The sequence below is a fragment of the Pogona vitticeps genome, chromosome 9 (genome assembly GCF_051106095.1).
Source record: "Pogona vitticeps strain Pit_001003342236 chromosome 9, PviZW2.1, whole genome shotgun sequence".
Lineage (NCBI taxonomy): Eukaryota > Metazoa > Chordata > Lepidosauria > Squamata > Agamidae > Pogona > Pogona vitticeps.
Window position 1 is genome coordinate 18,012,498 of NC_135791.1, and position 255,119 is coordinate 18,267,616.

The 255,119-nt window shown below is 44.1% G+C and overlaps 7 protein-coding genes and 3 long non-coding RNA genes across 16 annotated transcripts in view; 4 read left to right on the forward strand and 6 right to left on the reverse strand.

Annotated features, from left to right (window-relative positions):
* Nucleotides 1-15,762: 15,762 nt before the first annotated feature.
* Nucleotides 15,763-30,978, forward strand: LOC144584315 (uncharacterized). The gene is made up of 2 exons (XR_013538490.1): nt 15,763-29,161; nt 29,220-30,978. It is a non-coding gene; the product is annotated as an uncharacterized LOC144584315 (long non-coding RNA).
* Nucleotides 28,246-60,136, reverse strand: LOC110090913 (phospholemman). The gene is made up of 8 exons (XM_020814792.3): nt 59,884-60,136; nt 43,729-43,796; nt 39,931-39,975; nt 38,179-38,253; nt 36,820-36,856; nt 33,460-33,509; nt 32,116-32,154; nt 28,246-31,678 (listed from the first exon to the last, which is right to left on the reverse strand). The coding sequence occupies exons 2-7, from the start codon at nt 43,784-43,786 to the stop codon at nt 32,132-32,134; spliced, it is 288 nt and encodes a 95-aa protein (XP_020670451.1). The 5' UTR covers nt 43,787-43,796; nt 59,884-60,136; the 3' UTR covers nt 28,246-31,678; nt 32,116-32,131.
* A 15,870-nt stretch (nt 60,137-76,006) lies between these two features.
* Nucleotides 76,007-77,510, forward strand: LOC140702077 (uncharacterized). The gene is made up of 2 exons (XR_013538492.1): nt 76,007-76,921; nt 77,013-77,510. It is a non-coding gene; the product is annotated as an uncharacterized LOC140702077 (long non-coding RNA).
* Nucleotides 77,511-86,680: 9,170 nt separating this feature from the next.
* Nucleotides 86,681-115,756, forward strand: LOC110090914 (leucine-rich glioma-inactivated protein 1). Of its 3 annotated transcripts, none has more exons than XR_013538489.1 (10): nt 86,681-87,649; nt 89,272-89,343; nt 90,491-90,562; nt 98,478-98,549; nt 100,584-100,655; nt 102,058-102,227; nt 103,190-103,354; nt 105,951-105,977; nt 109,600-110,559; nt 110,918-111,146. XR_013538489.1 is itself a non-coding variant. In XM_020814793.3 (10 exons), the coding sequence occupies exons 1-10, from the start codon at nt 87,459-87,461 to the stop codon at nt 114,226-114,228; spliced, it is 1,653 nt and encodes a 550-aa protein (XP_020670452.2). In that variant the 5' UTR covers nt 86,685-87,458; the 3' UTR covers nt 114,229-115,756. The 3 variants fall into 3 exon arrangements, 2 of the variants coding, with proteins under 2 accessions (XP_020670452.2, XP_020670453.2); XM_020814793.3 differs by lacking the exon at nt 110,918-111,146 and adding an exon at nt 113,923-115,756 and having other exon boundaries at nt 86,685-87,649; nt 109,600-110,105; XM_020814794.3 differs by lacking the exons at nt 105,951-105,977; nt 110,918-111,146 and adding an exon at nt 113,923-115,756 and having other exon boundaries at nt 86,688-87,649; nt 109,600-110,105.
* A 2,556-nt stretch (nt 115,757-118,312) lies between these two features.
* LOC110090909 (FXYD domain-containing ion transport regulator 3) lies at nt 118,313-132,581 on the reverse strand. Of its 3 annotated transcripts, none has more exons than XM_020814788.3 (8): nt 132,317-132,581; nt 125,662-125,730; nt 124,189-124,221; nt 123,115-123,138; nt 122,566-122,640; nt 120,402-120,438; nt 119,022-119,059; nt 118,313-118,489 (listed from the first exon to the last, which is right to left on the reverse strand). In XM_020814788.3, the coding sequence occupies exons 2-8, from the start codon at nt 125,705-125,707 to the stop codon at nt 118,470-118,472; spliced, it is 273 nt and encodes a 90-aa protein (XP_020670447.1). In that variant the 5' UTR covers nt 125,708-125,730; nt 132,317-132,581; the 3' UTR covers nt 118,313-118,469. The 3 variants fall into 3 exon arrangements, with proteins under 3 accessions (XP_020670447.1, XP_078236374.1, XP_020670445.3); XM_078380248.1 differs by lacking the exon at nt 132,317-132,581 and adding an exon at nt 131,295-131,434; XM_020814786.3 differs by lacking the exon at nt 132,317-132,581 and adding an exon at nt 126,347-126,437.
* Nucleotides 132,348-146,184, forward strand: LOC140702076 (uncharacterized). Of its 2 annotated transcripts, none has more exons than XR_012081118.2 (4): nt 132,348-132,477; nt 140,888-141,131; nt 143,780-144,230; nt 146,029-146,184. It is a non-coding gene; the product is annotated as an uncharacterized LOC140702076 (long non-coding RNA). The 2 variants fall into 2 exon arrangements; XR_013538491.1 differs by lacking the exon at nt 132,348-132,477 and adding an exon at nt 136,691-138,526.
* A 13,164-nt stretch (nt 146,185-159,348) lies between these two features.
* Nucleotides 159,349-168,758, reverse strand: LOC140702042 (pancreatic secretory granule membrane major glycoprotein GP2). Its single transcript, XM_078379969.1, has 6 exons — nt 168,636-168,758; nt 166,701-166,864; nt 164,722-164,970; nt 162,516-162,678; nt 160,138-160,237; nt 159,349-159,574 (listed from the first exon to the last, which is right to left on the reverse strand). Exons 1-6 carry the CDS (start codon nt 168,756-168,758, stop codon nt 159,480-159,482), a joined length of 894 nt encoding a protein of 297 aa, XP_078236095.1. The 3' UTR covers nt 159,349-159,479.
* Nucleotides 168,759-170,833: 2,075 nt separating this feature from the next.
* On the reverse strand, nt 170,834-182,159 carry LOC144584314 (kielin/chordin-like protein). 2 transcript variants are annotated; one of them, XM_078380246.1, is made up of 4 exons: nt 179,969-182,159; nt 176,107-179,037; nt 174,968-175,254; nt 170,834-173,258 (listed from the first exon to the last, which is right to left on the reverse strand). In XM_078380246.1, the coding sequence occupies exons 2-4, from the start codon at nt 176,344-176,346 to the stop codon at nt 172,985-172,987; spliced, it is 801 nt and encodes a 266-aa protein (XP_078236372.1). In that variant the 5' UTR covers nt 176,347-179,037; nt 179,969-182,159; the 3' UTR covers nt 170,834-172,984. The 2 variants fall into 2 exon arrangements, with proteins under 2 accessions (XP_078236372.1, XP_078236373.1); XM_078380247.1 differs by lacking the exon at nt 179,969-182,159 and having other exon boundaries at nt 176,107-179,718.
* Nucleotides 182,160-206,714: 24,555 nt separating this feature from the next.
* LOC144584248 (alpha-tectorin-like) lies at nt 206,715-224,095 on the reverse strand. Its single transcript, XM_078379971.1, has 9 exons — nt 224,065-224,095; nt 223,254-223,384; nt 222,245-222,526; nt 219,462-219,599; nt 212,107-212,266; nt 210,891-211,056; nt 209,925-210,054; nt 206,933-207,202; nt 206,715-206,744 (listed from the first exon to the last, which is right to left on the reverse strand). The coding sequence occupies exons 1-9, from the start codon at nt 224,093-224,095 to the stop codon at nt 206,715-206,717; spliced, it is 1,338 nt and encodes a 445-aa protein (XP_078236097.1).
* Nucleotides 224,096-246,241: 22,146 nt separating this feature from the next.
* LOC110090911 (uncharacterized) overlaps nt 246,242-255,119 on the reverse strand; it is an 11,549-nt gene continuing 2,671 nt past the window's right edge. The window contains exons 4-8 of the mRNA XM_072979814.2: nt 253,066-253,196; nt 251,765-252,046; nt 251,426-251,563; nt 248,169-248,979; nt 246,242-246,414 (exon numbers count right to left, since the gene is read on the reverse strand). Of these exons, the coding sequence (XP_072835915.2) occupies nt 246,377-246,414; nt 248,169-248,979; nt 251,426-251,563; nt 251,765-252,046; nt 253,066-253,196 (1,400 nt within the window). The 3' untranslated portion in view covers nt 246,242-246,376. The remainder of the gene's footprint in view (nt 246,415-248,168; nt 248,980-251,425; nt 251,564-251,764; nt 252,047-253,065; nt 253,197-255,119) is intronic.

Sequence of the window (255,119 nt, forward strand, 5' to 3'; positions counted from 1 at the left end):
TTTAGGGTTATGACACATGCATGCATGCCTGTCCCAGGCCATCTGGGAACCAATTCACCCATTACATTCTCTTTCCCCCTCCTCTTTTTAGGTATACATTTAAATATATATATATATTTTAAAAAGCATAAAGTGTGGTATAAATCAAGTTGGGGATGGCCCCAGCTAGTGGAATGCTGCCCCACTGGATGAGTGACCACTTCTGTAAATTCTGTTGATTGAGAGGATCTACTCTAGCGGGACCTATCAACTGGATCAAGGCCAATGAATGCAACAAACATTTGTACTGCAGAAGGAACTTGTCAGGGAGATGCGCTTGGCTGCCTCTCCCTGTTGATCGCCGCTAAAGATCTGTCACTGCACCATCTGTGGAAAGGCCTGTGAATGGCTGGCTATTAGGAGGATACAGAAGACGCGGTGCCTGGATTCCGTGCATGTAACTAGCGATAACCTTGCTTGACTCCTGCTTCCCCAGTCTGCGTGCCAGAAAGCACATTACCTTGGCCTAGGCAGAGGGCTGCTTGATCATCCCGAGGAGGGGCAGGGCTACAGACTGACGACAGCATGCATGCATGCACACACTGTATACCTGCTTCAGAGCACGGATGCATCCTTTGTCTGCTAGGAGCGCACAGACCACGGCCGACTAAAGAGTTCCCCACAAGCCCGGGGCCTTCCTCAATGGCTAAAATCCTGTAGTAAGTTAGGACTAGTGTAGACCCAGTGAATGAATGGAGTTTACACAGGCGCCCACTCATTGAATCTATTTTATTTATTTAAAATATTTTTACTCTGCCTTCTCCTTATAAAGCAGTGGTCCCCCGCCTTGGGCCTCCAGATGTTCTTGGACTTCAACTCCCAGAAATCCTGGCCAGCAGAGGTGGTGGTGAAGGCTTCTGGGAGTTGTAGTTCAACAACATCTGGAGGCCCAACGTTGAGGACCACTGTTATAAAGGACCCAAGGCAGCCTACATCATGGAAAGACAATATTTAAATCCCAACAAAAGCAGTGGGCTCACTCTAGGGCCCACTCCAGAAAATCTGCTACAAGATTTCAGCCAGTGTGAAATCCAAGGGGACCATCAGCGATCACAACACACATTCACATGTGTGATACATACCAATAAGTGTATGTGTGGATATAGAGGGACATATGGATAGGCTTATCGATGTTCATGGCTGCATGTTTGTTCTTATGCCCTCCCACCTTCTCCAAATCATGCTAGGGGCGGGAGGTTCTGGCCCTCCGAATGTTTTGGAATTGAACTCCCTAATTTTGCAGGCAGCAGGCTCATTTGTTGGGGATTATGTGAACTATAGTCAGAAAGATCTGGACAGCAAGACCTTCCCCTTTCTGGGTTGCATTAGTACACAATCTGACAATCCAAATGTAGCACATAATGACATTGTCTTAGATGCTCCCCACCCACAATGTTAAGTAGATGAGCAGCTAGGGCAGAGATGGGAATTTACCATCCCCATACTCCCAGCTGCACCATTTATGGGACAAGTTCTCCTACGTGATCAGTAAGACGACACAGCAAATTTGGAACTGTAGCCCAGAGGAATAATGTTTCTGATCTCTGTGCTAGAGAGAGAGAGAGCAGCTGCATTCATATCTTTTCCAGTGACTACCACCCCAGAAACCTGGGTATCACTTTAACACTAGTGAGAAAAGTCCTTGCACATAAACAACTGCACACGTATTAATGACAAGGGGAGGGGAACAGCCTTTCTCCTGTACTTTTTGTGATGACCGAACTGGGGGAAAGTGGGACAAGCATTGGGCTGTCATGATGGTTTGGCAAAGTACGACCCTCCAGATGTTGTTGGAATTCATTCCCACACACCCTACACCGCACAGGCAATGATGAGATGCTGGAAGCTGCAGCCGACCAACATGTGGGAGCCACAAGATCCCTCATTGCTCCCATTAGGGAGTCTTACTATCACCACCACCCCCTCCAGTCACTAGAATGCAGCTACCCTAAGCCCTGAGACCTTGATCACATCTGGGAAATTTTACGTTTTTTGACAACAGTTCCCCAAATGTCTCTGCTCGGCATCACCTCTGATCTTGATCAAAGACAGATGTACCTGCATAAGCTGGTTTTGGTCTCGCTCTCTCCCATGAACACCAAATATTTGGCTGCCAGATGGAGGTGTGGTCAGGAGACATCTCGGGCATTCGATGGACATGCATCAGGTTGATTATTTCCATTAAGCCAACCCCCACCCCACCCCCAGCACAAAATTTTATTTGCAAAGATTTCTGGGTCACAATCCTCTTTCTTCAGGCCTGTTTTTAGAAAAACGTCTGTGGTTGTGTACTGACTGAGAAGGGGAAACCATCTTCCGAAAGCTATTTAAAAAATAAAACGTTGGGTTCCTCATTCTGTATGAACATAGAGTGAATATCTTTATCAGGCAAAATAAAAGAAAAAAGTAATGGGAGTCACGCCATTAGGTGCCGTTCCTCCGCTACCCCTGGAGCTGGGAGTTGGCCTCATAAAAACAGGTCACCCTAAGATGGAGTTTGAGGCTTTGACTATTGGTCAACATGACCATTTCTGTGTTCTACTGTGTATAATGTACAAACAAGAGAGGATGACAATGTTCCTGTATAGTATAACTGTCAGACCACCTAGGTTTTGCACTTAAAATTATCTATGAACTCTCTTTTATCATCACAACAAAGCTATACGGTGGGATCAGGAAGAAAGTGAGTTGCTTGCCATGGAGCGTGTTGGTCCGAGAAAGGATCTGGAAACCATCTACCACTTCCAGTGTCAAAATGGATGGAGTAACGCATGACAAACCATGTACGTACACTCGCCTGAACAGAAGCTCAGATTTTAATTCTTTCACAAGCACCCACTTGGCACGTATTCTGAAGATAATGTCATTCCAGCACAGAGACATGCACACACACAAATAACAGATGGTAAAGCTTGTACACACAGAGCCACACCAAAGGCATACAGCCTGGAACTTTATACACACAAACACGCACCCGTAGCCTCAGCCACTTTGTACATGCTAACATAAACCAAGACATTGTCCACACAAACAATCATAGATGACACCGCTTCCGTTTGATCAAAGTCCACAATCTCAGTCCAACCACAAAGACTTTTAAACGAAGAAGAGAGGGAACAGAGGCAATTAGAACCAGGAAGATGGCTACATTGTGGCTTCATTCAGACATCCTTATAAACGATGTGCTGAATTTCCAATTAATCTCTGTGTTCATTTACTGTCTTCTGAACCCTCCTTTAGCTTTGCAGCTAAAGCAACAGCTGTACCTTTGTTTGGTCAGTTGGTACTAATCATGATTTGCACAACTGATTCCAGTTACGGTTTGGGGGGGTTGTGATTCATAAAACAACTTTTGGTCTCATCACAAATTGTTATTAACATTTCCGAAACCTGTTTTGGAGCAATACCTGAGCTCATCTTTTGCGTGGAAAGGATCCCAGATCAGGAGCACAGCCAGTCTTTGCATACAGAAGGTCCTGGATTCAAATCCTAACATTGCAATAGATTTTGTCCCCCCCTGTAAGCAAGTTCTGGAAGTCAAAGCAGGCACGATTGGGCAAGATCAATAAAGTACCTATCTTGCAGAAAGGTAGCTTGGTGTGCATAGGTGTGTGCTTGTGCAAAGGCAGGCATGCACATGTGCATTTCTTGGACTATAATGTTGGACTGATATTTGGGAGAGCCACCTCCGTCACCAGAGTGTGATTGTTTGGTCACTTTCTTCCCAGCTCTACCTTACAAGGTTACTGTAATGATAACAAAGTGGTCACTGGAGGAAAAGTGGCATATAAATGTAAAGATAAATAATAAATACGTCGTAGATGCATGTAAAATAATCCACTAACTCTTTCCACAGGTAACCTCCACCCTGTCTTTATCTCTCTCACACACACACAGGCTCTCCTCTGCATCACCACCTTAGCTAAACTCCTGGCACCAGAATGAGGGAAAAGAAAACAGGTCATCTCTGCTTGCGCACCAGCCCAGCCCAGCCAATCCTTCTTTCCCAGCTCTGCACAAACTGGTCTTTTTAAAAAAAAAAAAATCGGAACCGGCGACTGCACCCCCTCTTCTGCGTGCGTTTGCGTGCGAATTGGGGGGGGGAGGAGGGAGAAGGTTGTTGCAAGCCACATTCCATCAAGGCATCCAGGCGCCTTCGATCATCCCACCCTTGCCTCTGCCGCCGCCGCCGCCGCCGGCAGCATCCTTTTCACCGGCTGTCAGTCAAAGAGCAGCTGCAGAAAAGCGGATGATGACTTCAAGGCTTTCAAGGACTGCAGTGAGCCGGGCAACAGCCGGTGTGGCTGCACACACACACACAGAGAGAGAGAGAGAGAGAGAGAGAGAGAGAGAGAGAGAGAGAGAGAGAGAGAGCGAGAGAGCGCTCCTGCAGCAATTCCTGGAGGACCGGGGAGGGGGGCAGGGGGGGTAAGGAGGCAAGCAGCCGGCTCTCCCACCTGCCTCTCCGCAATCTCCCCATTGACAAAACGGAGCTCAGCCACCGGCAGCCGGTTGCCGGATCGCACGTCCCTTTGCGCTTTTTATACCGGAAGCGACTCGCAGCCGGCTCCAAAGCCGAGCATCCTCCCGGCCCCAGCGCTGCAACCTTAAAGTTGCAGAGGCGAGGAGTGGTTTTAGGAGCTGCAGGGAAAATAGAGTCACCCGCCTGCATTTTTTGCACGCGAACGCTCCCAAGAGAAGACCCAAGGAGTTTTACCTCCTCGCATCCCCGACGGCAGGCGTTCCTTGGCCGCTCCGGAGTCACTCCGGAGTGGCTTCGGAGGGATGCAACCCGACCGGCCGTTTTAGTCAAGGAGAGGCATGTGTCCTAAAATCCGGGGACGGGCGGAGGGTGGGGGGCTTCCATGGGATTGCACCGTGCAGAGGGGTGCAGAGTTGTGAAGTATCCCCCCCTCCTCACCTATGCCACCTGTGCGGCAAACGTTTTTTTAAAAAATCCAAAATCCCTCATCCTCATCAGGGTCTCTCAGCATCCTAAAGACGGCCTCCACCAAAAGACAACTCGGAAACACCCCCCCCACCCTCGCCGGCATTTCTGGGCGCGTTCATGTCCTGACTGACACAGCTTTCCCAGGCAAAAAAAGTGGAGGCAGGGATGAACTTTCCCGGAGGGCAGCCCCGCAACCCGGATTCCCCCCCCCCTCCTCTCCGAGTCCTTGCCTGCCTTCTTGGGGGACTGGAGGGGGGGGGACGCGGCGAGGAGGGGGCTCACCCTGCTGGATCGTCGGAACGGTAGCCATGGTGGTGGCGGCGGCGGTGGTGAGGATGCTGATGCGGCGACGGCGGCTTCTTCTACCTCCTTGGCAGGTCCTCGGCTCCGATTGCGGCACAGCCCGGCTGGGAGGGAGAAGGCGGACGAGCGCGAAGATGCTTTTTTATCCCCCTTCCTTCTGCTCCGGACTGGCTCCCTCTCGATCCCCTTCTGTCCCTCTTCGCTGCTGCACGCGGGGAAGGAAGGAAGGAAGGAAGGACCGGTGGCAGCACCGAAGAGGTGGATCCAGAGGAGAGGGGCGGGAAGAGGAGGAGCCCTCGGCCGGCCCAGAGGCGGTCCCTTGATCCCAACGGGGGAGGGGGCTCCCCCTGAAATGTTGGGGTGCCCCCTCGCTGCCTTGGGAGAAAAAAAGGGGAGGCCTGGTTTTGCCGGAACCCTGGATCCTTTCCCCACTCAGTTGTCCCCGTGTCCCTTGTCAAGGCTCACAATTTGCTGCCCCAAACATTTTGCTGCCTGAGGTGGAGGAGTCAACGCCCAGGCCTTTCAACTGAACAAAATACCCTCCAAAGCTGACCAGGCTATTTTGGCAGGCTGCAAGTAACTATCGCAGCAATCACTATCCCTGACACTAGAAACAGAACAAAAAAACGATTTAAGTAATGGACTCTCGGCTGCCCTTACATGGCTTCCAAAATCTGCCAACCAGGGCAACTTCCACATCTCCACCAAGGGTAGAGCTGATCTGCTGTTTGCATGTTACGGCAGCTGTACGCTGTCAACTCAATTCCAACGCACGCCAACCCTCTGAAGGTTGTCTAGGTGTAAAGTGCTCAGAAGTGACCGACCAGTCTCTCCTGGCTGCCCCCTGGAACCAAGCAGCTTGCCCGAAGCCACACAGGTAGCCCTAGACGTAACCCCATCAGCCACACACGCTTGGGGCAATCTTGGCCACACTTCTCCCAGGAGACACCGTGGGGAATTGAACTCCTCACTTACGCACTCCTCCCACAATGCCATCTCACTGACACAGAAGAGTTAGAACCAGTGCCTGGGTGTTCTCTCTCACTGGTACATTCTCAAAGGTCTGCAAAACTTCAGTTCACAGACACTATCTTTTTTAGCTACTGTGGACAATAACTGGTGGCCATCTCAAAGATGTCCTACTTACAGGCTTCTGAAGCATCTGCATTGGATGACCGTTGGATGAATGATGTCAATCTAAACAGGAACAGATTTAGGGCTCATCTGCACCTGATTGTGTGCTGATTGTATTGGTCGTTTTCCTGCCAAACCCACAACAATACAAGGCTTAAATCAGTACCAACAGAGATAAAGAGCGATGAAAACTCTGGCTTTCTGGATTTTTAAAAACCACATCCATTAAGTGGGTTCCCGTTTGTTTGTTAGTTCCATTTCATACCATGGGTAGAGTCTAGACCGCTAAAACTTCTCAGGTTGGAAGCTTTTAGTTCAGTGATAATCAAGTAAAAAAGTGCTAATCTACAAAAGCAACAACAGTGAAGAAAATCATTTTAAAAGGTTTTTATTAAACTTTTTTTTTTTTTAAGCAGTTGTCTGGCACCCTTGCATACACTTTTGTAAACTGCAGCCCTCTCTCCAGATACATCTGAAAAAGTGAGCTGCAATCCATGGAGCAGGACAGTTTGCTGCCAACTGACTCTTTGTTCTCTTCACTACAACAGACTCATGTGGCTATTTAAAAACAACAACAGCAACAACTGGAAAAGCTCAATGAATGCCAGCTGGTTTCCAAAGGAGACAAACAGTGGAGTGGCCCTCCACTGCAAAGAGATACTAACTGAAAGGTTCAATGTATAGTTGTTGTGGGTTTTTCGGGCTCTTTGGCCATGTTCTGAAGGTTGTTCTTCCTAACGTTTCGCCAGTCTCTGTGGCTGGCATCTTCAGAGGACAGCACTCTGTGCTCTGGTGTAGTTGGCTTGGGAGTTGAGTATTTATGGCTGTGAGATAGGCTTTTGTCCTTTTCAGGAGATGGGTGATTAGTGTGTCTTGTGGGTGTATTGTTGTGATAAGAAGGAGAGATTATCTGTCAGTGTATAGTACTTATTAGAGATGGGCATGAATCTCAGAAATGGTGGTTTGTGATGGTTTGTGGTTAGCCATGAACTACAAACCACCATGAACCAACTGGAAAACTGAATGGCAAACCAGTGGCACAGCCTTCCAGGAGACCAGGCACCACCTGTGCACAGGTGCCCAACCCCCAGCTCATTGCCAAGGGCAGGCTAGTGCATGCACAGAGACAGGAAGCCCAGTTCCTGCAAGGGAAGTCAGGCTGCTGTCTCTGGAGGAGGAAAAAGGCAGCAAGGCCATGTAGGGAAGCAAGGAGGCGCAGTGGGAAGAGGGCAGCCTTCCCATTCTGCCAAAGCAAAACGAGCAGAAAAAAGTTTGGTGCTTCATTTCATTTTAGTAGAATGGGTCGCACGAACTGAACCATGAACCATCCTGGAGTCGTGGGTTTCCCAATTTGTTGTTCAGTTTGTGCTCATTTCTAGTGCCAATCTAAATCAAGCACATACCCCCCTTTTAAAAAAAAGAATACAAGATAATTTCTAAAGTGTTTTCTCAATATTTTTGAAAGAATTGTTTTGAAAGACAGCTGATTTTTTTCAGTAGATTGGCAGTGGAGCTCTACTGCAAAAGGCTCATATTGGAAGCTTTCAGTGCTAGTACTGATCTACTAGTTTTAAAATATCCAGTGAAAAAGAACTTTCTAGAGCATTTCTTGAAGCTTTTCGATGCACTTTTGAAATATTTATTTAAAAGATTCTGATCTGTTAAAGTGGGGTTTTAGAAATCAGTATGGACAGAAACCTCGGTGAATTCTGCACTTCTTCATCACCAAGCAGCACCAAGCAGCGCAAGGAGAAATGAGCAAATGTCCATCTGGATGAGCTCCTAGGTAATTTTAGATTCCAGACCTAGTGGTTGAAGGATCCACTTTAGATCAAGGATGAAGAACATGTAGTTCTTCAGATGTATGCAACTTCAATTTCTAGGTAGTGCCAGCCAGCAGGGCCAAATATAAGGGAGACTGTGACCCATGCCAGAGGTCAGAGGTGGGCAAAGTGTGTACAGACTTCACCTTAGGTTTCCTAGGGAGCCCCCCAGATGTCCCCAGACCCCTGTAGCCTCCAAATTATGGGCTCCTGTTTTTAAGATCCAAAACAGGCCCAGGAAAGAGTACTATTATGTTTGTATTGTAAATTGCATCCTAACTCATACTCATACTTGGTCCCAGGAATGCATTTTAACAGATGCGGTTCTACTTGACACATGATGTTCCAGATGGTCTTGGACTATAACTCTCCTCACTCCTTACCATTGGCTCAGGATAATGGGAGATAACAGTCCATTAAAAGGGAGTCTGTCTTCACCCTGCCTAAAACATTTCAAACATTTGTTCTGAACTATGGTTGGGGGATTCCTGCCCCTCCAGATATTGTTGGACTCCAGCTCCCTCTGGCTGTGGTGGCTAACACTAATGGGAGACATTTTCCATAATATATGGAAAGATCCAGGTTAGTGAAGGTAGGGTTTGCGAAATGGGGAAACCCAGGTTCGAAACCTCACTTGGCCATCCAGCTTATTGGATAATGGCCACTACAGGCCTCTTTCTGTCTGCCTGTCCTACTTCATTGGGCTTGTGAGGATAGATAGGAAGGAGCCATGAATTATGCTCAAGCTATTTGGAGGAAGGACAGGATGCTCATATAATAAAAATAGACAAGAATGGTTTTCCCAGACTACACAATGAGGTCCCTGTGAAACCTAGGATTTGGTTCCAGGAGTAGACCTTTCTGGGAACATCAGAGCCTGAGTAAGAGGTAATAGCAGTCCACTTCCTTCAGCAACTGCTAATCCGAGACTGATTTGGATCTGAAAACAGAAGCTGCATAGGACAATCTGGTACCTTTTAGACTGGAAGTTAACATGTTGCTGCAGAGCTTTGCATTTCTCATAAAATTTATTTTGCTTCATGGTAGAAATACAGAGAGTCAAAAAGGATAATAACTACATGTCCCTCAGAGTCCACTCCTTTCTCATTAACTGGCACTTAAAGTCTTAGTAACTCACTCCGAGACATTTGTAGGAGAAAGATTTTTTTGGGGGGGGGGACTCACATTACTTAGTTACTTAAAATTATAGAGCTGTGTATGATGCTTCCTTTACTGCACATACCAACCAACTAAAAAGATAAACAGCAAACAAAAAACTGGCACCAAGAGACTAAAGAAAGGGAAAAAGCATTCAGCAGAGAGTTTGGGCTATCTTCAAATTCAGGAGCTGAAAAAGAATGATTGGTTAGTACTGGATAGATCAGACCTGGGCAAAATGCGGCCTGAGGGCCACATACGGCCCGTGAGCCGCTCCTGTCCAGCCCACCGGTCGTCACTCCAGTCCAGTGTTCAAGCACTTGTTCAAGCCCAAGACAGACTGGATTTCTCTCACTGACCAAGTTGAAGATCAAAACCATTTATAGCTTTTTGTCTAAAGTTGATCAGTTGCTTATCTTTAACATACCGCAAAAAAACTCTTTAGTATTTGTGAAGATTAGCAAGTTGGAAATTAAAAACAATCACAACATCACTGTTTCATTTTATTTTTAAGTAAAGTTGGTTCGGCCCCCGAATACAGTTCAGATTTCTCATGTGCCCCCCCCATAGAAATTAATTGCTCACCCCTGGGATAGATGTACAATCAGCTCAGGTCAGAAAAGTCTCTCCCGGTCATACAAACTACAGAAAGCATGCGAGTTTGCAAGCAAGCAAGCAAAACTCCAACACATGTAGCCTTCCAGATGTGTTTGGACTGGACAAAAGTCCCTCTCTATTGACTATGGAGGCAGGGTTGATGGGATTTGGAATCCAATGATATCAAGGAGGTCAAATGTCACTCATCCTTGCTTTTGATGTTTTCAACTACAACTCCCATTATTTATACCTTCTTCCCCAACTTGCATCCTTCCCAATGTGTGAACTTACATGTCCCATGATGCCCAACAACATGATCCCCATGGTAGCTGGGGAGGAAGAAGTTTGTAGCCCCAAACATCTCGAGAGTCCTGGGCTGGAAAAGTGTTCTTCAATCAGTTAAAACCTTATTGCAGCTCCTTGTTTGCAGGGCCCAATCTAGCAATCTATTGCCATAAACTTCCAGTGGAGAGATGCAAAAGGTCATAAAAGATGAGGAAGGGAAGTTTCTTGCAAGGACAATCTGATCCAGCTTTCTGTGGTCACATGCAGGGTGGGGAGATTTTTTAAAAAAACAAATTGTATGTCAGGGTTATTAAGAGAAAAGAACTGGCAGCTGTAGAAAGGCTGTCTTTATTCAATCCTAAACTAGCTTGCAGAATAAAGGGCCATGTGACTATTATGTGATGAACGGCAAGCATAATTTGTTTTTTGTTTTTTAAGGATTAGCTAGACACATAAGGGATAAGTGTAGCTCTGAGGCTCAGAAATAGAACATGTACGTTAAGAAAATGAAGGTCAGGAGTTTGGGGAACATTTTACCTCCCAGAAGCTATAGGCTTCCGCTCCCATCTCCTCCTCTTAGCCATGATGACAGGGGGTGCTGGGGGCTGAAGTCCCCAAACAGGCTATATACACCTGTGCACAAGGTCCTGGGGCTTAATTTATTTTATTTTATTTATTAGTGGATTTTTATCCCGCCCTTCTAGACAGGAGTCTACTCAGGGCGGCTCACAATATATTGTACACAAAGCAGATAAAAACAATTAAAAACTACAATAATAATATGATCAAGATGGGAGGATAAACAACAAAAACCAAGAAAAGTAAAATCAAGTATTGGCTGGAGGGAAGGCCTGCCGAAAGGGCCAAGTTTTTAATTGGCTCTTAAAAACACCCAGCGAGGGTGCCGGGCAGATCTCTGGTGGTAAGGTATTCCAAAATTGAGGGGCCACCACCAAGAAGGCCCGGTTTCTTGTTCTTTCTTTTCAGGCCTCTCTTGGCGTCAGGCCCCTCAGCCGTCTTTCCTGGCTATGGTGAGTGACTCGGGTAGATCTAGGTGGGAGAAGGCGTTCTGCTAGGTATCGAGGTCCTAAACCGTTTAGGGCTTTGTATGTCATCATTAACTCTTTGAAGTCAATATGGAAACGAATGGGCAGCCAAAGCAAAGCAGCCAGAAGGGAGAGATATGCTGGAATTTTCTCGCTCCACTAAGTAATCCGGCTGCCACATTCTGCACCCTTTGAAGCTTCCGCATCAGTCTCAAAGGTAGCCCCACACAGAGAACATTACAGTGGTCTAATCTCGAGGTTACAAGCGCATGGACCAGAGTGGTGCGGGCCCCGCCATCAAGATAGGGACGCAGCTGGTCAGTCCGCCATAGATGGTATTTGGCGGAGTGGAACACTGACGCCAGCATGTTTCCATGCTGTTTTTAAAAGCAGGGGATGGTTCTGGTTGACATTATGTCCCATTTGGAAGCCTCTTTGAGGAGGCGAAATACAGAATCAGAGCTGATCTGCACCATTAAAAAGAATAAAGACTGAAATAGACAGTTATAGCCTCTGCACATCAGGTCTCCATAGGGAAGCGCTGTTTAGCAGCTGGCTAAAGTTTGGCATCTCTAACTCATGCCGGGGCTGTTCTACCATACCTGGAAGTCTTGAATCACATGAACTGTATGAATTGCCAACTCCATGGGATTCATGAGGTTTTTTTTTTTGCTTCCGGGTTCATTTTGTGGTGCTGTGGGCTAAACCGCAGAAGCCTGTGCTGCAGGGTCAGAAGACCAGCAGTCGTAAGATCGAATCCACGCGACGGAGTGAGCGCCCGTCGCTTGTCCGAGCTCCCGCCAACCTAGCGGTTCGAAAGCATATAAATGCAAGTAGATAAATAGGGACCACCTCGGTGGGAAGGTAACAGCGTTCTGTGTCTAAGTCGCACTGGCCATGTGACCACAGAAGATTGTCTTCGGACAAACGCTGGCTCTATGGCTTGGAAATGGGGATGAGCACCGCCCCCTAGAGTCGAACACGACTGGACAAAAATTGTCAAGGGGAACTTTTACCTTTACCTTTTATGGTAACTAGGGTTAATGGGAATTGCCATACAGGAATTTCTCAAAGTCTACGTGTTCCCTCCTCTTTCAGTAGATGATTAACAACAATGACAACGTGTCCTGTCAAGTCAATTCAGTATTCATGGCAACACTTTCCAGCACAGATTACTCAGAAGCAGCTTGCCATTTCTTTCTTCTGGTGGTGCTTTGGGACTCTAGCTAGTCCAAGACCACCCAGGGTGGCATTTCTCCAGGGAGGCACACAATGGGAGTACCTGGGTGGAGAGCCAGAGGCTGGGGGTTCGATTCCTCTGTGTCTTGTAGGAGAAAAGCCAGCCTGTGTAGCCTTGGGCAAAGTAAAGCACTTCTAGAAGAAGGGAATGGGAAATCACTTCGATGTGTTCTCTGCCTAGAAAGCCCTGGCTATGAGTCTAATTAATACGCCATGAACTAGGACAGTGATGGTGAACCTTTTTGAGCCCAAGTGCCGAAACTGCAGCACAAAATCAACTTATTTATTTCAAAGTGCCAATACTTCAATCAAAACCCAAATGCTGAGGTTTAAGTTTAGAAAAAAACAGCAACTGCTCCTGCACTGCAAGGGTTAAATGTTTGTGTTTTTTACCTAATAAATAAATATTTACTGGTCCTCCAATCCCCAATTGGGCTAGACCGGTAATGGTCGCCATTGCACCCCTCCGCTGGGCCACTGCATCAGCAGAGAAGAGTGCCGAAATCCGGGATCAGAGGACGGGTAAGTATTTCTGTATGGCGACTTATGGCTCAGGTACCCACAGAGAGTGCTCTGTGTGCCAGCTGCGGCATGCGTGCCATAGGTTCGCCATCACTGAACTAGGATATCACAAAGAAAGGTTTAGTGTAGGCTATTCTGCTAATGTGCTGCAGGATAAGAACTTTTCACCTGGGAGACTATCAGAAATAGGACTCCATGTTCAACTTCCAGCTCTGAAGTGGAAAAGGTCACAGTTCCATCACCTTGGTCTAGACATTCAGATAGACTGCCCTGCATTGATGCACACTGGTCTTGACCAAGTAACTAGCAATAGAACAGCAGATTTCTGCCCCAAGGAATATGCAGGCTAAAATTCTCTGTTATTGGTAAACCATTGCCTTTTGAACCATCATATTCTTGTGCTGTACCTGAGAGTATGCATGTTTTTAAGTGAATGAGAAACAGAGATGGAATGAATGGGACAGGTAAAATATGTTGGCATTTTCAATAAGTAATTTTGATCTGTGAATAACCATATTGAAATAAATCCATTAGCCTTTATCAGAATATTTTGCCTTTTTAATTCCTCTCCCCTTTAATTTTGTTGACATGACTAGACTCCGTGGGGCTCGTAAAATGGAGTTCTATCTTCTCTCAGCTGTGCCCATTTTTATTATTTTATTATTTTTTCCATTTCCGCTCTACCATTATACCATAATAAATCCAGTCGGTGATTTAGAGAGAAAATGTAATGTTTGATGTAACTGCTAATTCACATTTTACTGTGGGATCCTACCCAGATCTTGACCGCTGTGCAGACTGAACACTTTTCCCAGGGAGCTGGCCTGTTGACAGAATTTACAGGAAGCCAAATGGGGGATGATAAACTCACAGAAACTGCCCATCTGTCTGGATGGAGCTCATGATGTTTCCTCACTCCACTGGGTCCCCAAAGGGAGGACATAACTCTCCTCAGAACATCATGCCTCTCTGAGCCATTTGCCTGAATCAGAGCTCATGAAAGTTTTGGCTTTTTAAAATAAACGAGAATGTTCAGAACCCCAGTCATAGTGCAAATAAGAAGTGCATTTTCCAGGTAATCAACAAACAACAACTTCTTATCCTACTACTGTGGTTCCTTGATTCATTTACTCTGGGTCACAAGGCGAGGAAAGAAAGAGGCAGCAGATATTAGGGTCCAAACGTAGAACTTCATGTATGCAAAATCTGGGCTCTGCTGCTGAAATATAACCTCTTTCCCATAAAAGAATGAGGCATTTAGATACTGCACAGACTAAGTCAGCTGCCTGAACCCTGTAGATGCCAAAACATCCTGGAGAGCATCCAGGCCAATTAATTATCTGGGCACCACTTTGCATTTACTTGCGTGGAAAATTAGCATGATGGCCCTATAGTCACTGCAATTGTTGGGAGTCCATCTTCTTTGAAATAGGAATATGCATTGAATACTTCCAATCTATGGCTTATTGTTTTGCTTTCCATGCTTGTTGGCATACTCTTGTCAGGATGGATTCAGTCTGTAAATCTTGAAATAGCTATATTCATATTCTGTCTACTCCTGGCACTGCATTTCTTCCAACTGCTTTCAGTGCAGCTTTTACTCTGCTTCTAAAATGCCATATTCTTTTTCACAGGATTCTTCTTCAAAGGATCTTTCCATCTGTTTCATATACTTCTTCAGTATATTGTTTCCCTCTAACTGCTAGATAGCTCAGCAGTTTCAGTATCTGGCTGCAGATCCAGAGCTTGGGAATTTTATTCCCCACTCTGCCTCCTTGTAAGGGAGGACTCCAAGATCCAGAGGGTACCTTCCAACTCTACAGTTCTATCATCATCATCATCATCATCATCATCATCATCATGGTCGTCATCGTCGTCGTCGTCGTCGTCGTCATCATCATCATCATCATCATCATCATCATCATCATCATCATTTACCCTAACCAGATAATACAGTCCCCTGTTAATATTTCACCATTCCTTTTATCTTTTCAATCTGTTTTCTAATTCTTTTAAATGAGGCTCCAAATTTAGTTTTGTTTCCATCGTTATCCTTGTTTTCTGTTTTAAATTGGATCATGAGCCACCAAGATTTTTAGGGGAAAGATAGGATATATATATAATACGCTGAAGCACTTACATACAGACACCTCTCAGATGAATTTTCTAAATTTGCAAAGTATGAGCATTTTCTTAACAGATAGTAGGTCATATGAGTACATCCGATTTCAGCTGGCCACAGAACTTCATAAACAAGTTTCGGATTCTTGGTAGGGAAGGGATATATAGGTGAGATTTAGAGCAGCGGTTCTCAAACTTGGTTAACCCTGGTGTTCTTGGACTGCAGTTCCTAGAAGTCCTCATCATCAGCTGTGCTGGCTGGCTGGGGTTTCTGGGAGCTGTAGTCCACCTGGGTTACCCAAGATTCGCAACCACTGGTTTACAGTAAGTATTGGATTATTTGTAGGACTGGAGAAGTGGCATTCTTCCACCCACGGCCATCATTATGCAGAGAAGAATTTTCCCAAGGAAATCAAAAGGTTGTTGTGGTTTTTTTGGGCTCTTTGGCCGTGTTCTGAAGGTTGTTCTTCCTAACATTTCGCCAGTCTCTGTGGCTGACATCTTCAGAGGACAGCACTCTGTGCTCTGATGTAGTTGGCTTGGGAGTGCAGTATTTATGGCTGTGAGATAGGCTTTTGTCTTTTTCTGTAGATGGGTGATTAGTGTGTCTTGTGGCTGCATTGTTGTGCTAAGGAGAAGAGACCAATACACCCACAACAAGAGGCTGCAGAGGAGCAATGCAACTCATTGCATTCTCCACTGGCATTTATAAGTGGTGGTGGAGCTTCTACCCACTTTGGAAGACAGAGGAAGAGCCAGGCCAACCCACTCTCAATGGAGGTGCTGACTGAACCCAGGCCTCGGGACTCAGCTGGTGCTTGTAGATGCCAGTGGGTGTCGCTTTTTATCCTCTTCCTCCAAGAGAGCAGGATGTGCAACTGAGCCAGGGTTACAAGGCTTACTCCTCAAGGTGGTGGCAATGGCAAGAATCTAACTGGTAGTCTCAACTTGAGTAGACCATTTAAACCAATGGGACTGACAGAAGCATTGACCCCTTCTGCAGTTCATTCAGTGGGTCTACTCTAGCTGGGATTATCATTTGGATTTAGACCAATGTCTCCAGTTATTCCAGTTACTCCTCATATATCCTGGTCAGCCTAACATCTCAAGAGGTGCTCTTTGGAGGCAAGGCTAAAGTTTTTCTTTGATTGGCTGTGTGAAGGAGCACCGGGCTTATTGGGATTTGCATCCAAACTTTGCTATTAAGTCCCCTGTTTTGAAATCCAGGAAATCTTCAGAAATATCTGTAAGAAATACCTAAATATCTATCACCCTGCCAGAGCTTCTCTTCTAGAGCCATTTTTATGTGTTAATTATGTGTTAAATTAAAAAGTAATTGGTGTTTTAATGGAAAGCATCTGATGAGAAGAAAAGAATCCTTGGAAAAGACCCTGATGTTGGGAAAGTGTGAAGGCAAGAGGAAAAAGGGACGACAGAGAATGAGATGGTTGGACAGTGTCACCGAAGGGACCAACATGAATTTGACCCAACTCAGGGAGGCAGTGGAAGACAGGAGGGCCTGGTGTGCTCTGGTCCATGGGGTCACGAAGAGTCGGACACAACTAAATGACAACGACGATCTGATGAAAGGCTTTGACTGCAGAAATAAACTTCTGGACATGTCGTAGTTCTAAACCCCAGAATAAACCAAGATAAAAAAGAAGCCATGACTCAAACAAGGACACAAAGCACAGAAGATCTCAGATTCATCTCGGCTGGAATCAAGAGGTGTTACATTTCCCGGAAGGCAGGAAAAAAATGCCAGTAACACTGGCAAAAAAGCCCCCAAACAGGTACAGTACAAAGAGCAGATGTTCTGTCACGAAACACACTGAACTGCCTCTGCATCTTTATTAGGATTAGAAAGCAGTTTCTCATTTTTCCTCTTCTGTTAATATTTCCTTCAGCTCAACGACTACCATGTGTCTGGTTGAGATGATAGGAAATGCATCTGGGCCCCTAGATATTCATTCATGGACTACAACTCTCAGAAATCCTGGCCAGTACAGCTACTGGTGAAGGCTTCTGCAAGTTTTAGTCCAGGAACCCAAGATTGGCAACCACTGATCCAGTTTAGGAGAGAGACAACTCTAGAAGGTGCAGAAACAGAGAAGATGACTTCCTTCCTCCTATATGTCTCAGTATAATCCAAAGTCCACATACCAGAGATCTGAGTTTTTTTCCGTTTGTCAAAAGGCAACTTTGCTCTTTGTTGTGACTTCAGCCCCCAAAACTTTCTTGTGCTGTAAGCAAATAGTTTGACTTTTTGGAGAGTTGACTTCTAAGCAGAGCTGTTGGGGAGGATTTAAGCAACTGATTTTGGGTGTTGTGGAAACAGAAAAATGCATCATAACAGCTACAGGAACATCCACCTATCTATCGGCCCATCTGTCCAGACATACAGACTTCCAGGAAGGCTTTGATTGCACAGATAGCTGAACACAAGGAGTGGGTGGAAGGAAGGCTGGGCATTAGACAGTGGATTTTGAACATACCATCCCTATTTTTCCAAAGGGTGCAGAGATCCACTCAGCTCCACTAGTGAAGAAGAAAAGAGTCATCGAAATGGAAAGTTTGGGAAGTAGGATTTCCTGCCTTAGTTGCCAGAATAACTTGGAAAGCCTTAATTATGAGGCATCATGCCTTGTGGGGGGTAGGGTGGGGTCTCTTTATTGTTCTGCCTCAGGCAACAGAAATCTGAGGTCAGCCTTCCCTTTTGAATCTGTTTCTGTTCTGCAATCTCTTGCAATCTCTTGCTTTCAGCTGATTGTGTTTCGATTCCAGAAAACATGCGCTCCAGTTATGTAAGCCCAGAGATCTCTACTGTTCTGTGCCATCTATTGAAAATGTCACCCTGGCTGAACGCAGCCCCTTATCAGCAATTTGTTGAGACAATCCATCGTGCAGTCTTTTGCCCCCTAAGTTCTGCAAGAGCGACTTCTATTTGGACTACAAAATGACTACAGATAAGCTGTCATGGCTCTGAACTTGCCATTGTGAGAGTCTCAGCATGCTGCCTTCGAGTGGACGAAACTGCAACCAGAGCATTTAATGGAACAGCCTGGTTTTTCCATTCCTCAAAAGCCTCTCAGGTCTGGCTCAGAGGGGGGAACAGAGCCAGAATGAATGTACGTATCGCTTATTCAGAAGATCCCTGCTCCAAAGTTCACCTGTATTAAAAAGGCGCCTGTAAATAGAAGAATGCCCCACCAAGAAGGAAAGGGTTGTTTAAACACACACCCCATCCTCCTCTACAGGGGCCACCCATGCAATTACAGTGCTGCCTTGCAAGATGATGTTAATTCGTTCTGCAAAAATCGCTGTCTTGCAAAAACATCATCTTGCGAAACAAAAAAGCCCACTGAAATGCATTGAAACTGGTTCAATGCATTCCAATGGGCTGAAAACTCACCGTCCAGTGAAGATCCTCCATAGAGGCGGCCATTTTCGCTGCCTGTAAAGCAGGGAATCCATCCTGAAAACACAGCGGGGAGCCATTTTGCACAGCGGGTGGCCATTTTAGAACCGCCAATCAGCTGTTTCTAAATTGTTGTTTAGCAAAAAATTGGTTCCCGAATCAGGGAATAGATCATTGTTAAGCGAATTTTCCCCATAGGAACATCGTTTTGCAATCGCAAAAGTGATAGCAAAAACTTCATAGTGAAGCGGTTTCGTCGTTTAACAAGGCAATCGTTAAGCGAGGCACCACTGTAAGTTACAATCATCAGCAGAGAGGGTCAGTGACAGCCAAACAGATAGAAACATATTGGGAGTGGTTTTTTGCAGCCTTGCATGCTGCCCCTAGTAGGTGTGGCTGGGAGGGACCTTCCTTGGTTGAGGTGACTATCAATCTATCCAGCAGTAACCAATTGTTCATTCTCTGTGTTAGATTTCAAAGAGAGACAGGCTTCTGTGCTAAACATTTTTCCCCATCTCCATTGTCTGGTGGCACTCCGTAGTCTGCTGAGGTCTTTGCTTGAAGCTGCCATCTTCTGCTAGTTTGAGTAAAGAAAATGCTTTTGATTCTTTCCACCTTAAATGTCTCAGAGTGAGTTATTGAGACTGTGAGTGTCAGTTGATGAGAAAAATGGGTGAAGTACTATACATCGGAGAACTTGAAGCTTTTCTGCTCTGTGAATCCTTGCCCTTCTGCTGTGCATCTAGAGTAATTTACCAACATTCAAAACTCTGCAACAAAGCATCCCTTACTTACATTTTATCAGTTATCTGTATTCTTCCAGGAATTTCCTCTTTCTTTTACAAATATCCAGTATTCACCCCATGGCCAATCTTCACCTTTTGAACACTGGGGAGGGGGGACTGCTTGCAAAATCACTTTTAAGTTCTGGACTCCCAAAATCTCCACTTGGCATGGCTATGGGGACATGCTGAGAGTTGTAATCCAAAAAGTCTTTTTGCCAAGCCTACTTAGGGGCCTACCACAGCACATGCCTTTCCTGTTAAAAACCTCCGCTCTTGCTTGCTTGCTTATTTGTTCGTTAGTTCGTTTAATATCATTTGTAGGCTGCCTTTCTCCCAATGAGGGGTCTCAAGGCAGCTCACAACATTAAAACAAGTAGAATTAAAAACACAATGAATTATGCATTAAAAAGGAATTAAACCCTAATAATAACTAAAAATAAATCAAATGGTTAAAACCATTAAAAACAAATTAAAAACAAGCCTAAGCTAAAAAACACCCCAGCATGCAGCCTGCTTGAAAAGGTGGGACTTCAGTTGTTTGTGGAAGGATAAAGGGAGGGGGGGCAGCTTAATCTCTTGAGGGAGAATTATCAGCACAACACTAATCTACCCTAGATAAGACATCAGCTGGACTATTTCTTGAATCCACTTCCACAATTTCATATCTGGATTTGTAGCATCTCTATGCTCTGCCTCTTACTTCAGTTTTTTTAAAATTGCCATTAGTGAATTATGCAAGCTTTTTTCAAAAAGTATTAATTATTTTTTTCCATCTGTACAAGTTTGCAAAAGAAAAAAATCCCCAAATGGAGAATAAAATGCTCTGTTTGTAAACGAGACGTGCTATATATGAATCACAACAGGCACCGACTCTGAACATACAAAGTAAACTCAATATGGCAGGAATGTCTCCTGCACTTTTTATGCTCTAAAGCATAATTTAGCTGTAAAATCATGTTTTTAATTGAAATTCAGTGCCACTTAAATCAGTTGATAACTGATTAATAAATAAAGGTTTTAATCAGAAGCGTGGCCCCAGATGTTTTGGGACTATAACATCCATCAGATCTAGGCTGTATTAAAGTGTACTGCTTAATGTACTGCTCCTTAGCACTTAAAACACTCTTAGGGCAGCTTAGAATTTAATTATGCAGGATACACATTGCTTCCCACTCCCACCCCCTACCCCTGTGAGATAGGTACTCTGTTTACTGACCTCAAACAGCTGGAAGGCTGAGTCAGCCTCAAGCCGGCTATCCAGATCCCCTGGGATTGAATGCAGGTAATGAACAGAGTCTTGACTGCAATACTGCAGTTGAACCAATGTGTCATGGCGTCTAAGCATGCTCTAGTAAAAGATTATTTGAACTGCTATCTAACATGTTTTGAAAGGCTACACATTCCCAAACCCCATATTAAGGAGTAAATTCCTCAGTACTGATTGGAATTTGTGTTTGAGAGGCAGTGTGGAGAGGTGGTTAGAGTGTCAATGACTAGATGTCTAGTGTATTGGCTAGAATGTTGGAATGGGGCTGGAATCTGGATCGGAGTCCCCAAGGAGGTAAGAAACCATTGGGTGACCTTAGGCTGGTCACTGTATCTCTCCGCTTGGCCTGCCTCACATGGTTGTCAAGAGGAAAATTGGAAGATGATTTGGACTGAGTATCAGCCCTGACTGGTATCAGCTCCTCAGATTTTTCAGGCTGGAATCTTTCTTAGCTCTACATGAAGAGGATGGAGATGGACTTCAAAAGCTTGTGCCTGTAAATCCCACTCTGTACCACGCAGTTAGTGCTTTTTGCCAACACGTCGTCATTGTTTAGTCGTGTCCGACTCTTCGTGACCCCATGGACCAGAGCACGCCAGGCCCTCCTGTCTTCCACTGCCTCCCGGAGTTGGGTCAAAGTCATGTTGGTCGCTTCAATGACCCTGTCCAACCATCTCATCCTCTGTCGTCCCCTTCTCCTCTTCCCGTCACACTTTCCCATCATCAGGGTCTTTTCCAAGGAGTCTTCTCTTCTCACGAGATGGCCAAAGTACTGGAGCCTCATCTTCAGGATCTGTCCTTCCAGTGAGCTTGCCAACACAGCAGCCAGTAAAACCCATCTAAATCACTAACCAGATTCAAGCCTTCTTGGCTTCTGGAATCAGACGAGACTGGAGGTGTTCAAGCCGGACAGGTAACAACAAGCACTGAGAAAAGGCCAACGTATACCATTGAGGTCTTTGGAGGAAACGAGTGGACAAATGGAAGGAGAGAAATGTAACAAATAAATATTAAACATGCTTAGGTCTGTACTGTAAATGCTGCAGCCCTAGTCTTCAACACAGATCTGAGAACGGACCAATGAGGAGAAACAACAACAGTACATCCCAGCCATGGGATTATAAACCATCAAGAGAACAAATGAATGGAGGTTACCTTTTCAGCTATGGTTGTTAGTGAGATAATATCAGGGGAGAAAACTGGATGGGCACCAGATTGCCTAATCCAATATCAAGTTAATTAGATTATTTCATTTAATAACCATTACCTGGAATTAAGGACAAACAGAATGAATGAGAGTACTGTCCCCGTTCAACCTTGAGGTAGGGGCAGGATTATAGAGCTATCTTTGCAGTCATCAGAAAAATTCAAAGGGGATTTTTTTAAAAAAGAGTTAGGACAGAGCCCAAAGAGCGTTGGAGTACCAGAGGGTAACACATTTATCATGACGTATGTTTTGGAAGACTGGACCCCATTTTATCAGATATAGAACAACGTATGCGTGTAGGGTATGGAATGGATGAAACCTACCCATACACCAGCCACAGTTATGCTTGTAAAAAGGATCTGAGTAGAGTCAAAAAGGTATTTTTCTTTTCAAGACCAAATACAATATGGTGGTTTCAACTGGAGAAGACTGGATCACTTCAGAGAGGAGTGGGTCCCAGTGTAGGCAATCAACTAAGGAGTCTAGTATGTTGAACATTTTCCCCCACAATCTGCAATGGATTAGGTACAGATGAATTCAAATGAAAAACCAGGAGCTACATGACATAAAGCTTAGTGTGTGGAAGCCCAATGTGGAATTGTCTCCTTTTAGTGGGGGATTGTCTTTTTTTGTTCAGCCGGCAGAGGTGGTTTAATTTGCTCTGACAGGGTGGACATCGCTTTCGACCACTCTCTGTCCATTGTGATCGCCTAATCTGAAGGCAAAGGGAAATTCATGGGGTGTCAGTTCCCTTAACAGAGTGCTTGTTGTCTACAAACAGTGTTTGTTTAGGTTTTTAAATAAAGATTTTTCAAGGCAATGCTTGAACAAAATATCGCTAAGTCACTCAGGAAAACTTTAAAAAAGAGGTGAGAATTGTCAATTAGCACCTTGTCTGTTGGAGCGCCATGCAAACACAGGTTTCTGTCTCTGCTCCTGTTGACTCCTGAAAATTCTTTGTCATCTGGATGACTACAACAATTTCACCCAGACGAACCTTATTTGAAAAACTGTGGGTCACAGAGAATTCAAGCATATTTTCCCCATTGTTCAGTCACACCCTAAGTCACCAAGAACATTTTGAGTGAAGATACGTACACCTTGGGCACAGACAGACGAAGCCAGTTGGAAGCAAAGGCAGAAGGACCTGGACCCAGTAGTGAATGGACCAAAGCTGACAGTTATTTCATTCTGATTCATCAGATGCATGCAGGCACTCCTTGGGCCATGGCATCAGATTATAAAGCCCTCTGAGATGCCTGTTCCTCCATGCATACCTCTAGATATAACTGGACTGTAGCTTCCGTTAGCTATAGTTAAAATAGTCAAAGGTGAGGGAAGATGGGATACGTAACACGTGCCACTTCTACATGAAATAGAATTGGCATGGAATGGGTGACTTCCTTTCACTATACTTTCTACACATGGACACAGACACCACAAGTGAGGAGAACCATTTTTTGCATTCGTACATTCTAGCTCAGACAAGCTTAATCTACAATAAACCTGGATTTCAGTTTACACAAGCTTCTTTGTTTCTGCAGCTCCAGACTAGAAGCTGACACTCTGCTGAAGACGCAAGCCCCCGAGAGGTGGAAACTCAAGACGTCACTCTCCATTTCCCTTGATATTTTTTTTGCTATTTTCCATTCAAGTCACGGACACGAAGCCCTGCTCAAGGGAGCTGTGTGCCTGAAGCCCCAAGGGGGCTGTTTATTTAAAGCTCGAGGGAGCAGTGCCGTCCCCATCGGGCCGAGTAAAGCAAAAAGAAATGAGGAAAGGAACAAAACAGTTTTGATGTTCGTGCAATTTGCATGCCTTTTGGATGAAACATCCACCCTATCCCTATTCACCCCTATTTAAAACTCAGAGAAACACGGCTTTCAGTCATGACGGAGAAACAGTCCTTCACAGCAGAAGGAAGATGGAGTCTCTCGTTTGGAGGTTTTTATCTTGTAGCACAAAGCCTTCGGATAGTTAGCAAACTCGGACGGTGAGTGCCGGAGAGGTCTGCAAGCAACCCAGAAATCTTGAGAAAATGAGGAGAAGCGGCTTGCCATTTTTTTCCCTCCCCAATTTCCATTCTACAGCAAATCAAGATTTCAAAATAATAACAGAAATATAATTACCAATACAAGAGAACCCAGAAGCCTTGTAGCACTTTAAAGACCAACAGATTTCTACTTTCCATAAGCTTTTGTGTGGCCCAGTCCACTTCTTCAGCAGCTCTCTAGGAGAGGGAAATTGAAAACTGTTGACAAAGATGTTCCACAGAGCAGTGTTCCCCAACCTTGGGCCTCCAGATGTTGTTGGACTTCAATTCCCAGAAATCCTGGCCAGCAGAAGTGGTGGTGAAGGCTTCTGGGAGGTGTAGTCCAAGAACATCTGGACGCCCAAGGTTGGGAACACTGCCACAGAGGACAATAATAGGGTGTGCTGGTCCTTGGCTAAGAATCTTTAACAGACAACAGACAGCGATTAATTTCATCACAATGGTGGTGATAAGGGTCCAACTGGGTGACAAAGGCCCAGAGGATTGGATTACTATATAGAACAGCATAGGAAGCCATGGTCTTTGTTAAGGCCCGGAGACAGCGTGCTGAACTTCCTGACGGATACCTGCTCAGGGACATAACACAACAGACTATCATGGCTACTTGCTAAGTTACAAACAGTGTGCTAGGGTGCACTTGTACACACAATTTCTCAACAACCTTGTGAGCTGTTTGCTGGGCTAGCACACACACCTAAATTAAATTAATATAGATTCATTCATTAACTAAGAGACATAGAATATTCTCTTGGGGACCTTATGAAAAAAATAAGGAGAGAGCAATAAAAAACACACACACACTGTTAGACCCAGGGGAAAAAAAAGCTTTTTCCCAAGTTCCAAGATCTTTAGGGAGATCCTTTTTTCAGTCTTAACGTCATGTTAAGGGGCATGACTGAAGATTCAGGACCATCTTCCCTGGAAGCTTCTAGGCTATGGGTTCTGCCTTCCACAGCAGGCTAGCTTGGCCCTCTACCTGCTATCAGTCTACTGCTGGAAAAAGACTTCCTCTTAGGCAAGATGTTGGCCACTGAATGGCCACAGGGACAGAACTAGTCAAAAGGGGTGTTGCAAATTTATTTTCTTCTTTATTTTTTTAATTAATGGGTCTTTTAAAAATTCTTTTAATTTCAATGTTCTTTTCATATTATTTTATTTTTAGTTATGCTGGCTGCATAACTCAGTGTGTTGGGTAGCTGGTGGTGCAGCCAGAGGTCAAGAGTTTGATTCCCCACCTGCCCCCCAAGAGAAAGAAAAATCAAAGTGGGCTACTTATATACACTGCCCCATAGCGCTTAAAGCACTCTCTGAGCAACTTACAATTTTATTATGCAGGCTACACACTGCCCCCTACCAGCAAGCTGGATACTCCTTTTACCAACTTCTGAAAGGTGGAAGGTTGAGCCGACCTTGAGCTGGCTGTCTAAGCCCATTGGGATCAAGCTCAGGTGGTGAGCAGAGTCTTGACTGCAGTTCTGCAATTTAACCACGGTGACAGAATAGCCAGCCTTTGGCCAAGCTCCTGAAAGATGCAATTAGCAACACTTGCTCTCATCCTGCTATCAGAAAAAAGACTGTTGTTACTGTCATCTCCCTAAGTTTTCCAGAACACTGTGAAAAGTTAGGTCTTTTCACTCCTTTTAAGTCGCTATGACTTCTTTCAGTTGTTTAACCTTTTTTTTAATCACCTGGGTGTCAGAGAAGGCAACTGCTGCAGTTGTTTTCTCTTCTTTCAAAAAATATTGCAAAAGGTGAGATGTTTTAATTCTTTAAAGCCATTACTGATTACAGTACTTGTTTAAAAATCCTCTGCAGTTGTTTGATCATTCTGAAATGTCATTTCACCCTTGTGTAAGCTGCTTTGACAATACTGATACCCCAGAGTGAGGTATACAGTTTTAAAAAAATAAAATGGCAATTCTCCAATACCGTAGAAACCTGCAATGAAAGGATGAGGAATTTGCTCATCAGCCATGAATCAAGAGCCTGGATACATGCATTGGATTAACCTTGTTGACTGTTTATTTGAGAGCTACAGACACATGGGCTTGTTAAGGCTGCGATCAAGCCACTCTCCACCCACCCACCCACTCACCCATCCATCAATGCTAATGCATCTGAACCCATTTCATGTCATGTACAGTAGCTTGTCCACAGTTGATGTCTGTTTCAAAGGAATGCCAGCCCAGCTCACACCCCTATCCAAGTTTCAAGACAAGGCCATGGTGCAGTCCCACCCCAAAGGTGCAAATACCTGGACACGTTGCAATACCTACCTCGAACACTGAGATTTTGGAATGGGAGCTATTGTGTATGCTTAGTTCGCTGGCTCGATCCCCACATCTAATCCCTTCTAGATGTGTTGGTCTACAGTTTCCACAATTCTCAACCAAGATGGCCATCAGTACCAAGTTGGAGAAGGCAGTTTTAAGATAACAAAAATAAGGAATATAGCAACAAGAAACAAAACAAAGCAAGTACAAAAACATTTGCATAAAGAAGACAAAATAGCTGTGGGACCTTAAAGACTGCTATATTTTAATGTCAGTTTTGAGGAACGAGTTTTTGTCTCTTTTTTTCGTATTTTTTGTCTTAATTTTTTTGGTTTTGCTTTGTTTCTTGAAATGCTTCCAGAGACAAACGTGTCTACCACTTCAAAAAACAAGGAAGAGAGAGAACACAACTTTGCCATTTTGCAAATGAAAATAACTGTGCCCAAGAGAGCTAACAAAGGAAAAATAAAACCAATTAACATTGCAGAGTCATAAATTCTATTCTTATTCCATCCTTTTTACATATCTCAAACCATTATCTCCTCCTCCTTTCTAATTAATTAATTAGATTTACTTGGATCTCTGTTGAGTTGCCTTAAAAATGCTTACACAACTCTCTTTTCCAGCTTTGGTTCGTGGGACTGTTGTCACTCCTTCCCATCTCCTGTGTTTAAACTTGGGCTGGCAGCAACAGACTGATATCCAAAAGGTGGCAGCTGTCCATGCCCAAGGCTGGCGCATCTGTCAAAAACTGTTACCAGGCCAGGAGAATAACAACAACAGGAAATTCCCTAACTGGTTTGGAAAGGAAAATGTGACATCAAGGAAACACTCCGATTGGTTAGAAAGGGGAAATGTGACATCGGGAGACACTCTAATTGGCTTGAAAGAAGACTATTGACATCTGGAAATATCACCACTGGCTGGGAATGCTCACCCACAAGCATTTCATAAGGCGGATGGTTGCTGAATTCCAGATGCCTATAGCAGGTGGTGATGCTCAAATGGAAAAAAAAAATACAGCCAGCTAGCTGAGATACATGTACAGCAGGGTTAGACTGTTTGTGGCCATCTGGTTGTTGTTGACTTACAATTCCCATTATCCTCCATCACTGGCTAGGTTGATAGTGGTGGATGGGAGCTAGGGTCCAACAAGATCTAGAGACTGCAATTTGCCCAGCTCTATCCAACAAGTATTGGATTGGATCATCAATGGAGGTAGCAAGACATCTGCAATAGGAGGAGCATGAATAAGCAGGTAGATAGTTCAGTTGTTTTCTTCCATTGGGTTTTCTAGACTCCCATGAATATTGGACCTAGATTTAACTCCTGCCTTCTCTAAAGTAACTTATCTATCTATCTATCTATCTATCTATCTATCTATCTATCTATCTATCTATCTATCTATCTATCTATCTATCTATCTATCTATCTGTCCGTCCGTCCGTCCGTCCGTCCGTCCGTCCGTCCACTTATTTATTTTTCCAGCTTTTGCCCCGCCCATCTAAATTCAATGAATCTACTCTGGGCGGCTTACATTCCAAATATAAAACAAAATTTAAAACAAACAATATCAGACAACATAGAGATAAGGAAAGACCAAGATGGTAAGATGCAGGGAATTAAGAAATAGAAGAGGAAGAAGGCCTGCCTGAAGAACCAAGTCTTCAGCTTGTTCTTCAAAACTCCCGGCAAGGAGTTCCTGTTGCCTTCCTGTTGTTTCTTGTTCCTCCAGCTTGGTGGAGATCCAGATGTGCAGATATGGAAGCCGATTCTGCACTCAGGTTCTGCACTTACCTTTATGAATCTTTCCTCCTGCACTGTCACAATGGGATTCCTTTAGAATCACGCAGAACCTTTTGCCTAACCTCCAGCTCTCAGATGAGGCATTTCTGTTCAACAGCCACACATCCCACCCCATGCGGGACACAGCAACAACCCACCAATCCTAACAAGATCACACATCTCTTTGTATCCTTGCTCATGCACTCAAATTCAACAGCAACAGCCGGCATCTCACACAGTTGGAGAAAGTAGCATTTTAATGTTGCAGAAGTCACCTGTCAGTTCACAAAGTTCAGAAATGTACAAAGGAAGTCAGCAAAAACATGAGTTTGTGGTTCCTCTAGGTCAGTGGTCCCCAACCTTGGGCCTCCAGATGTTCTTGGACTTCAACTCCCAGAAGCCTTCGCCGCCGCCACTACTGGCCAGGATTTCTGGGAGTTGAAGTCCAAGAACATCTGGAGGCTGGGGACCACTGCTCTAGATGGCATCCGCGCCCCCATGGGAACAAGGCGAAGCACTAGTTTTGGCAGCTTAGAGAGTAACGCTGAGCTTCTGCACAGCTGGACTGACTTTTAGCAGGTGGATGTTAGTGCCACCCTCTGCTGGAGACAAACCAAACTGCTCAAGATGAGATGACTAGAGTATATGGAGAATGGGGGGAAAGGCACTTTTCAGATTTTCAAAGCAGCAGGACGTTGACATGAAAAAACAGATTTGTTTGAAATGCAGTGCTGCAGGAGAGCTTTGAGGATACTTTGGACTGCTAGAAAGAGGAATAAGTGGGTCCTAGGTCAAAATCAAGCCTGAACGATCTCTGGAGACAAACATGCTGAAGCTGGGGCTGCCCTACTTTAGGCACATCATGAGAAGGCAAGATTTTCTGGAAAGGGCAATAATGCTGGGAAAAATTGAAGGCAGCAGGAAATGAGGAAGCCCAAATATGAGAGGGTTGACTCCCTAAAGGAACCCACAGGCTTGAGTCTACAAGAGCTGGGCAGGGCTGTTGAGGACGGGACATTTTGGAGAAGGTTCATTCATAGGATCACTGTAAGTTGGAAGCGACTTGATGCCACATAACAGATTTGATCAGATTCCCAGTTAGCATGGGACTTTAGATCTAGCTACAAAAAAAGTATGCCTATGCTACAAGGAAAGGTATAATGTTGCTGGACTAGGTCAAATCAAGCCTGAACAATCTCTGCTACAAGGAAAGGTATAAGCAAGGATTGGACAACTTGTGACCCTCCATATGTTGCTGGACTACAATTCCCATCATTGTTGACCACAGGCTATGCCAACTATTGCTGGTGAGAGCTGCAATCCAGGAACATCTGGGTGGCCATAAGTTGCCCATGATGTAAGCCAACAAGATGATGTGCATAATAGCTGTTTATCCTGCACTGACCAAAAAGTGAATTGGGTGGAAGGATGGCTTACAGGGCCAGGGTTGCATTCTTTCCACCCTCCCAGAAATCTCTGGCCAAAATCCTATTGAGGAGAACCGCATGCATAAGAAAAAAAATCATGCAAGGAGGGTCCGCCCCCCTTTTGCTGGCTGTCCATCACATGATCAATTGCATGGCTGAAGAAGGCCTAGGAGAAGGACGTACAGCTTTCAGGAGAGGTAGATTCACCTGCACAATGACATTCCATGGTCATGTAAGACAATAGGATTCTGGACACTATATACTTTTCTGGATTTTAAAATTGAGATCTAGACAAAATGTGGGCAGAAGTCATTTTTGCCCAGCCCTGGACCTTGTGGGGTTGCCCCACCTTCAACACCTCACCCTCTCAACCCCAACGTGCCCCTCTAGGAAACCCCAACATATATGATTTCCTGGATAAATATAATAATCTCCCCACTATTCTCAGGGGATCTGCAGATACCCACGGGGGTCACATGCATCACAACATTTGCTCCCTCCTTGGTCTAGATGGGTCTTGACCAATCTAGCAGTCTCCAGCTCCATTGCAGACACCCCACCAGTGATGGGCGTTGTCATCCGACAGGTACGAAGCACAACAGATTGGTGAAGGCTGATTCGAGCAGCTTATTCTTCATAATAATACCAGAAGACTCTCCCACCCCCACCCTTTGATCAGTGCATATTTTTGTCCATTTGACAGAGCTGCAAACCCACATTCTGAGCAGGGAAGTACAAAAGGAGCATTTCTCGCTGTGGTCCTGTCTCCAGCTGCTAAAGGCAACAAACAGGGCCTGGGGAAATTACAAAATCATGGCTTCTGGAGCACACAGTTAGGACTCTATTATTTATCAGTGTCTTAGTCTTTTTCATTATCTGGCATGCTCTCAGAGCTTCTCCTGATACTGACATTTCACATATTTAAATTTTTCATTCAGTCTCTCCACGTAGGACCTTGTTTTTCTTCTTCTCTCTCTCTCCCTACCTCACACACACCTCCTGCAATTCTGCAGTTCCTGCTCCATCACAAGGTTCCTGAGACAAACCCTCCAAATTTGGCTCAGATTCTCAGAGAATGGGCTGGTGCTGACCTGGCAATCTTATCCCTCCCACTGGGTCATTATTCAGCTGAGAGACCCAGGACTCTCATCACTTCCTTTTTAATTGAGGCAGAAAGTCAGTCTTTAACAACAACAATAATAATAATGTGCCATTAAGTCAATTCTGACTTTTGGTGACCCTTTGCAAAGTTTTCTAGGTAGAGACTACTCAGAGGTGATTGACCATTCCCTTCTTCTGGAGGGTGCCCCGGGACTGTGCAGCTCGCCCAAGGTCACATAGGCTGACTCTGCTCACAGGAGACACCGTGAAGAATCAAACTCCCAACCTCTGGCTGCACAGAGAAAGATCTAAACCCCTGATCTCTCCAGCCAACAAAAATGGGCCTGAAGATGATTTGTTTTACAGTGGTGCCTCGCATTGCGATGTTAATTCGTTCCGAAAAAATTGCTGTTGCACGAAAACGTCGCAATGCGAAAATAAAAAGCCCACAGAAATACATTAAAACACAATTAATGTGTTCCTATGGGCTTAAAACTCACTGTTCAGCGAAGATCCTCCATAGCACCGCCATTTTTGCTGCCTCTAAAGCGTCCCAGAAAACAGCGGGCAGCCATGTTTTTTTCCCAGCAGCCATTTTGAAACCACCGATCAGCTGTGTGAAAAGGGTCGCTTTGCGATGATCGGTCATCGCAAAGCAAAAATACTCCATAGGGAACATCGCAAAGCGATTGCAAAAGCAATCGCAAAAACAGCGTCGTTAAGCGATTTCGTTGCTAAACGGAGCGATCACTAAGCAAGGCACCACTTACTTCACTGTGTCTTGGAAAGACCAGTAAGTATAGCATGAGTGTAACAAGTCTGGGAATACAGTCATAGCATTTCCCATGGTTCAGCACTAGACCTAAGCTTAATTAAAAGGGCTCCACCACAACTCTCTCTCTCTCTCTCTCTGCAAGGACAGGGAAGGAGCAAACCAGAAGGAGGAAGTTTAAGCCTGGGAGGGAAAGCTTCCAGGGTGTGGGACTCCTCTTGGGTGGACTTAGCAAAGAGACATTAGGCCTGCACTTGGGCGGTTTCAACGCAAGAGACAGGAGTTCTTTTTGGGGTGGGGGCTAAGGCTGTGCAGTGCAGTGCAGGGGAGGGAATCATCTGGATCCTAGAAGAACGGCACGCTGGGTGCAGCCTGGAGGAGAGAGAGAGAAAAGAAGAGAAAGAAGCAAGTGAGACATGTTGGAGAAACTTGAAGACAACCCCCAAAAGATAAGAGCTACATTTGGGGAGAAAACAAAGTATACATATACATCAAGTACAAAAGGATTGTCTGCTTAAGCGGAATGATACAAACAACCCCTTCCGTGTTCCTGCTTGCAACAGTCCAGGCAACAATACAGCAATTATCCTGACTTCAAAATTTGTGCACATGCTGAAATGCACAAAAGTCAGTCCTGCAAGTGAGCAAATTCTTTCCAAAATTTGCAAAAAGTCTTGCCATCTCAGCAAGATTGTTTTGTTTTTATTTTACAGTTTCACATTTCAGATGGGAAGACAAACCAGCTCAGGATTTACACCTCTAACAGCCTTGTGCTTCCATTTTGTTGGCATATTCCACAAGCTACTCACCTATCTTGATTTTCTTCTATCTCATCCTGGTGGATAAACCTAGTGAGGAATGAGAAAAAGAACTCCTTTTTTAAAGAAATGGATATAGTTCCTCATAAGGACGAATTATTTCCTTCCACTAATATCACTCCAGTTGGGACAGTTTGTCCCCTCCAGTGGCAATTACAGGAGACACCAAACCAGGTTGACATCTCATCTCGTTCCAGAATACATGATCTAATACAGCGATGCCTCGCTTAATAACGTTAATTCGTTCCAGCGAAATCGCTGTAGAGCAAAAACGTTGTAAAGCGAAAATAAAAAACCCATTGAAACACATTAAAACCCGGTTAATGCCTTCCAATGGGCTAAAAACTCACCATCCAGCAAAGATCCGCCATACGGCGGCCATTTTCAGTGCCTGTATAGCGAGGAATCCATCCCTAGGCACAGCGGGGAGCCATTTTGAGCACCCGGTGGCCATTTTGAAAACCCGACGATCAGCTGTTTTGATCGTCATAATGCGAAGAATCGCTTCCCGAAGCAGGGAACCGATCTTTGCAAAGTGAAAAAGCCCCATTTAAAACATCGTTTTGCGATCGTCGTGAAGCGGATTTGTCGTAATGAGGGGTAATCGTCATAATGCGGGCACAACTGAAGACCCAATGAGTGTGCTATTATGATGCAAAACAGAAATGATTCCCATGGTAAAGGTCAGTGTTACTCCAAAGGCATCTTTATTTTGACAACTGTTTCATTGATCCATTGTTTGAACTAGAAATCTATTTTCTTGTCTTATTCTCCTTATTGGCTCAACACACTTCACTTTGATCACTGAATCTTTTCAAGAGCATCCATAGCTGGATGTACTTTTTCAAGACTACCATTCCCAGAATCCCCAATAGCAACCATGCTGATTAGAGGATTCCAGGATTTGTACTCAAGAAAGTAATTTTTCCAAGTTCTGAGGACAACTAATGGACTTTGTTGTCTTCAGTTTGCCACAGATATAGTGCTATAGGGAGAATACATCCCTGCCTCCCAAAATAGGAGTGAAATGTTTGGTGCCTGTGCATCCCTGTTCACATAAAACCTGCATATGATGTAGACCAGTGCTTCCCCACCTTGGGTCCCCAGATGTTCTTGGACTACAACTCCCAGAAATCCTGGCCAGCGGAGGTGGTGGTGAAGGCTTCTGGGAGTTCTAGTCCAAGAATATCTGGGGACCCAAGGTTGGGAACCATTGATACCGAGGAAGATTTAGTTTCACTTCTTAATACGTTTTTAGTTCTCCATTTTAAGAAAAAGGTAGGTGGTCTAACTGGGGAAAGGAAAGATGCATGGTAGAAATGGGCTGGATCTTACGTCGGATTGAGTTGCGCAGGGTTCCTTCTTCCTCATCGGGTTCGCCCGTCCTGGGAACAAAACCAAAAGAAAAGGGAAGTGAAAAAAAAGAAAAGAAGAGAAAATAGAAGATTCAACACCGAGTTTCCTGCTCTGTCGACATATTTAGGTGGGTTTGATTTTATTTTATTTTTGCTACCAGATCAGGCAGAGAACAGAAACTAAAAACCTAGTTAATGGGTGTGAAAAAACACTAAAACCTCATTTTGTTCACCACCAAGAGGTTTGCTATTTTTATGAGCAAGGCATGTTCAATGCAAGAACGACCCAATCCCTCCCTCTGCTGGTAGAGGAAGGTTGTAACTACTCAGCACACACCCAGTGATGCTCGAGATGACGGACATTGAGCAATCTTATCACCATGGTAGAATGTAACTGTGAGGAAGAGGAGACGCTACAATAGGGGATCAATCTTAGTGTTCCCTCCCATTACGCTCATGAATGTGTGCTCCCCCCTACCCACATGACTCTTGGTTGCAAGGAGGGGAGGGAGTGGGGCATCCCAAGAAAAAGGCATGACTTGCACTGTCTCGGCAAACCTCTGAAGAGGATCATGGCACTCTGCAAAATTTTGTTGCAGATTCCATTTTTTAACTCCACCTTAGAGAAGCCTCCCCCACAGTCCAGCAGCCAGGAAGGACGTGGGATACGGAAAAGGTTTGTGTTTTTCTTTGTAAGGATATCATGGGCAGCAAAGAACCCAAAGGCTCAATCCTGCCCCTAGAAGCTACCGAACTGGCTGATCCCCGCCTTCTTCCAAACTAGCTGATTGTTCCCCAACCCATCTACTCCATCTATAGATCAGCCTAGGAATACTTTCACTCAAATACAGCTCATGGAATCAAAAAAAAAATGGGGATTCTGCCTCTTTAATCTGTAATTTTAATATGTGTTCATCTTTCCTTTCCCACCTTGCAAACATCATTTGCAAAATGAGCATTTACCAAATGCTTTTTCAATTAACTTTCTGGAGCCACCCATATCCCAGCTTTCAAGCCCTGGTACCCCAAGGAAAACCTAACTGATCAACATGTGAATTCCCATACTTCCAAAAACGAAGGTAAAGAAAAATACAAGGAGGAAAGAGAAGGAGAGAATGGAGCTAGTCTGAGGGTCCCTAAAGCAATCAAGGTTAATTCCCCAAGTATAGGGATAGTCAGATCCACAGCTTGGGTAGCCCTATGCAGACATTCAAACATAGGTCTTTACAGCCAGCTTCCCCATCTTTATGTCCTCTTTATGTGTTATAATTAGAGGTGGGTACAAAGTGAATGACGAACCAGAAAAACCCACAGACTGGGCTGGTGTGTAGTTCGGTTTGGGATCCCATTCAAGAATCCCATTTTGCCAAAACAAAACAAAGTGCCAAACTTTGCCCGCCCCCGTGCTTTGTTTTGCTTTGGCAAAACGGGATGCCCACCTACTTGGTCCTGATGTTGTCGCCACTGTTGCCATCCTGAGACGCAGCAGGCTAGGCTCCTTGCATGGAAGCTGGCCCCATCCATGGCTCTGTTGACAGGTGGGCACCTGCACAGAGGCAGCAGGCTGGCTCCTCAAGAGCCAGGCCCAACACCTCTGGACAGGCACCTAGCGACCAGCTGGGCAGTGAGCACATGTGCAAAAACCGCAGGCCAGCTCTGGGAAGGGAGGCTGAGCCTGATGCCTCTGATGATGGTGGCCATGGAGGAGGAGGTGGCAGAAGGACCAGGTAGAGAGGTGATGGGGAGAGCAATGGGAAGGGGGCGGGTAGGTGGCAGAGGGCAGGAGCAGGTGGGTCCCTCCCCCCCTCCCCTGGCATGAACCGTAAAAACTAACTATAAACCAGTTTGTGGTTTTTTTTGGGGGGGGGTTGTAGTGGTTCATGGTCGGCCATGAAAAACAAACCAGCTCAATTTGTCATTTTTTCCAGTTCGTGCCCATCTCTATTAATAATAAAATGCCCATCATCCTCAACCAGCATAGGCACCCACACTTTCCCCAAAAATGAGTACAGGGAAGGAGGGAGGGAGGGGAGCATTGAGATTCACGTTTCTGGCTCACACATACCATCTAAATACTTATCCAGAGCCTCTCTCCCTCTCTGTTTTTATATTTATCATCTGCATGCGTCAGACATCAGCACCTCTCAACCTTTCTAGGCGCAGCCAGAATTCAACTGACAAAACAATGGAAAGACAGGGAGGAACCTTCGGTGGAGGACAGTTTAATAAAATTACAGGAACTAATATTAATGGACAAACTAACAGACTCATTGTGTAGCCTATATAATTAAAAAAATTGTAAACCGCCCAGAGAGTGCTTGTAGCGCTATGGGGCGGTATATAAGTCCAATAAATAAATAAATAAATAAATAAATTGAAAGGAAAATGCAGAATGGAGCACGAATCTCAATGGGGGAAAGCAAAGAATTATCTCAGAGAGAAAGGGAAGAAAGTTTCCAAACCTGTAACAAGTGACTTAGGCTTAAATTAGAAGCAGAACTGCTCTCAACAGAAGTAAAAACAAAGTAAAGCAGATTGTTAATATGGATATAAAATAAGAATTAAGAAAGGTATTATTAAGATTGCGAAGAAAATAAATGTCTGCTGGAAAATAAGGAAGTAAAAATGTTAAAGACTTATTGTTTTGCAAAAAGATAATAGAAAGTTATTTTAGTTATGTGCTAATATTGTGATAATTATTTACTTATTTTTATAATTTCTTTTTTAAATGCAATAAAGATTAAAAGTTTTTTAAAAAAAACCTTTCCTGTATTGTTTGTTGTTGTTGTTGTTGTTGTGTGCTGTCGAGTTGGAACTAACTTATAGCAACCCTAATAGAGCTTTCCAAGTAACCTGAGACATTTAAGGAGTGGTTTTACAAGTTCCACACCCCGAGTGAGTTTCCATGGCTGAGCAGAGATTTGAACCCAGGACTCCTGAGTCCTGGTACTCAGGGGTCACACTGTCCATGACATCACACTGGGTATCCTTTCCTGTCTTACATCCTGCCAATCATTCTGTCAAATAACAGGGTTTCCACTGTGACAGAAAATCACCTTTGTAGGTTGCAGGTTGTATACTACAGTATGTAAATATAACATGTATAAATATAAATATTATATTTATATTTATACCCAGGACAAGTAAGGCTGGTAGGGAGATGGCATCAAATTTGCTGGAGAACTGATTCTTAATAATTGCTATGAGAAACCCTCGTCCCACTTAAAATATTCCTGCATTTCAGTCAGTAATGCCACTGATTGAGAACTGCGGCTATATATAACAATGCCTCTACACCACACCAGCCAACAAAGTAAGATTGTTGAAAGGAAGGTGTTACCTTTGTTGCTGGTTGAACTTACAACGGCAACGTCGACCTAGGTAAGAAAGAGAAAAACGCCATGTACAGCTAGCCAGAAAGAGAACTGGACCATGAGAGCATATTGGCGCTACAAGGTTATAGTGGTTTAATATCATGTCCGTTTCCTGGGACCTGGAGTTGGGTGAGCAAGTTAGAATTCTCTGCTGTGGTTCAGAGAAGTGGACTAACCATCACTAGCAGTGAAATCCAAACTCCAAACCCCCAGATTGAAAAGATGGGAACATGGCACTTGAAGTTGCAGACTGATACAGCTGTGTAGTCTAGATGCACTCTGGACACTAAGACACATTTTCTCCAACCGACTTCTGGGGAAGGAGCACTGACTAGTGGCAAGAACAGAGAAGAGATTGTATTAGAAAGGCCCCACAGCTCTGTGGTCAAGCACATGGAGATGGCCCTTGGGCCTGGTCTCTAGTATCTGGTGATGTCAGGAAGCACACTGACTCAAAGAAGACTCAGATCTCAAAGCCGCAAAGTCTATATCAATGGGCTAAACAGGCCAGTAAGTTAAAAATCAAGCCTACACAAGGCTACCATGAGTCTTGTGACAGAGTGTTATATGAGAGTTGTCCTGCTCAGAGTTTCATCAGCCATTCCTTATTCTAGCCAGTCATGCACCTTTGATGCCATTTAGTTTTCCTTCCATCCTTTCCCACAAAGACAATATTCTGTGGCTACTGAACACTCTTCTTGGCAAGCTGGTTTTGGGTGGGTAGGTGGGAGCCAGGCTATTTTTTTATGATATTTTCCACCCTGAAAATATTCTTTGCTTCTACAAACATCAACATTTCTTCCCCCACCCCTGTCTTGTTTCTCAAGTCAAAATATGTAACAACTTGTAATTAGAAAAGGAATTCCTTACATGTTGAAAATAACTGGTGGTTATTTTGCACCTCCTGTAGTTTTCAAATTAGCCTGCTTTGTTTTGTGATTGGTCACTGGGAGGTAAGAACAGACTTCATTTGCAAAAAGCGATTGCTCTGCCACAAGATCCCCTCTCTGCAACACCAACAGATTTATGCTCCTAAGGACATACTGCTTCTGTTACATACAGTTGGGGTCCTCCACAGCCTTACTTTGGCTACAACACTGGCAGTACAGCTCAGTGAGTGGATGTAATTATAATGGCAGAAGAAACAGAAGAAATGGTTCGGCTTTACATCTGGAAATTCTGAAATCCACTCCCTGATCAATCTTCCCACAAACCAACATTCTGTCGATATACTGTATTAAAGACATGTGCCCAGCAACACGGCTCAGGCAAAACTCAGCCCTGAGTTGGCATAATTGGTAAATATTGAAGGTGCTCCTACTCACTAAGTATAATGAGGATTCCGAGCAGGAACAGCACAACTGCGAATACCAGACCTCCAATCCTCAGCGACTCATAGTCTGGAGAGAAAGAATAAAGTTCTGTCAGACTGTGGCCCCTCCATGGCATTTTTAGGGCTCCCAGGTACCCTCAAAATATCCCTCCAGTGACATTGTTACTCCTGGAGGGTTCTAGAAGTAGTGTTTTGTGTTTGTTTTTTGGCGAGTGAGGTTAGAAGAGTTCCCCAAATCAAAAACGTAGAACTGAACATGGTCACGTGGACACTTCCAGTTTTATGTATTTGCGAAGGCTTTCACAGCCGGGATCTAATGGTTGCTGTGGGTTTTTCGGGCTGTGGCCGTGTCCTGAAGGTTGCTCTTCTGAAGGAAGAACAACCTTCAGAACATGGCCAAAGAGCCCGAAAAACCCACAACAACCAGCTTTCAGTTTTGTTTGTTTGTTGTTTTCTGTTTTAATGCTGATTCCTGACCATCTGGAGGCCTCGTAAGGCTTGAAGTTTCCTCTGTGGCACATATTTGTCTCCCTACTTCAAAACCCTTGGGATAACCTTCCCCCAACCAAGCACCCTGCACATATTTTGGACTTCAACTTCTCCTATCCCTAGCCAAGGACAATGGGAGATAGAGTTCAACATAGTCAGCCAATGGGTGAAATCCTGTCGTGCAGTTATGGCGTAAATTAAACCGCTGCAAATTAAGAAATCTCAGTAGACATTAACTGTGGCCTGCCAAGTTGTGTGATTCAGAAAGCAACAGATAATGTCTAACAAGATTTCTTAATTTCTGCAATGTCTTTTCAAACATGATACGACTTGCATGACTGCGGAACAGGATTTTAGCCAGTCAGATTGGGAAAATATGCTTAAAATGGACAATGGAAATAGCCAGAAAACAGCCATGCAAAACTGGCCTTTTGGGCCAGTAGAGGTCTCAGACATAAACACTGTGGCCATATTAGCTTGGGGATTCTGGGAGTTGTGGTCCAAAGAAGCTACTTTTGAAAAATCTGCTCAGGTTTTGATATGACAAATACAAATTCACACCAGTATGGCATCAGTTATGGTATAAATTTCATTCAGTTAAGAAATCAAGTCTGGTTTTTCTTATTACGTAGCAGCTGCATAGCTTCTTAAGAGGTGGCAGTTCACCTCTGAAATTTACATTGAAGGCATTAACATGGATGTAAACATGTGATAAGATTCTGATCGAAGCATCTCATTAATGCTTCAAGAACATATTTTTCTAAGTTATATCCCCATCAAGAACACAGAAGCAAAACCCACCCCTGCTTCATCATCCCACATCAAGATGAATGAAATTTTTCCAGATTTTTTTTTAATGCCACGTCACACCACTCCATCACTGAAATAAAGCTTATTTTTCTCTTTCCACAAACACCCTTTTGGCCCTAAGGAGAAGATGCGGCACTCCCGAGATTGTGAGACTACAAATCCCATAAGTCTTAGCCTGGATAACTAATGACGAAGCATCACAAGAACTGTGTCCAGACAGGCACATGCTCCTTGTCTTTGCCCTATGGACCAGGTTAACCACCTATGGCATCAGCAGTAAGGGACAGCAAAGCCGCAACAGCTTTAGTTACTGTTGTGAAATGACAACTCCCGTTTATCTGTCACTCTTGGCTACGGCTCTAGTACATCCAGCTTTGCAAGAGGGGTTCTGCTTTTGCCACACATTTATGACCCTGCGGAAAGCTCCTAGATATCGTTATCTCACCATAATGGAAGGGATCGTTAGGGACGTCCTTGGGCACTGGTGGCTCTGAAAAAGAAAGAGACACACACATATGGAGAGACGCAATTAATGATAACAACGACCTTTTAGAACCTGCTCCCAGTCAACCATTTAATTTTATGTATTTATTTAAAGGGCTTCTCTTCCGTCTATAGTGTTAACACAACTGCTCGGATAGCTCGGCGGTTTAGGTATCTGACTCCAGAGCCAGAGGCTGCAAGTTCAATTCCCCGCTGTTCCTCCCAAGAAAAGAGCCAGCCTGTGTGGCCTTGGGCAAGCTGCACAGTCCCAGGATGGCCCCAGAAGAAGGGAGTGGTAAACCATTTCTGAGTACTCTCTACCTAGAGAACCCTAAAAAGCATAACCATAAATTAGAACTGACTTGATGGCATATGATTATTATTCTTTTTATAGTGTCAACAGTATTGATAATAGATAATACAGTATTCATGATATGAATGAATTTGAGTCCATTTCAATATGTTTATATCTGTATTGTAGGCATCCTTCAGTTTCGAGAGACTATGGAAATGTGCTTTGAATGGAAGTCTTGGAATAGTGTCTAGTGTGGCTGAGAAGGCCAATTTGAGAGTGACCATCCCTTCCACACTGAAGACAAATGCAATCTGTCCCCTGTCCAGCTCCCTGATTTTGCTGGTTTCAGGACTGCCTCTTTGCCTCGGCCTGCTGAACAAGTGTCTCTTCAAATTGGGAGAGGCTGTGATGCACCGCCTGCCTCCAGGCTGAATGCTCAGATGTCAGGGTTTCCCATCTGTTGAGGTCCATTCCTAAGGCCTTCAGATCCTGCTTTCAGATCTCCTTGTATCGCAGCTGTGGTCTCCCTCTGGAGTGATTTCCCTGCACTAATTCTCCATACAGGAGATCTTTTGAAATCCGACCGGCAGCTGATCCAGTAATGTTATATCTGTATATACCCCAGTGTATATATAGTGTTCTATAATACTGTATTAGACAAAGTCGATATCCCATGCTGATGAGGACATTTTCAGGATATAAGGGCCCTTAGGAGGGTGTCCATGGGCTTCCTCTGGAGATTAGATGAATTGAGTTAGAATGGCTATGCCAGGTCAGACCAATTTTTCATCAAAACCCGGACAGCGAGTGTGGCTCCTGACAGGAGGCAGCCTGCTGACACAGAAACGTTCCAAAGGAAGATACAGCAGGCGATAACTGTCCTTTGGAGTTAATTTCCAATGCATGATCTGCAGAGATGCACCAGCTGTGGTGGAGGACAGGGAAAAAAGCCACTAAGAAGAAAACAAATGCAGAAACCCAGCTCAATCCAGTCCAGTCAGACCCAGCCTAATCTGAATAGGTGCAAGAAGCGATGATTATATGCTATCTCTCAGGGCAATTCCAGGCAAAAAAAAGTTTCATTCCACCCCCTTCTCCCACTTGGCTGTGAAGGAACACATTGCTTAATGGCCTTTGTGTCCAAAGTCCCCTTTAAAAAGCCATTTTCCTTCTTTTTGAGAAAAACCGTTTCTCTTCCAGAAATCTCTCTTTTTTTAATTATTAAGAACTCTACTTCTCTATTGGCCCTTCTCTTCTGGGGCTTTTTTGACTGTTTGAGTGTTAAGTGAAAGCTTCCAAAGAGGAAGGTACCATCAACTTCATTCGAGAGCACCGTGGTGCTAAAGATTGCCACCTGGAACAAAGTCATGCTAAAAATAAACCATGAGGGACAAAAAATATGGAGAGATGTGGAAAATGTCCTTGTACTAAGTGAGGCAGGAGGAGTGTCATGTGGCTGGCAGAAAACGCGACCAATAAGATCATGGTTGAACCAGGCATGCAAAAGATAAATGTTTGGTCTGGAGGATTCCTCAATCTTCCAACTCTGTTTTGCCCTCACTGGGTTGGTGTGAGGAGAAAAATGGGAAAGGCTACGTAACTATTAAAGCTTGGAAAGATATTTAGGGACAATTAAATATAAGGACAAACTGAAACTAGCTATTACTGAGCAATGTGAGCATGTCTGAGTCCTCAAGCATCTTACCATAGTTCTTTTATGGATGGCTACGGCCACATCATTACACATATTGTTTTCAAAAGATTATTTTCTAAGCTGTGATGCTTTCTCAGTGAAGAAAGGATGGGATGCAAATCTAACAAATTAATACAGATATCATTTTTCCTCCTAGAAAATCCTTTTATAGGAAGACTGGTTAAGGCCAGGATGAGCACCTTAATGTTTACATTCCTAAATCGGTGCTGAATGCACAGAAGACATGATGTTCCAGAACTGCTAATACATTAAGGGTCTGAAGAACAAGACTCTTCTACATGTCTCACAACTCTCGATGTTATGGGCTGTCAAGTTGTCTCTGACTTATGGTCAATGAGCAATCTCCAGAATGTCCAGTCCTCAACAGCCCGATCCAGCTCTTGCAAACTCAAGCCTCTGAGTTACTTCAGGCAGTCAATCCGTCTTGTATTTGGTCTTCCTTTTTTCCTGATGCCTTCCACCTTTCCCAGTATTATTGTATTTTCCAGAATATCCTTTTTTCTTGTGATGTTCCCAAAGTAGGACAGCCTCAGTGTCAATATACTTTTTTTCCTTCAGTTCAGACTCTATTTGAATCAGGCTTGATTTGATCTCTACAACTATGCTCAATTAATTTGTACTTTATCTTTTGTTAACCTAAATCAGTAGAAAGAGGGCTCCTTAAACAAGTTTAAGTTGATCTGACACCTCAAGGACAATTCAGAAAGTACTGACTGCAATGTTAAAATGCTAATGAATAAAGTCAGTGAAATAATCAATCGGAATGGTCCAAAGACCTTTGAACCTTAAAAATAAATACTGTATTAAGAAAACCAGGTTGATGGTAATCAGTAGAAAGCAAGTAGTCCAAGAAATGGCATCAATGATTTAAAATCAATGTGTTGACCACTTTGACAAATCTAAGTACCTTAAAAGATGGTCCTTAGCCATCCAATAAGATGTATTCTTGAAGGCTTTCACGGCCGGGATTCAATGGTTGTTGTGGGTTTTTCGGGCTCTTTGGCTGTGTTCCTAATGTTTCTCCAGTCTCTGTGGCCAGCATCTTCAGAGGACAGGAGTCAGAACTCTGTCTGTACTCAACTATCCAAACAAACTGCAACACAGCACAGACAGAGTTCTGACTCCTGTCCTCTGAAGAGGCCAGCCACAGAGACTGGCAAAACATTGGGAAGAACAACCTTCAGAACATGGTCAGACAACCCGAAAAACCCACAGCAACCATACAATAAGAGTTAGCAATTACGCTAGAATAGAGGTGACAGAGCAGAATCTTTAAGATTACAATATGCACAAAAACTTAAAGTTGTCTTTGAGAATGTGCACAGTTCAGTGCTGTGTATTTTCAGTCCTACTGTATAAATTGGAATCTTGGACTTTAATGCAGGAACTTTAAAATAAACAGAAGCATCTGAAGTTTGGATTCCTTGTAAGATATGAAGAATTTCTTGGATCAAGAATTGGACCAACAAAGAACTATTAAATATACAAATGTAAACATAGAATATACAAAATGCAATAGCTGAGATCAAAACTAAATGAGTTTTGTAGAATAAAGAATTGCATGAAAGTCCTTAAAAGGGGGAAATGGAGTGTCAATACATGCACATCCCATATAACTCAGCATATTTTCTGTCTCCGCCTTGCTTCCTTCCTAGCAAGTAGTACAGATTCCTAGAAGCTATGGTTTACAAGCTTCCCATAAAATCAGAACATGCACTTAATGGATTTTCTTCCTTCTCTTTCAACCTTACCTGCAACAGCAGATACTATCATGATCCCACAGAGAGGCAAAAAGGTCCAGAGATCCATCCCTGTTGTTCTGAGGAGACAAAAGAAAAAAGGATAGTCACATTCATGGTTAGAAGAGAGGGGGGAAAGATTCCTGTCTTGTAGAAATCCAGGTCCCATCATCCGTAGAAAACCCAGCCAATAGCCAGGCATGCTGGAAAGAGTACTTCAATACTTGAAGGGCCAAAGGTTCCTCCAGTCGGAGTTTCTGCATCCTTGTACGCTGATTTTACTAGGTTTGGCTGAGAGGGATCTTTCTGGGTTGGGGTGACTGTCAGTCTATCCAGCACTAACCAATCATTCCTTCCCTACCTCTTAATTCTAAGAGAGCCCACCTATCTGCTCAGTGCTTTTTACCTCTATAGAGTCTGTTGAAGTCTGTTGTTGAAAGCAGTCATGTTTGCGTGTTTGATCTGTTCACTGTAAGTAAATTAAACATTTTTATTCTCTCTCTACTACTAATGTGTGAGTGTGAGTTTTTGAGACTATAAGTGCCAGTTAATGAGGAAAGGGGTGTACTAATCTGGGGGATTTGAAGCTATTCTGCTCCATGAATCCCTCCCACTTCTGCTGCACAGCTAAATGAACTTTACCAGAAATTCAAAACTCTGCAACACCCCCAGCTCTGCCTTAAACTTTGCTAGCTGGAGCAAAAGTGGAAGATGCTGCATCTTGAACCACCTCCCTACCTCCACCCACAATCACTACAGATGAGACCCTTTTGGGATGTGCTTTTCTTCAGAGTGTTTATTTTCCCTTCTGCCTCCTCTCAATAACAATGTTTAACTGGACTAGAGTTCTGAGTTAGGAAATACCTTTATTAAGTGACAAAGAAGGCCAGCTCTTCAGTTCCCATAGAACTGTTCGCTAGGGAAAAATGGTATGAAACGCTGGGTTCAGGTTTATTGAGATTCAGACATAATTTCACATCCTATTTAATAGGGTTGCCATTCTTTCATTTGGCAAGGCTCCTCTACCGTTAACAGGTGCACTGAGCTGATGCAGTCATTAGACACTCAATAGGCAAGGTTTCCTACCACCGTTGCCCAGCTGCCATACGGGAAAGAAAGCAATTTGTCTTGAGTTTCTCAATGCCCCTCAGGCCTGTTATTAAAACATACAGCAGCCCTTCCACGAACACAGGAGTGGCTGCTTTTTACCACAGAAGAGCAAAGAATGCATCTGTAAGTGTAAAAAACACACACACACAGGAAAAACAGTCCTGGATGTAAAGGTCAAAAATTCAACGTATCATGTGGAACAGGAGGAAGATGGAGCAGACACTGAAAGGGCTAGAAAGAGAAGAATAACACAGGTGTGCAGAACAGCCTGGTGCAAAAATGAAATAGTTTGAGGGAGCTGAGGAAACGGATCCTGACGCCCTTGGCATTGGGTCCACTATTTCGCATCCTAGATGGGCTTCGGCTGGCCCCCGAGGGAAAGAGGGCAAAGGCCCGTTGCTATGGCAACATAAGCTTTTGGCACTGCTTGAACCCATTCTGCAATGTTTACTCATGATAACCTGTCGCCAGGGTCCTGGGGGGACATTTCAGGGTTTCTCCTCTGATGACACCTCCCACCAGGCAATTAAAACCGGAGCTTCCGAAGGAGGAAGGTCATATGACGCAAGACAGCATGTGCTCAGTTCCTTTATTAATATTTTAAAATAAAAAGCAACAAACATTCTTACAATTTTGCAAGGGTCCCCGGTTTCCAACCATCAAAACTGAGGCCAAGAAACAAATAAGGGAGACACTGCAATAAAATGTTGCAGCATGTCATGCTAAATGGAGAACAAGTGAAAGGTGTCAGCATTAGGAAAAGAGTTTTTTTTTAACCCAGTGATATTTAAGAAGGGAATCTGAAGCCCATGAACAGTTCAGTAGGGGCTGGATATGGTCAGTGACAATGCAATGCCATTGGTTGGGTCAGAAACGAGGAGATCTGGGTGCATTGCTCTATGAGGCCACCTTAGAGGGTTGTTGTGAGGGGAGAGTGAGAGGAAAGGAGAGTCATGTCGGCCACCTTGAACTCAGTGGTGAAATGCAAGACAGAAGTGCAACTAATGGAAAGATATATTAAATACAACACCTATGTTGGCCATCAACTTCCTCTGCAATGTTGGCCAATGGTAAGGGATTGTGGGCACTGTAGTCCAAGAATCCTGAAGGCCCCACATTCCACATCCATCATCTACCAGATGAGCACATCCCATAAGTGCTGGTTGGATGCTATGATATGCCATCAAGTTGGAACTGACCTATGATTTTAATAAGGCTTTCAATGTAAGTGGGATATTTAAGGAGTGGCTTTACCAGTTCCACCTTCCCAGCGAGTTTCCATGGCTGAGTGAGGATTCAAACCCAGTGAATCCATCACTCTATACACTATACCATCCTGAATATGTGGCATTTCTCCCAAAACTTTGATTCCTGCTGTGAGAACTACATTAAAGAAAAGCAGACACTGGGAGTGAAGGTTTCTGACATTCCTCTTCTATGGCCTCTGATTGATCAAACATGGATAAAAATTCCTTAGAACAGGAAAGATCCGTTGCTTTAACACCCTTAGCATATATTGGTTGGGCTCTTTTTATTGTTATTCTCTCTACACAGAACTATTTAGCAGGCAAATGGAGGATTTGGTGCGGCCCCAAAGTCTGCCAGCACCAACATCAACAGACCGAAACACATTGGCAGTTGCCTCCCCTTCCCATTGTATCTATTCGGCCTTTGCACTGCGAGGCAAACCTAACGGCTTTCCTCCAGCACAATTCAGGGAAGTCTGTGAGGCTCAGATATGCCATTCGTTCGCTTCTCTCTTCCTCCCTTGATCGCGGGCTGCTCAGACAACCTGGCCCTTTTAATGAAGCTTTTCCTGAGAGGTTGAGCTGCTGTTGCTATCTGGCAGGAAGGAAAACAGGAACACACCAGCTCTCCGACTCGTTTTCACCAGAAAGACCATACAGTACTTTTAACAATTTCTACTATAGACACCAAGGAAGAGACCCACTGTGTGGAAACACATCTATATCCCACTCATTCATAGCTCTGGACTTCTCAACTCTGAGCACTAGGTATTACTTAACCACTGATCTAGTACAGAGGATACTCAGGCGGGAAATCTACAGGTAAGGTTGCTCTGACAGAGGGTCCCATAACCTCTGTTTAAGATCTCCAGGAAAATCCACCACCTTCTAAAGTAATCTGCCCTACAGTCGAACAGTTCCCACTGTCAGGAAGATCTTCCTAATATTTAAGATGCCCAAAAGAAAAAGAGATGATGAAACACAAGATGGATTTGCCACTGAATCAGAAACTATGTGCTTATTGTTTTGTCCACATTAACATTTTCAGCCAGCCTAGAAGAACTGGCTTGGTAGAAGCAATCGAACACTGGTATCATTTTGACACTCACACTTTTTATTGCTATTTTTGTGAGCTCAAAGCATGTCGCTCCACAACGTGACAACAACCCTGTAAAGTTGGCAGTGGTTTAGTGGACTTAAGGTTTGACATCATCAGCCCCCCCCCCCCGGCTTTCCCTTTGCCCTCAGAATTTAGCCACAATTTTCTAAGTTGCTAGGAGGGTTATAGATTGTGCCAGGAATACTACATACCGTAGTTGCAAGCCTTCTTTATTATAACAACACAAAGTATCTGTAAGAGAAAAAGTTTTGAATAGGCGATTAAGAGCAATTAGCTTTAGGAAAGACTTGCACCTCAGTTGTTGATATGGGTTGGTCAGGCTACCTGCATTGTTTGGATCATTCTTATGGAAGGTATTAAAGGGGATTTCTGTGACAAACACCTGTGCTTCCATATTGACTTTTACATTATTGATAAGGTTAGTATTGGTATTATTGTCCCTGTAATTCAGATGAAGAAGGTAAGGCCATTAGTATCTTAGCTTGTTCAAATGAATTCATAGCATTGTTGCAATGACTGGAGATAAAGATCCTAGCATGTAGTTTAATTAACTGAACCAATAATTTCTCAATTTAGTTTATAGACTACTAGGCCAATCTTCCCCAACAGCGTGCCATAGCTGTGCTGGGTTTATAATCCCCATCATTAACAGCCATTGCTCTGGGGATGATGGAACATCTAATCCAAACATGCCTAGAGCAGCACACAGATCATACATATATTTGTGTACTTGCAGATAAAAGAATATTTTGGTTTGTGCTTGACAGTTTCATAAGAGGCACTTATCAGATGGCACCTAGCAGCAAACTGTCTTAACTGAAAACTAAATTTATCAACAGAAAAGCCTCATGCTAACTGTCCCTTTTTCTCATCTCTGACATTTAACCTTTTAAGCAGGACAAACCTTTGGCACCAAGCCGCAAGTCCTAGTTCCTATTAAAAACAGGCTTTCCCCAGAAAAAAAAGAGAGTTTTGGTGGTTGTTCTGGGTTTTTCGGGCTCTTTGGCCGTGTTCTGAAGGTTGTTCTTCCTGACGTTTCGCCAGTCTCTGTGGCCGGCATCTTCAGAGGACAGCACTCTGTGCTCTGGTGTAGTTGGCTTGGGAGTGCAGTATTTATGGCTGTGAGATAGGCGTTTGTCTTTTTCTGTAGATGGGTGATTAGTATGTATTGTTGCGGGTGTATTGTGCTAAGGGGAAGAGATTATCTGTTCCTGTGGTTGATGGAGAAGGAAAACTCCGATTTCAAACCTCCACTGCCTTGTGGCTATATCCACTCATGGAAAAGGCTTCAGGAGTTAACCTCGAGGCAAAATCCGGAGCTGGAGTCCCGAAGGCAGTATGTGTCATTCTGCCAACTCCTGCAACATTGCTGGAACCAGTTGTATTGGCTCTTGCCTTTCCATTGGACCATTTCAGCAATGTGGAGAGGGGGGATCTGCTGCTTGGGTAACAGCCTATCCTCCGTATTACCTTACCCAGGCTTCATGCTCTGGAGAGGACACTCCTCGATTCAAAGCATGTTACCATAGTCTCTCGAGACTGAAGGATGCCTATGGTTGATGGGTCTCATTAGCTGGTCTTTTGTGTGTAGTGGTCCCCTGTCCTTGTGGTTGGGTAGAGTTCGTTGACCTTTTGCACGTAGTATGTTTGATAGCTGGGAGCCAAGTTTTGTTGAGCTTCATACTTTCCTCTTTTTTGTTGAAACTGTGCTTGTGCTTGTGGATTTCAATGGCTTCCCTGTGCAGTCTGACGTAATGATTGCTGGTGTTGTCCAGTATTTCAGTATTTTGAAATAGAATTTCATGTCCAGTTTGTTTCAGGGCATGTTCAGCTACTGCAAATTTTTCTGGTTGTTTTAGTCTGCAGTGTCTCTCATGTTCTTTGATTCTGGTGTGGATGCTTCGTTTTGTGGTTCCAATATATACCTGGCCACAACTGCAAGATATCCGGTATACTCCTGCGGTGTCCCTTCTGTCCTTTGCTGACCGTAAGAGTTTTGGTGGGTTGAGAGTCCAGCCCGAGTCATTGAAAAAAACAAATCCAAACAAACTCCAAGTTGAGTCTGACTTGAGTCAAGTCGGTGGCGCGACTTAAGTCCATCTTGACAGCGAGTCTCAGGACTTGAGTCTCCATCCCTGCTATAGGCTGACACTAGAAAGAATCTGATTGGTTACACACACATTCTCTTATGCAAATAACACATCTCATTCATTCTTATATACTATAGTATCCATGCTGGGTTGCATAATATATACATAGTCTAACAGAGTCTACGCTATGCTGTCCTCTCGAATTTTCAGGAAAAACTTGCAAATACTCAGCTCCCATTTGGAGAGCCGGGGCACAACAGTTTCCTTTCCAAGCCTGGGGGGGGAGTTGTTTGGCCGGACAACGCAACCCCCGGGGACTGCCAGATGGGTTGTTATTTGCCACCAGCCAGGATGGCTTTTAGCTTAATTTTGTGTTTTTTCTTGGTTCTTAATCCCTGTTGTTTGTTTCTGTTTCTGGGAGCAACGGGCTGCTCACTTTTCCCCAGCTGCTGCTCGGCAACTTCGCCCCAGGCCCAGCAGGGAGGGCATTCCTGGAGGCGAGGTTGCTCAGCTACAGGAGCTCCTTCCAGCCATGGCTGGGCCTCACCACCAGCAAGCGGACGACCGTCGCAACCACGAAGGGCCAGTCCTGCCTTCAGACACCCTGAGACAGCTCATGCGGGCTTTTCTCAAAAGGGCACCCAAGTTACTAAGGCTTTGAATTATTTAGGATTGCATTTTAACTTCCAGAAAGGAAGATACAGGCTTGTGGGATGTCTTCCCACAGATGCTGTTGTCTTGGGTTCCCTGACCCTTGATTTTTTAAGAAGGGGCAGCATTTGCTGCTTTGCCTCAGGCAGTGAAAGGACTTTGGCTAGTCCTGTCATAATGAGCGAACACATCTTCTGTTACACTCTTTGTTGTATTTGGCCTGCCAGTCTAGGGCTGGACCCAATCATTTTGCTGCCTGAGGGGTAAGGCGCACACTTGAAGACCTTAGGTTACTTTGAGGCAGATGCTGGAGAAAAGCTGTTCTCTTTTTTGGGCAGGTGGGTGTCGTTTTTAGATCAGTGGTTCCCAGCCTTGGGTCTCCAGATGTTCTTGGACTAAACTCCCAGAAGCCCTCACCACTAGCTGTCCTGGTGGATTTATGGGAGTTGCAGTTCAAAAACGTCTGGGGACCCAAGGTTGGGAACTACTGTTTTAGACAACAATTCCCATTATTTTCCATCCAGGAGCCATTCTGATGGGAGTCTCAGGGAACTCCCATTCGGAAAAGTAACTTCCTCACGATGTGAATGGAATGCTGGGATAGCAAAAGTTAAGAGTGGCCTGGTTGCCAGATGGTGTGGGGTATAAATAAATAAATAAATAAATAAATAAATAAATAAATAAATAAATAAATAAATAAATAAATAAATAAATAAATAAATAAATAAATAAAAACAAACACACACACACACACACACACACACACACACACACACACACAAATAAACAAATCACCCTTCACACAAGAAAAGTTTCGTCAAGCAGGGATTTACAATGGCGACCTTCCAGATGTGAGCAGCTCTACCTAGCATAGTCAATGATGAGGAATTGGGGGACTCCTGGTTCAAAAACATCTGGAGGGCCACAGTTACCCACATTTGTCCTTAGAGGGACACTTCTGAGGCCCTGCTCCATGCCAACTCTTTTCTCCTCAGTTCGGTGCCAGACGTGAACTCAGCAGAGAAATTACTTGAGGGCAGATGAGGGGAAAGTCCACAGGGACTTGAGCACAAGACAAGGAGGTTTTCTTCCATGTTTCTCTCACACATATCTATGTTGCTGTTAAAAAACAGGTTCTATTCTTCTCTTTTTATTTGGGTTCGGGAACCTGTGGTGCTCCAGATTACACTAGATTGCAAATCCAGTTAGCATGGCTAATGGTCAGGGATGATGGGCCTTAGAGCTCTCCCCTTTTGTATAAGAGTCGGGGCACGTGTAATTTTTTAAAAACTTGTTTTGTTTCAACACACCTTTCTCCCTGGGTTTCCGAGCTTGACTACTCTGTGTACAGCCACTCGGGAAGAGCATGAAGAGAAAGTCTAACCTACCTTACAAGGTTGTTGTGTGAGGGGAAAAAACAAATAGAGGAGGAAGACATACTATCCTGAGCTCCTGAGTAAGACAGGCAGGACACAAGAAAGAGATGTAACCAAGGATATGACTCCCTTAATAGTCCTGTATCCAGAGAATTTAAGAAAAAAAATCTTTGAAAACTGAACTTCTTAAGGGTTGTTGTACCAGAGATTATATTTGGGCCCTTCCCTTCTGCCACGTTTGTTTGTTTTCTACAATCATCCTCTACTGGGGGGGGAAGACTCCAGGCTTGTGTTTTTCCCCCCTAAAACCCTGAGAAATAATAGCAAGGACTGGAATCTAGTATAAAAGACACAGAAGAATTCTGTGCAATAAAGTCCCAAAACTACCAGCTCCCATTTGGTTTTGTTGATAATTCCAGATTCCAGCGGGGTTTTTTTAAAAAAATATTTATTTATTTATTGCTTTTGCAGCTGTGCTTTAACCCACAGTCCTTTGCCAATTCTGCTCCGTTTTCTTTGTACAGTAATATTATCTTCTTCTCAGAGTTTGAAAACAAAGAGGTGGAAACATCGTAAGTACCTTTGCTTTGTAAGGAGGGTGAAAGAAAAAGCATGATTTGATTCTAATGTTACAGGTGTAGCTCAAATTAATGTATTGATGAAGTGAGTATTTATTTTATTTTATTTTATTTGGTTTGTATACCACTCTACTCTGGGTGGTTTACCAGAATAAGACATAACCCTCCCCACAATCACTACCACCACCCCCAAACTACCCTATATAATAGCACAATGAACACTTCTTTTGAGTGATATTTAAATGTTAATTTAAGGGCATTTTTAGTGAATTTTTATAACAGTATTTATGTCATTCTCTTATCAGTCTTTGAAAGGGAATGACTTATTATTGTTGTTGTTATATCGTTATTGTTGTCATTATTGTTGCTGCTGTTGCTGTTTGTTGTTGTTGTTGTTATGATGATGATGATGATGATGATGATGATGATGATGATGATGCCCTGAATACTACAGCCCCATGAGGTTCTTTCAAGGTTTTACCCCAAGAAAACATATTTCCCCCATCTCTACCCTAGAGGTTTTTTAATTAATGAGAAGAATAATAAACAATGTAAGAAGTAATGCAAAGAGATACTTCCTAGTTACTGTAACGTAATAGGAGGGATTTTCTTTTAATCATCACCATTGTCTTAGATAGGGACGTGGTGGCGCTGTGGGTTAAACCGCAGAAGCCTTTGTGCTGTAAGGTCAGAAGACCAGCAGTCGTAAGATCGAATCCACGCGACGGAGTGAGCGCCCGTTGCTTGTCCCAGCTCCTGCCAACCTAGCGGTTCGAAAGCATGCAAATGCGAGTAGATAAATAGGGACCACCTCGGCGGGAAGGTCATGGCGTTCCATGTCTCTCACTGGCCATGTGACTACGGAAGATTGTCTTCGGACAAACGCTGGCTCTATGGCTTGGAGGCAGGGATGAGCACCGCGCCCTAGAGTCGGACACGACTGGACTACTATCATCTTAGAACTGTGGAGCTGGAAGGGACCTAATGAATTATTGAGTCCAGCCTCTGCTACCAGGTGCCTCAACCACTCCAGCAGTCCTAAAAACAAACATTCCTGTTATGTCCACTGACTGTTTTCGGCAGGCTGCTGCTTCAAATAGCAATTGCTGCTGCTCCATAGAAAGGGGCCAATGACGTACCACCAAAAACAAGACATGCATTACTAAAGGGGAGACTTATTTGCATAAAATCAAATATGCTAATTAACACATACAGATACAAAATCAGGAACAATGTTTAAAAACTTGCTGTGCGTCTCATTCCAGCAGAGAGCATAGTGACCAAGCGACCTGTCTACTTCCTATGTCTGCTGTTCTGGTGCTACCAGGGAATGAGAAGTTTCATGGTATTTGTTCTGTGCCCTGATGACGTCCCCCTCCTAAGTTTAGATGTTTTTAAAATAAGATGCAGCCTGAGTAGCCCTTTGAATGAACATTTTCAAACTAGGGAGAAAAAACACCTGTGGTCCTTATACACAATCTGAAGACAAGGTTAGACGGTATCTTTATTTCTTCTTTAGTTGTTACATCACTTTCCTGTTGTTCCTTTTATCTCTTGACTTCCTACGTTAGCATTCCAGTCCCCTATAATGAGAAGAACATCTTTCTTTGGTGTCAGTTCTAGAAGATGTTGTAAATCTTCATAGAATTGGTAAATTTCAGTCTCCTCAGCATCGGTGTTTGGTGCATAAACTTGGATGACTGTGATGTTGAAAGGTCTGCCTTGGATTCATATTGAAATCATTTTTGAGATTGTATCCCAGTACAGCTTTTCCCACACTTTTGTTGACTATGGGGGCTACTCCATTTCTTCTACGAGATTCTTGTCCACAGTAGCTCACATTTTAGTTCACTGACACCCAGGATGTCAATGTTTATTCTTGCCATCTCCTGTTTGACCACATCCAGCTTCCCAAGGTTCATAGATCTTACATTCAGGTTCCTATGCAGTATTTTTCTTTGCAGCATTGGATTTTCCTTTCACTTCCAGCCACGTTCGCAGCTGAGCATCCTTTTGGTTTTGGCCCAACCACTTCATTAGCTCTGGAACTACTTGTACTTGTTCTCCGGTCTTCCTCAGTAGCGTGTTGGACGCCTTCCGACCTGAGGGGCTCATCTTCCACCATCATATCTTTTAGCCTTTTGTTTCTGTCCATGGAGTTTTCTTGGCAAAGATACTGGAGTGGCTTGCCAGTTCCTGCTCCAGGTGGAACTCATTTAGTCAGAACTCTCCACTATGACCTGTCTGTCTTGGGTGTCCCTGAACGGCATAGCCCATAGCTTCTCTGAATGACTCAAACCCCTTCACCATGACAAGGCAGCAATCCATGAAGGCGGTTATCTTTGAATATCTGATTCAAAGATATCATCCATAAAATATTATGGAGGAGAGTTTTGTGGATACCCTGGACTGCTAGATAGAAGAACAATATGAACAAATCAAGCCCAAACTATCTTTAGAGACACAAATGTTAAAACTGAGGCTGTCCTACTTTGGGCACATCCTGAGAAGGCAGGATTCTCTAGAAAAGACAATAAGGCTGGGAAAGGTGGAAGGCAGCAGGAAAAGAGGGAAGACCAAATATGAGATGGGTCAACTCACTATAGGAAGCCACAGCCTAGAGTTGACTAGAGCAGAGCAAGGCAGTTGAAGACAGGAAATTTTGGACATCACTCATTCATAGGGTTGCTATGAGTCAGAGGCAACTTGATGACACATAATAACAAAATATCATAAGCAGTCGCTGGCTTTCAGCCCCTACAGAGATCTTCATCAGGCTGGGCATTACAGAGGTGGTGTACTTTCTTCTGTACCACCCCTTGCTGTTACGCCCAGCCTGATGAAGACTTCTGTCAGAGTTAAAAGCTAACTTCTGCTTCTTTTAATGTCTAGTAAAGGTATCACCCACTTTTAATGTTCAAAAAGAGAGCAACCTTCTTGCAGTCCTTAAACAGAGGATGGTTCTTCCTAAAAGAGAACACTGGGCCATCCTAAACAATGCCCTATGAGCTGCTACTTTGCCAGCTTGCCCCAATCCAGATCCTCCCTGTTGAACCCCTTCAGGAGCCTTTGCCTTTGGGTCTCTGGCATTTCACAACCAAGAGCTGGCGAGTGCACGAAAAGGGGGCAAAGTGTTATCAAGGCAAGCGCAGTGTCTCCTGGTTGAGGGAGATTAGGGGAGCTAAATTTGTTCTGCTTTGGCTCTGGGACAAGGGTGGGAGGAGACACTTGCCATGCACTGCCAACCAAAAAGTAAAAGGGGCAACTCAAGAAAAGCAAGGGGGGGGGAATTTGGATTGGAGTGATCGGCTCCCTCCTGAAATGACCAAGACGGCTTTGCAAATAAAATCACAAAAGACACCAAAAGATTGGGCAGAGGAGCATAACAACGCCCCTTGACAAAAATGAGAATGTAGATAGAAGAAACCACAACATTAAAAGTCATAATGGGGACCCTTCAAAAGGTCTTGTCATTAATTAGCACTATTCAAGCCTTCAGACTGAAGGCTGTGGCTTCATTCATTGAGTTAATCTATTCCTGCTGCCTTCAGCTTTTCCTAGCATTATTGCCTTCTCAGCCAGTCTTGTTTTCGCATGATATGCTCCAAGTACAACAGCCTCTGTTTAGGAATTTTCACTTCTAGACAGAATTCACATTTGATTTGATCTGGCACCCACTGATACGGTTTTCTGCTAATCCAGAATATCTGTAAAGCTCTCCTTCAATTTTAAGACCCATTCGCTCTGCGAAAGAGTTTCCCTCAGAAAAAAGAAATGATACTTGCAAGAAGCTTTTTTTTAATTTATGTGGATCAATCCAGCTGCCTGCTTTTTTGGATTCATTTTACAGGTGTGGCTACACCACGTGCCATGATGAGCACCTGTCCTTCAAAACTGATCACAGCACTATCGTCAGTCAGACTGGAGAAGTCAAGAAGATTTAAGAATTAATGACAGGCCATTGGTCCCATCTCTTTGCATGGGTTTTGCTGTTGTTGTTTTCACCAGGAGAACAAACCCCCGGGAAGTCTTGGGTAGAATGCAGAAAAGCTCAGCTGCAACCCTTCCATGCAGCCCCATCCTCTAGCTTGTTTTTGGACAGCACTGTCTAAATATACCAAGGCTGGCAGGATGCTGGAGTTATAAATATTCCCTGTACTCATCCTCCATGGCATCCAGCCCCACAGCTCTACTGGGGTTCATGCCAGTACAGAGCCTTCTCAAAGAAGGCAGATAACAACCAGACGACACACACAACCAGTGGAAAGCAGAAGGTGGAGAATGGTAAAAATTTTTGACATGGCTGACTAGGAGATAATGGGAGTTGTAGTCCAAAATATATATCGTATTTTTCGCACTATAAGACGCACTTTTTTCCACAAAACAGGGGGGTGGAAAGTCTGTGCGTCTTATGGAGTGAAGAAAACAGATTATTTTTCCCTGTTTTCTTCTAAAAATTTGGTGCGTCTTATGGAGAGGTGTGTCTTATGGAGCGAAAAATACGGTAATGTTTCTAGCTCAGATTAAAGCACAGCCTCAGTCTCTCATTCCTTGCTGGGAAAGTCCAGGGAACCAGATAATAACCAAGATGATAAATGGGGCAACCAGGACACTCTCTGGTGATGGGAAACTGCGGCTAATATTGCTTGTCAACTAATTTCTCCTTTTATATCCTGGCTGGAGAGCTGAGTGGTTTAGGGATCTGGCTGGGAGCCCAGAGGCTCGGAGGTCAATTCCACACTGTGGTTCCCCTCGAGGAGAAGAGGCGGCTTGTGAGACCTTGACCCAGCTGTGCAATCCCAGGTTGTCCCCAAAAGAAGGGAATGGTCAATCATTTTAAATTTTTTTTTGGTCTACCCAGAACACCCTGAAAAAGGGTTGGCATAAGTCAGAATTGACTTGATGGCCCATAATGATTATATTTATTCCAACAAGCTTTTAAGGCGACGTACAAGGCGCCCCCTCATGCCAGCTTAATCCTCACACCAGCAGCCCCCATATCAAAATCTCAACAGTAAGCAGGGCTGAGGGGCTCGGCTACAGAGAGAAAGAGCCAAGGTCATGGCTCACTGGGGACATGACGATCAAAAACCCAAGTCTCAATCCAACACGCCAGCTGCTATTCCGTGCCGGATGATAGCCCTCGCTCTTCGGTTTCCAAAGATTATCCAGAGCATGCAATAAATGAAGCACAAATTAAAGCATTAAGATATTAAAGCAGTAGGGAATCATCACCATCAAGTAGCAGAACATGAACAGCCCCTTTAACCCTCCTGACAATGGCTGGAAAGCTCAGTAATTTAGGTATCTGGCTACGGAGTCAAAGATGGAGAATTCAGTTGCCCACTGTGCCTCCAGAATAGCCAGCCTACGTGGCCTTGGGCAAGCTGGCCTGTCCCAGGATGCCTCCAGAAGAAGGGAATGGAAAACCACTTCTGAGTATTCCCTACCTGGAAATCTTAGAAACGGTCACCAAAAGTCAAATATTGACTCGACAGCACATTATTTTTAGGATACCCAGTATGGTGTAGTGGGTAGTGTGACAGACCAGGACTGTGGTTCAAATCTTTGCTCAGCCATGAAAACTCACTGGGGAGTTGGAACGGGTAAAACCACTCATTAAGCATCTCACTTTTGAAAGCCCTGTTAGGGTAGCAATAAGTCAGCCCTGACTTCAGAGCGCATAACAATAACAACAAACTCCCTGATGGAAAGGTTCGAAGAAGGAGAAACAAGACCTAATCAGCAATTTCCAAAGTGCCCGGCCTTATAAGAAGGCAAGTCTGTGAAAAGGAAGCGCAGGATAAAACCCCTTCCATGGCAGATGCAGTTGTTCCCCTTTTTACCAGGCATGGTGGGTGGTCCAAGCAGGGTGAGGATCTCCCCCTTGCTAAACCCATGAGCCGACAGTCCCTGCCACAATGGAAGAACGGAAGGGAGAGAAATAGCTGCTTGTTCAAAGCCAACCAGCAAATCCAGATCTATGAGCGTCCTCGTCTCAGAACTGCAGAGCTGGAAGGGACCCTATGAATCATCAAGTACGACTCCTGTCAAGGAGGAAACATGTGGAATTGAATGCCCAACCTTTGGCTCCACAGCCAGAGACCTCGGCCACTGAGCACTCCAGCAGTTCCACTTGTTGGATCTAATACAAACGTAGTTTTCACATCTGCAGACTTCAAGAAAAGTTCACACTTCCCCTCCGCAGCTTGCCAGCTGAAGGGCATTCTGTGGTTCAGCTGCCATGGACTCCCTTATGTGTTACAAAGTATTCTGGAATGCAGAGGACATGCTCAGATCATGCGCAGCACTGGCCACGCAAATACCTGCCTCTCCTTCTTTCAAAGCAATGTTTTGGACTACAATTCCTATAACCCCTATGCTGCCTGGGGATCATGGAAGGTGAAGTAAAGTACAGCAAGTCATTTTCAAAGCCCTGCCCCGTAATTATTCATTTTTCTCATTTAAGGAACACTTAAAATCTGGGAGCATCTTCAGTTTCCAGAGAACACACAAGGCCAGCTTTGTCGGATCAGATTAGATGTCCCTCTTTACTCCAGCATCCATTCTTCCCCGGTGGCCCAGCAGATGCAGCATCTAGTCCACAAGGAGGCCACAAAGGCATTAATCCTCTCTCGCTGCTGTTCTCCCAGTAACTGGCACTCGTGCCATAGGATCTCTGAACCAGAACCAGGTTCTGGAGAGAGAGACAAAGAGACTCTGTACTACAACCTCCATAATCCCCCAGCCATACCTCCTGGGAATCAAAGCCCAAAACTAACTTTTGCCAAACTTTGGTCTCCACGTGGAGGTTCAGAGCCTACAGGCATGATTCCCAGCATCCTTTCAAGAGATCACACATCATGATCCTGAACTTGTATGCGGTCTAAATCAGTCACACTCTCTCCACATCTTGTGACAGCCAACGGCATGAAACAGTTATATGCCATTTCCAGATTGCACAGTCTGTATATGAGAAATGGCCTCACAGGGTTTATTTACTCCAAGCAATCTGGATCTGGAATGGACTTCTTCATAATGCTATTAATAAGACAGTAAAAATAATGTCGCGTTTTTTCTTTTTAGGTCAAGCAAGCATTTCTAATCAACAGCTGGTCTTTCACGTGGTTGCCATGTTAACCTCCATCTCCGATTTAAACCATTTTCCTCTTGAGCGGTCTTCACCAATCTGTCACTGTTCCGGAATGGAGAGCGACAATTCCCAGCATCTCCAACCAACAAGTCCAAGCTGCCTGGGGGCCTCCACTCACTATAGTCCACAAATCCGGCCTGAACCAGAGTGGAGAGGGCTACTCTGGAAACACCTCCAGAGCATTTTCATGACTGACTCCGAACCACCAACAGGAAGGCTCACATTCAAAGAGAGCCTTTAAAGGTTGACAACAAGGTTGTCTCCTTTATTTTGCAGGGGTGGGTGGCTTCTGCTTCCTTTTGCTCCTTCTTGATACGTTTTTTAGAGCGGTGTGTTTCTTCCCCAGCAGCGAGGCAGGCCGGAATTCAACAGGTGAGGCTTTTCCCAAGTGAAAGCTTCACCCCTTGATTCTGTGCCAGCCTCACAGCTGTCACGGACAGAGAACTTTTGCGCAGGAGGAGGAGGCGACTCTGGCTCGGCTCCAAAATACCCAGCCCGCCCTACAGATCTTGAAATCACCCCAGTGACCTTTCCGAGCGCTTTCTCTCCACCACTTTTTTACACTTTTTCAGGAGCAGCCTGTTCTCACGCACCGACTCCCAGCAGACGGAGGTGGAGAAAAAGTTGGGCTTTGAGCTTTTTTTAAGCTAGAGTTTGTTTTTCGTAACCGTGAGAGAGAGAGAGACGGGGTGGGTGGGGAGAGAAGCAGACAGACAGAGAAGACCCGTTACATTGGCAAAAGGGGGCCAGCGCCTCCCCCGATCCCGGCTTCGGACAGCCCAGGAAGGTCCACCGAATCCGGCTTTCTCCCCGCTCTTAGCGACGGGTCACCCTCGACTTACCGGGGCAGCGCTTTCCGACGGTCAAGTGTCTCCTGCCTCCCGGACAAGAAGTACGCAGACCTTCACGACCCCTCCTCCTCTCTCTCTCTCTCGGCCACGCCGGCCTGGGAGTTCCCTTCTCCTCGACGTGCGTGTCCCTCGGGGCAGGGCTGTCTCCCGGCTCTCCACTCCCCACTTCGCCGCGCCACGGAGGACTCGCCCAGAGCTACGCGCACCCGAGTGGGCGTCGGAGGCACAGCTGGGGAAGGGTGGGAGGGAAGAAGGGAAAGGGGGACGGACAGGCCGGTCCTGGGCGGTCCCGAAGCGTGCAGGGGCCGGGCAGAAGTCCGGGGCAGCGGAGGAAAGGCGGGGGTGGGGGCCCGTCGGGCAAGCGTTTGGACCGGGCAACAGGCTGGAGATCCGGGCGGGAGGGGAGCGCTCCGGAGTTAGGCTGAAGCGGCGGGCGGACGACCGGGGTTTCCTGACACGCGTGTTGCACGCCGCGTCGTTAGGATTAACAGCTGCTTCGGAGGCTCTGGATGGTGTCCGCCCTCCTCTGACCCGCCCGCCCCCCCCCCCCGTCATTTGTCGAATGCCTCCAAAGCTTGACTTGAAGGAAAGTTTTTGACTCTTTTTGTCGGTGTCCGGCAACACTCTCCCAACTTCTGGCATGTTTTTCTCTAGCGTATATTTAACCTCGACAACAAACGCTGGGATATGTACATAAGTGCAGTTTTACCCGTCAGGAATGGATTCAGTTGGACTACTCTGAGCAGACAGGGTGGTGGCTCTTGTGCTTTCAAGCTGTTTCGTCTGACAGTCCTAGCTGAGTTTTTATAAAATCAATCAATCAATCAATCAATCAATCAATCAATCAATCAATCAATCAATCAATCAAGAAAGAAAGAAAGAAAGAAAGAAAGAAAGAAAGAAAGAAAGAAAGAAAGAAAGAAAGCACTACTCTGGGTGTTCTCTTATTTATTTATTTATTTATTTATTTATTTATTTATTTATTTATTTATTTATTTATTTATTTATTTATTCAATTTGTATCCCGCTTCCATTGGTGTGGTAGCACTACTCTGGGTGGGTGTTCTCATAAAAGAGAAAACACAAATGAAAATAGAAATATTAAAACTGATAACCAAAACTCTAAAAAAAAAAAGTTTTCAAAGTATATGAGCTGTTCAAAGGAGTGCTTTACCACTGCCATCTTGCAGTTGAGTTAGAGTTATGGTTATTCCTAACCCAGACAGGATTGGAACCCAGATCTTTTCTATTCTTGTCAGCACCCTATTGGCCACACCACATCAACACTACGGGGCAGGGCTAATGGTCTCTCCCATGCTGCTCAGTGGGGCAGCTTTCAGATGATAGAATATCTCCCAACAGATGCATGAGAAGAACTTGGCACGTCTTATGATGGAAATCAATTGAAACTCAACCCTGCATAGACTCAAATATCCACCTGTCATCTGAGAAATGAGCAGGCCTTTTGAAAACTTCAGGTTTCCAAGTTGTTTCAAAAGGCCTGTCCCTACTAGACTATTGTTTTGCCTGCAAATAACTAGAAGTTACTCTGGACCCTACATGGACCGAAAACAAAACACTGCCAAAACACAGAGCAGACGATGCCCAAGAGAAACAATGTTTTTTGAAAGCTATCAGGAATCAGTTGGGACACAGGACCGCAAACACTAAGAATCACTAAGCTCTCTCCCCCCACCCCGTTTTAATTGGCAGGTGAATATGGCAGCCCAGTAGAGTATAAAGTTAAAGGTTCCCCTTGACAATTTTTTCCAGTTGTGTCCGACTCTAGGGGGTGGTGCTCATCTCCATTTCCAACCCATAGAGCTAGTGTTTCTCCGCAGACAATCTTCCGTGGTCACATGGACAGCGTGAGTAGACACAGAATGCCGTTTACCTTCCCACCGAGGTGGTACCTATTTATCTACTCACATTTTTGCATTTTGCATGCTTTCGAACCGCTAGGTTGGCAGGAGCTGGGAGAAGCGACTGGAGCTCACTCCCTCGCGTGGATTCGATCTTACGACTGCAGGTCTTCTGACCTTGCAGCACAGAGGCTTCAGCGGTTTAACCCGCAGCACCACCACATCCCTCAGTATAGTATAGTCCATGCAAAACAGGTAGATGGAGCACTCAATGAAAGCTATAGAGTCCCGACTGGAGGCCTGAAGCCAATCCCTTTCGACAAAACCAGTTACCTGGCAAGCATGGCATCCAATAACATATGGAGAGAAGTAGCAGCAGCTAATGAAAGCCTCGAAGCATCTGTATCAAAGGCACTTCTTGGGCTAATACTCCACTCCTCCCAGATGAAAAGCAAGGAAAAGTTGTTGTTTTTCCTCCCTCGGAACAGCAGTGAGTGCCAAGACTGCAATGTGGAAAAGAAAGACCTGCCCACCTCTTCAAATGGATGGAATCCCAGGGAAAGTCTCTCCCCTCCCCTCCCCCAGTCACCATGGGGAACTGCGTAGGGGGAAAACTTTAGTATTTCTTTCATTTTAGGATCTTTTGGGTATAGGCCTTTAAATAAACTCAGAAGTATCCAAATATTTCGCAGATGCAGGAGTTAGGTGATACCTTTGTTGAACCACTAAAAATCCCACAAATTGCAAGCTTTTGAGGATAAATTCCACTTCCTCGGGCTGTGCATTTTGTGTGATTTTTGTGTGTGTGTGTGGTGCAGTAAAGGTATCACCTAATTCTTGCACTTGTGTAATCCTGAACCGCACAACCTTTTCTTAATACTTTCCAAAACTTTCGGGTTATTTCCTTTTGTATCTCATTCTGGTTTCTGGTGCCTCATCAATTTAAGCCCCACAGAAGTCTCAAAGCAAAACCTAGTAAAAGAAAACAAAACAAAACAAACCCCTGGGGGAAGGCAGCACACAATCGCCCACTCCAAAAGTGGACAATAACAACAACACTGCATGACAAAGAAAGAAAAAAGAAAAAGAAAAGCTGTCTTTCCTAGTTCTGTGGAGGCAGAAATGGTACGTTAAAGGTCACATTTATCAGCACATCACCATCGTAGTCCTCCTTATCAATCCAGCACGAGGAAATCCAGCACGAGGAAACAATTAGAGATGGGCACGAATAAAAAAAACCCGGATCACCAAATTCATTTAAAAATTGCTAATTTGTCAATTCATATTTGTATGAATCAATGCCCCCAACAAATTCAAATTAATGAATGTTTAGTGATTTTTGATTAATCATTTGTTTGGCTTTAAAATGGCTCCCAAGGCACCAAGAAAAACCAAAATTGCAGAGAAGCTTCTCCTCTACAATTCCAACCTACCCATGATCAAAATAAAACGTACACATCCCCATTCAGGGTGATATTAGCAATTCCCAAAGCTAACCCCTCAAAATATGATTGAGTGGGGAAACAGCTTTCCCTTTTCTCCTTCTGATAGCTTCAGTCCAACAGTGCAGGCAGTCATCTTCCCGGTGAAGGGCGGGCGGGCACTCTAAGCAACAATAAAGGAAATGGAGGAAAATCCATTTAAACGTCAGTAAAATAGAGAGCCCAAAATGTTATGAGATATAAAATATGAAAGAAATCCTTTGTTTACCTCTTTTTTGTCATCCTGTATCTTCCATGTTTCCGAAGGTAAAACTATAGTAAAACCATGAAAAACCATGAAAGAATGGGCATCTTTTGTGTTTTTCTCCCTTCAGAATAATCCAAAAGTTCCATCCGCGGAAGTGGGTTATTTGGAAGATACAGTAGGATCCCCTTATCCCTGGAATCAGTATCTGCTGATCCACTTATCCACAGTCTGGAAATATTAAAAATATTAAAAGAAAGATCTTAGAAATATATATTTCTAAAGAGGAAGTTGCCAAAATTGGCCACTAAGGGGAGTCAGATACCATATTATGTACAGTATATTGTTCACTAATCATCTTTTGCTATAATGATGACAACACTTTAACCACTACACCTTGGTGCTTTTTGCTGGAATTCGGCAACCTGCCTTTGTTATAGCGGTTCTTAATCTTTTCCTTACCATGGACTCCTTTTAAATATATTTTGTTGCAATAGACCACCAAGACTTAACCCAAGATTTAAAATGCTAAAGTGTATCAAATATTTGTTTAATGTTTCTCATGGTCTTCAGATTTGGAGAAACTTGTAAAACTTGTAAAATCTCTTTAATTCTTGCTGGAGAAACTGAAATTACAAGCACATAAAATCATTAATATGACACACCTACCCAAAACGGCAAATGACATGAATATAATTTGTACAGAATTGTACCTCATTAAACACAAACTGGGTGGGGAAAAAGGAACATAATATATTCATATACAATTGCAATTAATGAGATGGCTGGTGCTGCTTTTCACTTACAATCCTTGTTATACTGGGCTTAACAGCTGGAATTTGTATTCTGACTCTATCCTTTTTGAACAGTCCCTATATTTATTTTTAAGATAACGAGAGCAGAAAATGATTTTTCACACAAGTATGTCATTACAAAAGGTATCAATACTTTCATAGTAGTTCTGGAAAAATTGTGTGTAGGTGAGAAATTTGGAAAGGCCTCTTCCTTGAGCTGCAATTTCAGAACAACATCCCTGGATATTTCTATGAGCTTGTCTTCCTCTGCTGCTGTAGTTCACATACATTAATTGTAAAGGGATCTCTAATCCAGTTTTTGCTTGCATGAGGAACAGGAAAATATTTACAGGAACTATGCTGCAAATCTTCCAAATGCCGTGTGATAAACAATATGTCCTCAGACAACTCTTCATTGATGGAAGCAAGAAAAATTGTGCTCTTTGGAAATGTCTCATCATTTCAGTTCAAAAGGTGATAATGCTACGATTCCAACTTTTTAATAATTGCTTCAATCTTGTTTTCAACTTGAAAAATGGTAATCTTTTCTCCTTGAAAATTTAAATTGCGCATATTTAAATGGTGGAGATATCTGAGAGATATGCTAATTCGACTAATCAGGAAAAATCTTTCAAACAATTGCTGAGGTGAAATTGCTTCTCCATGAAGAATAATCTTATCTCTCAATTCTCAAAAACGAGACAAAACTTGACTAGCCAAAAAACTTTGCAGTGGAGCAAAAGTTGGTGGTGTTCATTGTCCATAACTTTGCAAAGCTGTTCAAAAAGTCTTGGATTCAGGGACTGCATTTTATAAAATTGACAATTTTAAGGTCTGCTTCAATCTTTCTGGTATCTTCTTAGCAACGAGAGCTTTTCTATGTATGCAACAATGGTACCAAGTCACCAATGGTATGATTTAATCTGTGTTACAAGTCCAGTAACCTTTCCAGACATTGCTCATGCCCTGTATGTGCTAATTCCTACACATTTCAACCAATCCATGCCATGAGATGTTAGAAACTCGTTTAAACTGTTAAATACTTCTGCAGATGTAGTGTGTACCAACAAGGAGATGAACGGTATATCTTCAAAACATTTATCTCGTGATCATATCTAACGTAGCACAGTAAGGTCGCTTTGTTTGTTATGTCTGTGCTCTCTTCCAATTGCAGAACAAAATAGAGGGACAAGCAAATTCTTTCTAATAATTGTTCCTTGACATTGGCTACAAACCATTGATTTGCTTCTTATTATTTATGTACTTTATTTATTTATTTATTAGATTTATATACCACTCATCTAGAACATGTCTACTCTGGATGGTTTATATATAACATAAAGTAAAATCCAGATTAATCACAGAGTCCAAGATGGGAAAGGAAGAAAAGAAGAAAACGAAGAGAGAAAAAGGAAAAGGGGAGATAGGCTAGGTAATGGTTGTAGGGAAGGCCTGCCTGTATAACCATGTCTTCAAATTAGTCTTGAAGGCTTTCAGTGAGGGAGCCAGGTGGCTCTCTACAGGTAAGTTGTTCCAGAGGTGAGGGGCTGCTGCCGAGAAAGCCCAATTTCTAGCTTTTTCCCACTGGGCCTCTCTTGGCGTTAGGCCCTTCAGCTGCCCAGTCTGACTGGAGTGAGTGATACAGGTAGAACTAGGCAGAAGAAGGCGCTCTGCCAGATATTCAGGGCCTAAACCATTAAGGGCTTTGTATGTAATGGTTAGCACCTTGAAATCATTGCGGAAGCAGATAGGTAGCCAGTGTAAGGCAGCCAGGGTGGGGAAAATAAGGTGAAATTTTTTCACCCCTGTTAATAGCCTGACCGTTGTGTTCTGGACCATCTGGAGCTTCTGCATCAGTCTTGAAGGAAGTCTCACGTAGAGAGTGCTACAATAGTCTATTCTTGAGTTTATGAGCACATAGAACAGCAAGGTGAGCACACACACACACCACGTAGAGACAGGGATGCAGCTGGGCGATCCGCCGAAGATGTAAATGGGCAGACTGAACCACTGACGCTACCTGGGTTTCCATGGTAAGCGTTGGATCAAGATGGACCCGCAGACTGTGAACTGAATTCTTTGTGGTGAGAGTCACCCCCCACAAAAGAGAGGGAGTTCCCCAAACCACTGACGTCGGGGCCACCCACCTGCAGGACCTACATCTTGTCTGGGTTCAGCCTTAGTCCATTTGACTGCATCCATTGCAGAACAGCCTCCATAGAGCTGGGTGTCATCAACATATTTGTGACATGAAGCTCCACATCCCCGGATGACTCCCACCCTCCATCTCCTCATATAGATGTTAAACAGCATTACGGAGATGATCGAACCCTGCAGGACCCCACAACTGAAGGACCACAGGGCCAATACATTCTCCCCAAGCTGAACTCTCTGGGGACAGCACTCTAAGGAGGACCAGAGCCAAGTGGGAGCAAGGCCACCAATCCCCAACTCGGACAGCATCCCCAGGAGGATACCGTGGTCGACGCTATCAAAGGTGGCTGAGATATCAAGGAGGACGAGCAAGGATATTTTGCCTTGTCGGTCTCCCTAAGTAGGTCACCCAGTAGGGCGACCAATGGCGTTTCCATGCCATGGCATGGCCTGGAGCCCAACTGAAATGGATCCAGGGCATCGGTTTCATCCAAGAGAGCCTGAAGCTGGTCGGCCACCACCCTCTCTACAACCTTACTAAGGAAAGAAACATTAGCAATGGGCCTATAATTGCCAATGTTGTCTGCCATAAGCTTGGTTTCTTTCTAATGGGTCTAATGAGCATTTCCTTAATGAGCATTCTTGAGCATCTTCCTCAAGAAGAGACCCATTTATTATTTCAGTGGCCCATTCAGTTATTCTTACCTGTGTCATTTCACAAAGGTATTAAGAAAAGGTCCTTGGCAGCTTTCTCGTTGATCAATGCACAAACCATGTTTTTTGAAGCAGGTAATGCAAGTTCTTCGGCTATTGTGTGTGGTTTTCTGTTTTGTTTGTTTGTTTGTTTGTTTGTTTTTGCCATTAGTTGAGAAACTTCAAATGAGGCCCTCCCTGCATTTTCATTGTTACAACCAATTGCAGTCTTTTCTCTTTTTAAACCATTTTCTTACTTTCCCGAAGCTCATGCTCCTTACTTTTGAAAAGACTGATGCTCTTTGTGGCACGTTCTTCCTGTTTAGTATCGAGATGTCTTCACAACTTTGATGGCTTCGTGGCCTCACTGAACAATATCTTGTAACACAACACGCACTATGGTAGTTGCTTGTCTCGTGACCTGTACACGTGAAGCCAACCCACAGACAGTCCTTGCTATAACAGCAATGCTTTTTAAGATGACTGGAAGAAGCTTCATTTTGCTTTGAACAGGATGGGCCCTCATCAACAGCATCAATTCTTTTACATTTCAAATTCAGCCAGCGGTCCATTCTGAGGCTCTGACAAAATTTATTCTTACAAAAGCCACTGCAGCAATACTGAAAATTCACTTGACCCGACAATAACCAGAAATTGAAGAAACATGATCATGAAGACCATCTGCACACTCACTCATATTGACACTGACTGACTCTGACTCTCAATTTCTGACTGTCTGCGCAGCAGCAAGAAATGTCATGTGCTATCTCTCAGCCACTCAGCCTCATTCACTCGCATGTTCTCGCTGTGCGCAGAAATATCAATGTTATTTGCTATCAAACAGTTAGTTTCATAACTAATTTTTAATTTTGTTTATTTTTAATGGAAGTGATGGGTTAGAAAAGGCAAGTTTTACACAAACAAGCAAGGGAAATTAAGAATTTGTTTTACGTGTCACTTCCTTCCCTCCTTAACTGCAGAAGATCATAACATTCCTTCAAGACTTTGCAGGCTCCTTGTGAGGACATTGCATGGACCACAGGTTAGGAACCTATGGTTTATATGGTCGTATATATCCTTTATTTTTGAATATAAATGGCTTTTGCAGATATTTTGATAACACCGATGACAATATTCATATCAATGACTTATTCTCTGTGCAAATTTCCAAATGTTGTTGCTCTATAGACTACTGACTTTGGTCTTTCGACTGAACTAATTCTAATAAACAAGAGGGTTGGACCATTCCCGATTTTAGACGGGTGCATCAGTTCACACAACCCACTGCTAAGCAGCTGCTTACAAAGTGTATTAATAGCTATACAGGCACACTCCTGCTGTTTAGCTGTATGGTAGGCGTGCACTGACAGGAAGATGGTATGTGTATCTCTGTGTGTTGTAAATATTTTCAGAAGATAATTTGTTCTGTACAATCTCTTAAATGGTAAGAGCTTAAAAAATATATTCCATGGATACCACTGATTTTTCAACCCACCTAATTGGCTGAATTAGTTATATCTGATACCCTGGGGTCCCAATTCGGTCCACAGATAATTAGATATTAGGCTGAGGAAGCACAGACATTTGGCAAACTCTTCTGTTAAGTATATCATAAAAACTGTGGTGATTAGATCCTTTCCTGCCTATGAACCAAGACTCTAGACTCTTCTGTTATCCACTCAGCTTCTATCAACTCTCTTTCATTTTATCATGCAAAAATGTACATTTTATTCATCATCATCACCATCACCTTAGAAATGCAGAGCTGGAAGGGACCCTTTGGATCATCGAATCTGCCACCAAAGACTGATGGATCCAACTGGTTTCCAAAATGCCATAGCGGGTTTTCCAGCTGATATGGTTGATGCTCCTGTCAATGTTCTGATCACCCACTGGTACTCAGAGGTCATCTGAGCTATAGACACAACCATCCCTAAATGCCTTCTTCAATGCAAAGCCTGGCCTTCTCCATGGTTTATGGAAGAGTTAAGGATGATGAAGCACTGGCAAAGAAGGTTAGAGAGCAGAGGGACGAAAGTTCACTTCAACCTGGCAGCAGCCAGGGAATCATCCAGAATATATTGGAACAAACCTCGAGGGTACCAAAAGAAGCCACACGATCTAATTAAGAGCCTGTCCCCACTGCCAGAATAAACTAGAAGAGGGAGTGAGGTGTTTTTTTTTTTTCAGATTTGGGCTACAGTCACATGGGAGGGGAAGGAGGATGAGAGTGAAAAGGGGCAAGAGGTGAGGGTGGGACGGCATGGAGACAGTGCCTGAGGGTGAACAAGGGGGCAGGGAGGGCAGCCAATAGGATAATCAAGGGGGACGATTGGGGAAGGAGCACACAATGAATGAATGAATTTATTATCATGGTTCTTCCATACAACAACATTAAATGCCATCTCCAGTACACATAATGATAAAACACACAAGAACACAACATCCATAAAAGGAAAACATAGCACCTTGCACATAAAACACACCCCTCTCATTCACATCCACATCCTTCACATTCAATTTCCCATCGCACGACACATTAATATTGCACTATGCAGTCAAATTCAATATAGCTGCTGCTCTGGGATAGAAACTGTTTTTCAACCTATTTGTCTTTGTTTCAATTATCCTATATCGCCTACCAGATGGTAACAATTGAAAGAGGGAGGGGGAGAAGGGGCAGGTTACCGGGATGGCACAGGGGAGATTGAGTGGGTGACCAGGGGGCAGCGAGCGAGGGGGGATGACCAGGTGGGCGAAGGGGCAACCGGGCAGGCACTAGGTTGTTCAGTCATTTCAGTTATTTATTTATTTATTTATTTATTTATTTATTTATTTATTTATTTATTTAATTAATTAATTAATTAATTAATTAATTAATTAATTAATTAAATAAATAAATAAATAAATAAATAAATAAATAAATAAATAAATAACTGAAATGTGTTTATTTATTTATTCCTTCCTTCCTTCCTTCCTTCCTTCCTTCCTTCATTCATTCATTCATTCATTCATTCATTTAATGCTATCGGGTTAGCAGGGTTATTAGAATACTGGATGGGGGATGTTCACATATGGAGAACTAATTTCAATGAAGGGATTCCACATTCTCCTCAAAATAAGTGAAAGTCTTACAGGGGAACAGAAAAACTTGCTCCGCTGACAAAGTACTCTTCACGTGCGTACATCTTGTAAGTATGCTAAAACTAAAGTCATGGATTTTTTTTTTCTCTTTTTATTTTAGGAGAAGCTGATCGCATTCCCCCCCCTTGCAGAATTGTGCCCTTATTGAGATGGCTTCCAGTTACCAAGCAGAACTCTCTACTGTAGCCCGCAGCCTCCTTCCCTCTGGGCAAAAGCAATTTCTCCATCCAAATGCTGAGAATTGCTAGCAACCGGCTTGCAAGATCTAAGGTTGAATGCTTCCGTCTGGACCTTGACTCCTTGTTGATGTCAGTGGGTCTGATGGCGATGCTCAATGCTCAATCATATCTATAATATATATATATATATATATACATTGGATCAGTTTCAGCTAATGCAGCCTGAGGATGTGGACCAGGGACGTGCACACTGTAAAGCCACCACTTCCTCTCTAGATCTTTTGCCCACCGTGCTCTTAAAATCAGGAAAGGAAAGGACAGTGAAATGGGAAGCTACAGCGGTGTAGATGTTTGTATTTTTAGTGGGGGACTTTTAGTGGGTGGGGAGTGTTTGGGGAATTTTATGTGTGTGCATGTGTCTGGTCTCTGGGTGTCTGTGAATTTTGTTGTATGGGTATGCTGTGCATATACTTACAATGACAATAAATTATTATTATTATTATTATTATTATTATTATTATTATTATTATTATTATTATTATTATTATTATTATTATTATTATTATTATTATTGTTGTTGTTGTTGTTGTTGTTGTTGTTGTTGTTGTTGTTGTTGTTGTTGTTGTTATTGTTATTGTTGTTGTTGTTGTTGTTATTGTTATTATTGTTATTATTGTTATTATTGTTATTATTGTTATTATTGTTATTATTGTTATTATTATTATTAACAACGCATCCCTAGAGGGGAATTGACCTAACCATTTTAAGGCCCATTCCAAAGACATCTAACTTAGTCGTGGATGATCTTAACAACCAACATCTCATTCCTGGGCAAGGTGGTGGAGAAGGTGGTGGCTGACCAGCTCCAGGTTTTCTTGGAAGGAACGGGGAGTCTAGCTCCATTTCAACTGGCATTCAGGCAACACCATGGGACTGAAACGGCATTGGTCACCCTGCAATACAATCTCCGGAGGGAGGGAAGGAGGGAGGGAGGGGGAGTGTAACCCTGGATCTTTTGCAGTCTTTGATGCACACAGTATCCTTCTAGGTTGGCTATCATCGTGGGCCCTGATTCTTCAATGATTTCAGTCTTTTTTCAGATGGTAGCACTTGGAGAAGCATTATCCTTCCGTTGAGACCTCTGTTATTATTATTTATTTATTATTATTTATTACTTACTGGCCAGCTCCCCAATGCTTTATAACATCTATATGAAGCTTCTGGGAGATGTTACATGGAGATGTGGAGTTCATTGTCATCAATATGTAGATAACACACAGCTCTATCTCTTCTTTTCTTCATCTGCAGATTAGGCTTTGGGGGGTCCTTGGGTGCTGCCTGACATTGAAAATGGACTGGAGGAAGACCAGTAATCTAAGCCTGAAGCCAGATAAGACAGAGATCCAACTATTGGGAGGATCACTAGACCAGTTATTGGGATATTTACCTGGTCCCAATGGGGTTACATTACCTCTGAAGAATCAAGTTGACAGCATGGATGTACTCCTAGACCCAGCCCTCCCTATGAAGGTGCAAATATCTGCTATAGAGCCTCGTGGCGCAGTGGTTAAACTGCTGTACTGCAGCCAAAACTGTGCTCACGACCTGGGGTTCAATCCTAGGTAGCGGCTCAAGGTTGACTCAGCCTTCTATCCTTCCAAGGTCGGTAAAATGAGTACCCAGCTCGCTGGGGGGGCAATGTGTAGCCTGCATAACTAACTTGTAAACCGCCCAGAGAGAGCTTGAAGCACTATGGGGCAGTATATAAGCAACACCCTTTGCTTTTTTGCTTTTGCTATGGTCCATGGTGCCTTATCAGCTTCAGTTGATTGCCCAGCTGTGCCCCTATTCCTACCAACAATGCTCCATGTGTTGGTAACATAGACTACTCAGTACATAGGGCTGCCCTTGGAGTCAGTCTATCAAGCACCAGCCAATCATTCCTTCCTGGTTGTGAGCCTTTCTCCCACTATTTAGTGTGTTGGAGTCAGTCTGTTTGTTGAAGCCTTTTGCTCAAAGCCATCAGTCATATTGTGAACTTGCTGTTATCTGTGCACAGTAAATAAATAAAAATGTTTTTATTTGTTCTGTCACTAATATCTCAGCGTGAATCATTGAGATTTTAGGTGCCGGTTACTGGGGGGGAAAAAGGGGGTGAACTACTCTGGAGAACTTGAAGCTAATTCTGCTCTGAGAATCCCAGCACTTCTGCTGCATAGCTAGAGGAATTTTACCAAAATTCAAAACTCTGCAACGTGTCCTTGACTCCTTTCTGAGCAAACACTCTTTAACCACCCTGTCGGTAGAGTTGACTGGATGGTTGAACTGTATGAAAAGAGTAATTGCCCGGCATTCAATGCCCTTGAGTGAGCTTTCTCTGCCCTGCTAAGAACATCCAGTCTATGAACAAGCATGCATCTGAAAGTACTATAAAACTTTCCAGATCCTCACATCAGATGTGTGCATTCATTTCATTTCTTTTGACACATGCTCAGAATCATTATAGAAGAAATAACTTGGCTTTGAGTATTTTCCTGTCTGCATAAAGCATTGAGCTATGTCTCTTAGTTGTAATTATAGTGGGAAAACGAGGAAGTAAGCTGGCTTCGGGGAGGGGGGGATTGTTGCAGCTGTGTCTCCCCTTTGGCCAAGACTCTGTGATTCTAATAACTGTGAACTGGGAAAAGATTGACTGACATTCAATAGATATCCGTCTTGACTTGTGGCTGCGTGCCATTTATTTCATACTATCAATGCACGCAATACATTGATCAGCTAACGAGACCTCGCAAGACCTCACAATAACCATCAAGTAATATTCAGCAAGAAAGTTGGAGAAAGGGCTTCAACACGTTATTTGGACTATAATTCCAGACACTTATGTTTGTTGGGTGGTTTAGGAATTGACCTCTAGATGGTGATGTATTCCCAGCAATGGAATCAAAATGTAGGAGGTGAGGGATATATCTGTACAGGTAGATTTTGATCTGGGGTAGAATTGCAAGCATCGCTGCAGTTATTTTTACAGTCACCAAATTTTTATATGTTTTAATTCTATGATTTTAATTCTGAAATTCCATGTATTAAATTTAGAATACAGGTATATATAATATACCATACGAACAAAGTATGCCAGCTAAATCTACGTCAGGACATGCTGGAGTGTGAGCTGACAACCCTAGCTACATTCTTGTGTCAAATCTGGAAAAAGATTCCCTTCCGCTTTACCCATCATGAAAAGAAGACATGATTGAAGCAATCTGCCTGTTATGTTTACGCATGCATTTATTTTTGCAGTTAGATTCCCTGGCCCAAGCTGTGTTTGCTAAACCTCAAATTTGGCAACTCCAGAATGCTACCTCATAGTTGACATTCCAGGGTGTGCCTGTATGCAAGGAGGAGGTCTTGAGATGCATGTAAAATGATTTCTTTGAGAATATTTTACCCAAGTCATTTTCAGAGGAGACCCTGGAAGATTAACAGAACACACAAATCAGGATGAAAGGAAGGCCTGTCAATCCACTGTACGTTGGACTAAATCCACACCCAACTGTAACAGTCACCCATTATCGTAAAATCTCTTAGTCCATGACTCTTTTATAACTAGTTCATCCAAGACTCTCTTATTTATTTAGCAGATTATTTTTAACCAGATATTCAGCCAAAAGGACTCCCAGAGTGGGTAAAGCAGTTAAGCGACAAACACGGAAATAATCAAACAACAAGTCCCAGCCTCCGAGATAATAATAACCCGATAGACTAGACCACTGGTTACCAACCTTGAGTTCCCAGGTTGGACTACAACTCCCAGAAATCCTGGACAGTACAGCTAGTGGTAAAGATTTCTAGAAGTTTTAGTCCAAGAACACCTAACTACATGCAAGTATAGTGGTCAGAGCAAGTATGATCAAAGGGAGGGCTGCCAGATGTTGTTGGCCAGCAGCTCACAACATCATTCACCATTGGCTATGATGGCTAAGGATGGTAAGCCACCAACATCTGGAGGCTTGGGTGTTGCATATTCATTCATTCATTCATTCATTCATTCATTCATTCATTCATTCATTCATTCATTCATTTAATATCTTGCCCATCTTGACTGAAGTCTACTCTGGGTGGCTAACAACGAATTCATAATACAATAACAGTATAAAATAAAACAACAACATTAATATGATTCAAAATGGCAAAAAATAAATTAAATAATGACAGGAGGGAAAGCCTTCCTAAAGAGACAGTTTTTAAGCTTGCTCTTAAAAACACCCAGCAAGGGAGCCAGACCAATTTCTGGGAGTAGACTGTTCCAGAGGCGAGGGGCCACTGCCGAAAAGGCCTGGTTTCTTATTCTTTCTCTCTGGGCCTCCCTTGGTATTTGGCCCCTCTGCCGCCCTTCCTGGCTAGTGGGAGAAGGTGCTCCGCTAGATATTGAGGTTCTAAGCCATTTAGGGCTTTACATGTCATTGTTAACACTTTGAAATCAATGCAGAAATGAATGGGCAGCCAATGCAAGACAGCCGGAGTGGGGGAGATATGTTGATGTTTTCTCACCCTGGTGAGAAGTCTGGCTGCCATGTTCTGCACCATTTGAAGTTTCTGCATCCATCCCAAAGGTAGCCCCATGTAGAGCACATTACAGTAGTCTAATCTCAAGTCTACAAGCGCATGGACCACAGTGTGAGCACCCCACCTTCAAGATAAGGATGCAGCTTGGCAATCTGCAAAAGATGGAAGTAGGCAGAACAGACCATTGATGCCACATGGGTTTCTGTGGTGCCAGATGCAGATGGACCCCCAGGCTGTGAACCTCTGTCTTTGTCATGAGAATCTCTCCCCCAAAAGTGAGAGGGTTCCCCAAACCATCGATGGCAGGGCCACCCACTCTCAGGACCTCCATCTTGTCCAGGTTCAGCCTCAGTCCATTCACCTGCCTCGATTGCTTATACAGCCTCCAGGCAGCACTGAAGGGATGAAATGGCATCCACTGTTGTTGGGGAAAAGGAGACGTAGAGGCCCGCATCCCCTGATGACCTGACCTAGTGGTCTCATATTAAACAATATTGGGGAGATAATCCAGCCCTGTGGGACCCCACATTTGAGACTCCACAGGGCCGATACATTCTTCCCAAGCTGTACTCTCTGGGGACGGTCCTCCAAGAAGGATCGGAGCCAGGCAAGTGCCAGACCACCAATTCCCAGCTCAGACAGCCTCCCCAGGAGGATACAGTGGTTGACAGTATCAAAGGTCGCTGAGATATCAAGAAGGACCAACAGAGATGTTTTGCCAACAGAGATGTCGGCCTCCCTCAGCAGGACATCAAACAGGGTGACGAATGCTGTTTCCGTACCATGGTATGCCCTGAAGCCCAACTGAAATGGATCCAGGGCATTGGTTTCATCAGGAAGGGCCTGGAGCTGGTCAGCCATACCCTCTCTACCACTTTGCTGAGGAAAGAAACAATGGCAACGGGCCTATAATTGCCAATGTCATCTGCCACCAAGCTTGGTTTCTTCCGAATGGGCCTAATGAGTGTCTCCTGGAGAGACCCATTAATTATTGCAGTGGCCCATTTGGTTGTTATAGGCCTGGCTACTTTGATTTGGCACTTCGATACGCCAAGCTGAGTTCAGTGCCTGGAACTGATGCCAATCCCCAGCCGACCAGACACCAACCAGCCAGCCACGTTTCTCTGGGCCACCACAACACCGACGTCCTCACCGATGCCAACCTGCCAGTCGACAGAAGCAGTGTCCCCACAGTGGGAGGTTTCCTCTGCAGGAGGCATCTGTCCAAAGGTGTGGGCAAGAGAAGGGCAGAATGAAAAAAAAAGCCATGATTCTTCGCAGATGTCCTAAACACTCTAAGGGCTCCACACCTCCAGCAGCAAAGCAGCAGCACAACAGCAATCCACTCTGGCAAAGCTAGAGCTCGTCCTTCAAACCGGCAAGTTTGCCTTTCCAGTTGAGGCAACTGAGGCAAGTAGGAATCCACAGCCTTGAACCCAGGAGCGTTGGCCCAAGGAAGTCGAAGGGGGAGCGAAAACAAAATTGCAACAGTTGCAGAAAAGTTATGGTAAAATCAAAACTGCTAGACGGTTGCAAGAAAGAATAGCAAGAAAGCAACAGATACACCAGAGTGAAAACAAATGAATCCAAAGTACTGTAAGCAAAAACCGAAAGAAAAGAAACAGAGTGTAGCGGAGGAAGAACGTAGACCTCCACTAGCCGGCCACCATCTTTCATAGCATGGTCATAGCATTGTCTACCTCCTGGATTCCAGTGTTGCCCCCACCCCGAACTTCACCCTTCTGATTTTTCTTTCTTTTCCCATATTGTTGGTTTGGTGTGGGTGTGTGTGGGATGGTTTCAAAGATTGCAAAATGATATAGAATATATTATGCTGTTACAGGAGACAGAGATGTGTAGCAGAGATACTGAAAATCCATCTGACCCAAAAGACGGGGGATCATTGGAATCAATTTCATGGAAAATGGTCTCAGAAGAAAATTCTGAAACACAGGTATGTAATTATTTGTGGAAAGGTGGTGCCAGAGGCATGCTATAGTTGATCATTATGCATGTTTGTTAAAACCCATTTTTTTATTATTCAGGGATCACCACATAGAGCTTTAAGCAATATTCTTCAACTAGAAGTAAGAGACACACCTCTGAGAAAAACGCAAAGCCATGGCATGCATTGTGGGGGCTGGCACTGATGAAGCATTGTCTGAACATCTGGAAGATGATTGTGAAGGTTGCCCAGCTCCTGGACAAGAAACACGTCTGTTTGTTCTGGGATGAACATAGCTTTTCAAGAATGCTGCAGACACTATGTGGAAAAATCTGTTTTAAAAGCCTGCTTCACCTTGTTATTCCAATAGGTTATAGCTGTAATATGCTTTTTCTGGCACAGAGAGATATTGATCAGACAATAATAATTAATCACCAAAATAGGCAGATCTCACAAGGCATATAGACTTTGGAAAAAGTGCTAAGAAAGTCAGATGAACGCTTTTAAAAATATGTGTCAAAGGTAATCAATAAGAGACCTTACACTACATTCCTTATACCATCCAGTATAAAATTATGAATAAAAGTTTTTCTTAAAGCAGTTGTTTTCAGTTTATCATTTATCCCATAGGGTTTTGGGGTAGGTGGGTGGCTCAAATATTAATGGCAGGGGGAAAAAAGGCTCAGGACCATAAATGCCTGTTCTCAAAGCCGTCATTCTGTGCATAATTACCCCCATGCTGCTTCCTAGATAAGAGACCTTGCCTCAACATCTATTCATTCCTTTTCCTGGTATCCATAAAGGCCAAGGAGAGGTCAAATAGCCTTCCTGTTATGGCTTGTTCATAGGAAATTAGCCAGATTCAGGTAACACTCACATGTAAGCACAGAAAACAGGTCTGCTATATATCCTAAGCTGCTTCTGGGGTAGGAAAAGCAGCCAATCTTAGGCAGCATGAAAAGATTAAAAATATATAAAAGCTGGACCCCTTTGTAAAACATCTTTCTGCTTTCTTTCTTTTTTTTAATTTTCCTTATAACAGGCTAGGGTAAGGCAAGGGGCAGCTGGGATAGGGGTACCCTCAGAGGGGGCAGATTTGAACAGATACATTACAAATCAATATTTTTCATAGTAGTTCTATACATTCTCTTCTAGTAATATTTCCACATAACTTAAAGAAATACAGTGGTGCCTCATGACCATAATCCGTTCAAGAAAATGGGCATAACTAGAAATGGTTGTAAGTCAAAGCACCATTTCCGATTGAAATGCACTGAAATGCAATTAATCCATTCCGGCTGAAGAAAACAAATTTAAAAAATCACTGCAAGACCCATCAGGAACACGATTAATCCCTTCCGGCTGAAGGGGTTGGGGGAAGGAAAGCAAGCAGACCCCCCAAGACCCACCAGAAATGAGGGGAACACCAAAAAACAAACAATCTCCCCAAGACCCATCAGAAATGGGGGGGAGACTCCAAAAAACAAACCCCCCAAGGCCAGCACAGCACAGAAACATAACCCCCCAGCCCAAAACCATCATTCAGGATTTTCAGGAGTCAGTGGAATTTCCTTAACTTGTGCAAAGCATTCATTTAAGGTAGGGTCTTCCTTTTGTTCTTTGATGAAAGATAGATTCTTAGGGTTTCTCAGAATAACCAGATCATAAGACTATGGAAAGCATATTATGCAGAGGCAAAAAAGAGTGGCTGCTCAGGTTCTAACATATATCAGGGACAATATAGCATGAATGGATGAGAACAATGTGCAATCGCAAAAAATGGGTGTTTTTCAGGTTCTAACACATCTGTGGGGCAATATAACATGAATGCCATAGAGACTGCTGATTTCTTTCAAACAGCAGTCATGAACATCATAAAGATGGGAATGATGTATGGTAGGTAGGAAGAATGTATGGTACATATGTTAGAAAATCTGTCTGAACTGCAAAGGTTCAGTGGCACGATTAAACCTGTTGCACGTTCTTCTTGTGCAAACCTATCTCCCAAATACTTGTATGCTTATTGTTTGTGGCTTTAAATATTGTCTTTCAATGCTGTAAGCCATCTTGGGTGATTTTAAAGGAGAAAAGCTGGGTAAATCTCTTTTAAATAAATAGATATTTGCTCTGCCACATATCAGTGAATGAGCTCTAAAATCTGAGCTGACATTAAAATCTGAAAATGTCCCATGTCAATCAAAAAGTATCTCAAATGCATGGAACATTATGCAGCATACTGAAATATGCAGATGTTCCCACAAAATCAAAACTAAACTATTCAAATTAGTAAGGCTGTCGCTCAAAGACAGACATCTAAATTAATTGTTCGTGTTTCGACCTTGATTGATCAATTAACTGCATAAATCTCCATATACAGTAGGAAAAATGTTCCAAAGAGGAAAGTAAGATTCTTTTTTAATAGTATAAATCCTTAGCAGCTCATATACAGGCAGCACCTCACCCCAATACTGGCAGGGGAGGGGGTTGCCTATGCCTAGCCTAAAACTACTAATATATGCCCGTATCATAGCAGGTGTGATCTCAGAATATTATTTTTCACACACAGAAGAAATTATGGTTTTTCAGACTGTGCTTTTCACTTTTTTCTAAGTATTTCTATATTTCCAAAATTAGTCTTGGTTTATGAATTGTCCTATAGCTAAAATTCTGAAGGCAGCACATATAATTACCATATTTTTCTGTTTATAAGACACCCGCCATGTATAAGATGCTCCCCTCCCACTTTTCTAACCCAAAATTTCTTTGCTTGCAAGAAAGGGGAGGGGGAAAGCAGGGATCAAAGCACTTTGTTTTCTGCTTTGCCCCTCCACTTTCTTGCGAGGAAAGTGCTTTTCCCCTCCACTTTCTGTCTGCTTCAGAGATCAAGAAATTGTGAACTGCTCTTCCCAAAGCTGATGCCCTCTGGGTGTGTTGGCCCACAGCTCCTGTAATTGGTGACGCTAGGGGTGCTGGGTGTCATAGTTCAGCTGGCAGGGACTGATGGGCATTGTAGTCCAACATATGCAGAGGGCAAGAGGTTGGGAACAGCTGTCTTGAATTATCTGTGGTTACAAGAGCTGAGCTAACCTGTCTTTTCTACTTGAGAGTTCATGTGAGTTTTGTCTTATTGTTCCAGAGATGTTGTTATGACCTAAACAATTTTTCTTCTTCTCTTCCACCTCCTTAGACAGCAATTTTAGAATGCAAGTCTTCCTGTAAAGCCAGCTCATTGTTCTATTTGCCAAATGGTAGGGTGTACTGATACCTGGATATCCACAAACACAGTTAAAGAAGCAAAAATGCTTTTAGAATTAACTAGAAGCATGTAACCTGTATTAGTATAAGGTTTTTCTTCTCTCTCACCTCCTGCCCACTCACTTTTGAACCACCGGATGGCCAGGTTTAGGAACACAATGTGAAGATAGTCAAACATAAAACCAACAGGGAGCCAGAGACTAACATTTCGGCCCAGGAAGACAACATAATCCTATCAATAGATAAGGAAGATGCAATACACATCCCTCCAGACAGTGGGGAACATCCCTAGGACAGGCCAAAGGGGGAATTAGGGCATCTTACATATATCCATAGGGGACCAATAATGTTGTAACCTTGGCATCATCACCTAATTAGGTTTAGGATCCAAACTAGGATAATGCTGATCAATAGCATTGTAGAATATGATGGCTCCTTGTTACTCTATAAAATATCTGTACACTGTATTTTCAGGGTTTTTTTCTGCTTTTAAGAGATGTCCCAGCTTACTTCCAATAAAACTGAACTTTGGTTCAGCTGGTTGTATCGTCTGATCCCTTGCTGGAGACCAAATGAGGGAATGGGCTTTGGTCCATAACAGTACCTACTCACAAAGGCAGGCATGTAGACAATAACACTAAAAAAAACACCCTATAATGCTGATTTGCAGCTACTTTTGATGGAAGGCAGTTAAAAAGGAAGTGGATGGGAAACGAAAGCCTCATACCATGCGCTACTGCACCCTTGAGCTTACAAAGTTACTTTTGTGAAATATGACTCGCAGAATCCTTGAACCAAAGAGGCCAGTCATAATCCAAAATGTAAGTTTCCTACATTTTAAAAAAGTAATTTTCCCTGTCTCTGATATGGAGGGTCAATAAAATTTGGGAGAAACCTCTTAGGAAAGTGTACGAAAAAGTAATTAGTTATAATTTCTAGCTCCTTCCCAATCATGATGAATAGTTGATTACTATTACTGTATATGATTTTAGGAAAATAACTCTTTAGTTTTCCATTTCTCTGAAGTAATGAAATCAGTTCCTTTCGGTTCCTTTTATAATTTGAGCGCAGCGGCATGTTCTGTCATCACTGCAATGTAACTTTGTTTCACTTCTGTTAGTGGGATAAGACACTAATTTCAGATAATAAACAGTTTGTTTTCTGTTTCATAGTTATACTGGCAAAGAGTGAAGGGATAACTCCCAAAAGCAAATTTCTGGTAATTTACAAACCCCCATTTGTGCACCAGTTGAACCCCTGGGCACACAACCAGGAATCCAGACAGGTACTTGTTAATTAGCTACAAATTATGGAATTGCCCTTCATCAGCATGACTGTGTAACTGGATTTTGGCCAATGCCCCATGAAGTCTGCTTAACGAAGAGACCAGAAATACATCAATTAATAAATAAATCAATATTTGCCCTCTTTATATTGAATTTTAATCAAGAATCATTATTCCCTCTGAATTTTGACTTACAGTCATTGAAAAAAAGAAAAAGAAAAGCCTACACATTTCACCCACGAGGGAAACAATGCTGAGGGATGGGACTTTCAGTGCTGAAGTGCTGGGACAATTTGAATTAGCTGGAGTAATGAGATCATTTACCCCCTTCCCACTCCTCCTGGGCATAGCTGAACATTTCACAATAGCTTGTGTGTGTGTGTGTGTGTGTGTGTGTGTGTGTGTGTGTGTGTGTGAGAGAGAGAGAGAGAGAGAGAGGGGGGGGGAGTTTCTTAGTACCAATAGATTGTTCTGTAAATTGATCCATTCTCCTCTTTCCTTTGGGAGGCTGCTGAGAAAGGAACAGATTTGGCCCAAGGGATTCCAGTGGCCAACTTCCTAATACACATAAAAGGCTGCAGCCTTCATGGACGTCTAGCAACGTCAGCTGTTGGAAAATTGTCGTTTTGTGAAGAATCAGTTCCCGAAGCAGGGAACTGATAATCGCAAAGCGAAATTCCCCCATAGGAAACATCATTTTGCGGTCGCAAAAGCGATCACAAAATCGTTGTCGTAATGCGCTTTCATCATTAAATGAAGCAATCGTAATGCGAGGCACCACTTAACTGTACACATTAAAGGCTGCTGCCTGCATGGACATCTGGCAAACCTCTGCCCCGTATCTCCAGTCCCCCGAAACCCTTCTTTGCTATGTCATGGACAGGACGGCTTCAGTGGTCTCTTCCAACTCTATGACTCTATGGAGAATTGCCCCCTCTTTACCACCACCGCCCTGAAACTGTCTGCTCCGCTCTCCGCTTCTGCCTTGGGGCTCCGCTTTCTTTGTAAGCAGCGGCTCTTTAAGTTCAGGTCCACTCCAGCCCTTGCCCTGCCACACACCCCCTTCCCAAAAGACGGCAGAACAAAGCTGTGCTGTGTGAAAGGAAATGTTGAGGCCTGGGCAGGAATCTCAGCTCCGAGGAGGGCACTCGGCCAAACAGCTGGGCCCATTGTATGGTGAAGGGTTCGGCTTTTGCTGTGTACAGGGCTTTATGGCTCGGCGTTTGCGGGCGGGGTGTGTGCGCGCGAGAGGGCCAAATGGCCCTGGTGTCAAGGAGAGTGGAAACTATTCGACCATGTTAGAGCTTGAGGGGAGGGCGCCATGGAAATGGAGAGAGAACATTGACCCTACAGGAACTGGCAGTCCTCTCGCCCCCCCCTCCCCACCGCCCCCAAAGAGCAAACCCCATGTACAAAAAAGCTATTAGAGCAAAAACAACACAGCTTCTCCTCAGAGGCTGTAATTACAGAGCAGGCCAAGCTATTTTAGATTAGAGTTTTAAGAAATGTTGGTCCTTTAATTAAATGCCTCTTAAGTTAGGGAAACAAAAGGAGGAAATATATCCATAGGGGCCACAACGTACTTGGACACAATCTAAAGGCAAGGGTAGGTGACACCTTTCTTAGACCACTAAAAATCACAAACAAATGCAAGTTTTCAGCCAATATATACTTTCATTGGGCAGGGAACTACTTATTTGTGGATGGCACCGAAACAATAGGAAAAAAAAACAGAAGAGTTCTCAAACTCCTGGCTAGATGTCAATACAAGCCTTCTTCACAAAAGTGAGACTCACTGTGTATGAACGCTGAGAAGAGGAAAAAATGATTTGTTTCAAATGTGGTGCTGGAGGAGAGCTTTGTGGATGCCCTGGACTGCTAGACAGGTGAAGAAGTAGGTCCTAGAACAAATCAAGCCTGAACTATCTCTGGGGACAAAAAAAAAATTGTTGAAACTGACCCTATCCTACTTTGAGCACATCACGAGTAGGCAGGATTCCCTGGAAAAGACCATAATGCTGGGGAAGGTAGAAGGTAGCAGGAAAAGAGGAAGACCAAATACAAGATGGATTGACTGTCTGAAGGAACCCACAGGCCTGGGTTTGCAAGAGCTGAGCAGAGCTGTTGAGAACAGAGCATATTGAAGATTGCTCATTTATAGGGTCACCAAGAGTCAGAGAAAATTTGGCAGCACAACAACAAAATGAGGAATGGGAAGTCAAGAGTGTTGGGTTTAAATGTCTTGGGTCAGTCCTCATCTACTATAAGCAGAAGGAGCTCTGTAAGTTCCCATCATCTGCTAACTTGCTGGAAGTGCCTGGGATAGTCCTGGAAATAATACGCAATTTTGTATCATGAAACTTAAGGTCCTTCTCAACCACAGGAAATAATGGGAGAAGATCGGCCCATGACCCACTTCTTGGAGTGCAGGCTTTTCTTGATCTGCGTCACCTAGAGCAGTGGTCCTCAACCTTGGGCCTCCAGATGTTTTTAGACTACAACTCCCAGAAGCCTTCACCACCACCTCTGCTGGCCTGGATTTCTGGGAGTTGAAGTCCAAGAACATCTGGAGGTCCAAGGTTGGGGACCATTGACCTAGAGCACTGGTTCTTAACCTTGGGTTACTCAGGTGTTTTTGGACTGCAACTCCCAGAAGCCTTCACAGCTAGCTGTGCTGGATGGGTTTCTGGGAGTTGCAGTTCAAAAACACCTGAGTAACAAAGGTTAAGAACCACTGACCTAGAGAAGACCCTCAGCTGATGATTCAGGAGGCCCTTGAAGTACTTCCTGACAACTTTCTGAATGGTTATGCAGAGCTCACTGGGAATTTTCCTCCAAGGACCTCGCAGAAAGGTTGCTCTTGAGGAGAGAGAACAGTTCCAGCAGGGGGCCTTCCTGCACCACCAAAACCATTCATTCGGGCTGGTAGAATAAGGCAGAGAGAGAGAGAGAGAGAGAGAGAGAGAGAGAGAGAGAGAGAGAGAGACTTTACGATATGAAAAGAGATAGATGGCAGGTGTGAGCAGCACTGTGTCAAAACCGTGATCCTGTTGGAGCTCATCTAACTGGTACACAATGAATCTCTGACTGCTTTGCTGAACAACAAGAAGAACAATGAGCAAGTTTCTAGTCCCTAGGGCAAAAAAAAGGGTTCAATTTAACCTATGTAGACATAGACTGGTGAAGCCAGAAGAGGTCGGACCTAATCAGTAAGGAAATGAGGCTTTTGTGCTTGTGTTTTCTCCTCCATCTTTACAAGTCTGTGTTTCCCACAACACTTCAATGGAGGAGTTGGTTTGCCTTAAATTCTCTGGTTGATTGAATCCATATCCACTTTGCCATGCATAGAATGCCCCTCCAGTATATCCTTTTGTTTCCTGGCTATAGAACAGGAATGGGGAAACTCTGACATTCTTGGCTTTTTTATATCAACTCCCATAATCCCCTATCATGGACCATCTTGGCTGAGGCTTCTGGGACTTGAAGTCGAAAAAAAATTGCATGCCAAATATCCCCAAGCTCATTATAGCACTTGTTATCAAGGGTGGCAGTCTCCCACTTTCCCCCCTCCATTTCACCTGGTTTCTCATACATACTGGACATTTATGTTCTGGTTTAGCAAAACCAACCTCTCAATTTCCTTCCATGATGGCTTGGGTGGGGGAGCTTTCTTGCATTAATGTAGAAAATTGCTGCCCCAGATCACAGGGGCCTGATAGTTGAAGATCACTCTTTGGTTCAGATGTAGATATTTCAGATTGGGAACCCATCAGGTGCAGGATTACAGCTCCCCTCTTCATGGATGACGGGGTGTGCTAGTGATTGCAAGTGGGAGTTGTAGTCTAAAAATATGTGGAGGTGCTATTTAGGAGGTGTCAGACGGAGGGGCTTATGGAAGGTATTGTGCTACTGCCATGGGAGAATTCTGAGTCCCAGGTTCAGATCTGCACTCAGTTGTGAAGTTGTCCATCCTAGCTGGGGTAGTGTAGAAGATGAAGTCCAGAACATCTGATGATGCCAGGTTGGGTGGAGCTGATACAGATATACTTAGAGATATAATTAGTTGGTTTCACCCTCACCATGACAACGATTCACCCAGTAAACAGATGCCTTAATTTACTCCTGCCCCCATAGCAATTTTTCTACCTTCGTTTTCTGCAGTTGGCACAACAGTAGAAGAAACCCTGCTATATAGCTCAGTGGTTTAGGCACCTTGCTGTGGAGCCAGAGGTTGGGAGTTTCGTTTCCGCACTGTACCTCTTTGACAGGGGCTGGACTTGATGATCTATTGGGTCCCTTCCATCTCTGCAGTTCTCACATTATATCTCAGTAGAATTTCTGGTGAATTCTAAGGCAAGTAGGGAACGTTTGGATTCAGCTAGACTAGCAGCAGGGAGCGAACGACTGTGTGCCACTGGGAAAAAGTTGGGCTTGATTAGAATGATCTAATCAAGCTTGACCGTTCATATGAAAATAGCTCCTGCCAATATTGTGAAGTAGCTCAATAAGCAAGCCACTTCAGGATATTGACAAATGAATCATTTCCTCTGCTTGACAGAGGACAGGGGAAGTGGGGGGAGAATGGGTTTTGGATTGTATACTGTATGTACTACTGCTGATGAAGTGCAGCAGTTATAAAAGAAAACCTTGGTTGAGAGTTCGATTCCCCCACTGTGCCTCCTCCGTGATCCACCAGGTCCCTTCCAGCCCTGCAGTTCTAAGATTACTATTAGAGTCTATGCATTGTAAATACCGGCAGTTGTTCACAACCTGAAGCATCTGGGCTATATCTCTTTGTCTCGCGTGCAACTCAAGTTGGCCTCTCCATGCATAAGGGGATTTTTGCTATCTCAAGCAACAAACCATTCTAGGCTGGCTGTTCAAAATCCTTGTGAACGGGGCGCCCCACTTCCCCTTCTGCTTACATGTCAGATTCATGAGGAGGGAAGAACCCCCATCCCCACCCCCAGGGCTTCTGAGAGCACAGATCCACATGCTGTGGAAAAACTCCGGAGTGCCACGGAAAGGGAAGCCCCACGCGCCTTGCATGTCATTTTTTCCAGAGGGCATTTGAAAATCTGACTTGGTCCTTCCTCACTCCTCATTGCCACAGGGATGGGTGGTGATGGTGAGGATCATCATCCTCTCTCTCCCCCCTCCCTCCTTTTAAATGGCATGCCCACTCCACAGCGAAGTTGGTAGCTGTGCCAGCTAAGCGGCTCCGTTTCTATTGGTTGGCGGCGGGGCTCGGTGGATGTGCGTGCGTGTGTGTGTGTGTGCGCGGCGCGCGCCTGTCAGCGGCGGTGATGTATCTGCGGAGACAAGAGGAGAGAAAGGGAGCGAGCGGGAGAGGGCGAGGAAGGGAGGGAGGGCTGGGGGACCCGATGCCGTCCTTAGGTTAGATCGCAGAAACCAGGGGCTTGATGATCTCCTGGACCGGGTCAGGATCTGAGCGGCCGCAGGCGGAGAAAAGGGCCGCTGGTGCTTTGATATTCGACTCACGCGAAAAGAAATGTGCTTTTGATAGAGATCGCCAGATAGATTTCAAGGGTGGCTGCTATATTGTGTATTCATTGATTCATTTTTTTTAAAAGACACATAGCAAACCTGGGCTGGTGGAGATAAGGATCTCCAGGGGAGGTGCGTCTTGGAAGCGACGCAGCTTTGAGGCCATTCCCCCCCCCCCCGTGGTGGATGGGGCCAGGCGGCGGCGCGGCGGCGGATGGTATCCGGAGGACTGCGGGCTCGAACTAACGTTGCCTCGGAGCTGGGCGCAAGGATGAACCGGGACACGAGGCGCCGGCCGCGGGATTAGATCGCGGCGGCGGCGGCGGCGGCGCGCGGAAGGGGGGGCGCAGGGTGCGTGCCTGCGTGTGTGTGTGCCGTGGGAAAGCGGAGGCTCCGCGTTGCGGGTTTGCACGCGGCGAGACGACGAGGAAGTGGAGGCGACGGGAGGCGACCAGCGAGCCCGGGCCGGCGGAGGAAAGGTGGAGAAAGAGGCGGAGGATGGGCTGGCGCCTGGGTATTGGGGGGGCCGGCGCCCCCCTCCTGTTGCTGCTGCTCCTGGCCGGGCAGGGCGCCGGCCGCAAGCCCCCCAAGAGGAAGTGCCCCCTCGGCTGCACCTGCACCAAGGACACGGCGCTCTGCGAGAAGGTCAAGGAGATCCCCCGGGACCTGCCCCAAAACCTCCACTCCTTGTAAGCCCGGCTCTCCCTCTGCTTCCCCCCCCTTTCCCCGGGTTTTTTCTTTGGGGGGGGGAAGGCGGAGGATCGGGGCCGGGGTCACCTGCCCTCTCCAAGCCAACCGTTCCTCTCCCCCCCCCCGGTGTGTGTGTGTGTGTGTGGAGGCGTCGGACAGGAAGGGGTTAAGGGGGGTCCCCCCCACCGCGAGGGGGGGAAGGCCCCGGACTCAGAGCATGCTTGGTCTAAGAGGACTGTGGTTTATTCATAAAGACAGTCCTTAGATCGGTGGCTGGGGGCCATTGCTTTGGGTGGGGGAAGGCAGGGATGAAATTTACAGCCCCCCAAGTGCTTCCCCCTCTTTTACAAAAATTACGCCCCTCCCCAGATGCCTTCCGAAGGCACTGCTTGGAAGGGCTGACCTGAGAGAGCTGGGGGCAACGTCCCTCTGCAGGTCCCCCCCTCCCTGTTATCTAAGGTAAACCTGGTGCCACTCAGCGGAGGGAGGGAGGGAGGGTTCTTGGCCCAAGAGAACAGGCAGATGATTTACTGGGGTGTCCTGATGGCCCTACAAGTCCTGACAGTAGGTGGGTTTCCATGGTTAGCTAAGAATGGGCCGTTAGAGCCAGCTGCAAGGCATGGGGGTGCTTGATCTCCCCATCTGTGATGTGCTGATGGGTTGGCTGGTGTGTCTGTGGCACTAAGAACGTGCATGAAATCCTGGAGGGTTCCCCCTTGTCCAGGTGCCTCCCCAGCCGTCTTAGAGGCAATCCAGAATCTCCCCAGCTCCACAAGCCGCCTGTGCTTTCTCTCCTGGAGTGGCTTTCTTCCACAGAGGGACCCTTCCCTTGCCACAAGATGCTGTGCACTGCAATGCCCATCATCCACAGAAAGCCATAGCTGTATGTGTGGTGTGTGGTGTGACTTGTACAGCAACACATCTAGAAGGCATTGGGTTATGCAGCGACTCCTCTAGAGCAGGGATCTGGCCCTCTGAATGGGGACAACGAAGGACTATGCCCACCATTATTTGTCAGGTGGGCTGGCGAGAACTGGTTTCTCACCCTACCTTACCATTTGAAGTGAGTGCTCCAAGGCGATGCATGTGTTTTAAAACCGGGGAGATCGAATGGCTATGGACTATCCTGCTGGCAGGACTGGAGAGGCTACCTGTGACCATGCCCAGGTTTCCCACAAGTGGCCTGGACGTTGCATAGAGGCAAAAGTGAAGCTGCTTGGAGGTGTAGCCCTTCCAAAGGGAAACTCGTGGTTTTAAAAGCAAGAAAGCTGTAGCCTACAGAGATACCGTAGCTGAAATGACCACCCTGGAAGCTGCATGGGCAAAACAAAACAAACGCATGGAGGCGGATTTAGTCACAGTGACTGCTTTTTGTGCAGCAGTGAAAGTGTGGGAAGAAACATTAGGAGGGCCTAAAATCCCCAGCTAATTTCTTGGCTTTTTTGCGGTGCGGTTTATCAGCCCTTCTCTCAGGGGGCGCTGAGGTCCTGATGGGGTGGGTGGTGCCATTTTTGCTGCTGGTGCCAGTGCTCCTGCAGCCGGCATCTTCTGCCAAGCCATTCAGCTGCTGCTCTTCCCTACCCCCCCTCTCTCCCCTCCCCACCCCATTTCTCTCTTGCAGGTCTCTCATCCGCTCAGGATTTACTGAGATCTTAGAAGGCAGCTTTCAACAGGTGCCGTCTCTTCAGCTGCTGTAAGGAACTTGATGCATCCCTTGTGTTGTGAGTGGTGTGTGTGTCAAACCGTACGTATGGCTATCCCTCCTTCAGGGCATCTGTGATATGTGGGGTGTCCGTCTTTCTGTTTGCCATCCTCTTACTGTCTCCAGTATGTGACCTGTGAGTTTGAATCCTTTTCTATTCACATTAGAAACTGAGAAGTGTGGACATTTGACTATGGTCTTTAGAGCAGTGGTCCCCAACCTTGGGCTTCCAGATGTTCTTGGACTTCAACTCCCAGAAATCCTGGCCAGCAGAGGGGGTGGTGAAGGCTTCTGGGAATTGTTGACTTTCCTCTCAGCCACAGGAGCCCTAAGATCTGAATGCCAGGGTGACGACTCCTTACCACCCACAACTATTTGCCCAACAGCGTGGACAACAAACCTTAAACGTTTCAATGCCTTCGGTCAGGAGCAATTGGTGCCTTGCGCTTCTGAGAGCCAACCTTTCAGGAGGATCTGCTATGCTTCATGGAGGATCTAGCAGTGATGTTCTTCTTCACAGTTCCGCTAACCTGGCCTCTTAAGAACAGTCCCAAAGTGCAAGCAGCTTGTATTGATCCATATCCTGAAAATGGTCAGAGAGGTTTTAATTTCCACCAGAAGCAAGTCTTTTGTAAAGCTGATGGACCTTAATTACCATTTCAAGACCAAAAGCACCTTGAAATACTCTGCATTATAGCAGGGATCATTCCCAACTGTATCACATTGCAAGGAAAATCTGTCCCCCCTTATTCCTTTTTATTTTTATTTACCTTTATTGATATATGATTGTTTTTGCTTTATTTGTTTATTTGTTCATTAAAGAGCAGTGCCTTGCTCCAATCAGGTGGTATTAAAATAGAATAGATAAAATACAATAAAATAAATATTGTGAGAATTGCAGCTAAACTACAAGAGTACAGAAAGCCTGTGTGGAATGGCAGATAACCTCCACATCTCTGCTGCTATAAAAGCCCTGGAGCATGGCTCCAGCAAGCAGAGGCTCCCCTTACAACACTGGATCTAATCCTTTGGGATGTTGGTTACACTTTTTCTGTCTTCCACCCAGAACGTAGTTGTCTTTCCTTCCTGGTTCCCAAAATCTGACCTGTTTGCTTCTCTTACCCACTCCCTATTCTAGCTTGATCACATACAGCTCCCTGGAACTGATCGGGGACGACGCCTTTGTTGGACTTATACACCTGGAATACCTGTGAGTGTGTAAGAGTGGTGGCTTCTGGGAGTTTTTTTGGGGGGAGAGAAGCATGAACGCTTGGGATGGTGTGGTGCTGTGGGTTGCGAGGTGGCATAATAAGCTTGTGAAGGCTATGGGGGAAGAATGGGAAAGTGGATCTTGTAAAGGTAGTGGGTTTTGTAAGATGTAAGATTATGGTGAATATAAGCGGTTCGGGACCTCAGTACATGGCCAAATGCCCACTTCCAGCAGGGACTTTCACTCCAAAGGAGGCCTGGAAAGAGGAAGCAAGGAATCAGGCCTTCTCGGCGGTCGCTCCTTGCCTCTGGAATGACCTGCCATCTGAACTTCGCCTGCCTCCCCTCTCTAGTGACTTTTAGGACACCCTTGGAAACCTTCTGATTTCATCAGGCTTTTCAGAACAGTCTATCTGAATAGCCACCAAGAGTATCAACCTTTTAATTTTCATTACTGCCCGGCTTTTAAATGCAATGCCAATTTAATTTTAACTTCACTTTCAATTATGTTTATGTTATTTTATGTTATTCTCATCACTGTTGTGAACTGAAAATGAATTGAAAACAGACACACAGACAGACAGACAGACAGACAGACTAGATAGATAGATAGATAGATAGATAGATAGATAGATAGATAGATAGATAGATAGATAGATAGATAGATAGATAGATAGATAGATAGATAGATAGATAGATAGATAGATAGATAGATAGATAGATGAAGCTGTGTGGGAACGGCAGAGCTTGGAAAATATAGTTGTGGCCTATAGAAAGTCAATTTTCCAGACCCTGAGGAATCATTATAAGATTGCCTGACATCAGGGCATGAATGTTGATTAGAAAGAGGGCAGACAGTCAAGTAATTAAAAAGAAAAAGCTCAAGTAGGTTAACCTTTTGGTTTTTAGTCATTTAATGAATCTCAATTTCACTTTAAATACATCTCTAAGCATATTCACATAAGCAAAAGTATCATGGTTGTGGAAGATTTTGAATGAACGACTTGGAGAAAGTCTTCTTTGCAGTTTGCAATCTTTGTGGAGCAGTTCAGATATCATAACAAACTATGGTTGGGCTGCAAATCAGAGATGGTTAACTTCTGGTCCCTTGGATATTGCTGAACTGAGCACAGACAGTGACTGAGAACGGATGGGAGCTGGAAAGCCAACAATACCTGGAGTGGTACAAGTTGGCCATCTCTTCTCTCCATGAAGAAGAAACCGGCTTGATCACTCCTTTTCTTTGTTTGTGAATACACACCCCTGTGCTTGCTGGGGTTGTGATGTAACAAGCAACCCATGGTTTTCTAGGGCAATATAGTAGCTATGTGACCTGGGGATGGTGGTGATTTCAGTCCAGCACATCTGGAGGGCATCTCATTGAGGAATGCTGGTGACATTTCCAGTTGTATACTCGCTTATAGAGGAGAGTTCCACTGAACTCATGGAATACACCCGCAAGCAAACCTATTTTCAGACTGCAGTGTAAGAAAGGCATGCAACTTCAGACTAGCTTCAGAGTTGAGCAGAAAGGAAGTTTTTAATCAGAGCTTGGAAATATTACCCCCCACACACACACACACTTTTTAAAATTAAAACTCCCGGAATTCTCCATTCTGAGCTGAAGCCAAAAATGCAACATTTTTCCAAGGTGTTTTTAATTTCATCACACTGTGATCCTGGCAAAGCAATTTTCTAAGAAGTGGTAACACATTTCAGCCATAGGGAATCTAAAGGCCAAAATCCTACTGTGAAAAAAAATCCATGTTAAGGCAATCATGCAGTGGTTTTCCTTTGCTTCTTGTCTTCTGTCATACAACTCCTTCCCTAACCAGAGGAAGCTGAGGACAGCAACAGCTATACCTTTGCTTATAGGATCACTTACTTTTACTGCTTGGTTTCTGGCTTAAATGGTAGAAGGCTCATTTTCTCTCTCCATGATTGCCTAGAAAATGCAGTTCTGTGAAATCCTCCCTAAAATCTCCAGGATTCTTTGAATGAGCTCATGATTAACCCAATATTGTATACAACTGTTTCCAGGGCTAAAACAGATGTGAGAACAGTCATTCACTCAGGAATTGTATGGGATGTTTTTAAGCATAAAGAGGTAATGCAGCACTCTTAGTATGGGTTACCTTGATGGAGAAATGAAAGGGGCCTTGAATTGTTTGCAGTTCTAAACAAAGTCTGAATGCCTCTACAATACCATGTTTTTGCTATAGTTCAAGGCAAATTCCCGTACATGTGGTAGAAATGTTCCATCCAACTCTGACAGCAGAAATGGGGGGTGGGGGACAGGAGATCTGCAGTAGGATCATGCACAGGGCAAAAGTTTAAAATCCTTCTTGGAGAGTCCCATTCAGATATGGACCAGGGGAAGCTGTCCCATCAGTTATTTACTTAATGAAATGATGACTTATTCATAACTTTGTGAATGGCGTCACATCCAGTTTGATCCTCCATTTGTAAGATAAATCAGCCATATAGGGGAAGACCTCCAGTTGAAGAATCTGGGAGAAATGGGACAGAGTATGGAGCCACTAGCACTGCAGCCAAGGGAGGGGGGGGTCACCAGAGGTAGACCCAGCCACATCTAATTTGCCAATCATTCTATCCCTTTGCCAAATCTATATACGTACATCTAGCATCCCTGTGCTCGGTGAGAGTGTTGGGTTAGGTAGACAGCACCCATCTACCCAAACGATACTATTGTCTATGACTGCTAGAGAACAGAGGCTAATTAATCTAGAACTGAGGGTGGAAAGCCCTCTGATCTTGAGATTTATCTATTTTATTTATTTAAAATATTTTTACCCCACTATTCTCCTTAAAAAAGCATCCAAGGCAACTTACATCTTTAAACGACAATATTGAAAGCTAACGCCAGTGAGTGTTACTAATACTAAAAAGGATCAAATGAATACCATTCTTAAAAAAACACAAGCAATACTAAAACACATTCAAAGCAGTAAGGTTCATCCATTAAAAAAGCCTCTAGGGCAGCCAGTCATTCAGGGAAAGTTTGCCTGAACAGAAAGGTCTTTGCCTGCTTGCAGAAGGACTGTCAAGATGGGGCCAGCCTAGCCTCCAGTGGGAGTGAGTTCCAAAGTCTGGGGCCAGCAACTGGGAAGGCCCTTTCCTGTGTCCCCACCAAATGCACCTGTGAAGGTGGTGGAACTGAGAGAAAGGCCTCTCCTGATGAACTTAATAGATGAGATAAAGAGAGATGCTATCCTTGAGATGTTTTTGGATTAAAACTCCCACCCTAACCCTACCCTCACTAACCATGCCGGTGGGGTCAACAGGAGTTGCCCGTTGAAACATCCAAGGGTTTGATATCCCTCCGTCCAGGACTAGGTGCACATGCCAGTTTCAGGAGCCTCCACCGTGGGCTTTAGTCGGCTCTGTACAAGAGCTGTGCAAAGCGCTGGACCCGATCCCGGAATCCGTTCAATACTTTGGACAACTGCTGTCTAGTGCAGAACACCCTGGACAGTGCAACTGACAATCAGCAACCGCTACCCCGCCTTGGATTTTGTTATTCCGAGCAGCCAAAGCTTAGTTTCTGCATCAGCTGTCAGAAAAATGTCAGCAGGGCTATTAACACATCACGCTGTGCTGCCAAGCCAAGACAGCGGCATGTTAAAAAAGCAGGGGTGTCCTGAATAAAAGAGATGAATGCCACAGCTGGGGAAGAATCTTTTCAGATGGAGTAATAGGATGATATGATGAAGCTCTCCAAAACTGAAGGATAGTAGGATGATGCCCTGGGTCTGAGCTTCAGTAGATCATTAGATGCATTCAGATCCAGTGTCCCTTTCCGGATGCTACCGAGATACGCCCATATCAACAAGCATGTCTGCCTGTTCTCTCTAAGGCCAAGCTGGCTGTAAAATGAAATGGATGAATAATTTAGCATGCTGATAGTTATTATTTAAATAGCTACTGTGAGGACAATCAAGAAATCAGGGGTGTGTTGAGTAAGAGACAATTATGTATCTCCCCATTTTAAAAAAAACAGGAAGCAAAACTTAACACCCTATGGCTAATATTAGCAGCTTATGGAAGGACTGTATTTTGTTGTTATTGCACTGCAGATGGGAAGGACAGGTTTATTATTTATCTGTAAGTTACATTTATATCTAGCTTACCTTAAGCCAGCATCTGTGCCTGTCCTCTCTATTTGGGTTGTCCAACAAAACCAAAATCAAAGTCTGCTGCTTATATACGGCCCCATAGCACATAAAGCTCTCTGTAGGTGGTTTACAATTTAATTATGCAGGCTATACATTGCTTCCCCAGTGAGTTGGGTATGCAATTTACCAACTTCAGAAGGATGGAAGGCTGAGTCAACCTTGAATGTGCTAGCTGAGCCTGTTCAGCATCAAACTTAGGTCATGAACAGAGTCTTTGCTGCAGTTCTGCAATTTAACCTCTGCGACATGAGGCTCTCAACCATCTTCAGGGTACAGAGTGACCATCCCTAAGTCATCCAATGGGTTTCCTGCATCACCAGGGACTAGAGCCTATCTCTCCCACACCCTAGTCTAAAACGCCATACTGAGTAACTCTCTTCCCCTTCCATGCAGAATAATTTTGATCCTTATTGTCCACAATGAACTGGATGCTTTAAAATAGCAAAAAATCACTTTAAATATGTGTATGCATGCTGTCCAGTCTTGCTCACAGCATGCTGTTACCTCCCAAATCTATTAATCAAATTTAAAACCATTCATAACCGCTATTAAGCAAAATTAATGCCTGGGCAGCACCAAGTCATTTCAGAAATATATACAGTAATAAAGTATGTTACTAATGTCATCAGAGGTAAATTATTTCTCTCTCTCTCTCCCTCTCCCTCTCCCTCTCTCTCTCACACACACACATATACGTGCGCGCACGCACGCACACACACACACACACACACACACATATTTAAGATCCTGTGTGTACGTGGATGTGTTTTTAAATTAATATTTAAACATACTCTCTTCTGTCATTTGTAGAGCTAAAAAAATTACAGTCTTCTTAGAGTTTAAAAGAGCAAGGCAGAATAATTCTCAAGAAGCTCCACTTTTAACAGTTCCATTCAAACCTTTCTGAAGGGTTGTCATCTAAGTACATGTATTTTGACTTGGTGTCCTCTGGGTCTTTACGGAGTGATTTTTTTAAAAAATGGCATTCATTATGAGGCTTGGTTAAGAGGCTTGGGACCAAGTAGTGGGACAAATCTTTTGTTTTGCCATTTCTTTTTATTTATTTCAAAAGTGCATATTCCAACTTGCATATGGTTCGGTTTCAACTTATGTCCTGCTTTTTTCCTGGTTTCCTGGACCAAATCTCTCTCCCCCCCCCCCCCAATTTGACTATAGGTTTCAGGAAGGCTAGGGAGAAACACTTGCTTTATGTTCATCTCATCTGCTGTTGAGCCCTTGTGGGTTTATTTTTCCATTATGATGACCAGGGGCAACATTAGCTGCCCTCAGACCTGGCCCTATCCTTAGGCAGAGTGGAACAGCTGCTTCAGGTGATAGATACTGAGGGAGGATCAACAGGCTTTCTGAGTGAGACCTAGACATCATCTATACTTGGAGGTCCTTCGTCCCTTTATCTGTTCTCTCACCCTCAGATCCAGCTCTTCCTTTGGGGTGATGGGTTTTTACTTGGGACTAGGCTTTCTGGGGGTACTCTGAGGATGAGGGACAGCACCTCCTTCTGCTGAAGATCAGATTTGTCACTGAACAGAAGCCAACATTTGAGGGGGGGCGCCTCAAGTTTGAGGCCAGGGGTAAATGGTTCTCCTGGTCCCCTCTCCTAAAAGGGTGTTGAGGTAAAATCTGGGTCTGCTCTGGGTCACTAATTTGGTCTGACCCCCATCCATGAGGTAGAGTGGAAGAAGCCATGGCGCCATCATCTGTGTTAAAGAGAGATTCACTTGCCATTGCAGTCAACTTTTGTATACGCAGTTGCAATGGTGGCAGGATTATCATATTATTTACATTAGGTCCCCCAAGTACATATAGGGTGCCATGTTTATGTCTCATGGTTCCTCAAAGAATCACCACATCAGGGGCATTGTGGGAAATTTAAATGGCAGTTTGACTTCACCACATGGTTTCCCCTACGGCTGCTGTCCCCTGTAAACAGAATCAACCATCTTCTCCTCTTTATATCTAAGATAACTATTCCTAAGGTATATGAAGGAAAGGAGATGGCTTTTAGACCAAATGCTGTTGGAGATTCTTAATTCTTTATTCCTTCATTTCTATTTTGATATACTGTATATTTCAGCAAGACTTAAAACCGTATGTAGTTAAATGGAAGAAATGCAAAAGTGTGCTGCTTATACACCGCCCCATAGTGCTTCAAGCACTCTCTGGGCAGTTTACAAGTTAATCATGCAGGCTACACATCCCCCCCCCCCCCCGTGAACTGGGTACTCATTTTACCGACCTCGGAAGGATAGAAGGCTGAGTCAACCTTGAGCCACTTACCTGGAATTGAACCCCAGGTCGTGAGCACAGTTTTGGCTGCAGTACAGCGGTTTAACCACTGCACCACAAGGCTCTTGAAGGCCAGCATCCTGTTGGTTTCCACAACTACACAGAGGAAAGTGCAGAAGTGATGTTCTATATTTGTGGGATGTCCTGGTCCGTCCTCCCAGTTGTGCAATGGTTTGCTCAAGAGCCAGCCAGAAAAAAGGAGAACCTGTTTATGAAATTGCCAGGACGCGCAAGATTTTTTATAGTAGGATTTTGGCTAAAAATGAATAAAAGCATTAAAAAATTAAAATACAAATTTAAAAGAGACTAATAAAAGAAAATTTAAGTATGCACCCAGTTAAAAGACTGTTGGACCGCGAGAAAGGGAATTGTGAAAGAGCTTGTCTGAATAAAAGAAGCTTTGCCTGCAGTCTATAAATTGCAAATGATAGTTTTCAGAATACTCCTGCCAGCATGGGCATATTTGGTAGCTGTAATGCAAAATATCTCCTGCCAACCTAGCAGTTCAAAAACATGCAAATGCAAGTAGATAAGGGAAAGTAACGGCGTTCCATGTCTAGTCGCGCTGGCCACGTTACCATGGAAAATATCTTCGGACAAACGCTGGCTCTATGGCTTGGAAACGGGGATGAGCACCGCGCCCTAGAGTCAGACATGACTGGACAAATTGTCAAGGGGAACCTTTACTTTTAATACAAAATATGTATGTACAATGGTGCCTCGCTTAGCGATGTTAATCGGTGCAGCAAAAATCACTGCTAACCGAAAACATCGCTAAGTGATTTTAAAAAGCCCACAGGAATGCATTGAAACCTCTTCAGTGCATTCCTATGGGCTTAAAACTTACTTTTAAGCAAAAATCCTCCATATGGTGGCCATTTTTGCTGGCCGGTATGCGAGGAATCCATCCCTAAACACAGCAGGCGGCCATGTTTTTTTTTCCGGCAGCCATTTCGGAACCGCCGATCAGCTGTAGGAAAAAGATCGCTATGCGATAATTGGTAAGTGAAACAGCTTACCGATCATTGCAAAGTGATTTTTTTCCTATTTAAAACGTCGCAATGCGATCGCTTTTTCGATCGCAAATTCTTCATCGCTAAGCGGTTTCGTCGTTAAACAGGGTGCTCGTTAAGCGAGGCACTACTGTATATACATTTTCCCATCTCTGGGAGATATGGAGAGAGGTGGTCTTCACACACAAATACGCACTACATCTTTTGTTATGGGGCACAACTGCCAGCTGCATGTTTATGCTTATCTATGCAACTGTCTTGAAATTTTGGGCTTCTCAAGCCATTCATGGCTCCATTAAGCTTCTGGGAATTGCTATATTTTCCCCCATTCCCTTTTGTTGACTTCTCTACTGCTCTCTTCCACTCCAAGTGACTTAAGGAATCTTCTCTCTGCTTGCAGGTTCATTGAGCAAAACAGGCTTGAAGCGATCTCGAAGAATGCCTTCAGAGGTCTCAAGAGCCTTCTCCATCTGTGAGTGCTTCTTGGACACAATCCCAGTCCCCACTTAAGAGTCTGATTAGGATGACATCCTTCTCTTCATGCTTCTCCACCCCCCTGAGGACCTGCATCACTCATGAGGACACATACAGTATTTGCAAATAAAGGGTGTATGCAAAGATATAGATCCTGATGCAAATACAGAAATAATAACCATAAAATCAGTACTAAGAGAGATTCTATCTGTGTCATCATCTGTGATCACATGACCTGTTTAGTCCAAATGCTGACTGTTAAGGAACCAAGTGACCGTTTCCCTCATTGTTCTTGCTTTTTACTTAACAGTGTGCCCTAGAATTGCCACCTATTTTACTAGTGCAAAATTTTTAATTCTCACCTTAAAACACCTTTGCCTTCCATCTTTCCACTTAGATATAGATCTAGAGATATATGAAGAGTTTTCAAGTTCTTTTGCAGTAATTTGCAAATCTATCTGTTTTATACCTAGATGCTTGTAAATTTCAGGGTATCAGCATGGATTGTAGCATTAATTCTCACTTACTAGAATTTCATTGTAAGTGATAATAAGTTATATTACAACATAAGTTATATATTGTAAGTTATATTACAATTCCATTGTAATATAAACTTCCACTAGGAGGACTACAATCCTATTCTTGTCCAGATTCTTCTGCTCATTTAGGATAGGAACTGCTGACAGGGGAGAGAGGAACGAACTGATATTGTACTAAATCATTGTTAAACCCTTGGAAACAAACATCTTAAGAAACACTCTAGCTGCAAAAGCCTTATTTTAAAGCAGTGGTCCCCAAACCCCACCCCAGTCTGTAGCCTGGTGCCGGTCCATGGCCTTGGCAGGAGACAGATCTCCCGCCCCCTGCACGCACTCCCCCCATGCACGGCCATCCGCATGCACAGGTGTCCTGCCCACCCGCAAGCGCAGGGGTGCCCCACCTCCCCGCGCACGGACCCTGCCCCACCAACCGATCTGTGGTTCTGAAAAGGTTGGGTACCACTGTTTTAAAGATTCTGCCCTGTTTCAATACTCTATTGAGCTATGCCCTTTCTTCCCTAGAGATACAAGTGTGCTATAACTTTTTATTCTGCAGAATTGAACTTTTGATATATTCATTTCATTTGCTCTCACTATGGGCCTTCTCTGTTACAGCATATTGTTATGTTCCTAAGTCATAGTTAAATGGTATCTATGCTTTAGCTTGAAAGACTAATTCAAAATGAACACCACCTGGTGGTTTCTAGTTGTCATTACTGGCAAGCTTTCTTTCTTTCTCTCTTTAAAAAAATAGCAACACTAAGATTAATTTGAAAGTAAGAGGGGAAAGGCAGCCTGATTGAAATCTCCCTCAAACTATGATGAATAAAGAAATCCTTAGCGGGGGAAATGGATTTTGTCAGGTCCATATGTCCACACACCTAGGTTTCTACTGAGCTTGTAAACCTAGGTTCAGACGGCATGCGAGATTTTACATAAAGTGCACACAACATTATTTTCTCTCAAAACTATTGTTCTACTTATATGCAAGGAGCAAACACATCTAGCTTTCCGTGCAGAGTTTTTTGTTCTCATTCATTTAAAAACAAAATCATTCACGTGACTCTGTTGTCTGCTGTCTACCGTCCAAACACGGGTTTATCAGCAAGAGAGTCGGCACTACCCTTAGGTAGAGTGAGGCTCAGCTCCTTTGGGTTGTTATGGAGACACAGGCATTGTTTATTATTCAGTTTGGATGCTTGCTTGCTCTTGGAGTTTTTTTTTCCCAGAGAGAAGCACCAGTACATTTTGCAGGCTCAAGTGCCTGCAGGCATAAATGCAATGCACCATGTCAGAGGCGATGGGCCAAGAGGGCAGCTTCTTTCGTTTTGCCTCAGGCAGCAAAATGTCTTTGGCCAGCCCTGCTGCTGAGTCCTACACATATCTCTTCGTTCTTACCTTCAGGGTCTCTCCATCCAACCCAGTGCTGTGTCTACAAATGGTTCCTACCTCATCCTCTTCCCCCTAAAGGGTTTTTCTTTGCTTCCTCACAGGAATTTGGCCAATAATAACCTGCAGACTCTGCCAAGACACCTGTTCCGAGGCCTGGATGTTTTAACTTCAGTGTGAGTTGTAGGGGAAAGAAAACAAGGGGGTTTGGGGTTTGGGAGGGGCTCTGCAGATGGTGGACTGCGGGCACAAGCATTCCTCACTATTGGCAGTACTAGCTGAGTCCAATGGGAATTGTACTCTACCGATGTGTGGAGGAATACAAATTGCCCACCCTGAGGTAACAGATCCTCACCTCTCTGTTACTGGTAAGGCGCACTACAAAAGCATGTTGGTTTCTTGGCCTGGGTTGGGGGGCGAACATAGAAGACCGGATCTCCAAAGATCAACAAGAACTTGGTTTACATGCCAGCCTTCTCCAACTTGTCCTGTGGATGAGCGAGACTAAAAATCTCCTTAATACCAAACTGGCACATGTGGAGATGGCTGGGGTTGAAATCTGGCTCATCTCAAGTGCACCACTTTGAGGGAAGCTGTTGTAGGATAGTTGTTTGGATTAAGGGTGGGCCCGGTTGCTCTAATGGTGGCTGTTCATCCCAAAGCAGCAGAGTTTAGAAAAATGACTTTCTGGGAGTACAACTCCCAGCATCCCCCAGCCAGCATTGGTTTAGAAAATTACATAGTTATGCTGACCCTTAATTGTTAATGGATTGTGTTTGGCTGGAATCCACAACCATGGTAGGCAATGGCCATTCTGTTTGGAGGATTATAAGGGCTCTATTTCAGGAAATTAACTTTCCCAAGCTCTGGAGCTATGGTAGTTAGTGAAATTAAACTGCTACAACTGTGCCAAGTAAATACACTATATAGTAGGACAGAGTATTCGGGGGGGGGATTGGTTCCAAGCCCCTTTACAGATGCCAGAAACAGTGGATAATAGTAAACCTTGTACATAGCATGGTATCTTGCGCCTTCTGGTGGCCACGTCTGGTAATTACAACCTGGAAATACATATTTCTGGCTTTCTTCATTTAATATTTTTAATATTGTAATAATAACCTTAGAACTGCAGAGCCGGAAAGGACCTTATGGATCATCAAATCCAGTCCCTGTCAAAGAAACATAGCGAGGAACTAAACTTCCAACCTCTGGCTCCACAGAGCTTAAAACACGGAGCTATCCAGCAGTTTTTCATACTGTGTATAGATGAAACCATGGATACTGATCCTACAGGTATAATAGGATCTTGTATATCATATGGATTGTGAATCAGGATGTTTCAGACCGCAATGCCCAGAATCCCCAGCTTGTGCAGTTCATACTGCCAAAGGTAAAGGACTGGGAGTTGTAGTCTAAAACATCTGCAGTGTGACAGCTTAGAAAAAGAGGACTATGGGGAGGAAGAGACAGGTGCACACAAAGTTCCCCCAAAGAACACCTGTCTTCCTAGATACTCTTGTCATGTCCCGGGTCTAGACACTTCTAAGAGAAATGACAAACTGCCTTTTCTCCCGGCAGAGACTTGAGGGGAAATGCCTTCCATTGTGACTGCAAGTTGAAATGGCTGGTGGAGTGGCTGAGCCAGACCAACGCCTTGGTGCAACCCATCGAGTGCCGGTCGCCCGCTGAGCTGAACCGCACCAGCCTGAGTGAACTCCGCCCCGGGGGATTTAACTGCATCACCACAAGTAGGTCCTTGCTTTGTGCTGTGAGCGGCTGCTCTCCCTGAAAGATCCTTTCCCATCGTCTCAGCTCTCATCGTGTTAGAGTGGGTGCCTATCACCAGAAGGGAGAGCAAAGGAGGCGGGCAAATAGAGAACTCATACAAGGCAGTGCCCACTGTTGAGTCTGCTGTCCACGTGCTGCTCACTAGGGATGTTCAATTCTGAGGTCCCTGATCTCTCTCCTTAGGGGTTTTTTAAAAAATAAGATTTCGTCTGCATTCTCTCGAACAGTGGTTCCCAACCTTTAGCTCCCAGACGGTCTTGGACCCAGAAGCCTTCGCCACTGGCTGGTGCTGGCCAGGATTTCTGGGAGTTGTAGTCCAAGAACATCTGGGGACTTAGGGCCAACTGTAAATTCTCTGAACAATGTATATCATGGTGCCTGAGACATAAGGCAATATATATTGCAGAGTGTTGAATTTTGTGTTAGAATTATTTTTCTGGTTCATAGCAGAAGTACAGAGTCTCACAGAGGAGAATAGCTTCAAGTTGCCCAGATATTTCACCCCTTTCTCCTTAACTGGCACTTACGGTCTCAGTAATTCACTCTGAGACATTTGTAAGAGAAAGAATAAAAATATTCCATTACTTACAGTTGTGAACAGGGAAAGAGAACATTCAACATAGAGGCATGGCTGTTTTTGAATTCAGAGGCAGGAGGGACTGATTGATTAGTGCTGGGTAGATGGCAGCAGGCCAGCCCCGAAAAGACCATCCCAGTCAAACAAACACAGGCAGCAGGCGAGGTTGCAAAAACTCCAACAATATGAGCAATAAATGCATACAAACTGCAAGACCCACGGAAAGCAAGGATAAGTGAATGTGCCTCTGATGTTGAATGTATACCAATCAATGCAATACTTGAAGTTAAAGGAGGAAAATTTGGGGAGGGGTTCCAACACTAATTTCTACCCTCCTTCCTGCAGAACTTGAGCTATTTGATACTCTTCCGGAACAGTCCATCTCCGTAGAAACCTTCAACTACCACGGGGAACAAAACTTGGTGGTTGCCCAACCTTTTACTGGTCGCTGCAGCTTCATGGAATGGGATCATGTGACAGGGAAATTCCGCAACTATGCCTACATCAATGGTGAGATGGCACAGGTTTTCTCTGTAGGGTTGCCAGGGCAACAGCATCACCTTTCCTGAGATTTCAGGGCCAGTAGCTTAAATCAGGGGGAAGATTCTTGTGATGTCACAGGAGGAGAGCACACAACGATTGTGAGAGGGTTGTAAACTACATCTGAGTCAACTGGTTGTGGGGATAGGAACAAGGTGTTCCACTCTTCTTGCTGTTGTTTAGTCGTTAAGTTGTGTCCGACTCTTTGTGACCCCATGGACCAGAGCACGGCAGGCCCTCCTGCCTTCCACTGCTTCCTGGAGTTGGGTCAAATTCATGTTGATCGCTTCGACAACACTGTCCATCCATCTCGTCCTCTGTCATCCCCTTCTCCTCTTGCCTTCACACTTTCCCAACATCAGGGTCTTTTCCAGGGAGTCTTCTCTTCTCATGAGATGGCCAAAGTATGGGAGCCTCAGCTTCAAGAGCCCCACACTTGCCTTGTATTAAATGACACAGGGGTCCCAAACAGCTGCACCAACTGGCTTTCTTCACACTCCTCTCCCTTCAACTTCTGAATATTGGTGCACTGATGTTGCACATCCGTAGCACATCTGCAAACACATTCATTGCGAGCCAACCTGTGAACTCTTTTGCCATCAGCTGACAGAAGGTGGAAGGAGGTGCCCAGCCTCTGATGCCATCTGTCAAAACAAAAAAACAAGTTTTCTTCTCCTCCAGCATTACTTATTTATTTCCTTGTCTTCCCTGTGTCTCCTCATCTGGAATCTCAGGAAAGCATAGCAGTTCCCTAGTGCCTTGACACAATCCTGTTCCTTTGCCAACCATACTAGATAGAGATTCTGCCATTATACATCAGGCAGTAGCCAAGATTCAAAAGTATAAAGAAAGAAAGAAAGAAAGAAAGAAAGAAAGAAAGAAAGAAAGAAAGAAAGAAAGAAAGAAAGAAAGAAAGAAAGAAAGAAAGAAAGAAAGAAAGAAAGAAAGAAAGAAAGAAAGAAAGAAAGAAAGAAAGTGTGAGCTTTGTACATTATCTGAAAACAAGACTGGGTAGTATCTTTATTAAACTACTAAAATATCAAAAGCATCTGAGCTAGAAACAGTGTCGTGGCCAGATGTTCAGGATTTATTAAAGTTTCAAGATGGAAGTGGAATTTTTTTCAAATCAGTCTGAGATATCAGGTTTCACCTCAAGGGATGCAGAATCCATTGCTGTTCTCCATCTCTATAAACCAATGGTTCCCAGTCTTGGGACCCAGATGTTCTTGGACTAAAACTCCCAGAAGCCTTCACCACTAGCTGTGCTGGCCAGGATTTCTGGGAGTTGTAGTCCAAGACCATCTGGGGACCCAAGATTGGGACCCACTGAAATGGTCTACCCTTGATTAGAAATGGGCATAAAATGAACCATGAAGCAAAAACAATAAACAACCCCCCCACACACACACACACAAATTGGGCCGGTTTGTGGTTCATTTTGGGGTGCTTCAGGGAAATGCACCTGCCCTGAACAAAACAAAACGCTGAACTATTGTTGGTATTGTACTCTTCCTCTTGGGTGCCGGACAGCGTAGCGTCACTCAATCAATTCCCTAGGCAACGCTTAGAGAAAACTTTGGGTAAGGTTGATTGTCAGGTCAGGCAGCCAACTAGGGAGCTCCGAGTTCGCTCCTTTGGAGTAGCTGGCTATACAAGCCACATCCTGGGCAGCTCCCGGGGCCGGGGGCAAGAGATTAATTATTTATTTAAAACCTTGTACATCCTGAATTGGAATCCGCAACATTTTAAGAGAAGGGGTGGATTTGTACACTGGATTTTGAATTATTCATTCAGCCAAGCTCCGTTCAGTATTCATTGCAAAAACCTTTTAAAAAAAAACACCAATTAATAAACTGTTCCACCAGTCCTCAAAATAAAGCTAATTCACACCTGGGCTTACACCCTCCCTGTTGTGGAGTCCTTGGCAGGAACTATGCATTGGCAGTAACTTGCAGCAAAGCTTTTTACTGCAGGTTGCCTGCAAACAGGAATGAAGCTGCTTGCAATACATCCTGTTTTGATGCAGTTGCATGTATTAGAACAAGACGTATCAGTCCAGCTGCCTGGCTAGTATTGGGAAGCTTCCTGGCTACTGTCAGAACAGTACTGGCATCAGGGCAGTGGCATGCCTGCAAACAGGATATGAAGATGGAACCCACCCCCCAAGCAATACTATTGTCCCTAGCCAGCCAGGGCCAGGGTAGCCGGGATGCCTCCCAGCACTGGCCGGAAGGTGATGCTCTGCTCTGATGTTGTCTCCATCCATTGGGGCTTAATGGCAGCTGCTGGAAACCTGGCATGTCGTTGGCTGTTTTAAAAGATGAAGCTGCTGTGTTTGAGCCCTGTAAGGGCAAAGGGTTAAGAATTTGATAACATCTCAAAGGAGAGAAAAAAGCAGGACTGGAATCAAGAGGTGCACCACATGTTCTGGAGCTCCTAAACGTCTGGTGTTTTGGGCTGAAAGGGAGGGAACTCTTCTGTTGCCATTGTTGACGTAACATTCATTTTGCCAGTCAAGTTCATTTCTGAACATAAAATTCATGGGCATCTTATCTTTTTTCCTCAGGCAGCAAAGCAACTTGGGCTGGCCCTGGTGAATATCTGAACACCTGCTCCTGCCCTCTACAACCTTTCTCCTTAGTTGCATCTTATTTTTAGTTGATTTAGAACTTGCCATTCTGCCAAAACCGGGTCCTAAAGGAGCTTATGAAATTTAAATGGCCTACGTTTGGAGACCTCCAGGACAGAAAGGCGATAATCAAATGCACTAAAATACTTTAGATTTAAAAACACTGAAAAGGTTATCATGCTGACATGCAATTAAACCAACCATAATCTTAAAACACTGCTGAATTAAAAACCATCTTAAACTACGTCATTTATATATATCATTTTAATATCAGTGTAACATTAATATCATAATATTAACACCACAGTATTAATATTGCTTTAAAACACTATAATTTGAAATGCTGTAGAATAAACATAAGGACATTATTAGCAGTATATTATCTTAAAATACAAGGCACAGTCTTTGGCTGGTATTATTTAACAGATACAAGTTTTAACAAAAAATTTATCAGGTAATATTGATGTAATACGTATTACTAGTATTGCCTTTTTTGTACAGCTTTGATCGTGATATTTCAGATGCTGGTGCTGAAAGTGATGATGATGAGTAATAGTAATAGTAGTAGCAGTTCTTTTAAAAAATGACAGCACAAATTCCTGACGACTGGTTTTTTAATTGTAGCACTTCTAGAATCAGACATAAATAACACGCATAGATGTTTCCAGATTGGAGAAAATGGTAGGAAAATGGCAAATGAGATTTAGTGTAACCAGGTATAAAAAATAAATGACTGGTCAAGAAACAGATCTTGAGCTCCTGGTAGACAGCTTGATGAAAACGTTGAACCAAGATATGACTTCTACTGAAAGAGCAAGCCACATGTTCAGCGTAATAAGAAAATAAATTGAACAGGAAACTGCCTATATCATGCTGCCATAAACCCATAGTGGAATCAGTTCTGGAATCATGTGTCATAATCTGGCCACCACATCCCACACAATTTCTGGAATCATCAGCAGGGGTGATTTTTCAGAAATTAAATGTCTCCTACTTCTGTCCTGAGGCTCTTATGCTCCTATCATTGTCAGAAAGCCGTGGTTGTGGTTTTTGATAAATAAAGACTTCCTCCACCTGTCCAGGATGTCCAACAGCTATCTGATTATGGAATGAATTACATGGAAACCCCAGGACAGAAATAGAAAATGTTTAATGTTTGAAAAAAGCACCCCTGCTGGTGACATTATCAGGCTTAATGAGGACATACAGTCATGGCCAAAAATATTGGCACCCTTGCAATTCTGTCAGAAAATGCAACTCTTCTCTCAGAAAATTGTTGCAGTTGCAAATGTTTTGGTACTCAGTTTGCGTTGGAACAGCAGAAAAAAACAGAGAAGAAAAGTCAAATCTGATACAATTCCACACAGAAACCCAAAAATGCACTGGCCAAAATTATTGGCACCCTGTCTAAATTGTAAGAAACAATTGCTTTTCAAGCATGTGATGCTCCTTTAAATTTGTATTTAGACACACTTGTTGCAAGTAAGAGGTGTGGGCAATATAGTAATCACACTTGCAACCAGTTAGGATGGAGACAAGTTGACTCAACCTTTGTGTTGTGCGTGACACTGAGCATGGAGAAAAGAATGAAGTGTTAAAGAGTTGTCTATGGATTTGAGAGAAAAAATTGTGGAAAAACATTGACAATCTCAAGGATACAAGTCCATCTCCGGAGATCTTAATGTTCCTGTGTCCACTGTGCGCAATATCAAGAGGTTTACAGCCCATGGCACTCTCTGGCCATGGACAGAAGAGCAAAATTACTGAAAAATTACAACTAAGGGTTGTTCAAATGATGGATAAAGAACCCAGATTAACTTCCCAACAAATTCAAGCTGATCTGCAGACACAGGGTACAACAGTGTCAGCTCGCACTATCCGTCGCCATCTGAATGAAAAGGGACGCTACGGAAGGAGACCCAGGAAGACACCACTGCTGACGCAAAGGTATAAAAAAAGCAAGACTGGAGTATGCCAAAACTTATATGACAAAACCACAATCCTTCTGGGAGAACGTACTATGGACAGATGAGACAGAAGTAGAGCTTTTTGGTCAAGGACATCATGGCACAGTTTACAGAAAAAGAAATGAGGCATTCAAAGAAGAGAACACAGTCCCTACAGTCAAACGTGGTGGAGATTCAAAGATGTTTTGGGATTGCTCTGCTGCTTCTGGCACTGGATGCCTTGACTGTGTGAATGGTATCATGAAATCGATGATTGCCAAAGAATTTTGGGGTGCAATGTAGTGGCCAGTGTCAGAAAGCTGCGTCTCCACCAGAGGTCATGGGTCTTCCAGCAGGACAATGACCCAAAACACACTTCAGAAAGCACTCAGAAATGGTTACAAACAAAGCGCTGGAGAGTTCTGAAATGGTCAGCAATGAGTCCAGATCGGAATCCCATAGATCACCTGTGGAGAGATCTCAAAACAACAGTTGGGAGAAGGCATCCTTCAAATCTGAAGGCCCTCGAGCAGTTGGCAAAAGAAGAGTGGTCCAAAATTCCAGTAGCAAGGTGTAAGAAACGCATTCATGGTTACAGGAAGCGATTGATTTCAGTTATTTTTTCCAAAGGGGGTGCTACTAAATAATAAGTTAAAGGTGCCAATCATTTTCTGTCAGAACTGCAAGGGTGCCACTACATTAGGAAAGCTGGAGAAGTTTCAGTAAAGGACAACCAAGATGATCAAAGGACTGGAGAAACTCCCCTACAATGCCAAGGTGCTGCATTTGGAATTGTTTAGCACAGAATAAACGCTTTGAATCCCCAATGTTTGAGTTGTTTACCTTAGGAAAAAGCTCTTCATAGGTGAGACAAGAAAGATGTACAGTGGTGCCTCACAAGACGAATTTAATTTGTTCCGTGGTTAATGTTGTCTTGCGAAAATTTGTCTTGCGAAACGCGTTTTCCCATAGGAATGCATTGAAATCTAATTAATGCGTTCCTGTGGGCAAAAAAAGTCATTAAAAAGTCAAATTTGGTTTACAAAGGGTTTATTAAGTGCTCTTGAAAGCCATACATATTGTGCATATGATTTCAAAAATTTCAATCAAAAACCTTTAACTTTTTTAAACATCATAGAAAAACATTTAAAAATCAGCAAACATGAGGCAGGAACAAAAAACGGAAAACATTTTTCTTGTGAAGCACGGCCATATGAACATTTATCTTGCGAGTCATCAACCCCCCATTGCCAAAACCATTTGTCTTGCAAGTTTTTTGTCCTGCGAGGCATTCTTCTTGCAAGGCACCGCTGTATTTAAAATTATGCATGGATTGGAGAAAGGTGATAGATAGTGTTGGCTGCTGAGCTGGGTGGTTTTTAAAGGAGAGCAGACAAATTCATGAAAGATAGAACGATTTTAGCCACCAGTAAGAATGGCTGTATATTGCTCTAATATCAAAGGCAGTACGCTGGGAAGTGTGAGACAGGTGACACAGTTGCATTCGTGTCTTGCTCTCGGGCTCCCCATAAGCAACTGATTGGTCAGAATTAGTTGGACTAACTAGGTCTTTGGTCTGATCCACGGTGGATCTTCTGATGTTCTTATGGATTCTCCTCTCCCCTCTTTTCGGTACCTAGGGTCATCCACAGTGGTGTGCAAACCTCTGGTGATTGAAGGCGAGCTCTTCGTCGTTGTAGCTCAGCTATTCAAAGGCTCCCACATCTACAAGCGCCACGAAGCCACAGGGCAGTTCCTGCACATGCAAGTGATTGACAGCTCACGCATCCGCAAGCCCAATGACATCGAAGTCTTCCGCGTGGAAGGGGACTGGTACTTCATTATGGCGGACAGTTCCAAGGCTGGCTCCACCACCCTCTACCGCTGGAACGGCCATGGCTTCTATTCTCACCAGTCCCTCCACGCCTGGTACCGTGACACAGACGCCGAATTCTTGGAGATTGCTGGCAAGCCGCACCTCATCCTGGCCAGCAGCTCCCAACGCCCAGTCATCTACCAGTGGAACAAGCAGCAGTTTGTGCGCCGCACTGACATCCCCGACATGGACGATGTCTATGCCGTCAAGCATTTCAAGGTCAAGGAGGATGTGTATATCTGCTTGACCCGCTTCCTGGGTGACTCCAAGGTGAGGAGGATCTCTCTCTGCTAGATCGAAGGATGGGTTACAAGCTGGGGAGGAAAAGCAAGCCCTGTGCAGGCAAATAGCTACTTCAGCCTATTTGGCTGTATCAATAGAATCAAAATTTCCAACTCATTGCTAGCTGGAGAGCTCAGTGGGTTGGAACATGTGACTAAAGAGCCAGCAGTTTGGAGTCTGATGACTAGCTTTCCTTGTTGGAGGTTTTCGGGCAGATGTTGGACTGTCACCTATCAGTGGCGACTCAAACTCTGGATTTATTGTTCAAAATGAATACATTACAACAGTGGTTTTTAAGATTAGATCCCCTTGATGTTTGGGCTTCAAGTCCCAGAAACCATGGTCATTGGCCATGTTGACTTCTGAAGTCGAGCTCTTTGTCGTTGTAATTCAGAGCGGATTCTGAAGTCCAAAGCATCTGGCCAGAGATGGTTGGCCAGAGGTTGAGAAAGGTAAAGGTAAAGGTTCCCCTTGACAATTTTTGTCCACTCATGTTCGACTCTAGAGGGTGGTGCTCATCCCCGTTTCCAAGCCATAGAGCCAGCGTTTTGTCCGAAGACAATCTTCCGTGGTCACATGGCCAGTGCGACTTAGACACGGGACGCTGTTACCTTCCCACCAAGGTGGTCCCTATTTATCTACTTGCATTTGCATGCTTTTGAACCGCTAGGTTGGCGGGAGCTGGAACAAGCAACGGGAGCTCACTCCGTCGCGTGGATTCGATCTTACGACTGCTTGGTCTTCTGACCCTGCAGCACAGGCTTCTGCGGTTTAGCCTGCAGCGCCACCACATCCTAGAGGTTGAGAACCACTGGCCAAAAAGACCTCATCCAGTTGTGTGATTCTTGAGCTATAGGGTAGAATGCTATTATGCCATTTGATTTAAACCATGGGAGTACAACCAGGACAATTTTTGATCAATTGCATTCATGACATCTAAGCACAGCAGAATCCAAGTCTACAGCTCCCACTGTTGGCTAGATACCATGATGGGACAGAGTAAGTCACCTAGGAAAAACAACTCACATCTAATTTATTATTTATTTTATTTTATTTTATTTATATCCCGCCTATCTAGTCAATAGACCACTCTAGGTGGCTCTAACTTACATTCTATTGATTTCAATGACTTCACTCAATGTTATGTGCTGTCCAGCTTCTTCCAACCTATGGTGTTTGGAAGGTTTCCAAGGTATGTGAGGTATTCAGGGAATGGTTTACTATTTCCACTCTTCTGAGAGTTTCCATGGTTGGGTCGGGATTTAAATCCAGGTCTCAGGGGCCTAGTTTGACACTCTATCCACTATACCATATTGGTTTTAAACTTCTCCAATAATAATAATAATAATAATAATAATAATAATAATAATAATAATAATAATAATAATAATAATAATAATAATAATAATAATAATAATAATAATAATATATAGATACGACTAAATCAAGATCTAAGACTAATAGTTTATTTAGGTTTCTAGAATCACTTTTTCCATGACCCTTCTTTACCTAGTTTCCCCTATAATCCAGATCATTTCGAGCATTTGAATTCAGCTCATCGTCCTAAAAATCCAACTTTTTGGTCAGCGTAGGACCTACTAGGCAATATTTCCTTTATTGTTTCTGGCCATAGGCCTTTACAAAGACAGACGTACATAAAAACGATGAAATGCAAAAGGATGCCCCAGGGTCAATAAACCCGTTCTGGGAATGGCGGCATAGCGTATAATATCAAAGTCACTATATTCAACATTTATGCAATATTATGAACCTTAACCAATCGAAGCCTCAACTTCTTAGCTACCAGAGCAAATTGTGCAGCAGAGTACATAATACACAGCTGTGTATCATCGAATAGTCTTACTATTATTTTCATTGAAATTTCCAGGCAATAGGCAACTATAGTGAAAGAGATTGCTTCCGTCTTCTGAGTCAGAGTGGCAGAAAAGGGATCTTTTGCAGCTCCGTCAACCAGGGCCTAGTGCCAATGACAGATGCTTAAAATTAAGGAAGTATGGGCCTAGGAATGATCTGGGGAGCTACACCAAACAGGGCTCGCCATCGTTTTATATGACAGCCTCTTCCCGATTGACCCACAACCTCCAAGCTCCCTTCATTTCATCTGTGAACTGCAAAGCAGAGGAATCAGAAGGACACAAGAGTTGTGACAGATCAGACAGAAGACTGTCTAGTCTAGTATTGGGTTGCCACAGTGGCTAGCCAGAGGCTCAATGAATGAATGGGTAATCTCCAGAAGGTCAGCTCCTGCAAACGCAAGGCCATGGCGTCCTTTACTGACCCAGACTATCGTTATCTTCTAACAGTCCATGAAGTGGTGTGCATAATAGGAGAGGTGAAATCATGCAAGCATAGTTTGTACAGTTATCTTATTGGGCAGTCAAAAGAATGCCCCTCTAAGGAAGGGGCCAAGTTTCATGCCTATCGCTCATCTCTGTCCCAGGTTCATTCCCATGCATCTTGATGTAAGGCTAGGAAAGAATCCTGCCTGAGGAGTTGTTCTTAATCAGTGCTCACAATTATAGATGGACCAATGGCTTTATGCGATATTCTTATGAACTGGGGCCATATAAGGATACTGACTTAATATGTTCCTTGTGACGCCTAGAATGTTGAGATTCCAACACCAGAAGAAGTTGGAAATGCTATCAACAAACATTTGGGGTAATTAAGATCTACTTCTGACAAGTTTTGATCTGGCAGAGGTTAGAATAAAATATTATTCCTGGATCCCCCTGTTTTGCTTTAGGCTAGGTACTTTTTCGGAAAATTAATCTTGTGACATTTTAAAGATCCCAGCTAAACTGCTGAAATTCCTGTCTGCAGACATTCAGATCGATCTTGTGTTTGCTGGGTCATCTCAGGGAATGGTTCGTGTATGTAATGGGCTCCGTTTCTTAAGCCATCATTTTGCACCGCCGTGGCTGGATAACTCAGCGGCTTAGGTCTCTGGCTATGAAGCTTGGGAGTTCGATACCCCACTGTGCCTCCTGAAAAGGGTCACCACAAGTCAATTGACTTAACAGCACATGATGACGATGATGATTTCTGTGGCTTGCGTTTGGCATGCTAGGAGAAAAGAAAAATGAAACTCAAAAGCAGTCGACTTGCCTCTGAGTTATCTTCTTGTGGTTGCTTCTGATTCACAACTTAGTTAGAAGTTGGGTATCTATTCATCTTGGAAATGTTGCTTTTCGAGATGCTCTCAAATCCCCCTGGACAGCCTGGTCAGTGACAAGGCCAGCTGGGAGGTTCTGGAGCTGTTGGTCAAAAAAGTAACTTTTTACAGCATCAGCCGTGCTGTTTTTTGGATTCAGGGAATTGTCATCCCAAAATAAGTAACGTTTTCAAGTTCTATGGGTCTAATAGAATTCGGACAAGCTATTTGATTTAAGGCCCAGTTTTCTAGCTCATGAAAGGGACGTGGTGGCACTGTGAGTTAAACTGCTGAAGCCTCTGTGCTGCAAGTTCAGAAGACCTGCAGTCGTAAGATCGAATCCACACTTGTCCCAGCTCCTGCCAACCTAGCGGTTCGAAAGCATGCAAAATGCAAAATGTAAGTAAATAAGTAGGTACCATCACAGTGGGAGGGTAATGGCGTTTTGTGACTAGTTGCGCTGGCCACGTGACCACGGAAGATTGTCTTCGGATAAATGCTGGCTCTATGGATTGGAAACAGAGATGAGCACTGCCACCTAGAGTCGGACACAACTGGACAAATTGTCAAGGGGAGTCTTTACTGTTACCTTTTTTTTTTCTAGCTCATGATGCTTTCTGCTGTTGACAGGTGATGCACTGGGATGGTTCCATGTTCCGAGATGTCCAGCAGATGCCTTCCCGGGGTTCCATGGTCTTCCAGCCACTGAACATCGCTGGGTACCGCTACGCCTTCCTAGGCAATGACTACTCCTTCAGCAAAGTGTACCGTTACGACCCCATCACTGGGCTTTTCCAGCACTTCCAGGAGCTGAACACCCAGGCCCCCCGCTCCTTTGCCCACTTCAATGTGGATAAGCGAGACTTCCTGATCGCCTCCAGCTTCAAAGGCAAAACGCACATCTACCAGCATGTCATCCATGATGAGAGTGCCTGAGTGTGGTGACGGTGGAACAGGGGCTGTCAAGCAGAGGAGGCAGCGACCTTGGGGGAGGGGGGAGAGAGAAGGAAGTACAGAAGCAGAGAGTAGAGCCAGCCCCTGGAGGAAGTGCAGTGCCAAAATCAACCACTAGGGGGGACAGCACTGGAAACAGATGCTGTTGAAAGAGCAACTTCTCCAGTGGAACAGAGTACTGGGGCGTACTGGGTAACAGCTAGCCAGTGGGTGGAAGCCAGGCAGCTATAGCACCGTGATCATCGCTAGGAGATACCAAGAATGGCAGCAGGAACCACTGGAATACTTAATATTTTACCCACTAGCTGGTAACAGAAGGATCCTGCAATTTCTGGTGATGTCCGAGCCAGATGCTTGCAAGTTTTATGTGGGGCTCAACAGAATATCCCACCAATAAGATTTGGAGAGGCAGCCTCTGCCTGGAATCACTCCAAATCTTGTCTCCAAGCAGTCACTTTTTTCCCCAACTAAAGAGTAAATATCGTTCATCTCATTATCATTTGTCATTATGTCCAGATGGAGATAATTAATTTATGTTCCCCCTTTCCTCATTCTGCTTATATTCCCCTTTTTAAGAGAACGGTGGGAACAATTACCTGTTGCTTATTTTCTCCGCTTGCTTGTTTTTGCTGCCACTGATTTTTTTCCATTTAAAATGCATGATTTATATATTTTAAAAAAAACACACACAATGTGCAGTTCAGCACAAGGATACCGCAACTAACAGCACAATCTTATGCATGCCTATCAAGAAAGTTAGGGTGTATAGGGTTGCCACCTAAATGTCATTTAACTTCAGTCCTGGCGGACTTCCAGGCTCTCCTTGAGGCAAGCAGCATGATCCCCAAGCATGTCCATAAGGAAGCCTCATTGCCTTCAATGGGACTTACTCCCAAACAGGTATCCATCAAACAGCAGAACTTAGTTGCAATTATTGACTGCGTCACTGGGGTTTTAACAGCCATTTTCAGTTCTACGCTTCTGTTTTTGCTTGATTTTTTAAAAATTTGATTTGAGGCACTATACCAAGTCAGGTTTATTAAAACACAAACTGAAAGCACAAGCTTAACTTTAAGCACACAAGGGATCCCCACAAATTTTTGTGGGGAAAAGACAAAGAGGGCACAGGGTAAGATGGTCTCATTGACCGGACAGGTGGGCAGAAGAGAACGCAGTCCGAGAAGAGGCTCCATTAAGACGAATGGGTGGGAGATGGATACGGCAGTGAAGAAGTACAGTATTTATCTTTTACCTGTAAATATCCGGCATGTTATTCAAATCCATCAGACCTTCCAGTAGTGGGCAGCACCAAGCTGTAGGGAACACTATGTATTCACTCCTAGCTCTTACTGGAATCATGAGGATGCGAAGCTGGGATCCACTGGGGAAAAATGGAATATACCACAAGAGGATGCTTCCAAAGGACAGACTGCTATCCTCTTCTGTCTCACATTCATGATGTGGGATCCCACAGATGAGTGTTGTAAATAAAGAAAATGTATATTGTTAATGGGCTCAAGAACATTGTCACTTGCTCCACAGTTTGCTTCAATTCACATGCCAAGGGATCGTGAATGGATGACACAGGGAGGCAAACCAGTGCTTGAGGTCACGAAGGGATTACTGACCCAAAGGTGTGGACACTGGGATCTTTAGGAGGTCAGGGGGTAGGAAACCATTCAGTCCAAAGATTGGAGTACAGTGCTCTCTCTTGTGTCCACCAGCCAATTTTCACGCACCTTTAGCTTTGCTTTAGGAGGTTGAGAGGCACTTTCTTCCCATATCTGCAAATCTCACCAGTGGGAGCAACGCTCAGTGCAAAGTGAGGACTGGGACTAGCCCTACCACTCGGCAGGGTGAGCTTGTCACCCCAGGTGGCAACATTTGCTAACCAGGCTGCCCTTCACTTCCTATAAGCTAATGCTTTCCCTCCAACACCAGTGGCAACAAAGAATTCATCTGCTAGTCCAGTTGGGCTTTAACATATAGGATGGGAGGGACCACCTCCCTGCCCACCTCTGCTAGCAAAATATTTTGGGACGAGGGCATGCTACCGCTTTTGCCTCTGAAATGTTTTTGGCACAGCCTTATTAGAGCTAAGTTTCAAGAAAGGAGGACTGAACTACACCAGTCCTTGCAAGAGCCCAGCCTAAAGCTAGGATAGCCAGCTCTTTCCTTCTCCAGACTCAATGGGGCCATTTGGTAGATCATAGGATCATAGCATAATTGAGTTGGATGGAGCCTATATGGCCATCAAGTCCAATCCTCCACTCAACACAGGAATCTGAATCAAAGCAGATCCCACAGAGGGTTGTCCAATTTTCTTTTGAATGCTTCCAGAACTGGAGAACTTTGTAGTCCAAAAAAATGTTTTTGGTGTCATCTTCTCCTCTTCCTTCTCCTTCCCCTCCTTTTTTATTTGTTCCAAATTTGGTATAAATTTGGATCTAAAAGAAAAGGATACTAAGCTAGGCTGCAGACGCTGGCATGCATGATCCCTATTCATATTCAAGAAGTGGCTGGATTTCTCTATTCCTAATTGCTTGGACAAAACTAACATAACTTTTAGGTTACACCATGTTCAGCTTCAGAAATGAGCTGTTTATCAAAGGCCATCCACATGCCCTTTGACCCGAACAGCCAGAGAAAGAGAATCTAGCAACAAAAATACAGCCAGGCCTCTGACAGTAACACCCTGGTCCTTGCACAACATCTCTTAGTGGCACGTTTTGTAGGGATCTCTGGACTGCATGAACACATTTTGCTCTCCAAGTTTACAAGATGAAGGGTTTTGGAACTGCAGAGATACATGAGTGAACTGTCATACGGAGGAAAAACAGCACAGATTTCCTACAGAGATTTCAGAGTTGTCTTGAGGAGTTATCCATTGACCAGGGTCTTATGTTATCTGCGTAATCTTAAAAGCATAACAAGCAGCAATTAACAGAATACTTTGCTCTGTAACAAATCCATTCCCATTTTATTATAGACATCTATAGTAAAGTCCTTCCAAGATGGCTTACACGAGAATATGCATCAAAAACACAGGAGCGACAGAGATATTCAAGCAGCATAAAATCATTTGATACAAAGGTGGTTAGAATCTATTTGAAGAGAGCAAAAGGGAGGCTGGTGGGGGCCTCCAAGAAAGGAATTTTAAAGATGTGGGGTTACCATACCATGGCATGACACATGGTTATGGAGCCCTCATGCCCTATTGCAGTCTCATTTCTGACTACTTACACTGGTCTGGGCAATGGTGGCCCTCCAGAAGCTTTTGATCTACAAGTCCCAATGGTGCAAGGTTCAGGGAGCGGCGATCCAAAAACCTCAACAGGGCCAAAGTGTCCTGCCTTTGAACTATGCAATCTTCCCCAGCCTGATATTCTCCAGATGTTGCTGGAGCACAAATGCTTTCCCATCAGTCCTAGCCAGCACTGACAACAATCAGGAAAGAGGGGAGATGTTATCCACCATCTGGAGCACACCATACTAAGAAAAGCCAAAGAGAGAAATCTCCTGTAAATATTGGAAGGGTGATTTAACACAAAAATCTCTGGGAATACTTCATTGGGATGGATTCTCTCTGTGTCACTTGAGTCGAAAGATGCGTTCCCTGGGCTTGCAAATGGCAAATCTAAAAAGCTGGGAAATGTAACCCTGAAATGATTATCGACTCCATTCTCTCCATCCTTCCACAGCTTGAAATGGCCATGGCTAAAACCTATCCTCTTCATTGTTACTGTCCAGAAGAGCTGGCAAAATTAGATGGTATACTGCTGCAGGGGTGGCAACACACAACCCTGAAGTCATTCTTGCAGCAGCTAATCACCCAGCCAACCAGCCAACTTCGTGTGTGTGTGTGTGTGTGTGTGTGTGTGTGTGTGTGTGTGTGTGTGTGTGTGTGAGTGTGTGTGTGTGTGTGTGTGTGTGTGTGTGTGAGAGAGAGAGAGAGAGAGAGAGAGAGAGAGAGAGAGAGAGAGAGATTTTCCGCTCTCTACAAGAGAGATGTCTGCTTACCAGCCTCAAATCAAATCAAAAACCTTTCCAGCACAGGCTGAGACCATTTATTTCAGAAAAGCAGCAACATTTTATTGTATTTTTAAAAAACAGAGCACTGGAACGAGGGCCCAGAAAAACAAGGGGGTAAGCGGCTGAGGTGCTTGTGTTCCTCCCAATTTCAAAGGCTCAAGGCAAGGCTTGTGACGGGCTGTTATTTCAACTTAGCACTCACTGGCATCTCCTTCAGAAGCAGAAAGAGAGAAAAATGAAAGAGAAAAGCTTATTAGAGATAACAGTGAATTGATTAGAATTCCTTGCCAAAACTGAAGGCAAGAACTCAAAATGAGTGTAGTACAGCCACAGTCACCCTTTCCTCATTTGACCCCAAGCATCTTTTGCTGATTTTTTTTATCAATACAATTTTCTCAGACGTCCTCAGGTGGGAAGTCCAAAGTTCACTTCGGGTAAAAAATTCACTGCATCCATAAAAACCACACCCAGGAGGTTTAGTGACTTGAACAGATTGTCTTTTAAATCCCAGAGAGACTGCAAATTCACTTCAAGATCCTCTGTAGGACGGGGGCTCATAATTTGATTCCCCCCCACTTGAATTTGGGCCTTCAACTTGCATCAACACTAGCCAGCATGCCCAATGGTCAAGGAGAATGGAAGCTGCGGCTCAATATTGGGAGGGCCACCACCTCACCCACACAAGAGGTGAAAAAGGTGCCACCAGGCCTGAAAAACCTCCCCATTCTAGAAAGAATGCTTACCTGGAAGAGAACATTTTGGTGCCACGGCGATCTGGACACTAGACAAGGAGAGAAAGAGAGGTTATGAACGCTGAACCACAATCTGCATTTGTATTTTATGTATTATGTATGTACAGTAGGACCCCTGTATCCATGGGTTCAGTATCCACAGTTTCACTTATCTGCAGTCTGAAACTATTAAAAATATTAAAAACAAAACAAATCTAGAAACACATATTTTCATGAACTGGCCACTAGGGAAAGCCAGAGACCATTCAGCATTCCTGGGGGTGGGGGCTTGGAATCAATCCTTCAAGAATATGGAAGTCCTACTGTATGTGTGATAACAAACTTAGACAGCATCTTAAAAAACAGAGACATCACCTTGCCAACAAAGGTCTGCATAGTCAAAGCTATGGTTTTTCCAACAGTGATGTACGGGAAGTGAGAGCTGGACAATAAAGAAGGCTGACTGCCAAAGAATTGATGCCTTTGAATTGTGGTGCTGGAGGAGGCTCTTGAGAGCCCCCTGGACTGCAAGGAGAACAAACCTATCCATTCTGAAGGAAATCAACCCTGAGCGCTCACTGGAAGGACAGATCCTGAAGCTGAGGCTCCAATACTTTGGCCATCTGATGAGAAGAGAAGACTCCCTGGAAAAGACCCTGATGTTGGGAAAGTGTGAAGGCAAGAGGAGAAGGGGACGACGGAGGACAAGATGGCTGGCCAGTGTCACCGAAGCTACCAACATGAATTTGACCCAACTCCGGGAGGCAGTGGAAGACAAGAGGGCTTGGCGTGCTCTGGTCCATGGGGTCACGAAAAGTCGGACACAGCTTAATGACTAAACAACAACAACTGTATGTGTGTATGTATGAATATTTGTATCTTGCCTTTCTCCCAAAACCAGGATGCCAGGCCTTCACAAAAGTTTAACCAACTAAACACGGCAATATATGAAAGCGTGAAAACACAAACTGTAATCTTAGAACACAACAGAACTAAAAGCAATGAAAAGAGGAGCAATAAGAAAAGCAGAGTAACTCCCATTAAATGTCCCTTCCTCAGCAACTACTCAATTGCCCCAAAGCCTGCAGGAATGGAAAGGTCTTTGCCAGAACAACAGGAAGGAGGGTAATCTAGCCTCCTCTCAGACGGCCAAACCCTGGGCACAGTCACAAGGAAGGGAACTATGCAACCGCGGAAATGTGACTCTGGCAGGGGTGAGAGAAGAGCCTCCCCAATACTCTTAAAACTTGGACAGGTTAATAGAAGAGGATATAGTCCCCATATGAATTACTGGATTCAGAGTTTGCTCTTGCCTAGAATGATACAACCTCTGGGCTGAAATATATGCCTTTGGAAATCACCACAAGCACACACCCCTATCCCTGTCCTTACCTGCTTCTCCTCTTAGGTTTACATTTGCACTTTCCACCTGAAAAGACAAAACCAGCAAGAACTTTAGGGAAATTCAGGAGCAAGGCCATCAGCAGCTGCCCAAATGCAAGAGTTCTACACAAGCAGGATATGTAAATGTCACCAGCAACAGCTCTTGACATCTCAGGTATCGGGGATGGATCGAAGCTGTGGGGAGATCCCTGCTTCAGATCTTGGAAAGCTGCGTCCCACTAGGTTGCAGTGACCAAGAGCCTAAATATATGGCAATTCCATGCAAAGTTTTATTTTGTCTTGGAATGTAAAGTTTGGATAGCCAACGTGGCCCTCCAGATGTTGTCGGACTGCAACTGCTATCCTATCATCTGCCATCACTAGGTGAGATACCTGAAAGTTGCTAGGAGTTGCAGTCCAACATCTGAAGGACAACATGGTCCTTGTTTCTTTTATATAAAAAAGAGGTGGACAAATGATGGCCAATACTAAGGTCTACCTCCCACCAAGGCTCTGGTCACACTGGCAAAATGTTTCCAAGTTACTTCTCGTGAGGTTTGACTCTCTTTGTGGGAGTTCAGATGATGCACGGCCATTACCAATTTTTTAATATATTTTTTTTATTTGATGCTATCTCCACTTCAAATCCAGTCCGCTGGGAGGCTACTACTCTATTTGTTCTGTGTTTCATCACACAGTACAATCAACATTCCACAGAGTGTGAACTACAAAACTGATACATTTCCTTTACATCGGGTGTGCTGTCCCACCCACCCCCAAGCTGTCATTCGACTCCCTTAATTTTAAAAAAATAATTATTAATTTCAACTGTGAATGTCAGAATATTGATATATTTCTGTCAAAAGAGCCGTGGGTTCTCCACCATTAAGGGTAACGCAGTACAGAAATGTGGGGGGGAATGCACCACATCAGCATGTGGCCAGCAAGGGCATTTTGCTGACACACTGATGTACCTACCCAATATTTTTTAAAAGGGGGGTAGAGAAACACACACACACAAAAAAGAAAAGGGATTTGACTCACTGCAGGGGTATAAATGAATGTACCATATCTAATATAATTTTAAAATGTGGAACAGTTAAAAAACATATAAATCGCTATCATGGGATATATGTCATGTGAAAGCAACATACGATTCTACAGGAAACAGAAGGTGAGAGAAAATAGGGGGCATTTCTCTAGTGTGACCATGGCCTGAATTGTTTTGTTTTACTACTTTGATTTTACTAATACTTAGTTGTAGTAAACTGCCCTAAGAACAACTGAGCAGGAAGGCAATGCTGGGGGTGTGGGGAAGGTATATCTAAGTAAATATTCTCTTGGATTAAATACAGTAACTTTATTCTCCAGGTAGAAAGAGGATGGACCCAAGATTTCAATTTCAAAGGCAGAGCAGCAAATAGTGACCCCATCCCACCCAAGTCAAGATATAGAGTGTCTAATGGGAGATCACATTTTCTGACACTTGAAGCAGAACATTGCACAAGTACCACTCCTCCTTTCTCAAGCGGTAAAAATATAAGAGCAACAGCTGAAATAGGTAACAATTTTGCTCTGCTTTCAGGATGCTCAAAATCTGCTGTTTCATGTAGTCGCTTTGCTCTGCCCAAAAACGGGGCTGGTCCAGAATGGGGAAAACGTTCCAGTGTCTGAGCACTCTTCTATAGAGGGTGAACCTATATGATTAAAAAAAGTTCTAGGCTACCCTTCCCTTTGATAAATCACTTTCCTGTGTGAAGGAGTATCGTGGCACAGTGATTAAACTGCTGTGCCACAATCAAAACCCTGCTGTGCCACAACCTGGATCCAATCCCAGAGAGCCAGCTTAAGGCTCACTCAGCCTTCCATCCTTCTAAGGTCAATAAGTTGAGTACTCAGTTCGCTGGGGGAATGTGTAGCCTGCATAATTAAATTGTAAACCACGTAGAGAGTGCTAAAAGCACAACAGGGCAGTATATAAGCAGCATGCTTTGCTTTTTTTTTGAAGGGTTCTTTTAATTTTTGCACTGGACAATATCCATTCATGTGAGCCCCATCAATACAATATGAAGCAGTACAACCCAGACATCAATTTGCCACTTTGCTGAGAACTGTGTCGCCACTCCATGAACACCTACCACCACTGCAATCCCAAATCTCTACTTCCACTTACTTATGAGGATAATAATTCCAAGAAAACAGAGAACACCAGCAAAAATCAAACCACCGAGACGAAGTGACGCATAGTCTGGAGAAGCAAAAGAGAAGGTGTTCAGTTCGGTTGAGGTTACCTCCTTCATCACTCCATGACCCTTCCATTAATCTAGCAAGCTCTGCCTCCCACCCACTCAACATCCAACTCTTTCCTTGGAAATGGAGGTTGTGTGTATGGATGGTGGGCATCCACTCTTTGTCTAAAGACTTCTGGGCTGGAACTGAGATTATGAAACATCCTAAGAGAGCCTTTAGTGGAAAGGTTCTCAGGAAAAGAAGTATTACTGTTATGACTGTGAGCTGTAAGAAGCAGATACAGAATCAGACTAAGACAATACAATTAGCCTTTAAATTATCCACTGGGCAACATCAGTCTTTCTCAAAGAGGGAGATGAATAATGTGTTATTCCTCCTCTTGTTAAGAAGCATCACCGCACATCTGCTTATGTAGTAAGATTTCCCATAAGACTCAGGATGAGTTGTATAGCTAAGGATGATGAGCACTTACCATAATAGAAGGGGCTGTTTTTATCTGGGGACAGAGAGAGTGGAAGAAAAAAGATTAGTGTTCTATCTTTAGTTATTTTAGGATGAAAATCTTCCCAAGGGCTAAGAACTGGCAGATCAAGATGAATGCTTCTTTGGGAATGAACCTACAGTCGTGCCCCGCTTAATGATTACCCCGCATAATGACAAATCCGCTTCACTACGATGTTTTAATTGTTTTTTTTCCGCTTTGTGATGATCAGCTCCCTGCTTCGGGAACCGATTCTTCTAATTACGATGATCAAAACAGCTGATCGTCGGGTTTTGAAAATGGCCACCGGCTGCTCAAAATGGCTCCCCACTGTTTTAGGACGCATTTTTCGCAAGACAGGCACCTGAAAATGGCCGCTGTATGGAGGATCTTCACTGGATGATTAGGTATTTCGCCCATTGGAATGCATTAACCGTTTTTTAATGCGTTTCAATGGTTTTTTTAATTTCGTTTGATGACGTTTTCACTCTACAGCAATTTTGCAGGAACGAATTAACGTTGTCAAGCGAGGCACCACTGTACTTTCAAAGATACAGCATTGATTGGATGTCTCAGCATTAAAAGGGTCTTTGTTCTGAATGGTACCTTTTCTTTCGTTCTTCCTGATCTTCCATGCCCTTTATCTCCCACTTTCTTAAACAAGTTGCCCAAAGGTGCTTTTGAATCTGAGTCTCATGGGATCAGCACACTTGAATCCACTGCTTGCTGATTCTAGAAAAAAATCCTCTCCGGAAATATTTCCAGAGAGGATTTCTTTCTAGGATCAGCACATATAGAACAGAGGTGGCCTTCCAGATGTTTGGAGCTGAAAATCCCAGAACCTCTTATCCTTTGCCTAGCCAGTTGAAGCTTCTAGCAAGTAAACTCCAAAACATCCAGAAGACCGGTAGTTCTAGAAACTAGCCATGTTATTATCTATGGAGCTACTGAAAGTCTTTCTAATTAACCTAGTCTTAAACAGATGGGCAAGATCTGCTCCTGGAATACAAGGAAATACTTTGGCACATTTCTTTGCTTGTCCTTGAGATGTAAGAAACGACTCACCTTCAGGATCATTTGCCTCCAGAAGAGGGAATGCTACAGCAGAAGACAGAGAAGAGTTACTTCCAGGTGAAGCCATAATTATAGCTGTTCAATGTGGGCATAACATGAGCATGGCAGTAGGGGAGTCACCTTATTTTCATGGCACAAGTGGGTGGGCGGACACGGACACACACACACACACACACACACACACACACACACACACACACACACACACACACACACACACACACACACACACACACACACACACACACACACACACACACACACACACACACACACACACACACACACATCCCCGACTGCTAGATCAAAGCTTTGAGAGAAACCAGGAATGGATTTTTGCTATCAAGAAGGAGGAGGAGGAACATCTGAAAGCTGTTGATGAAATCAAGTTCCTTGGCTGAGCTTATGTTTAGAAGTACCCTTTACCCTTCTTTAATTCTCCCCTTGCCCCCACTAAACCACTATGCAAATGCATTGCTTTAAAAAAAAACCCCACAATTTTGCTCTACGGTGTCTTGCCAATTTCCTTGTGCTGTTTATATTGTGCAAGATGACTCTCAACTGTAGCCCCAAAGCCCCTCCGATGTCCACCTTTTGTTTTTAGAGATGGATCCCCCGTGGGAAGAAGGCTTATGATATCTCTTTACTGAACTGGGACATTATTCTATGTCAGGCCTGCCCCGATCAAGATGCACGGCCAGAAATTAAATCCCCTGCTGGGATTGTAAAACTACGACCACTTGATTCATTGCATTACACAAAATGCAAGCCAAAGGCCGATCCACCGGAGCTCTCTAGGTAGCTGTGTCTCTTCTAACTAGAACTGGCAGTCAGTAAATCTTTGTCTTGCCAGGCCAAGAGAATAGATGTTCAGCCAGGTAGTTGGCATAGGAGGGTGGAAAAACTAAAGCATTTCCCCTTCTGAGTCACACTATCTGTTGATCCCTTGGTAGGAAGCGAACGCTTTGCAAAATGTAAATGTAAACGTGCACATTGCAACACTTGCAAAAATAAGGTAAATTTGAGTGACACCAGAGTTTGGGAAGGGGATTTTGACAGGAAATGGGAAATGGAGAAATCATTTATTTATTTTATTTAAAGCATTTGTACAATATTGTCCCAACCGGAATCAGGGCTCTGTGCAACTTGCAGAGGTATACACAACAAACACACTTTTGGGAGCTTTCCCATTTCATGAGAGTAACAGGACTAGCACAGGGGGCAAACACTGGGAGAAGGTAGAGGGGACAGAAATTGGCTATTAAACTCGAGTGGCCATGCTTTCCAAACCATAAGGTGCAGAAAGACACACACCCCTCCCTGTTATTTTGCTTCAAAAAGTTAACATTTTGGAAATACTTTCAGGAGAAGGATCAGACTCTTTCTTCAGAAGAAACTTCTTAAGTCCTTCATCCCAAACCTTTCTCAGGATCAGCCATGAGGACGCCAAGAAGATTACTGTACCTGCAAACAGAAGAAGCAGGATCTCTGTGGTGGCAGACCTCATCATGACACACAGTGATATTCTGAGCTCTGTAGGAAAGGGAGGAAAACAGAAAGTTGTTGAGTGAATGGAAGCAACACTCAAAGGGGTGGAACCAGAGATTTCCCACCTGCAAAACAGATGCTGTACCATTCAGCTATGGCCCCTTTGCTGCATAAGGTTTGATAACTGATCAACATGGTGATGGCATCTACAATAAGAATGGGGTGGGTGGGCAAAGCCTGGAATACATCCACAGGAAAGCTTCATCCATTTTCTTTGGGGAAAGAGAAAGGCATCTGATAATTCTAAAGGGAATGAAGGTTCCATTCCGGGCATCCTACTCGAAAGGATAAGGTCACTCTACAGATAGGAAAAGTCCTGTTTGTGATAAATGCCTGTTGTGATCGACAACAGTGGTTCCTAACCTTGGGTTACTCAGGTGTTTTTGGACTGCAACTCCCAGAAGCCTTCACCACTAACTGTGCTGGCTGGGGTTTCTGGGAGTTGCAGTTCAAAAACACCAGAGTAACCCAAGGTTAACAACCACTGCAAGATGGAGGAATACAAAGCAAGATAGATAGATGGAAGTCAGGATCTTTATTGGAAACAAACAAACAAACCCAAGCACAAGAGTTAAGAGACATAGGCAAAATAAATCTGTACCTAGGTGGCCTTCACAACAACACCCCGGATGACACTCCAGCCAATCAGAATCAAAGTTAGGACAAAGGGAGAACATTCCAAGAGCGGAATAACATTGAACATTCCGTTGCAGCATTCTAGGCCTCCAGAGTGCCTCGAAGGGCCAAAGACCAGATGCCAGAGACAGAGATCTGTGATTAGAAAGCATTTTTCTCCCCATTACAAATCTGTAGTGTTTATAGCTTCACATGTCAATCAGACAGGCTAAACCAGGAGAGGCTTACGGGCAGGGAATAAAGAGATAAGCCATATTTGAGTGAAGCTCAAGGAAGGAAATGTGACCGGCTGGTGTTAAGGTGGCAAACAGACTGACCAAGACAAACACACTAGACTCCCGTTTGATCAAGATTTAGGCTAGTCCTCAGTAATGTTTACCTGTCACTCAGGGCAGGGGACAGAGCAAAGCAGACACATTTAAAAAAAGAAGGTTTTTTTGAAAAATATTTAGGAGTGGCTGAGGATAAGGGAATTCCAGTCAACCGTGCAAAGCTGTGAAAAACACTAATTAACAAAATGAGTTCCAGGCTCTGCTCATCAGCAGATGCTTTTGGTAAAAGATCAATCCCGGCGTGTCTGTTGCAAAAGGCAAATGTTTTTGCCCTGCTGCCTCCATCAGGAGACCCAAGTAACTCACAGGGAGAGAAAATATCAGCCACAGAGTTGAAAGAACAAGAGGTCTTTGCAAAAGTGACTTTTTTGGGTTCAGGGCTGGGGAATTCTGGGACTTAGGAGACAAAAAAGGTATCTTTTTCAAGCTGATAATGATGTGCGCTGGTGTGGACAGCTGAACGCTGAGGAGAAACTCTAGAGAGGAGGTTAGGCAAGATGAAGGAAGGAGGGAAATACTTAAAGGGAATGGACGGAGGGAGAGGCAGCAGCTACGTACATGCTTAGCATGGAAATATTAAAGAGACTGGCTGGGGGCCTTTCCCTTATCAGCAATTATTGGGTCAAGCCCATGGGGGTCCATTTCAGCTCTGCAGTTCTAAGATGATCACAAGGGAATCGAACATCCCACTTCTGGCTCTGCAGCCAGAAACCAAAACCACTGACAGTTCTTTCTACTATAAATGTCTCAGACTGAGTTATTCAAACTGTATTTGCCAGTTAATGAGAAAATAGGAGTGGTCTACTTTGGGGAACTTGAAGCTAACTCTGTTCTTTGAATCCCTGCATTTCTGTTGTGTAACTAGAGAATTTTAACCAGAACTTCAAAACTCTGCAACAAGACCAACACTGCAAAGAATGTTGGATGTTACTCCGCCACTTATATCCAAAAGTGCAAAATGCCAAGGCTATAATCTGATTGGCAAGCCACAGAACAATGACTTTCTTGGAAATATCAGGTTACTAGCTCATTATGACAGCATTACTGTGAAAGGGAAACATGTTCCGGCAAGCTGAAGGAATCCGTTTGGTCCCAAGCCAGCACTCATGATGAGGCTTTTGCCCAATCTTTAAAGCAAACTATTGAAGTAGGAGGTCTATAATTCTATTAGAAGCACTTTTAAAGAAGGACAGCATAAGAGTTTGTAATAATACCATCCTGCTAGTTGCTGCTATCAGATAATGATGATGGCTCCTGTTTTATGTAGCTTTAAAGAACTATGAGGCGAACAATGAAAAAGGCATTGACAGAGTGTGGAAATTGCTGGCTTAAATCCTCCAGGTATGCAGTGGAGAAAAAAATCCAGTCCGGGACCTATACAGATGATTATTATAACTACAATTCTCCCTTGGATATACCACTCATTGTTAGTTTTTACCTCAACTGTCAATGTAGTCTCAATAGATTCAGTCAGAGAGTCTGGTGTTGAGAAAGAATAAAAATGTTTCTATTTTACTCACAAATCTTCACACACACACATATATATATACAGTATATCAGAATAATAAGCAAAACATATTTGCATGTTACATAGCTGGAGATATTAACTGGTTAAGTTCATTCTTTGATTAACTGACTGGTTACATGAACACTTCACTCAGACTCTAACTGCTGACTTCATAACTCATACTCACAGAACACTCAAATTGCTAAATGACACAGACCCCTGACAGACTGAAAAGGTGAGGAAAAAGAATCTGAGGTAGAGAGGGAACAGCTGGCTGCTATTATGTGAATGACATTCAACTCCTTGATGTCCCTCCCAAACAAATTTCCTAAAGGCATAATATGCAAGTTGCTGAATTCCAGCTAAAGTTACCAAGGTGTAGTGGTTAAAGTGTAGGGCTAGAGTTAGGACAACACAGGTTCAAATCCCTGGTAGCAAATTTTCGGTTTCAAGCAATCAAATTTGTTCTATCTCACAGAAATTGCTGGATGCTCCTTATTTCAGTAGATTCTCAAGTCTGAAATATCTACTTTTTTCAAGGGCCATGGCAAGGCTTGGGAGCTGGAAAAAAGCAATACCTTCCACACTACAAATTGCAGATTTTGATATCACGACCTAATTGTCCCTCTCCTCAGCCCACTGATTTTTTTGCTTTCTATAACTTTCTGATTTTATAATGTTTCAGAGGGCTTGGAAACTAGTTTGTGGCATTTTGGATGGTGTTTTACGAAGCTGTCACTTCACTGTAGCTTGAGGATCAAATCCCGTTTGTTCTTTTGCTTGTTCATTGTACAAAAAAAAGAGGAAGTCCTTTTTTTCGTTTTTGTAACCTGAGAGGGCAGAAAGAGAGTGTATGTGTATCAGAAACACACACACATACAAGAACAAAAGCTACCTGTATTGGTTCATATGGGAGAAAACAAACCAAGAGCTATAATTAGGTGTTAAGACAAGCCGGTACGTTAAAAAAAAAGGTCTTTGCTTACCAAGACAGACTGGCAGTGCCTAATCCAGAATGGCAGCTCCATAATTGCTACCACATAAGCTTGAAACCTATCCACAGCTCCTGGAGAACAGACTGCTAGCAGTCCCCTCAGCTATCATCATCATGGGTGAAGCAATTATTTGCTCTTAGACAATGGGGCCAACGTCATCCAGTATAGGTGCAAGGCAACAGCCCGGCTGAGTTTTCTGAGCCACCCATCAGAGATAACGCAGAAACTTAGCCAAAATTTCAAGGATCCTCCAGCAGACAAGGTGTGGTGGGGGGCTAGGCACACACTGTCTCCATTGCAATTTCCACAGCCAGCCTTTTTAACTAGTACCCATTTCATCTGCCGAATCCTGGTTTTTTCTCAATAAAGACACCGCCCCGCTCACAATATCCCAGGGGGTCTCTTGGAGAAGCTTGGTTTCAAACTCGGTCACATCACTAGTGTAGACATACGTATCCGATGTAGGAGAGCAACAGTATAGTCTGAAACAGTGGTGAGATTTAAGTAAAAGGGAGAGCAAAATCGTAGCCAAAGGGCAGAGGCAGTCTGAGGCATTTTGTTGCCTGTGGCAGCTGGCGACCCTTCCATTCTACTGAAACATCACTGAATTCAACAAACACCAACAGAGCATGGACAGAGTTCCTACTGCAGTCCTCTGAAGATGCCGGCCACAGAGAGTGGCGAAATATCAGGAAGAACAACCTTCAGAACATGGCCAAAGAGCCCGAAAAACCCACAACAACCGTCACTGAACTTTGCAGGCAAAGGACAGCTCACATCACCCATGCAGTGTCTTTGTTCATGCTGTGCCACAGGATCCGTCTCTGGAGGCTGCTGTCTCACTCTTCAGTAGGGTTGGCCCTTCCTAGAGAGAGAGACTGATAAGGAGGTTTCTCTCTCCTTAGCCTTACTCTTCAAACCAATTGCTCGATCTTATCTTTGCAAACGGTAGGCTCATATCCCAACTTGGAAAGTTATGAACCTCCTCAGGAGTAAGAATAAAACGGGCCCCAAGGCCTAAGCAACAGACAATTTTGTCACTTCTGTGGCCACATTCCAAACAACAGGCCCACTGGGTAATGAGAAGGGGACATTTTCTGAGCTAGTACAACAAATAAGGAACCCCAGCTCCACCTCAGCTTGACGGGCATTTTCAGCTCCAGGCAGCCATTTTGAATGATGACTAAGAAGAGGTATATGCATTTTCATAAAGCATGGAGATGAGGCGACCTTAGTGGTTTGCTATCTGGCTGCAGTGCCAGAGATTGTGGGTTTGATTCCCCCGCGGTGTCTCCTGTGAGTAGAGCCAGCCTGGGTGGCCTTGGGCAAGCTGCTCAGTCCCAGGGCACCTCCAGAAGAAGAGAACGGCAAACCACTTTTGACTACTCACTATCTCGAAAACCTCGGGAAGGGTTGCATAAGTCGGAATCAACTTGATGGCACACAATTAAATTAAATATGGAGATTGCCACTCCTCCTGTTTTATTTGTCTTGATCTTCCTGTGGCGCTCGGAAGTCTTTCTCTGAATTATATAATGTTCACAATAGCCTCAGAACCTAAGTGTTCTCATTCATACAAAACAAAACTGCACATGAGTGGTATTCATATCTGTGCTAAACGTCAAATAGCAAGAGAGACAGTGTGGCCTAACGGTTAGTATCTGACTGGGACTTCAGAGATCCAGGTTATAGGCCCCTCGCAGCACCATGAAACCCACTCATATTCTCTGCCTGACCTCCCTTCCATAAGGAGCTGTTGTAAGGATAAAGAGGAGAGGAAGACATATTTGAATACCCTTGAGCTCAGTAAAGGGAAAGTGGGATGTAAGTGCAGCTGAAACACAACGCAGAATAAGTAACTGTTTTGATCACAACAAAGAATATTGTATTACCTTGGGGAAAAAAATAAAACTTTTAAATAGGCAATACCAACTTTGCAGATAAACTAGATTTATTTGGTTCCGCCTGCTTGCTTTGATGTAAGTAGCCCGGGCTCCCTGAAAGTTATGCCAGACAACACTTTGAGGTCTTTTTGGTAGCAAAAGATTCATTGATGTTTTTGCTGCACATAAGACTTACTTAGTTATGCCTTTGCTGACAAAGTATGTCCCACAGCTAGAGACGTTCCTGTCCCTTTGCGGGTGGTATAGCTTCGTGAATCAGAACATCTGGCTGCGTAGCCAGCCCCCCCCCCCCCCCCAAGTTTGAATCCCACCTCCCCCATGCATAAACTGCCTCTCGGGAAAGGGGCCAGTCAAGATCACCCGGAGAATGCGTGGCTGATGGTGGGATATGCCCTGCTCCCTTTATAACCTTGGGCAAGCTGAATAATGCCACCAGGAAGGCCAGGTTGGACCACTTTTGGGTACCTCCTTTATATACTCTGCACAGTTTGGCCATAACTTGGAATTAAAACAGTGGCATGCAACTACTATTTAATAAAGGCTGCACAAAAGAGGCCCAACGTGGCCCTGACGGACTGCCAATTCTGCAGCCTCTGAAAAGAAGCCAGAGTTGAGCCAGTCTCCAATCCAACCACACCCAGAGCTGTGTTTACACGTGTAGCTCACCCCCCACCCCCAGCACTTTTTCTGAAATATGGCCGATTTGGTGAATTGGCATGTTGCTTCTCTGCTTGCAATCTACTTTTACTGCAAGGAAGAAGGGGGTCTCAGATTCCCCCCCCTTTTTTTTTTCTTCTTTTGACGTTCAGGCCGCCCCCCCCCCCCGTCCTCCAAAGATGCATCATAGAAACACCGATTTTCGTCTTGCGGGACCAACATCTGGGGCTTTCCAAACGTCCTTGTTTTGCAGAGAAAAATCCTCAAAGGATTCCCGAGCAACCCGTATTAATGGGTTGTTGTGCCCGAGCTTGCCAGGTCTGCAAAAGGAACAACCTCCCTGTTTCCCCGCCACTCTGAGGCTTTATATATTTCTTTAAAAAAAGAAGAAGAAATGCGCACGATCCAGAGCCTCGCAGGTCCTGGCAAAGCAGAAAAGAGACCCTTCCAAGCCAGCGCCTCTCCCTCTCCAAGGCGCTCAACCCTCAAAAAGTCTTGGTTCCCCTCCCGGCCCCCAAGAAACCCTTCTACAGTACTTACCCCGTCCCCCAAAAAAAGCACAAGGCAGGCAGAAGCGACGAGGTGGGCAGAAAATAATAATAAAACAAAAAGGAACCCGGAAAAAGGGGAAAAGATGCCCCTCCTTTGGCCACAGAGAACCGTGCGCGCCTCCGAGACCACACCCAAAGCAGCCCGGGCAGGTAAGGAGGAACAGGTTTTGCAGCCGCAGGGAAAGGCAGGGCTGGGTCGGCCTTCCTGCATTTCCTTTGCAACAGGTTCCGACGATCTCCTTCTGCCCTCTGGGCGTGAGAAGCCTGGCATTGCTCACTCCAGGAAAGCGAGGCACTACTCCCCACTCTCCTCCAGTTCAAAACAGGGCTGCGTCTCCTGCCCTTAAGTAACAATTTTATTTATTTTATTTATTTATTTATTCCATTTATACCTGTTCATTGCGGCCACTCTAGGCAGCTTCCAACACAAAATACAAAACACCAAGTACAAATACCAGATAAGAAAGGAATTTTTACATAATTTAAAAATTCTACAAGATGGAAAGCAAACGAAATAAATCATAATAGAGAACGCAAGGGAGTCAGCTTTGGTGTCTTTGTCCTTCTGAAAGCATCCAGGTGGTTGAGCACCTCACCTGTTGAATTTCTGCTGCTCCCCACTCTCCCTGGATTCAAGGCAAGGCCCCTGCCTCTTGCACTTTAAAGTTAAAAATACATACATCTTAACAGCCCGGGTCACTTGGCCATTATGAAACAGCATGGCAGCTGGTGAATTTTTACCTGTTGGATTCTTGTTAGCTTTGACTCTTGCCTGCAAGTAACAATACTTCCTCATAGCCTTGGTGTGAAAGTGTATCTCGATGGTGACACCTGTTGAATTTCTGGCTGCAGTATAGTTTGGGCACACCAAAGGAGACCTGGCTGGCTCATGCCTCTGTGCTGTGCTCGATAAAAACGTAGCCTCTTCATTTTTCTATCTCCACCTCCCAAAGCGTGGAAAAATTATGTTTGGGACTACAACGCCACCACCTTTGTCCAGGCTGGTTGGGGATTCTGGAACCTCTTATCTAAAAAAGTAAATTTGCAAGCTCTCCTGCCTGTATATACTCCTATATGCCTCAAACTGTCACGTTGACTTATGAGTAGGACAGTCCTTTTTTGTTTGGGGGGGGGGTTGTTCATAATCAGCTGGAGGATGGTAAGACCTTCTTGAATGGGGAGTGTGTGACCATCAAAGAAGTACTAAGGCAAATGAATAAAAGATAAGAAATCATAAAAGGTAGGAGTGATGCTGGCAGAGAAGAAAGTTTGACTTTCTTATTTGTGGTGAATAAGTCACTGGAAGAGCCTGGGTACATCTCGCCAGGGCTCACCAGGTCAACACAAAGATGTTTATATAAATGTTGCATACATCATATTTGTTTCAACTTGTAGCGCTATGGGGCGGTATATAAGTCCAATAAATAAATAAATAAATAAATAAATAAATAAATAAATAAATAAATAAATAAATAAATAAACATTGAAAATCAACATTGTCAGTCTTGCATTCTCTCTCTCTCTCACAGACACAGACACTTGCAATTATTAAGAAACTTCCCTCCCATGGTGACATCACAAATGCTTGCCTGGTGACATCATAAAACCAAACACACACTCCCTCAGGTTTTGACCATGAAATCTCAAGGAATCCGGAGATGCTCCTTCATCAGCAATACTAAAGAAAGATGCATTGATAATTCCATCCGCTTCTCTAGATTTAATGGATTTTTGCCCCTTGTTTTTTGCCCCTGCCCCAAATTTAACCCCATGTTTTCAACCTATGCACCTTCATTTACTCAAAAGTACTTTCAGCCAAGTATTGTGGTGCTTACTTCCGAGGACGGGTGTGCAGGAGAGCAACAGATTGTAACCTTGTGTATTATATAAGGGGATCATGAGAGCACGTCTTCCACTTCTTGGCCTGTTTTGATTTTTCACCCTCTCTGTTGAATGTCTCCAAGTGGGACTGAAAAAAGATTTGCAGTAGGTGGGCAGGAGTTTATGGCTGTCTTGTGTTTAACCACCACAATGTGCAACATGCTGTTTCTCCGCTTCTAAATCAGGAATAAAGAGGGCTCTTGAGTGGGAGGAGAGAGATGTTTGTAAGCTTTGTTCTGATAATTGCAAATATAGCTGATGGGGGGGGAGGGGGAAGAGAGATTTATTTGCAATCTGGTGCTGGAGGAGAGCTTTGTGGATTGCCTGAACTGCCAGAAGGACAAACCAGTGGGTCCTAGATCAAATCAAGCCTGAACTATCTCTTGAGGCAAAAATGTTGAAACCGAGGCTGTCCTACTTTGGGCACATCTTGAGATGGCAGAATTCTCTGGAAAAGACAATCATGCTGGGAAAGGTTGGAAGTCAGCAAGAAAAGAGGAAGACCAAATATGAGATGGACCGACTCCCTAAAGGAACCCACAGGCTTGAGTTTGCAAGAATTGAGCAGGACAGGACAGGATCTTTAGGAGATTGCTCATAGGATTTCCATAAATTGGAGGCAACTTGACAGTACATAACAATAACAGCATACAGTGGTGCCCCGCATAGCGACGAAAATCCGTTCCGAAAAAATCATCGCTATCCAGATTCGTCGCTATGCGGGACAAAGAAGCCCATAGGAATGCATTAAAACACGTTTAATGCGTTCCTATGGGGAAAAAACTCACCGTTATGCGGAAATCCTCCATGCGGCTGCCATTTTCGCTGCCCGGTAAGCGAGGAAAGGGCGCGAAAACACAGCGGGCGGCCATTTTATTTACCCGGTGGCCATTTTGGAACCGCCAATCAGCTGTTTTAAAAACATCGCTATGCAAAAATCGGTAAGCGAAACGCTTACCGATCATCGCAAAGCGATGTTTTCCCATTTAAAATATCGCAATGCGGTAGCTTTTGCGATCGCAAAAAACACATCGCTATGCGGATTTGTCGTTAAACGAATCGCTTGTTATGCGGGGCACCACTGTATATTCTTAGGTTAAAAATCTGTTTGGAAACACTCTAATCCTTAAACGTCAATGTACATCTTATGCAGAACTTGAAAAGGGACTTTCAGGACTAGAATACCAAACTTTGGCAAGAGGATTCTGGGAGTTGTAGTCCACATCAATGATTTTTCCCCCAAGCTCTGATCTTAGGCTTCACAGTCTTTTGTTTTATGGGCATGGTGAGGAATCTGTTGACTCCAGTGTCCTTATCAGACTTTCTTGGCTGCTGCAAAAATCACAACATTTCCCATGTAAAATGGGCCATGATACAGTCTATTAAGGTTTCACGGTCTTTTGTTTTATGGGCATGGTAAGCGATCCGTTCATTCCAGTATCCTTATCAGACATTCTTGAGTGCTGCAAATCACAAAATACCCTGTGTAAAACATGGGGCCTGGTACAGCCAGTAACTTTGTGATTACTGGAGAGGTTGTTACAGGTGCTTTTGGAGTTCAGACCAGACCAGACCAGACCGGAGAGGACTTGAAATCAAATGCCACAAAGGCCAGCGCACGGCAGGCTACGGCTTTCTTTATGTCTCTCATGGGGTGGAGAAGGAGCTTAGGTCAGGGTGAGGCTCTTTGTTCCATGCAGAAAGAGCTGCATCCAAATGGAAGGAAGAAAATTCAGAAAGGAAGGAAAAGAGAGAGAGAGAGAGAGACAGAGAGAGAGAGAGAGAGAGAGAGAGAGAGAGAGACAGAGAGAGAGAGAGAGAGAGAGAGAGAGAGAGAGAGAAAGAAAGAAAGAAAGAAAGAAAGAAAGAAAGAAAGAAAGAAAGAAAGAATCAGTTTTGGAAGGAAGAGAGAGAGAGAGAGAGAGAGAGAGAGAGAAAGAAAGAAAGAAAGAAAGAAAGAAAGAAAGAAAGAAAGAAAGAAAGAAAGAAAGAAAGAAAGAATCAGTTTTGAAAGGAAGAGAGAGAGAGAGAGAGAGAGAGAGAGAAGAGAAAGAAAGAAAGAAAGAAAGAAAGAAAGAAAGAAAGAAAGAAAGAAAGAAAGAAAGAAAGAAAGAAAGAATCAGTTTTGGAAGGAAGAGAGAGAGAGAGAGAGAGAGAGAAAGAAAGAAAGAAAGAAAGAAAGAAAGAAAGAAAGAAAGAAAGAAAGAAAGAAAGAAAGAAAGAAAGAATCAGTTTTGGAAGGAAGAGAGAGAGAGAGAGAGAGAGAGAGAGAGAAAGAAAGAAAGAAAGAAAGAAAGAAAGAAAGAAAGAAAGAAAGAAAGAAAGAAAGAAAGAAAGAAAGAAAGAAAGAAAGAAAGAATCAGTTTTGGAAGGAAGAGAGAGAGAGAGAGAGAGAGAGAGAGAGAGAAAGAAAGAAAGAAAGAAAGAAAGAAAGAAAGAAAGAAAGAAAGAAAGAAAGAAAGAAAGAATCAGTTTTGGAAGGAAGAGAGAGAGAGAGAGAGAGAGAGAGAGAAAGAAAGAAAGAAAGAAAGAAAGAAAGAAAGAAAGAAAGAAAGAAAGAAAGAAAGAAAGAAAGAAAGAATCAGTTTTGGAAGGAAGAGAGAGAGAGAGAGAGAGAGAGAGAGAGAGAAAGAAAGAAAGAAAGAAAGAAAGAAAGAAAGAAAGAAAGAAAGAAAGAAAGAAAGAAAGAAAGAAAGAATCAGTTTTGGAAGGAAGAGAGAGAGAGAGAGAGAGAGAGAGAGAAAGAAAGAAAGAAAGAAAGAAAGAAAGAAAGAAAGAAAGAAAGAAAGAAAGAAAGAAAGAAAGAAAGAAAGAAAGAAAGAAAGAAAGAGCAAGCAAGCGTCCCTCTCAGGATTCTATATGTGGTGACAGAACTTGGAATTTTTGAGTCGCATATTAATGATAATATTCATGTGCTGATAAGTTAATTCTGACTTACGGCAACCCTTTTCCAGGGTTTTCCAGGTAGAGAGTACTCAGAAGTGCTTGACCAGTCCCTACTTCTGCGGGGTGTCTTGGGCACATGTAGCTTGCTTAAGGTCACGCAGGCTGACTCTACTTTGCAGGAGGCACAGTGAAGATTCATATTCCCAACCTCTGGCTCTGCAGCCAGATACCTAAATCACTGAGCTACCCCGCCAGCTCTTTTGATCCAGTACTTTCCAAAATCTGCTGTTGGCTGTACTGTTGTTTAGTCGTTTAGTCGTGTCCGACTCTTTGTGACCCCATGGACCAGAGCATGCCAGGCCCTCCTATCTTCCACTGCCTCCCGGAGTTGGGTCAAATTCATGTTGGTAGCTTCAATGACACTGTCCAGCCATCTCGTCCTCTGTCGTCCCCTTCTCCTCTTGTCATCACACTTTCCTAACATCAGGGTCTTTTCCAAGGAGTCTTCTCTTCTCATGAGATGGCCAGAGTATTGGAGTCTCAGCTTCAGGAGCTGTACTAGCTGGGAGCTGTAATCCAAAAAACCCAACCTTTTCACAAAGTGTGTTGGAGACAATAATATTTTAGGGGGGGGGGCAAATTGAGCCTCACTGCATCTGTCAGAGGGCTTCTCTTAAATACATTTGCAATTAGTGCTGAAACTCTTGCACACCAGAGTGGTGATAAGTGCCATCAAGCTTTTTCTGACTTATGAAGATCTGGGGAATAAGTGATCTCTGAAACATCTTATTTTTAATAGTCCTGATCAGGTCTTGCAAAGTCAAGGCTGTGGGTTCCTTTATAGAGACCATCCATCTCATATTCTGCCTTCCTCTTTTCCTGCTGCCTTCAACGTTTTTTTTCTTACCAAGGAGCCTTATCTTTTCATGATGCACTCAAAGAAGAATAGCCTCAGATTAGTCATTTCTGTTTAAATGACCGAAAGCCCAGAATTAGCAACTGGCTCAGGTGCTGTTTCCCGAGAGGAGGCACAGCTGTGGCAGTCCTATAAAGTGTACCTGGGGCTTACCCCCATCCTTTGAGTACACAACTGTGTGCCCTACTGACTCCTACAAACTAGGTTGCAGCCCGCAGGCGCAGTGGAGCACGGTCTCCCTTTGCCAGAGTGAAAGTTGGCTTTTCCTGCTATCCCAGGTATCTACTGTACATGGAGTGAGAGGGGAGGAAGGGGGGATCCTGCCTTGCTCTTTGCCCCTGGCTGCAAAACATCTGGGCTAGGCCCTTGCTGCAAGAATAAACCCATGTGGATCTGAAGAGTGTGTGATTGCTTTTTTATTCCCCTCCATAACCACAGAGGTGACATTCTCAAAACAGCAGCACTTTTCAAAAAGCAGCAGGAAGGAACAGCTGTTGTGGGACCTTCTCTCTTGGGGTGAGTCGGCTCTTCCAGCTGCGTTGAAACAATCCTTTCAGCCAATCGTGAAATTTTCCAGAAACTGTGTTTGCAAGTTCATTTAGCTTCCTGAAAAAAATCCCCCAGTGTGTTTTCAGGAAGACCAGCCAAAAGGTGATGGGGATCAAAGTAGTCCAGATGTTACTGAATTACAGCCTCCACCAGATGTGGTCAGCATAGGATGTGATGCAGGATCAAGAAAGTCACAGGCTAATAACATTTGGAAGGTTATAAATTACACAACCCTGGATTAGAGACCGTCCTCTAGATAAAAGGATAAATGAATACGTACTGTATGTGACATTCAGAAATCCGTGGGTGAATACCCAGTATGCTGTGTAGGGTGATGGACTAGGACTCAGGAGAACTGGGTTCGAAACTCTTTTTGGCTATGGAAACCCATTCCTTAAATATCTCACTTGCTTTAAAAGAGTTGGGATAGAATGAAGGAGAGATCGAAGTTCATAGTACTATTCAAACAGAACCGGCTGAAGGTATTTTGATCTCTGAGCCCCTGGTGGCTCTTTCAAGGCCTCCAATCCCCAAGACATGTCAAGTCTGTTTTGAAAGCAGAAGCGGAAAAATCTCTCAAGACCTTTGCTCTGGGAACTGTTTTATTTATTTATTTAATATTGGGAATAATGCAAGTTATAACTAAACATTTGCTGCCGTTTTGGTTACAACCAAACTCAGTAGCCATGAGGTTTTACATTTCTGGACTAAAACTTCCAAAATTCCACAGGCAGTATAGTTTTCTGTGGCAAGCACCTTGCTTTAGCTGGAGTGAACAAGATAGTAGAGGGTGGTGACTCCCCTGGTTTTAGTCTGAACTTTAAAGGAGCTATCCACTGTATGGCATCTATTTGGAGTAATAGGATTTGCTACCTTTTATAGCAGCTGTAGATTATGGAGTAAAACCCTTGAGTGGATTCACTGCCCCCTGCAACATCAGAGTCACCAACCTCCCATCCATCTAGTTGTGATCAGGCTTCATATCCCAGGGTCCCTCACCATTGGGCATGCTGGCTAAGCATGATGGGAATTGCAGGCTAGAGGAAAGCCACAAACTGCCCACCCTTCATCCAGAAAAAGAATACATACATGCCTGTCATTCAGAACCATGCAGGTGGATACACAAGGCTCTATAGTAGATAGTATGATATACTAGGATGCAGGAGGCCAGAATTAAAATCCCTACTTGACCATGGAGACTCACTGAAGGAGATGGTGCTGATAAATCAATAATAATAATAATGTGTCATCAAGCCAATTCATGGCAACCCCTGTGGAGAATACTCAGAAGTGGTTTACGGTTCCCTTCTCCTGAAGACATTATGGAACTGTGCAGCTTTCCCGAAGCTACACAGGCTGTCTGTTCTTCCGGGAGGCACAGTGGGGAGCTGAAACTTCCAACTTCTGGTTCCACAGTCGGACATCTAAACCTCTTGAGCTTAGGGAAAATAAGGAGCTTTTTCTTATGGCTTCTAGTGATGTGATCCTAGGCTTCTGTTACTCCCCAATGAGTGCAGATAAATAGTGCATTGCAGTCTTTACGGCTTGAAAGGTGAAAAAGTTTACATCCCATCAGTGTTTACTCTGAAGTAAGCTGCATTTGGTTCTGTAGATCTTGTGTGTGTTGTGTGCCCTCGAGTTGAAACTGATTTACAGTGACCCAAATAGGGCTTTCATGGCAAGTGAGATATTTAAGCCACTGATAAAACTATTCCTTAAAGTTGATGTTGATAATAGTATAGACAATCTAATGTTAACCATTGTTTTGATGTTAACAGAGCTCCTAGGATGTGAGGGATGAATGGCCAGTATAGACAATCTTATTTTATTTTTTAAAAAAGGCACTGAATGATTGTAAGCTGCAATCTCCTTCTAATAAAAGCCAATGCATGACCCAGTTGTAGCTGAGAAGGAGGAGGGTATGTTAATTTGCTTCCTATAGCAGTGGTCCCCGGCGTTGGGCCTCCAGATGTTCTTGGACTACAACTCCCAGAAGCCTTCACCACCACCTCTGCTGGCCAGGATTTCTGGGAGTTGAAGTCCAAGAACATCTGGAGGCCCAAGGTTGAGGACCACTGTCTTATAGAACCAGTGTTTTGAGGATCAGTCCTAGGAGGTATGTGGGGCAATCCTGGGCCAGTGCCCTTCTGGCCCATCACACACACACACATGCACGCACACGCACACACGCACACACACACACACCTTGGATACCTGTGCTGTCATCTCAAGGAGAAAGAGAAGAGCTATCAGGAAAAAGAGTTTGCAGCTTGCATGTAGTAGAAGACACAAAGAAATCAATTTTTTGGTCTTGTGTGTCTTTTCCAGATATTAAAGAAGGGCCTTCGCTTACCTTGCAATCCTCCCAAAGTTGGGAATGCTGGCTCAGTCTGATGGGAGTTGTCATCCATCAACTCCCAAATGATGAAACATTTCCCGCTCTTGGACTTTATCACTACACTGATTACGGCATAGGCATAACACTCCTGTGCAGAGATTGTATATCCTTGGGAATAACATACTGTACTGGCAGAATGCAGTAAATGGCTATTATCTTCAAAAAATTTTGCAGGTAAGCTTTTCAGATGCATTTGGCTGATCCTTTGTTTTCTGTAGCTATTCCACCGTTCTCCCATTAAAGGGGCTGAAGGCAGCTTGCAAAATATTTAAAGGAGAAAGCCAGCTCAAATATGAAGTAAATTACACATTGAAACAATTTACAAGGTTTTAAAAAGTACAGCATCCCCTATTAAGAGTTCTTGCTTGGCAGCCGGTTACTTGCTAAATGCCCCCAACCACTCTAGAAATGGAAGGATGATGGGGCTGATGAAACTTTTGGGCTTGATCCAGCGCTCTTTTCCTTCCCCCGTGGTTAGAAATATAAACACAAATTAAGCAAAAATTCTTGGTAGGCATTATATTATTTTAAACATTTCAGATGGACTTCCTTGATTGCCATTGGAGAGATGCTGTGCGCATAACCCCTTCCCACTTGCGATATGGGGCCAAACAGTTCCTATACCCTGTTTCCCCGAAAAAAAGACAGAGTCTTGTATTAATTTTTGCTCCAGAAAAACACATTAGGGCTTCTTTTCAGGGGATGTTTTATTTTTTTCATGTGCAACAATCTACATTTATTAAAAGACAGCCATGTCATCATCTTCTGGTTGCTGCACAAGGGTGGAGGGTGGGGTTTCTTTTAACTGGGGCCTATTTTGGAGGTAGGGCTTATATTACGAGCATCCTGAAAAATCATACTAGGGGTTGCTTTCAGGGTAGGTCTTATTTTAGAAAATCATCTCACACTTAACATCAAAAAAACTAAAGAACTCATAATTGATTTTAGGAGGAAGAGAAATGTACATTTGCCGCTGTACATAAACGGTGAGGAAGTGGAGAGAGTTGGTAGTTTTAAATTTCTGGGTACTTACATCTCAGAGGACCTCTCATGGACTATAAATGCCAACATGCTAATGAAGAAGGCGCAGAAGAGGCTGTAATTCCTGATAATGCTCGGCAAGTTAAATTTATCTCAGCATTTACTTCTGTCATACTACCGTAGCACCATTGAGAGTGTCCTAACCTATGGCATTCTGGCATGGTTTGAGAGTAGCTCTGTAGCGGACAAAAAAGCTCTACAGAGAACCATTAAAATTGCCCAGAATATCATCGGGCTCCAGCTACCAACCCTGGATGACATCTTCACATCCCGCTGTCTGAGGAAGTCACACAGCATCCTGAGAGACTCTTCCCATCCTGCTTATAACTTTTTTGAACTGTTACCATCTGGCAGAAGATATAGAACAATTAAGACTTGGACCACACGTTTTCTCAATAGTTTTTATCCCAGAGCTATAATTGTAATTAATAATGAGCTTAAAGACCACCAGTAGTGAATAATTAGTTGGACTGTGTCACTTGGCCTGCGGTGTAGATGTTTGTATTTTTAGTGGGGGACTTTTAGTGGGTGGGGAGTGTTTGGGGAATGTTATGTGTGTGCATGTGTCTGGTCTCTGGGTGTCTGTGAATTTCGTTGAATGTGTATATACTTACAATGACAATATTATTATTATTATTATTATTATTATTATTATTATTATTATTATTATTATTATTATTATTATTATTATTATTATTATTATTATTATTATTATTATAAGGTAGAAAGTACTCAGAGGTGGTTTACCCTTCCCTTCTTCTGGGGGGGCGGGTGTCCTGGAACTGTGCAGCTTGCCCAAGGCCACACAGGCTGGCTCTACTCTCAGGAGGCACCGTGGGGAATGAAAATCCCAACTTCTGGCTCTGAAGCCAAATGCCGAAACCATCAAGCTATCCAGCCAGCCTCCAGCTCATCAGAGCTTCCAACGAGAAAGCCAGGATATGGATTGGGAGGAGGGAAAATTCCTCTTGAATGGCGTGGTGGCATTTGGACAAGAGCTTTGAAAGTCAGAGTGGGTGCAGCCACTAATTTGACAGCAATTTGTGTTCCTTGGTTGATTATGTTGCTTCTGCAAGCAATAGCAAAATGATAGGTCTAAGAGAGGGCAGCTACTATGCCAGGTTCATTGCATTAAAACTAAACACAGCCTAATTTTCCATCTGTACAGGCACAGCCAGAGAAATATAGGGTCTATAGTGTTCTATAGGACCAGGAAGGTCTGGGTTTGATGTCTCGGCTTGACCAGTTCCTATATTCTAGGAAAGTAGTCCTAACAAGGTTTCCCCAGATGTGACTGAATGACAACTTGCGAAATTCCTGATCTGTGGCCACACGGGTGGTGTGGGTTCTTGGAACTGAAAGCTAATAACGTTTGAGGACACAATGTTGGAAACACCATTTCTAGGAAGAACCAACGTTCTATAGGGTGCTGGCTGGATAGCCCAGTGGTTCAGGTATCTGGCTATGGAGCCAGAAGTTGGGTGTTGAAATCCCCTCTGTGCCTTCAGAGAGAAGAACCAGCTTGTGGCCAAGCTGGAGAATTCCAGGGTGCCACCAGAGGCAAGTAATGGTAGACCACCTCTGAGTACTCTTGACCTGGAAAACTCTGGAAAACGGTCACCAAACGGCAGGACTGACTTGACGGCATATGGTTATTATCAATGTTATATAAGGTAGGACCAAGATTGACAGAAAGCAGCTGGAACAGAAGAAAAACAATTCAAAATGTTTATTATAAATTCAAAAAGTGCTGTCAGTTTGATTTTTTTTCTTTTTTAAAGAGAAGAACGTGCCAGAAAAGAGAGAGTTTGCTGGGCATAAAGGAACTGGTATGTCAGCAGATCTCTTGTGAGTACAAGCTAACGCTGCAAAATTTGCAGCCCCAAAACACTCCCACCCATCTTCTTCCAGGGCGGTGGCTGTCTTTTTGGATCGGACTTCTCCTTCTCTATTGTCTGTTTATAGGTCAGCATTTCAAGAGCAGAGGTGGGGAAAGGACTCAAGTCCAGAATGCTCTGTACTGGAGGAGCATACAAATGAACCCCTTGGCAGAGGGACAAGGGAGGGGGCAGAGAGAGCATCTTAAGAGCCGTGTTCTTGCCAACAGCTGTCAGATCCTGAGATCCCTCTGAGGACCGAAAAGGGGAAATCAGGATTTCTTCTCAATCAAAAGGTCCAGAGGCAGGCAGAAGATTCTCTTCCACTCCCACTCCCCCTGCTCTGGTTGGGAAGGTATTGATTAATAGATGTCTGTTGCACAACCAGTTTAACCAGTACAGTGCCTGTTTCATTGAAGTACTGGCCTCAGGGTCTCTCCGCACATGCCCTCCACCACCATGCCTGTCAGTCCTGCTGATACAGTGATGCCTCGCTAGACAATCGCTTCGCATAACGATGAATTCGCTTTACGATGAGGTTTTTGGAGCGATCTTGTGCTTTGTATAACAATGTTTCCTATGGGCAATTTTCGCTTTATGATGTTAGGGACCTTGCCTCGCAAGACGGTTACATTTTAGGTCCCTGTTTTTCGCTTTACGATGTTTTTGGCAGCTTGGTCTTGCTTCGCTAGACAGGTCTTTTAATGGTCGCTGTTTCGTTAGATGGCTGTCTTCGCTTGGGAACCGTGTTTCGCTTAACGATGTTTCCTATGGCGATTTTCACTTTACAATTACAATCTGTTCCCATTGGAACAGATTTTCAGGTTTTCAATGCATTTCAGTGGGAAAACGTGTTTCACAAGATGATGTTTTCGCTTAACAGCGATTTTCACGGAACAAATTAACATCGTCTTCCGAGGCACCACTGTATATCATACCTAGTGGCCATTGAGTGATAGTGCTGATCTTTGCTAGTTGAAGAAGCTGGCCAAGCAGGTTGCTCAGAAATTGGGTTGGGTTCTAGATCTGCACCAAGAGGACTTAATAATCACAGTGTGCTGTCAAGTCAAATCTTTGCAGGGCTTCCAGAAGTGGTTGACCATTCCCTTCTTCTGGGGGTGACCTGGGACTGTGCAGCTTGCCCATAGCTAGCCAGGCTGGCTTGTGCCCTAGGACAGTGGTCCCCAACCTTGGGCCTCCAGATGTTCTTGAACTTCGACTCCCAGAAATCCTGGCCAGCAGAGGTGGTAGTGAAGATTTCTGGGAGTTGTAGTCCAAGAACATCTGGAGGCCCAAGGTTGGGGACCGCTGCCCTAGGAGACACAGGCTCGGTGGGGAATCGAACTCCCAACCTCTGATTCCACAGCCAGATGTCAAACTCTCACTGACCTATCCAGCCAGTCAAAGAGGACTTAGGCAAGGGAAACTCTGTGACCACCTCAGGTGGGGCTGAAGGCAGCCATCACTGTCACTGTCCAGAAGGAGAAGGTGAAGCAAATGCAAAACGTTGATCCTCCTGCTTTTTGCCATATTGCCACTGGTGCATTTAGAGAAGGGAAAGGGAAAAGATAGGGTCATCTCATGGAGGAGGAGGAGGAGGAGTTGCAAAGACAGAACCTACTTTGGAAGTCACACACACACACACACACACACACACACACACACACACACACACACGCACGCACGCACGCACACACGCAAGGCTTGGGCTGTGGCACGCAAGGCTTGGGCTGTGGCACCTGAATCCATTTTGGGAGCCAACACAGGAGTTGGAAGTGGGAGAAGTGAGTTCATCTCTCATTCCAACTGCAAATGCATGGGGGGTGGGGGCTTTAAGAGGACCACCATTGTCCACCCCAAGCCATCTGCAACACAGGGAAAGTAATCAGTGGTGCAGGATGCAGTAGTGTTGGAAAAGGTGCATCAGTGATGCATCTGCGGAGCCTGAAGTAAGGGGTTTGATTCCCCCACTGTGCCTCCTTGACAGGGGCTGGACTGGAGGATCCGCAGCATCCCTTCCAGCTCTGCAGTTCTAAGATAATATAAGATGTCACACAAGTATCCAAACCCCTGTATGTGTTTGTGTGTATGGGTGAAGAGGAAAAGGTGGATAACTGTACTAGACATGTTTTTCCCCTCTTTGTCTTTTCTAGATCTATGCTTAGATTGCAAATCTGAGGTTCAGTTCCTCCTCCTCCCTTCAGTATCCCTCCCTGCTTCATCCTCTCCTAGGTAGGAAGAGGGAGACTTCCTGCTAACAGCCAAACAAAACTATTCACAGAAGTCAGTGTTACGGGTTGTTGTTTTTTCCTCTACAGTGAGGTCTCTACTTAAGAACTTAATCCGTATTGGAAGGTGGTTCTCAAGTTGAAAAGTTCTTACGTTGAATCTGCATTTCCCATAGGAATGCATTGAAAGCCATTTAATCCGTATCTGCTCTTTTCCGTCCATAGAAACTACAGTGGAACCTCTACTTAAGAACTTAATCCGTTTTGGAATGGTGTTCTTAAGTTGAAACGTTCTTAAGTTGAAGCAAAATTTCCCATAGGAATGGACTGAAAACCAATTAATCCGTTCTGGCTGTTTTTTTGTTATGTAGAGGTGCGTTCGTACATTAACCAAAGCTGGTTAATACGTACTCTACCACTATGGGGAGAATTTTTTTTAACCTAAGATGACCTAAGATTAAAAAAAGAGCAGGAAAGGTTTTTTTTCCTGTTCTTATCTTGGATTTCTGTTCTCAAGTAGAAGCAAAATTTAGCAAATGGAGCTGTTCTTAAGTTGGATTGTTCTTAAGTAGGGACGTTCTTAAGTGGAGACCCCACTGTATTATCTCTAAACATCTTGGGGCAATAAAGATGATTTCTCTGTTTCTTTCTTTCTTTCTTTCCAGTTATGCATTTCTGGAGGAATTGCTCCTGTTTGAATAGCCCTAAGCTCAGCCCTTCTCTCGTGTACCGTGTCAGCATAGATGCCAAGACACTTACAGCTAGAATGCTTCTAAGAACTGGCCACTCAGATGACATTGCCTGTATTCAGTGCCAGTGACTTTGGCTGCCTTTGTGTCTCCAGGCACAATTTAAGGCACTGGCATTATTCTTTAAAGCATGGAATTCCTCTCCATCAGCCTGGCAGGCTGGATGATGCCAGAGGGAAAGGCCCTTGCGGGTAACTCTCACCCCTTGATGTCATTCTGCGGGTGCTGCCTTTCTCCATGCAAGAAGGGAGAGGCATTGAATTCCACACCGCTTTCTCCACGGAGGATAGAACTTGGCCAGCAGTTAGAGAAACAGTTCCTCTGGGCATTAGCTGAGTTCGTCAAAGGGTTTGATGGGCCCAAAGAGGAGCTGCAGCTCCTCCCAGTGCCAGTCTTGCCATACACCAGCTCTCCACGTTGTAAAGTACATAATGCTCCTGTTGGAGTTCTTGTGACCTCAAAGGCTGCCTTTAGTAAGTTCGTTTGGGAGGGACCTTGACTATCAATCAATCCAGCACTAACCAATCATTCATCCCCTGCTTCTGAGCCCAAAGATTGCCCTGCCTCTCTGCTCTGTGTTTCTTTCCCTCTCTCTTGCCTGTTGGAGTCATTAAGTCTGTTGAGGTCTGTTGTTGAAGGCAGCCATGTTTCTTCATTTGCTGTTTGATCTGTAAGTAATGAAACTTTTTTTTATTCCTTGTCCTATTAATGTATTTGAGTGAGTTATTGAGACTTAAGTGCCAGAAAGGGGTGATCTACCCTGGGAAACTTGAAGCTATTCCGCTGTGTGAAACCCTGCACTTCCATTGCACAGCCAGAGAAATTTAACCGAAATTTTAAACTCTGCAACAGCTACATCATGGACTTGTGGAGAATTAAACTGGGAGGCAGCTGCACTTTTAGCTAGACCCGATTCTCTTTTTTGTTATTTGTACTTCTGCTTCTGCATCCTCCTGATGCTGTCAAGGTATAGGGACACCACCGTGCTGAAGCCTGCGCCCAACCTGGGGATGCTGAGGGCCTCCCACAACCCTGACACTCGCCCTGTCACCTTGGGCCTCCCTCCCTCCTGCCCACCCTCTGCTATTGACCTATAGCGTTAGCTTAAACCATGTTCCAGGGCCCCAGTGTAAGGTCCTCCACAATTGTTTCTTCACCTGCTTCAATCACAAGAAGTGTTCCAAATAAAAGAGCTGCATCACACCAACAAGAGACACATCATATCCTTCCACATGAGAACTGTACAGGACTGTTGCACAAACACCTTGAAGAGTTTCCTAGCACTTTTACAGCTTCTGAGACATTGCAGTGGACTTGCAGCCCAATTGTTCAGAAGAGGACGGGATCTGTATATGTGTGTGCAAAAGCTAGCGTCAGAAGGACTCCCTGTGGTAGCCTGTTAGCAGCAGCAGCTGCTGTTGCTGGTGCCACTTCTCTCTGGCACTGCAGAGACGATGCCAGCCTTCAGTGTGCTGTGCAGCTACTATGGTCTCGGCTGGCCTCCTGGATTGCTCTTCCCTGGCTGCCCCAGATCCTGCTGGGTCCCCAATCCTGCTAAATAGAATGCATGCCCCAGGCAAGGATCAGAAAGGTGTGGGACAACACTTAAAGGGGAATGATGGATCATTCTATGTAAAAACAAAGTTTCCATGCCAAACTGTGTCATCAGAGTTCCATGTGCCATAACTTTATCCCGCTGTGGACAGGCTTATAAGTCTGTTCTTGTACCTGCCTGCAGGATTGCAAAACCTCTGTTGCTTTGAAGCAGGCAGTGCTGGAACCAAGGGAGGCTCCTCCTTCAGAAAAAGTGAAACCATTTGCCCCATTCTACCCAAGGAGCCCATGGACAGAATCCACCCCAGCACAACGACCTCCAAAGAACGAGAGTTTAAAATTGCACCTTGCCCGGTGATGAAGTGGAAGCAGGACACACCAGTCTGAGCACCAAGACTTCTAAATTGGTGGGGACAATAATATTACTATCTTCTCTCCTTCCCCGTTTAACTGTAGTCTTCACAACAGCTGTTGTAATGCAGCAGGTCTTGAAGGGATAGCTGAGATCTGTTAGCTTTAAAAAAAGACATGTTACCAGTGGAGAAGAAACCTATTAGAGCTGCTTTATGGACAGCAACCTCCTGCATTGTTGGTTTCTGCTCGGAACTGCTATGGTGAGTGTTATAACACAGCTCTTGCATTTAACGTGTCCAAACCAGTAAAGATAAACCATGTCTGTAGTCAGCATGGTTTAAGAGAAACAAAGCCAGTGATTTTTCACACTATGCTCTGGGTCTTCCTAGAAGCTTGTGAAGGGTTCTAAACATGATCAAAATTAATGGGGAGGCTCAAGGGAGTTGGGTCCAGTGTCCTACACAAATGGTGTGCTCTGAAGGATGCTCCCAGAAGAACCATGATCTCATTAGCAGATATGTCCTTCACCCCAAAATAATGGTGTAGGATGCTCACCCCTCTGGTCCTAAGCCACCAATGGAGCTATGTTATGGAACTCATTGATAGAAAACCTGAACTCCATATAGCTAATGATAACTAGCTATAAATTGGGTTTAGATCAGGCCACTCCACCTTGGACCACTGCGCTGTCCTATCCCATCTAGCCTATAAGTACTCCATTAAAGCCAACTCAAAATTATTTGTAGCTTTCCTCGACTTAAAAGCAGCCTTTGACAGTGTTGATAGGCAGTTACTCTGGTCCAAGCTGGAGAGAACCGGAATTCCTTCTAATCTGATTAATCCCATCAGGCAATTGTACTCTAACACGTCTTGCAGAATAAGATGTTCATGGGATGGCCTTCTTACTGAAGAAATCCCTACAAACAAGGGAGTCAAGCAAGGTTGCCCACTGGCCCCGACTTTATTTAACCTGTTCCTAAACGACCTGGCCCCAGAACTATCGACTGTCGATGGCCATTTTCCAATTCTTGGTGACTGCAAGATTCCAGTCCTTTTATATGCCGATGACGCGGTACTTATTTCGCGGTCTCGGCTGGGCCTAAAAAGACTAATGAACAAATGTCTGGACTGCTTATCCACCAATAAACTTCAACTAAACTACCAGAAATCGAAAATTTTAGTCTTTTCTAAATCCCGTAAAATATATAAATGGACTTTCAAACGACATCCAATAGAATAGGTAAGGACCTTTAAATATTTGGGTCTGTTATTTTCAGCCGACAGCTCCTGGGCTGGCCATCGCTATATGGCACAAACGACAGCCAAAATATCCTCAATGGCAATTTCCAGATTCTCTACAATAAAGGGGGCCACCTAATCCCGGCAGCCCTCAAAATATTCAATTCTAAATCTATTTCTCAAGCCCTATATGGTATTCCCATTTGGATCAATGCTTACCATAAATCACTAGAAAGCTTCCAATCAGCTTTTCTGAGAAGAATCCTGGCTATGCCAAACTGCGTCCCCTATGAGGCTTTATGCCTCGAAACGGGACAACTCCCACTCAAGGATGTTGCCTGGTATAGAACCTGCAAATACTGGCTAAGAATGTATTTTGACAGCTCTCAAACAAGCCTACTTTACCATCTAAAAAAAGATAGCTGCCCCCCAGTAGATGGTTGGCTTAGGAAGATCAAACAGATCGGGCTAGACCCGGACACCCTTGGGTTTCTTCCGTTCCAGTCTGCCCTACGAACTGTCAAACAAAGGTTGGCTGACATTAACTCACAAGACTTATTAAGAGCCGCTAACAGATCTTGTTCACCTCTGTTCTGGAATCTCCCCTTGGTAGTAGGTAGGCCACCGATTTACATCTCCATACTGCACAACCCCGAAATTAGAAGGGCGATTTCTTTAACCCGCTGTAATTCAATCCCTTCGGCGGTGCTAACGGGCCGATTTAACAATATTCCTTTCAACAACAGATTTTGTCCTTGCGTGCTGAATATTGTAGAGACGTTACCCCACATCCTTTTCCATTGCCCATTCCACTCGGCCACGAGGGATAAATTTTTTGCCTCTCTACCACAACAAAAGCCCTGGCTCACCGATAAAGCCTATCTTAGTTCTATTCTACAGCGGACAGATGAGAATTCTCTGAATGCTCTTGGTAAATTTCTGTTGGACATAATCAAAACTAACTCAGCTCGTGAATCCAACCTGAAGTCTTAGTCTTTTAGGAGTCGTTTCCACAAGCTGCTTTTTGCACTTTTGTATGTTTGAATGTGTGTATTATGCCAATAAAGGTATTTAAGTAAGATAACTGTGTCCTGTTCAAGTCTATTCTGATTCATGGCAATCCCTTCCAGGGGTTTTTCCAGGTAGAGAGTAATCAGAAGGGGTTTACTGTTGGCTTCTTCTGGGGGGGGGGCGCCCTGGCCCTGTGCAGCTTATTGAAGGCCACACAGGCTGGCTCTTTGGGGATGCCCAGCAGGGAACCGAGGCTTAATTCGCTGAGCTATCCAACGCAGCTAGCAAGGAATGAATAGCTACTAAAATATCCTCCGGGTGAAACATCTATTCCAAGACAGGGTTAGATGGGAGGATGGGTTGAAGGGTCAAGAAAGAGAGGACGGGAGGTCTAATTTTGTCCTGCTTTGTCCTTTGAAGATGACGGCACTGGAGGAAGTGGTGCCATGGGGATGGGATGGGGGGGGGGAGAAGCGCTGCTCCAAGACGTCATAGCAGACTTTGCTTAACGTATGTGAAAGGAAGAAAATGAATGTGCATTGCCTTCTAAAGAGGTGTGTCCTCTTAAAACCACTGAATCTTGGGTCTAAAATGAACCAGCGCTACCATCACCAGCTTGATGGGCAGAGGGGCCTCCTAGCCTGTCGGGCAGGTGTCTCCTCCCTCTCCCCCGGCTGTTGCTTCCCTTCTTCTTGGCTCAACTGTTTCCGCTGCCTTGAAATTCACCCGTGACCCCCCAGGACTTGTGAGAACAACCCCAGGCCCCTGTTCGGCTGCCCGGAGGACAGACAAGACTTTGTTCGGGAGTCGGACGGAGAACAAGCGCCTCATTCAAGGATGTGAGAACAGGCAGCACTGCCGAAGAGAGGGCAGCGGGGTATGGCCTTTTGTTCCGACTCCAGATGAAGCACCATTGGGAACCCATGACAAAACCTAGAAACAACGCTGTGTGGCAGGGGAACCGGCCTGAGGAGCGCCTCCCCTCCCTCCCCTCTCCAGCCCCAGTGAATCCTCACTCCGCTGCGGGATGCAGCCCCTGTGTTTCAATGAGACGTATTGTCTGGATGGCTCTTATGGAAGAGAGAAAAGGATTAGATAATGGGGTTTCTCTGTTGGAGAAGACAGTATTCCTCTTGACGGGAATTGGAGGCAAGAGAAAAACTAGTTAGGGAAAAGTTCTGGGGATGGAGAGAGAATTTATATAGAGCCCAACGCCATCCCCAGATCATAGACCTCCCCAATTTCGGGGGGGGGGGTGGATGATGGGGAGGGGCTTTCTACCATTTTCACCAAGAGGGAATTGGTCCAGCAGCAGACAGTTGTCTGTTTTCTCGAGCAGTGTGCAATTGTGCAAGAGCAACAGCCTGTGGCTCGCTCTCGGAACACACCCGCGCAAGCCAACAGTGCCTTCACACAGATGTCAGCATGAGTTCAGCAGGGCTGGCGTGCTCCAGAAAGCAGGCTGCCTGGCCTTGTGGTTCAAGTCAAGACAGAAATGTTGTTGTTGTTTTGACTTACATACTACTCCATATAGTAAAAGCACTTTCTGGCTGGTTTACAAAATAATTATGGAAGCAACACTTTGCCCCAACCCCCCCCCCCCAACGTCTGGGTACTCATTTTACTGACCTCAGAAGGATGGAAGGCTGAGTCAACCTCAAGCCAGCTGCCTGACTCTGTTGGGATTGAACTCAGGTTGTGATCAGAGACATGACTGCAGTACTGCAGTATATCCACCGCACCATTAAGCCCAGTGTTTTGGCTGTATAGCAGCAGGATGGGCTTGGCTTTTACGTGAGAAGTGATATAAGTTCAGAGAATAACTTTTAAAATGATCTTGCAGGGATTGTGAGTCTCGTACTCACTCACTCCTCCAGCAAAAAATCTAGCACCCTTCTCCCTGGCTTTGACCATGCCCCCCGTCTGATTAAATAAAGAAAGAACAACAGATGCAAAAGAATGTTTTATAATTAAAGCATCTCAAGGGTGCCTCCCCTCGTACCATCAAGGTACTGCAACGTATTTCCATTAATTAAGTATGAAACAGAACAGGTTTATCTCAAGGCAGATGTTAGGTCCATCACAGTCATGTCAGTCCTAGCGCTTTCTTTTCTTTTTAAAAGAATTAAACTCTGCCTAAGATCTTTACAGCTGGTTGGATAGCTCAGTGGTTTACTTTCCTGGCTGTGGAACCAGAGGGTGGGAGTTTGATTCCCCCACTGTGTCTCCTGTGAGTATGGCCCATCCATGTGGCCTTGGGCAAGCTGCACAGCCCCCCCCCCCGCGCCCCCAGAAGAAGCGGAAAACTACCAGGAAAACCCCTGCAAAAGGTCACTATAAATCAGAATTGACTTGACAGCACATGGTTGTTATTTAGACCTTTAGAAAAGAAACTTTTTAAGAGCTATACAGAAAAGAAAGTTAGCTTTCTTGGCTATAGAAAAACTACGAATTTTATAATATATCCCATTTACTGGGACAAATAAAAATCTGCAAGTTTTCAAGGCCATCAGATCTCTTTTGTCACTTCTTTCCTGACAAAGAGACCCGGAGACCTCAGAAGCTTGCATGGGGTGTCTTTTTGTACAACATATGAATGGCAACATTGGTTAAAAAAGAGAATGTGATTGTATTTCCATGCCAAAATTTATGCCCGCACTCTCTATCAAGCTGAGCCTGCCCTGCTCATCTTCATCACTTATCTTAAAAGAAAAAAAAGCATTGAGAGCTTCTGCCTTTAATAGTGGTCATGCTGGGAAGAGCTTCAAGTCCTGTTTGAATTTTGCTGGCAAGACACAGATGATAAAGTTAGCTTGCTTTCATTAAAACAGGAAATAGCTCTGGGTTTATGCTCTGGGAAAGTACCGCTATGATCCGAGCTATATGTGGGTAGATTTGTATTTTTGGACTATAAATCCAGAGTTGTTTTTAGGTAACATGAGTAGCACTAACATGTAGTATGACTAGGAGCTGCCTTTAAGTGAAACGGAACACCTAAGTTACTTAAGGCATAAGGAGTAACTAGTTACTTCAAAAAGTTACTTTTATTGGTACTTTGGAGCAATGGTTCCCAACCTGAGATGTCTAGATGTTCATGGCCAAAGACGTCCAGAAGCCTCCACCACTAGCTGTGCTGGGCAGGGTTTCTGGCCCTGACTTTGCTTTCCTTCCGCAAGCAGGCAACGAGGTTTTCTCCCAGAGTGACTGGCAGCCTGAGTGTGGTTTTTATAAGGGTCTACTTTATAGCTTTGAATGTTTTTCAGGTGTTGTTTTTGTTTACTGTTTTCTAAGGTAGCATTTATTTGGTCCTTTTCAGTACTAGATACTTAGTGTTTTTAGCGTTAAACATTGTATTTTCCTGATGCAAGCTGCCTTGGGTCCTTTTTAAGGAGAAAGGGGGAGTATATGTATGTATGTAGGGATGTGGCGGTGCTGCGGGTTAAACCGCAGAAGCCTCTGTGCTGCAGGGTCAGAAGACCAGCAGCAGTCGTAAGATCGAATCCACGTGACGGAGTGAGTGCCCGTCGCTTGTCCCAGCTCCCGCCAACCTAGCGGTTCGAAAGCATGTAAATGCGAGTAGATAAATAGGGACCACCTCGGTGGGAAGGTAACAGTGTTCCGTGTCTAAGTCGCACTGGCCATGTGACCACGGAAGATTGTCTTCGGACAAAATGCTGGCTCTATGCTTGGAAATGGGGATGAGCACCGCCCCCTAGAGTCGAACATGACTGGACAAAAATTGTCAAGGGGAACCTTTAAAAATGTATGTATGTATGTATGTATGTATGGATGGATGGATGGATGGATGGATGGATGGATGGATGTATCTATGGATGTATGTATATATCTATGGATGGATGGAGGGAGGGAGGGAGGGAGGGAGGGATGAATAAATGAATGGATGAATCCCAACAGCTGGGGGACACAAAGTTGGGAACCACTGTTTTACAGACATTTTGTCAAGAATGTTTTAGGTTTTATGCTGTTCACTTCCTTGGGGATATCTAAAATAGTCTTTGGCTTAGGGGTTTTTTTGTGTGTGTGTGTTTTATAACATTTTAATAAACATTTCCAAAGTTGGATATCAGAACAGGCCAGGAAAGGGAGCCAGAGAACATTCCCCTCTGTTTTGCAGATCTTTTTCTAAGAGCAGTGGAACAACGGCCTCTTGACACCCCCGAGGAGTCCAAACTGTCCTATTCGGAGCTCTGGCGGGGATTTCCACAACCCCCCCCCCCGTCCAAGTCTTAATAACGTCTGGAGCAGCGGGTTTCAAGCCTTGGGTCCCCAGATGTTCTTGGGCAAAAAACTCTCCGAAATCCTGTCCGGCACCGCTCGTGGTAAAAGGCTTCTAGGAGTTTCACACCCAGAACATCTGGCGAGCCAACATCTGGCGCTCCACCTGTCCAGATCCCTGCCCGTCCCGCCACCTTCGCAAGGCGCGGAGCCTCGCGGTCTGCGGGAATTCTATCTGGGGGGGGGGGGAATCTTTGAGAAGGATAAAACAAGCACCCTGCCCAAAGCCTGGCGCCGGATCGGGTGCCCCCCCCATCCCCTTTTCCCTTCTTTCTCCAGGCGAAAACCAGGCGCCCTCCACGCCTTTGGCACCGGGCAGAGCGGAGCTGGGGAGGCCCCCAAAGAAGCGCTTTTTTTCTGCCCGGGACGCTCATAAATCACGCTTTTAGCCGCCCTTCTCCCGGCTTCCCTGGAGTGGAACCGCCGCCTTCCCGCCGCCTCCCCTCCCGGGCTCCGCCGGCTGGGAATCGAGCCAGGCGCGCTTACACAACGCCCGCCGCCCGACCGGCAGACCCGCTGCTGCTCCCGGGAGAGGCTGGCGGCCCAGCGCTGCCCCCTCGTGGCCACCTGCGGCTCGGCCCTTGCCTAGAAAGGGAAAGCGAGCCGGGCGCGCGCTTCCCGGGACTTTCCCCGCCGGGCGCGCGCTTCCCGGAACGGCGCGCCGGAGAGCTTGGCCAGGCATCATCTCTCTTGCTCCCTTCATGCAGCTGGATCAAATCTAGTTTTTTTTTTTTAAAATGATCCCCCCCCTTGGAAGAAATTACAATTATTCCGCCTAGAAACTACAGCACTGCCGTAGGCTGCACCATTGTGGACAGAAGGGAGAGGGTACGTCTTTAAATAGCCCTTTAAACGGGTGTGGGGGAGGTATTTCCCTGCACCCCCCACCTCCCAGCTCCCACGTTAAGGGCAATTGTTCAATCCATGCAGTGCTAGTTCATCGATATGGTTCTCTTCCTCCCGTTTATCACCACATCAACCCTGTAGGGTAGGCCCTGAGCTTCAGGAAGTGACTGCTGAGAGATTTGCCAGATGCTCTTATTAATGGTTTTACATGCACGCACATACATGCACACCTAACAGATATTCAGATCTTTCACTGATACTGCATTTCCACACCTAGAGAAGCAGACTTGTCGAAAGGCTGCCTGGGCCAGGTGATATTTAATACCAGAGACACCTTTCCATGTTTTAAAAAAAGAGGTTGATGATTCTGGAAACATAACTGAAGCAAATGATTCAGTGGATGTGCAGGGAAAGCAAAGCTGTTAACCGGGGCTGCCTGACGGGGCCTTTGACGCTGGGTGGTAGGGTTGAGAGACAGAGCAAAATGGGGCCGGAAGGGCACAAACCTGCCTGTTGGTATTTGCTCCAGGAAGGGCATGATTCTGCCTGCCCCGAATGCAAATCCCACCGACAGCCATTCCTGCCTGGGCAGAAAGAAAACCGAAACCAGCAGGATCCGTAGGGCTACATAGCAAACTGAAATGTTGGAGTGAGACCCTCCCTCACATGTATGGTTGCAAGCTCTCCTTGGGAGGAAGGGAGTTTTCTGTCAAGTGTGAGTCCAAGCACTGGTGTCTATGCACTTGTTCACTCATGCACACACAGGCATTGCTTCGTGGTGAGCATTAGGCATGGAGAGACTGACGGCTGAGGCAGCAAGCTGGGAGTATCATTTAAGGGAAATCCCATTTGGTTACTTATTATTGTATTATCACTGTTATGGATGATTAAATAAGACTTTTTTATCTGATAGGCTTCCACACCCATAATCCTGCAGGATCTTCCCAGGCCAAGTTATGGGAGTGAAAAGCCCATAAGTTAATGGACTTCACTTGGGTCCTTTTAAAGGAAAAAGGTGGGCTAAAAGTATTTTAAATAAATAAATAGCAGCAAGAAGTAAAACAGCCCTTCTGCCTGTAGTTCAGGTTCCCTTGCCGTTCCACCAGCCAGTGAGGAGGAAAGCAACCCATAGCTGTGTGGGAATCAAAACTTGCAAAGAGTGTCTGGGGTGGGGGCAGCCTTGTCCGAACATGACCCTCTCCCATAGGCCTTTGCAACTCTCAGGGAATCTCGTAATTCCGGCACTCCAGTGGGGAACTTTTTCTGCACTGACCGGAAGAACATCAAGGGAACTGAATGCTAATAGAGGGGCTCTTTTATCCTGCACTCCTTCAATTTTGCCTGGGGCGATCCCACTGAATTTTGGAGGTCCATTAAATACCAAAGCCCCATCCCTATTACTGGGGCCTCCTAGCTCTGGGCTCCCCTTCATGGTTTAGACCAGTGGTACGCAAATCCCAGAAACCTTAACCACTAGCTGTGCTGGCCAGGATTTCTGGGAGTTGTCGTCTGGGGACTCAAGGTAGAGAACCACTGGGTCTTTAGACATTCGTACAGTGGAATACAGATGCCAGGCCTCAAGACACCAGCCAGGATGTCAAGGAAATTGCCCTGTTTCTTCATTTCCCTAGGTGGGGAGACTAATTTGAGAACCAGAGAGGAAAAGGTTGATTTTTGTGTGTATGGTGCCACCAGATTCTGGAGACCCATCTTCACCCATTCACAGCTAGGATGTGGGGTCAGTGTGGATCCCTTTTTATGCATGCTGTACTGCAGATGGTGACAGCAGCCACGAAATTAAAAGACACCTGCTTCTTGGGAGGAAAGCAATGACAAACCTAGACAGCAGAGACACCACATTGCCGACAAAAGTCCGAATAGTCAAAACTATGGTTTTTCCTGTAGTGATGTACGGAAGCGAGAGGTGGACCATAAAGAAGGCTGGCCACCAAAGAATTGGTGCTTTTGAATTGTGGTGTTGGAGGAGACTCTTGAGAGTCCCCTGGACTGCAAGGAGAACAAACCTATCCATTTTGAAGGAAATCAACAACACTGAGTGCTCACTGGAATGACAGATCCTGAAGCTGAGGGTCCAATACTTTGGTCATCTCATGAGAAGAGAAGACTCCCTGGAAAAGACCCTGATGTTGGGAAAGTGTGAAGGCAAGAGGAGAAGGAGATGACAGGACGAGATGGCTGGACAGGGTCATCAAGGCAACCAACATGAATTTGACCCAACTCCGGGAGGCAGTGGAAGATAGGAAGGCCTGGCATGCTCTGGTCCATGGGGTCCCAAAGAGTCAGACACAACTTAACGACTAAACAACAACACCTACACAACATTATTACATCAAAAATCCACAGGTTAGGAGATGGCTGGTGAGAACATGGATTAGGACCCATTATACCATTTGGAGCCTGGACGAAACCAACGGACTCAGAACCTTTTTTGGTTTGCCACTGATCCCTTGACTGCCCCGTTTCAGTGACATCACAAGAACTCGCCCATATGGCATCACAATGACCCGCCTCATCTCCAGGATTTGGTCTTAAAATCTCAAGGAATGGTGTGCAGTTAATTTAGCAACCCTAGTATGGGAGCGAAGACTTGAAGGTGCTGAAGAAAGAATGAAACCATCTACTACTGTAAAAGAATTTTGATCTCCCATACCAGGTTCTTACTCTCCTCTGTGGAGGAGTAGAATTTACATGTTTCAAGTGTGTAAGTATTAGAGGGGGGTATAAATTAAGAAGATGAATCACCAAATTCATTCAAAAATTGCTAATTTGTCAATTCGTATTTGTGTGAATCAATACCTCTGATGAATATAAATCAATGAATTTTTAGCGATTTTTGATTCATTGATTTGTTGGACTATAAAATGGCCTCCCAGGCACCTAGAGACACCAAAATCACAGAGAAGCTCCCCCTGACTTCCCTCTACAATCCCTCTAAGTTTGGTGAAGATTGGGTTTCCCAAGCCAACTGCTAAAGGGCACTTTCCCACTTTATGGGTGTATAACTCAGATATCTTAAACCCAAACTTGGACGGATTGTAGAGAAGAGTCAGGAGAAATGTAGGGCCTTAAAGGCAGAAATGAACTGACAAATCCATTTGTCTGTTCATCAGGAAAAATTCATTACTTGTGAGTCATCAACCTTGAGAAATCATGAACGAATCAAAACAAATCACCATTTTTCTGATTTGTGCCCATCTTTAATCAGTACATATATGAGAAATCTCCATTCGTGATGGGCTCAGATCTCCTCTACATTCAGCTGTGACTCATGCTCCCAGCAAGAATACTGATCAGGGATGAAAGGTATTAACACTGAATCTGGCAGGAAGCTAGACTGCTGAGCACCGCCAGGAGGACCACGAGAGGGGATGTGGCGTGGCTTCCACTGGCTAGCTGAAGCCCTGCAGAAAGAGTGAAAACATACAACAGTCAGCTCTTCTCTGTTCAGTTTTTGCAGAAAATCTGAAGCAGTCAGAAGAAACAACAAAAAGCTGATCTGCTCCTAACGCATGCTATGCCAGCTTGCAGGAGCAGGAAATTATGGACCCATGTAAAAATCATGGACCCATGTGAGGGTCTTCATATGTTTCTGGAGTGATCTCCAGAAATGAAACTTCCTGCTTTTTGGCTATATTAACCAAAGCCACAAAACCAAACACACACACACACACACACACACACACAGAGAGAGAGAGAGAGAGAGAGAGAGAGAGAGAGAGAGAGAGAGAGAGAGAGATTCAAATTACAGCAGAGTTGGTAACATATGATCCTTCAAATGCTGCTGGACAGCAATTCCCATCGTTCCTGGCCACCATAGTCAGTCATGAGGGATCATGGGAGTTGTGGTCCAGTGACACTTGGGGGAACACCAGTTGCCCACCCTGGAAAGAAATTTGCTCATATTTGAGCTCACATTTATGGGAACAGCCAAGTGCCCACTGGTGCTAGGGGAAACATAACCTGCCTTGATCAAGGGAATCATCATATCTCAAGAAAGGTCCGGCTGAGATGACATCTGATGGAGGCTTCCTTCCAGCAATTGCAGGGCCCGCTGCGTCACAATTCTGGAGGTGGAAAAAAGAGATGGAGGTCATAATTCACGGTCTTGTTCTATAGCCGTGGTTTCCAAATTTAGGGCCCCCAATCCTCTTCGACTAAACCTCCCAGAAGCCCCAGCTAGCACAGTCAATGGCTAGGGCTTTTCAGAGTTGTTTAGACATCTCTGTTTTAGAGGACTCTGTTTAACTTTGCTCTTGAGCTTTATTGATTCTTTGGGTACCAACATAAAGACCAGGGTTATTCCCCCAAACCAGAAGCATGTGGTCAGCCAGGTTTTACCCCACATTGTTTCTGGCAAAATTGGAGACCATTTTTCAGATGTGATTTTCTGCTCTCCCCTTCTGCCCCCTGGGATTTCCCAACCAGCAAAACCTCAGTTTCTTTCCATAATATCCTGCATATATTTTCTTAGATACTGCATAGGAATCAATACCAAATTCATCACCAGCACCTAACTATATCTTCTCTGCTGCTACTGCCTAAGATTTCAGTTTGACAGGCCCATGCTTTGTGTGCTTGAAGTTATTACCCTGAGCAGGATTTTTGTATCTTTTTGCTGTTCTTGTCAATTTCAAGCTCTTAATATGGTCAATTCCACATGGTGGCCTACCCAACCTTTTGAAACTGACCAGGAGAGGAGCCTGAAATTGACAAGAAGGACAAAGAGCTCATGTGTCTACCATTATCAAACTTTATGTTGTTTCCCAGAGTCTGCCACCTTTTGGACTGTTGCGTAATTCTTTTATATCCTTCTGGAAGTTTCTTTGCTGCCCTGTTGCATGGTACTCTTGTTATTGTTTATTGTTTAGCTGTAAACTACTTGGAATAGGGCTTAGCACTAAGTCAGTGGTAAGTAAGCAAGCAGGAAAGTAAATAAGTAAAGAGATAAATAAAATTGCACAGAAAGTTGCCAAAAAGGGAGGGAACCAACCCAACCCAACCCCAAAATAATGTTCAGGAGGCTTATGGTGCAGTGGTTGAACTGCTGGACTGCAGCCAAAAATGTGCCCATAACCCAGGGTTCATTCCCAGGTAGCTGGCTCAAGGTTGACTCAGCCTTCTATCCTTCTGAATACTCTTTTCCCCTTCAGCATTTCTTCCTACTGCTACTCCACCCAGTTTCTGTGAGAGTCCTGGCAGGGATCCCCATCAGGATGAAATATCAAAAAGCAAGAGGGCTGAATAAATTGCCAAGGACTCATTACATCCTTAGATTTTCATCTATTGAGAAAGGCAGGGAAGAGTACCACCAACTCTCCAAGCAGTATTCTGTTCCCTGTTCTTACTTAGAAAACATGGCCAGCTTGTTGGCCTTGCAGCTTCTGAACACTAACACTGAGCGTTACCTGGACAGCAGTATCTTGTCCCCTGAGATTTCAGGGCCAACACCTGAGATGAGAGCCAAAACCCTTCTGTTGTCACAGTGTGAGCTTTTGTGACATCACAGAGTTTGGGCAAGGAAAGGCTGACCCTTTCCCAGACTTTGCACCACTTCTGCAAAGAGCTTCTCCAGCAAGAAGGCACAGGAGTCATGATGCTGGAGCTCCACTCCCACCTTTGCTGGGAATGGCACAGTGGGGCTAACATTGATATCCCCAACCCAAAAGAAAAAACAGACACAAGGGGAGGGGACTGGAGAGACAAACAATGATCCAGACTCTTGGTCTGTCATGCCATTTGGAGCAACACACATACATGTCTTCACACCAAGCTGCTGAGCCTTGGTGGCAGCTGAGAATAGGAGAAGATGAGTGTCTAGGCTTTAAAGTTACCCCATACCCCTAAAAATCAAACATTTTCCTCCTCCAACACCAGCATTGTTTGTCCCAAGACCCAGAGAAGCATAGCTAGTTCTGAGACCTGCCAACAATTCCAGCATGACAGCAAATCGCCTTCATCAAACTGCAGAGCTGGAAGGGACCCTATGGATCATCAAGTCCAGCCCTTGTCAAGGAGACACAGTGGGGGAATTGAACTCCCAACCTCTGGCACCACAGCCCGAGACCTAAACCACACTACCACTTAAGTCTCTCATGATGCCACTAACATTCCAGGCCATGATTAGACATTGGCTGTTATTATAATCCTGGAGAGAGCCCAAGGAGACAGCTTTATTTGGAGCTCCATATGCCACAATGCCTCCCACCCTGCAGATAAGCCCCCCATGTTGCAGGTGGGCTGGCTGGCATAGCAGAGGGCCCGTAGAAGCACCTTTTGTGAAGAGGTCCTTCAGACCTGGAGGTGGCCCTGCCTGCTGTTGCTTCTCCCACCTTCCCAACTCACCGCTGTACATCTGGCTGTGGGATAGCTGCAAAGACGGATGCGGCAGTGCAAGTAGACTTCCTGCAGTTCCGGGATGAACAGGAAGACACTGAAGGAAAAGCGGCCGACGAGAGATACGCCATCCTCCTCAACTACGACGGTGCCATCGCGAGGATTGGGACATCTGTAATGAAAACGGTGGGACAAAGTAGAGGGACTGGGTTGAGAGGCTGGGTAGGATGCTCACCTGTTCACCACCAACTTGACTCAAGTGACAACTTCCAGGTGCAAATGGCCCAACGTTCGACTAAGGCAAAAGCAAAGAGTGCTGCTTATAATGGTGCTCAAAGCACTTGCTGGGTGGTTTGCAATGTAATTATACAGGCTTCACACTCCCACTCCACCCCAATGAGCTAGGTACTCAGTTTAGCAACCTCGGAAAGATAGAAGGCTGAGCCAACCTTGAGCTGGCTACATGAGTCAGATCGAATTCAGGTCGTAAGCAGAGTCTTGACTGCACTACTGCACTTCTCCAGTTTAACCATTGTGCAATGAGTTTCTCATTTATTTATTTATTTATTTATTTATTTATTTATTTATTTATTTATTTATTTATTTATTTATTTATTTATTTATTTATTTATTTGATTTTTACCCCGCCCCTCTAGACCATGTCTACTCGGGGCGGCTTACAAAATAAAACAGAACAGTATAAAAATATATAAAATCATAAAATTACAATTACAATTTCAATTTAAAACAATTACTTCAGAGAGAGGATTACCAAGATGGAATAGCAAAGAAAAGAAAAAAGGAGAAGGAGAAAAAAGGAGAAAAAAGACTTTGTATCCATCCAGTGCTTTTTAAGGGGGAACATAAAGCACTAACTGTTATTCCAAGCCATTTTGCTGCCTAAGGTAGATCAGGAAATGATGCCCTTCCCCAACTCAAAGTCAGCTTCATTGGTGGTGCATAAGAGAGAGAAGGTAGGTCAAGCAAGTTTTCTGATCCCTACATGTTGCTTGTTATATTTAAGGAACTAAGGATCTATATATTACATGTAGGATAAACTTTCTAATTATTTTCCTTGAAGTTAGCTACCTTTCGGTTTCTTATTCAAACTGGGTTTTTCATTTGTCCTCCCCAACAGACAATCTGAGCTTTTCCCATTGTCTAGGATCTTCTTGCATGTCTTGATTACTGCAGTTTTCGCCTCTAGGTGACCTTTTATGCTAGAGGAGCAGTGGAAAATTGTGACCTGCACGCACTCATCACGACAGTCCCCCACAGGCATGCCTTCAAGGTAAGCTGTTCTGCGGGCAGCTATGCGGATCTATATCTGTGTACACTGCAAATGTGTGTGCAGGCAGGCATGCACACAAACAGCTCCTAACAATGTACTGTTGCTGGGAAAACCGACGCCTTGCCTTCCAGCAGCTGCCGCTGACTTCAGAGGGGAAAGGAAGCCTGGGTAAGGTGGTGGCATCTCTGTTAGAGGATGGACCCATGAAAAAGAGAATAGAGTTCCTGCACTCCTACTAGATGTATGGAAGAGAACCTTTCAGCAGGTAACACCTGCAGAAATCCCCTCCTCTACATCTAGAGCAAGACACAGTTTTCCACCTGCTGTCTCTCACATTAGGAATTCACTGTTCCCATGGACCCCCTGAACAGGGAAAGCTGTCTTGAGTGCTTCCGAAGATCTGGACCCAGAAGGGTTAACTGTGGCTGAGGAGAATGTGGAGAGATCGGAAACAGCTGAGCAGCTGCCAGGTTCTCCCTCCACAGCAGGCAGGCTTCGGAAAAGAGGATTGCTCTAAGGCTTTCCACAGGGACCTACGTTCACCTAGTCCTGAGTACTAGTAGAATAGAGAGCTTTCCAACAGCTCAAGGAGCTGTTTTAGTATAAAACAAGCTTCAGTGAAGCCAGAAACTTCGTGGAAGCAAGGAGTCAAAACCTTGACTGGCATCCACGTCTCTTGTTCCTGAACTCTGGACCTCGACCCTGGACCGCGCTGGTATTGGAATTTGGACCTTGGCCCTGGACTATGTACTCTGAACTCTGGACTCTGACTATGTATCTGACCCTGGACTTTGACTTTGGACTGCACTCTGTAAGTTTGTTTCAGAACTCTGGTTTGAATTCTTGGTATCTCTGACCTTGGACTGGTTTATCGGACTTCGGCTATTGTAACCCCCGGGAACGTGACAAAAGCCAACAGCTTACTGGTTGGTGATGAGATCCCACCGAATGTTGGAGGAAGGGTCTCTCTCTGGAGTGGCCCAGCATGCTGACATGGTCACTACGAAGCGAGTAGGGTCGACTCCCCAAACCCGGATGCCCACGTAGGCCCTATGATTGACAGTGAGCAGGACAGGGCTGTGGGTGAAAGGCTGGCTGTACTGGGGATCTTCATATAAGGTCATGACGATCTGGTAGGTCCCTTGGCCGGAGGCGAGGGTTGCATTCGTGATGCTGCCAAAGAAGGAGAAGAGACAAGAGTTAGAAGTTCAGCTTTTTGCTGAACTTTTCGAGGAGGCAACCAGGGAAGCAACAGAGGTGATTTGCAAGCCTGGCAGGAACAATGGTGCTAGGAGGAGGCAGAAGAAAAGTGTGAGAAGCAGCAGAGTAAAACACACAGGGAAAGAGTGCAAAAGTGGTCTGGAAAGGAGGAGATCCAGGATCAGGTCTCTTCAAACTATGAAAATCCACGGGTATCCTTGAATCACTCACTGTTTCTCTGTCGGCATGACCTGCCTCAAGGATCAAGTTACCAAGAGTGCTGGATCTATTTTACCAACAAGGCCCAGCACCTTGGATACCTCCTGTAAAGTTCGGAATAAAATCCGGAGTGGATTCACTCTCTCCACCACATTGGGCTCGTCAGCCTCTGCTGCCACATGCTGCAGGCACTGACCCTGTGAATCATCAAGTGGGGGGCAGGCTTTCCCCAGAGATTTCCAAAAGCCACCAGTAGGGTCTGTCACCAGGCTCCAAGAAGATATGGGTGAAGCAGAGATTTTAATCATGTTGCAGTGTCTTCTTTTCCATATCTGAAGGAAGGAAGGGTGAGTGAAAGGAACTGCCAGGCTGAGTTTAAAATTACAGACGGCAAAGGTAGATCTCTGTAACTGAGCTCCACCAGGAAGGGTGGTATTTCAATTCTGTTTTGAAAGATCTGCCAGCTACAGAGAGGATCGTGGGCAACACCATAGTGGTGTGATGTGTAAGCATCACTGGAAGGTGGCAAATACATGCGGCTGGCTGTCCAGCAATTGTAACTATCGTAACTTCTCCAAATTGGGGACCGTAGTTCATAGAGGTGCTGAAATTATTTCCTATAGATCCGCAGCACACAGAGTACTTTGGGAGGGGAAACAAATAATAGATACAGAAGACAAACAATGAGAGACAGCCTCTAGTTATGAATGATCTGCATGCTGTGGCTGCTTAGCCACAGTCTGTTTGGTGATTACCGGAGAAAGAATTGCTCTTTCTCCGGTAATCACCAAGCCTTCAGTTTAGCTCCAAAAGGTTATTCTTAGGGTTAAACTAGGGTAAAATGTTCACCTTGCATTTAAAAGTTCCCTTAAGTAGTAAATATGTCTGTTTTTCTCAGCAGGAGCTTTTCACAGCTGCTGTATCTTGCAAGCAAATTTGCTTTGCTTTTGATTGGTCATTGGAAGTGACCAATCACAAAACAAAGCAAGTTTACTTGCAAGGTACAAGAGGTGAGGAAAAACTCATGCAATTCTCAGACATGCAACTGGGGGAAAAATCACTGAAAGGCAAATGCATATTGGCTTCTAAATGGGGGATGAACATCCCATTTAATTGGGTCCTTAGATATAAAAATAGAATGGATCAAAATTCCCAGGAAGTTTTCTGAAAGGGTTGAATGCTATGGAGGGCAATAAAGGAGATGAAAGAATGAAGAAAGCCATAAACAGCCACAAAAAGAATTAAAGCCACCAGAGTGGAAACAAGTACAGGGCAGGGGTCTTAGAGCCATGTGATTGTAAAAGGCAGAGAAGTCCTCCATAATTGATGAATATATCCAAGAGAAAATGGGAAGAGGAGCGCAAGGAAGGGATGCAGACAGAGCTTCTGAGTCAAGTGCCGACAATGCCAAGAGTGCAAACACCCCTGAATGGGAAATGCTGTGTTCAGGTGGCTTTCTCTCCTGTTCTTCCAGCTGAACTTACTCCTGAACGGGATGTATGTCAGATGCCATGGAAAGGTTGATGTCGAGCGGGTAGGCACAGGAGAAGCTCAGGAAGAGAAACCGGTCTCTGCTGATCACCCCTCCGTAGGCATTCTCCACATGGCCCTGCACCACGTTGGAGTAGATGGTATGCGTTGCGTTGACCTGAAAGGGGTGTAAGAAAAACTTTGGAGAGACAGAGCTGGCTTTCTTGCTTTGGACAGATCCTGCCTCCCTGTCCTCCAGAGTCCTGAAGTACAATGAGGATCTATGTTAGAGTGCCTAGTTGAGATTCTGACCTTCTTGCCTGGTGGGTTGTATGTAGGATTATGAGAGCTACTGATAGTTTGCTAGTTTTCAGTAGGGCAGTAGGTTTTTATATGGATGCGGCCCTGTTTTATGCCACCCTGGAGGGACCATGCATTGCTGGCATTCTAATGCGGGAGGGAAAGTGCCACGTGTGTTTAAAAATGGGTTGTTCATGGAATCTAGAAGAATTGTAATATATTTGTCACAAAAATGTTAAGGATTAAGCAGAAATTACACTTATATTGTTAATAGTTGTATGTAATAAAAAGCTTTACATTCAATTTCTCTCTCTCTCTTTCTCTCACTCCCATCCATGTTATGCATTTTCCAACTACAGTGGTGCCCCGCATAGCGAGGTTAATCCGTTCCGGATTAACCGTCGCTATGGGGAAACATCGCTATACAGTTCTGCGATGTTTCCCCATCCGGCCGCCATTTTCGCGCCCTCAGTAAGCAAGGGCAGGGCGCAAAAATGCTGCACGTGGCCATTTTGGGTGTCCGGCGGCCATTTTGGAAATGCCGATCAGCTGTTAAAAAAATCGCTATGCAAAAATCGGTAAGCGAAACACTTACCAATCGTCGCAAAGCGATTTTCAGCCATAGAAAGCATCGGTATGTGATCGCATTAGCGATCCCCAAAAAACAGATCGCTATGCGAATTCGTCGTTAAACGGTGCACTTGTTATGCAAGGCACCACTGTATTTGATTCTTAGCATCTGCATTTACCAATTTTTTTTTTCATGGTCTAGAACTAGTTTTGTTTTTGCTTTTATACTGCTCGCAATCTAATAAATAATAATCATGTGGGTGCCAAGTCAATTCTGACCTGTGGTGACCCTTTTCCAGGTTTTTCCAAGTACAGGATGCTCAGAAGTGGTTTACCACCCCCACTTTTCTGGAAAGACACCCTGAGACTGTGCAGCTTGCCCAAGGCCACACAGGCTGGCTCTGTTCACAAAAGCCACAGTGGGCAATCCAACTCCCAACCTCTGGATCCACAGCCAGATCCCTAAATCCCTGAGCTAAACAGCTAGCATCACAATCCAATAGACCTGTACAAAAGGAAGAAGTTATGGGGAAGGTAGAGGAAATTAAGCACCGGAAGTGTAGGTCCAATGGATGGGACCAAGTTGGTATTGATCCCATCCAGAGTAACACTTGCACACTCTGGTGCACTCTGAGGCAGTCATATGTACGCTTGCATGCTCTCTCACATAAATATACTGTATTTTTCCATGTATAAGACGCCCCCATGTACAAGACACACCCACCCACTTTTCTAACCCAAAATCAAGAAATCTAAGTGGGGCTTAACAAGTGGAGGGGAAAGCAGGGATCAAAGCCCTTCAGGATCACTTTGATCCCTGCTTTCCCCTCCACTTATTTTTGTTCTTTCCTCAGCTTCTTGTATAAGACGACTCTCAATTTTTTGTCTAAAGATTTTAGAGGAAAGACTATAGTCTTATACATGGAAAAATACGGTATGTGCACACACACACAATCAGTTGCTCACACGTTCATGCTCCTACAGTATCCTTCATATTAGAACAGCAGCTATAGGGTTGGTGAACCATTCAGTCTTGCTGCAGGGGCTTTCGCACTGGGCGGGTCCTGCCTTCGCCATACCTCGATCATAGTCCCACAGGTTTTCTGCACGGTATCGAAATAGAAGGCGATCCTGTCTCCCACAAGCGTGCCAGTGCAAGTTGGATCTTCCAGGTGCAGTTCCTCGGCAGGAAACCCATCCATGAAAAGTAGGCAACGGGAAAGCAAGACAGCACTACTGGGGCCCCTGCAAGTCAGCTGGTAATCTAGAGGCACAAAGATCACTGGTAGAGTGTGTGCGTTTTGTCTAAAATCTTTAGACTAAAAATGGAGGGTCGTCTTATACACGGAGGTAAGCTGAGGAAAGAACAAAAATAAGTGGAGGGGAAAGCAGGGATTAAAGTGATCCTGCAGGGCTTTGATCCCTGCTTTCCTCTCCACTTGCTAAGCCTCACTTAGATTTCTTAATTTTGGGTTAGAAAAGTGGGGGGGGGTGTCTTATACATGGAAGCATCTTATACACGGAAAAATGCGGTAACTACTGCATGTAACAGTTAAATATACTGTTGCTGAAGCTGAATTGAACACAGTGTACAGGTAGAGGATGACATCTCATGAGACTGTTTTATGCAAGCAGGCAGTACTATCATCATGAGTAGGAACATGACACTGCCACAGAAGCCCGTGGACAAGCCACCAACAATTGATCCTGTTTTCATTCCCCATTGTAGCCTGCTTGTCCACCATTTCTTGCTCGGAGGGGCTAGTAGGAAGGAAGCCTTGTGGATACTACCAGCTGCTTTCTGCCTGCCCAGCAATGAGGTGGTGGCTGGCATAGGCATAGCGTTACAACGAGAGTAGGCCCATTGAATCAGCAGAGCTTACAGAGGAGTTGTTTCTCCAAATCCCACTGATTCAAGGTGCCTACTGTAGTTGCGACCTACTACTGGATTTCAACCACAGAGTAATTGAAATGTGGAGTTGGAAGGGATTTTGAGGGGTCATCTAATCCAACTTCCTGTTAATGAAGGAAATCCTAGGGAAAGTATCCATAACAGATGGTTATCCAGCCACTACTCAAAAACTTCGAATGAAGAAGACTCTGCTATGTTCCAAGACAATCTGTCCTGCTTTTGAATGGCTCTTACTGTTAGGATGTTCCTCCTAATGTTTAGTCAAAATGAGAAATGACTTTTTTAAAAAAAAAAAAGAAGCAGCTGGTGACAGTGGATTGTAGATTGCATGAACTAGTTAAGGAAGGAGGTCCATTCAGTACACCCTGCCCAACAGCCTTCAAAAGCACAGACCCAATGTGGCAGACAGGCATATTCCTCACTTCATGACATCATCAGCATTAATGTGATCTGCTCAGTGAATTATGTGATGCAGATATAAAGCTGGCATGTGCGATTGTTAACCAATCTAGTGGTGTTCGATGTCCCCATTTTAATCACTGGAATAAGTGAATACTATAGTAATAGGACTTCAGTTAGTGTTGTGATGTGACTGTAATTACAATTGTTGCATCTACAGTGGTGCCTCGCTTAATGAGGATAATCCATTCCAGCAAAATCGCTGTAGAGCGAAATCCTCTTTAAGCAAAATAAAAAATCCCATTGAAACGCATTGAAAACCCATTAAATGCATTTCAACGGGCTGAAAAACTCACAGTCCAGTGAAGATCCTCCATAGGGGAGGCCATTTTCAGTGCCTGTAAAGCGAGGAATCCATCCAAAAACACAGCGGGGAGCCATTTTACAAAGCGGGCGACCATTTTGAAGCCACCGATCAGCTGTTTTAAAAATGTCGTAATGTGAAGAATCGGTTCCCGAAGCAGGGAACCGATTGTCGCAAAGCGGATTTTGCCTATTAAAACATTGTTTTGCGATCGCAAAAGCGATCGCAAAACAGTCATCATACAGCGGTTTCGTCGTTTAATGAGGGAATCGTTAAGCGAGGCACCACTGTATTTGTTTTGGGAAACCAGTCTGAATGCAAAGTGCTGTGAAACACAAATTATTATGACTAAGTAATTATTTGGATGGAGGGGTGGATACATTTTTATAGAATCATAGAATAATAAAGTTGGAAAGGGCTGTAAGGCCATCAAGTCCAACTCCCCGCTGAATGCAGACATCCAAATGAAAAGATATCTAGCAAATGGTTGCCTAAATTTCTCCTGAATGCCTCCAGTGTTGGAACACTCACCACCTCTCAAAGTAATTGGTTCTACTGTAACAGGTGGGAAGGTTTTCCTGATATTCAACCAAAACCTCGCTTCCTGTAACTTGAGCCCATTGTTGGGTGTCCTGCCCTCTGGGATGACTGAGAACAGATCTTGCCCCTCCTCTGTATGACAGCTTTTCAAGCATTTGAAAAGTATAATCATATCTCTCCTCAGTCTTTTTTCCTCAAGGCTAAACACACCCAATTCTTTGACACAGATCTATGTTTCAAAGGTATTGTGATTCTGGGTTTTGTTTAAGAGAAAAAATGCATAACGCTAAAACTTTTTGTTTACCATAATCAGCCTTCTGGGCAGGGCCATTGTCATCCTGGCAGAAGCAGCCCCACCTCCCTTCCTTTTCTCCACACCATTCGTTCTTTCCACAAGCTAAGTCAACACATGGGTCGGTCGCAGCTGGAAAGAGAACAGAAGTTTCAGTAGTACCCGTACACCAGGTCCTGCAGACTAAGGCCCCCATATGCACAGAATCAGTATCCATGGTTTCATTTATCCACAGTCTGAAAATATTAAAAATGTTAAATAGAAGAAAAACCCCGAGAAATACCTATTTCCACAAGGTAATTACCAGAACTGACCACTAGAGGAAGCAAGAGACCATGTTATGTACAGGGTCAGGATTATCTGTGGGTTTTCGGCAACCACAGGGGCTTGGAACCAATCCCCCATATGGTCCTTCCGTACTTGAGATTTTCAATATGCCTGAGTCACCACAACCCTTCATTTTTCATCTTTTTCTAGTTGTTGTTGTTGTTGGAGGAGCAGCCAAGGTGTGACTAGCACCAGGGCCATAGCTGCAGCTTCCAGACTATGTGAACACACACACACACCCGTACACACACACAATCACTTGCACAACAATGATGATATCTTCATGAGACCTGTATACAATGCAACAGAGTTGTGTGAACCCCGAGGTCCCCAAGGAAGCTTCAAACCAATTGTGATTGGCAGCTGCTGATGGCATCATCACCATTCTGCACGTGGAGCTGTACAACAGGATTTTAGCCACTGCATAGTTTTTTTATATTAAACAGCTTAGGTGGTTCTTAAGCCATCCTTAGCCATCCCCACCTGAATCAAAACTTACAGTAGATGTCTGGATCCTTCCAGGGTTTTTTGTTTTGATTTTATTTCTTGGAGGGGGGCATTTCTGGCCCCTTCTGGCCTGGGCAGAGCCCACAAAGAATGCTGAAGGGCAAACATTTCACCTCCTCCCTGCAGGCTTACCCACGTTTGCCCATCACTATACTAGACTCATGGGAACCCTCATTTGGAAATAAACCATTTCTGAATGGAAATATTGGATGATGAGAATGCCAGATTTAGATAGACTGTGTACATCTTTGCAATTTCTTGATAATCACTTTAGACTGAATTTATATACTGTATGTTCCTTTTTCTGGATTAAAGTTCTCAGCATCTCCAGTTTTGGATCTGTAGTTGAGAACCCCACTGTTCCAAGCTCTAAAAATGAACCTACCTTATTACTTGTTTCAGAGAATAAAAACATGTGCAGGATTTTAAACTATGCGTTATTAGAAGTGCATATATGTGAAAAGTGCTTATGGCTACATTACGGAGAAGGAAAGTGTGTGAAAAATTTGTTCAAGCGAAGGAATGTTGCAGCAAAATATACACACGTTTCTGTATAGGAAGTGGGGAATCTCACCATTAGAGATGGGCACAAATTTAAAAATAATCATCTTTAAAAATTGCTAATTTGTTGATTCATAATCGTCCAAATTTATGCCCCCTGACAAAAACGAATCAATGAATTTTTATGCTTTTGATTCATTGATTTGTTGGGCTGTAAAATGGCCTCACAGGCATCTAGAGACACCAAAATCACAGAGAAGCTTCTACAGACTCTCCTCTACAATCCCTCCAAGTTTGGTGAAGATCGGGTTCCCCCCAAGCCTGCTGCTAAAGGGCACTTTCCCGGGTGGGGGGCTCTTTTATATGGTTTTAAAGGCAAAAAGGAATTGACTCATCAAGGAATTGATTTGTCAGGAAAAAACCATAAATTCGTTATTTGTTGACATTGACAAATCATTAATTTAAGCACATCACCATTTCGTGCCCATCTCTACACACCACCCATCCAGTAATCGATAAAGAGAAAAAAATTCTGATGGAATCTGGGAAAACACAACAGGGATGGAATGGATAGATGTCCACGTGGCTACTCACGGCATTGAGTGATTGCCCTCCAGCCTCCAGCCTGGACTCCATGAAGGAGGCACATTTCTTCATAAGCACCGAGGGCCATGCACAGCATCCCGTGAGCTGTCCTGTAGTGACACAAGTCATACAAGCAGGAGGAATAAAACGGAGAAGGGTCCACATGCCAGTGGCACTCGGCAAATGGCCCTGATCGGCTCAGCAAGACCCCACACAGCCATTCATGCTGCTGAGAATCTTTGCAGGGCTCCAAGGTTGCCGGGTCATCCAGGCACCTGAAAGAGAAAAGACAGACAGCCCTAAGGGTTAGATAGAAACAGCCTCCCCCTTTGTTGTTGTTGTTGTTGTTGTTGTTGTTGTTGTTGTTGTTGTTGTTGTTGTTGTTGTTGTTGTTGTTGTTGTTGTTGTTGTTGTTGTGTGCTATCAATTTGGAAGCAATCTAGAGCAACCCTAATAGGTCTTTCAAGGTAAGTGAGATATATAAGGAATGGTTTTCCCAGTTCCACTCCTCTTGCATGGCTGAACAGGGATTTGAACCCAGGCCGCCTGAGTCCTAGCCCATCACTCTACCCGCTATACCATGCTGGGTATCCACCTTTCTTATTAGAAAGGGATAAAATATTCTCAGTCCTAAGATACATGGGACAAAATCCTGTTGCATAGCACAGTAAATCACACTAGAGCAGGCCCATCAAAGCAACTGAACTTAATGAAGCAGCTTACTCAGTACCGTATTTTCTGTGTATAAGACTATACTTTTGTCTAAAATCTTTAGGCTAAAAATTGAAGGTTGTCTTATACATGGAAGTAATCTGAGGAGAGAACAAAAACAAGTGGAGGGGAAAGCAGGGATCAAAGCTATCCTACAGCGCTTTGATCCCTTTCCCCCCACCCTTGCTAAGCCCCACTTAATTTCGGATTAGAAAAGTGGGGGTGTCTTATACATGGGGTGTCTTATACATGGAAAAATATGGTAAATCTCCACTGATTCAGTGAGCCTACTTTAGTCTAATTTACTGTTCAAACTTCCTTGGATCAAGCAAGCAATCTGTAAACCATGGTGAGGTTTATCTACTACTAACCAATCACCAAACCAAAGCTTGCTTATTTGCAGCTTTGGAAGCTCCTTCTCTTACAAAAAACAAGGAGCTCCGATTGTAATGACAAAGGCCAGTGTCCTATTGCAGCTTCCGCCTGGAAGGTGGACCTTTAATTGCTGAAGGGTAAGCCAACACTGATGTCTATCCAGCTGAATCTGTGAGCTTACTCTTGCTGTGACTAGCAAAAGAACACTAACCATGGTCATCCTAAAGAACCCACAGTCAGCATTTCGGTGGCAAGAATAAAGCAAGGCTTCAGCCTTGCCCACTGACAGCATACATCCCTCAGTGGGTTATACCCAAAGGAATATGACCTTCAGCATAAAATAAGGTTGCCCACCCTTGTCTAAATAATACAGTAGGACTGTGATGTCCATGGTGGATTGGTTCCACTCCACCCCGCAAGGATGCTGGAAATAGCGGATAAAAAGTAAAGGCAAAGGTTCCCCTTGACAATTTGTCCAGTCCTGTCCGACTCTAGGGGGCGGTGCTCATCTCCGTTCCCAACCCATAGAGCTAGCGTTTTGTCCACAGACAATCTTCCATGGTCACGTGGCCAGTGTGAATAGACACGGAACGCCATTTAGCGGATAAACAAAGCGCTTATTTCCATAGAGAATAGCCACAATTCTGATGGCCTTACTAGTCCAGGATGATGGGAACTATTCTCCAACACACCAGGACACCCCAAGTTGGCACAGCCTCTGTTACCTTAGTATCATGTTACACTGCCCCCCGCTGGGCAGGAAGAAAAGAAAGCTCTTTTAAAAAAAACATTTTCTCCCTCCGCCTCGAGAGGTCACTCTCCAGGGACTCTCAGGACGGCTTCGGAGCAAGATCTGTAAGGCTTAGTACCGAACCCCTGCGATATGTTGCCCTCTCACCCTGCTGGGCTGGTATTGGCCTTCCAGGCATTCCCAAACTGCCCATCATTCTGTGCTCTGTTCCCATCAGGCAGGACTTTATCATCTCTACGGATGCCGTTGAAGTTCCCGCACATCCCAGAGACCTTCCCCTGGTACTCCGGTCCCACGTGGATCAACAGGGTATGACGTCCATCATACTGAACCTCCAAATTGGCCTGTGCTTTTATGGTCACCTTATTTTTGATCTTGGCAATAGAGCCCATGTGCCCCAAGGGATGGGGCAGTTGTACTGTCTCCTGATTGACCTGAAAGAGAAAATCAGAGTGGGTGCTGTAAGTGTGGCTTGATCTGCTATTGTCAGAATGCTGTGCAGCTTTTAATCAGGGGAAGCAGTAGAGCTCTTAGAAAAATGAGGATTCTAAGCACCTCGCTAAACAATAGATCCCAGGATTCCATAGGATAAAGCTATAACAGTTCAAGGGGTATCTGACAGCAATAAGTGATGTAGATACATTCTACTTTGGTACTCAGTTTGTAATAAACATACTGGTAGAGCTTTTGCAACCTTTTATGCTGCCTCTAGAAGGTGTAGCTTAGAGGAACCTTTTTGGGCTGGGGTAGCTATCAATTTATCCAGCAATAAACAGTCATTCCCTCCTGCTTTTGAATTCAAAGAGAGCCCCATCACTACGCCCGATGCTTTTTCCCTCTCAAGGTCTATTGTTGAAAGCAGTCACGTTTGTCAGTTTGCTGTTTGATCTGTTTAGCTGTAACTAATGAGACCTTTTTTTCTTTCTACTATGGATGTCTCAGAATAAATTATTGAGATGGTCAATGAGAAAAGGGGTGGACTAATCTGGGGAACCTGAAGCTAATCCACTCTGTTGAGTCCCTGCACTTCTGCTGCACAGCTAGAGGAATTTAACCAACTCTGCAACATATATTCATAAAAGCCAGGGGCTGCAGAGAACAGGGGCTAACTTGTCTAAAATTAGGAGTGGGGAACATTTACTCTTCAGATTTTCAGACTACAACTCCCACAAACCATTAGCATTTTCCATGCTAGGTGGGGCCAAAGGTTCTTCATCCCTGTTTCAGCAGATTTCAACCCCACCTTTCCAACAGTTAGTATCACACACACTAAACCTTCCACCTACCTCTACAGCGTGACCACTTCCTAGGACAATGTGAAAGCTGAGTGTGCCGTTGTTCAGCCAGACCTCCACTCGGGTCACGAAAGACACGGAAGGGTTTCCCCGGTGACTGTTCTCTGCGACTACCCGGTAGAAGAAGGGAACAGAGTCATGGGATGTCCTGGAGAGCTCATAGGCACAAGTGCCCTGGAAATGTGCCACACCACCATCAAACATAAAGTAATGAGGATCTCCAGTCACCATGCATGTCCCCCACTCAGTATGACAGCCCAGTCTCCCATCTTTCACCACGCACTTCTGGCCAGGGGGACAACTCGATGGGATGCAGTGAAAATCGGAAGAGCTATCACAGCGACACCTTTCCTGGCAATTGGAAAGCCAGACATGCTCCCCAATCTGCAAAAGTAACAAAAGGAAATGAAGAGGAAAGAGTCACAGGTAGGTTGACCTTGTATGGAGATATATGAGGTTTTATGGAGGACAGCCTTCCATCTGAAAGCTGCCAAAGGAGAATCCTTTTTTAAAAAACAACAACAAAATAACAATAACAATAATAGTATGCAGTCAAGTCAATTCTGACTTATGGTGACCTTTTGGAGGGTTTTCTAGGTAAAAAATGCACAGAAGTTCCCTTCTTCTGGGGCTGCCCTGGGACTGTGTAGCTTGCCCAAGGCCACATAGGCTGGTCCCAATCGCAGGAGGCACAGTCGGGGAATCAAACTGCCAACCTCTGGTTCTGCAGGCAGGTGCCTAAACCACTGAGCTATCCAAGGTGTCCTGTAATTGAGGAGCCGTACAATCTAAAGCTGATTTCAAGTTAACAAACTACAAGGATGATAGCAAGGATCTTGGAGTTGCATAGCTACTGTTGGCAGTACCTTCAGAGTTGACACAGGTTTTCTAGTCAAAGACTCTTCCACTCAGGTGCAATCCAATATAATTCTGTTTAAATGGTAACAATCGCTATTAATTCTGCACCTATACCTATAAATTAGCATTCAATGTGTATGCAAATCAGCCTCCTGTTTTTTTCTTACTTTTTTCAATCTTCACCTTAGTCACAGAGTTAGACTCCAATTATACTTCATAGGAAACAAGACATATCTACTCGGCAATGCAGCTAACCTCTGGAGGGTGTTCTGCTTTTGTTTCTTTGTTTGTTTAACATCCATAACTGTTTACAGAATGTTTAGACAAAGGTGCAGCAAGAAAAGCCCTAAGATGCAAGAGAGTAATTAAAATATAATGGCTGAAATTTGGTTCCACAATTTATGCCTTGCACAGGGGGTGATTTTTGGTATTTTAAAACTTTCTGCTTCCACCACATGGCTTTTCCAACTTCATGTAATTCCTTTCATTGCTTGAAAGTGTGGGAGCAGCAGGATAGGAGGAGGAAGTCTTCAATTACTGTATTACTTCTGCTGGTAATGTGATCCCCTGATACTGCTTTTTGACAATTAAAGACCTCATCCTTCCATCCCACAGTTCTCTTGGCTTCCTCATGATGAGAGTGATTACCCTCGAGTTAGAAATCCATGGGCCAGAAGGAGGAGGTTTTTAATTACCAAAAATTGATTGTTGCCTATGATGAGGGTTTCAGGCAGTATCAAATTGATAATGCTTACCATATTAAAGAAATCACTAAGCTGAAACAGTTCGGGGTACTTTAAAACAATGAAAGCAATTTGAAAGAACAACAGGAGGAAGTAAATGTCCTAAAAACCTCTTTCAGTTGTCAAAAACCTGCCTGGAAAGTAAAGTCATTGTCTGCAAGTGGAAGGGCAACATGGAGAGGGTCAAAGTAGTTGCCCTTGGAAAAGAGTTCCAAAGGCTTAGGAGCAGCCACTAAAACCTCCCTGTCTTATCAAATGTACCTGTAAGGGTGGCAAGGCCGAGAGGAATGCTTCCCCAAATGGTCTCCAAACTCTGTGACGTCACAAAGGGTAGGGAAGGGTTACGGTTAGGGTTGGGAAGGAAGGAAGCTCAACATGAACACAGTTCTGTTGTGAATGCGTGACCCAGCAGGGAATGATGGCTTTGACTTTTAAAGCACCTCACTCGCATTGTCACATTCATCACACTCGTCTATAAGAAGGATGGCAACAAACTGGAACAAGTTCAGAGGAGGGCAACAAGGATGATCCAGGGGACTGGAAACCAAGCCTTATGGGGAAAGGCTGATGTTTAGCCTTGAGAAAAGAAGACTGAGGGGTGATAGGATAACACTTTTCAAATATTTGAAAGGCTGTCATACAGAGGAGGGGCAGGATCTGTTCTCAGTCATTCCAGAGTGCAGGCAACGTAAAATAACGGACTCAAGCTACAGGAAGCTAGATTTAGGCTGATTATCAGGAAAAACTTCTCAACTGTTAGAGCAGTACAACGATGGTATCCATGGCCTCAGGAGGTGGTGAGTTAAAGAGAAAATTGGACAACCATTAGATCAGCATTGATTTGGATTCCTGCACCAAGCAAGGAGTTGGGCTGGAAGGTTTTATAGGCCGCTTCCAACTCCATGATACTTTTTATTTATTTATTTAACTTATATGATTAACTTAACTTCTGTGATCTATTCTGCTCCTTCAATAGGTCTTCTCGGGACATTGATCTGCTCCTCTGGAGAAGCAGTGCCACCTCGTGAGATTTCATCTGATGCTCTGAGACCTGGCAGGTCTAATGATGACGCCAGCTTGGCCATACCATGGGAGGAGAAAGGGATACAGGATCTCCTTACCTTATAATGCAACCCATTGTGTACGCAGCCACACTGATCTCCTGGGACGCAGCTGTCCCCACTGCGTAGGTGGCCTCCATCACAGAAGCACCCTTCGGAGCAGGTATGAAGACAGTGTGGCTCAATTTCAGTATGAGAACAGAAATCTTGGCAAGGAGGCCGACAGGGCTCATAGTGGCTATTAGGCTGGCAGTCCAAACCTGCCCAAGGAAGAGGAGACACGAAATCTGATTTTTAATTTGTTTTAAATGCCTTATTTATATCAGAAACTATTTTCAGTTTGTCTTAAATCTTGTCCACTGTATCCTCACTTCCCCTTTTTGTGAGAAGCAAAAAAAAAATGCCAACCTTTTAATTCCTGGTGTTAATATTACATTTTCTGTTCATACGCCATTTATATATTCCATATCCAAATTGTTTTAATCTCAGGTTCTTTCCATTCTAGATAGGAAGAAATCTGTGAATTCTGGATAATTTTTAGAAAAAGAAACTGAAACAAAAGATTCCTTCATCTCTACCACAGGCTGGCTTTCTGTACAGAATGGAGTTAGGGTGGAATGTTCCCTTAGATTTAAAGAGGAATTTCCCTAGCATTTCATGACTATTAAATAATAGTTTAGTCCAATTTGCTACAGAATTCTAAGAAATTACAGTTCAGTACCAGTGTTGGTCTTGTTGGAATGTTAGCAACCTCACATGCTGCCTTTCGTAGGTTCGGCTGGGAGGGATTTTTCAGGACTGGGATGACTATCAATCCATCCAGCACTAGCCAATCATTCTTTCCATGCCTCTGAATTCAAAGAGAGTCCCGCCTCTCTGCTCAGTGCTTTTTCCTTGCCTTTAGTCAGTTGAATTCTATTGGAAGCAGTCAGTCTGTTTGTTAGTTTGCTGTTGATCTGTTAAATAGTAAGTAATGAAACCTTTTATTCTTTTTCCTATTAATGTTTCAGAGTGAGCTATTGAGATGGGTAAATGCCAGTTAATGAGAAAAGGAGTGGACTAATCTTGGAAACCTGAAGCTATTCTGCTCTGTGAATCTTTGCACTTCTGCTGTGCAGCTAGAGGAATTTAACCGTCATTTAAAATTCTGTAACAGATCAAATGTATGAAGCCAGTGTGGCTTTTACTTACTGCAGAAATTCTCTCTCCTCCAAGGAGAAATGGTGACATTGGCTTGCTGACAAGCCATTACATACATCTCGATGGAATGACACAGAACATCCATGTCCTCAGCAGAGAAGAAAAGGTCAAAAATGCAATCCGTCAGATATGCCTCTGGATCAACTTTAGAGTGGCAGGAGGCTAGTGGGCCATCTGGATTCTGAATGATCCAGCACATGGATTTCAAGTGGAAAAGACGCTGCCTATCCTCAAATGCAGGTGTGGAAGCAGAATATTGATCAAGGCCACCAGAAGCTGTCACTAAAGCATAATCCAAGGGGGTCTTTGTTGTAGAGTCATTTCCCGTCACAAAATCATCGCTGATAATTCCATTGAAGTTTCCGCACAGTCCACATATCTGGCCGCGGTATTCAGGGGACAATGTGATAAACAGATTTCGGTGCAAGTCATAGCTCACCATTAGCCCAAATTCTGTTTTTAAAATTATTTGAAAGCCATGCTGATAGATGGTGGTTCCTAGTACCGAGATTTTCACGGGGAGGTTTACAGCCACTTTGTCAATCTGAGTGAAAGGAAACAAGCAAAGCAGGAAAGTATCTGTGCTCAGTGGCATTGTGGTAAATTTGAAAGTGCAGGGGCGCATCATGATAGTCCTGCACCCTCCTAAACGCAGGCTGCTAGGCCAGTCCATCTCAACAAATGAGCAGGTGTGCTGTCAAATTAATGGATTTCAGTTGCTCATTTAAGACCAGGTAAAGGTAAAGGTTCCCCTTGACATTTACTCCAGTTGTGTCTGACTCTAGGCCGCGGTGCTCATCCCCATTTCCAATCCATAGAGCCAGCATTAGTCCGAAGACAGTTTCTGTGTTCAGGTAGCCAGCGTGACTAGACACAGAATGCCGTTACCTTCCCACTGAGGTGGTACCTATTTATCCGCTTGCATTTTTACATGCTTTCGAACGGCTAGGTTGGCAGGAGCTGGGACAAGCAACGGGAGCTCCCTCCGTCACGTGGATTCAATCTTATGACTGCTGGTCTTCTGACCTCGCAGCACAGAGGCTTCTGTGGGTTAACACGCAGCGCCACCACGTCCCTCATGTAAGACCAAGCCACTCTTAAATACTTGGCTTTACAACAGCGATAGCTCACAACCGTATATTGTTCCTGGGAGTGGCAGCTAAGCTCAAAAAGAAGACGCAAGCAGGCATGGTTGGTAATGTCATAATTACTGCTATTCAGAAAGTCCTAGGCTTCAACCCCACAAGCCCTGGCTCTCTATGTCACTACTTATGCTGTGCTGTATTATAAAAATTTGATACCAGAAATTGAATCAACATCTATCATACGGAATCCTGTGATCTGAAGGTTCTTGAGCTATTTAGGGTATTCTTCTGTTGTTCAGGAGAGCACATCAGAGATCACTAGAAAAATTGTAACTATTTCACCAGACTACAAGAGCCAGGATTCAAGTCTATACAGTGGTGCCTTGCTTAACGATTACCCCGCATTACGATGAATCCGCTTTACGATGATCTTTTTGAGATCGCAATTGCAATCACAAAACGATGGTCTAAATGGGGGAATTTCGCTTAGCAATGATCGGTTCCCTGCTTTGGGAACCGATTTTCGCTTTACGACGATCAAAAACAGCTGATTGCCAGGTTTTCAAAATGGCCGCCGGGTGCTTAAAATGGCTCCCCACTGTGCTTAGGGATGGATTCTTCGCTATACAGGCAGCAAAAATGGCCGACGTATGGAGGATCTTCGCTGGACGGTGAGTTTTTACCTCATTGGAACGCACTGAACGGGTTTCAATGCATTTCAATGGGGTTTTTAATTTCACTTTACGATGTTTTTGCTTAACGATGATTTTCCTGGAACGGATTATTGTCGTTAAGCGAGGCACCACTGTATAAAACATCATTATCAGAGGGGTCTTTTTTACAGGATCCCCTGCGTTTTGTATGAGATGCTCTAGGTGTTATGTGTGGTCTCCTCCCCAATTAACCTCACAACTACTCGTGGGGTGAAGGTAGGTAAACCTGAGAGATCACACACATCAGGGATTACCGTGTTCCATGATCTGATGACAGGGATCTTCCATTTCCCAGTTGGATTCTTAACCACTCCACACTACACTGGACCTCCTAACTGTTCCATGTGACCCCGTGGACATTTAATTTATCTCCTTACCTTGACTGTTCCCTGGTGTCCTCTCTGCAGATGGACCTGCGTGTTGTTCACCAGCACAAAGACCTCCGACGTCACGGGTAAAGGATAGCCGGACAGCTTCTCGTTCTTCACCTCTACCCTAAAGGAAGTTGGTGCTTTGGATGCACCACAAAATTCTACCAAGACATCTGTAGAGGTGCCTTGAAAATTATAACGCCACCCATCGAAAGTGGTGTAGTGGAGAAACCCAGACACCTGGCAGGTGCCCTCTGACAGCGGGTGGCACCCGTACACTCCCTTCTGGATGCCACAGAATTCTCCAGAACTGCACAGGGAACCGGCGCCATCAACAGCAGAGACGGATCCATCACATCGGTAGAGTTTTTGGCAATTTTCTCCTTCCAGGAAGAACGTTTGTCCTTGCCGGTAATAGCGGCCCTTGTAGGTGCAGCCACACTGTTCTTGAGGCACACAGTCGGTGCCACTCAGAACAAAGCCAGGGTCACAGTGGCATCCTTCCACACATGCAGGCAGCTGGCAGCTGTTGGGGCCCCCAGGCTCAGCACAGGAGGGAGGGCAGGGAGAGCCACAGAATTCATAGTGGCTGTTTGGTGGGCAAGCTAGTTCTGGGGGGGAAAAATCATACAACATAATTTTCTTCCTGACATTATTTTTAAGGATTTGCATCGATGTTTCAATGTGAACAAAAAATGAAGGAACGGAAGGATAACAATGAAAAAGTAACACCCTTAAAAATAGAGCTTGAAGAGTTGTTTAAAAGAAGTAATTTGTTTCTGCGATAGAACTGAAGCCTCCCAAAGGTGCAAGTTATTAATATCATAACAATTCTTGATACAAAATCATTATTATCTCATTATTCAAAAGCAGCCGTGTTTTAGCATTGTAAGCTTTTAGGAGCTCGAACAAACTAAGCTTCAGAATTCTACAAGAAACTGACCTTTGGTACACATGTAAAGGATGAAGTTACATCCCTGTCATCATGAAAGTAACTAAAAGTTACGGTTATAGCTCAAAGGAGTGAAGTTATGATATTAAGTAGTGTAATGCACAAAAATGCGGGTTCTGGCTCATGTGGAGATAGAAGATGCTTTCCCTCTTCAGACATGTCAGTTTCCCATGAGGCAAATGATGAAAGAGTGGGCAAGGGCAGAAAACTATCCGTGTCACATTTGGCGTACACATATTTAAGGACCATCAGCATGGGACTTTTAAATTATCACCAAGAGAGAGAGAAAAGTACGTACAAGAAACTTATACAATACTGACCAATGTGGGGGAACTGGCTCTTTAATATTAATTTGCCTGAGTTTGGTCTGTATATTTGCCCAGCTGGCTTTGGTGTATTTAAGGTTAGCTTTATTTTAAATGATATTTTACCTTCTCAAATAATTTTTTACCTTCCCTGATGAAGATGGCGCAGGATATTGCCATCAAAAGCTTTAGCTAGTTAAACAATAAACATGTATTGGCATGACTGGAAGCCCATGTGTTGTTTATACAAGAAACGTATTATATATAACTAGTTCCTTCTAAGCACTCGCAAAAAAGTTGCATCCCGCTGTAGCTCCATTTTTTGATCCTGCAAAGCTAGAATGCTAGCAGTGGCTAGATTTTGAGATTTTGGACAGCAACCCCCAGTGGCTGCACTTCCTGGAGGATTCTGGGAATTGTAGTCGAAAACCACAAATTTGCGCATATTAAAATTCTATCATAAATCACATTCTGTGACTGCTTACCACACCCAGCGACCTCTCTCCATGGTTGAAGGGCATTTCCGCTAAGCTGGCATTGCCAAGCATAGCTCTGGAAGATCTTGCACATGACATCATGGCTGCCGTGCATGACACACATGTCCTTCACACAGTTCTCCAAGAAGACCTGAGCACCCACTGGATCATCACAGTCCTTAAATGGTCCGTTGATATCAGCAATAGCTCCACAGGAACCTGGGGTTCTGTACTGAGCTAGTTCAGCTTCACTACAGGTGGGCGAGTCCTCCACAGCTGTGCAGTGGAATGGAGACCCAGCATCCTTCCAGCTGTTGGCGAAGGCGGTGGCGTCCTCCACCAAAGAGCCATTAGAGGTCCTGAGGTCATCCTGGGGGATGCCGTTGAAATCTCCCCCAAGGCCGCAGAGGGACCCAGAGTAAGTCTCAGGAACAGAAACAGACACATAGGTGCCCCAGTCATAGGAAAGAGAGAGGCCAAAATCAGTTTTGATGTGGACAAAGGACCCGTCATAATAAGCGTAGAGTTTCCCTGTCGCAAGAGTGATGGGCAGGTTCACCAGGAGACCATTCACCTGGAAGACAAAAGATGGGGCTGAAAATGTTTAAGAACTGCTTAGGAGAGCTTGGCAAGCTTGTTGCTCGACTATTCCCAAAGCCCTGCAGGCAGTTTGGCTCCTGGCCATGCTAGCTTGGGGATTTTGGAGCCTGTAGTCTAGCTGGCTAGATAGCTCAGTGGTTTAGGGATCAGCCTGCAGAAGCCAGAGGTTGGTTGAGAGTTTGATTCCCCACTGAGAAGAGCCAGCCTGTGTGGCTTTGGAGAAGCAGCACAGTCCTAGGGCGCCCCCCAGAGGAAGGGTAGTGCTAGACCACTTGTGAGTACTCTACACCTGGAAAAGCATGAAGAGGGTTTCTCTAAGTCAGAATTGCCCTAATGGCAAATGATTATTATTTCATTATTTATGGGTAAATTTCTCAAGCAATGCCTAGTCTGCAATTTTTTTCCCTTCTCATTTATTCTTTTTCATTTACATTCCAACAAAACATATATTTCTATACACATCTTCTCTTAAGTTGATGCATTTCTAAATGCTTAGCTCAAATGATTTTTTTCCACGCTTTTGGGTACATTTTTGGGCCTCGTACTGCACAATTAATAGTAGTGCGAAGTCTGAAAGCATATAGAAGATTCATTTTACTGTGTTAGGCTCTTGGTCCATCTGGCATATTACTGGCAGCAGTTCTCTAAGGCTTTAGGGATGTATTTTTTTTCCAGCCCCACCTACAGTTCCTTGTTATTCTTCGGGTGATCTTCATGTACTCCTCAGAGCTGACCCTGTTTAGCTTCTGAAACCGGACAAGCCAAATTACTTGTCGCTTATTTCGACTGTGCATTTCCCCCCGATCCCTTAACTAACCTTCACCCACAAGAAATCCTAGGGCAATGTATCTAATGTAAAAACAATTAGAGTACATGTTTTGATCAGCAAATTAATTCTAGACTCAATTGCTTGAAACTAGTTTGAAGGCCACTGTCCCTTTAATCATTTCACATGACACCAGCCAGACTACACTTTAAAACCAGGAGACCATTCATTCTCCTGGAAAGGAAAGATGAGGCTGAAAATGCCCAAGAGCTGCTGAGAAGGGCATGGCAAGCTTGTTGCTGGATGATTCCCAAATACCCAATGAACGCTGTTTTAAAGTGCAGTCAGGCTTCAGCCAGACCAGAGAGCCCTCCCACCTCCTCAGTGGCAGCTCAGGAGCATGGGAGCCCCTGGCCTGGGGCCAGCTTTGAGAGACATGGAGACCCTCAATGCCTTCCCCGCTGCCCGCGGGCACTCCCTTGCGCCACCACTGTCCAGCTGCTCTCTGGACGAGCAAGCCCTGGGGAGGAGAAAAGGCAGCAGGGGCTTGGCAGTCAAAATGGAGTCATGGAAGCTGGCCTCCCAGGCAAGATCAGCTGGTTGTCAGGACAGGGAGGCCTCCCAGCTACCTTGCCACTAACTGGTGAGCACTGTTTTTGCCCTTGTGGGGGAGGCAGCCGGCCAATCTGTTTTCACCACATTAAAATATTGTTGTTGTTGTTTAATTGTTAAGTCATGTCCGAGTCTTCGTGACCCCATGGACCAGAGCACGCCAGGCCCTCCTGTCTTCCACTGCCTCTTGGAATTTGATTAAAATTCATGTTGGTAGCTTCAATGACACTGTCCAACCATCTCGTCCTCTGTCGTCCCCTTCGCCTTTTCCTTCACATTTTCTTAACATCAGGGTCTTTTCCAGGGAAGTTTCTGGATAACCCAGAAGTAAAAAGCTGATCCACAACATATAGTGCCAGCCCAGGGGGCTTGGGTCAGGGGGAATTCAGTTGTCCATAGGATGTGAAATATATCCTCTTACCTGTATCTTGCCATCCTGGCCTCCCACTAGAGTGATACATTGTCCATAAACATTCAGCTCAATCAGTCTCGTCCAAGATGCCGCAATCGAACCTTTGTGCTCATTGGTCGCATGGATGGTAAAAGCAGGAAGCTCACCAGGAGGACCACAGTACCTGCTGAGCACATACCTGCAGACCCCTCGGTAGTCAAACGTGACGCCGTCAAATGTGATATAATGGATATAGCCCCAAGCCCACATGGTGCTGTATTTCACAGGGTAACAGCCCCGAATGCCATCCATCACTTTGCATCTCTCTAGAAGCGCACACACATGCTCCTGGCACTCCATGGGGTGGCCGGGCTGCTGGCAAGTGCACCTCTTGCTGCAGGTGTTGGTCAGGAACACCTGCTCACCCACTTGATACTGGTAACCATTCATCCTGCAGCCGCATTGTCCCAGGGGAACACAGACTCCGGCGTTCAGAACATGCCCTTCTTGACAGAAGCATCCGGCCACACATGGCTTGGGACAATCCACGGGGGCAGTCAGCTGCATGCAAGTGGCAGGGCAGGCTGTGCCACAAAAGTCATAATACATATTGGCTGGGCACGTCATGTCTAAGCAGGAAAAGAAAGCAAAATCAATCGAAAGGACACAGATTCAGCTTCTTAAGACCCAGAAGACTTAAAATCCATGGGAATTAAACAAAAAACTAAGACAGCTGGTTTGAGGTGGTTGCCTCACTCTGTCTAATGGTAGGGCCAACCTTTCTGTCACTGGGCAGCTCTGCCCCCCCACACACACACACTCGAAAGCACTTACAGCAAAACAGCTTGGCTGAAAACTTAAAACTGCCAGCCAAAAATGCCAGGAGAAAAGGAGAAGGTTCTATAATCCTCACCCTTACATCCCTTTCAAATATGAAAGATGCTCCCAATTTTTCTAGGACAGTGGTCCCCAGCCTTGGTTCTCCAGATGTTCACGGACTAAAACTCCCCAAATTCCTCACCACTAACTGTGCTGACCAGGACTTCTGGGAGTTGTAGACCAAAAACATCTGAGGAACCAAGTTTGGAAACCACAACTCTAGGTAATAGTTCCAGTCAAAGGCAAAACAAATTGATTTGAATCCAGGGCACTCAACTGATTGCATTTTTTTCAAGCAAATCTTAAAAGGACATAGTATGCAATGTCTTGAAGTTAGCTGTTTGGGTTTGGGGCAGGCTTGTTCCAACACATCTCTCAATTTCATGCACATCAGTGAAAACAAACAAACAAAAAAGATGTAACCACTTTTGTTCTGCAATACAAAATAAAACGTACACATTAACAAATTAATTTAAGTCCTGGCCCCAAAAGTCGGGTGAAGGAGAGAACTAACTCTGGAGAATTCAGGACACATTGCAAAGCCCTGGACTGGCCTCCAAATTCAATAGAGGACCCTCTATAGACCCCTGTTCCTCACAACCAGGGTGACCCAAGAGGAAAACATGTTCCTTGCTCACCACATCCTAGCAGCTTTCTCCAGCTCGCCACCTGTACTCCAAGGATCTTGCACATCTCTTCATAGGCTTCTACGGCTGCACAAGGCATACGATTACCTGGCCCATAATGGCAGAGGTCGTAGATACAGGATTCATAATAGAGATCTGGGTCTTCGTGCCAGTGACACTCTGAGAAAGGCCCGGAGCGATCTCTTAGGATTTCACACATTTGCTCAAACTCTTGCATGTTGTTGATACAAGGCTCGGGGTTACTCAGGTCATTCAGGCAACTGAAAATGCAAGGAACAGCTTATTGTGGTGTTAAGCAACAACGGCCTTCCAGAAGATGTTGGACTGCAAGCATAGGCTATGATGAGGAATGCTGGGAGTTGAAGTCCAACTATAGCTGGAGGACAGCCTACTTGTAATTTACTGATAAAATAAATGTTTCATGAACCACAAACCATCACAAAGCACAATTTTTCTCATCACATCTCTAAAACAATTTTTAACAAGTGAATAAATGATATTGGCTAAAATCCCACAGGAATTTACATAAGGTTGGTATAACTTGTCCTGGATAATTGTGCCTAATGGATGAGGTGCCAGGGTGTGTCTTAGACATGTGTTGGTCATGCAGCCAATTGGGCAACCGAGATGTACCCTGGCCTCTCATCAATTAGCCGTGGTGAGTTACATCACAGAAACCTCAACTTTATTCCATCCAATGTCAAGGGGCAACATACTGGGAAGAGAAAATCTTGAACAAATGAACTGAACACACAACTATGGGGATTTCTTTGAATTCAGAGACAGGGAAGGAATGATTGGTTGGTGCTGGGTAGATTGACTGATTTGGCTCAGGAAGGCCCCTTGCAGCCAAACCAACTAAAGGCAGCATGCGAGGTTGCAAAAACTCCAACAAAAGAGAGATGAAACAAATGTGAAAATCATACTTTGGGGGGCTGATGTCTGATATCCAAGCATTGCCAAACTCTGCATCATTTTTGGCTTTCTTCCCATCAGGCAGGACCTTATCATCTCCACGGATTCCATTGAAATTTCCACACATCCCACGGAGCTTCCCCCAATATTCTGGACTCACTCGGACAAACAAAGCATGGCGGCCATTGTACTGGACCTCCAGATTGGGATGGGCTCTCAAAATCACTACATTCCTCCTTCGTGTGAGGTTGGCCAGGGACTTCAATTCCATCGGCAAAAGGGTCTGTTTCCCATCAACCTGAGAAAGGAATGGGACATCATGTGGGAAACAAGATATGACTGCCATGCTGGAAGAGGAAACAGAGGTCTCATCCTCATAGTACTGAGATTCCAAGTTGTTGCAAACACTTCTCATTTATTCAGTGTCTTTACTAGTTGCATTTATATCCTACTTTCCTCCCATCATCTCAAGATGGCATATCATGCTCTTCCCCCACCATTTTATTTTTACGGTCAGGCTGAGAGGCTGAGACTCAAACAATGTCATGTAATGAGTTTCATGGCCAGGAGTGAATTTGAATCCAGGATTCCCAAGTTGCAGTCCAGCATTCTAACCATTGCATCACATTGCTTCTGAGCGCCAAGATAGTTTTTTCCTTATGCTTCTGCCCACCTGGGAGAAAAAATGAGGGCAGTGGCTCCCACTTCAGTCTCGGAGCCAGCCATTTGGCTTCCTAATAGAAAAGATGAAATGGGGCCATCTTCCATTCCACATACAGAAGTTGCCTGAGAAGATGTTGAACCTTCCTTCAGAATTGACAATGGATACGTGTCCTTTACTACGCCAGAGGACATCAGGTTAGTTTGTTGTTGTTGTTAAGTCGTGTCCGACTCTTTGTGACCCCATGGACCAGAGCACGCCAGGCCCTCCTGTCTTCTACTGCCTCCCAGAGTTGGGCCACATTCATGTTGGCAGCTTCAATGACACTGTCCAACCATCTTGTCCTCTATCGTCCCCTTCTCCTCTTGCCTTCACACTTTCCCAACATCAGGGTCTTTTCCAGGGAGTCTTCTCTTTCTCATGAGATGGTCAAAGTATTGGAGCCTCAGCTTCAAGATCTGTCCTTCCAGTGAACACTCAACAATAAACAGGCTGCATGGCGCACAAAGTGGAGAATGGGTGAGGTCAGGACGAGGCATACATTGTCTGGACCTGTTGCTTCATCCTGCCAAATAGTAGGGCCGGCCTTGCAGGTGGCAACCAACCAGCTTCTAACAGCATATTTTATCTGATCAAGTTTCTACTGCTGGACATGAAGCTGAACCTTACCTCCTCACACCAACAAATGGGATATTAACCTTGTTTGCAACTCTGACCAGGAAGTTAATTTAAGGGTTACAGGGGAGGCTATAGAGGTCACACAGCTCTGTGTTCTGACTGAGAAGAATTCCCACAGTTATTTGGAGCAATGGCTAGAGGAGGCTTCTGCTGGTGCCCTCGGTTCACATGCTAGCATCTGCCGTCTGAGACACCAACCTCATTCTACTCAGAGGTCAGGCTATTCTAGGAAGAAGCTACAGTGGTGCCCCGCTTGACGATTACCCCACTCCATGACAAATCCGCTTTACGATGGAGTTTTTGCAATCGCTTTTGCGATCACAAAATGATGTTTCAAAGGGCAATTTTCGCTTCACGACAATTGGGCCCCTGCTCCGGGAACCGATTCTTCACATTACGATGATATAAAAACAGGTGATTGTCGGGTTTCAAAATGGCTGCCCCCTGTGCAAAATGGGATGGATTCCTCGCTTAACAGGCACCGGAAAATGGCCACCCTATGGAGGATCGCTGGACGATGAGGTATTTCGCCCATTGGAATGCATTAACCGGTTTTTAATGCATTCTAATGGGTTTTTTACTTTCGCTTGACAACGATTTCGTTGTATAGCGATTTTGCTGGAATGGATTATCGTCATCAAGCGAGGCACCACTGTATCTGAATTAGAAGGGACTCAGGAAGACTCCAAAAGAGATTCCCTCCTGTCCTTCCCTTATGACACCCTCTCTCCATAGACCTTCCTGATCATCCTGGTTCCATAGATCCTGAATGGTTTCTGTATGTCGTGTCCTGTGTAGAACTTTCCCCACACCTTTGCTTCATTGACCCTGTTATCAAAGCCCTTTACTCACCTGGACCTCTTTGCCTTGTTCCAGAACAATATGTGAACTGAAGCTCTTGGAGGTGAGCCATATTTCCACTCGGTAAAGAAAAGACACGCGGGGGTTCCGGAAATTTTTGTTTGCAGCCACGATCCGGAAGGAAAGGTCAACTGAGCTGTTGTCCGTCTTGGCAATCTCATAGGCACAAGTGCCCTGGAAATGCACCACAGCGCCATCGAAAGAGAAGTAATGAGGGTCCCCAGACACCGTGCAAGTGTCCAGCTGGTCCCTGCAGCTCAGCTTTCCATCCTTGACGCCACACTGCTGGCCACGGCTGCAGTTGGCTGGAAGGCAACGCAGGGTCATGGGAGCATCACAGCTGCATTTCTGTGTGCATCCAGAGAGCCAGAAAACGTCTCTGACCTGAAAAGGAAAAATGACCCAGGAAGCAGGGGTGGTCTCCATGAGAACATCGTGAGAATTCGGGGGAAAATAGGGAAATATGGGACATTGCGAAGAACAAGGCTTTTCCAAAATAGAAAGCAGAGAAGGTACATTTTCTGCCTAGTGCATAGTGCTGAAATATATGAATATCAAACTGCCTTCCTTCCTACCCTTCCCATCATGGGATTTGGTCTTTCCTACATCTGGCCCCTATATGGTCATTTAAGGGGCATTCTTGCTCTTGGGGTCAAAAAAATAACCCTTCCTTCTCCTCTAGTCCAAGTTGAGTGTCATATAACAGATTACTTAAAACAGGGCCCTTTTCTCTCTGGATTTATTTTATTTTATTTATTAAATTTATACCCCACCCGTCTAGACCAAAGTCTACTCTAGGCAGCTAACAATAATAAACAGAATAAAAACAATATAATAAAAACACACAATAGAATATAGTTCAAGATGGGGAAAAATATTCAAGTGATGACAGGGGGGAAAGCCTGCCTAAAGAGCCAGTCTTCAGTTCGCTCCTAAAAACACCCAGTGAGGGAGTCAGAGAGATTTCGGGGGGGAGACTGTTCCAGAGGCAAGGGGCCACTGCCGAGAAGGCCCGGTTTCTTGTTCTTTCTCTCCAGGCCTCCCTTGGCATTAGGTCCCCTCAGCCACTCTCCCTGGCTAGAATGAGTGATTTGGGTAGATCTAGGTGGGAGGAGGCGTTCGGCTAGATATCAAGGTCCTAAATCATTTAGGGCTTTATATGTCATCATTAACACTTTGAAATTTACATTTGCAGGACAAGCCATACCAGCTGAAATTTCTCTGCAGCTACTCTTTTGCATAAGGACACCCCATTTTAATACTGGGTTCTGAAACAGATTCATAGTCTGGAAGGAGATTGTAGTATTTACTTAGGTTTTGCTAAACATACCAAAGACTAAGTTAAAAGCTATGCTAATTGCAAATTGTACGGTTGAGATTTGGGCTGGGGCTCTACAGAACCCTCTCTTCGGCTATCTGTGCCTGACTATGGGAACACAGTTTGATGCCCCAGCAAACCTGTGCCTTTGGGGTGACACTCTGATCAAAGTCTTGTCTCAGATCATGATGCTACAGCAAGATCCCTGTATTTGCACAGGGATCGGTTCCACAATTAACTGTGGATGCCTGAAGCTGCAGATATGATGAAACCCTTTATGCAAAAAGTAAAAGGCAAGAAGAAATGTCATAAAGGGGCATCCTTGTATGTTGTACAGTATATAGCGCTATGGCAAATTGCAGATAAGTGAAACTATAGATACTGATTGTGCAGAAACGAGAGTCCTAGTATATTCGCCTGTTTTTTGTCCTCCCTCAGAAAATAAGAGCAAACATGAATGACGAGACCAGGTCAAAAACTGATTCATGCAGACAGGACAGAAGAGCTTCCGGCTTTTTATATTTCCTGTTCTTTTTTCCGACTAACAAAAGAAAACCTCAAACAGCTTATTTAGGCAGCCACAGGGAAGGGAGTGAGTGAGGGAATTTAAAAGGGCAATGGGCACGACATGTTTTTTGCCTTCCTAAAATGCCAATGAAGAAAGCTTGCTCTCCTTTATCCTGTTTCCATTCTTTCCTGTTCTCTGGATCTGAGGTTAGTTGGTGCTGCAAAGACAATGAAATGCTTTGATGATTTCACTAATGTCTTTGGAGGAGGAAAGGCTAGGAAGTCTCCTTTTTAAGACAAAAAGCATACTTTTTTTCTTTTCATTACTTCCAACTGAGCATCTTCTTTAGGTTTTCCTGCTTCTTTCTTGTAATCATAATACATGAATGCCAGGGTGCCCATCCTGTAATGCCTCAGGGCTCCTTGCTCTGCCCCTTGGTCACCCCAAGGTATTGGTTTGGTGCTTACGCAATTGTCCAAAGATAGTACAATGATTTGGACTCAGCTCACAACTAGAAACCCATCCACCCCTTCCTTTTTTTCTGGGGGAAAATATTGTTTTTCAACGGGGACAGATTTGGGACTTAGGACTTGGTACCAAGGACTCAGATTCAGACTTGGGACTTGGACCCAAAACTTGCAAACATCCCTGGCATGAACTGACCATCTCAAGGAAGGCTAGGTCTACTCACGTTGTAGTACTGCTCATTGTACTCACAACCACATTGCTCAGGCCGGACGCAAAAGCCTCCATTCCACAGATATCCTTTATCACAGACACACCCTTCAAAGCACAGGGCGCTACAGTGAAATTTAAACGTAGAGCCCATACACATGTCCTGGCAGGGAGGCTTACAGAGTTCATAGTGACTGTTTGCTGGGCACTGAGGAGCTAGAATGAAGAGGGAAAACAAGGGGAAGGGGAGATGATTTCTTGTTTTAGTCTAAAGAATAAAAGGAGATTTCATAACCAGGGATAGAATGATGTTTAATTAAATTTTTCAAGTGACCGCCCCCAAAACCTTAAGTCTTCACATTCAATTTATTTTCAAAATCACCATAATCCTAATTTTTAAACTTGGGGTTCACCCTCTGCACCAGCAGTGCTGATGAACAAGAACTGTAGAAGAAAAGAGGAGGAGGAGGAGGAGGAGGAGGAGGAAAAAAAGGATAAGAGGAGGAGGAGGAGGAGGAGGAGGACGACGAAGGCAATGTATGCATCCCCCAATTCAGTCTGAAGGCCAGTTCAGGGTTTTAGAATAGATCCTATGTCAGCCCTGATTGGTATCCCATATGACTTACAGCCGTGCCCCGCTTAACGATTACCCCATATAACAATGAATCCGCTTCATGACAATCGCAATTGCGATTGCAAAACAATGTTTTAAATAGGTTTTTTTTGCTTTGCGAAGATTGGTTCCCTGCTTCGGGAACTGATTCTTCACATTACAACGATCAAAACAGCTGATCGTCTAGTTTTCAAAATGGCTGCTGGGTGCTCAAAATGGCTCCCCGCTGTGTTTTTGGATGGATTCCTCGCTCTACAGGCACCGAAAATGGCTGCCCCTATGGAGAATCTTCACTGGACTGTGAGTTTTCAGCCCTTTGGAACGCATTGAATGGTTTTCAATGCATTTCAATGGGCTTTTTTATTTCGCGTTACAACATTTTTGCTCTACAGCAATTTCGCTGGAACAAATTAACGTCATTAAGGGACGCACCACTGTAATTTGTTCTCCAGCTCTGATTCAGTTTGTAAAGCTTCAGATTAACTTGTATTGGAAAGCCAAATGATTGCAATTTTTGTTTAGTTTTGTTTTGGCAAAGATCTCTGCGAAACTTGGAGACGTTTATAGAACCAAAAGAGGGAAATAAGTTGGCCAGATTTCAGGCAGGGTTTGCTTCCTAAGCACCTTTAAATCTTAATTTTTTTAAAGAAAGAAAATCAGTAGGATAAAGTAATTTGTGCTCCAGTTTCAAATCAATTTGTAAATTCACTCTTTGCTTCACCTCAGAACAATTCCATTTTGCTCTGGACAACATACAAATCAGCCTTCATCAGGCAAATTCAGCTGAATTTGGAGCACAGCCACAATAGATAATTAATTACTATTAACCCCTACTAATGATGGCTAGTTCAGTGGCTTAGGTATCTGGCTATGGAGCCAGAAATTAAGAGTTTGATTCCCCACTGTGCGGCCTGTGAGTAGAGCCAGCCTGTGTGGCCTTCTAACTTACAGTGACCCTTTTCAGGGTCTTCCAGGTAGAGAGTACTCAGAAGTGGCTTCCCATTCCCTTCTTCTGGGGGCACCCTGAGACTGTGCAGCTCACATGCGCTAGCTTTGCTTGCAGGAGGCACAGTGGGGAATTGAACCCCCAACCTCTGCCTCTGCAACCAGATCCCTAAACCGAGCCCAATGTAAAAAAAGCATGTAGGAACAAATCAAGAAGGAAATGCATGTTATCCCAGGTCAGTTAATGGGGCACACATTGGGAAACAAATGGTTAAGCACTGCATAGCCAGAAAACAGCAGGATGCACCGAGTATCCCAAACCGGACCTACCACAGAAGAACTCTGTTCTCCAGGGCCAGAGAGTGATGTTGGCTCCCTGACAAGCAGTCGCATACGCCTGAATGGACTGGCACAAGATTTGGCACTCCCCAGCAGAGCGGTAAAAGTCAACAATGCAATCTGCCAGGTAGGGCCCTGGATCAATTTCAGGGTGACAAGAAGCAAAGGACCCCTCAGGGTTCTGGATGACCCAACACATGGATTTCGAGTGGACGAGGCGTTCCTTCTTGTCAAATATAGCAGTGGGAGGGTCAGCATGATCAGCTGGAAAGTTCAGGTCTGTAGCAGAGTTCATGGGGTTCCTCAATATGGAGCCATTTGGTGCCATGGAATCATCCTCAGGGACTCCATTGAAGTTCCCACAGAGGCCACACACTTGGTGTTGAAATTCAGGGGACAGCACAACTAAGAGATGGTGTGCCAGATCGTAGCTGACGGTTACCCCCAAGTCTGCTTTTAAAACGACATGAAAGCCCTGCTGATAAATGCTAATTCCTTGGCTTCTTAAATGAACCGGGAGGAGCACAAGGACACCATCAATCTGTGTGATTAAGAAAAATAAGAAGATTGTTATTGGTCTATTCTTGCTTCTCTCTTACTCGTCTGTGGGCGAAATGATACATTACAGATAGTCCATCATTGAAAAAAAAAGGAGTCCTTGAATCTGAGGTGGGCCTCTTAAAGCCCTACACTGGGAGAAGCAGTCCACCAACATCTGGAGGGCTGCAAGTGGCCCCCATCTGCCTACAGTGTTGATAATATTTTATTGTCATGGCAGGATTTTTTCACATCTTCCTGATTATCATAGAAGGAGCTTTTCCAATGCACCCCATTCTTTGCAACTTCTGATGTTTCTTTGCTAAGTTCTTCACCTATAAGTATGATTCTTCAATGACAAAGATTTCCTAGAATCAATAAGCCACAGTTTGACCATTTGCTTGAGCCATCTTCTTGTTGCAATTTTCAAATTTCTGATAAAATTCCTTTTTGCTGCACAATAGAAGTACACAGATACGCAGGTAGCTACAGGTTCCCCAGAGTCCACCCTTTTCTTCATTAACTGGCACTTATAGTCTTAATAACTCACTCTGAGACATTTGTAGGAGAAAAAGTAAAAACTTTTCTTTACTCGCAATTGCTTGAAATTACAGTGTTGTTTATGCAGCTTTCGTTACTACACTCATACTTAGCTACCGACTGAAGATGCCAACAACAAGCAAACAACTGCCACCAACTCAGGAAAGAGAGGGGAAAAACACTCAGCAGAGAGGCATGACTCTCTCTGAAATCAAATCCTGGAGAGAATGACTGGTTAGTGCTCGACAGACAATCAACCCAGACCAGAAATTCCCTCTCAGTCACACAAATCACAGACCGCACATAAGACTGCAAACAAAACTCCAACACTTCTAGGTTATGCTTTGTGTACTCCTGTTTGGATCACCTTTAGCTGAGTTTTGAAAAAGTTGCTTTTTTTTGTACTATATCTCCCAGAATCCCCCTACCACATGGAGTTCTGAGAGCTGTCGATCTGTCTGTTGGACATTGTGAAGCTTCAGTCAAGCACCTAAGATCACTCCCAATTGAACTTTTCAGGATCTCAATTTATTATATATTTTTGGTGTTTCATTTGCTGAGATTTTATTGAGAGGAGGTTTTGGGTTTCCAATCGCATAGATTTTTATGTAAGCCACCTAATTAAAAAGTAGCAAGAAAGTTAAGTCATACAGTAACAAATAAAAAACAATTCTAATGAATAAAATAAATAGAATCATTCTGGATCAAGGTGTCTTTTAGGTATATCACTGGACAATTCAATGAAGATTATAATGTATTACGGATTTTCAGAGTGGTTTGCTATGTATAGTAAAGGTAAAGGTAAAGGTTCCCCTTGACAATTTTTGTCCAGTCGTGTTCGACTCTAGGAGGCAGTGCTCATCCCCGTTTCCAAGCCATAGAGCCAGCGTTTTTGTCCAAAGACAATCTTCCGTGGTCACATGGCCAGTGCGACTTAGACACGGAACGCTGTTATACCTTCCCACCGAAGTGGTCCCTATTTATCTACTTGCATTTGCATGCTTTCGAACCGCTAGGTTGGTGGGAGCTGGGACAAGCGATGGGCGCTCACTCCGTCGCGTGGATTTGATCTTACGACTGCAGGTCTTCTGACCCTGCAGCACAGCTTCTGCAGTTTAGCCCACAGCGCCACCACGTCCCCTTTGCTATTTATAGCACAAGCAAAATGAAATGCTGAACAGAAACCAAGATCTTGTGGCATCTTTGAGATTAGCAGATCTATTTCATTATTAGTTTTCATGGATAATAATTGTATCTGCAGAAGCGGTTTGTAATCCACAAAAGCCCATTCTGAAATCGGTTGGTCTTCAAGATGCCCCAGTATTTTGCTGATGTTTTGTTTTTTGTTATATTATATTGCAAAGCCAGCCTGTAGGTAATATATTCAATTAGCTTCTGGAACTTTGATTTTAAGTGCTTGTAATAGGAATATTTCATCATTTGGTGAACGGCAGTGGTCCCCAACCTTGGACCTCCAGATGATCTTGGACTTCAACTCCCAGAAATCCTGGCCAGCAGAGGTGGTGGTGAAGGCTTCTGGGAGTTGTAATCCAAGAACATCTGGAGGCCCAAGGTTGGGGACCACTGGTGAACGGGATAAGAACAAACTATTCAAGTAAAGAAGATGTAAGAATATTTTTTTACCTTGACTGTTCCCTGGTGTCCTCTCTGCAGATGGACCTGCGTGTTGTTCACCAGAACAAAGACCTCCGACGTCACCGGTAAAGGATAGCCGGGCAGCTTCTCCTTCTTCACCTCCACCCTAAAGGAAGTTGGTGCTTTGGATGCACCACAAAATTCTACCAAGGCATCTGTAGAGGTGCCTTGAAAATTATAACGCCACCCATCGAAGGTGGTGTAGTGGAGAAACCCAGACACCTGACAGGTGCCCTCTGACAGCGGGTGGCACCCATACACTCCCTTCTGGATGCCACAGAATTCTCCAGAACTGCACAGGGAACCGGCGCCATCAACAGCATAGAGGGATCCATCACATCGGTAGAGTTTTTGGCAATCTTCTCCTTCCAGGAAGAACGTTTGTCCTTGCCGGTAATAGCGGCCCTTGTAGGTGCAGCCACACTGTTCTTGAGGCACACAGTCAGTGCCACTCAGAACAAAGCCAGGGTCACAGCGGCATCCTTCCACACATGCAGGCAGCTGGCAGCTGTTGGGGCCCCTAGGCTCAGCACAGGAGGAGGGGCAGGGAGAGCCGCAGAATTCATAGTGGCTGTTTGGTGGGCAGGTCAATTCTAAACAAACACAAACACAAAACACACACACACACCTCTTTGTTATAAGCAGAGATGAATTTCTGAATAAAAAAGGAAAGAAGGAGAAAAATACTAATAAAACAAGTAAATCTGGTTGTTATGTATCAAGGAACTAGAGCAAATCTATTTAGTGAATGAGATTTGTAAGTGAAAGTCCCACTGATTTGGTGAGTTCAGTCTAATTGACTGCTATTTTTGTTGTGTGATGACTACGGCCAACCCTACAAATTAGTGACCCTTAAAGGCTCTTTTAATCAACAGCTTAGGTGTTGCAGACTAAAGTCTGTCCCTTTCTTTATAGAAGTAATCCCCCCAAAACCCAGTATTGTGATTACATCCTTCAACGCAACCCATTGGACAACTGGAAGGCACTGATGGGTAAGCACAAGACACTGGGCAAAATGGCCCACAGATGTTGTAGGAGCTATTGGGAGGACACACCAGTTCTGAAACAAAGATGCAGAAAAATGTTGAGAATCTAGGCACATGAACAAACAGCTGCATTGTAGATCAGAGCCAACTCTTACAGTGGTTCCCAATCTTGGGTCTCCAGATGTTCCTGGACTAAAACTTCACAAGTAGCTGTGCTGGCCAGGATTTCTGGGAGTTGTAGTCCAAGAACATCTGGGGACCCAAGGTTGGGAACCACTGCTTTATAGGTATCCCTTCAATATACCTTAATTTGTTACCACCCACCAACATAGTTGGCACCAGAGGTGTCCATAATTATGTTTTGGGTATACATCTTCCAGAATTCCCCGGGCAGCACGAGGAATTATGGGAGCTGTGATCCAAAAACACAAAAATTCATACCTCTAGTTTGCAACAGGGCTGTGCTTTGCTCAGAAGACCAATTCTGACTAAGCATTAGGAAGAACTTCCTGATGGTAAGAGCTGCTTGATAATGCAGTGGTTGGACCATCTTGAGAGGCAGTGAATTCTTCTTCATTGAAGACATTTTGAAATAGAGATTGGATGACCATCTCTGTATTGTATCATCCAATCATCTGGATTGGATGACTATCAGACCATGTCTGATGCTTTAGCCGGTAGATTTTCTACATGGACTAGATGAGTTGAGGTAATAAAGATTATCTTTATATATCCTTATATGTTGTCTATGAAGGAATCTAACTGGCTGGATAGCTCAGTGAGTTAAGCAGCTGATGGTGGAGACAGAGGTTGGGGGTTCAATTCCCCACTGTGCTTTCTAGGAAAAAAGCCAGCCTGTATGGCCTTGGGCAAGCTGCACAGTTCCAGGGTACCCCCAAAAGAAGGGAATGGTAAACCACTTCAAGTATTCTCTACTTGGAAAGGATCACCATAAGTCAGAATTGGCTTAATGGCACATGATGCTTTATTATGATGAAGGAATCTATTTCCCATGCAATAAAAGAAATATTATGCAAAATTTGGGGTGTATGTGTTTGTATGCATCTGGGGTGGTGAATCCATCCAATTCTCAAATGGACCCTTGATCCAAAATAGAACCACTTCACCACATTGGCTGAGCAAAAGTTCCTGATATTATTCATTCATTCACTCATGATGTGAACTGACAACAGCTTACCACACCCAGTGATCTCCCTCCAGGGCTGGACGGTGATCCCACGAGTTTGGCACTGCTGAGCATAAGTGCTCAAGACTTGACATAGATTGCTGCCATGCATGATGCACATGTCCTTCATGCAGTTCTCAAAAAGGACCTGAACAACCTTAGGGTCCCTGCAGAGTCTAAAGGGCCCTTTGGGGTCACTCATGATCCCACATGAGTTCAGGGACCTGTACTGTGCGTCATCACAGGAAGGTGGATGCCCAACCACTAGGCAATGGAAGGGTGATCCGGCCTCCTTCCAGCTGTTGCCGAAAGCAGCTGCATCCTCAAGCAGAGAGCCACGGGGATCTTGGAAATCATCACTCTGGTTGCCATTGAAGTTTCCACTAAGACCACACAGGAAGCCAGCATAGGTCTTGGGGACAGAAACTGACATGTAGGAAGACCAGTCGTATGAGACGGAGAGGCCGAAATCAGTCTGGACTGTGGCGGTAAAGCCGCTGTAGAAAGCATAGAGCTTTCCTGCTGACAGGACAACTGGCAGGTTGACCAAGATGCCATTCACCTAAGATGGGGGAAAAAGGCAAATCTGCACATAATTTACATATAATTTTGCTTGTTTATTTATTTCTTTATTGCTTGTGTATCTCGCCTTTCTACTAATAAGCAGAAGATGGCACACACAACTATCCCCCCCCCCCAATGCACATATACTTAATTTTAACAATAACCCCAACAGGCAGGTTAGACTGAGGAGGCGACTGACTCAAAGTGAGTGAGTGGCTGAGTGAGACACTAAACCCAAGTTTTCTAAGTCCTAGTCAAATGCTCCAAACACGACACCATATAAGAGGCATTAATGGAGCTCCACCAAGAATTCTGGAACTTCCACCCCACCGTCAACCTCAGTCTAGACCAATATTCACAAGAGATCCACTTCCTAGGCATCCCTGTTCAACAGAGAAGCATCACCCTATACCAGAAAGTGACATACTGATACACATGGTCCCATACTTTCAGGATCCACCTGGAACACACAAACCCCATTGTCTGCAGTCAAATACAACATCACAACCAGATCTGCTTGGCAGCATCAGAGAGAGAGAGCGCATTACAACCCAAGGAGTTAAATAAGGCATTTCTCAATGTCCATCTATGAACTGGAAAAAAAATGCCCAACAAACTGAAGAAAAGAAAAACCAACCAAAGCAGAGTGATCTACTGCTCTTTCTACAGAATGATCCTCCTTTTGCCCAAGCTCTGAAGGGAGGACTATTGTTGTGTAAATACATTCATTCAACTTGGAAAAATTCCAGACTAGTAACAAAAGATATAGATACTGATGTATGAACCAGACCCTGTGGTGATCCACAAGCTAACTTTGTCCCCTTAGATTAAAAACATTATTATGGGATGCCACAACTTAATCCATTATAATTAGAGATTTGTATGCCTTTTCATTTTCAAATTTGTTTGGTTTGGTTGGCTGGCAGAGTCCCATAGCATTATACACAGGACAAACAGACATGAGTAAATGCACCCAGTTGTATTTGAAAGCTAATCATAGAACGTTTCAGACTCACCAAACAGTCTGTCACTGACCTCATTTTAGCCCTCCCTCCATCAAATAACTTCTAAAGGAATAATTCAAGCTGATGAAGAATACATCAAGACGATCAACTCTATCTCCCTTGGCTTGAACAGGGACTGTGGTGTTGTTGTTGTTTTTTTACCTTATATGCCTGAAAATCTCTTGCTTAATATCGTAAGTTGCAAACATGGTAGGCTCATAGAATCAGCAGGACTTTGGCGAAGCAACTGCTCCATAAGTTCCATTGTTTCAAAGACCTACTCTAGTTGCAATTTATTACACTAAAGCAACAGGATTTCAGCCAAGGTCAGTTTAATCAGCTTTTCAACGCAGGCTTCTCTATATTGGCGCCCAGACTTTGTGTGTTTTCTATGACAACTCTTTGAACAATTTTCTTTTGCTTCATTTGTTGCATTCCTATTTCTCCACTGCTTTTGATATTATTCCTGCACTGAATCTGAGTTCAAATTCTTCCATTGCATCTGGCTTAGAACTAAGACAGTTGTTCACCTTACATGTTTTAATTTGCTTCATCTATGCTTGGATATACTTGTTACCCAGCATTGGCTCCTTAATGACTTGTATTTTGTTAAGCTGAAATCTGTACCTGCCACCTCCCAGAGATTGTTAAACGGCTCCTAATAACCACCATTATTATTACCATTATTATTATGGGCAATTAGGAGCCATTCACTTAACAAAATACCCGTTCCTGATTTGGTGGATATGGAATGACCTAGCTGCCTGCATTCTGGACTCTCTATGATGGGAAAGTATGAGAACTAGAGATGGGCCTGAATCTGAAAAATGGTGATTGCTGATGGTTCGTGGTCGTGGTTCAACAAACTGATTTCCCATTTTTTTCTGGTTCGCAGTTCAGTGTGTGGCCATCTCTAGTGAGGATTCTCAGGATAAGAATCTGCACTTCCTGCCATGAGAGCACCACAGACAATTCATCTTTTATGGCAATATAATTAGCCATACGGCTTATGTTTCCAAAGACAAGTTGTTATTGGACTCCACTTTGTGAAGAAATCACTTTACAACTACAGTAAATACTTTTTGATGGGGGCTTCCATATTTCGCATTTCTGCCAAAGAGATTTACACTGTCCATTAGTGGTCAGACACTTAGCGCAAGGGCTGGACCACAACAGCTGAGAGCAATCACTTTATCATAATCAACACCACCTCCTTAATCAGGAGTGGCATTCCTTCCAGCCTTTGATCAAAGTAAAATCCAATTACTTTGCATCAAACGAGCCAGTAAATAAATATATTGCTGAATAAGCTGCAAATGAGCAACCCACCGAAGAGACAGTACAATGGCATGTCCTACCAAACAGCTTTTAAATGATTAATTGCAAATAAATAAATAAATTAAAATCCACTTTACTTATTCATGAGAATGTAGACTTTCTAATCAGACCTTCAACGGATTTTTTTTTTACCATTGTGCCGCTTCATGCCAACAAAATGTAGGTACCTTCAGAATTTGGGTGCTCGATACATGAGAGGAAAGCAATAATACTTCTCTGTTCCTAATTAGCCAATTACAGGAATGATTAGGTTCTGGTCCTATATATGTCTGGTCTGTGTGTCTATGGGCTCATGTGTGTGCATGTGTGCCTCTATATTGCATATCCAATGTTGAATTAGCTCCAGACTGAAGTGCGCACAATTGGGGTGGAAACAGATTCACCTCCTCTCCATGACAGCCCTCCCACCTCCCAGAAAATATAACGTTCCCCATTTCGAGGACTCCCCAGTACACTTGATGCTCCTATCATAAAACATGTTTTTAAAACAATAAATTAGCCTCTAGAGGGCGCAAGGAAGCTCTCTCAACTAACTTATCCCATTTTTGTAAGATTCTTTTTTTTTGAGCGTGGGTGGGGATTGCGGAAGAGGGTGTTTGTGTGGCCTTTAAAGGTCCAGAGATGGGGTGTGGATTAAAGTAAGGCAGTGCACACAGAAACCTAAGAATGGATATGCATTGCAGTGTAGATTCAGCTTGTTTCCTTCCTCCTATACCTTGATTGCTAGAAAGCTGACTCATGATCAATGCTATCCCATTTCAGAAGGTAAGGAAGGAGGGTGGATGATGACGCTACCTGCACTTTGCCGTAATGATTGGCCGCTATAGCAATGTGCTCCCCATAGACGGTGATCTCCACCAGCCGTGCCCATGAGGCAGCCAAGGAACCGCGGTGTTCATTCTCCACTTTGATGACGAAGTCTGGGAGGTGGCCGAAAGGGCCACAGTACTTGCTCAGAATATATTTACACACCCCTCCGTAATCAAAGGTGACTCCATCGAATGTGACATAATGGTCTCCAAAGACCCAGGAGAGGCCAGATTTCTCTAGGTGGCAGCCCAGCACGCCATCCACCACGTTGCATGTTTCTAGCACCCCACAGGCATGTTCATTGCATTCCATAGGGTGGGAAGGGAGCCTGCACGAGCATTTGGTGCTACAGTTATCTTCCAGGATCTCCTCCTCTCCCAGTTGGTAATACCGGCCATTCAACATGCAACCACAACGGTTCAGAGGGACACACACTCCTCCGCTAAGGATGTAGCCCCTGTTGCAAGGGCAGCCCTCCCTACAAGGCTGAGTACAGAAAAGAGGTGCAGTGGAATCCTGGCAGCTGGCAGGGCAGGCTGTAGCGCAAGGATCGTAGTGGCTGTTCTCTGGACAGGTGATTCCTGTTAGAGGAAGGACATATGCGATGCCTTTAAAAATAACCATCAAAGCTGACACAAGACATTTGGTTGCCTGAAGCATAGCCCAAATACCCCCCCCCCAGTACTGCCAATGCTCTAAAGTACCAGATAGCAAAGTGCTGCCCTCTGGATGTTGTTGACTGTAACTCCCATCAGCCTTAGCCCAACAAAGCCAACAGTGATGAGTGCTGTCCTCAAACAATACAGTGGTGCCTCGCTTAACGACGATAATCCGTTCCAGGAAAATCGCCGTTAAGCGAAAACATCGTAAAGTGAAAAAAAACCCAATGAAACGCATTGAAACCCCTTCAATGCGTTCCAATGGGGTCAAAACTCACCATCCAGTGAAGATCCTCCATAGGGCAGCTGTTTTCGCTGCCTTTGCAAGGAATCCGTCCCAGAAAACAGTGGGGAGCCATTTTGTTTACCCGGTGGCCATTTTGAAACCACCGATTAGCTGTTTTAAAATCATCGTTTTGCAAAGAATCGGTTCCCGAAGCAGGGAACCGATCATCGCAAAGTGAAAAAACCCATTTAGACCATTGCAATTGTGATCGCAAAAAGATTGTCGTAATGTGGTTTCATCATAATGCGGGGCAATCGTAAAGCAAGGCATGACTGTATGTGGAGGACCATATATGGCTGCCTCTAAAGCATGTCTCTGCCCAATTCCGCCACCATTTCTGTTTTTAAAACACACGCAGTATACACACCAGTGATATTCAGAATTCCCTCTCCCTCAATTTTTCTTTTAATTTTCCATCTGTTCCTGACTAGACTAGATAAGACTTTGGTCTGATCCAGCACAATGCTGGAGAAGTTAGGGTATGCCCAGCAGAAAGTAATAAGGAGAGTAAATGATCTGGAGACCAATCCTTATGAGGAAGAGTTGAGAGAATGAGGTCTGTTCAGCCTGCAGAGCCCAAGACCAAACTTGATGTAATAATCTTCTTCAGATATCAGCAAGGCCATAGAAGATGGAACAAGTATATCTTCTAATCTGTAAAGCTCCTGCTGGTAAGACCAGAGCCAACCAATTGAAATAAGAAAGGAAATGTTGACTTAACATTGGGGGGGGGGGGAAATGGCTGAGGATAAGAGCCATTTGACAATGGGATGGATCACTTAGGAGTATGATGGGCTGTCTATGTTGGAAGTTTCTGAACAAAAGTTGTCTGAGGTGCTCCAAATATGGATCTTCTGAACCAGTAGAGGTTGAACTAGAAACTGGGGTACCTCCAATTCTACAGCTCTATAATTCTTTCTTCTCATATCACAGGTTGAAAGGGCACATAGATTACTGGTCATAGTCTTCTCTGCTATGGTGCCATACTATGACTGAATCCAGTGCTTTCCTACCTTGGATTCCCAGATGTTCTTGGACTTCAACTCCTACAAGCCTTCACAGCCTTCACCAGTAGCTGTGGTGGCAAGGGCTTCTGGGGGTTGCAACAGTCCAAGAACGTCTGAGGACCCAAGGTTGGGAACCACTGACCTGATTACAGTAACGATTGCCATCTTTGTACGGATATGTATACAGTGGTGCCTCGCTTAACAACATTAATTCGTTCCAGCGAAATCGCTGTAGAGCAAAAACGTCGTAAAGTGAAATTAAAAAACCCATTGAAATGCATTAAAACCCAGTTAGTGCATTCCAATGGGCTAAAAACTCACCATCCAGCGAAGATCCTCCATACAGCGGCCATTTTCGGTGCCTGTATAGCAAGGAATCCGTCCCTAAGCACAGCGGGGAGCCATTTTGAGCACACGGTGGCCATTTTGAAAACCCGACGATCAGCTGATTTGATCATCGTAATGCGAAGAATCGGTTCCCAAAGCAGGGAACCGATCTTCGCAAAGCAAATAAAATAAAATAAAATAAAATAAACATTTAAAACATCATTTTGCTATTACAACTGCGATCGCAAAAACATCGTCATGAAGCGGATTCGTCATAATGCAGGATAATCATTAAGCGGGGCACGACTGTACTATGCATGCATGCATTTTATGCTAATCCACATCCCTTTTCGGTATTATACATTTCCCTTCCTTGGCAAATGCCCTAGCATAAAACTGCGCTGAGGTTTCACAGATCATTGATTTTTCTTCTTTGTCTTTTTGACCCACCACAAAATGTGTCTGATCGCCATTGTCCAACGGTGATGTTGAATGCCTGACAACGTTCGGCATAAATTCGGAGCATTTCACACAGGACTGTCCGGTTTCCCCTGGACCTGCAAAGGTCATGTGTGCAGATTTCCATGAAATTTGAGATGGGCAAGGCCTGAGTACAATGTGCGAAGGGGCCTGGGGATTTCTTGAGAATGCCACAGTATTCGGAGCCAGAGTAGAAAGCCAGTTCGGCTGGAGGACAGGCGGACAGCTCTTGGATATCCCCACACTGTTCTTCTCTCTCCTTCACCTGCCAGCTCTTTGCAAACAGAGTAGCTGAGGCTAGGAAGGAGCCATTGGGTGCCATGAACTCATCATCAGAATTTGCATTCAGTGTTCCACAGAGGCCACAGGTGGCGTTGTGGTAGCTGGCTGGAATAGCAATTTCCACATATTGATTCCCACTAGAGGATACTTCTATGCCCAGATCAGTCACTATCTTCACAGAGAATCCACTTTGATGGACTCGGACCTTGCCACCAAGAAGGACCACCGGAAGGAGGGTCTTTATCCCATTGATCTAGTAGGCAATTTTGCAAAAGGAAGCAGAGTTAAAACATCATTTAAACATTATACTTCCGCTTCTCCATCATTACATTTAGATGTACCCTTTTCTTCCACACAGCCCAAGGCAGTGTACATGACTCTCCTCCTCACCATTGTCTTCACAACAACTCTGTGAGTTGTGCCTAGCTGAGAGACCATAGGTTGTGGTCAGAAGGCAATAAAGCAGTGGTCCCCAACCTTGGGCCTCCAGATGTTCTTGGACTTCAACTCCCAGAAATCCTGGCCAGCAGAGGGGGTGGTGAAGGCTTCTGGGAGCTGTAGTCCAAGAACATCTGGAGGCCCAAGGTTGGGGACCACTGCAATAAAGGATCATTTCTCATTGTGCTGGAAAGGGTTACCTGGAAGTGATTTCTACTAAAGCAACCTTTCTGTGCCTGCAGGAATCACCCCAGCCCGGCTCCAAATGAGACTAGGACTACCACTGGACCAAAAAGTTCTGGCTTGGACATGGAGCAGAGTCTGAGTGATTCACAATCTCCTGCATGTCATCTGATGACTGAAAAATAGCTTGTGCTGGACCATAAGAGGTCCAAGATGTGAGCTATTTCTCCATCTGATTGCACCCTTTGACTAGCCCAAACCCATACCAAGAGTTTCATGTATGAACGGCATCTGGACCCAGGTTTCCCACATTCTAGTCCAACACTAAAACCATCATACACTATATCTCACACTGGTTAGTTCGATTGGATTTAAGACGGTGTTGCTAATAATGGGAGTCTAAAAGCTTTGGCTAGACTGAGATTGACACTCTGATTTCCTCTCAGAATTACAGATCTTAATCGGTTCCTACATCTTTATCCTGTGTCCAGTTGCTAAGCAACCAGGACCATTGCTCAGTGCTATGGCAACTGATTTTCATTTCAGAGCCCAGCATCTCCATTTAAGAGAAGCAAATCATTCATGCAGTCTATGAATATGGTGATCTTGGAGTGGTGTGCATTAATCACAGATGACCAGACCTTGGATGTGATTAGTTAAAAGTAGCATCATTATATATAGCATGTCACTTTTGGGTACTGAATAATAGAACTGGCAGTTACCAAGTTATTTTTAGGTGTAATTCTGTGCAGTAGCTAGCAGTAGAGCACCTGCACCACACATTAGGTCTCAGATTCAAACCTGGCATCTCTAATTAAAAGACAAATAGGGGTTGGAACAACTTATTTGCAACATAGTAGGACCCACTTATCCTCAGGATCATTATCCCCTGATTCACTTATCCACCGTCTGAAAATATTTAAAATATTAAAAGAAAAATCCTAGAAATATATATTTCAAAAGGTGGAGTTACTGAACTAGAGGGAGCCAGAGACTATGTCATGTATAGTGTTTATTATTAAAATAGTGTTTGTTATAATCGGTGTCTTTCAGCATCCATGGGGGTGGCAGTAGGTCGAAACTGATCCCTGACGGATATGGAGATCCTGCTCTAATCTGTAACAAAGCTATTTATTGTGATTCAGCTGCAAACAGGTACAAGCCTGCTTGCAACCTATGTCTTGTTTTAATATGATCAATGCATTAAAGCAATCATGCATCTAGTCTTGGAAGGTTGTTGCTGTTTCAACTTATATACTGTCCCAAAGTGCTGAAGCACTCTCTGGGCAGTTGGCAACATATTTGTGCAAACAACACTTTGCCTCCCAGTGGGCTGGCTAGAAGGTGAGTCTCCCAGAGCCTGACAATCCTTCTAAGTGGCTTGGGACCAGTAATGGAACATCCAGGATGGTGCGTGAGGACCTGAGATACAAGCCGTCCATGGCGTTCCCCAGTGGGTACCTCTACAATGCTCCTCCTGCCAAGCTCCTCAACCCCATCTGAAGGTTAATGGGGTTGGGGCTGAGTCCAGGATTAGGGCTGCAGGTGTCTAAAGAAAGAAGCAGAAGAGGTCTGTAAAGGGGTGTCCCCAAAGCTTTTCCATCTAGGGAAGCCTTCTAAGGGGAGTAAGACCCAGATGCTAGCCCTACTGCAGTTTTAATAAGTGCAGATTGGTCGCCATTTTGAAACCACAGTAGGGATTGCCTTGTATAAAGGGACAGGTGTTGCTGCAAATTCCACCCAGTTTTCCCAGAGTGTGTAGTTCCAGCCATATTGGAAAGGGGGAATTAGAGCTTAGGGAGGGAAATACCCTGCGGGTTGTTGCCTATTGAAGTTGATGGCAAAGGCCTAGGTGGATAAATATATGGTAGATAGATAGAGAAAAGTTTTATTGGCATATGAATATGGTACAGTACATGACATGGTATAAAGCACCTCTCTAGGAGATTTAAGAGTATCACAAGTTTAGTTTTCATATCCTATATTATTGCATTATTTATCCAGAAGTGACAAACCTAATGACAAAATATATTCATGAGAATAGACAGACAGACAGACAGACAGACAGACAGACAGACAGACAGACAGACAGACAGACAGACAGACAGACAGACAGACAGACAGACAGAGATGGTTGTTGGCTCTAAACCTATTGAAATAATTGCGTTTAAAGTTCTTAGAGTTTGGGCTAAAATCCAGATGGGATTCAGTATTACGCAGACTTCAGAGGCACCAACCTCTACTGGATCATAAACAGGCAGGCAGACAATAGGAGGAAATGAAGACAGAAGAGTAGGGTAGGGAGTTTGAAGAGAAGAGTGTTTTGGATAAGATACAAAATTCACATCACTCACCATGACTGCTTCAGGGCTGTTTGGAATGACAACAATGTCTTGTCCGTAGACTGCCATGCGCAAGCGTCTTATGTGTGCTGCCGCTGAGGCCGTTCGAAGCATTTCTCCTTCCACTCGATAATATTCCAGACTATTTTTTCGCAAGGGGACACAGACCTGAGAAAGCACATAAGTGCAGTCGCCTTGAAAGTGGTACAGTTGGCCATCAAAGGTGAGGTAGTGCCATCCACCTACAACCTGGCAGGACGCCCTGTCAAGAAGGATCGACAAATCCATCAATTTTAATATCTTATTTTTGCAGGTCTTTCATTCATCCTGATCCTTCACACTGCGTTTCATGAAAATAAGCATGCCTTTTATGTGCAGGTCTCCTAATACATCATGCAGTTTTTGCCTGATAAACCCATTTCTGTAAGCATTTTTTTCCTGGCATAATATATTTTAGTGATATTTACATTAAAATGATTTAGATGATCTGAAGAGAAACCAGAGTATATAATTCATTAATTAATATATTTTCTGAGTACTTTTTTTAAAACATTAGCACTGTGCACAGAGTTCTGATTTGGAAGCTCATGCTGTGCTTTGAGGAGGATCCTAGTTTATCCAGAGTGATTTACGCACTCCAACTGGCAAGTTTTAGTAACATTCATGCTTCAGATTTTGTTCTAGAACTGCTCATGGGCAAAGCACATCTCCCTTTCTTTCCTCCCCAAATCATGACGTTGTTCCTCTTCACATAATCCCTCCTGGTGGTCGGTTCCACCCAGTTTTGCCTTTCTTCTTTGACTGGACCAATTGGGTTCAGGGTTTGGCCAAAGCTGAAGCATGGGACTCCTTAAAGTGTACATTTCTCCACAACAACATTTAGCAAAATGGGTTTTCTTTTAAGTGAAAAACTGAATGTTGGCTCAAATCTCAGTTGGCACTTCAGTGTGAACTGAACACATTTCGCCACATGCCTACCGATGGAAGGGCTTGCACTCATGATACCATGAAACCGACTGGCAGACCTCATCTGCAGAGCAGCTCCTGGCCTGGCACATCACCCTGGGACTGTTGGACATGCACTGGCATTTTTCCTCACAGGCCAATTCACTCCAGAAGATGGCATTGGATGGCAGGAAGTTTGCTAGAAACACAAATGGCAAGTTAGATAAGTAGAGTAAATCGCCCTAAAAACTTATGCCGGTTAAAATGCACAAGCATTTTATTTTATTTATTTATTTATTTATTTATTGGACTTATATACCGCCCCATAGCGCTACAAGCACTCTCAAGGTGGTTTACAATTTTTTTTAATTATACAGGCTACACATTGCCCCCCCCCCCCAGCAAGCTGGGTACTCATTTTACCGACCTTGGAAGGATGGAAGGCTGAGTCAACCTTGAGCCGGCTACCTGGGATTTGAACCCCAGGTCGTGAGCGCAGTTTTGGCTGCAGTACAGCATTTTAACCACTGCGCCACGAGGCTCTTTTTAAGTGTTCTAGTTTTAGCAGAACTTAGAAATAACTAGTAACACAGCATAAATTACTTGTAATTAATTCCTTTTAATAGTAACTAAGCTGTAAATCAGTTGTGATTGTAATAGAAGGAGGGGATATTGTTATTACATCATAGTTGGCTTTGGTTGTTTTTTAATTCCATCATTTGGCCTCACTGCCTAAGTGAATTTTTGTACCACAGGGCAATGGTTTGAAGCATGCTGGGATTTTAAAAAGTAATTTAAACCATCACCGTTCCAGTTCCTTTTGAATAACAAGAAAGCAATGACAGACTTGGATATAATGGGTTCAAATGCAGTTTGTGAGGGCTTACACCAGATAAAAACTGATAATATTTAAGATGCCACAAGACTCTTTTGTTATTGCTTTTACAAAATTGTTATAATTCCATGTCTCTGAGGAAGAGCATTGCAATCCATGGAAATTCATACTTTGTATTTTAGGAGTCACAAACCATTTACAGCCGTCATTAGGCAAAGCAGGGGGGGAAGAATTGTAATGATGAGATGATGGATATGACAAAATGGGAAACAGCTACTGTCTTCATGCCCAAGTTAGGAGCTCCCTCAAGGATCTAGCTGTTCCTAAGTAGAAGCAATGTGTTGGGCAAAATCAGCTTTTAAGTAGGCCCTTCCCGGCTCTTCCTATGGATTCAGCCAACAGGAGTCAAGATACCTTTGTATACACAGCCATTAGGGACGGCAAACACATCCACCTCAAAAACCCAGCGCCCAGGATCCATGATGTTGCTCATCGAACTGATGTTAATGATGCTTGGGGTCCAAGATCCAGGGATATTGAAGTAATTGTCAGCATCTCCACTGTTAAAGCCAGCCTGAGGTGACGGGCAGTGGGCAGAGAGAGAGAGAGAGAGAAAAGAACATAATGATCTAAGTGTGAGTGATTCATTTGCGTGTCCTGAGAATACATCATTTCTTAGCTAATAGTTCCCTTCCTCATTTTATGTACAATGAACTATTCTGAACTGGCATAAACAAGCAGTCTCATAACTAAAGAATTCAAAGTCCCTTAGACTTCTTCATAGCCAGCCCTGCCACTTGGCAGAGTAAGACAACTACCTCAGAAGAACAGATGCTAGGGAACATCAGCTTCCAGCATCTTCTTTTTCTAGAGAACAGAGCTATGCGTGCCACTGGGGGGGTCTGTTTCTCTTTGCCCTTCAGCAAAGTGAGAACACCATTTAATACTAAGTATTTAGGCTAGCCCATAAGTTAATAATCAATTCCTGCCAATGATCTTTACAACACAGCTGTTGATATTGTGCTTATCAATTCCTTCTGTCTCTTCAGAATGACAGCTATTTAGTGCCAAAGCAGACATTATCGATGGCCGTAACTGAGTCTAAAAGGCATTAATGTTGGAGAGACAGGATTAAGGGCTGATCCTACCACTTGGGAGACCTGAAGACCAATTAGCAAACAAAGCAAACTAATTTGAAAACTCAAGAAGATAAGAGAAAGCCAGCAAGCTGAGACATACACACAATTACCCCTGAAGGGTTTTCCTTTTCTGTTGGGGGTTATCTTTAATGTCTGTTTTTATTTTTGTAGTTGCAAGACTTTAAGATTTTCATATAGGTGGGAGAACATTGTGGTTAATTTATCTTCTTGTTTCTGTCACCATAGCCCAAGTAACATTGACAACACATTCCTGCATATAAACTAAAATTTTGCCTTTAGCCATGTGACAAACCCAGACCTACTGGGATCTGCCACACTTAACTAAGCTGCCACCAACCATTCCCTGTAAGAAGTCACACAGACCAGGGATGGATTTTTAAACAAATAAAGAATAAGGTTTATTTAAAACAACACACAGGGAAAATAAATTGATCAGGTGAATAAGATAAAGTAACGTGGCTTATTCTCATTCATACATACACACAGTTTGGTTCACACAGAACCCTTAACTTGAAGCACAGACCCTGAACCTATCAGTTCTGGCTAACCAACAGACACCTGAACCTATCAGGTTGGTACTCTGACACACAGTAGTACCCTGTCTGACACACAGACTCCCACACCAGCTTCTTCTTCCCAGCTGCTGCTTCTTCACATCCCAGCGTCTCCCTTTCACCACCCAGGCTTCACATATATATACAGTACAGCCCCTCCTCCTGATGTCCCGCCTTCCACTCTCCATAGGATGGAACTTTCCCTCCAAACCCATGACAGACAGGTAACATCAGTGCTGTATGTAACACCTCCCCTCTTTATAAGTTGTTTTGTAGGGGGAAAGCTAAGGTGCTTTTTCCCAAAAAAACAACCTGGATAAAACACACAACAACAGTTATACATACCATATCATACTTACTTATACTTACATTCTAAGTTAACCATAGCAATTAGGCATTTAAACATTTACCATATACATTACATCAATTTACCTTTATTCATACAAACCAAGTTCAAAAAACAGGTACATTTAACCTTTTGTTCACCAAAATATATACATAGTCCATGTTCTTTCGCCGTCTTCATTCTTCAGGTCTTCTTGACAAGGCGTCAGCAACACAGTTCACTGACCCTCTGACCACCTTCACTTCAAAGTCATAGTCTTGCAAGTTTAAAGCCCACCTCATAAGTTTACTATTGTGGGATTTCATTGTCTTTAACCATTGCAGTGGTGAATGGTCAGTGCACAGAACAAAATGTCTTCCCCAGATGTAAGGCTTGGCCTTCTGGATCGCGTAGACTATGGCCAAACACTCCTTCTCCACGGTGGCCAAATGTCTCTCACCTTTTTGAAGTTTCCTACTCAGGTAGGACACTGGATGCTGGTCACCATTCTCATCCTCCTGGCACAGAACTGCTCCTACTCCGCTGTTAGACGCATCGGTGTAGATGATGAACTCCCGGTCGAAGTCTGGAGCCCGCAGGACTGGATAGTTGATGAGCGCCTGCTTCAACCTCTGGAACGCCTCCTCACAGTCGCTGGTCCACGGGATGCGGTCATCAGCCTTCTTCCTCGTCAGATCAGTCAGCGGAGCCGCAATCTCGCTAAACCTCGGGATGAACTTTCTGTAGTAGCCCACCAACCCAAGAAATGATTTGACCTTTTTCTTGGTGTTGGGTCTAGGCCAATCACGAACAGCTTCTATTTTGGCCTTCAGGGGTTTTATCACTCCTCCCCCTACCATGTGACCCAAGTATTTTATTTCTGGGCTACCCAGCTGACACTTGCTGGCCTTTACTGTTAGCCCTGCTGCACTTAACCTCTGCAGCACTAACTCCAGGTGTATCAGGTGATCTTCCCAGGTATTACTGAAGATCCCTATGTCGTCAATGTAGGCCACTGTAAAGTCACTGAGCCCTGCCAAGGTCTGGTCCATCAGCCTTTGGAATGTGGCTGGTGCATTTCTGAGACCAAAGCTCAGGACTCGAAACTCATAGAGACCAAAAGGGCTGCAAAAGGCAGTCTTTTCTTGATCCCTGGGATCAATTCTTAATTGCCAATATCCCTTTACCAGGTCCAATGATGAGATGAACCGACAACCCCCTATGGTTTCAATCAGGTTGTCTAGCCTGGGCATTGGGTAGGCATCAGGAGTGGTTACACGGTTTAATTTCCTGTAATCGACACAAAACCTAATGCTCCCATCAGGCTTGTCCACAAGGACTATCGGAGAGGACCAAGGACTAGAAGAGGGGACGATTATGTTCTCCCTAAGCATCTCGTCCAGCTCCTTCCGCACCTTGTCCCTATAGGGTCCCGTTACTCGGTATGGGGATACGGCCTGCGGGGGTGCATCCCCTGTGTGGATCCGATGCATCACTCCCTTCACTATCCCCGGCTTGTTGGAAAACACCTGTTGATATTTACTAAGCAGCATTTTTAGTTCTTGCTGCTGGTCTTGGGTGAGTGCAGGACTGATCTTTACCTCCTCTGGGTTATATTTTACTTCCCCTCTACCCTCCCAGAAGGGTAATTCAGCTTCCTCACTCTCAGCTGCTTTTATCGCGAATAAAACCCTCTGTTCCCCTCTGTAGTAGGGTTTTAGGGCATTCACATGAACCACCCTCCTTGCTTGGTTCTCCTCCTGCTCTATTAGGTAGTTCAGGTCTGACATCTTGGAAATGACCCTATATGGTCCTGCCCATTTGAGCTGCAGTTTGTTCTCTCTGCAGGGCCTAAGCCAAAGCACTTCCTCCCCTGGGTCAAAGTGCCTCTCTCTAGCTTTGTGGTCATACCATGTTTTCTGTCTGACCTTCTGAGCTTGCAGGTTTTCTGCTGCCAGCTCTAGATTTCTCTTTAGGTCATTCATCAAGGTGTCTATGTATGTCACAACGTCTTGTGGGTCATCCTGGGTGATCTGCTCCCAATTTTGTTTGATCAAATCAAGGGGCCCTTTCACCCTTCTCCCAAATAAAAGTTCAAATGGACTGAACCCGGTACTGGCTTGTGGCACTGATCGATACGCAAACAAAAGGGATTGCAGCTTCTGGTCCCAATTGTTTGGATTCTCTGCCAAGTAAGCCCTAATCATGCGCATTAAAGTCCCATTGAACTTCTCAGTTAACCCATTACTTTCAGGATGATAGGCAGTGGTTTCCTTGTGCTTAATTCCACAGATTTGCCATAAGCGTTTCATGAGCTTTGATGTGAACGATGCGCCCAAATCTGTGATTATTTCTGAGGCAAATCCCATCCTGGACATATACCCCACCAAAGCATCTGCCACTGTGTTAGTTTCAATGTTAGTCAAGGGTATGGCTTCAGGGTACCTCGTGGCATGGTCCACAATTGTGAGAATGAACCTGTTCCCCCTCTTTGTGGCCTTGGGCAAAGGTCCCACAATATCCACCCCTATGCATTTGAACGGAGTGTCAATCACAGGCAAAGGGCACAACTTTGCTTTGGTCCTGTCGCGGTTATTCCCCTGCCTTTGACACACATCACATTGTTTACAGAACTCCCTGATCTGCTTCCCTATGTCAGGCCAGTAAAAATTCTGTGTGATTCTCTGCTGTGTTTTGTTCACCCCTAAGTGTGCAGCAAACATGTCAGAGTGCCCCCTTTGTAAGATCATGGGGCGATACTTTTCAGGTACCACTAGCTGACTTCTGATCCCATCTCCCCCTTTTGAGATATTCCTCAGGGTCTCTCTATATAAAACCCCCTTTTTCTCCAGAAATCTCACTGGGGTTTCAGGTGTTAGCTGGGCGTCAGTCACCTGTTCAAAACACTTTTGGAGAGTGGCGTCTGCCTTTTGCTCTTGTCCAAATCTGCTGTCTGTGGTCAAGGTTTCCACCACAGCTTCTGAACTCCCCCCACCTGCTTCCGTCTCTGGCTCATCATTACCCCCCTGAACTGTCCCCGTGGTGGCTTGTGAGCGTGTAATCACTAGCACCCGTTTCACATGTTCAGCCAGGTCATTTCCCACGAGCACGGCTGCTGGCAGAGTCGATGAAATCGCTAGCCGCCAAACTCCCCTCCAGCCTTGAAAGTTGACAGGTACCTCCGCGACTGGTAGTGAGATTATCTGCCCCTCAATCCCTGCCACCTTTATGCTCTCATTTGGGATTACATATTCCCTCGGAATAATATCTGGATGGCACAGGGTCACCTGGGAACAAGTGTCCCGCAGCCCCCGATACTGACGGTCAAGTATTCCTACGTCCACCCCTGCTGTCTCAAACAACTGAGAATCTGTTCTCACCAACAGGCAGCGCCTGACTTCTACAAGAGGACCATTTTCCTCAGCCTGATCAGCAGATGTAGCTGTTCCAGACTGAGTAGCCATGGCAACAGGCTCCCTCAGTGACAATGAGCCTTGCTCTTTCTGGACACAGAACACAGCTTTTGGCTTGGTTCCACTCGACTCCTGAGGCACCATTCCTTTTAGCTGCTTTAATTTCTCACACTCTGAGATTAGCTGGCCTTTTCCCTGACAGAAATAACATTTTCTGGTGTATTTTGATTCTCTCTCATCTTGTTTTGGTTTTCCCTCCAAAATCTGAGGTCTTAGTTTCATGTCTGAGGGCTTCCCTTCACCATGGGCCCCTCCCCCTTGCTGGCTTTTCCCTGGTCCCTGAGAGTACTTGCTGTAGGTTTCTTTGGGTTTACCTACAGATTTCCCCTCACCCAAGGGCTTTCTTATTTGCGAAATAAAATCTGCGATCTCGGCTGCTTCTACCACAGATTTTGGTTTCCTTTCCCTCACCTGGAACTTCAGTTCCCCATGGAGAACTGAATAGAACTGTTCCAGCGCTATCAAATCTTTAAGCTGTTGAAAGGTCTCTGTCCCCTCCTGCGATAGCCATTTCTCAAGCAGCCTCACCAATTGGGCCCCCACTTGGGTAAAAGTCTGCTCTGGCTTTTTGGTGATTGACCTAAATCTTTGTCTCAACTGTTCCGCATTTATCCCATGTCTTGCAAACACCAGTTTTTTAAACTCTGCAAAATCTTTCATCAGTTCCTCAGGCATCTCGGCATAGACCTCAGCCAGGCTACCACTGATTAAAGATCGCATGATGGTCATCTTCTCAGTTTCCCTCACTGAGAAGTCCACAAACGCCCTTTCCACTAAGGAAAAGAACACCTCAGGACAATCTCCCTTGTGGTACACAGGGAATTTCTTCAGGTCAGCTTTAGACAATTGGCCTCCCTCAGAATCCCTATTGTTATTATTGTTCTGGTTCATCAGTTCCAGTTTTCTTAATTCAAACGCCATTTTCTCTCTCTCCAATCTTTCTTCTCTTTCCATTCTCTCAATCTCAAATTGCCTTTGCCTTTCCCTTTCCTGCATTTTTTCTCTCTCTAATCTTTCCTCTCTTTCCCTTTCCTCCATTTCAAATTGCCTCATCCTCAGTTCATGCTGTTGGGCTATGAGCAATTTTCTGAGTTCTGGGTTCTGCTCTCCCGTGCTGTCACCTTGCACTGAGCCAAATTCATCCTCAGAACCTTGGTCTACCTGGGGGTCTTTCACTTCACCCATTTCTGCCATCTGGCTTCGAGTCAAGGGCATAATCCCCCCTCAGAACAGGCTGCTTTAAAAAGTCAAGCCTCAAAATAAAACGACCACCTTTTTTTTTTTTTTTCCTCAGAACCAGCTTGCTATAGATTACTGCTGTTCTTCAGCACTAATCTTGCAACAGTTGCGAGCCAGAGTCTACCCCCCTCTGCTAGGCCTCTCAGCAGGCAGGCTAAATCACTGCTACTTTACACAGTTTTGCCTCAGCTTTTTTCCCGCCAAAACAAGTTGCCTCAGAGCACCCTAATCTAGTCTTCCCACTTGGCACGTTCTTCTACTAGCGCACCTCCCCATGAGGTACACCTAGAAGATTACCTACGCGCCTCAGATTGTCCCTGACTAGACCCCCCTTGCTCTGGGCACACTTGCCAAGGCTTTGCTGGACCACTGGACAACTGGACCAGTCGTATCCCACACGCTGGACACCAATCAATGTGACAAACCCAGACCTACTGGGATCTGCCACACTTAACTAAGCTGCCACCAACCATTCCCTGTAAGAAGTCACACAGACCAGGGATGGATTTTTAAACAAATAAAGAATAAGGTTTATTTAAAACAACACACAGGGAAAATAAATTGATCAGGTGAATAAGATAAAGTAACGTGGCTTATTCTCATTCATACATACACACAGTTTGGTTCACACAGAACCCTTAACTTGAAGCACAGACCCTGAACCTATCAGTTCTGGCTAACCAACAGACACCTGAACCTATCAGGTTGGTACTCTGACACACAGTAGTACCCTGTCTGACACACAGACTCCCACACCAGCTTCTTCTTCCCAGCTGCTGCTTCTTCACATCCCAGCGTCTCCCTTTCACCACCCAGGCTTCACATATATATACAGTACAGCCCCTCCTCCTGATGTCCCGCCTTCCACTCTCCATAGGATGGAACTTTCCCTCCAAACCCATGACAGACAGGTAACATCAGTGCTGTATGTAACAAGCCATAGCACAAGACAGTACCCAATCAGTTACATATGGAATGAATAGAACAATATATATTTTCATCTTGAAGCAAGAACTACCTGGGCAGGTGTGCCTTCCAAGCCAGTAAGAGCATCTCCGCCACTTGCTTGTCCTGATATCCATTGGATGTCCTGATAGTTCATCACAACAAAAGACAGTTCACCATCAGAGGCTAAAACCACCTGGAATGTGTTTACCTATTCAAAACAGGAAAAACATACACAATAAATAGGTACTTCCAGCATTCACTTCCCTATGACAGGTACATAATGACTGGTCAGAGTTCTTATTTTGCATGTCTTTTCCTCAGGGCCAAATCTACCATGAGGTGGAGTGGGACATCTGTTCTGGTGGCATACAAAAGGAAGCAAAAACACTAAGGTCTCAGGACACTGTGTTCCCACACTCCTTCACCTATCTAGCTTACTACCCTCAGATGAGGTAGAGCAGTGTTTCCCAAGTTCAGATAACCTAGATGTTCTTGGACTGCAACTTCCAGGAACCCCAGCTAGTACAGTTGGTGGTGAAGGCTTCTGGGAATTGCAGTCCAAGAACACATGCGTTACCCAAGGCTGGGAACCACTGAGGTAGAGCATGCTATCTTGTCATCTGCCAATCCAGTGGGTATCTGTGCACCCCATTAGGGGAGGGAAGTGGACTCTCTTTTTTCCCTTTCCTCAAGTAGCATGATCACTCAGGACAGCCTGGTCTCCTTCTGTGGCCACTTGCGCAGCTACAAGATAATTTTCCTCTGGTCAACTGGCAGCATCTGAGGTGAGGCTGAGAAAGATTCCTGATGAACAGACACTAGGGAGCTGCTGTCAGCCATTATCAGTAGCATTGAACTAGACAGAAGGATCAATGGGCTGCCTTGGTATAAAACAGCTTCCTATGTCTAAAGCACTTGGGGGAGTTTCCCCATGCTGCCTTACAGTAGCGCCATCAGAGCTTCCAAAATAATAATAATAATAATAATGCCACAAACCTGCCATTTACTGTTGTTGCTGTTGTTGTTTTATACAAGACACTGACTAGTATTATATAACAAATACAAGTTTTACCCAAAAACCTAAGCATCAGTTATATTCAATGTAGTATGGATGCTGTTCCTCATATTGCCTCTTTTTTTGAAGCTCTAATGGTGTTATTTCAGAGATTTTGCAGCTGCTTATAATATTTTATATAGTTCTGCTGCATTGGTCTCAATCCCCCGATGCCTATGGGGAGCACTGAAATGTGTTGGCAGGTCTCTGTCTTTTGTTGGGTTTTTTTGTGTTTATCATCAACTCTGGCATCCCCTGGAATTGCAATGTCAATGATCCAGACATTTCCAGGATCTGCCTGTCAATGTGGCCATGAGCCACCCTGCCTGAGTGCATCTAGGATCTGTAGTCAAGAAAGGAGAAGGGAAAAAAAAAGATTGTGAGAGCACTGCCTGAATTTAAGCAGCGGGAGGGAAGTTAGTCTCTTTGATTTCGATTATTTTTATTTTCAATTAGAATACAGTGAACTGGAGCAGAAAGAAATGAGCTCTCTCCTGGCATCTCCTTTCAATTTTTTTGGCAACTGGAACTATTTGCACTGCTTTGTAATCTGGTCACGGTGTCCTGAGAGCTTTCAATTCTTCAGGAGGGATTTTAAGATTTATTGCATCATTTATGGCACATTTAATGCAGGCCAGGTTGCAGAGAAGCCCAAAAAATCTATGTTGTAGCAGTCTCTTTATGCACAGAAAGCAGAGGACATTGAACAGAACTCCCTTTACAATAGGAGTAAATTGTCTTTAATATATGCCTATCCTCTTTGGGGGCTTTTTACAAGCTACAGTCTGCAAACCTGTTGGTCTGGCCCCAAGTATTTAGCTCTCAGAGTCAGAGCGAAAAATAATGTGTTTCCCTCTCCCACAGCCCATTCTTTTGGCATTAAAGGCAGAAATCCCACCATTGCATGCCCCAGTCATTAAATAATTTATCTCCCTTACATGAAACCCCAGATCTGGTGTTTCAGGGGGCTGTTACATGCTGCCTAATAGCAGGGCTGGCTGTTCTGAATGTTTTGAGGTAGAACACCTGAGACCCACCTCACAGAGTTTAGAATTATAGATTGAAGTCTATTTATTTTTTCAATTTTTAGTTTGCTGTTCTTTGTTTTAGAGCAGTGGTTCCTGACCTTATATCCCCAGGCTACAACTCCCAGAAATCCTGGCCAGCACAGCTAGAGGTGAAGGCTTCTGGGAGTTTTAGTCCAAGAACACCTGTGGACCTAAGATTTGGAACTACTGTTCTAGATCAGAGATGGACAAGTTTAGTCCCTCCTCTGTATATCGTTGGACAAGATTTCCCATCAGCCCCAGTCAACATAATGATTGGTAGCCACAGTTTCTATTAATTTTTAAATCACACATCCTTAATTGTGGTCAAGCAGGTTGCTATTACAAGTGGTGCCTCGCTTAACGATGATAATCCGTTCCAGGAAAATCACCATTAAGCAAAAACATCGTAAAGCGAAATTTAAAACCCCATTGAAACGCATTGAAAACCATTCAATGCATTCCAATGGGGTAAAAACTCACCGTCCAGCAAAGATCCTCCATACGGCAGCCATTTTCGCTGCCTGTATAGCGAGGAATCTGTCCCTAAGCACATCAGGGAGCCATTTTAAGCACCCGGCGGCCATTTTGAAAACCCGATGATCAGCTGTTTTTGATCGTCGTAAAGCAGATTTGTCGTAATGCGGGGCAGTCGTTAAGCGAGGCACCACTGTATTGGAACAGCCAGTGTTGCCATTATCTGGAGTTCTGCAAGAGCTGGAGATAGATCACAACCAATCCAAAGAATCTTACCTTGGAAGACAGGGATCCATAGAAAGCTACTTGATCCCAAGTGGCCACAAAAGCCCAAGTGGCAGTGAACTTTTCCTTGGGGAAGTAAGTATTGATGTCAGCCGTGACTCTCCGTAACAGCCCTTCATCCTGGCTCTGCCTGTAGTACACCTCACCTTTGATGCGGTTATCAACGTCAGCCCAAAACGGAGCCACGAAAGCCCGGCCGTCAGTCACGGGAAAGGGGTCTGGAGTAAACTGGCTGACTGGCTTGTCAAATGACACCACCCCATTATTGTTTACCTACAAAAGGAAAGGGACGTCTCCCTGTCATTTTTAACCTATTGACCATAAAACAGACAATAAATTGCACTTTTTCAGTGGTTCCCAACCTTGGGTCCCCAGATGTTCTTGGACTACAATTCCCAGAAATCCTGGGCAGCACAGCTAGTGATGAAGGCTTCTGGGAGTTTTAGTCCAAGAACATCTGGGGACCCAAGGTTAAAAAACCACTGCACTATTTCAAACAGCAGTCACAAGAGGGCAGGGGAGAAACTCCTATGACAAACGTATGTACGAATCCCATAATGTTCAAAGTTCCATTCACTGTAATCCATTCTTTTCCCCTTCTTTTTGGATTTTCCTTCTGCTTTTAGATATCTCTGTAGAGTTCTTTGTTAAAAATAGGTGATGCTACATTGTGGGTGCAACACCATTTGTCTGGCTAATAGTAATAGTTATATGTCACCACGTAAATTCTAGCATTATTCCAGCCCTCCTGAGGTTTTCCAGGGTTGGTTTTCAGTCCATCCTTCTAGTGGTACTCTGGGACAACCAAGCATCTTACTCAAGGTTCACAGGTGGCAGGCCACGTAACTTTATCAGCCACATAGGCTCCACATGATCTTGGTTGGCCTATCTCCAGGGATGCCCTGGGGGACCCCCTGTCCTTCAGCCTGCTGATCCCACGCCAGAGCTGTTTGGGTCACAGACAAGGATAGGTCAAGGGAGACACCAGGAAGAAACTTACGTAAAGGGACTGATATCTCTTGCCATAAAAGTAGAAGTGTTCAGAGATTGGGATTTGAGGAGAGGCCCCATCGTCTGCCTTTGGAGTGCTTCTGTCTTTGTAGTTAGGTCCATACGGGTAGAGCAGTGCGTCTAGACAGGCACAGAGAAGATCTCAGGGTGAGAGCACGTATTATTATTATTATTATTATTATTATTATTATTATTATTATTATTATTATTATTATTATTATTATTATTATTATTATCATCGTCATCATCATCGTCATCGTCATCGTCATCGTCATCGTCATCGTCATCGTCATCGTCATTATTGTCATTATTGTTATTATTGTTATTATTGTTATTTATTGTATTTATACCCCGCCTATCTAGTCATTTCGACCACTCTAGGCGGCTTACAACATAAAACATAACAAGTTCAAGAAAAATTTATAACAATTAATTAATTAAATGATTTTGCAATGGGAAAAAATACAAAATAAATCAAATAAAGAGAAAAAAAAGGAAAGAGGAGAGGAATTAACTGGAAGGGAAGGCCTGCCTATACATCCACGTTTTTAGTTGGTTCTTAAAAGTACCCAGCGAGGGTGCAGCGCAAATCTCCGGAGGTAGGTTGTGATCATCTGTCGCAGCTTCACAATATCGAAAAATGGAAACGGCAGATTGTTTTTATGTTTCATCAGAGGCATACATTTTTGAGCAGTTTTTGGAAAGCACACAGATGGATGGACAGTGCAATGGCACAGCTTATGAATGAACGCACGCTGAGCTTGCATAGCCCAGAAACAAATCGATCCTTTCTTCCGTACTCTTTATCACTCCAATCTGCAGGCGAGGCATGCTATTTTTAAAATGTCTTGCCATACGCAGGAAATAACCAGGATATGAGAGGTGTCTATCCCTTGCTGAGCTAGATTTCTACTTCCAGGCCTTTGTTTGCTGCAGCACAATAAACCATTCAAAAAGAGTGACTCCCCGTCTACAAGCTGATATGGTCCATTCGGCCACTTGCAATTCTGCTGCTTCATATTAGGGTTGCCAAGTGCCAAGAAAAAAAAATGGAAATATAACCTACCTTTCTTCTGTCTCTCTGAGAGCACTTTGGTCTGCAGAAATGGAGGGAGTAACTACTCAACCAATTCTTTCTGCAGATCAAAGTGCACTTCAAAGATTTGGTGCAAAGACTGGCAACCTGCATCAGTAGTTCATAGCCCCAGGTCTCCAAATGTTCTTGGACTAAAACACCTTCATTACCAGCTGTACTGTTCAAGGTTTCTGGGAGATGTAGTCCAAGAATGTCTGGACTACATCTTCCTAGATTGGGAATCACTGACCTATATCATTCCTGCCTCACAGATAAACTAGATCATGCGGTTGCCTGAATGGTAGTACCCTGTTTCCCCGAAAATAAGACTTAACCTGAAAATAAGCCCTGGTATGATTTTTCAGGATGCACATAATATAAGCCCTGTCCCCCAAATAAGCCCCAGTTAATTGAAAGTCCACCTTCCACCCTTGTGCAGCAACCAGAAGAAGATGGTATGACTATATTTGAATAAATGTAGAGTGTTGTACATGGGGAAAAAAGCATCCGCTGAAAATAAGTCCTAGTGCATTTTTTGGAGCAAAAATATAAGACCCTGTCTTATTTTCGGGGAAACACAGTACCAAAAAACCAATCAGAGCTCGGAAAAGTTACTTTCTGAACTACAGTTTTCAGAATCCTCCAACCTCCATGGCCAACAGTGTTGTAACTTTTCTAAACTCTGGGACAAGCTATACATGTCACAAGAGTTCTGAAATTAGAATAGTCAAAGTCTTCTTATTGCAGATATTGAAGCAGAAATGGGGTGGAAACTGTGGATTGGGGTGAAAGGGAAGTGGTGATTTAACCTGTCCTTATCCAGATCTATTTATATTCCATGCAAGTTCTCTAGTGATTAGGAGCTTCAGGAGTAATTCTGATCAGGAACTTGACATGGCAGCAAAAGTTAATACGTCCTCTCTCATTACAAACCTGATCTAAATTTCTCCTTCCAAGTGCATGTCTACTTTCTATAAAATAAAGATGTCAGGAGGATTTCTAATCATGGGACTCCTATACATTATATAATTGACATCAAAGAAACCCCTAAGGCTGATAGTCAAAGTAGATATTAAAATGAATTTATCTCTCTCTCTCTGCAGCTAGGTCAGCGACAAGCCCCCGGGTGCCCCCAGAAGAAGGGAATGGCAAAGCACTTCTAAATACTCTATAAAAATGCTGGATGGAACTGTTATCAGTTGGAATGGACTTCATGTCACTTAATTATTATTTATATTTCTGCATAACAGTGCATTTCTTCTCCTACAGTGGGACTGCTTTTGCATATGTGCTTCAGCACTCGGAGTGTGTTTACCTTCTAGTAGCCAATCACAAAGCAAAGCACGCTAAACACAAGAGATGCTGTTGAGGAAAATCACGAGTCTATATTATTTACCACTTGACGGAGCCCCTTTTCACAAATGTGCCAAGCATATTATCTAGTTGGAGCCTGAGCTGAGATATCTTTGTAGAAGCTATACCGTGCTTGCATTCAACATACCTGTATCCTCCACTTCTTCCAAGGAGAATACCTGCAATGCTAATGTCAAAAGAAAGTTATTTTTTTAAAAAAAGTAACAAGGATTCAGGCTTCTTCAGACATTTCCAAGGATTCTGCAAGGTTATCTGCTTACAGCTTCTAAGGCTTGCTTTCAACAGTTTAACCCCATTGAATTTATACAATGTACTGAAGAGCAATATTCAGGCCAATAGGGAAAATTTAAATGCCACTCCTTAGTGATTATGTATTTGGCTGCGGAACCAAAGGTTTGGGAGTTTGATTCCCCCTTGTGTCTCCAAGGAGAAGAGCGAACTCATGTGGTCTTGGGCAAGCTGAACATTCCCAAGATGGCCTCTAAAGAAGGGAATGGAAAACCACATCTGTACCTGGAAAACCCTGGAAAGGGTCAACTTAAGTCATAATTGATGTGACAACACACAATTATTACTATTAGACTCCTACCAGGCAGCCTAATGCCACTTGACATGGCTGGCTGCTGCTGGAATGGACCATTTTGCCACTGGCATTAAAACTTCAGCAGTTGTAATGACTAGGATTCATGCAAAAAATAAATACGTTTGCAGAAAAGTCAAGCAAATGTTTGGGGGGAAAATAACAGTCAATATATGTGAGTAATAAATATATAAATCTATATAGAACTTAACAACAATTCAACATCAACTGAACTGTTAATAATATGCCCTCTTCAACATAAACTCAGCTGAATGAGATTTTTGGGCTCGCTGACATTGAATTAACTGCCGGCTTCCTTTTTTAAAACTAACATCCCTTTCTTTCTCTTCTGCTGAGCATACTCTTTGTAGAATCATAGAATAGTGGAGCTGGAAGGGGCCTAATAAGGCCACTAAGTCCGTGTCCCTGCTCTGTGCAAGAATCCAAGTCAATGTATAGCTGATAGATGGTTGTCTAACTTTATCTTGAATGCCTCCAGTGTTGGAGAGTTCATCACCTCTTGAGGTCACTGGTTCCATTGTCATACTGCTCTAACAAAGGAAGGTTTTCCAGAATTTCAGCCCGAATCTGGCTTCCTGTAACTTGAGCCCATTATTATGTGTTCTGGGGTAGATGCAAATACTGCAAATCCTGCCCCTCATCTGTACGACAGCCTTTCAAGTATTTCAAGAGTGCTGTCAAATTTTTCCTCAGTCTTCTTTTCACAAGGCGAAACAAGCCTATGCCAAGAAATATTTAGCCCTGATACTATTAGCAGATTTTATTATGAGTATTCTGAAAAAATATTGTGAACTTTTTCTTCCTACTTTTAAAAATACTCACCCAGTGCCAGAAATTCTGTGAGTAGAGCGAAATGGACTCTCATTATTCCTAAGATCTCCTTCGCTGTTCACTCCAGAAACTCTGCTGAAACCCTAATAATCAATAAGTTTATTCTGGTTTTATATTGCAAAATATCACTTTGAGTAGTAACCTAGATTAAGTGTCAACCCTGTGCACTGTTAGAACACAGCAGAGATTATTTCAGAGTAAATTTATATAAATTAACCTGTTGCATGTCCCTGTCTTATATTTGAAAGCCAGTTAAAGAAATGAAATATTTCCCATCATGAGAATTTAAGTTGATTAACTGATTAATCAATTGTTCCTATTTGCATATACACAGAAACAATAGTTTGTTTTGTCTTTCAGTAAGTAAATTACAATTTATTTGGAACTGAATGTTGTGATTTGGGGACACACAACTCATTAGCATGCTCCATATTCTTTTTCTGCTGAAAATCTTTCTGCTTTCTTGGAGCATCATAGAAAAAGACGACCAATCTCCGTCAAGCAGACTGAATTTGGCTAGGAAAACTTCACAGGTTTAGCTTCCAAATTAAAAAAAAATAACTTTAATTAAAAACAATAAAAGATCAAGCTTTCAACAAGAAAAACACATCCTGACATCATCAGGTTTGCAAATGACATACTAACTACATTGCATACAGTGATATATACCCAATGGGGTTACATCACAAAACATTTCAAGTACAGTATACTAATTGCTTAATCAACTTTCTGCTATTCTGATGAGATCAATTGTAGGAAGCCAGAAGTCACATCGTCTCTGCCCTTCCTCCTGATTAACTACGTACATTATTTCTCACACATATCCCTAAAGACTCCCTTATCCATCTCAAATTCCAACAGTGTCACTGAAACAGCTTTTTTGTTTCATTAAAGCAGATTTGATGGCCAGTTTCCCATCCATGTTTCGCTAATGCAGACTTTTCTTCCTGACCCAATCTAAGATAGTGCTGATGTTCTTTGCACCAGATTTAAGTGCTTCACCCTGTCTGTCCTAGGTAAAGGTAAAAGTTCCTCTTGACAATTTGTCCAGTTGTGTCCGACTCCAGGGGGCGGTGCTCATCCCCGTTTCCAAGCCATAGAGCCAGCGTTTGTCCGCAGACAATCCTCCGTGGTCACATGGCCAGCACAACTAGACACGGAACGCCATTACCTTCCCACCATGGTGGTACCTATTTATCTACTTGCATGTACATGCTTTTGAACGGCTAGGTTAGCAGGAGCTGGGACAAGCGACAGGGGCTCACTCCGTCGCGTGGATTCGATTTTACAACTGCAAGTCTTCTGACCTTGCAGCACAGAGGCTTCTGCAGTTTAACCCGCAGTGTCACCACATCTCTCCTACATACATCAAAACACATGAACATGGAATCTCATAAAGACCGGTGACCTCCAAACCCAAAAAATCCGTCACAGGCTGCATATACTGAAGGGTCTAAAAACAGTTTTTAAAGAGTCTAAAAATAGTTTTAATCCCAATATTCAAGGCAATCTGCTCCCGTGGTACAGACGGGCAAAAAAGCAACATATCTTATCAGGCCCTCCTTCATGTCTTCTTGTCTTTCAATTTCTCCCCCTCCCACGTTGGAGCACTGTGGAAATATCTTTCTGATTGCACCCATTTGAAATGAAATGTTTGCCTCAAAAACTCCAATTAAACCCCAATTAAACTGTTAAGAACAGATACAGTCGTGCCTCACTTTACGATTGCCCCGCATTACAACAAAACCACATTACAACAATCTTTTTGCAATCGCAAAAAGATTGCTTTGTTACACATGCAAGGGGCAAAAGGTATAACACTCAGTTATTCCTAGCCTGCAATTTACAAGTCAGTGCTGGGGGTGTGCACATCTGTTTGCTTGGTTCATGCTTGAGAATCCCAGTGGTGACTTGTTAATTGCCAACTAAGAATGGGAAAATATACCTTCTGAATAACTTGGCAACAGGATTTCTGCCACTGAGCATTATAGGTACATCCCGACACACTAAACTTCTGTGCAACTATGTTTTTGAGGGTAAGAGTGATAAAATACAAGAATACAAATAAAAATTATTTTTGTTATTAAACCCTTCCACCCAATTCATTCTGACTTCAAAGGAAGCCTCTTACCAGCTGCCCGTATCCAGAGAAGAAAGTTCCAGAACACTTGTGAGAAAGATCTTGGTTAAGAAAGATCTTGGTTATTTACATGATCTCCTCCTACAGCTCAAAGAGTTTTATGCATTAGCTCCCAGGCAGTGAAACCATGAATAAGATACCTTAGTAAGAATGAATGGGTTCATTTGTCAGTCCAGCCTGGGGTAGAATTGTTTGGCCAGAATATACCGTCCTTAGGCCTTCTTTAGCCTCTCCTACTGTAGCCAATCCCAGTGCTTGGCAATCCGAGGGGGCAAATGTCAAAGTCGGCAGTAGGTGTTGTTGTTTTTAATAGATGCCCTTGGCAAGGAAAACAAGAAATCACACTGAATGGTCACAGATGCTGGAAATAAACAGCACTACTAAGAAAGGGGCGGATAATAGGTTTCCCATTCTTTTACATCTCAAAGTCTAGAGTGATCTGTAAGTACTCTTTGTCAATTCTTCCATCAACACTCGACACTCTTGCCTAAGAAGAATATGGCTGAAAATCAGTAGCAAGTCACAACTAGAGTAGGCCTATCCAAACTTAAGGAGGTGTTGAGTCACCAGATTCAATGGCTCTACTCTAGCTTTACTAATGGATTTCAGTCTGTGTGCCTTCGCTTACAGAGGATGTGAAAATATCTTCAATTTAGTATTTATTCTTTACTTTGATATCACACCATTCTTTTAAGGAGCACAAAATGGTGTACATAGCATACCTTTTGTTCACTCTGTCATCACAATAACCCTATGATGGAGGTCAGGTTTACAGAGCAGGAGGAAAAAAGTATTTTTTTTAAAAAAAAGCGAAAACAAACTTATCTTAAATTGTTTAATAAGGCAGACTTAATTTTCTCAACATTGATGTTTATGTGTAGCTACTTTTAAAACAACAACAACATTGAAGCTCTTATAAAGTGGGATGTGTGTCTAAAGGCAAAATAATAATAGTAATAATAGTAATAATAGTAATAGTAGTAATAGTAATAGTAGTAGTAGTAATAATACTAATACTAATACTAATACTAATACTAATAATACTAATACTAATACTAATACTAATACTAATACTAATACTAATACTACTACTACTACTACTAATAATAATAATAATAATACTAATACTAATACTAATACTAATACTAATACTAATACTAATACTAATACTAATAATAATAATAATAATAATAATAATAATAATAATAATAATAATAATAATAATAATAATAATAATAATAATAATAATAATAATAATAATAATAATAATAATAATAATAATAATAATAATAATAATGTGGGAGTGACATCCCCAAAGCAAGACCAAGTCCCCATGCATTATCATTCAGAATATACTGACATGGATGCTTCCTTCTTATACCTTAACTTCTACTTCAAGTAAACCCAATAGGTGTTCTGGTCTTGTCTTTCATATAGCAACCCCTTAAGTGTTTGCAAGGTAGTTCTTCAAGCTGAACATCAGAAAGACTGGCACATACTTGCAGTTATCCGGGCATGAATGCCAGCTTCATATTTCTCTTGTCAGAGTGTACAGAAGTAGAACTGCTAAAACGCTGGCTACCCATCTCAGGTTATAATAATAATATTTTTTGTGTAGCTGATCCAATAGGAGGGGATACCATTATCCTTTTTGTGTAGGTCTGATGGGTTAACAACAAAGGCAAAGGTCTGAATGACGATGACTCTCAGCTACTGAAAACCCACTGGAAAATGGAACACAATTCAACACCTGCCTTAGCATGCATCTTTTGATTCAGTGGTCTACTTATGTGAATTTAGATCCAAATCTGCATTTGGACTTTGAAGATTGTTTTTTGTAGCAATTGTATTTTATTGTGCTGTTTTTAAAATAAAAAGGAAAAAAAATGTATAGATAGTTTAAAAGAAATAAACTAGTGATACACTCGAGGAAGGCTTGATTTTGCATCTTTAAATATATATATCTGCTCAGCACCAAAAGTGACAAGAATCCTATCAACATGGGCTCTGATTTCACTACATGCACAATCAATCATAGCTTTATTAAAGCCACATGCAGCCCGAATACTCTGGGCACTGCTGCTATTGTCCTACTGGCCCCAAGCCACTGGTGTGGTCAAGCAGAAAAAAAGAGAAAAGACTGCAGTTAACCATTAATAAGTTGTGAGGTGCTATTCTTTTTCTCCAGGTGGATATGCTCTCCCTCCCTCTCTCTCTCTCTCTCTCTCTCCCTCAACATTGTCATTGTTCTTGCAAACTGTGAGGCCTCAGAACAAGGTTGTCCACCTTATAGTGCCAATTGGAAGGAAGGAAGGAAGGAAGGAAGGAAGGAAGGAAGGAAGGAAGGAAGGAAGGAAGGAAGGAAGGAAGGAAGGAAGGAAGGAAGGAAGGACCCAGTCATTCAGAAGGCAGAATGACCACTTCATCCAGCTTGAGGGAGGGGCTGTTGAAGTCTGGAAAAATCAATCTCTTCCTCAAAGAATGGGTAACAAAATATCTGTGAAGATTCTCAGTCATGCAGGTGAGGTTATCTGGAAGCTGAGTCATGGCAACAGGACTTCTTTCCTATTAGGTTGAAACATTTCACTACTCGTTCAAGTAGCGTCTTCAGTCTGAGGAGAATTGGTAGCAGATCCCCGATACATCCTCCATGTTGGTTTCACTTCCCTCTGGTCTGAATAGGCTCCTTAGATGGATAAAGGACTGGGTGTGGGTGAAAACTCCACTTCTGCAGTCCTTCTCCACCCATTGTCATGGGCCATTAGCAGTCATAAACAGTCTCCTGTTTATCATGCTGGCCTTTCATCCCTCCCCAGGAAGATCAGGACCACACACACCATAAAGACCATCCATGACGATGGATGGAGAAGGACTGCAGAAGTGGGATTATCCCTCACCCCCAGTGATTTGTCCTTCTAAGGAGCCTACTCAGACCAGGGGGAAGTGAAACCAACGTGGAGGGTACATCAGGGGTCTCTTACCAATTCTCCTCAGACTGAAGAAGCTACTTGGATGACTAGCGAAACGTTTCAACCTACAAGGAAAAGAATTCCAATTGCCATGACTCCACCTCCAGATAACATGGGTAACAAAGGGTGGATGTCATTAAGTGGACGGGTGAGCTTCTGGGAGAGGTGGTGATTGGAATCCTTCTGTGATTCAGATTGTTTCTTTGGTCCATGAGATTGACTCAACTATTTGTGCTGGCAGCTCACAGTAAACTTGAAGTCAAAAATCTGTTTTTTAAAGAAAAACCTTGATATCCCTTAAAACAAAAAAGGATTACAAAACTGCAATTCTGTGTCAAAAATTAACACAAAACAGCAGGCTACTAATTAAGATAGGCTGAGTTGTTACAAAGTATTGCATTGCACAATACCATTTGTTTGGGTTGATTGTCCTCGCAAATTCCACCACCATGTTACAATGGATATCTCTCCTCTCTCTCTCTCTCTCTCTCTCTCTCTCTCTCTGTGTGTGCATATGCTTGCTTGTATGGTGCCAGTGGCAGCCATCACAGCTGTTTCTCCTGTTTCTCTCTCTTGCAAGACAGAGCAGTGTGGGCCAGGTGGCTTGCCTCACTCTCCCTAAGCCACCCTGCCCTCACTTACCATCATGCACAATAAAATAAGTGATGCTATGTTGTGTCTAAAATAAACAGCAGTGTGTGGGAGGAAGGCAAATAAATATGTAGCCATGTTAGGTATCTTGCTCATCTTAGACTTTGCAAGTAACTAGGCATTGATCACTTCCTTTTTACATCACTCCCTTTTCTTCATAGAAATGGCTTAGTTATTTATCACCTTTTCTTTAGCAACAGAGGCAGAAGGAAGCCATGTTTTGGGGTCTTTTGTACTGTTTCATTCTGAAAGATTTATTGGAATGACATATTTTATCTTTCATTTTACTGTGATCATCCTGAGTGGTTATTGGTATGCTGTTTCACACCCACACACTCCCCTCTTCTCTCTGCCTACTGTGCAAGCTATTCTATGAGAACAGCTTACAAAATGACACCTCCACAATTCCACGTATAGAAGCAACAACTGGACTGGAGGCTGTATTTATTTATTCACTGCTGGCAGTAGCAGAGGGTTGCCCAACAATAGAGCAGCCACAAATACATTCAATCTGTGCTGGACTTGACAGTCAGAAGCCACGTCCAAGGACCACACTCCGGGTCAACAGGTGACAAGGTTTGATCCCAGCCCAGTTCAAACACAGGCAGTGTTTAGCAAACAGCTTACTCATGAGAGGACCTGCTGGACTGCTCAATGGGAGCATGTGAAAAATCTTATTCCCAGGGCTCTGCATCTAGGGTGCAAAGTCTTCAAAGGGGAGCAGTCGGAGCTTCACCCAAAGCAGGTCTAGATGTCATCAAGCATTCTCTGGAATTGGCCGGCCTGTGTGAATTGGTCCTTTACAAACAGTCCTTCTTTATCAAGCAAACACTTCCCCATTGGGTTGGCCTCCCAGGAATGCTCTTTGAATGCCAACACTATCCAGTCTCCCGGAAATGGGCAGAGCTCTCTCTCAGCTCTACCAATACATCTTATGAACCTCAGTTCCCCAAAATAGGAATGGAGTCCAGAGATCTAGTCCCAGAACATAACTTTCTGGAGCTCTGGGCATTTGTGGTGGACCAGCGGCAATCTTTTTAGGAAACAGCTCTTCCTTGGGGAAAACTATTCCCTTTCTCCCTCTCGTGATGTAAAGGTAAAAGGTAAAGGTTCCCCTTGACATTTTTAGTCCAGTCGTTTCTGAGTCTAGGGGGTGGTGCTCATCCCGTTTTCAAGCCGTAGAGCCAGCGCTTGTCCGAAGGCAGTTTCCGTTGTCACGTGGCCAGCGTGACTAAGGAATGCTATTTTACCTTCCTACCTATTTATCTACTTGCATTTACATGCTTTCGAACTGCTAGGCTGGTGAGGAGCTGGGACAAAGCGACGGGAGTTCACTCCGTCACGTGGATTCGATCTTACGACTGCTGGTCTTCTGACCCTGCAGCACAGGCTTCTGCGGTTTAGCCCGCAGCGCCACCACGTCCCAGGCATGGTGTACTTCTTGATGTACTTCTCCCCAAACTAACCACTTGCACATAAGTGACATTAGCATTGGCAAATCTTGGCTGAAATGTCAAGAAGTTGCTGTGCTTCCTTCAGCCCCAGATCTTCAGCTGAGAAGATAATTTGAGGTGAGTGCTGTTGGAGGAGCAAAAGCTTTCTTTTTGGATTCCAAAAGTCATTCTTTTTTGGAGTGTAAGTCCTCGAATCCATATCCATGCTTGCTGAGCCTTGTATTCAGAAAACTCCATGACAGGCTGATTCAAAGCTCTTGTTCTGTTTCATGTGGTTCTTTCCTTTAAAGCAACTTGGACTGGCCATCAGGCAGACGACACCTCCAGACAAAGAACATTCTCTTTAATGCGGGAGACATAGAAATCATGTGCATGCTAATTAAGTGCTAATGAGCGACTTTGTCTCTCTTTCTTTTGACTTGGACTCTAAGAAGGCAATGCATTTTGAAATAAGCATTCGATGAAGAAAGATTGAAACCTATCTTCTCCCGTGGATGCTGATGCTGATGCTGATCCAGATTAGAGCTGCCTGTACTTACCTGAACTTAAGCAGCCTGAAACAGCAGCGATAACTATTTATCAGTGTTCCTTAAGCCGCTATAATAGTTCAGTGGTTTACATCTCTGGCTGCAGAGCCAGAAGTTGGGAGTATGATTCTCGACTGTGCCTCCTGGAACATGAGCCAGCCTGTGTGACCTTGGGCAAGCTGTACAGTCCCAGGATGGCCCCAGAAGAAGGGAATGGGAAACTACTTCGGAGTAATCTCTACTTGGAAAACCCTGAAAAGGGTCTCCATACGTCAGAATTGACTTGATGGTGCATGACAATTATTTATATTCAAGTGTCATGTTAAGGTCACTGACATTTCCCCCCTATATACATGAGAGACTATCCTGTATACATGGGAGACCATATACAGTAGTGCCACGCTAGGCAGTTACCCCACGTAAGAGTTTTTTTGCTAGACATTGACTTTTTGCGATTGCTATAGTAATTTGCAAAACAGTGATCCTTATGGGGGAATTTTGCTGGACAATGTTTGGTCTCTTCTTCGCAAACCGATTTTTGCTAGACGATGATTTTGACAGCTCCCTCCGCGCTCACAAAACAGGCGTTTTCAAGACCTAAGCTTCGCAAGACAGCGATTTAAACAGCTGATCGGCGGTTCGCAAAGCGTCTTTCCTATGGCTGATCTTCGCTAGACGACAACGATTCTTCCCCATTGGAACACATTAAACAGGTTTCAGTGCATTCCAATAGGAAAATGCTTTTCGCTAGACAATGATTTCACTAAACAGCAATTTCAGTGGAACGGATTATCATCGTCTAGCGAGGCACCACTGTACATGAGAGGACTAAGATGGCTAGCAAAATCTGGTTTCAAGTCCTCATTAAGCCATGAAGCTCATAGAAGAATCTCAGGCTAATCACTCATTTTCTTCCTCATCTTCCTCATAGGGTTCATGTGAAGATAAAAAGCAGGAAGGTTGTTTTAAGGTAGCATGAGCTTGTTGGAGGAAAGGTACGATAGAGAGAAAAAAAGAATAAATAATAATAAAAATGGCTAGCTGGATAGCTCAGTGAATGAGGTATCCCAATCGCTGGCTGCAGAACCGGAGAATGCGAGTTCAATTCCCCACTATGCCTCCTGTTAGCAGAGCCAGCCTGTGTGACTTTGGACCAGCTGCACAGTCCCAGGGTATCCCCCAGAAGAAGAGAACGGCAAACCACCTCTAAGTATCCTCTACCTGGAAAACCCTGGAAAGGGTTGCCATAAATCAGAATTGATTTGATGGCACATGATTATTATTGATCATAATAAAAATATGAACAGGGTTGCTTCCATGTATATAATCAATAATTTTTTTAATCTTTTAGAACTTCACCCTTCCGTCTCCTTATTGCACCTCGATTTTTATATGTTTTATATGCACTTGGATCCTACCTGCTGAATGGATAGCGAACATGTTTTTACTTTACACCCATCACTTTCTCACGGTTGCCCTTCACTTTCAAGTGGACCAAGAGGCCTAAGCATGACCACTAGATGGCAGTCGGCACTCTCTCTTCCAGCAACATCTAAGAAGAACCGGAATTGGGCATGATTAGAAAAGGGGACGAAAAGGAAAAAAATGGTGCTTCGTCTTGGTTTGTGGGTCATCAAAGATTTGCCTCCCAGTGACCCGACAAACAATGAATCAATGTGTCAGATTGTTGGGTCATATATATAAAATTCAGTGGTGCCTCGCTAAACAGTTACCCCGCATGACAGTTTTTTCACTAGACATTGACTTTTTGCGATCGCTATAGCAATTCGCAAAACAGCGATTCCTATGGGGGAATTTTGCTCGACAATGTTTGGTCCCTGCTTCGCAAACCGATTTTTGCTAGACGGCGATTTTGACAGCTCCCTCCATGCTCACAAAACAGGTGTTTTTGGAACCTAAGCTTTGCTAGACAGCGATTTAAACAGCTGATCAGCGGATTGCAAAGTGGCTTTCCTATGGCTGATCTTCACTAGACAACGACGATTCTTCCCCATTGGAACGCATTAAATACCTTTCAATGTATTCCAATGGGGAAATGCTTTTCACTAGACAATGATTTCGCTAAACAGCGATTTCAGTGGAACGGATTATCATTGTCTAGCGAGGCACCACTGTTTTAGATAGCCTGTGGGCTATCTTTAAAAAAATAAAAATAAAAAGGCTTGGCCCCCTCTGCCTTCTTATGTTGCGCAGCATAGGAAGAGGAGGAGAAAAGGGATCAAAGTATTCCCCCCAGCCCCAGCAAGGATCACTTGTATTCCCCCTTTACTCCTTTTCCTATGCCCCGGCAGGGAGAGGAGCAGGTGCATAGCCTATTAGAAACCATCCACCATCCCTGCTGCCTTTGCAATGACAGAGGAAGGAGGGATTAATTGGGTCCCCTTTTGCTCCTCTTCATATGCGTGTGGGCCTAGGAAGAGGAAGAAAGGGGAACTAGGCCATTCCCTAGCCACGAGGGTGAGATTCCCTTCAGGCAGGCTTTAGCGAGCTGCCCAAAGGGAAAATCCCTCTCTGCTTATGCCCCCAAGGAACAACTGATCTGTGGGGGGGGGGGCATAAGCCGATAGGGAATGAAGGGACGAATATAAAAGGCTTATATCTGTTGCTTCATATTCGTCAGGGTCTCATGACTCCAAGATTGCAAAGCAACAAATATCTGACGAATCAGGGGTATTCAACTAATATCCCGATTTGTGTTTATATTCGTCTCCATGTCTATGCATGATAAGGATGTTTTCCAAGTTCTTTGCAGGACGATCCTCTGGAAATGAAATCTTCTAAGGAAAAAAAAAACAGTGAGTATTATCACGTCAGATAATCAGGGTGGACGTTTGGAGAAACTGTTTCTGCTCAGGACTGACTGGGACACCCCTGCTGAAATCCTGTGGCACTTAGCGTAGAGAATTATGCCTGAAGAATTTCATAGGGATCTATGTTCATGTACTCCAAGTGACTGATTCCACATCTCACAGCTAACCACACATGGATCACACAAGTGACTACACGAGTAACTATGCAACTGTGTCCCTGGAATTGCTTCCCTGAGGCAAATTTCACAACAGTGTGTGCAAGTTAGACAGGCATAGCTGTGCAACAGGATTTCACTCATCATGTGAATTGTCTTGCATGTGCCATTACACATTAAATGTAGGGGATAGTGGATTTGTGCTGTGTGGAGACCCACAGTATAGTGAGACCCCATCGGAAGTCCCTCAGAAGGGCTGCCAGGCCAGCAGCCTCACATTTTTTCAGCTAATATGGCCAAAACCAGACACAAGAATATGGGCCTTCATATTCTTCATATTCACACAGGCAGAGCAAGCAAGCATTAGGAAAAGGCCAGAACTTATTGAGGAAAGAGGCTTGAGGGAAATCTGGGTAAATGGGCCAGAATCTGGTTGATCCAAGTACAGTGGTGCCTCGCTAGACAGTTACCCCGTACGACAGTTTTTTCGCTAGACATTGACTTTTTGCAATCGCTATAGCGATTCGCAAAACAGTGATTCCTATGGGGGAATTTCGCTGGACAATGCTTGGTCCCTGCTTCGCAAACTGATTTTTGCTAGACTATGATTTTGACAGCTCCCTCCACGCTCACAAAACAGGTGTTTTCAAGACCTAAACTTCGCAAGACAGCAATTTAAACAGCTGATCGGCGGTTCGCAAAGCAGCTTTCCTATGGCCAATGTTCGCTAGACAGTGACGATTCTTCCCCATTGGAACACATTAAACAGGTTTCAATGCATTCCAATGGGGAAATGCTTTTTGCTACACAACGATTTCGCTAAACAGTGATTTCAGTGGAACAGATTATCATCGTCTAGCAAAGCACCACTGTAATACTAACTTTCAGCTGGGGTTTTGTGCTGTCTGGCAGGCAGCAAACTGTTCCAAGCAGCTACAGGAGTTGCCACCCTTTCTGCTGGGGCTTGCATTTTGAACAGAACACAAAGTATTGTACAGGATTGTGTTTTCTCATATGCTGCTGCTAGGGAATGTGGAAGGTTCACCTTCAGCACACAACGACTTGTGATGCTGATGTCTTACTTCCTGCCTTGCTCCAAGCATCACAATGGACTCAAATGCAGGTATTCATTGCTTCTCTCCCCCATCACCTCCCACTGCTCCTAGACTTTTATGAGTACCATCAATGCACACATGCAAAATACCTACCAACAACAACACACTGAGTCAGCAAGCCATGGCATAGGACAGAATGGGCAGATAAAAGGTGCCCAGGCTTTCAAGCTTTCTCCTATGTTTCTCCTCCTCCAGTGCTCCTTGTCATTAAATTGTCGTCCGCACTTGGAGACAAGGGAGGCAGAACAGTTCCCTGTCACTTGATCCTGCTAGTCCTAAGATCGTTAGTCCTACACTCTTACAAGACAAGAAGTTCATTGGGTCCCTTGGTCCAGTCATGCTTTCCTAGCCAAACCTATTTCACAAAGTGGTTGCAAGAACAAGGTGGCTGAGGCAATGCCCGATGGAATGGGCATATAAACAGACAAATTGGTAGTTTGTGTTGGTATATTATGCTTTTCTACCTATTTGGGCTGGCCCATTCAATTTATCCTGCCTTCACATCAGTCCCCAATAATTAATGTTGTTAGTTATACCATGAGAGGAGCAAAACATGTTGTGTTTTGGATGTAAAGGTTATGCCTTTTCAGCAGAGGTTCCAGCAAAAGAAGCACAACAAGCAAAGCAAGTCTTCTTCAGAGGCACTTTACTTTAAACAAAATAAAGAAAATAGCAGCAGACGTGCACTCCTACACACCCATTTTAACCCACTCTAACCCACAACAACCGTTCTGGCGTTTCTCCTTATATACAGGCCTATTTACATTATCTCTTGATGAGCTGCAGCTGTAGTGAGCTGCAGCTAGCCTTCTCTAGGAAAGCTTCCAGAAGCTCAGGGAACAAATGCATAGTTTGACCAGACCACGACACTCCTCCCATTTGTTTCTGAGTTTCTGAGCCTCTTCCTAGTTGTATAACACTTGTACTGATTGACATATACATTGTTTACAGTACAATTTTACATGTATACAGACCTTCATTTGGTTATGTTATATTGTACAGATACATACTGTTAGGCATATACATTATACATATTACATCATATGCACTTCATACCCATCATCTGTATACCTTTGTTGAATTTTGGTTCTGACAGAGGCTTTGTCAGTATATCTGCCAGATTGTCTTCTGTTGGACAGTAGTTCAAGGTAATTATCCCTTCTTGTACCGTTTGCCTAACGTTGTGGTACCTAATGTCGACATGTTTGCTCCTGGTTTTCACCTTTTCGGAGCTAACTAATTTGATACATGCCATATTGTCCTCATAGACAATTATTGGTTCCTTTTGGTCTATGCCTAGATCTGTTAACAATTGTTTGATCCATACTAGACTTGTACATAGTTGCGAAAGTGATGCAAATTCAGATTCACATGTAGATAAGGCTATATATGTTTGTTTCTTTACAGACCAATCAACTAAAGTGTTTCCAAACATTATGGCATTACCAGACGTGGATTTTCTGTCCTCTGTATCATTTGCCCAGTCACTATCTACATAACACTTAATCGTTAGCTCACCCACTGGTGTAATATTCAGTTTCAGATCTGTTGTACCTTTTAGATACCTTAAAACTCTTTTTAGATCTGTCCAGTTTTTGTGACTTGGGTTATTGGAATACCTGCTTAGTATGTTAATTGCATTGCAAATATCAGGCCTTGTCCATATGGCTATATGCTGCAGGCTGCCTAATAAGGACTTGTATTGTTCTACGTGAGGAAATTGTTCAGTGTTCTCCTCTGTAACTTGGCTTCCTACTGTCATAGGAGTTCTAGCCGGCTTACATTCTGACATTCTCCATGTTTCTAGGAGTTGTTTAATTTTCTGGGTTTGATGCAGAGCAAACCCTTTTTTTGGTATTATTTCTATCTCTACACCCAGATATTGTTTTACTGGACCTAGTGCTTTTAAAGTAAAAGCTTTCTCTAGGCATAGTGCCGTGTGTTCTATTTGCTGTACATCAGCACTCATTATTAGGAGATCATCAACATAACAGATCACTATTATTTGGTTAGTACCTGTTCCTTTAATGAATAGACATGCATCTGCTTTTGTGGCTTTAAAGCCCAAACTTTCCAATTTTGCTTTTAGATGTAGAGCCCATCTTCTAGCTGATTGTCGCAGCCCATATATCGAGCGATTCAGGTGGTATACTTTATGCTCTGTGCCTACTCCTGGTAGCTCAAAACCGGGTGCTTGTTCCATATATAAATCTTCCTCCAGTGTGGCATTCAGATATGCTGTTTGTACATCGTAGTGATGCACGTGCCACTGTCGTTGGGCTGCTACTGCTAGAACATAACGAATGGTCTGAGCAGCTACCATGGGTGAAAATATTTCCTCATAATCAATATTTTCCTTCTGGGAAAATCCCTTGGCTACTAAGCGGGCCCGGTATATGGGATCTGCCCCCTCCTGGGGCTTGATTCTGTATACCCATCTGCAGCCTATTGCTTGCTTTCCTGGTGGTAGGCTGCAGGGGGTGAAGACACCAAGTGTCTTCATGGCATGCATCTCTTGATGCATTGCTTCAAACCACTTTTTCCTTTCACTGACTGGTAACTCGAGAATGTCCTCATATTTTTGGGGTTCAAGCTGTACATTATATGCCACAGCTTCCCCTATAACGAACCGTTGGGGTGGTACACCCCTCGTCGTTCTTGGTGGGAGTTCTCTTTTCTGTACTATGGGGCTGTGCTCAATAGGTGGTGTTGCCTCCTGTTTTATAGCTTCTGGAGTCACAGAAGGGGTTAAGGGTTTGTATTCCTCATCCCCGCTATCTGCTTTTGCTGGGAGAGATTGCCTTGGCAACTCACTCTCTCTCTCCTGTAATATGAAGGGCATGTCTGAGGTAGGGAAATAAGTTTCTTCTATTTGAGGTAATAGCTCTTGTTCACAGAAATTTGCAGATCTAGATATCACTATACCACGCTTATCTTTGGTTAGGAATCTATAACCTTTAGTAAAAGGAGAGTATCCAACACACAAAAGTCTTTGAGTTTTGGGGGCACCTTTCTTTCTTTGGGATTTTGGTATGTGTACAAAAGCACTAGCACCAAAACATCTTAAGTAGGATAGGTTAGGTGTTTTCCCATATAACAAGTTATAGGGAATGTTATCTATAGATCTACTATATATGCGATTAGTCAAATGTGTAGCACATTGCAAAGCCTCCCCCCAAAATGCTTGACCAAGCCCTGACTGGGTTAGCAAAGCATCTTTCATGACCTGTAGTACTCCTGCCTTTCTTTCAGCAACAGAATTCTCGGCAGGTGAATACGGATTTGTGGTCCCATGTTGGATTCCTGTCTTTTCAAGCCAGGATTGCATAGCACTTCCCATAAATTCTCCTCCTCTATCGGTTTGTAATTGCGCCACCTTGTGGCTGAATTGGCGCTCTACCATATGAACCCAACCTCTAAATTTCTGAAATGCCTCCTTCTTTTCTTTCAGTAGGTAACAGAATACAAAACGTGAGTAGTCATCAATTATCAACAGAAAATATCTGGCCCCTCCTACTGTTGCTTTGAATGGACCTACTATATCTGCATGGACTAATTCAAAAGGTCTTAGTGACTGTCTGTCACTTTTCTTGCTCACTGGGGCTTTACATGATTTTACTTGTTGGCAAGTGTGACAGTCCACATAATTATGGCACTCTTGCAAGTGGATACCACGGGCCAATTCAGCTGTTTTCTGAATATATTTATAATTTAAGTGAGCTAGTCGATTATGCCACAGATGTGCACATGCTTTATGGGTTTCTTTATTTGTGCACAATGCTCTAGCCATCTCAGCCTTTGGAGTGGCTTCGAGGACAAAAAGATTGTCTCTCATTGGCACCTTTATACACTTGCCCCCTTTTGTGATATTACATGTTTTCCCTTTAAATTGCACAGTGAACCCGTCCTGCAACAGGCATGACACACTTAATAAACTTTGTTTGAGGGAGGGTACACACAAAGCGTTAGATACTACAGCTTGCAAACCAGGTACATACACTTTACCAGTCCCTTTAACTTTTGCAGAAGCTCCATCAGCCAAGCTCATGTGAGTCCTCTCGGAGGGATTCAAACTGGTGTACCGTGTCGGGTCACAGCAAATGTGACAGCTGGCACCACTATCAATTAGCCATTGTCCTTCCTCTGGATCCTGTGTTCTCACCACTGCAACTTTGCCTCGTCCTGCAGTCTTCCCACGGCGTTTTGACTCTTTAGACGGGCAGTAGCGCTGAATGTGAGAGGTTGAGCCGCAGCAATAGCATCTCCGTGTTGCATATACATGCGGTGTCTCCTCCTTCTCCGTTGTCCTCGCTGTAGAGGGATGGGCTTTTCCCCTCTTGCCTTCCTGTTTTTGCTCTTGTCGTTTCTCCTGCTCCTCCAGCAATCGGCTAGTGAGATACTGAAGGGTTAATGTGTTCTCTGAAATCGCCTCCAGGGTCAGAGCAAAAAACATCCCAGCTGCTATCTAATGAGCCCAGCACAATTAGCACTTTCTGCAGCTCAGGAATGTTCACTCCTACGTCCTCTAAATCTTTGAGTGTTCGCTTCATGAGACGTAGATGTGCTCGTAAATCACCTCCAGGCTCTAATTTCATGTTGTAGAGACGTCTGGACAGGCTTATTTTCGAGGCCACAGACTGGCGTGTGTAGATTTCTTTGAGCGTGTCCCAACATTGTTTTGCTGTGGTCAGGCCTCGTATGTGCACAAGCAATTCATCGTCCATGCTTAAGCCGATATGGGCTTGTGCTCTCTCATCTTTTTGAAGATTTTCTCCCGTTAAGGGGGTGGGTGTTGCTTCTACTACTGACCATAACGACTCCCTCTTCAGTAGCAGACGCATCTTGTGGGACCATGCTGCATAATTTGTCTCGGTGAGGCGACAGACTGGATAGGGAGTTGTCTGTTGAATTATAGCTGGTACCTGGGCTGGTGCTCTCGCTCCTACAGACACCTCTGGACCATTGTCTGTGTCCGACATACTGTCACTGTTTTCTCACCAAAGCCACTTACTGCTCTCAACAGCTTTTCTCTTGTTGTTTGCAGCTTTCAGAAGCGTAGGCTGGACCCATAACCTGTTGTGTTGTGGATGTAAAGGTTATGCCTTTTCAGCAGAGGTTCCAGCAAAAGAAGCACAACAAGCAAAGCAAGTCTTCTTCAGAGGCACTTTACTTTAAACAAAATAAAGAAAATAGCAGCAGACGTGCACTCCTACACACCCATTCTAACCCACTCTAACCCACAACAACCGTTCTGGCGTTTCTCCTTATATATAGGCCTATTTACATTATCTCTTGATGAGCTGCAGCTGTAGTGAGCTGCAGCTAGCCTTCTCTAGGAAAGCTTCCAGAAGCTCCGGGAACAAATGCATAGTTTGACCAGACCACGACAAAACAGCAGCATGGCTGTAAAATTGTGTGACAGGGGAGAGGAGCTTATCAATTTAAGAAGATAAGCATTATGTAAGCATTTCTAACTATCATCTGGCAATTTTTCCAACTGGCTAAGGAAATCTCATTAGACGGAGTACTGGTGTTTGCATTTTCTTGTGTTTCCTCTCCTCTTTCCCTCTCCATCACCCTTTCCTATCATGTCTGCTTAGATGGCAAGCTTGAAGGCAAGGACTGTCCTATTTTTATTCATCTGTAAGCTGCTGTGGCCGTTTTTGCAGCTGTAGAGTGAAATATAGCATTATAAATAAACGCTAAATGTACAGACAGATAAATCTGGCATTGTAAAAGTTAATCTGTTTGAGGGTAGAGTAGGTAGCCCCTTCCCCACAAAAAAAAAACTGTATCCCAATTAAAATAGCCTGGATAGCCTTGATGGTGAACATCCACGCACGCCAAGTTAAAAGTGATATTGCTAAATGCCAGGTCAGGAAAGCTACGATCCAGTATTTGATCTGGATGGATGAAGCTGGGGGAGTTAGATGTATCCAGCTGAGTTCTTTGTGCGGAAGTAAGCCAGAACTGGTGGGCGGGGAGGAGAAGTTGCAATAGTCTATCAGAATTCAATAAGATGTTGTGTCCCACAGATGGCAAAGTTTGATTGCATGTACTATAGAGAGGATGTCGGGGAGATAATACAGATTCTGTTGGCATACTGCCCACTCCATTGAGCAAGAGCTTGAGTTAGCTGAGTCGGTATCAGGTGTGTTGGGGCATGGTGGACTTCAACATCCACATAGAGACCAGTTTATCAGGACATCTGTTATTTATATAGTATTTTAAAACTGTTGATTGTTTTATAGTTTCAGTTGTTTTGAGTAACCTTGGGTTAATCCCCTATGGGTGAAACATAATAAACAAAAACAAACAAACAAACAAATAAAATCTTGACTTCAAGTCTGTGATCCCTAAGTATTTCTGCTAGGACCTAAATTATTTTGGACTCAAAAGAAACATTAGGAAACCTCTCGTAGTAACAGCTTCTCAGTGGTAGAACAGACTGCTGTGCGAGGTGGCAGCTCCCCCTTACCAGAGTGGGATGACTAAGAGTCAGATGTCATGGCCAGTATCCTGTTCAATATTTATATAGGTAGAGTTCCAACTGTAAACACTGCCATTGCAATCGGAGCTGGCAGCGTGACCACACAAGCTACTATGCATAAGTATCTCATCAGATCACTGTGGAAGCTTCTGCAGTTGGGGATCCATGTGTGTACATTCTGGAAGACGACATTGGCCTGTGAGTGTTGCTCAGGATAGATCCTTCTCATATAGGGCTCTGATACGATGGCCTGACCTGATTGCAAGACCAGGCATGCTACACTGTGCAACAGATCACATTGAAGGCTTCTGCAGTGTGCATAAACACTGAATAATCTGTGAGTCTTTGTAAAAGTAAGATCTTCTCACAGATGACTGGACGTCTTAGAGGTCTGGTGTCCCACTTGAATTCTTGCTGAAGATAGTTTTGGAGAGCAGGAAGAGCGGCTATAACTCGAAAAGCCATAACTTGTAACCTTACCCAGTCAAGCCCCAGATTTCAGCAGGCTCTGGGGTGTGCTTTCTAATATTCAGGTTCACTTACATTTGAAGTAATCGTAATTAAATGTCAGTGGTCGTGAATGTGGACAGAATGACGTTCTACACACAAATGCAAAATAATTCAATCCACCTCTCTGTTGCACACACAAACACACTCATTTCACGACCACCACACCATTTTTATTGCAGAGCCTCACCTCCAATTGCATCCCCAGCTTCTTTCACGGGGGGGGGGGAGAGAGAAAGAGAGCAGAGCACACTGAATAACTCAAGAATTCCTCTTTTTTTATTATTGATTCGCTACACTACATTTAAGCAGAAGAAGACTTCCTGCCTCTAGGGGGCAGCAAAAGGACTATTCTCTATCCGGCTGTTCTGTTCTAATGGCACCTGGAAAGTTCATCTGCGGAGAAGATCTTCTAAGGTGACAGGTTCGTCTGGAGGGAAAAGAGGGGAAAGTTTTTACTGCTCAGTTCCAGATTGGTACATAAAATCTGAACACACAGGAGAAAAATAACTACTGATGTGGCAGGTTCTAGCTCAGGACACCCAAGCCTGAAGGGGGAGCAGGAACAAAGGTTGCTTTAAAAGAAATAGAAGAAGGGCGTCTTCAGAAAGTGTGGATTCTCGGATATTCTTGGGCTACAACTCCCAGAAATTCTGGCCAGCACAGCTATTAGTGAAGGCTTCTGGGAGTTTTAGAAGATCCAATTTGGAAATCACTGGTTTAGCGATAGAGCAATATCTCCCAGTAGAGGGGTGAGCGATCCACAGCAAGTCAATAAGCTCAAAACGGGCCAGTTGTAAGGAAGTCAGAGCAGACTACCCTGCCATAACTTCTACATGATATGCCCATTTTTCAAAAGACTACAGGAGCACCTTGATTTAGCTAAACACAAGGACACTGGGCGTAGGATTGGTGGCACCACCTTTGTTTCTATTCCCTAAAAAAAATTCAAAGTTGATACTGATTTCTGGCTCAACGTAGTCTAGCAGTAAGAACAAAAAGTCTTCTTCCTTCCAACATTAGATTTTTACATTAGAATCCTGCCAGAAACAGGAAGTATAAGGTAGAATGTTCTGTGCTGAATTTCCGTTCATGCAAAGTGTTCCTGGATTTTCCCTTGCTCCAGCTGTGGAAAGGCTCCCAACTGCATGTGGAAGATAGCTGTTCCACAGGATTCTAGCCTACTATCTTCAGTTTGCAGTAATTCAGCATGAACCTATGCAGTGCTCTCAAAATTGAGCTCCGCAGTTTAAGATCCATATTTTTCAAAACTGCTGGATAGCTCAGTGGTTTAGGTATCTGCTCGGGAGTTCAATTCTCCACTGTGCCTCCTTGACTTGAGTTGGACTTGATGACCCATAGGGTCCCTTCCAGCTCTGCATTTTCAAGATTATTATTTATTCAAAGCAAATGAATAAATCAATAACTTTCAGGAAAATGCCAATGTTTTGTTGTTTTTTCCCATTGCTTTTTTTAGCATATCTCTGTGGTCCATGGCTTTAGATATTCTTAACTCCAGGTGTGTTCAATCTGTGATTTAAAATCTGTAATTTTATATATGTATAATCTGTGGTTTTTGACTATGCAAATTATTAGCCATCCTAAACTGTGTATTCCCAAACTAGAAAATCCTAAAAAGGGTCACCATAAGCCGGAATTGACTTGATGGCATTCCATTATTATTATTTCGAGATCAACAAAGGGACTCAGAGTGATAGAAGGTCAACATATTGAAAACCTCAATTGTAATTTACTACAGGGAGGAAGGGAAGAAATTGGTGGCCCTCCATGTGTTTGAATTATGGCTCCTTGTCATCAGCCACACTGTCTGGGCCTTGTAGCTGAAGTCCAAAACACCTGGAGGGGCAGAGGTTACTCACTCCTTTCAAGTATCCCTGATCTTAAACACAGGCATTCATATGAGGTGGGGCAAGGTTGAGACTGTCAAGAGGATCCCTCCTCCACATCTCCAAAGTAAAGTTGAGACATGACTGCTGTGATGTCAAGAGGGTGTGAAGTACCTTTAGGAAGGAGCAAGTGATATTCTGCAGAACCTATATCATCAGAATAAATAAATAAAATTTACTGTGTATTGGTCCCCTGAAATAAAGGGCTGATGTGGTCGCCACTAATCATTTCCTTATCGGATTACATGAAAACCCACATGATTTTCACCCTGTATACCTTGCTGCCACAGATCCCCATCCTCATATTCATATTCATATTCCTCTTCCTCCTCCTCCTCACAATCTTCGTACTCCTCCCAGTCGTCAGGCTGCTCTTCTTCCTTAGGGGCTTCTTCCACCGGCTTCTTAGCAGCTTCCTCTTCTGCCTTCTTAGCAGCTTCTTCTGCTGCCTTCTTAGCTGCTTCTTCTGCTGCCTTCTTAGCTGCTTCTTCTGCTGCCTTCTTAGCTGCTTCTTCTGCTGCCTTCTTAGCAGCTTCTTCTGCTGCCTTCCTAGCAGCTTCCTCTTCTGCCTTCTTAGCAGCTTCTTCTGCTGCCTTCTTAGCAGCTTCTTCTGCTGCCTTCTTAGCTGCTTCTTCTGCTGCCTTCTTAGCTGCTTCTTCTGCTGCCTTCTTAGCAGCTTCTTCTGCTGCCTTCTTAGCTGCTTCCTCTTCTGCCTTCTTAGCAGCTTCTTCTGCTGCCTTCTTAGCTGCTTCTTCTGCTGCCTTCTTAGCTGCTTCTTCTGCTGCCTTCCTAGCAGCTTCCTCTTCTGCCTTCTTAGCTGCTTCTTCTGCTGCCTTCTTAGCAGCTTCTTCTGCTGCCTTCTTAGCTGCTTCTTCTGCTGCCTTCTTAGCTGCTTCTTCTGCTGCCTTCTTAGCAGCTTCTGCCTCTCTTATCTTCTGTAAAACTTCTTTGGGGATTCCTTCGTTCACCTGGAATACCCAACGTCCAGGAACATTCACATTGGAAGTGTCTCCAATGTTGAGGATCTCGTCAGTGCGGGAACCAGGGATGCTGAAATAATTTTTGTCATCACCGCTGTTAAAGCCGGCCTGAAAGAAAACATAATAGCATCCATATGGGCATGTTATCCAAATCCTGTTTTACAACAACCAGCGAGAGTTCAAATAGATGTCTTTCCAGAATGCCACTCCCTCTATATCAGGTAAGGAGTCCAAAGACTTGATGGACAGAATTACGGTAGGACCCACTTCTGTAGCAGAAATAGCTACCTTGTTAAAAAGGACATCTTTAAATGTTACCCAGGAAATACAGTAAGAAATTTGTCCTTTGCACTTTAGGAAGTAGCTCTGCCTTCATTCTCTTCCCCAGGACCACCAAGGGAACTCATGTTAAGTGACAGGCATTCTAGCCTTGCTGGGATGGATACTTTTTCCACAGAGTGCTCTCAGCAGGATCATTCATGGAGGTGGGAATGAAATCAGGAATGAAAGGAAATCATTCACCAGGAATGAAAGGCCTGTGTCTTTCCAGACGTTGGCAAAGGACAAATGCCATTGCACCCTTGGGAGAAAAGGAGGATATAAATAATAAAATGAAATTCAAATGAAGTGCCTGACGATGGATCATACTCATCAGGACCAATTAGAGTTGAAGTCCCACAACATCTAGAAGGTCACAGATTTCCTGCCTTTGACTTCACTCCTCAGATTGTTCCAGATTGGTGCTGAAACACTCTTTCAGCCAAGGGATGAAGAAAATGTGGATCTCCAAAAGCTGCTAGATTCCAGTTCTCATCAGTCGTGGCGACTGATGAGGAATGATAGAATTAAGCAGGTTCCTCACTTCTCTGAGCTCTCCACTTACCCCATATCTAGTCTGAGTGCTAATACAATCAATGCTGTGAGCTGTCCATGGTGCTGATGCTTTTGCATCCAATTGTAATATAGTACAGTGGTGCCTCGCTAGACAGTTGCCCCGCATGACAGTTTTTTCGCTATAGCGATTCGCAAAACAGTGATTCCTATGCGGGAATTTCGCTGGACAATGTTTGGTCCCTGCTTCGCAAACCAATTTTCGCTAGACAATGATTTTGACAGCTCCCTCCGCACTCACAAAACGGGTGTTTTCAGGACCTAACCTTCGCAAGACAGCTATTTAAACAGCTGATCGGCAGTTCGCGAAGCGGCTTTCCTATGGCCGATCTTCGCTAGACAATGACGATTCTTCCCTATTGGAATGCATTAAACAGGTTTCAGTGCATTCAAATAGGGAAATGCTTTTCGCTAGACAATGATTTCGCTAAACAGCGATTTCAGTGGAACGGATTATCATTGTCTAGCGAGGCACCACTGTACTTTGTCACAGCTGTGTAACTCTGTAGGTGAACATTGTGTTCTCTCTGTAGATCATCCCAAATTCACTTCTAGGCGTTCTAACCTCACCTCAGTCCTTTTGTTTTAATTATCTGTTTGTTATCACCCTTTAAGGGTGTGAACAAAACTTGATGAATTGTCTCCACCTAGATAGGCTGTCTTGACACATCGAGTCATCATGTCAAGAGATCTTTTGGCTGCCCAGGGTGAGAATGAAGCGAGGAGCACTTTGGGAGGTGGGGTTGAAATTTTTGCAGTGTCTGTCTGGAAAATATCTCATACAAAACCATGTCAGAGTGTCTCTCCTCAGAACATCAGCTTGTGCAACTTGTACTTCTCAGGCCTTGGTTCTCCAGGTTGCCACACTGAGAAAGGCAAAGAATGTGACCAGAAATTGTGCCTTCTCAGTGGTGGCCCCACCCTTATGGAATGGCCTCCAGGTAGAAGTACGTCCGGCTGCTGCTTCCCATCTTTTAAGAGGATGCTAAACACTGTCCTGTTTCAAGAGACACTGAAAAGCATTTCCGCTTAAGCTATTCTATATGTGTTTCCCGTGTAGACAATTTTTTGGGGTGTGTATCTGTTCCTTATTTATTTGAGATGTTTTATGTTGGGTGGCTAGGTTACTCCTACATTGTGCAGTTCTAAAGTCATAAAATAATATTTTGCACTGAATCAGCAGTATACAGATGTATTTAAAAAATAAACAAATTAACTTTGCGAAGCAAAATTCACTCATCCAGCAAGCACAGAACTGACCTGACTGATGTAAAAGATGGAAAAACATTTGTCCAAAGTGTCCAGTTTTTAAAAGTTCATATGAGGAGGCACCAGCTAGTAGATTTTAGCTATTTAATTTGCCTAATTTCCCCCCAAACCACTCTTGCCAATGTAAAAACTTTTGTCAAGACCAACAGGAAACAGTTGTAGTCAAAAAAACAGGTTCATGAAATCCTGCGACTCAGAGGAGATAATAGTGGACTAAATAGAGAAAATGATCTCTGCTTTTTCATACAGTAGCTTCTCATATTTCCTGAACTGGAATCAGAAGAGGACCCTCTCAGATTTGTAGCATTGTTTGGAACAAAGGGTGAGAATATATTTTGAGAGAAAATAATCTCAAATGCATTTATTTATTCAGTTGCTCTCCAAGGAGACCTACCTGGGCTGGGATTCCTCCCAGACCTGTTCTGGGATTTCCACCACTTGCTGTACCAGTAGTCCATTGGATTTTACCATAGTTAAGCATTACATAGGCAGCATTATCATCGTTAGCTAAGACAGCCTGGAAAGTATTCACCTGCAGGAAAAACAAAGAGAGACTCCAGAAAAGGTAAAATATGCCGTATTGCAGCAATGTTGTGCAAAGGGCATCATACATAACAAGTCCCTGTTGCTGAGGAGAAGACATAGGTAATAGATTAGCCAAAGTTGAAGCATAAATGCACTTGCAAAATTGTTGGACTTGGCTGAATAATAATTTGTAATATCAGTAACTTACCTTGTTAGATGCGCTCCCAAAATAGGCCACTTTGTCCCAGGTGGCAATAAAAGCCCAATCAGCTTTAAAATGGCTGTCGGGATAGTACTGATTGATATCCTGGGAGATGCGTTCAAGTTCTTCTGGGTTTGTGGTCTCTCGATAATAGACTTCACCCCCTAGGTCAGTGTTGACATCTCCCCAGTAGGGAGCCACAAAGGGTTTTTTATCATCCAGAGGGATGGGCTCGGGGGTATATTCTGGGACAGGATTAGAAAAGGAAACCACACCATTGTTGTTAACCTGTGATAGGGCAAAGAGAAGCAACAGTCACTTTGAACATCAATGCTAAAGCCTTCTTCTCAAGATATCTCCCTGAGAGTGACTAAGTTCCTTCTGCATGAAGTCCGAATTTCATATAACTGTAACACCTTTGTTAGGCCAACTAATTATGAGATCTGGATCATAACCCTGTAGATGGCTGAGCCTTCCAAAAGCCTTCACTTTTGGCCAATATGGGGTGCCCAGAGATTTTCCTTGGTCCTCGAAACATCTTGGACGTATCAGCGAAATGCAATGTACCGTATTTTTCTGTGTATAAGATGCACCCATGTATAAGATGTCCCCCACTAATCCAAAATTAAGAAATCTAAATGGGGCTTAACAAGTGTAGGGGGAAAGGGATCAAAGTGTTGCAGGATCGCTTTGATCCCTGCTTTCTCCTCCACTTGTTTTTATTCTCTCCTCAGCTTACTACCGTGCATAAGACGACCCTCAAATTTTAGTCTAAAGATTTTAGACAAAAGTATAGTCTTATACACAGAAAAATACGGTATATAAAAATCTAAAAGCTTCATTAAAAAGCTTAATCTCCACAACAACTTTTCGTGCTTCAAGTCAGCAATTCTGGTCTGAGGAACAACTAGCTAATCTTATTGGAAAAGAAGCTTTCATGAATGCTTTCCAAAAGTTGATAGATTTCAGGGTTAGTATGTCAAGTGAACTTGGTAGGTATTGCTGTGAGTCTGTCAAATAGTTTCAGATGAGAGTCTTGTTCATCATCAGTTATCTCCATAACCATGTGCTAACTAGAACCTTGTTCATATTCTTACTATTCTGCAAAAGGTAGTTACTTCATTTGCTATGTGCTGTCCTAGCTTGTGGAAGATGGAGTCTTTGATTGCTACTTTTATGGTCATAGGGCAATGATGTAGAAATTGAGAGAATTTCATCCTACCCCCTGCAAAGAAACTAGAACTATTATGGTCCTCACGACTCCCTATGTTTCAATCTTGCCCTTTGACAAACGAGGTTGCACTTACAAATAAACTGTCGTGTTTCGTGCCATAGAAGGTGAATGGCTTTGACATGTGAAATTCTGGTGATGTCCCATCATCCTCCTTGGGAGTCTTCATGTCTCCTACAGCTTCCCCGTAGGGATACAAAACATGAGCTAGAGATAAGAAGAAACCAAGCATTGATATGTTAAACCTGAGGTAAACTTATAAGAGAGGGGATGGCTTTGTGCAACATAGTAAAAAAAATCTCAGGAGAATGCTCAAATGTAGGCCACACAAATCTTCTACTGTGTTGTTCTGTGTGTGCCAACCCAGAAGATCTATTGTGTTCAATGGGCCTTATTTCTATATCAGTGTTGTTCATGCCAGGGCCCTCAAGATGCTGGCTGGAGATGATGGGAGTTGTAATCAAACGCATAGGATCTAGGTTCTATTATTTTTTAAAACCTCTCATGTAACAATCCACCATCAATCATCTACCATCCCACCCACCCTGACTATTTAAAAGCCCCACACACCTCCCTTGACGTTAACCTTAATCCTAACTGCATGCATGATTAATTGATTTAAACCACTGGTTCTTAACCTTGGGTTACTCAGGAGTTTTGGACTGCAACTCCCAGAATCCTTCACCACCAACTGTGCTGGCTGGGGTTTCTGGGAGTTGCAGTTCAAAAACATCCGAGTAACAAAGGTGAAGAACCACTGAAACTAGGGGTGGGTAGTTTGTAACTATGACTGCATTGCACTCTCCTAAACTTGAAGTTTACAACACCTTCTAGAACTGACACCAAAGAAAGATGTTCTTCTCATTCTAGGGGATTGGAATGCTAAAGTAGGGAGTCGAGAGATAAAAGGAACAACAGGGAAGTTTGGCCTTGGAGTTCAAAACGAAGCAGGGCAAAGGCTAATAGAGTTTTGTCAAGAGAACAAGCTGGTCATCACAAACACTCTTTTCCAACAACACAAGAGGCGACTCTACACATGGACATCACCAGATGGGCAATACCGTAATCAGATTGATTATGTTCTCTGCAGCCAAAGATGGAGAAGCTCTATACAGTCAGCAAAAACAAGATCTGGAGCTGATTGTGGCTCTGATCATCAGCTTCTCATAGCAAAATTCAAGCTTAAACTGAAGAGAGTAGGAAAAACCACTGGGCTACTCAGGTATAATCTAAACCAAATCCCTTATGAATACACAGTGGAAGTAAAGAACAAATTTAAGGAACTCGATTTGGTGGACAGAGTGCCTGAAGAACTTTGGATAGAGGCTCGTAACATTGTACAGGAGGCAGCAACGAAAACCATCCCAAAGAAAAGGAAATGCAAGAAAGCAAAGTGGCTGTCCAACGAGGCCTTAGAAATAGCAGAGAGGAGAAGGGAAACAAAATGCAAGGGAGGTAGGGAAAGTTACAGAAAATTGAATGCAGACTTCCAAAGAATAGCAAGGAGAGACAAGAGGGCCTTCTTAAATGAACAGTGCAAAGAAATAGAGGAAAATAATAGAAAAGGAAAAACCAGAGATCTGTTCAGGAAAATTGGAGATATTAAAGGAACATTTTGTGCAAAGATCAACATGATAAAGGACAAAAATGGGAGAGACCTCACAGAAGCAGAAGACATCAAGAAGAGGTGGCAAGAATACACAGAGGAACTATACCAGAAAGACTTGAATATCCCTTACAACCCAGATAGTGTGGTTGCTGACCTTGAGCCAGACATCCTGGAGAGTGAAGTCAAGTGGGCCTTAGAAAGCTTGTCTAACAACAAGGCCACTGGAGGTGACAGCATTCCAGTGGAACTATTTAAAATCTTGAAAGATGACGCTGTTAAGGTGCTACATTCAATATGCCAGCAAGTTTGGAAAACTCAACAGTGGCCAGAGGACTGGAAAAGATCAGTCTACATCCCAATCCCAAAGAAGGGCAGTGCCAAAGAATGCTCCAACTACCGTACAATTGCACTCATTTCACACGCTAGCAAGGTTATGCTCAAAATCCTCCAAGGTAGGATTCAGCAGTATGTGGACCGAGAACTCCCAGAAGTGCAAGCTGGATTTCGAAGGGGCAGAGAAA

Excerpts from the sequence above, each read along its gene's own strand:
- LOC110090913 (XM_020814792.3), bottom strand. The coding sequence starts at position 43,786 with ATGGATCTCTGGACCTTTTTGCCTCTCTGTGGGATCATGATAGTATCT. Across the intron at positions 38,254-39,930 it reads TAACGATCCCTTCCATTATG|ACTATGAGTCGCTGAGGATT; the intron begins GTGAGATAACGA and ends CTTTCTCTCCAG. Across the intron at positions 36,857-38,178 it reads CGGAATCCTCATTATACTTA|GTCGACGTTGCCGTTGTAAG; the intron begins GTGAGTAGGAGC and ends TTTCTTACCTAG.
- LOC110090914 (XM_020814793.3), top strand. The coding sequence starts at position 87,459 with ATGGGCTGGCGCCTGGGTATTGGGGGGGCCGGCGCCCCCCTCCTGTTG. Across the intron at positions 87,650-89,271 it reads CCCCAAAACCTCCACTCCTT|GTCTCTCATCCGCTCAGGAT; the intron begins GTAAGCCCGGCT and ends TCTCTCTTGCAG. Across the intron at positions 110,106-113,922 it reads GCTTCCTGGGTGACTCCAAG|GTGATGCACTGGGATGGTTC; the intron begins GTGAGGAGGATC and ends TGCTGTTGACAG.
- LOC110090909 (XM_020814786.3), bottom strand. The coding sequence starts at position 126,422 with ATGTTCTCCCTTTGTCCTAACTTTGATTCTGATTGGCTGGAGTGTCAT. Across the intron at positions 120,439-122,565 it reads TGGAATTATTATCCTCATAA|GTGGAAAGTGCAAATGTAAA; the intron begins GTAAGTGGAAGT and ends TTGTCTTTTCAG. Across the intron at positions 118,490-119,021 it reads ACCAAAATGTTCTCTTCCAG|GAGATGCCAGTGAGTGCTAA; the intron begins GTAAGCATTCTT and ends CTGCTTCTGAAG.
- LOC140702042 (XM_078379969.1), bottom strand. The coding sequence starts at position 168,758 with ATGGATGGGTTTCCTGCCGAGGAACTGCACCTGGAAGATCCAACTTGC. Across the intron at positions 160,238-162,515 it reads CCACAGCCAGATGTACAGCG|AATTGTGACGCAGCGGGCCC; the intron begins GTGAGTTGGGAA and ends TTCCACCTCCAG. Across the intron at positions 159,575-160,137 it reads TGATGATTCCCTTGATCAAG|GGCTTCAGCTAGCCAGTGGA; the intron begins GCAGGTTATGTT and ends CTCTTTCTGCAG.
- LOC144584314 (XM_078380246.1), bottom strand. The coding sequence starts at position 176,346 with ATGGTGACTGGAGATCCTCATTACTTTATGTTTGATGGTGGTGTGGCA. Across the intron at positions 175,255-176,106 it reads GAAGTGGTCACGCTGTAGAG|GTCAATCAGGAGACAGTACA; the intron begins GTAGGTGGAAGG and ends TTTCTCTTTCAG. Across the intron at positions 173,259-174,967 it reads GCCAATACCAGCCCAGCAGG|GTGCCTGGATGACCCGGCAA; the intron begins GTGAGAGGGCAA and ends TTTCTCTTTCAG.
- LOC144584248 (XM_078379971.1), bottom strand. The coding sequence starts at position 224,095 with ATGCCTCGCCTGCAGATTGGAGTGATAAAGA. Across the intron at positions 219,600-222,244 it reads ATGGATCCCTGTCTTCCAAG|GTAAACACATTCCAGGTGGT; the intron begins GTAAGATTCTTT and ends TGTTTTGAATAG. Across the intron at positions 211,057-212,106 it reads TAATGGCTGTGTATACAAAG|CAAACTTCCTGCCATCCAAT; the intron begins GTATCTTGACTC and ends TTGTGTTTCTAG.